Source organism: Dermacentor albipictus, chromosome 9, assembly GCF_038994185.2.
Source record: "Dermacentor albipictus isolate Rhodes 1998 colony chromosome 9, USDA_Dalb.pri_finalv2, whole genome shotgun sequence".
In the NCBI taxonomy this organism is placed as follows: Eukaryota; Metazoa; Arthropoda; class Arachnida; order Ixodida; family Ixodidae; genus Dermacentor; species Dermacentor albipictus.
This window is the reverse complement of record NC_091829.1, coordinates 109,508,929-109,761,528: the sequence shown is the minus strand read 5'-3', so window position 1 is coordinate 109,761,528 and position 252,600 is coordinate 109,508,929. Positions and strand designations below refer to the sequence as shown.

The following is a 252,600-nucleotide window of genomic DNA, read 5'->3' as shown; positions in this document are numbered from 1 at the left end:
CCATTTCGCACCGGCAGCAGATGCGCCAGCCAGGAGTGTGGCGTCCGAGTGTCTGCACCGGCGCTGAATGCTGACGTGTCCCAGCAGGGATATCTGTCCGACATCGTGGGAACAGCGCTGGTCGGGGCACCGTCGCAGTGCCCGCCTTTGGAGACCGCGGCACCGCGCCGGGATTCTCCGACGGAATTGGCAAGTTTGCGTCAGCATTTTTGCTTCGTTTCTCCGCGACGGAACCGCGCCGAAGGGTTACACCCAGGTCACACGGGTCGCTTTCGATCGCGACCGAGGCCGATCGGGTCAGAGTCTCTCGATCGCGATTGCCTACTTTGAGCAAGCTGCGGAAGGGAGCCAGCCACCGTCGAGAGATTCGGTGCCTTTCGGACTCGATCGTGCTTAGAAAGGGCCCCGTGTGACCACGGGGTACGCGATGGAACGCTCTTGAGAACGCCCTCAGGCGACGGCTCTTTTTGCCGTCAAAGACGCTAGGCGCGATTTAAGTCCTTGAGACACCACGACCGCGGGTCGACGAGAAGGGTACTCGTTGCTGGGCATTTTCTTTCCTCCCTTTATTTATTTATCTTTTCAGTCCGTTTCCGATGCCGGATGTCTCTTATCGGTCGCGTCCGCGCAAAGCGCGCTACGGGTCTGTCGTGAATCTGTAATGCGCGATAGTTAGCAGCGAAGCGTCTTTGTCGCCTGTAAGCTTGTCTGGAAGAACGCCGGCTTGGGGGCATTTTGTGCTCCTGCGTCCGTCGGACGCCTAGTGGCCGATCCTAGCGATCATATGGTGGCGTCCAAGGGCTAAATAAATAAATGAATAAATAAATAAATAAATAAATAAATAAATAAATAAATAGAAATTTAAATTGATAGCCACAAAATGCGGGCCTCGGGATGTCGATTTGGCTTCTTTGTTGCCACCAACAGTATCGAACGACTCAACACGGCCCCGAAGCTACATGTGCCGACGGCGATGCTTCGGTGCCGTTGAGTCGCGTCCTTACTGCGTGGCTCAGCCAGATAACCGAAAATTACTTTCACTGCAGTAATGTATGCGAACGCGAACATCCGCGCACGGCTGCTTTGACGCGTCGATTAGTCGGGTTACTTGCCGAGTACGATTTCGAAAGCAGCGGCCGCGTGAGCCCGTGGCAGCGTAATGTCCCTCGATAATTTGAAAGCAACTCAATCTGAAAGCAAGCTCTTTCAACTCTGCCGCCGCCACGCGACCTCCTCGCCCCATTGCCTCCCCCTCCACCCGCGGATAGCGGTCTTGTGCCCGCTTTCCTGTACGACAATTGGTCTCCCTGCCGTTGCCCTTTGAAACGCGGGGATCTTGCGTTTTGTTTGTGTTTTTCCGTTGTGTTCGCCATTTTTCTCCTCAGCTCGGCTAGCTCGGCGTAGCGCACGTTGTACGCTGTGCTTCCTGCCCTCTGTGCTAGCGCTATGCCGTGCTGTATATATAGCAATATAACTGAAGCAACAAGCCTGAAGATGGTTATGCGGTTTTTTGTGATACCACAAGCGTGACGGCTTGCACAGGAAGCAGTGGCTGCATAACATTGGCCGAAATAACTTTGTTCCGGCAAAGAACAGTGTTGTTTGCGAGGCGAGTCGTCTTTCTTATTGCTCGTATCAAAGCATCCCCTAATGCTGCATCTTTTAAATTCTTCCGGCCTGCGTTTCTGCTGTGGCAGTTTGTACGTTGCATCAAAATGAGGTTGTCTTCAGTATAGTTAATATTCTGCTGGTACTCCATCACCTCGCACGTCGCCCACTGTTGTTATTCAGTCGGAAATGCAGCACTACAGATTCTGCTTTCCGCTGTGAACATTTATGTGCGAAGATGCAGCCTCTCAATCGCACTTTTCGCGATCGTTAGGATCCGTTGCCTGTTCTACTGAAACTTGAAATAGCGACTTCTAGAGGAGCTATTTTCAGCTTACGTCGATGTTTGCGTCAGTCATACAATGAATGCAGGCCCTGAAAATATCAGTGGCAACAATACCCGTGGTATTGCAGGTGGTTAGCGCTAGCTGGTCCACATTGCGCTTTAAGTTTTAAGGCGCACGCTTTTAGATCTCTTTCAAGGTCTCGTTGTGAGCAGAAAATATCATGCGACCCAGGAAGGCCAGAAGCGACCTAAAGTATGTCCAGCCGTGTATAAGAGATTAATGATTAGCCAAGTTAATGATTAGTGATTGAATAAGGTGGAGTAGGGAGGATTAAGGTTAATTGAGGTGGATTATAGGGTGTATTAATGATGATTAAGCTTATTAAGGAGGAAAAGGGTGGATTAACGTGGATGAAGATTAAGGTGGATTAGGGTGGATTAATGGGAATTAGGGTTAATGAATAAGTATTAAGACCGATTAGGGTGGTATAATGGTGATTATGGTGGGTTAAGGAGATTAAGGTGTATTAGGGTGTATAAAGGATTAATGTGCATGAACAAGGATTAAGACGTATTAAGGAGGATTAGGGTGGACGGAGGTAGATAAAGCAAGATTAAGACCGATTAAGATGGATTAAGGCGGATTAAGTGGGTTAAGCTGTGCTAGGGTAGATTAAGGTGAATTAAGGTTAATGAAGGAGTATTAAGATTATAGGATGTATTAAGGATGATTAAGCTTATTAAGGAGGAAAGGGTGAATTAACGTGGATGAAGATTAAGGTGGATTAGGGTGGAATAATGGGAATTAGGGTTAATGAATAAGTATTAAGACCGATTGGGGTAGATTAATGGGGATTAAGGTGAGTTAAGGAGATTAGGGCGTATAAAGGATTAATGTGCATGAACAAGGATTAAGACGTATTAAGGAGGATTAGGGTGGACTGAGGTAGATGGAGCAGGATTAAGACCGATTAGGGTGGATTAAGGAGGATTAAGTGGGTTAAGTTGTGTTAGGGTAGATTAAGGTGAATTAAGGTTAATGAAGGAGTATTAAGACCGATTAGGGTGTATTAAGGATGATTAAGGGAAAATGAGGCATCCACCCAATCGTAGCAATTGCTACAAAGCAAGACGTCTCATTTTCCTTAATTTCTTCTCTCCACCTTGCGGGTTTCCGCAAAACTATTACGTCAAGGATGATTAAGGTGGATTAAGGTGCATAAACAAGGATTAAAGTGTATTAAGGAGTACTAGGGTGGATTAAGGTGTATGAAGAAAGCTTAATGTCGATTAGGGTGGATTAAGGTGGATTAGCGGACTAAGGTGTATTCGGGTGTATAAATGAGGATTAAGTTGCATGAACAAGGATTAAGACATATTAAGGAGCCTTAGGGGGGATGAAGTGGGTTAAGTTAGGGTAGATTAAGGTGGATTAGCGTTGATGGAGGTGGATTAAGGGGAATTACAGTAGGTTTCCAAGGCTTTGCATTCGCGTCTATTAGGCGATACCTAAGGACACCTTGGAATTCCAAAAGTCCAAATCCAAAAATGGCGATCGCGATTAGGCCCTTTGAACGCGATTGCTTGCTGCAGGCTGAAGTCTGCGCACTCTAGCGCAGTATTCTAAAAACGCTAAAAACAAAAATGGAAGGCAGCTCAAGAAAGAACGTTTAAAAATATTTTATCGGCAATACAGTAAGCCGTAAAATTGAAATACTGTCCAAATTTAATCACATATTGCAAATCTGAATTTGGAGCCAAGGCATTATGCAGTTCTTCGAGTTCCCGAAGTGGTTGCCGTCGATCAGCAGACGATAACTCGGTCCGGATCGTTGGGCCGTGTAGCAGCGACCACTGTTGATCGCGATCGAGAAATACGATGCGGATCGGCCCCAATCGCGATCAGAACTGTGCGTGTGACACTGGCCCTTCGCCCTGGCAGCAACAAATAAATGGCAAAATCGATCATCGCTTACTTTCGTCTCACGCTGAGGACGAAGCATTAGGTACGTTTTGTCGTTACTCTTGAGATCAGCTGCTTGCTTTCATGCTATTTTACTCCGTTTCGGACATCAGGTACAACACTGTGGAGGCTAGCGATACCTTTTGCTGTCTCTGCGTCCGTACTGAGAAAAACTTCGATAATCTTGATACAACATGTGTGAAACTTCTTTATTTAGGTTCAGTATGGAACGTAAACAAAGTTTTAATCATGTGAAACAAAGTATGGTATACGGCTACCCAGTGCCATTGTTTTAAAATTGTTCTTCGTTGCGTTTCTTCTTTTTTTTTTAACCCATCTCGTGGCGGCAGCCTCGTGCGTACGCTCCCGCGAGCAAACGCCGTTGGCGAGCAATGAAGCGTGGACGGAACGCGCGGGGCGACACTTCTTTTCGTCACCGGACTTGGTGCTTTTCGTCACCGGACTTGGTGCGTAGCTTCCACAGCGTTGGACCTGAAACGGAGCATGGGACTCCGCTCAGCTAGTATACTCTGAGCACAAGTGCCAATGAAACAATTCTAGACCATGCTGAAAAATTCTCAATCCAGCTTTCTGTTGCTCAATACCTGCTACGTGAAAATATTTTTCCGATCTCGAAAGACCGCGAAATGTATAAAAGTGCCCCGTGACACTTTTCCGAATTTTGCGTTGTTTCTTTGATAATGACACTTTCGCTCCCAATATACTATTTGAAAAGTTTATCAATTAGTAATAAGGAATTGCGTAGTTAGGGAAAAAAAATAAAGAATCGCCTGGCTTGCTCCAAGCGACGTCATTCTGGTCGCGAAGACTTACCGCACGCGGAAACTTTGGATTAGAGGCTTTGTTTCGGCGATTCGCGGGAATTCAGATTATTTCCGCGAATACCGCGTCCCGTAATCTTTTGTAGCCTACTGCACTTCCTTAAATTATCTGTTTGTTACTTCCTTTGGCGCCTTCCTTGATGTTCCAGCAGAGCGTTTTAATCAAGCAGGAAATATGGTACCAGAAGAGAGTCGTCACCGTGTTTCCCGCCTACGTGCGCGACGCTGGCTGAAGAGAGAGAGAGAGAAAAAGAGAGATAAAGATAACTGATGGGAAGGGGCAGCCCATCTGCTTCCCTGCACCACTATGCGCTCCGGGCCGAATGAAGGAGCCATTAGCGGTTTGCAAATGGGCGTCCTCTCGGTGACACACCGCAGCTGGTTCTCGTTGCTGCTTTGGGCCCTCGAGCCGATCGCGACCCGTAGCGTTCGCTTCACTGCACGGATTAGTGACGCCGAGTACTGTGAGGGCGTGAACGTTTCGGGAGAGGGGGGAAGCTCGACTCCCTTTTCCTCCTGCGTGCCCCCCCCCCCTCTCAAACGCGCCGCTCGACAAAGGGCTACCGAAAAAAAGAAAAAGAGGGACACGAGAAACGATCGCGGATGGTTGTGCGAAAAAGGGGACGAGCGGGTGGAGTCGGCGGCGGGGTGTTTGATCTGACAGGAAAACACGGCACCGGAGCAACCGGTTGACGAAGGACACAGCAGCGTTGGTATAGCGTCTTCTTTTTGTGCCTATTTTTTCTTTACTGGCGAACTCGGCGTTCTAAGGACATTATTTTATGTTTATGTTATGGTCGTTTCGAAACGCCTTGTAATGTGTACAAAACAGCCAGGACAAAAAAAAAAAAAACGCGAAGAAACATTGTGTTCGCCCGTTGCCATTTATGCGCTGCTCAGTAAGAGGTCGGCGGTTCGATTAGGAGCCTGCATTAGGAAAAACGCTCGCGCATCGTACTTTGGACCCCCGCCCACCCCGCCTTCCAGCTGGTCAAAATTCGTACCAGCGTTTTCTTGCATGCCTCCCGCCATCGTAATGCGAGCGAAATGGAAAACGCGTTACCTCGCGCCCAACTGCGCGGCGGCGTGGCATCTGAGCTACCGTTTAATCAGCGTCCAGATAACACAATTGTCACGTAAAGACTGACGCCTCGCTTGAAGAGAGACTAAAGAAGGAACGTTGTTTTTTGAACGTAAAATGCACACTGAATAGGTAGCGCGAGACAGAGCGGGAGAAGAGACTCTCGTCTTCTCTATGCGCAGGTCTAAGTGTGTGCCACACCGACGCATGTAATGAGGAGGGAAGATAACCGATGGTCATTAAGGGTTACGGACTGGATTCCAAGGGAAAGGAAAGCGTAGCAGGTGGCGACAGAAAGTTAGGTGGGGCGGATGAGATTAAGAAGCTTGCAGGCACAACGTGGGCACAATTAGTACATGACCGGGGTAGTTGGAGAAGTATGGGAGAGGCCTCTGCCCTGCAGTGGGCGTAACCAGGCTGATGATGATGACACCGACGCGCCGATTCCGTCGAGCGCAATCCATGCGTGCCTACTCGTACACGCGCGGCCTCGCGGAACGTAGTGTGACCGCGCATCCATACGTTCGACAAAGCAGACTGGTAGGGCTATTCCGTATTGCGTGTTAATATTTTTAGCGCGAAGAAACTCTATGGTGTTATGCGTTACTCTATACGTTACTGTATGGTGCATCCGCGTTTGGTAACCACATCGCCGCCAGAAAGACCGCGACACGGCGGTCGTGCAGCTGCTTCTACCATCTATCTCCTTTTAACGAGCCCTGCTATTTTAGGGAGTGTGGTGATCGTCGGCGACTTCTTTTTTTTTCCTTGCACACAACCGACAGCACCGCGCGGCCGCCCGAGTGTCAACGATCGCAGAGGAGGTAACAAGCAGCACGCATCCCCCCCTTTTTTTTTATTTCCCCCCGGTGGTGGTGGTGGTGAAAAACTTTTATTGATATGAGAAGGCCAAAAGTAAAAACAAATTAAAAAATTAAAAAGCAGCGTTGTGGGCGGCCTTCAGGCTGCCGGTTGTGGCATCCAGGCCATGCCTGCTCGCGACGTCCTCCGCCCAGTTCACCAGCCGGAGTTGGATATCCGGCTCGGTGCTGGACACTCCCACTGCTGCGGATTGCTTATGCGCCAAGAGGCAGGGGGCAAGTGTGCCGCGCAGGAGAATAACGTGATCGTAATCGGCGCGGGAGCCGTCACATAAGCGGCAAGCCGGCGAGTGCGTCCCGGGGTGGAAGAGGGCAAGACGTGCGGGAGTAAGATAGGTATGGGCCTGGAGGTGGCGCCATAAGTGTTGGTGGGGTTGGGAAAGGGATTGGTGCGGAGGGGGGAAGGTGAGACGAGAGAGGCGATAGTGCTGCGTGATTATCGCGGTACGTGAGGAGCGCGTCGCGCGTATCCATTCCCGGCGGGGGCGGGCTTGCTCGGTCAGTCGAATCTCGAGAGATGGAATTGGCCGCCTCGTTACCAGGATGGGCCGCGTGAGCGGGCACCCAGATGATTTGGATGGGGCGAGAGGGAACGGTATCGGAACGCAAGATTCCGATGGCCGGGTGTGCCACCCGTCCAACCGCGTAGTTGTAGACCGCAGGTTTGGAGTCGCTGAAGATGTACTTCGCGGAGGTTTGCGTGATGGCAAGGGCAATAGCTGCCTCCTCGGTCTCGACAGAGGTAGAAGTGTAGACTGAGGCAGTAAGAGTGGGTCGGAGAGAATTGTCCGTGACGGCAAGGGCATGTGCTGGGTAGCGGCGGTACGGGGCAGCGTCTACGTGAGCCACGGCGGCCTGCCGTTCGTACTGACGCCAGAGCGCGGAGGCTCGCGCTGCTCTACGGGAGGGGTGGTGTTCGGGATGCATATTTTTAGGGAGGGGATTAACGGTTAGGAGGAAGATAGTTCCCCCCGCCCCCACCCCTGAACCTTTCCTTGCGTACCGTCCCATGGTTTGAAATGGGTCGAACGGCGGTCGGTCGCTGGTCGGGTTCTCTCCCTGAAAAAAAAAAAAAAAAAAAAAAAAACCGCGTCAGGCATTGCGTTTCTGCTGCGCGACTGGCAACTCGAGGCACTGCGTGTGTATTCGCGGGATTCTTTCCCGCTCGGAAAAACAGTTTTATGTAGCACGTATCGAGCAAGAGAAAGCTGTATCGGGAGTTCTTCATGTTGCTCTACAATTTTCTCACGGTCACTTTTCGTCTAATTATAATGTCTGAGTTGATTAATTAAGACTAACTACGTACTTAGGTGGAATGCAAAAAAAAAAAGAAGTAAGCTAAATCATATCTGCAATCATATCTACGGAAAACATTACCTCGGTACTGTCCACCTACGTGACATTTGCATACTTCAAAATCTCGGTGCACGATAGTTGGGACACCCTGTGTAGTTCACAGGAGCAAATTTTGGTGAAAATGATATTTTATACAGATGTCGGCAGCCGGGGACTCCGGAAATATCTTGAGGGTGGGGCCAAAAGCTGAGGAAATGAGGCGGGGGGGGGGGGGGGAGGCGTCGGCCCTGGGAATGCAGTGCTTCCTTGCAGTGGAACCTGCGCGGAGCTCACGCTATGATCCGCGCAGATATATAGTCGGGGAGAGTTGGTTCAGCATTGCGGCCGTGTAAACGCGCCTAATTAGAGACGAGGACGGAAGGAAGGGCAAGAAGGCTCATCTAGCCTTGACCATAATAATAAAAGTTGGTGAGTAGTAAATTCGGTAATACTTTAGTAGACTACGACTAGCACTGTCGGCAGGTAGTATTGCGTCTACGCAGCGAGGATCTTTTTAGAGCCCATTTCGGTATGTTGCTAAAGCACGGTAAATGGTTGCAGCTGCGGTCGCGCCTATTTTATTTATTAAACAACAAATTACGTATATCTGCAACCATCACGGCAGTGAGCACCACGTACACTTGGAGGACTATAGTCGAAAAAATATACGGGAATTGTCTCCGCATCCCCCCCCCCCCGTTTTTTTTTCCTTCTTCATTTAGAAACGGGGCAACCACGTATACGGACGTGGTAAAAAACAAAAAACACGAACGTAGCGTTTTTTTTTGTTCGCCCCCGTCTCCCCCCCCCCTTTGTCTCTGTATGTACTTATTTACTTATTTCATATACCTTTGTTAACGCGCGTCGTCTGTTTCATATCGGCGTCTGCCGAGTTGGCCTCGTCGGTTCACGACGAAGAGAATAAAAAATAGCGCGAAAGGCAGGACCGAAGCTGCAGCAGCGTGTGCAGACATTTGCTGAGACATAGTTACTAGCGCTAACAAGACTAACGGAAGAAAAAGTTGGGACAGGACACAGGGCTGGACCTCAACTGACAAGCTTTATTCCGTAAAAAACATATGCCATGCAAGAAACCACCGCATGCTCGAATGAATGCGCAGGCGGACGCGTAAACAAACGTGCCACGTAGGGGAAAACCACATGTTCAACGAAGGCGCCCACAGCAAGCCATTACAAATCATTGGTCGGGTTCTTCTCAAGGTGCACCACCTCTTTATCGGTAAGTGCCAGGGATGGAGCGCTTACATTTTCATCAGCAGCTTTTGAAATGCAATATATGCCTCAAATATTTCGCTAACTTGTCCCAACGTCTTTTTCCGTTAGTCTAGTTAGCGCTAGTTACTATACGTCTCTCGGCAGCTCGACCAGGGGGCCAAGCAGTGCAATCCGGTGGTGCAGTTCGGCTCGTCGACGCGTTTCAACGGCCTCGGCCGCTCCGGTCGTCGTGTGTGGTTGCGCCTGCGGGCGGAAGCGGTGGAGTTCCAGACGGCGCGTACTTTCGTGTTGTCCCCCCTCGGCATCGTCGATGGTGAGGACGCCGAGCTGGGGTTAAAGAACCCCCCTTTCCTACCGCAGTTTACTTTTTCTTTCTTTTTCCCCCCGCCGAAGGAGGTGCTTATCGCTAGTTTCGACCACGTGCTGTGTGCTACACGAGCTCTTCGCGTTGTGTATGCCTCCTCTCGTCGCGTAGTACGAAAGGCCGTCGAGTGAGCGTGCCGCGCGGTGCTGTTCGCTGAGCCTTCAAGTAATCGGCGCTCTTTCCTTCATTAAAAAAAAAAAAAGTTCGGAGGGGAGGGGTGGAGGGAGCGGGTGGTATATGAAAGTACGCGAGCGGAAAGCACAGGAAAATATACCATAGTCGATGACAACCTAAGCATTCAAAGGTCACACGTACGCCCTCCGACTCGAACACAATTTGTATATAGATGCACCAGCCGAATAGGTTCACCTATATACTTACCTGACGTCGAAGCGGTTTCACGATGAAGCCCGACCGTATAATCAAAGTTTGTGCGTGACGCTGGTATCGCTGCCCAACCAGAGGTAACGTTTTAGCTCGAAACAACTAGCTTTTTATTTTCGAATTAGCTTAGCATTTACATTAGCAGAGCAAAGTCATGAAGCTATGAGCGGTTCAAGTTGGCCATGTTCTCTTTCGGAGGGGACGGGCAAATGCATTGCGTTTTTGTGTGTGCATATAACTGTTTGCCATTGTTAGGCTGTCACCGACTATAGACACCCTAAATAACTTAAAGCGGCACCTTTTCTGCGAGCCAGTTTCGGTGCCGTTCTTCGTAAGGCATATGCGTCATGACGTCATCACGCAGAGCGTGGTCACGTGGGAGGACGGCGTCGGAGCAGCAACGTTTTCGCACCCGCTCGCCGGTCTTGCATTAGCGTTTTAGGTTAGGGCACTCAAACGGCTTGCGTACGCAAGAACTAGGGGCCACGGTACTGCGCATGCAGAGACCCCTACGTCTGGGTCTGCGCATGCGCACTTTCTACGTCTCCGCTACCAGCTTCGGTGGAGCTGACTACCGACGGCTCCTAGGAGCGTGCGAATATTCGAAGCTCGAGTCAAATGGATAATGCTCGCCAACGTGAATAGTGTTCGAATGCGCCGCATCGCCAAATGTGCTCAAACAAAAAGTTCGAGGTACGGTTCGGTTCGTTTGTATTTCTGAAAAATAAGCGCCATGCAAATGTGTCAAGCGGACGGCTTACGCAGGGCGTGCAGAGGCAGAGCCGAATGAAAGCGCGCCTATAGGACCCTACGCTAGGATCTCGGCGACACTACGCACGGAAGGGGTCACACTTCAAACCAACATTTCTGTGCCCACCCCGGAAGGTTGGCACGAGATCGAAGGGTTTGATACCGAGCGCGGCAGCCGCATTTCGACGGGCGCGAAATACAGAAACGCTCGTGCGCTTAGGCTATAGGGACACGTTCAGGAACACTACGTTGTCAGAATTGATCTGCACTCCGCCACTATACGGCGTGCCTCGTAATCCTATATTGTGGTTTTGGCAAGCGCACCCCCATAATTCAATTAGAGTTTAATACTTCTGCCACGATGCGATGTGCCATGTGAGGCAATGAATATGCTCAACCTTCTCAGAGGTTATGAAATATGGCGCACAACAATGGCTCAAGCAAACACCTCCCCCTGTGTGTTCTGCAGTGTACGTACTACGCGGACGGACAGCAGTGATGCACGTAAGGTAACGTTTAACATCAACTCACCACTCACGTGTTCGACTGAACGTCGAAGAAACTACACATTGGTAGTCAACATCACCGCTAATTATCGCCAATCAAGGGAAACAGCACGTGCACTCACAGTGCATGGGATCTGCTTATCTTTTTTCTTACCAAAGCAAGCCTTTTCAGTCGAAAGGATTTACATGTTCGGCATTCGGGAAGTGCATTGACTAATTATTGCACCATAAGAAACTTTTCACACCCTTTGGGCCTTTCTTTTACCCAAGCAATAATCGCATCATCGATCTTGCTTGCGTTTCCTTTCTTGAAAACTCCGCTCTTGCTACTTGCCTGTCAAGAGTGCCATGTCACGCTGATAACGCGCGTGCCGTTCGAGACCTTGGAAGTACGGACATGCCGGCACCGTTAGAGATAGGAAAATGCAAGCGGCACAAGATACGCCCCGCGAAGGGCGCAAACACGTGGTGTTTTCCAGTGTGGAGTTTATAATAAAGTCCCAAGGCAGTATTCAGACTACTAGAGACGCCATTGTACGAGGCATGGGGGGGGGGGGGCATTAAAAATACCGGCGAATACTAACTCGACGTGGACTGCTGAGATACTATTCCAGAAACCTCGCAAGGATGTTTCGCGCCAGGAAAAGGCTTAGTTTGCGATAAAATCGCATCTGAAGGGTCCGAATACCTGTATCGCAATTTAAATTTCCTGCCACCCAACCAGGGAAGTGGTGGCGTTGCATACGCCCTCGCTCGCCGACGCCCTTTGCTATTTGCATATCTTTGCGGCCGTCGGAGCGACGCTCTACACACGCCGGTACGCGGTGATTTGCACTAGAGTTACTGCACGTACTGCCAAACACCTTTGGTAGCATGTACAGTAACTCTACTTTGCACAAAAACGCAAAAGCGCGGCCACGGAGAAAACGAGTCGTGACAGAGCGGTGGATTCGCCGCTGCAGCCACTTCATGTTCGGGTGGAGTACACTGTTCGGGCATCCCGCAACGTCCAAACCGGCGCGGATAATGAAACTATACTGAAGCGCGAAGAAAGCGCGGGAGTCGCAAAGTCGTGCGAAAATGAAACCTTTCGACCGCCCGCGCCGTTGTCATGGCTATAATAGAGAGCTTTAGATTGAGCGGAAGCGAGCATTGAGGCCCCTCTAATCTAAAACTCTCAAATGTCAACCAGTTCTTTTTTTTTCTTTTCTGAAAACGAAGTAGCAGTGCTGCACAAGTAGCATTTTCTTTACATTTATATTTTTTTATGGCGCGTGGTTGAGTACTACTGAGAGAATTTAAATGAGTGCCTTCGTCATCGGGCAAGTACTCGAATGTCCCGGGAGAGCCTAGTCGTGTCCGGCGTTGACCTCAATTTCTCGATCACTGTAAGGCTCTGTTCGCGATAATACTGTCGCTTAGAAATTCCCGAGCACTACTCTGTCACTTTAGCTTGACTTAAAGGGCCGCTGAAGGAAAACAATAAATCAGTTTAGACTGATAAAGCATTGCTCGAGAACTCTGCAGGCGGTCTTTTCAAAATAATAGTTTGAATATTAGATGAGAAAAAGGAGGTTAAAGCACCAATATTTGAATTTCGCGCTTAAACCCCTACGTCGGTACGTCAGTGTGACGTCAGGGATTCCGAAGTATGTTTTTGTATTTGGGCAGCGTTGGCTCAGTAAAGGTTCCCCAAACTTGCCGTGTCTAATATTTGGTTCCTTTAGAACACTATACAGTCATTCTGTACCGCTAATTGAGTAAATAGGCCCTAGAAGATGCTGTGAAAATTCATGACGTCACAGCGGCCTGGTGTGGGAACATCAAGGACGCGTCGCTACCTGTATTTCGCTTTTTGCGCTTTTTCTTGCTAACTAAGCGTCTTATCGTGGTAAGATTGGTGTTTGTGCTGTTGAAGGGTAATTTACTGATGCGGAAGAAATCATTTTTTTTCTCTAGTGTCCCTTTAATGTTTGTCTTTGGCGTTTGACCTCAACGAGGCCCGGTGGGCATACTACATGGCGTTATGCTGCCGGGGGTTCTTATCCCAGCCGCATATTGCAGGGGGGGGGGGGGGAGAGAAACACAATAACGCTTATTGCGTGTTTACATTAAAGTTGGTGCACCTTAATCAACTCCAGGTGGTCGAAATTAACGCGGAGACCCCCACTGCGGTGTGCCTCACTCTAATCGGGTCGTGCTTTCTGGCACGTAAAACCTCATAATTTATCTTTTGCGCACCCCCGCCCCCCGGCGTTCCTTAACACGCACCTAAACGTGAAGACACCCCACGGCTAGGATTAACTCTGCGATCTCGCGAGCGCCAGGAGTTAGACTATAAGCTCCCGCGTCATGGTGGGGGGGAGGTCAAAATTAATCCGGAGTCCTCCACTATGGCGATCTCGATTTCTCGATCGCCGTTGACTACATTTTGCGAAAGCTGCGGGAAGGAGCGAACCGTGGCCGATAACTTTGACCCCGAACGAGGTCAACCGAAAGTGGCCCCCCGTATGAACCCGGGTTCTACACGCAGTCTGTTCGAAAGAGTCTGGAAGTACAACTTGCATCTGGGGCGATTGGCGAGTGCTTTGACGGCTGCCTGTGCCCTATGAAGGCACGCGCCCAATACCGCATACTGTCTGTGCATTGTTTACTACACCTGTTGGCCGTTGCGTCCACCGGAAGTGTGACAGACAATTACCACGCTCCCCACTTAAGGAGGAAAGTCTGAACGTAATATGGAAAGCCAGAAAAAAAAAAAACAAGAAGAGATTGCGAGAAAGAAATCGACCAGGTGCGATGCACTTCAGTCTCGTTAGTAACTCCAAGATGCAACGGGAAATCTTGCAAAGCGTTGGCATCGTCAAGTGCGCGTACGAGATTGTACCTTGAGATACGCTCTCCGAATATGTTGTGTTATAGCTGTTTTCGGAAACAGTTAACCCGAGGTGCTGAATTATTTCTGTGCACTGCGATATCTGAATTGCTTTCACCATTGTTTTTTTTTTTTCCACGAACAGAAGACCATCATCACGGCGGCCAAGCGCTCTGTTCTAGTAAGTACATATTCGGGACGTTGGAAAAGGCGTGTTCTACATGCATACACAGTGGCGTAGCCGGGGGTTTCTCTCTGCACTTGGCCAATTGACTCGGCGCGATTATGTGTAAGAAAGGAGTAGATAAACATGCAGAACTACTACATATGGTGAAGCCTGAGAACACTGGCTCGTTGATTACGTCAGCAGATGCAAGGGCGGTATTCTCGAACGATAACTTTCGGGGATACTTACTTTCGCGAGATTTACAACGGCTGCGAACGACGACATTTTGGGCACAGCGCCCAAGAATGCTGCCGCATGTGAACGCCGACGTGTCCCGTGAAAAATCGCATAGCGACACGTGCGAGTGCAGCGATTTCTTTCGCTTCTCAGTCGCAGCGTGTGAAACAGCCAGGCGAAAATGAAAGTATTCGATAGCGAAAGTGATCGTCCCACAGGACCAGCCAAGAAACGCTTGCCAAGACAGAGCGCCGGCGCTGTATCGATTTCGAACTACTATCATAGAATAAAGAACGAACTTCTACCATCACGAAACGCAGCCTGTTGTGTAGAGCTTGATCAATCAGTAGTAGAGAAATCGACGTCTGTATAAAAACAACGTACTTCGAAAGCCGTAGCTCGACGCCGCCGTCGTCGCTGTCACTTCGCCATACTTCACCAGAGCTTCACACCGTTTTTATCGACATCTGCTTGGATATCCTACATAATACGCACGTCAACGCGTGCTCTCGCTCTGTGAAATTCCTACGGTTTAGAGTGAATCGGACCTGCCGCCGTGGAGTACACGGTCGTCCACTTCCAATTTGAACACGGCTCCGGGCGGCCGGCGAGGCTGGATGGATGGATGGATGTTATGAGCGTCCCCTTTGGAACGGGGCGGTGGCTTGCGCCACCAAGCTCTTGCTACTATGCTGCCTAATATCCTACCTAGGTTAACCCATGAGAAAAAAAAAAACACACTATGAACTACCACGTCCAAATTTTCTGATACCCTATTGCGAACTGTGCTTTTGTACGTCTCCGTCCTTTGTCGTTTCCCTACTTTTCTTCCACCAATCCTCCAATCGCCTCTTACTGATGTCTATTGCGGACCTGTTTGCTTTACCACTGCTCCCGCTGAACCCAAGGGCTTCAAGGAGGCCAGTGGTGCCTAAATCGACCGCTGGATAGATGTCTTCACATTCTAATAAAATATGCTCCGTCGTTTCCCTAGCTTTACCGCAGCAAGCACATGCTTCTTCTTCCTTCTTATATCTCGCTTTATACGTGCGTGTTCTAAGGCATCCCGATCTCGCTTCGAAAAGTAATGAGCTTCCCTTTGAGTTATCATAAATGGTTTCTTTCCTAATTTCGTTTTTTCCCCTTAAGTAGTTACTCATGGCAGGTTTCTTTTCCATTGCCGCCACCCATGAGATTAATTCAGCCTCTGTGACTTTCCGCTTGACCTTCTTTGTTGCTGTGTTGCCCACCCCACAGGCCGCATACTTGCTGGTAAGCTTCCTAGTTCTTTTCCTCCACTGTGAATCAATGTTTTGCCTGTACAGATACCTGAACACTCTCCCCGCCCACTTACTTTCCTCCATATTCCTCAGCCGTTCTTCATACTCAATTTTACTGCGAGCTTCCCTCACTTCAAAACTAGTCCAGCCCATATCCCCTTGCACAGCTTCATTTGTAGTCTTCCCGTGAGCGCCCAATGCGAGGCGACCCACTGACCTTTGGTTCCCGTCGAGTCCTGATTGTACCCCTGATTTAAAGCAAACAACCGCATTTGCAAAAGTAAGTCCTGGAACCATTACCCCTTTCCACATACCTCGGAGGACCTCGTACCTATTGTATCCCCATAGCGCTCTGTGCTTCATTATGGCTGCATTTCTCTTCCCCTTGACTGTTATGGTTTTTTCCTGTGTTTCCATATATCCGTTGCCTTCGTTTATCCATATACCAAGGTATTTATATTCTGTTACCCGAGGTATTTCTTGGCCCTGTATCTCCACTGTCTGTTCACTGTTTTCATTGAATACAATAACACCTGATTTTCTAACACTAAATTTCAAACCTAAATTGTTGCCTTCCTGTCCACAAATATTAGCCAGACGTTGCAAATCACTTTGGTTGTTTGCGAGCAACACAATGTCGTCTGCATAAAATAAACCTGGGAGTTGCTGCTCTATTACTGTACCTGCCTGTTTGTATGAGAGATTAAACCCGATATTACTTCCTTCTAGCGCCCTCTCCATCCTCACCATGTACATCATAAACAGCAGCGGGGATAAAGGGCACCCCTGCCTCAGTCCCTTGTTGATATGAACTTTCTCCGCGCTCCTCATCCCTTCCCATTCAACGCAAACAGTATTTTCTAGGTAAATCTCTCTCAAAAGCTGTATACAATCGTTACCTAAGCCTTCCCCTTCCAGAATATCCCACAAAATGCTGCGGTCTACGTTGTCGTATGCTCCTGTAATGTCCAAAAAGGCCACATACAACGGTCTGCTTTCTGCTTTTGATATTTCAATACACTGAGTAAGAACAAACAAGTTATCATCCAAACGCCTACCTATTCTAAAGCCATTCTGAAGCTCTCCCAAAATGTCATTATTTTCTGCCCATGCTTGAAGCTTTAATTTGATTGCCTGCATTGCTAGCCTGTATATTACCGATGTAATGGTCAACGGTCTATACGAGTGAATTCTGTCTTTCTCCCCCTTACCTTTATAAATTAAATTCATTCTACTTTGTCGCCAACTGTCTGGTATTCGTCTATCTTTTAAAGTTTTTTCAACTGCTTTCACGAGAGCTTCCTTACTTTTTGGTCCCAGTTCATTTATCAGCCTAACGGGAACCTCGTCTAGCCCTGTGGCTGTGCGCTTAGGAATTTTCTCTTCCGCTTTCTTCCAGTTTAAATTTGTAAGCACTAGCTCCTTGTCCCCTTGGGTCTCTTTCATGCTCTTTTTCTCTTCAAAAACAACCTCGTCCTTGCCTTGGAAAGATTCGGCTGTTACTTTTTGGATGTAATTTATTGCTGCTTCTCCTTCCAGTCTGTTTTCATCTTCGTCTAGGATATGTTGTTGTATTGTTGTTGATTTCCTGCCTAATAATTTTATGTGATTCCAAAATATTCTAGGTGCGGCCTTCTTTTTCTCACGTATTTCTGACAACCAACTTTCACTTTCACCTTTTAATTTTGCTTGCACCAGTATTTGAACCGGCGCTCGTGGGCCGGCGCTCCGCGGAGCCGTGTTCAAATTGGAAGTGGACGACCGTGTACTCCACGGCGGCAGGTCCGATTAAGCTGTGCAAGGGGATATGGGCTGGACTAGTTTTGAAGTGAGGGAAGCTCACAGTAAAATTGAGTATGAAGAACGGCTGAGGAATATGGAGGAAAGTAAATGGGCTGGGAGAGTGTTCCGGTATCTGTACAGGCAAAACATTGATTCACAGTGGAGGAAAAGAACTAGGAAGCTTACCAGCAAGTATGCGGCCTGTGGGGTGGGCAACACAGCAACAAAGAAGGTCAAGCGGAAAGTCAGAGAGGCTGAATTAATCTCATGGGTGGCGGCAATGGAAAAGAAACCTGCCATGAGTAACTACTTAAGGGGAAAAAACGAAATTAGGAAAGAAACCATTTATGATAACTCAAAGGGAAGCTCATTACTTTTCGAAGCGAGATCGGGATGCCTTAGAACACGCACGTATAAAGCGAGATATAAGAAGGAAGAAGAAGCATGTGCTTGCTGCGGTAAAGCTAGGGAAACGACGGAGCATATTTTATTAGAATGTGAAGACATCTATCCAGCGGTCGATTTAGGCACCACTGGCCTCCTTGAAGCCCTTGGGTTCAGCGGGAGCAGTGGTAAAGCAAACAGGTCCGCAATAGACATCAGTAAGAGGCGATTGGAGGATTGGTGGAAGAAAAGTAGGGAAACGACAAAGGACGGAGACGTACAAAAGCACAGTTCGCAATAGGGTATCAGAAAATTTGGACGTGGTAGTTCATAGTGTGTTTTTTTTTTCTCATGGGTTAACCTAGGTAGGATATTAGGCAGCATAGTAGCAAGAGCTTGGTGGCGCAAGCCACCGCCCCGTTCCAAAGGGGACGCTCATAACATCCATCCATCCAGCCTCGCCGGCCGCCCGGAGCCGTGTTCAAATTGGAAGTGGACGACCGTGTACATTCCTTCCTCCGCCATGGACGTCTGTCGCCAATGACCATGCTACAGTGAACTAGAATACATTATTCTAGTTATATATATGTATTCTAGTTCACTGTAGACCATGCCAATGACCATAACATATATCCGTGCTGGAGAAGTGAGCGCGACATCCACGACTGTGCCTCGGTGCTTTTCCTTTAGGCTGGTAGCTAGCGCCTCTGGCGGCGACAGGTGCGCGCTCTCTGACAGCCATGTGATCGCGATCTCCCGCCAGTGGTGCCAGTGGTGCGGCAAGTGCGTTCGCGCTCGCACCATTTTGCTACACGGAGGCTGACCACTACGGTGAGTTTGTGTCTGACGTTGCGTACGCGCATTTTTCATCTAATTTGTAACGCGTCGTGAAGTGTTGAATTTCTCGGCATTGCGTTTTTGGGCAATTTTTATTCGGGGCTGTTGTTTTTTACAAGCTGGTAACGCGTCCGCGGCCTGTCAGAACAAACGCTAGGCCTCCGCCGTTCTCTGACCATGGATACCTTCACTTTCGTTCTAGAGCCTTCGGAATAAAGTAGGGTCAAACGTGCCGGCTTAGGTGCGTCAATTTTGACAATATTTGCGCTGCGCAGAGCGTACGTTATTTTTCACTTTGGTCTAATGTCAGCTACTTGAAGGACGAGCTGCTTTTCCGCGGACTTGTCAAACACGCAACACGTGGTTCGGTGTAGACGGTTATTTTATTGTGCTTCGTGTTCTTTGTTGTTTTGCATTTTGCAACCCTTATTGCGAATCCAAGTTGACGACATTGTAACGCCCAGTTCCTCTCCAGTCGCATGATAATTGTATTTGCCTAGGTGAAGCTTAAGAAACGCGCAGCGTTTTTTTCTACGCTCTTTGTTGTCGAAGCGCTGCCTTGTAAACCATTTACCTGTCACTACGAGACGCGTTCTGTTTCATTGTAATAAGTGCAATCTTGTGCATTATTTGTTGCAGGAGGCTTCATGGCCGAAGCTATGGCTGGTTTTACGGCAGGCGGCTTTGGGTAAGTCAACTGAACGTTTTCGAAAAATCTTTTCACTTGCTCTGGGTCGCGAACGCGGCAGCGGTGCTCGTAGCTGTGTTTTGCAACGCTTCCTCAAAGCAGGAAGTTGTGTCTACCGTCATTTTTTTTTTGTTCTCTTTTCGTCGCAGTCGGTTTTGCGATTGTCAGAATCGCGACTCGTTTTCCCTTGCACGGCACACTGTTTCATACGGCGTGGCTCATTCGCCATTTGCCGTCGGCCAAGTCGGAAGGCGAGCGCTCGTGGTTTCGGAATCGCCCGGTTTCAATGAATGGATAAGATGGAAGCGTAAAAAGTGGCTCGAACGTGCTGTTCATGCCCCGCCGTGGACTTTGGGGCATGAGAGTCCACGGCGGCGGCTGTCTGATTCGAAAACGCGTTTGCGGCGCCATTCTGAAAAGCGCCCGCCCAGGTGTGTATTCGTGCATTGAAGCTGATGTCCGGTAAACGTGATCCGTTGTCGGGCGGCAATTCGCGCATGCGGCATCTATTGTAACATGCTCAAAAACCACGAAGCGGGAGGTGCGCGGCCGACATGTTGACTCGGTAGGCACACTAGAACCGTCGCGCTTGAAGCAACGCAAGCCGCTGTTCTCAAGGAAACATCCGTAATAGCCTTGCAGAGGTCAGTGGCTGCCGGTATTACGGCGGCGCTAGCGATAGGAGAGCGCAGTGGTTCGTTCGGGTCAGCTGTGTAGGTACTGTGCGAGCGTTAAATCAATTTTGGATGTTCTTGCCGTCGTTTATTGCAGCTGACTAATGATGCATATCGGTGTGCGCTGGTTGCTGGTCCTTAGATAGCGCGTTTTGCCTTTACCGGACTGCATTGTAGTGTATAGCACGCAAGGGGTACTGTGTGGACTACTGCATTTGCGGTTTTCCTTTGCAATCTTACTGGTAGTAGGCCCGTGGACCAAGGGCCACCTCCTTTCCAAAGTTTAGCATTTCGTTGCAATAAAGTTGCATATGTGTGAGCCAATACTCATTCTACTGCTGCATGTGGCAGTTCAACTGCATTTGACTTAGGACAAAGGCTATGTTAAGGGCACTCGCTGCCGACTGTTTTGATGGTTTGAAAACTTGTACCTGTCGGCAACTCGTCATGCCACACATCATAACCACCAACTCGTAAGATGGAAGCAGGAAAATGATTGGATATTTATATTTGCTCAAAGATTCGCAAAAAGCACATAGGACATCAAAGGCATACCAAAAACTAATTTTGAGAAAACTATAAATGGGAGGTGTCATTGCATGTGCAAGGATACGGTGCAAGGCCTTACCAATGCCATCGATTTCTGCTGATTAACAGCAATTTTTTTGCTGTTTTAGAATTTAGGCTCGTTCTGTGATAAGGTAACTTGCGAGAAATTTTGCCCTTTGAGATCTGACGACAACCTTGCAAAGGACAGTAAAGAGTTATCTGCATTGAGCAAGTTTATTTAGGTAAGGAGTAAATCATTCCTGAAGCAGGATTGACAACAGCAAAATGTTGTAACAGTGCAAACCTGTCACATTCTGCTGTTGCTTGTGTTTATTTCATTGTTAGTACAGTGCTTATGTATCCCGCAAATGGTGTACGCTCTTGGAGCTTTTTAAATGGGTGTACTTGCCCTCTCTCAAGCTCCTTGGGCATTGACAGGATTTTTCGCTTTCATAAAAGTTTGCTGTTTAGCAGGTGTGTGATTAGATTTCTACTGAAATGCTACACATTGTGCAGCCTCTTTCAGAGTACTGTGCTCAGTTTCCTGCTTATCGGGTAATGGTGCAAAAGCTAAACAAGTAATGTAATTGTAAGTCTGTCATACCTGTCATTCGGTGAAAGACTGCCCTGTCGTACCCTGTTTGGTGACAGACTGTATGGAACCATCGATAACATTCTAGAAACTTCCAATACATGCGGGCGCATCCTATCGCATTTGTTGGGCGGTGAAATGTGGTCGCCTGATAAAGATAAACAAGTACACGTGTCAATGCGTTCTGCGATGTTTTTAGCTACATATGTCGCAAATACAACTTGCGGATGTGAGGTTTTTGTCAAATCAGATTTGTGTTCATGCATGCAGCACACTGTTTAGTGTGCCATTGCCGCTGGTTGTGGAAACCTGTCGCTTTTCTCGGGTGGTAAATGGGTTCAGATCTGGGATGCCTTCTATATAACGAATACGTCATACTTGGAGACATAGGAGCTTGAGACTTTAATGTTACCTTGCACTATGTGATGCATGCCATACCATCCATGTGTGGCCATTTTTGTCTTGGAATGCAAATGATCAGAAAAGTCTTCTCACACTTCCGTGGCATTGCCCGCTATGTGTGAAATTCAGTAAGATTAAGAAATTGGTGTCTCAGCACTTCACCCTGGGGTTGAATTCTGTAACAGTTCATTTCCTAAATTCTTCTGCCCTTTATTGTTTGGTTATCACTGTTATCTCTGGATTTGGCTAGTTGCTGCAGAACAATGTCCTGCTCACACTAATGAGCGCACACTAAGGAGGCATCTACGTTGGACTGGAAATTAGACCTATTGCTTTTGATTGTACTTGTGTGCGTGAATTCTGCTTTTTTCAGCCTGTAGTGTGTGCCTCCAAATGTTTCTCTTCTGCTTCAAAAATTTCGGTTGTAAAGTAGGCATAGCTAAAATTGAAAACTTAGCGGGTCTGTTTGGACTCGTGGTGTGGTTTAAAGGCAGGAGTACAAAACACGGACACAAAAGCAACACTAGCGACGGTTATGAGCTCTGTCAATTGGGAGTTGGTGTTTGTGTTCTCATTCATATTTTGTACACCTGGCCTTTCTGTACCTTGGAGTGTAGTTACTCAGCCAGGTTGCATACATAATGATAGGGAACCAGCTCTGGCAACTTGAGTGTGCAGCTGAATGTGCTGACACAGTGGAGCAAATGTACCATAAAAATGCACATTTTTAGCAATAACAAATGTGCGCCTGTATCAACACTAATGCCAGATGGAATTGGGCATGGCCTGTCCGAGCATGTGTGCTGCTACCGTGTGTAGCATGCCAGTGTTTGCTTGCAGTGAGTTTGCAATTCTGAACTTTTCTCTGCCCGCTAGGCTGCATGTTGCAGCACTGGTACTTGTGTGTGAAGTTCCAGTGCTGGCTGCTCATTCTGATTTGATTGTTCATTCAGCAGACGACTTCCATAACAAAATTTTCAATTTGGTCAGTATTTGGGGATAATGTGATGCTGTTGTAGACCTGGCATTAGCTTTCTGCTTTGGACAGGCCTAGGTCTGCAACCTAGCAACTTATTCAGTGGTGCAGCTGCTGTGCTAATGGCGCCATCTTGTGCTGGGCTGCTAAGCACGAGGTCGTGGGATTGAATCCCAACCACGGCGGTTGCATTTCAGTGGTGAGATGCGAAAACACCCGTGTACTTGCATTTAGGTGCACGTTAAAGAAGCCCAGTTGGTCCAAATTTTCGGAGTCCCCCACTATGGTGTGCCTCAATCGGAAAGTGGTTTTGGCATGTAAAACCGCATCATTTAATTTTGCCATTTTGCACCATACCTTTAAGTTCTGCATAATCGTAACAAACCTTGTGGGAGCAGGACACAAGGAGACAGGTTTGTCATGGCGTTTGCAATAAGGTTTATCATAGATATGCACCACTAGCCTGTTAATAGATGCTGCTGAATCTGTAAATGTTAAATAAAAGTGACATTTGACTGGATTTGCACATTCAGCCACAGTCATAACTGAGCGTTTGCCAGTGTTTACCTCTGGAATCCAAACCTAGGCAGTCTAATCAGCGTCGGTGCCTTTGGTGTGTAGGTGAACCTTGGCTGCAGGAAAGATCAAGTTGTTCTGTGCTGTACAGTAAATGTTTATATGTCTTGTGTATTTGCTGACATGCAGGCCAGATATTTGAGCTGGTGCTCTGTTTGTAAGGTTATTGGGAAGAAGGGGCCTGGTGTTAAGCTGTGTACACCAAGCTGTGATGAATATGAACATGTAATGAAATTAAGCTTTTGTAATTACAGATTACTCGCTTCTCTTTTGCTTTTGCAGGGATTATTGGATATATATTGAATTGTTTTCTGAGGCCTCTGTAGGCTTTGTAAAATTTCTGCATTCCTTTTTGTCACTCGCTTTTCCTTTTCATATTGCCATTTTAATCTTATTGCCCGTTTGCAGTACTTTGCAATAGCCATTTTGTTTCAGTGCTGACCAGTAGCAAAGACTGGGCACCCTCCCCCTTAAAACAAATTTATGGCAATGCCACTAACATAGTTTGTGGTTATGTTTTGCTTTCATATATTCTGTTCTACTGATGCATCATCTGTACCACTTTGCTATGACCCCTATAGTTGGTGTTGGTAGTACTTGAAATGAGTGAGATGCTAGTGGAATTGAGTCTGTATAACTATAAGCAAAGCCAACCCATTTGCACAGAAGGTGTGGTTTGAAAGCTTGAACGCACTGATATTTGAGTACCTAGCTATGAATCTCATCATGGCGAGTGGACAAAGCAGGTCATTAGCCCCCATACTCTGTCACGAACTCTATGCAGTGTAGTGAGCTTGAGCGGCATTAGCCAACTGGAATAAAGCCTGTAAAAGTTTCACAAGCTAATTAACGACCTTTAAAACGCTGCTGATAGTTGTGGGGGCTGGACTTGTGGCTGGAAGCTCTTTCCACCTGCTGTGCTTTTCCTAGCATGTTCCAACACTATAGACAGAGATGTGCATTGCCAGGTTAACAATGTGTAATGGTGTCAATAACTCATTATTGCTTATAATGTTTTGTGGACATCATTCTTACTTTGCCAAATGAAAGAGCAAATTTAATGCAGCCCACAATGTGCAGAGAATCCAGCATCTGTTTTCAGTTACCTGTTGAGGTGTGCAAAAGTCGGTATTTTATTTGCATGGGCGACACACTTGCTGCCACAGCAGAATTACTGACAGCATTACCACCTTTCGTGAAGGTATAAACCTGAAATGTGTAGCAGAGGTGTGTGGCATGAAGCGGGCTGCAGATTGCCAGAAGTGATGCTGTGATGCACACAAGCTGAGAGTTTTGCTGGCTACTGCTAGAACAGACGCTAGTTGTCGGGCTTAGAGGCGTGGTGCTGGGCTTATTCTTCTGCTCCTCATTTTACAATTAATCACGGCTATCATGATGCAGAAACATTTCTACGCCATCCAAAGGTGTGTACTGTGCCTGAGTGAGTTGGATGATACTGAATGTAAGGGGAAAGAAGAGGCTGTCGCTACTTAGCAAAGAAAGCATGTCCAGGGACTTTAAAAGGGACGCGAAAGGCAAATATTGTGTCAACATTGGTTGTTAAAATGCCATTCCAGCAGGCCTGTAGTGCATGTTAGTGCCAACAAAATGCTTCATTTAAGTCGGCGAGTAAAACTGCATCAGACAGTGCGGTGCTGTTTTTTGTGTAAAATGTTGGTTTATGGTTAAAAGCCTATTGAATTAGATACAGCTGGTGGCATCCCAAGACATCGCATGTACACAGCATTCTTTTGCTGCTTCTTGTCCAGGAGCCGGTGTGGTGGCCTGCATGTTACCGCGAGATTGCATAACATGAAAGCAACCAATGCGCCCATTTTGATCTGAATTAGCTTTTGCTATTTGGTCTCCTTTGTGATAGCAAGTATTAAATAGTAAAATCGGCCTTCACTATCTCATCTCCCACCAAGTGCAAAGCACCCAAGATGGCATATGCTCAGTCTCTGGGGCTATAAAATCTCATTAAGTATTTTCATTTCCAGCTCTTAGGTAATGCCACATCATCTAGTATCTCAGCTTAAAATGTTGGCCTCTGGCACTTTCCACATTTATTTACGGGCATATGATTGCGTTTATTCAGACAATGAGAGCTTGTTGTTACTTTTTTCGTAGTGTTGCATGTTGGTTCTGTTGTGTTGCTGTCACTTGAATAATGCATGCATGTGGCGGTCTACAGTGTGAGCTTTGCGAGACTGGAAAAAAGTGTGGGTGGTGTGGGGTCAAGTGAAAACTGAACCTAGAACAGAACTTGAAGGGCTCTCCTCCGTTGCCCATCGGGCTCTGATTGCTGATTGGGAGCTTCGTGGTAGGACTGGTGGCACATAGGGAAAGCCCTCATTCTTTACGTTGTTACAGGGCACACAGCTGGGCTCGATTCGTGGCTGACACCATGATTTCCAACAGGAATTATTGGGAACTCTGGCACTGCAATTGTTCAGTCATGATCGGTAGGATGGGCATTATGTGGATTTGTCAAATCTTCAAGCTTGTGGCTTCACATGCTCTTGCGACAGTTATTGTTACGCATCGTCTTGCTAAATTTCCAAGTGCTCAGGATTTTTTTTTTTTCAACACAGCAAGGGGATGAGTGTGCACGTGTGTAAATTGCAAATTGTTGCATTTGTATCTTGCTGTTGTTAAAAATGAACAATTTGCAAAGCCACAGTGCATTCTAAAGCCACAAAGACGGAAGTTGAGCAAATTTATGCGCTGTCCAACATTCCCATGCTTGCTTAATGACACATTTGCATCTCCCATAGACACTTGTGCCACATTTCTCTCTAGTAATATTCCTAGAAAACTACGGCTTGCATAAGCAGCACTACAATGGTGGCGAGATAAATCTGTCTTTCGTGTGTGACATGTAGCACTGACTGACTGGCTGCAATTTGATTTTTCCTTCCAGCCTAGGCCGTGGGAGAGGAGCACGAGTGACGGCAGAAGCCACATCGGGTGCCAGGCAGCCGGGTGAGTAGTGGCATCATTTGTGGAATGAGCACATTCAGTTTCTGCAAGTAAGCAAACACAAAGGTTTGCTTTGTCACTGCGCCTTTACAATGTGCATGTTGAGCATGAGCCTTTCTAGAGTTGGGCATGGCATGCTAGGCTATGAATGGGTGGCAAATGCACCCTTGTGTGATGCTGTGCAAGTCCAGCAAGGAGCGTGGTGGTGGCATTGGTACACTTCTGTCTACGAACTAATGTTTTAAAAATGCATGAAATGAGGACAGTGGTGTTGGCAGGTGTCTATAACTGCTTTCAGTTTCGAATCGTGTGGCAGGCGAGGTTGGCTTGGAGGACTTAAATTTGCTGCAGTAACAGCATTGATGCTAGGTTGTGTGGTGGCTTATGTGGGTAACATGGTCACTGCGGGAGGAGATGCTTGAATGGGACTTTGTCCTGGCTGCACTGTGCGACCATGATTATACTCTGCTGGAACTGAAGTTACTCATAGATGTAACTGAAAAAAACGCTTTAGATTGTACGAATTTCATGCCATATTCGTGCTGTGCATACAAAAAGATCAAACTGGAAATGAAAAGTTTGAGTACTTGTGCGTCATTAGTTTCCTGCTGGCAGTTTCAATGCATTGAAATTGGGTGTGCACACAGTGCCATCTTATTGGGCAGTCTCAGTTGGGTGTACGCAGGAAACCTGCAGAGGTGACAGTACGCAGGAGCAAACGTGGGCTCTTGCGTGCATTCTGGCTTTTCAAAAGCTGCATAGCATCTGCTGCAGGCTTTGCTGGACGTTCTAGCTTGTCCCCAAGAGCGCACTTTGGATATGGCTGTTGCGGAAGATAGGACTACGGCTTGATTTGATTTTGGAGCGGCTGATATTGGCTACACACTTTCAGCTGGCATACGGCAGTGCCAAGTAGCACACTACTGGCTCCTGCGCATGCAAATCGGCAAACCCCATCTCAACTTTTGAGTCCAGCCAACTATTGCCATTGCAAGTGTGCGTGCTTTGCTAGGTAAGCAGGACCTCGTGTGCTGTGTTCGTGGGTGGTTGCAGACACCCAACTGAAACGTCTAAAGTTGCAGAGCACCAATCTTCAGGAATTCATAGCATAATGTATGCATGGCATAATATATGCCAAGCGCCAGTATTTGTAAGATACGTCTCTCCAAAGGCCACACTTAATTTAATAAAAACCTCAATATCGTAAGTAATATAGGACAGTGATTGTGTTTAGAGCTTAAAAAATGCTGCAGCTTTAGAACATCTTCAGTCAACAGTACTTCCGTCTAAAAGCTGTATAGACAAACGGAGTGTTTAAAGTGGCCAATAAACCCAGTTTGGTGACCAACCACTTCAAAATTGTCAAGATTGGTATAGGCAAAAATAAATAAACCTATGCACAGTTATGTGCAGCATGTTGATGGCACTGTTCTTCCATTTTATTACTGATGTCCTTGTGTGGCATGGGTAAGTTATCCTGTGGCTTTTACTGTTAGGGTCTGCAATTGTGTTGCAAGCAGTGAATAAAGACATTACTGCAGTGCACACTACACTTTGTTTTAGTGCTCATTAGAAACAAGATCTTGAGTTGGTATTCCATATGAAATTTGCCAAGTAGAGATGCGTCTAGTGGTGTGGTGGCATTCTGTGCAAACGATAAAGCTGTGGCATTCGTCTGGTCACATGTGGCACGCAGTGCTTGTGTTATGGGTCAAATAGTTAAGTTAGCAGCTCTATCAGAGCTGGTATGGATGGCGGAGAATAATTGAGGTTTAAACATGCCTATGTTAAAGTGTCTCAAAGCAAGCCTTTTATTTAAACATAAAAGCATATTACTGTTGGTTATTTCGGGATACAAAATGCCCTAAAATAAAAAGCAAAGGCTTCTGTGCAATGCACTGTTAGTGTCTGCCTATGTTAAGAATAGTGCAACACAAAAATGCGACTTATTTGCAAATTCAGTGGCCAGGAAAGTAGTAAGCATCAGTGGTAAAGGCACCTGACATAAAGGGTTCAGGATGACTGATCTGCATTACAATTTTGAGGAATCCTCTGAATTTGTGGTGAACTCGGGTGTGCCAAAAACGTTAATTGCCTCTCTCTCCAATGTATTCTTGAAATTTCATCCTACGGTAGGCAAAACAGCAGTTCTCCATTTTTTGTGAAACGTTTTGCCTGGGCCGTGCCTTTTATTTAATAGCTTTGCCTTTTATAGCCCCCCCAAAAAAATTGCCTACGCAGCACAGTGGTCTCTCGCTGCAGTCTGTTGCAGCAGCTGCATTGCGCATGCTCTCCTCCCTCGCACAGGTGCCGAGCAGTCTACTAACGGTTGGGGAACCGCTGCACCCACCGCAGATTCCACAGGGTGAGTGTGCAATTGATGGAGCTGGATGCATGCCTGTGTTCTCTTGTGGATTACTTTTCTGGCAGTGTCCGGAATGCTCAAGTCACATTGAGGAATGCATTTACGGGCTCAGCATGTACGTGCTCACCTTGCATGTTCTCACCTGGTTGCAATGTTTTGCTTGCTTGGGGTAGTGTAGCCTTGGCGTAAGCACAGCAAGCGCAGTTAGAACTAGACAGTTCCCTGAAAGAAATTACTACCGTGATCTCTGGTGCTGCTGTTTGGCTGACATGGAAATGTTCAACGGGACGCGATCTAATGAATAGACAAATATGCTGGCTATATTGTGCATCTCCAAATAAGAATTGCTTAAGGGACCCCTTGCCAGGTCTGGCCATCTTGAGCTGAGAAGCACAGTGCATACAGTGAGCACGAGCGATAGTGTCTAAGTATTACATCTCTATGCGCCGCAGAGAGCTGAAATATAAACAAAATGTCGGTTTTCCCTTCTCGCGGGTGCTCTGCTCCCAGCTGGAGAGTCGATGCATATTGTGCAAGTGCCCCTGCGTCCAGGGCAGTGCTGCGTTGTTGCTCATAGTGACGCCATTTTGAGAATTGTTCGAGGCAGCATCAATTATTTGTGTAATCTGTTGCTTCACTAGACGAATTAACGTTAGATACAAACCGAATGGCTGTCTGCTTTTGTTTTGCTTAGCATCGCAGCAAGAGGTGCACTTCTGTTTCGTTTGCTTGTTGCACATGCTGCAGAGGCGTGCGCGGAGAACGAAATTCGTTTTATACACTGTTCCGGCACTGCATCGTGCTCTTCCGTCACCTCACACCCGCCTGATAGCTCATGATTGTGCCAGTAATCAGGTGTTCACGTGCAGAGTGGGCAGTCATCAGCTGCATGAAATAAGTCAGGGTGTCTACCAACCGGGAAAACCGGGAATCCTCAGGGAATTTGAACAGTCTGGAAAAACTCGGGGAAAACTCAGGGAATTTGTGCTTCCATCAGGGAAAATTAGCTGTAACTTTATTGAAAGGGAACGAAGGTCGTGTTAATGCTGGCTCCAGTAACAGAGGAATCGCAACGAATCATTATTGACGCCGTGTCATCGGCACGATGTATTGCCAGAGTAGTTAACGGCCGATTTTCTAGAAGCCCGATTTTTCGGACATGCCCGATAATTTGCACGGTTTTGCGGCACCACCACGTACTCCATATAGTCAGTGTATACTGCCCCGACTGCAGGTCTGAAATGGCATTAATCAAAGCCGCCACCGCCGCTATTTTATCTCGCCGCCTCGACCGGCACTCTCGCAGGCAAATCCGCAAATCCGTAACCACCACCGTGGCAACGTCAGGCCTAGCTGCTTCTATGTTCGCTATTAAGCTTCTTGCCATGCGGTGCCGTGTTTTTCATTGAAAGAATTCGCCGCTATCACCAATGGCACCGACTCCGCCTTTGTAATCCTAGCGATTGGCTTTGAAGCTCGCAGAGCACAGCGCGTTGCGTAATGCCATTTGCGAAAGTTAGTTTCGCCTCGGTACACTAGTGTTAGGCGGTGAAGCATAACAAGCGTGGGAAGGGGGCAATTGTCGCGGGACACAGTATACATTACTTAATTACACATGCTTGCACGTCGTCTTCTGTCACAGTACAAGCCCTGATATGCCTAAAAAGCGTACTGGCAGGCCTTCAGAGCTTTTTGAGACGTGCCTGTGGTAATTTTAGCCCTTAAAGGCAGTTAAAGACATGCATTAATTTTTTTAAGACTGCCCGTTTTTTTTTTTTCAATTTTTTTTGCGGCCCCTCGGAAGTTCAAGAAATCAAATGTTGACTGTACAACTGACCAAGAGGATGCTTCAGATGATCCATGTGGTGAAAGCGTGGTAGAAGGAGGATGAGAACAGAAAGGATTGACGCACTGAGGAATTAACGGGAAAGGAAGGGTGCCGCCACCTTTTTGAAGGAGCTTGAGCTAAAAAAAACTAAGTGATGGCTGATGCTGAGACACAGGTGTCTCTCATCCAAACCAAAATAAATTGTTTACGCAGTGAAACCCAACACTGAGATGTTGTGTACGGGCTGAGAGTATGTCAGGACAGTTGAGTATGACTTCCCAGCTGCTGAGAGAGAACCTTAGTTGTGACAAAGTTCAGGACCTCATACAGATGAGCTTGCTATCAGTTGATAGAAATAGCTGATATTAAAAAAATATTTACTTATGTTTGCATCTCCTTTTCATTCGTACTTGAAAATGTTTGACTCAATTTGGAATGGGCTTTACCATTTCTTTCGCTCGGCATTTTACTAACACCTGCCTTCTGTTTTCTTTTTAAATAAAATATATATTACTCCTTACTATTCAAACTGGATTAAGTCATTTTTTTGTTTCAGCATGCTTACTAGAGAGTGACAGCATCGGGCAACGTGGTGTCAGCCTGTCTTGACATAAAACAAAGATCTGGCTCATTCAGGGAATTTCGCAAAGGTGCTCAAGGAAAACCTGGAAAACTCGGGGAATTTGGAAATGTCAACTTGGTAGACACCCTGAATAAGTGCAACAGCTCGCGTGCGAGACTCACTGGAGGAGTGCCACTCTGCAAAAATGCACGAGAAAAAAAATGCCCCGGGGTCTGTGACGTGAGTCGTGTGTTCCTCCAGCTCTGGTATGCGAGAAAGCAGGGAAGGAATATCACTGGCAAAAGCTAGACAGGGCAAGTACATAGAATGTTGGTGATGCTCACCTCCGGAAATCGTACGTTTGCATCACTTCAAATATTTGTCCCTGCTATTAAAGAACTAATTTGAAAAAATTCTTAGAACTCTCCTTAGAGGGCACGTGACAACTTCCAGCATGCAACTCAGATTTGCTATTGAAGTAGAGGTGTGCTGTTACCAAGCTTTCAATTTTGAAGCGACTTCAAATAATGAAAACCAAGTGCAAATAAATTTTTTTGAGTATGAATACTATTGGTTTTGCTGAATGTTTTTTCAGCAACCAGAGGTAAAGCAATAGAAATTGTACAAAGCTCTCTAGTACAACACTTAGCGGGCTAGTATTGTTACGGGGTTAAAAACAGTCAGACTTGTATTTACAGAATATTGACAATAACTATAGCAGCTGACAAATGGTAGCCAGCGCGCGCAACCTAGAGCGTCGTCGTCTTCCGACCAAGCTGACATCGTCAGCGTGTCACATCACCCCCGGCGGCGGAAGCACCGGCTCGCTGCTGGTTAGGAGGCGGGCGAGGGATATAACTTGATACACGCGATGTGGACCACGTCGGAACGTTGCTGAGCCATGGTTGGCTAAAGAGGGGCGATTTCGTACGTGATGTCACTTACTTTACACAAGACACAGTAAGGGCCAGAGTAGCGTGAAAGACTGTGACCAAAGGAGAACCAGGGTGCCCGGTGTGTAATGGACGTCCCAATGGCGGGCGTCACATAAGCGCCGCTGATGGTCCTGCGACTCCACAAGTCGACGTCAATGCAATATGTCAGGCTTCTTGAGCTTTGAGTGTGGCTTCACGGGCGTACTCGGACATAGAATTCAGGCTAGCAGGCAGAATGGTGTCGAAAGGTAGCATAGGGTCGCGGCCAAACAAGAGGAACAATGGAGAGAAGCCGGCGATATCATGGCGAGACGAATTATAGGCAAAAGTAACCAAGGGCAGCGCAACGTCCCAGTTGCGATGTTCAGCGGAGACGCATATGGACAGCATGTCAGTAAAGGTGCGGTTAGGGGGGGGGGGGTCGGATCGCGAAAAATCGCAAAAAAAATTTTTGCAACGACGCATTTCGGTATCTGTAATGCCTAATCTACGTTGTATCAAAATGGTTTGGCTGAAGACGCACTAAAAGTGCACGAAAAAAAAAAAATTTATCAGTGTATAGGGTGACAAAACTGCTTTAAATCGCGTAACATCACCGTAGTTCGCGGAGCCCTAACTCGTCTTTCCCGCCACAGAACGCTGCCATCTTGGTATTGTTCGAAAGCTCGAAGTTTCGCCGTTCAGTTTCTGAATTCTTTGGTCGTCGCCATCTTGTAACAAACGCAAAAGAAGCGCGGGTCTGCTAGAGGTGGTCACACGGGCCCTGCGATGAAAGCGGGCCTTCGATTGGTTGCTGTACTGAAAGGCATCTCGCCATTGGTTGCGGCAGCGGACAAGCTGGCAACCGCAGCCGGCCGCAGTTGTCTGCTTTGCAAACCACGCCGGCGGTGTTCTTCATTTGACACTCGCAGAATTCGGATTTCTGAAAGCTCCCAGATCAGTGATGGATCGTCGCTCGTTCGAAAAGAAATTTTCGACGAAGCACGCCTTCGGGAAACGGACGCGCAAGCCTTCTACGGCGAGAAAAAGACTGCGGCCAGTGGGAGAAGCGAAGCACCCTACTGAACACGCGGATAACGTGCCGTGCTGTCTTTCACCGTGCGATTGCAGCAGCGAAGCCGACATTTGCCCTGTGCCATCTACCCCGATAACCAAGCCACCGGAAGACGTCACACCTGTGCGTACGGCCGCGTGCGTCGGCAACCGAGATCGCGTCATTGGTGACATGGGTGGAAGATCACCATCACCAGCAGAGACCCTGTTTCCGACGCATCGTGCGACAGGGACACGCAACCTGCGACTGAGCCCAAACCGTGAACGAGCTACAGTATGGTGGCTCAAGGTTCACCAGACGAATCTTCGCCCGAACGTCGCATGATTCAGGCGCGCCTCAAGCCGCATTTCGTGTCAGCAGTGACGGCAGAAGCGAAGGCATACAGCGTTCGCCACTCCCTTCGCGCAGTGTCCACAACTGAGCGGAAGTTGTTTGATGGACCAGCAAGGCCAAGAACAAATTTCGGCCCCTTGTGACAGTGAGTACATTATTGTGCGGTTTCCGTGATTAATTCTTTGATCACCAAAACTCTGTGCCCAAGATGCCAACAGCGTTCTGCGAGTGTGCACTGCGATACTAGGCTCGCTCTGGCAGTGAAAATGGTGCTGTCATGCACTACGTTTGGCCCTGTTGAGTCCCAGTGGTCCTCTCAAAGGAAGGAAAGTGCAAGGGTGTTTGATGTGAACATTCGCTCAGTGCAAGCTGTTCAAGCCATAGGGAAAAGGCAGACAGCCCCGACCGATTTCTGGGCCACAATGTGTCCCATCGTGGTTTGCACCCCAATACATTCCAGGGCCACTTGAAGGGGCTGTTCAAGCCTGCTGCAGGGGGAGGCTACCAACATCTTTATAGATGCTGTGAAGGTGTACAGCGAGATAGAGGTTGGCTTAACTAAAAATGTGACCATTGTTTGTGATGGCACGTGGCTCACACGTGGTCACGGCTCCCACATTAGGGTTGGGTGCATAATAGAATTCCACACAGAGCTTGTGCTGGACAGTGTTGTTCTGTCAAACTTCTGTCTTGGGTGTAGCCTGGGCCCAGAAGAGTGACCCCACATACTTTCAGTGGAGGCAACAGCACCAGTGTCGAAAAAACTGCCAAGTTGGCTCTGGGCGAATGGAAGTGGAGGCTGCATTGCAGCTTTTTGGCCGTTCACTGGCCAAGAACGACCTGCGATATACTGCAGTCGTCTCTGATGGAGACAGCCGTGTTGTCCAGGCATTGCGAGATGAGCAGCCATATGGGTTTATAGCAGTCACAAAAGACTGCATAAACCATGTGAAAAAAAGAACGGGCACTGGTCTTTGCTCCATTGTGAGCAAGGCCAAGAAAGGGGAACCACTGGGTGCCAAAGGTGGGCTCACACAACAGTTGATAAAAAAGCTCACCAACTACTGTGGCCTGGCTATCAGCAAGAACACTAACGATGTTGCTGCAGTGCAGAAAGCTGTCATGGCCACGTATTATCACGTGTCATCTACTGACAGTGACCCCCACCATGAGCTGTGCCCCCCTCCCTGGCCCTCTCAGCTGGTGTGAGCAGAGAGCAGCAGAAGTGAAAAAAGAACCACAGCCTGCTCACAAATACAAGCTTATGAGCAGTTTCCCAAGTTATGCTGCCTTTGTATCAACATCTTTCAGACGTCCACTTGCTGGAGCGCTGCAAAAGTGGAAGGACCCAGAATGCAGCTGAAAGCTTGCACTCAGTTATTTGGTCAGCATTGTCAAAGGATGAGCATGCCTCATGTTTTGCGGTAGAGCCAGCAGTAAATAAGGCAGTTTTGAAATATAATTCAGGGAGCCAAAGAGCTTACTCGGAAATGTGTGCTACCTTGGGTGTACATCCTGGTGCCCTTGCCATCCAGAGGGCTCAAGAAAAGGATAAAGAACGCCTGAAGAAGGCATCCAAAGCCCACCAAACAAAGAAGCAAAGGTGCGAGAAGATGTTTGGCATCAATGAAACAAAATATTACAGCCCTGGTGCTTTTTAATAAATGTGCAGTGCTTTTAAAAACTTTGCAGCTAGTTTTCTCTGTTGCGTTTTTTTTTTGTCAATCACGTCGCTCGTGGAAAGCATAGCACAACAATGGCTTGACCAATTTTGGTCATTTGTTTTGCTGTGATCCATAAGCTGCGCTGTACTTAAAGACAGTCTTGATATATTTCTTTATCCTTCCATTATTTAATTATATTCACAATAACTACATGGCTCCACGCAGTGAAGCACAGTCATGTGCGTGTTATGTTGAGCAAAAAATTATTAGACATTTGGGTAAACATGCAAAGTATTCCCAGCTCCCTATCATGTTTCGTTGCTGTGCCAGGCTTTCCACAAACAAGGAACTTATAAATTCTTATAAAACAAAAACTAATAAAGATATTTTTATGAAATTTTAGATTTGTCTCTTTATAGCAATGTACAGTGTGTGTGCCAAATTTCAGCCCTTTGTCAAGAAACTAGAAAGTTAGTTCTGATCCCCTCCTCCCCCCTTTAGGCGCTCAGTTAGACCGTTCGTTTGTGGATGGTAAGCAGTAGCAAGTTAGTGTTCGTTATTTAATAACTGCAGTTATTTAATGTCATGAAGGAACAATAGCTACTTCACATGTTTCCCCGGGGAGCAGAGACACCTTCTTGCATATCACTACAGTGAAACTTCGTTTAAGCGTAGTTGGTCGGAGCTCAGAAAAAGTATGTACGAAAGGTAGTACTGCTTAACCAAAATAGCATGAGATTACCCACTTACCACTCAGAAACAGAACTGAGTGTGATCAAGGGCAAAAGCTTGCAGTATTTATTCGCTTCGTGTGACAAAAGCCCGTTATTTTCGTTTGGTGCTGAGGCGGCCTAGCAGTGGTGACAGAGGCCTCAAACTTAGTGAAACTGCGAGCCAGCTTTTCAGCCAGCCCCCTCTTCTCTGCAAATACTTGAACTGCAGATTCCTTGTTGGCATTGCATATTCTCCGTGCACGGGCACGGTAGCGCAGCAGAAGTTCTGGGCACATTTTTCGTTGCGGGGTGCTGTTCTCGTTCATGAGGCTGACGTAACGTGCAGCTTCTGCTGCTGTTGGGCCTGAATTGCCTGTGCTATCGCTTTTCGTGCCGTCCTCATCACTGTCATTAGGCAACACTTTGGCAACAGCGAAAAGTTGAACCTCATAGCTGACAAGCGAATTTTCGCCGACGTCGTGGTGGTAAACCAAGACTAATGTTTATGTATATGCTCCCGCAGGGACGTTACTGTTGACGTCGGCGTATCTTTTCGCGGTTGCAACGGCACTGCCGATCAACTTCACGCATTCCAAATGCCACACACTGTTGTTAGCAAAGTTCAGACTGGTGTTGCAGAAGTCGTGGGGCGCAGTAGTGCTGAACTTAGAGTCATGAGTTGACGGCTGGACGTAATTACATTTATTCAATCATGTTTTTACTAGTTGTAACGTGTCATTGTTTTCCATTATTGGCGGCACTTTCAGGACACCAAAGCGGCAACGGGGACATCAAAGCTAGAACCCAGACTGGTCCGTGGGCTGGGGCTCGCCGAAGACTGTGCGGGCCAGGGGTTATCGCGGACAGCCAAATTTTTATGTGAACACCCCCTGGCACTATTGGCCTCCACTGACCCAACTCACGGGCCTCGCTGCTTCCAACTTTGATTTCCCCGCTACCACTTGGGTGCCCTGGAGATCCTGCGCCACCTCCTTTATTATCTCAGGTGCTCTCCCGAGGCCTCCATTTGCCGGTTAAATGTGCCCTTTTAGAGCAGTACTTGTAAAAAGTCCAATCTATAGTCGCAACTTAAAAAGCAACCCGCGACTTATACGACACCAGTCAGAACCTTTCCCCATTGTCTACGGTGTTAGATATGGCGCCATTTCCTGAGGCTACTTCGAGTTCCCCAAACCACTTCGAGTGGCACCACAGCTAATTGAGGAATGCAGAAGCAGGAAAGCGCATTCCAGAGAAGCGGCCGAGCAAACAAGTTTAAGGCAACAAGTTCGTGCGTCGCCGGGATTAGAAGGGGGCCTGGGACAATGGAGCTCAATCGTCCCCCTTCGCCTTTGAAGAAGGCATTTGCCACCGCTGCGGAGCCGAGTCAACGGGAGCAGGTGGGCTCGGACAATGGAGCATGAGCAGCCCCCCTCCTTCTCCTCGTTAGAAGTGCATTGCCAGTCTGCGAGGCAAGACCGCAGAGAAGCCGCCAGGTGTGACACCGCGACACGGGCGCCTACCATTGGCAGAAAGTGGCGTCATCGGAGCGGACTCTCCCATTGGTCAAACATGACGTGACTTACAGTGCTCGAAGGGTTTATAAGAAGCCTTCCAGAGAGACCTGAGCATTCTGGGATGCCCTGATTCCCTGATTCACCTCTCTCGGACTTCTTGCCGCGGGCCGCAGCGTCCGAGTTGCTGCCGGCCCGTAATGACTGTACAACTGTTAATTGACGCTCACCTCCCTGTACATAATGTAGAATAAATTCCTCCCAAGTTTGGGTTTCCATCCCGAAGTCCCGTCCTTCAACCCCTACAACGGTAGATCCCTGTCGAGTGCCCACTCCTATTTCGTGCTACGTCCGATAGCACGAACGATGTCCAATTTTTCTTCTGTGCCAAGCACCCAGTGTTCTTCATCCAAGCTTTGGCCTGGCGAGAGGCCAAAGTTGCAAGACGCCACAACGGTCTCTGGCACGGTGCTGAAATTATGTTCATGTGGCTTCACACACAAGCACACAGGGCGCTTGGAGGCCATTCCGATCTGAGGCTTGTCATCCTGCCGGGCCGCCAGGTGGGCACTGGTATTCGCAGGTTCAGTAAAACCTCAATAATGTGGATGCCACAGCACCAGCGGATTTTCAACTCAACTAAAATGTAGAAAAAGAATGAAATCAAGCAAGAAAATGAAAAGAAATCTCCATTGACTGTATCTGTGAGTGTCTGATAACACGATGCTTTACTCGCCTGTTGACATTGTGTGGTCCCATCATGATCATGCTACGTCTGCAGGTAATATTCACAAAGTTCAGCACAGTTCACCATTACTAGTCTGAGATGGTGCACGCCGACTCAGGAGCTTGTCGGCGTGCAGCTACCGTATTTACATGATTGTAAGTCGACCGATTCTTTAAATTTATAAGTCTTAAGTTAGGGGGGTAGACTTACAATCGAAACCAAAACATGGCCCCGCCAAAAGAGCCAGACCAACGGGAGCTACAGCGTAGTTACAATTTTATGTTTGCTGTATGGCCCTACCCGTATCTTTTCGCTATCCTGCGCGTTTGTTCGCTTTCTGAAGTGTTTTTCAGCATTTTTGAGAGTTTTACAGTGCATGCAATACTCGGGGGGGGGGGGGGGGTATCGATAGTTGATAGAAGCGCCGCTTTTCCCATTTGTGGCGGCACCCTCAGAACGGTGGTGCTTGCGGGGAGTATTGGTAGTTCATGGAAGAGCAGACAATGCTCACAGGTTTCTACTTCTCTGTTGAAAGGCATTGGCATTGGTTTGACGCGTTGCACTTGACTGCCGGCTACGTGCTACTTCTATGCTTCCCCAGTCATGAGTGCTCCAGGCCCACTTATCGCTCGGCACTCGTTCACAGCAGCGTTCAAGAGGGCTGCCTTCCTTTATGCCGAAGAAACAAATCGCTGCACAGCGGGCCGCAATTTTGATGTTCCTGAATGAGTGGTGCAAGAGAGGCGACGGCAAGCAAAGTGAAATTTTCGCCTGTGGCGGCAAGTGAGAAATTTCCCACGTGCCGAAGTCTGGACGCTTTCCGGAGCTGTAGGCTAAGCTTGTGGCGTATGTCGCTGAAATGCGTGATCGGTCCCTTCCAGTGAAGTGCGACATGGTCATGAAACAAGCCCGGACCTTCGCCTCAATTTTAGGGCCTGCTCCGCCGCGAGTACGAGTCGCTGGCAGCAGAAGACTGCGAAATTACGCTAACCGGACCTGTCAAAAGAGCCTCCCTGACGGCTGCGTGTGGTTGGGTGCATTCGGCGTGGGCTGCTGTTCCACAAGATGTCGTGGTGCGGTCGCTTGCCAAATGTGAAATTTTGCTGGACCACGGCGCGCTGTGGGACCACAGCAACGATGACGATGGTAGCACTAGTGAAGACGAGTAATCCAGTGACCATGTTGGCTACAATAAATTTTCGTTGTCGAATGCGCCCTCGGGTATGCTGTTTTTTAAAATTTTGTTCCTGTCACGTGATATGGGGGGTTGGCTTACATCCGAGTCGACTTGCAATCAATCGTGTAAATACGGTATGGCTTTCCAACAGCCATGGCATAAGCATGCAATGTGTAGCTTGCACTTATAGCGAGCTCGGTGCATAATCTGTTAACCGTAGTTGCAGAAGATAACTGTGGAATACGACGGGCACACAGCAAGAAATGAATAACACTCATTAACCAACAAGTACACAATGTACTTCTATGGCTTAATCGGGTAATAAACACATTGAAGGGTAAGTCTGCCATTAATCTCAACTACGTTGGATAAAAAACTGGCTTAAAGGGGGACGTGTTGGGAATAAATTGGTGAAATTTGGCAAGCAGGTGTGATTCGTTATGGTGATATAACTGAAATAAGTTTTGTGCTATTAAAGTTCTTCAGCTAGAATTAACAGCCTCTAATGGTCATCCCCAAATTGATTACGCATAAGTTCGCCGAGATTTTCACATCCGCATGTTCACAAAGGCCCATTCTGTGCAATAAAGCTATTGGTGGATTTTTTAAATGCCAAAATGAGCATAAAAATAATTTTTAAGCTTTCCTATACATAAAAAAACCCATTACAAATTTTTTTATGAGGTGCCGTTAAAATATGAGATTTGTTGCACTTATCAATGATTCAGGATCTAAGTGCAAGAGACTGAATGATCTAATCTTCATTGTATAAAATGGCACTGGGATGACTGAAAGCATCTGAAAAAAAAAAATGAAAGCTGAGAAAACGGAACTCAGTTTCATTTGTTGTAAGCATTTAAATCTTTGTTTTGAGCACCTAAAATGCACCGTCGCTTGCGGTAGCGTAGGTGCTCTGTGGTCGCGTCGTCAGCAGCACACGCAGGCACGCTTTCCCAGTCACCGACGTGCACTGGTCGTGCCTCGTCAACAAGCTTGGCGGCATCTGCTTCTACGAGTAGTTTTCTCCCACTTTTCTATGCCTTTCATAGTCTTCCGTACACGTGGGCTGTTCGGAACTTCATTCCTTTGGGGCTTATCGCAGAAAACGTGCGTAAGCTTCCACAATCGTCAATCGCGTTGATAGGAACGTGCAGCCCGCTGATGTGCAAATGCGTGCGGGAGAGGTTCATCAGCAATTCGTCTACAGCAGCCAATAGGAGCGTGCCCTGTGCCCCACGTGACTGCTACGCCCAATCGCAATGCCGCGTTTGCCTTTTTTTAGCTTGCGTTTGGTGGTTTATTTTTCGGTGGAGAAATGCGTCGTGCCGGCTATTTTTAGCTCAGATCTCTCCTCTTTACGTTGATACCAAGATGGCGGCGCTGCATCAACTGATAGTCGGGCGATCCGCGGTGCGATGGGGCCTTCCGAAACAGCACTTCACGAAAGTGCTGTTTTCTCTATGTCTATCGCATATTTCACTACGACGTAAATAAACATCTGTGGATAGCGAAGAATAAATCAGAAAATCGAAAATTTTGACAATTTGACCACTTCAATTGCCGTGTCCCCCCTTAAAGGGATAGTGAATAAAAAATTTGTCGCTGAGATTTCTGTCTCCAGTGATAGCTGTCGCACCGAGAGCAACCAAAACAACCCTCTTTCTGAGAAGTGAGCAAAAAGTAATTATTTTAATGAATATTTCTCAAATCACAGCACCTACTGGCCTCCTCTAAAAGCTCTGGCAAAACTGGATGTCACATCAGGCTTACCCACCTCTTGGCCCATTGCGAGCGAACGTCCACACTGAGCGCGCGAAGGGGCGAGTTGACGTTTGCAGCAACGGGCATTCTTTGTTCGACCGCCCTATTCGTACCGCTTCCTCGTGTGAGCTGTTTGAAAACCTCGTCTTTCATCTCGTGGGTTTGTCGTTTGATGTGTGGAGCAGCCGTTTCAGCGCCGCAAAATGCCGAGGGTCTGCTGTGCACATGTGAAAACGGCAGGCAGCGGTATTCTTTTTCTCGCATACTTGTTCACGCTGTAGTTTTCACACAGGTGCCATTTGACCATAATTTGTCGTTTGTACGACGTTCTGAGTCAGATGTTTGGCCAATTCTGCCAGAATGAATCGAAATCCGCATCGTCTGAAGCGACGGCTGACAAAAAAAAGAAGTCGCCGACATGAGACTGGTGGCGCCATCTCGTGTGCGCCAAGGGAAGGAGTGCTCGGCTGCGATGAAACAGGACCCTGAAACGGCTGCGCATATACTCGTTCACTCCGTGAATAACAAGGCGTTCCCTGCTTACAGAGGCGCATTTCAGTCATGGCACATGCCTGGCTTCAATCCTCACCCGTTGCTTCATCGCATCTATTTTCAATACAGCTACTTGCGCGCATCAACACCTGCCGCGCGAGAGTCGGCTGCCGACTGGTATGCTCACGCCGCTGGCCACACCTGCTCCGATGGCGTAGGTACAGGGAGGTCTACACGCGTCAATATCTTCAACGATTTCTACGTTTTTTTTTTTGTACAGTGTGTACTCATGGCATCTGTATTCTGCATTGGTGGCTTTCATGTTTTACACGCTAGCAGCTACCCATCTAAGCGGGCGGAGCAAGCCGCTTTGCGCAGAATGCAGAGTAAATTCCTTACGTCGCCTGACATTGCATAGCCTGAGGCATAAGCGTCCTCGCTCTGTTGAAGCCAAACATGGCAAAGCGTTTGCGTGAGTGAATTACGCTGGGCGCACCGCCACGGATGCAACACTGTCAATGAGGCGTGCGCCTCTGGTCTCGCTAATAACTCATTCGTGACAGGTGCGAGCTTGCGATCCGAGCCGCAGGAACCGCGTTTATTATATCTGGCTTCCAACTATGATGCCGCCCCTGATCTCTTGAGGCGAACGCGTGTACATGGAATGCACAGTGTAAACACCACTTTGCTGGTCCAGACTCTCTCGGCACCGCGGAAGGGGACTGTTGCGGCGGGTCGTCGTCAATTTCGCTTGACGACGCAGGCGGATCGTAGGCATACGCCTTTATCGTGCGTGGTCGTTCAGTAGGCCGCTCATGCAAGTCGGAGTCATAAGTTCTGCTCATGCTATCGCTCTCACTAGAACTTTGCATTTTGCACTGCGCAGCGCGAGGAAGACAAAACTGCGCAGCCGGCCAGCTCGCTCCGCGGCTGCTGAGGGTAGGTGTGACGTCGGATCCGCCGGCTTGTTGTCGGGAGCGCTTTGCGAGGGACGTGGTGGCCGCTCATAGAGAGTAAAAAATAAAGCCATCCGCTCAAAAGTAACCCGAATAATGACTATATACTATAGCAATCGTGTCTTAGGAATGCAATTGTGGGGCTTACTCTATATTCTTCTATTTTTATTCTGTATCCCTTTAAGCTGGTATGGTTTAACGGGAATTTACTGTACTTTAGAATGAGGGTCTAGTAACATGGCTAAGCTTGCTACTTGGTCAAATTTGTAGTTGGAAGCAGTGCTTCTATAGCCAGATTGCGAGCACCTGGCAGCTGCTGTTGAGGTGCATGTAGAGGCAGCACAGTATTGGCACTTGACCGGGTAGTGTTTCGTAGCCATAAGCACTGTCGGGCCCCTATCTACTTTTTGCACAAGTATGCTTCACTGCAAACCACTGCTGTAGTGCTACAAAGCTGGCACACGGAATCGACTGCAATTTTGGGGGTTCGGATATCTTGAATAGTCTTTCGAACTGAAACTGCCCTGTTATGTCATTGACCTGTTGTCTACAGTTCGCTGTGTAGATCTGCATTGTTAGCTTGTTTCAAGAACATAGTGCCAGGTTAGTATCGAGCATGAATTACACATCAGTTGCTGTTTATAGGAAGATCTGTAGCTGTATTTTCTAACGCTTTTCATTTTCTAGTATTTTTTATCCTAGTCATTAGTTTCCACAAATCTAGACCCCGTTATCACTGATTGGTCCAGTGGTATAATTAAGAAAATGAAATAGGACAACTTTGAAAATATGGCTACAACTTGAATGCTGGAAAGAATTCCCAGTGTGACGGGATCCACACAGGCATGCTACTCTTCTTTGCAGCTGGGGTGCAGGAGGAGGCCACACCAACAGTGCGCCCGCCGAGGCTGGCTGGGGCGCCACAAACGGGGCTGTCGACTCCGGCTGGAACAACAATGGCTCTGGTGACAACAACAATGGCAGCACGGCGGCTGCAGATGACCCCTGGCAGGAAGACACAAGCAGTGGATGGAAAGAGGAGCCCAGTTCGAGCTATGGCGGCTCCAGCAGCTTCGGCGGGGGAGGCAGCTACGGAGGTGGCGGCGGCCGCTCTGGCGGGGGTGGAGGAAGCAGAGGTCGGTGTCTCTTGCGGGCCTCGAGATGGAAGGCGGTCAATTCGAGGGAACCCTGTGTTTGGGTCAACTTTACTGATGTGTAGTAGTGCGCCTCTTCCGATTACCAGTCCCGGACTGCTTGGGACTGCTGTCCCGCATTGTTTTCTTGGGAAGAGGTTTGCAAGCGCCGCCCGCCAGTCCAAAAGCTGCCAGAATCGCATTAATTTTTCATGGACCAGAGATCACTGTCTGCGGACTCTCTGAACTGTCTGCAGATATTTGCTTGGACATTTGCAAGCAGCTAGCAGATGATGGCTGCGTTTTAAAAAGATGTGCACGGCGTTCGACGCCATGTTGTGAAAGGTGCCACACGCTTCTGCCTACATTGCACGTTCCAGACTGCAAATACTGTGTACTTTGCTGTTGCTTCCGTTAATTGGTGCTTTGTGTTCCATTATGCTCGTTTTTCATTGGCGATCTAATTGCTGCAGCTTTAGTCTTCATAAGCACAGCGATCAGGCACAGATGCTTGCTTTTCTTGATGTGTTTTGCAAAATCTGTCGTGCTCATTGCTATATGTGTAGCAAACGGCTAGATTTCACTTTTCAGATCAGTGAAACAGGTATGCGACGAAGCATATGTTGCATGGGGCTATTTCGTGCTGGTCGCTGGGGTGGTATACAGTCAAATCGCGTTAATTAGAACCCGTGCAATTAGAACTGACACCGTGGTCCTGTGAAGGTTACGTGTATTCCAATGGGTGAAGTGGCCTGTAATTGGAATGCGCAAGCATTTGCAACAGTTAGTTTGAACATACCGCGCTCAGCAGTGCTTCAAATCGCATGTTGGCGCCTTCGACCAGCATTGCTCTGACCCAGTCATAGAGGAAAGGCTTAGGAGAAACCCCTCAATGCCACACGCAGAAAAAAGAAAGTGGCGGAAATTTCACTCTTAATAGTAGGGTCGCCGCTTCTGTGTTGCTCAGTAATGCCCCAGTCACACTACAGTCGAACCAGACTATATTGAACCCGTTTACATAGAATTATTCTATATATTGGACAATTTACTGGTCACGGTATAGTTACAATGAGTATATATAGCATAAATTACGCTTACATCGAACAAAAATAGCAGCGACTCCCGATATATCAAACGTCAAGCAGCGGAAAAGTGCCCCCAGAAGTTGGCTTTCCCTCGCGGTAGCAGGGAAACTCGGCGGCGCGGATCCACCCAACCGCTCCCCCTACCGTGACCGCGCTGCCTCGGGCTGCTCGGGCGAGCTGTTGACACCCCCTGCAAAAAATGATCCTGTCCCCGCCCACTGCGCTTGCTCAGACAGCCAATCAGAGGCTCTAGTGCTTTCGTTATGCAAGATGGCGAAAGTGCGAGTTGTCTCGCTGCTTCTCTGGTTCATTGTGTTTGCGCCTTGTGTGCCTTCTCCTGCAGTGTTGCCGTGATGAAGCGGCAAAATTCGCCTTTCGTTGTGAAGCTCGAAATCGTCAATCGGGTTGAATGCAGTGAGAAGTCTGCCTCCGCAGCATGCAAGATTCAGAGGAGCACTCTCGGCACGAATGGGGCTAAAGCGGCAACACTCGCGACCCGGTGCCCGTGGCGACCGATGCGTACGCACAGCTGTGCACAAGTGGTTCTTCATACGTGCCGGTTTCTGCATGCTCAGTGATTGTAAATTCTGATGAATGTGACGAAGCCGTTTCCAGTGTTGCCTAAGCTTGGAGTGAGCTGTCAGAATTTCAGGAAGCTGTTGACAAATCAACGGTGGACGAGTTTGCGAATGCAAATAATGGTATCTCGACCAGGGGAGAGCCCAAAAAGACTACATTGCAGACATTGTACCGAGCACAAGTGAAAGTGGGCACAATGAGGAAAGCAACAACGGTCCTTTGCCCACATCCTCCGAAGTGATTGGTGCGCTTGCACTAGTCCGATGCTTCTATGCGATTGGGGAAAGTTGCGGCCTCAGCTGCTCGGACTCCTTATACAATGTGGAAAAGTGTGTCGCAGGCAGCGAAATTGCCCAAGCAGAAGAAAATGCAGGACTATTTCATGCGAAACTAAGCTAATTCCATCAATAAAGTGATTTCATAAATGGTATGTGCTTTTGACATCGGATTATTTAGCAGGCTTACATCGAATGATGCTCTATATCGAACTGATAGACGTTTTTTTGCGAGTTTGATATAACCAGGTTTGACTTAAGCGGCAATGTGCACCACAAGTGCCGTGGGAGTGATCGGTCCTGGCCAGACTTTTCGTGGCTCACTGAGGTGGCAAGCGAGGCATTTGACCCTGCTTCGCTGTCCCCAAACCCGTGCCGTTTGCTTACCGAGACTGGCTTCCCCGCAGAGTTCAGACATTTATTGGACAATGTACTTTACAGGCAAAATTTGGTCAGCATGAAGTTATCGCAAAATTCAACTTTATACAAATGCTAAGAACTGTTTGCCTCCCGCACTGCCAGCAGCATATTCGAATATCTATTTTTCAAATGGAATATGAATGATATAAATACAACAATCAATATTTGAACTTTTCGAATATTTGCACACCCCCCCCTGCGTGTTAGCAATTATGGATCAGCATGCCACACAGACATACCGCTCCTCGTTGGCACATGCTGGAATGGCACACAGGATATGTAGCCACTGCAAGGTCACCTCTGCTTTGTTTTGCATTATTTCTTTAATCGGTGCTCACCTGTTATGGGTAAACCACAATCGCCACAGCTGTTGCCAGGTGCAACTGCTCCACACTTCCATTGTAAACAAAAAGGACAGCGAGCCACGCAAGTGTGCTGTGGCGGTAGTTTAGGCAATTCAAGAGTAATAAGAATGCAGTTGAGCAGTTTTTAGACACTGATAGTGTTAACATAAGCTGATACGCAAACTGTCGTTGTACAACATTTTGTTCCTGCGGGATTGCTGTCAAATTTCGCTGCCGTGAGATATGGAATGCATAGACTTTTACAGGCATTAGTTGGGGTTCAGTAAATATTTCATTCCAGCAAGAATTTCGTCATCACGGGTTTCGACTGTACTTTCACATAGGGCATATTTTCATCTTAAGACCGTACCAAATAGTACAATATTCAATTAAGGTTTTTAATATTTGCACGCCCTTAGTCTTACCAAACTGCCAGTACTGATAGATCAGTCTGAAGCATAGATGATCCCATAAGAAACTTCAGAGAGAGAGGCAAGAACTGTGCGGTGACAAAGTTGGCGCTCATTTCTATTTCTGGGGCGCATCTCGGCCATAGCTGCACATAACTAAGCGCGGCTAAGCGTATGCGCAGCCGCGCTTAGTTTGCGCGATGCTGTCAGTTGCGTGGTTGGAGTGAACTCCGAAGTGTGGCTGCCTTCACTTAGTTTGCACCACCCCGATTCTGCAGTCCCTTTCCTTGTAAGCAAATTGATCGGCGGCTGTACTTATTTCCGTAAAAGGTTAACATTTAATGCAACGAAATTTCATTATAACGAAGCAAATTGCAAATATTGTTGACTTTGTTTATGAAGGTTTAACTGTATGTGTTTTGTGCATTTATACAGAAATCAGTTTCAGGCCTTTATACAGCTACGTTACATCCACTTATTGCTATTCAGCAATCCATTCATCGCTCAATACTATTTATTGATGCTTTTTGGCCATACAGCCCTTGCATCATTACACACTGTGCATCATCATTTTAGTAGAATCTCAATAAACAGAACTGCCTCTGAAATGGTGCACCAATCATCACGATTGGCAAGTTTTGTATTCATGCAAATGTACTCAGTCTTGTCTCTCAGTAAGTGGAATTTCTGATAAATGGAACCAATTCCCTTGGTACATTGAGGTTCTGTTTATAGAGTCCACTGTGTTTAAAACCATAAAGATCTCCAGTGCTGCGACTGCCAGGGAAGTTGTTTGTAACTCTAGCAGTGGGAACAGTGCTACAACACGGGGCCCTTCACTGTGTGCTCGTCAGTCTTGGGCAGAAATGCCTGACAAGGTGCGTGTGTGTACCACAGTGCACTCTGGCTGGGACAACCGGGCAGGTGGAGGCGGCGGCGGACGTCGTTCGGATGGGCGTCGTACAGGTGGCAGAGGTGTGAAGTGGTAAACGCCGCCTGGGCTTTACATCGAAACCCTCTTGCTGTGGTTGCTTGCTTTGCAGAGGCTGGTCTGCTCTGTCGTAGTCTAGGCTGCTCGATTTGTGTGGGTGGTGGTCCCCTGTGTCGCAAGGCTGTAGGGGTTGCCTGCCTGCCTGTCTGTCTTGCACGGCACTGCTTGGCGCACACCTGCTAGGTCTGTCGGGTTCACCTGATCACCAAACTAGGGTTCCTGTGCAAACAAAAAAATGATGGGACCGTTCTTGCTGGTGTTAGTAGTGTCCTTTTGTTTGTTTTCACTGGATGTTTAGCTTGCAGTGAGTCGCCTAGCCTGCTTTCGTGCTTTTTTTACTCAATCCCTGCCTTGTTGCTGTGCTTGCAATGAGTACCTGCATTTGCGTGCATTCTGCTGCAGCAAAAGCAAAAGGCGGCCTGTCTTGTGCTGTCATCTCGTCTGATCGGGTTGCATCAGTGCCTAGGATTATTGGCTGTGTATTAGTATCGGAGGTTTTGGAAAGTTTAGCTAGTTCGCGAGTGTTAGTAATGGAAGCAGTCTAACGCGGTCACTGTTGACCAGTTTTTATTGGAACTTGCTGCAATTGAAATAACACATGGTGCAGACCCTGCATTCACAATTTTTGAAGCACTGCTGTGGACGCTGCAGACATGTTGGCATAACGAGGGCAGGGGTATTCTGTAGGTGAGGCTTGTGGGTGCTGTGCATGAAGTATGAAGTTGGTTTAATGTGCAGACTGATATTCTTTGTGCCTTCAAGTTCTCAGCAGTAGAGTTGACAAGTAAGCATTCTGGCACTGGTGCAGTTGATATTAGATGCACAGAGGGCAGCAGGACAGGGTCTGGGTGGTGTCTTACCGACTAATCTGTTGTTGCAGCCTGCTTCAAATGCAATCAAGAAGGGCATATGAGTAGAGATTGCCCTAATGCAGACTCTGGAGGTGGAGGAGGCCGCGGACGCGGTGAGTGGCTGGTTTCTCAACCTGTGTTGCACTGGAGGTGCGTTGTGTGCAGGATAGGAATGTTTGAAGTTTGAATCAGATGAAGTGTACCTTTGAAAGCTTAAGGGCCTGTTTGCAGCTTTTTAGTGCAAACTCTGTTTTGTACGAACGTTGGTTTAGTAAATATGGAATACCCTGCGGTTTTGCTATGCATTCTATGCAAAAGTCTTTCAGTTGCAGTAGCCGACCGATTTTCCAAATTTCTTTTGGGGGTGGGGTGCTGAAAGATAGTCTGAAACATTGAGCAGTCCAAAAGACACGTTAACCCAGAAAAATTAAGTTTTATTAGGCTTTTATTAGACGAGGCACTCCTCAAAAAAACATTTCTTAAATATTTGTGCTGGAGATTTGAAAATACACCCACTTATAAATCATTACAAGCAGATTTCAAATACATCATTAGTTTCTGTGTATAGCTGCTGTAGTACTAGTTATGTCCTACACATTAACAAAATAGCGATTTTGTGTGAACTTCATGAATAAATTTTTGTAAAAGGCTTTGCGCTGTATCTTATTTAGCTCTTTGTAGGCCGCTAAGTGCCGATATCTATTCAAACAGCATCTACAATTACAACTATGAAAAAAAAAATTAGGACTCCAAGTATTCTTTCCCACGATCACATGAAGATAACCTAGTGCATTTATCAGTCCTATACTAACAAAATTTGGCATATAAACTCTTAAAAATTTGTACAGTTCTGATGCCTACTTGAAATTGCAATACAGTAAAACCTCGTTAAACCGTACCCGCTTAAACAGTAGTTTCGGCTTAAAAGTAGTAAATTCCCCGACTCAGCGGCCATTGAACATAATGTATTTTGTATCCGCATAAACCGTACCAGCTTATTGCGCATGCATCGGTTAAAACGTAGCGTTTCCACTTTTCGTCGCGCAAACACGGCGGTGCGTCGTCTCCATCAGGCGGCCCGGCAGAACAACAAGCCTCAGAGATCGGTACAACGGCCTCCAAGCGCCCTGTGCATTTGCACGTGAAGCCGCATCAACATCAACATCATTTCGACGCCGCATGGACCAACGCTACTAGATACTTTTCAGTTGTAAAACTCCGCCTGGGAGCGGCGCGAGAAGGTGACCCTTTGCCGTCTCCTCTCGCGAGGTGGCGCTGCCGCCATGGTTGGCCCGGTTGGCTGCGGAAGCTTCCCAAAGCAGCAGCGCACCGCCGACTCAATGCCACAATTTTTTTTTTGTTTGCTGCACTTCGTGGCGCTAAATATTCAAAGAATAGCCTTTTTACATTGTGCACTCTGTAAAAAGCAGCTAATAGGCGAATGAACAGGAGAGTGAGGATTTTCGTTAGTGGAATGTTTTATGTACACATGAAAAAAAGAATAGGACCAGTACAATGCCGGATTGATGAATCTAAGCATTATGCATAGATATTCACAAAAGACGCGCTTTCTTGGTTGCTACAGCTACCTTATGACTGCTTTCTAGTCGAAAGTTTGCATCCCTGAAGTAAAACTGCATCCGCATAACAATGAAGAAATTCAGTACTTCGCACGTGAACGCGAACATATGCGCTGCACAACCAAGAAGAGGGAGGCAGCACCCCTCTAGATAATCTAAAACCTTCCAAAATATCTCTCCGCAAAGGCCTGCCTCATCCAGGGAAGCCGACACGCTTTTGTTAGCAGTCTTCATAGAGCCCAGTATCTTTGGCATCGGGTGCTTTAAGGAACCTTGCTTGAGACTTCTGCACTCAAGTAACTGTCACAGCCAACTGCTGGGGTTTCAAAGCTTATGTCCGTTATGCATAGATCCCATGGGGCACCCTTTGTGACTTTACGAATAACATATCCACACAGATAATGAACAACGTCATTGTCCCCCATGTTCATTGCTCATTGCTATGCTCATTGCTATGCTCATTGCAAGCACATTCTGGTGAGCTGCTTCGCTCCAGGCAACTTATCAACGTCGCCTCAATGGCATTGCGAAGACTACTTTTTTTACTTGCAGGCTTCTCTCGTGTGCTTGAATATGTCATTGATGCTGACGAGCACAGGTCCTGGCACACCGTCCACACTAGCACGTAGCATTGTTTTAACAGGTGTATACAGGTTTAGAAGGCGGAATATCTGCGTGAAGTTGGTTATAGTAGGATGGGACTCATCTCAACCGAAGGAACGCACTAGTCTAATGGATTGCTGAAAGAAACGTGAGAGGGAATTTCCTAGCAAACAGTGCAATCTGAATGTAGTCACAACAAATGTGACCAGTGTGTCTTACCTCCAGTGGATCTTGATGTAACTTGGCTGTCGAAACATAGAGCACACCTGGACGCGGCAGATCATCAACAATGTCTAAAGTACATCAGAGTTACTCGCAGTGACTTTGTCGTTTGTTGTGGTGCAAAAACCTTCAGGTTCTTTTGAATTGCATTCTGTTCTGAATGCCAAGTTCACCAGTTCCAAAAAATCTTTGATGACCTGACATGATTAGTGTAACAATTTTATATCCCTTAGGAAATGCGCACGAAGTTCAAAGGCGGTGGTCTGATAAACTATGTTGACGTAGAATGCTCGCCGACATTTAATAACACAAAAAAACAGGAGCGAGAACAGACAAAGTGATAGGAAGAGCGCTGCGCCCTCCCTAGCTATCACTTTCTCGTTCTCGTGTTTTTTCTTGTTTCATTGCCGTTTCATTGTTCCATTGCAGGTATATTTGCTCACAAGGCGTGCAGCATTTTCCTGGCACACAAATAAGAAACACGAGCAAAACGTGGCACGCTTCTGCACGCATCGGCGTCTCTGTCCACCCGCACAAACGTTGTTCGCACCACCCGCCTTCGGGCCGACAGTGTCGCGCGCCACCCTGCGGGCGCGACAGAAAGGGGTCAGGTGCCGCGGCGGAGTTTGACAACTGAAAGTAATCTAGTAACGTTGGCATGGACGCCGTGCCAGAGAGTGTTGTGGCGTCGTGCAAGCGAGGACTCGCGTCATGCCGAAGCTAGGATAAAAAAGACACCGGGTGCTCAGCATAGAAGAAAAATTAGACATCGTTTGTGCTACCGAACGTGACACGAAGAAGTCGGCGCTGGCCCGCGACATGGATCTGCTGTTGACTACAGTGTGTGGCATTTGGAATGCGAAGTTGCTCGGCAGCGCTGCTGCGACCGCGAAGAGATGTCGGCTACGAGGTTCGTCTTTTCACCATCGTTGCCGCTGTTGTTGCCGAAGTGTCAACTAGCGACAGCACGGGCTATTCAGGCCCGACAGTGGCAGAAGCTGCGCGTTACGTCAGCCTCATGAATGCGATTGTCGCAAGGAGAACATGGGCGCGATAACATAACTATTCCAAACGAAAAGTTTTCCGAACTCCGGCACACGGCAATGAAAAAGGCGCCCCGGGACTTATGCAGCACTACTGCGCGCGTGCACGGAGAATACGTAACGCCAACGAGGAATCTGTCGTGCCGTGCGAGTGTTTGCCGAGAGGAGGGGGCGCTGGCTGAGAAGCTGGCACGCAGCTTCAGTTTGAGTCCGCTGTCGTCGTGCTAGGCCGCCGCGACATCAAACGAAAATAACACTTACATCCCGCAAAGTGAATAAATACTGCATGTTTTTCTCCCTTTCATCGCACTCTCTCTGAGTTCCGTTTTCGACAGGTAAGTGGGCGATCTCATGCTATTTCGCTTAAGCAGTACTACCGTTCAGTACGTACTTTTTCCGAGCTCCGGCCGACTACGGTTTAACGAGGTTTCACTGTACCTCCAAGCCATAACAAGGTTATATTTCAGGGAATCTAGAACAAAAAATAGTTGAAACGCTCTAATCTTTCGCATAGTTTCAGTAATTGTACGCGCTGTTACTTCTTGGCCTTTAAGAGTTTCAGTGCAAATGAAAATTATATATATATATACAGTGAAACCTTGTTAAACGGTAGTTGGCCGAAGCTGAGTACATACTAAACGGTAGTACTGCTTAACCGAAATAGCATAAGATCGACGACTTACCTGCCAAAAACAGAACTCAGAGACAGCGCGATGAAAGGGGGAAAATCATGCAGTATTTATTCACTTCGCGCGACAAGTGTTATTTTCGTATGGTGCCGCGGGCTGCCTAGCAGCGATGAAACTTGCTGAAGCTGCGAGGCAGCTTTTCAGGTAGCCCCCTCTTCTCGGCAAACACTCTAATAGCAGATTCCTCGTTGGCGTTATGTATTGTCTGTGCACGCATGCAGTAGCGCTGCAGAAGTGGCAGGGCGCCTTTTTCATTGCGTAGTGCGCAGCTTCTGTCACTGTTTCTTGGGCATGAATCGCCCGTGCTGTCGCTTGTTGTGTCGTCCTGATCACTGTCACTAGCCGACATTTAGGCAACAGAGGCAACGATGGCGAAAAGTTGAACCTCGTGGCCAACATCTCTTCGCGGTTGCAGCAGCAGTGCCAAGCAACTTCGCATTCCAAATGCCACACACCGTAGTCAACAGTAGATCCCTGTCGCGTGTCAGCGCCAACAGGGATTGTACGACGCCACAATGCACAGGGTGCTTGGAGGCTGTTTCGACCTCTGAGGCCTGTTCTGCCGGGCGACCTGATGGAGACGACGCACAGCTGTGTTTGCACGACGAAAAGTGGAAACACTACGTGTTAACCAATGCGTACGCAATAAGCTGGTACGTTTTATGCGGATACAAAACATATGTTCAATGGCCTCCGAGTCGGGGATTTGACTTAGTTGTTCCAGTTCACCGACCGTTTATTCGGACCTCACGGGGACTGCGGAAATTTCTGAATAAACAGGTGTCCGAAAAAGCAGATTAAGAAAAAAAAAAATGAAATCCTTTATTTCCGCGCGCTTATTCGGGCTCGGCAGTAGGCTTGAAGAAATCGTGAATGCACCGCTGCACGCTGTTCCTTTACGCGCAATCAGATAAGCCTGAATCTCGGAGAGGGTCGTACGGTCACTATAGGCGGCTGAAAGCACAGTCACTGTTTGTGCACGCTCTGCATGTGATGGCAGTGTAGCACATGGTGCGTCATCTTCAGACTCGGAGTCATCGTCCGGCGGTGCAGCAGAAACCTGACGAATGATCTCGCCGTCGTCGAGTTCTGCGCATGTCAGCTCAGCAGTGTCATCACCTGTGAAACTGTCACATGAGACGGTGTTCGGGACGGCAATGCAACCACTGCGCAGGTCTCGGGAGAATATTTTCCGCGTCGGTAGTTTTTCTCGGAAGGCGACAAATAGGCCTCCCGGCACCCGCTTGCCGGCATTCCCCAGCGAAGTCTGTGCGGGCACTGTCGGCGCCATTAGACACTTGACGCGATGTTTCCGTACGCCGCGTTGGATCACCGAAACCTCGACCCAGCACACAAACACCATCCGTGCCGACACCAGTGTCACAAACGAAAAACTTAGCCTGCTCGCAGCATCGTGCGCGAGGAAACAAATCAGCTGCTGGATTGTCTTGACATGGCTTACTAAGCTGAAACCGGAACTGCTGTAGAGCCAATCTATAGAACCAGACAGAAACGATGACGATGAGCGGGAATTTCCAGTAGCGCCACTTCTTGGAGCAGCAAGGAGGCTCTGTTCAAAACAAAAATAGTGCTCAGCAAGTCGAACTATGCGCCGGTCATAGTCTGTGCATGATGCTCTCGATCGAGTTGGCTCAAGGAGTGTCCGAAAAATCGGACGAGAGGTTGCAACATGCCCGAACTTTCGGCAGTTGTTATACGTTATGGTCTATGGGGAGAATGGCGGTGCCGCGAAGCTGACCGAATAATCGGGCATGTCCGAATTTTTTGAGTTTGGAAAATCGGTTGGCGACTGTACTTTTAAAACGAAACTAGTATTTAAGTGGGTACGGTTTAACGAGGTTTCACTGTGTGTAAATATAGTATACGAAGTGCGTATGTTACATTGCTATCCGATTTTTTTTATATATATATATATATATATATATATATATATATATATATATAGGCTAACATTTCTTTTTTTCCTCAAATAATCGTTTACTCTAGGGTCGGCTTAGATTTGAGGATGTTAAAGAAACGCACCAGTCTGTAATTTAAAATGATAAATATGTCTGTATTCAGGGTGTCTACCAACCGGGAAGAGAGAGAGAACTTTATTTGCCACTGCAGGGTAGGAAGTTAGGGCAGGTAGGCCTAGTGTGGCTACCAACCGGGAAAACCGGGAATTATCAGGGATTCAGAATAGTCTTGGAAAACTCAGGGAAGGTTAGCTGTCATTTTATTGAAAGGGAATGAAATGTCTCCCTGCTGCTGGCTCGAGTAAGAGAGGCATCTTAATTGTCTTTGATGCCGTGTCGTCAGCAGGAGGAGTTGTAAGTGTACAGTCAACAGATTTTCCAGACAACCTATTTTTGTGAAATGCCCGATAATGCGGATGATTTCGTGGCACCGTTTTGATTATCTCACCGCCTCAAACGAGTGCTCTCGCACGCAGATCCGCTGATAGCCACCACTGTGGCAACGCGACGCCTAGCTGCTTCAACGTTCGCCATGAAGCTTCTTGCCGTTCGGTGCAGTTATTTTGATTGCAAGAATTCGCCGCTTTCAGTAATGGCGCACCGACTACGCGTCTGTAATTCTTGATTGGCTTCGAAGTTTAGAAAGCACGACGCGATGCATAATGCCGGTTCCCGAAAGACAGCTTTGCCTCAGCACAGTAATGTTACGCAGTGAAGCGTACGAGAAGTATTGTGCTCAAGCTTAACAAACTTGGGAAGTCGCTATTGTCACTGGACACACAGCACGTATTCCATAATTTTACGCGCGTGCCGTCTCCTGTCACAGTACGAGCACCAATATGCCTAATAGGTAAGTGTACTGGCAAGCCTCCAAAGCTCTTTCAGATGTGCTGTGAGGATTTGAGCCCTTAAGGGCAGTAAAAAACATGCTTCCATTTTCGGACTGCCCGATTTGATATTTCGGGACGTTTTCGTGGCCCCTAGGGAGTACGAAAAATCCAACGTTGACTATAACTGACGGAGAGGATGCTTCAAATGGTCCCTGGGGCGAACACGCAGCAGTACAAGGACAAGAACAGCAATGACCGTTACATAGAGGAATAGTCGGGAAAGGAACTGTGCCGCCTCATTTTTTTTTTTTTTTTTTTAGGGTGTTTGAGCTCAAAAAGCAGTGTTCACTGAGGCAAAGATGCAGGTGACAGTCATCCAGACCAAAATAAACTCTTGAATGTAGTGAAACAAAACTGAGGCAGTTGTGCGTGGGCTAAGAGTGTGAGGACAATTGAGGTTGACTTGCCAACTGCTGAGGAAATCTCACTTATGAAAAAGTTGATCTTGCTAAAAAGTTCACCAATGATCTTGCTATCTCTTGATATAAATAGCTCATTTTCAAAAATATTTTGTTTTGTATGCATCTTTTTATACATATTTGAAAATATTCGGCTCGATTTACATAGGGCTTTATAATTTTTTCTCATTTGCTGTGCATTTTACTATCTCCTGCCTTTAGTTTCCTATTTTAAATAAAATAAATACAGGTCTCTTTACTGTTCAAACTGTATTAACTAGTTTTTCTTGTTTTTTAAAATGCCTACTTAAGAGGGACAGCATTGGGTGACATGGTGTCAGCATGTCTTGGCATAAAATGTTCTATGGGCCAGTAGCCAACTGAAGTACACGAGCAGCATCGCCATTTTGACCTGTTGCATCAGTGTGGCGTTATCGTAATGGCTCCAAACAAGTGATGCCATTATGCTGATGCTTTCAAATAAAAAGTTGTGGTAGCCAGAGTTGTGCTAGCCGATCACCAAACATTCAAGCTGGGCGGGGCTTTAGCATCAATGAGAAAACAGTTCATTGGTGAGGGCAACGGGAGATGCTTTTTGAGTGTGCACCAACAAGATGACGGTGGTACAAGAATGCAAGCACGCAATAACGGGGAGGAGCCATTCACAGAGATCACACCGCATTTCGGTGCGCATGAGCCGTGGTGCGCTGTGCACACACGTGGGCGCAAGCTCGCTTCCGCAAGCGTACGAGGCCAGCAGCGAGGATGACATAGAGTTTGGCATGTTCGTGTTATATAAATGCTGTTTTTATTTTCTGTACGCTGTCCTCACTTTTTGTTCGGCCTACATTTGAGGCTAGCTTTCTTTTCTGGCCTCGGACATTCGGAGGTTGGCTTTGAATCGGGGCCAGCCTAGGTTGTAATAAGTGCTGTATATAGATGTACACAACTCCATCAATTGCATTTCACAATTTTTGACTGTCTGCTGTTCCCTGTGCTGTTACACGTTGAAAGCCAAATGCTAGCTTTTCTTTTTTAATTGAAGCACTCAAGAGAGTTCCTTAGACACGATGTGCCAGCTATATACGGAACCTCTTTTTGCAAGCAAAAAAGTACGCCAAGTGGATGGGATGCCAATTTAGGTTGTCATGGCACTAATGGGAGGCATTGTTATGACTGAGCGTAGTGGTCTTTAATGGGCTCTCTCAGTGAGATGATTTTGTGTGTGCCTTGCTTATGCTGTTGTGCAGGCTGCTTCAAATGTGGAGAGGATGGCCATATGAGTCGCGATTGTCCAAATGCCGATTCGTCTTCTGGTGGTGGTCGTTCTGGCGGCAGAGGTGAGTTGTCTTTGCACTGAAGTTCAACATGAAGCCGAAATTTCTTAGTTATGTCTCTTACTTCGTTATATTGGTTATTGCCCTTTACTGCAGTATATGCCCAACGGTGGTGTACAGTCGCCGACCGTTTATTCGGACCTCAAGGGGACTGCGGAAATGTCCGAATAAACAGGTGTCCGGAAAAGCAGATTAAGGGGGGACACGGGTCTTAGAATCCGAAAAATCGTCGAAAAATCGATTTTTTGAAAATGTTATTTTCGAAACCTGCTGCCAGTTCTTAACCTGTCTGCAAGGTTTCACGCTTCTAAATTAAGTATTTTACGCGCAATATCAATTTATATTGTCACTGTTCACCAAATTTCAGCGGTAATGGATGCCAAAAACGGCAGTTTACTGTGACGCGCAGCTCCTGTACCACTCGGGCTAGCGGAGCCATCTTGGTCTCTCTTGAAAGAGCAGCTTTCCCTCTTCAAATTCCCACCATTCATGTCTCCGCCCGTTCGTTGGCCAGAGAAAAAAGAACGCGCCAAAAAAAGGTCCCGACGCGCACTCCTATTTGTTACTCGAGGCACGTGACGCGAGGGCGCTACACGGTTGGCTGAAGCCGCCTTCGTCGTCTGCTCGACGCGCTCGGCCGGAGCTGCAGTGCGCAAGCGAGCGCCATTTTGTTCTTGTGTTGACAGCGGAGCGGTACACGCGATGCATCGACGAGCTGTGAAATTTCGCTCCAAACATCCTTTCGGGAAGGCGGTGAAGCGTTCGCTCAGCGAGAACTTCAAAAAGGGCACCGCAACACCACGGGATACTCAAGACGTCGAACTTCGAGCTTCCGAAGACGGCGTCGTCGAAGCCACCACGGTAGGCCTAACTTGTCCGACGTCCGAAAGCGGCACCGGCGGGAGCCGGGTACGCCACGACACGACCTTTCTGCAGCCCTCGGAAGCAGAAGAGCAGCGAAGAAAAGCGGCAGACAAAACGGAGAAACTTGGATCGACTGCAGCAACAGAGCGAAAAAAAGAACTTCTCGCTGACAGCGCCGACGCCCAGCCACTAGGTGGAACTCCATTCACCATTCTGTGCTTGGATGCGGTGAACGCTTTACAAGAGTTCGCGAAATGCAAAACGTGCAGTGGTGGCGTCAAAGTAGTGAGAGACGAACGGGAATATGGACTTGCGGTGAAGTTGCACCTTGTGTGCGATAATTGCGATAAGACGTCGTCGGCATGGAGCTCGCCGCGCGTGCCATGCAGGCCACTGGCAATCGCCAAACGGCTTTGAACGACGTGTTCGCGGCAATAAATGTGAGCCATCGAGGCCTGCACACAAAAACGTGGCAGGCATATGTGAAAACAAAGCTGACGCCTGCTGCCAATCGCGCGGCCCAAAAGCTCGTCCGCAAGTGTGCGCAGTCGGTTCGCGACCTCTACGCCGAACTGCACGTAAGCAATCCGGGAAACATCGCAGTTTCCTACGATGGATCCTGGATGACGCGCGGACATTCATCGCATGTTGGCGTCGGCACGGTTATCGAACTTTTCAGTGGTTTGGTGCTGGACTATGTTGTCCTAAGCAACTACTGTGCCGGATGCGAGTCGGGCCCGAAGGAGGGTGACCCTTCTTACGAAACATGGGCAGCCAGCCATGTCTGTCAAAAAAATACGACGAAGAAGGCAGGTGAGATGGAGGTGGAGGCCGCGCTGATTCTCTTCAAGAGGTCGCTCGAGCGTCACAACATGCTCTACACTATTCTCTGCGACGGCGACAGCAGGACTTACCTTGCTTTAGTGGAAGAAAAGGTGTATGGATACATACCCATTTAAAAAGAGGACTGCGTGAACCATGTCGAGAAGCGCATGGGTACAGCACTAAGAAACGCAGTAGCCAAGCATAAGGGCTCTGGCTCCAACAGCCTCGGTGGACGGGGCAAACTTACGGGAGAGCTGATCAACAGAATCAGCTCATATTATGGGTGGGCACTGAAAACCTACAAAGACGTGGATGCAATGAACAGGGCAGTGATGGCCACATTCTATCATTTCACTGCCAACGACACCAAGGCCAACCACTCATTTTGCCCACCAGGGCCTAGCTCGTGGTGCAAACAGAATGCGGCAAAAGCCAGAGGTGAGCCTGCCCCAAGGCACCCCCGCAATCTGCCTCCCCATGTCGGTGAGGCCTTGCTGCCCATATTTGAGCGCCTTTCAGAGAAGAAACTCCTGGAACGATGCTTGCGTGGGAAGACTCAAAATAACGAGAGTCTACATTCAATGATATGGGCACTTTCTCCCAAGCGGTCGCATGCCTCATTGTTTACGGTGGAGGCTGCTGTGGCCGAAGCCGTAATGAAATTCAACAGCGGGAATGCAAGAACCTCAGCAGCCATCCTCACTGAGCTGAGCCTCAACGCAAGTGCCCAAAGCGAAAAGCGCATGCTCGAAAAAGACCTGCTCAGAAGCCGAGCATCGGTATGCAAGCGTGCATGTAGAGAAAATATGCAGCAGGCCTTGAAAAATCGCCACATTGGTGAAAAAAAACAGACTGATTACATGCCTGGGGCTTATTAACCCTTTGGAGATGTAAACATGTAATTATTTTTTGCTTGTACTTGATAAACTTAGTTTTGTTTGTTTTTTGCCTTTTTCTCAAAACTTTGTCTTGTGTCTGGTTGCAAGTTTGCCCAAGAGATATCTCAGCACCTAGAGCAGCTAGAACTATAATTCTTTTTGCAATGTGAAGCTGAAACTATAAAGGATGCAGCGCTGGAAGCAGATTTTTTATTTTTATCTCTAGGAATTTTTTTCTGCATTGTTTTTTTTGTCCAGTCGCCATGTTGGGAGCACAAAGTTCAGTGGGCTGCTAAATCTCTAATGTTAGCCCAATTTGAAAACTGCTTTCAGCGTTGCACTCCTTAACATTGTAGTATCTACCCATATGTTAAAATTTGAATTTCTGATGAGTAATTTTTTTTTCTATTGTTTGGGCAGACAATAGCAATAATTTTCTAATATCTCGGGAACTAATTGATCTACAAGAAAAACAGTTGCATATTTGAAATCAGCAGAAAAAACTTAATATATGTGCCTAGTTTCTTTATATTTGGACTGTCAGTAAAGAAAATAGGTCTCTGACCAGTGTCCCCCCTTAAGAAAAAAAAATGAAATCCTTTATTTCCACGCGCTTATTCGGGCTCGGCAGTAGGCTTGAAGAAATCGTGAATGCACCGCTGCACGCTGTTCCTTTACGCGCAATCAGATAAGCCTGAATCTCGGAGAGGGTTGTACGGTCACTATAGGCGGCTGAAAGCACAGTCACTGTTTGTGCACGCTCCGCATGCGACGGCAGCATAGCACATGGTGCGTCATCTTCCGACTCGGAGTCATCGTCCGGCGGTGCAGCAGAAACCCAACGAATGATCTCGCCGTCGTCGAGTTCTGCGAATGTCAGTACAGCAGTGTCAGCACCTGTGAAACTGTCAAATGAGACGGTGTCCGGAATCGCAATGCAACCACTGCGCAGGTCTCGGCAGAACATTTTCCGTGTCAGTTGGGAGCACATCAGAAGGCGACAAATCTTGGGCCTCCTGGCACCCGCTTGCTGGCATTCCCCAGCGAAGTCTGTGCGGGCCCTGTCGGCGCCATTAGACAGTTGACGCGATGTTTCCGTACGCCGCGTTGGATCACCGAAACCTCGACACAGCACACAAAGCAAACACCACCATGCCAACACCAGTCGCACAAACGAAAAACGTAGCCTGCTCACAGCGTCGTGCGCGAGGAAACAAATCGGCTGCTGGATTGTCTTGACATGGCTTACTAAGCTGAAACTGGAACTGCTGTAGAGCCAATCTTTAGAACCAGACAGAAACGATGATGTGCGGGGATTTCCAGTAGCGCCACTTCGTGGGGCAGCAAGGAGGCTCTGTTCAAAACAAAAATGGCGCTCAGCAAGTCGAACTATGCGCCGGTCATAGTCGGTGCATGATGCTCTCGATCGAGTTGGCTCAAGGAGTGTCCGAAAAATCGGACGAGAGGTTGCAACGTGACCGAACTTTCGGCAGTTGTTATACATTATGGTCTATGGGGAGAATGGCAGTGCCGCGAAGCTGACCGAATAATCGGGCATGTCCGAATTTTTGGAGTCCGGAAAATCGGTCGGCGACTGTACACACAAATAAACGAATGTAGGGTCGAGCAAAGCAGATAAGGATGGCACACACGCAGAAATAAGCCCGGTCAGGCACGGTCGCGGAGACTGTGAAGGAGTGGAACACCAATGTTGACGTCACTAAGCCGCGGTTTCTGGTCTCCGCTCGCATCGTCAGCGTCAGCAGCAGCGCTCGACGGGGGGCGGAGCTACAGCGCCATTTTAATCGACGATTGCGTCGCTCGTAAGTGAAAAATCCCCCCCCCCCCCCAAATTTTACCTTAATGGTTTATAATGTTTCCGCATCCGTATAAGCATCTTATTGAATTCTACAGACTTTCAGCTTCCCTTTAAGTGAGGTTGAGGCGGCTGTTGTCACTGCTAGGCCGCCGCGGCATCAAAGATCAGACTTTTGTCGCCCGAAGTTTTTTACCCTTTTATTGCATTCTCTCAGAGTTCCGTTTTTGACAGGTCAGTGGGCAATCTCGCGCTATTTCGGTTAAGCAGTACTACCGTTTAGTGTGTGTGTTTTCCGAGCTCCTGCCAACTACGGTTTAACGAGGTTTCACTGTAAAAGCAAAAGAGGCTTCAGCGTGTGCAACACACCACTTCTTGGCACCAGATGCAACAATTTTTGGTATTGCTGCCTACCGTACCAATGTGACAGTCTTTTGCTTTGCACTTGGCGTGCTTGTATTGTTGTGAAACCAGTCAAATGGCGATGCGCTCAAAGGGGACAGGTAGCACACTGCGATGTGAACAAAGTGTTCAATGTCAATGTGTTCAATGTCAGTCTTTGCATTTCCTAGTTTTCCGAGACTTGTGTCTGAAAGGTGCGCCGATGCCTTCAGAGTGCGACGGGTCTCCCATTGTGCATCTTACGCGAGTGTGTTTGGCATGCAGGTTGTTTCAAATGTGGCCAAGAGGGGCACATGAGTAGAGATTGTCCCAACTCTGATTCCTCAGGAGGAGGTGGCAGTGGCGGTAGAGGTGAGTGCACGTTTGTTTTTGCAGTGGCGGTATGCATGTGCACTAGAGGTTGGTGTGAATTGAATGGTACGTTTTTTTTTTTTTTTTTCTACACGTAACGCCTTGGTGTGATCTGAATACACGAAGCAGAGAGTGTGACTGCCATTTCCCATTAAAAAGACAGCTCGAGAGACAAGGGGAGCATAGTTGCCACCAAACAGGAGTTTGGAATTTGGGAATTAGGTGTAGGGGAACTGTTTTAATGAGTCTAGACTATGTACAGAATTTACCTTCACAGAATCGAGATGTATTCATGCTTTGTCGTCCATCGTCATTGTACTCGAAACAGCTGTTTATTGCTGTAGATAAACCACACGTTTGTTTCCATTGTCTGTTGCATTTGGTAACCTCTCTTTCTTAGAACAGCTCTCATGGCCTTGCTCCTTGAGTAGATGCATGGGAGGCTTTCCGAATGAATCCTGTGACATCTTTGCCATCCTGCACTGGAATGTGTTCAGTGACGGTGACACTGGGGCATGGTTTTGTTGCATGCGGGCGATTTCGGAATGTTAAAGAAAAAATTGGGAGGCGGGTTCGCACGCATATTTCTTTTCTAGCCCAGCTGTGGCCGCACATAGCTGTTGGCATGGCTGAGTGCGTACATTGCTTGCATGCCCCGTGTTAGAGGTAATCTGCTGCTTTTGCAAAGACTGGGCGAGCCGAGATGGCGTGGCATCGTGAGTTACCTTCCCGTGCGGTTAGTGCTGGGGGTTGCGTAATATTGGGTTTCGGAGTCTTGTTGAAGCGAGATAGAGATAGAGTGCTCGCTCCCTGTTGCTGGCACTTTTCAGAACAGCGTCGTCCCACTGTGGGTGACGCAGTCGGCTCCTGTGGTTGAGTGAATGCAAAAGCGTGGGTGGCTTCACTTCATACCACTGATGTAGAGATGTCAATGTTGCACAAAATCGTATCTTGCGTTACAGAGTGTTTATAAACTTTTTTCTCATTCAAATTAGCTTTTTCCCATTTGCCCAATAATTTGAAAAATATGGTGGCCCCTTTTATGCAAGAAAAATCCATAGGTGAATACTTACTTGCATAAAAGTATGAATTTCAATATTGAAATTCAATATTTTAGTTCAAGCACATTGCCAATTTTACTGACTTCACCATGTGGACGCTTGACTGTCTATATCTTCAGAATGAGCCAAAGGATACATTTTCATTGGTGTTTGCTTTCTTCACCTTGGCCCTTGTTTGTTTAAGCTTTGTTCAGACTTATTTTGGACCCCCCCCCCCTCTTTAAGGAACCAACTTTTTGCCATGAGATTAGTCCTGTACTTTTCTGCTAAAACTTAGACCTGGACAGTGCTGTTGTGGTTTCTTCAATCAATTTTAATTAATGAGAAAATTTGGGTGTGAGTTCCAATTTCACACCCGTTGTGAAGCCTTCATTCTCGCCTTCCTGCCCTTTGCATGTCTAAATGCTGAGCAGGACAGGCTTCTTGCCATAGTTGCCCTTCAGCCTGCTAAATGAACTGCTTTAGAGGCATGCTTTGCAGCAGCAGCAGTGGCATAGCGAAACTTCTGAAATAAATCTTTAGATAAACACAGGATCTGCTTGCCTCATAGGGCGTCTGCCTTTGTGCTTTTCAGGCTGTTTCAAGTGTGGCGAAGAAGGCCACATGAGTAGGGATTGCCCAAAGGCCTCCAGTGATGACCGACCCAAGAGGGGTGAGTTCGTGCAGCTCAGTACACGCAGAAGTATATTGTAGTTGCATAACGAATGAGTTGAGGGGGGTGGAATTCTTTCAGTGTGTCTACCAACCGGGAAAACTGGGAATTCTCAGGGATTTTGAGTAGTCTGGAAAAACTCGGGGAAAACTCAGGGAATTTGTGCCTCTATTAGGGAAAATTAGCTGTAATTTTATTGAAATGGTCGAAAGTCACGAAAACTGGCTCGAGTAACAGACAGGAATCGTAATGAGTCGTCTTTGATGTGCTGTCGTCAGCTGTAGGAGTTGCCAGTGTACAGTCAGTGACCGACTGTCCGGATTCCTGATAATTTGGGCGGCTTCGCTGCGCCACCATGTACCCCATAGTCAATGTATCAGAGCGTCTGAAATTTCGGACGCAAGAACTTTTTACCGTCCAATTTTTCTAACGTTTTGCCGTGATCGCAGGTTCGAAACTGCATGAATCTGTGTCGACGAGCGACCACGTAGACCGGTAAAATCTCGGGCTCTCGTAGGAGAGGAAGAACCGACACTCGATCTCTTAGAGTAGCGTTCTTTTTTTTAATCTCCTTCGGAACGCTAGCCCGTGCCGGCGCATGCCAGCCGCTCGTGTCTGAAGTAGGCGCAAGCGTCTATGTCATCTCTCCTGCGACGCTGATGCTGCTGCCGCTGCAGAGGGCTCCCCCCCTAGAGAGGAGGAAAGTTCGACGAACGATGGAAAGTCCACGTGACGTGGCGGCGAAGGATGCAGCAGGGTCGCGTCGCATACTGGTGGAGCTGATAGCGCGGGTGCTTCAATCTAGGCGGGTTTGAGACATTCCAGGGCAATTGTGTCTGATCGGCCGTTGACATTCACAACAAACGTTGTCGGACAACGCACTAGAACACAATATGGCCCGGAGTAGTGTGGTTGTAAAGGCTTCCGCATGGCACAGTTACACACAAAAACTTGGGTAGCAGAGGTGAGTGCGGGAGAAATGTGCGGGGACCTTGCTTCTTGTGAACGTGTAGGCACAGGGCGTATCTGGCTGAAGGCTTGCAGTTCCGCATCGTATTCGGCAGGTGATGGCATAGGCGTTTTGGGGCCGGCGACAAAGAAATCGCACGGAAGGCGTAGGTGAGTGCCGTAGAATACCTGAGCACAGGAGCAACCTAGGTCACTCTTGAGTGCAGCTCTGATGCCAAGTAAGACGAGGGGCAAATGCAGGACCCACTTCTCCGGTGATTCATGTGCCATAAGGGAGGCCTTGAGATGCCGATCAAAACGTTCAACTAGTCCATTGGACTGCGGGTGGTAAGCAGTTGTGCGAAAACGTGTCGTTCCGAGTAGTTTGAGTAGCTCGTTGAAGAGTGCCGAGTCAAACTGCCGACCGTGATCTGTGATTATTGTGGATGGGCAGCCAAACCTTGCGATCCACGTAGACATGAAAGCTGCTGCAACTGTGGGCGCTGAGATATCGGATATAGGTGTAGCTTCTGGCCACCGTGTATAACGGTCGATGCATGTCAGTGTGTAGCAGTAACCTTTCGAAGGTGGGAGAGGGCCGACGAGGTCCAGGTGTACGGTGTCAAAATGAGCATCCGGTGGAAGAAAAGACTTGTCAGGCGGAATGGGTTGACGCTGGATCCTCGAATGTAGACACGACAAACAGCAGCGAACCCAATCGCGAACTTGGCGTTTAGCCGAGGCCAAACAAACTGACTTGAAAAAGCTTCTGTGTCGCGCGTATGCCAGGGTTCGACAGGTTGTGCACGGTTTCGAATAGACGTCTGCGAAGGGATGCTGGAATGTATGGTGTAGGTGTGTTGTTAGTAGTGTCGCAGATGACGGACGTACCATCTGGGGTCACAACGACGTCTTCCAATTACAGGGACGTTGACGAATTCCAGAGTGCGAAGTTCAGTGTCGCACGCTGTTGACTGGCGAGTAAGTCTGCCTTGACGATGAAAAGTTCCGATGTCAATGTAGAAAAGACATTAACACGACTCAGAACGTCGGCTGGAACGTTGTTGGTGCCCTTGATGTGGCGGAACGTTGTTGTAAACTCGGAGATGTAGGAGAGGTGTCGAATCTCGCGGGGCGAGTAACAGGACGCCGAACGAGTCGTTGCATGCACAAGGGGCTTGTGGTCAGTCACGACAGTGAATGCACGGCCTTAAAGGAAATGGCGAAAATGCTTGATAGCCTGGTAAACAGCGAGTAATTCACGGCCGAACACGCTGTAGCGAGACTGCGCAGGCTTCAGTTTCTTGAGAAAAAAAGCGAGTGGATGCCATGCATTGTTGATGAATAGCTGCAGAACGGCACCAACGGCGGTGTTTGAAGCGTTGGTCATGATGGCAGTGGGTCCGTCTGGCTTTGGGTGTCTAAGCAGCGTGGCGTCGGCGAGGGCAGACTTGGCTCTTGTGAAAGCGTCGGTGACCTCTTCAGTCCACCGAAGCACTTGTGTGCGTTTGTTTACCAGGAGAGCGTCTGGCGGAGCCATAAGTCGTGCGCACTCGGGAATGAATCGGTGGTAGAAATTGACGAATCCGAGAAATTGGCGAAGCTTGGTGAGTGTGTTCAGCCGGGGAAGGTTTTCGGTGACTCGAATCTTGGACGGCAGAGGTCGAATGCCGTTAGCGTCGACGATATGACTGAGGAACTCGAGTTCGGGTTGACCGAATTCACTCTTGGTGGCGTCGATGGCAATTCCTTTACCGGCAAGGCGTGAAAACAACCGCAAGTGGTGAAGATGTTCTTCTGCCGAAGAGCTTGCAACGAGAAGGTCGTCAATGTATGCAAAAACGAAAGGCGAACCTCGGGTGACGGAATCTATGAAACGCTGAAAGGATTGGCCCGCATTGCGTAAACCGAAAGGCATGCGGAGAAATTTGAAAAGACCGAAGGGTGTGGTGATCGCGGTCTTGTGAATGTCTTTTTCAGCGTCCGGTAGTAGATAGGTGCGAACGAGATCAATCTTAGAAAAGACCGTCGAACCGTGCAATGCTGCCGTGAAGTCCTGAATTGAATGTTCAGTAGAGGGTAGCGATGTGACGTTTAGTGCCCTGTAATCGCCGCATGGGCGCCAGTCGCCCATCTTCTTAGGCACCATGTGAAGTGGTGATGCCCAGTTACTGGAGGAAGGGCGGATGATGCCAAGTTGCAGCATATGTTCGAACTCCGTGCGAACGATCTTGAGTTTCTCCGGGACCCGCCGTGGTTGCTCAGTGGCTATGGTGTTAGGCTGCTGAGCACAAGGTCGCGGGATCGAATCCCGGCCACGGCGGCCGCATTTCGATGGGGGCGAAATACGAAAACACCCATGTACTTAGATTTAGGTGCACGTTAAAGAACCCCTGGTGGTCGAAATTTCCGGAGTCCTCCACTACGGTGTGCCTCATAATCATAAAGTGGTTTTGGCACGTAAAACCCCATAATTTTGTTAGTTTCTCCGGGGACAAAGGCCAGGTCGGAAATAGACTGGTGGGCCAGAGGTGACGATGTGATGGCACACATCATGTTGCACCGGTTGCGTCCAGTCTGGTAGGCGCGTCAAAGTGGGAAACTCGCGTAGGAGCGCAGCGAAAGGTTTGTCCAACATGGCAGAAATAGGCGCTATGGGCAATGTGCCTGATGATGGGGCGCCGGGAACGGATAGCTGGGTCACGGAGTCGATGAGACGGTGTCATTGGATGCTCACAAGGAGTCCGTAGTTATGCAAGAAGTCTGTTCCAATGACTATACGACGGATGTCTAACCAGGAAAATCCAGCGGAACGCTCGTCGAAGGCCAAGGTTTAGCATGACGGAGCGTGATGAGAAAACTGGAATCCTGGTGCCGTTGACGGCTTGCAAAAACGACACAGGTGTCGCTGGGAGTGCTGGGCGGCGAGAATGCTGACGTAAGCACACCTGTCGACTAAGAATCGTTGTCCCGTAACTCTGTCCGTCACGTAGAAAAGGCGACTTGTGTGTTGGGCCGGACCACTTGTCGCCGTTAGGGCGGCCGGCCTGTTTCCCTGCCAAGTGCAGGGACGCCGACAGTGATGAGCCTCGTTTCCAAAGCGGCGGTGGCAGTAGGAAACGCCAGGCGTTGTAGTTGAGGTTTCATTGCGGGTGCTTGTGCGTCTTGTTCTGCTGGAACTATGTCTGGGTGGGCGGGGAGATGTGCGGCGATGCTCCGCTCCACAGGTGATGCGTTCCAGGCGCTCACACAAGGAGACGAGCGGAGATTGCACTGCGGAAGAGCAGAGAAGAGTTTGCAGAGTGGTTGTATTGTCACCCGGAGACGATGACGTGGCTGTGATGGTTGGGGTGGCTACTTCCATGACTTTGTCGGCCAAAGCGGCAAGTCCGGTAAGGTCCATGGTGAAGGTTGTTGCCAGGACCATCTGCACGTTTGCCGGAAGTCATTGCAAAAACAGTTCGTGCAACAGTGTGTCGTCGATGGATCTCACGTTGTTTCCAAGCAGCTGGCTCATTTGGCGAAGTTGACTAGGGTGTCGTTCGCCGAGTTCTTCAGCGGACAGAAGCTGCTAGATGTGAGAATGTTGTGAAGCTGCTGTGCGCTGTGGCAATGCTACCTTGAGATCGTCATAGGCGGCGGCAGACAATGGGGAGTTCAACAAATCTGCTACCCCGTCAATGGCGGCGGGCGAGAGCGCTGCGACGGCGTAATGGAACTTCGAGGCTTGAGAGCGGATACCAGCGACTTGAAATTGCGCTTCGGCCTGAAGAAACCATGCCAAAGGGTGCTGGTCCCAGTACTGTGGGAGGCGGGTAGGGTTGGCGGAACAGGAGGGCTCACCGCGTTCCTCGGAAGGGTTCTCGCCTTGAGCTCTCGCAGCGTTGGTCTCGTCCATGGTCGTCTCTACCACAGGAACGTATGGCAGTATCACGTCCGGGGTCACCAAACTGTGGAGACGAGTGACCACGTAGACCGGTAAAGTCTCGGGCTCTTGCACGAGAGGAAGAACCGACACTCGATTTCTTAGAGTAGCATTTTTTTTTAAATCTCCTTCGGAACGCTAGCTTGTGCCAGAGCGTGCCAGCCGCTAGTGCCTCGTGTAGACGCGAGCGTCTACGTCATCTCTCTTGTGGCACCGATACTGCTGCTGCTACAAATCAATGCCACCACCGCTGTCATTTTGATTACCTCGCCACCTTGAACCGGTGCTCTCGCACGCAGATCCGCTGGCAGCCGTAGCCACCACTGCGGCAACGCTAGGCCTAGCTGCTTCGACGTTCGCTATGAAGCTTCTTGCTGTAGTGTGCCGTGTTTTTATTGAAAGAATTCGCTGCTGTCAACAATGGCACGGACGCCCCCTTTGTGGTCCTCGCAATTGGCTTAGAAGTACGGTGCGTTGCATAATGGGGGGGGGGTCAGCTTCGCCTCTGCACAGAAATGTTACTTGGTGAAGCATACGCAAAAGTATTGCAGTGAAGTATAACAAGCGTGGGAAGGGGCTATTGCCACAGGACACACTATGTATTCCTTAATTACACATGCATGCACCCGGTATTTCTTGTCGCAATACGAGCGCCAATATGCCTAATACGTGTACCGACAGGCCTTCAGAGCGTTTCGAATGTGCCTGTGGCGGTTTGAGCCCTTAAGGGGGGACGCGGGGGGACCCTAACATTGTGGTACCGTCATTTTGCGTTTGCCTTGTTTCACATTTTGTTTAAAAATGAGTGGAAGCCGACGGCAATTCACCGTCGCCTTCAAGACAAACGCGATCGAGTACGCGGAAGCCAACGGCAACCTGGCGGCACAGCGCGAATTTGGAGTATCAGAAAAGAGCATTCGGTACTGGCGAAGGCAGAAGCAGCTTTTGGTTGCTTGCAGCAACCAAAAGAAAACGTAATTTCGTGGGCAGGCTGCAGCATATCCAGAACTGGAAAACAAGGTTGCGGAGTTCATCCGGGAGCGTCGTGTAAGATCGCTGCCTGTGACTACCAAATCCATCTGTTTTAAAGCGGTAGAGATTGTGCGCGCCTCTAGATTGACAAGGGCTCGCCATCCTGGGTGCGGCGCTTTGCACTACGGCGCCATACTTCTGTGTGCCAGAAACTGCCCGAAGAATTCGAAGACAAGCTAATCGAGTTTCAGCTATGTCATTGCGCTTCGGCAGCAACGCGACTATATGATAGGACAGATGGGAAATGCCAACGAAACGCCAGTGTGGTTCGATATGCCCTCAAGCCGGACTGTTTTTGAGAAAGGAGCCAAGCAAATCAAGCTTCTAACAACGGGCAATGAGCACTTGTGGTTCACTGTGATGCTCGTGTGTACAGCTGATGGGAAGACGTTGCCCCCTTTCATCAGTTTTAAAAGAAAAACATTGCCGAAAGAGGAATTCCCACGCGGCGTCATCGTCCAGGTTAATGAAAACGGTTTTATGAACAAATCGTTCATGCTGGAGTGGGTCCGGCTCGTCTGGAAGCGGCGACCTGCTGCTCTCTTTGAGCGAGCTAACATGCTGGTTCTGGACTTGTATCGAGGCCACCTCGCAGCCAACGTAAAGCGGGCCCTGTGTACGGCAAGACGGACCTCATGGTCATCCCTGGTGGACTGACATCTGTGCTGCAGCCACTAGATGTGCTAAATAAGCCGTTTAAAGATAGTGTGTGAAATCTTTTCATGAATGGATCCTGGGCGATAACTCGACTATCCCCACCTGCCGCATGCGACGTCCACTGCTTGCAACTGTTTCTGGCTGGGTGTCGTCGCCGGGAAAATCTCTCCCCGAAGAGATGGTGCACAAGTCTTTTAGAAAATGCTGCATAAGCAACGCACTGGACGGCACGGAGGACGATGCTCTATGAGACGGGGGCAGCGAGAAGCACTCATCGGACTCTTGTTCGGACGACTCTGATTTGGAGTAGTGCTTGCTCACTTCGTGTCCTTCTGTGTACTGCACACCCGGCCAATTTTTAACAGCATCGCGCGATCATCGACCCGCGTGTTTGTCAGCACCTTATCACGGCACGGATCGGCGAAATAGCGAAAGTAAGCGCATGTGTACACATGCGCGTATCTCGTTTGTTTCGCCGCTCAGCGCCGTTAAGGGGAGACGCTCCTCAGAAACCTTTATTTTTAAATATTATTGCTAGGCAAACGAAAATTGCACCACTTATATAGCTTGATATCCTCATTACAAATCTGTTTTTAGATTTAGGATAGCTCGATGCTTTCATGTCCTAAGTGCCATGCATAAGTTAGAAACAGTGCATGTTTGTGCAGCTACTGGACCTAGCAGTTGGCATGATATAGCAGTGCAAGATGGCGTTTCTTGTCCCCAACACTCCAGTGAGTGCTAATAACCAAGATAATGCATTTCCCTTGACAGGCAACATTTTGAGAGAATTTCATATCTGATGCTTCGTTTTCAGTGACTGGTACCCAAGGGTATTGAACATTTCCATTCTTAAAAATAAACTGGTTGCACTAAAAGCTAGACCAGTGCATTCTACACATCTTAAAGATGATGCACACCAAATTTGGTCTTGATTGGACCACAATAAGTACATCAAATGTCATGCACAAAAGCCATGTTTGGCCAAAAATATGAAGCTGAGAAAAACATGATTGAAAGTTATAAAAGTTCTTTATTTGTGTTGTAGCGCTGAAATCTATATAAAAATTTCACATAATGCAGGCCAGGGTATCTAGATCCAGTGCACAACTTTAGAATTCACCTGTGCCATATGTTGTTCTCTCATAGTCTTCGTGAGCACCATGCTGACCCACTTCCTGTGCTGTTACTTTCCGAGCCAACTCCAAGTTCAGCCACTGCTTTTGTAGCAGCGAGATGCACTTTCTTTGTTATGGCGGTGAACAATTTATGGTGCATCGGTTTTGGTAAACCAAGAACTGCACAAAATCGGACGAGTTGATTGTGTCCAGCTCTAAAAATGCACGCGCTGCAACTACTGCCTTGATATTCACGGCGAAACTCTCTCTTGGGCTGGCCGAAGGGCGCGCTCCACCGTTAGCGTCGTCTACCGGAGATGCACGCCGCGACGAATATGTTGACGAGATAACGGACGTGGTACATGCTGCAAATTGTTGCAACACAACCCAAAAAACGACGCGAGTCGTTTCCGTTTTTTGGCCAACTCGCGGATAAAAAAGTCGCGCCGTCCGCACGCCGGACATGCCGCGGCGCTCACGTTCCCGATGCCGATCTCGCAGATAAAGGTGCTGGCAGTCTCCTCGCCGCTCCTATCTTGATTGTCGAAGATTATCTACTTTTTCTCTGATGCGCTGACGAATTCGTCTGCGCTGTCAACGAAACTTGAGCGGCCGGCCGGCTCTGAACCGTCAAAAGCGTCGCTGTCACCTAGGTTAGGCTTAGCTTCCGCGGACGTCTCCATTGCACGCCGCTTGACTTTGCAGCGAGTCCCCTTGAACTTGTGCTTCGACCGTTACTTTCGAGATCGAAAATCTCGTTTCTTCACGGGATCCATCGAAACAAGGAGCAGAAAAATGCCGAAAGCCTGGGAACACGACGAGAGAGCGGTGCGTCGCAGAAAGAGCAGACAACCTGCGGCCGCGTCGAGTGCTAGCAGCCAATGGCGTGGCTGGGATTGCTCCACGTGAGTTAGAAATCCAGCGAAAGCGCTTGGTTTCGGCGGAGAAATGTTTTTATTATTACTTCCCGGGGAGATTGTTACGCGGCAAAGCCGACCTCGGAGAGAAAGTGTAGGCCTACTGCCTTGCACAAGCCCAATGGCTTGCGACGCCGCGATTTGACGCATCACGCGCTGGAATATGGGCCAGATTTGAACCTTTTCTTGCCACCTCGAGTGCTTTCACCGAGTTTATTTATAATTTACTGATCATTTACGGCTCTGATTTCCTTATATATGAAAGAGGAGGGATCAATCTTGTTGAAACAGTCGAAAACATAAAACTGACTTTTTTAATGAAAATCGCCGTTTTTCGACCCGCGTCTCCCCTTAATAAGGTGCTGACAAGCACGCAAGTCGATGGTTGCGTGATGCTGTTAAAAACTTCGCCAGGTGCACATGCAAGCAGCATTTAAATACTGTCACCCTTGTGCAACTGGCTGAGTTGCATTTGTTTCAAGGTAAGGGTGTCTTTCGGTACTTTTGCCATTGAAAAATATTTTTTTCATATTTAGAATTGGTTAGTCAAGGGTCGACCTATATTCCGGTCCGACCTATAGTCCGGTTTTTACGGTAGCTGCGCAGCACAAGGTGCCGAAGCGCGAAATGCCTAGTCGCGGGCTTGCGGAGACAACCCTTGATGTGCTTATTTGCGCAGTCCGAGGTGCCGACGCGTGAAATACCTAGTCGCGGGCTCGGGGAGTGGACACTCGATGCGCTTATTCGCGCAATCAGAGGCGCCGATGCAAAAAATGCTTCGATGAGGGCACTGAGAAGTCGGTGCGCGATGTACATGATCGCCGAGTCGAAGACTCCCCATGCGCGAAATGTTTAGCCGTGTGTCCGAGGATTGCGTGCGCAATGTGCTTCGTCACGAATTTTGAAACATTAGTGATGAAAGGCTTAGACGCATGTCCGCGTTGCCGATGCTCGGAATGCTTAGCCGCCAGTCTTAAACGTCCACAGGCATAGGGATTGGCCACGCTATTGCGATGTCCCCGTAGCGCCCGTTTTGACACGTTGAGGTTACGGCGAGTAGACATCCATACTCGCGAGATGCAAAGAGCCGAGCAGACGATGCGAGCGCTGAACCCAATGGCAAACCGCGCTGGAGTCGCGTGGCAGCGCAGCCAATCGCGAACTCTGGCACGGCCTTCAATCATTTGCTTTTTGTGCGCTTGTTTCTGTATAGAAGAGATAGCTGAAGCAGCAAACATGAAGACAGAAATGTGCTTCCAACGAGACCAAGATGGCGGCGTTCGGTCGTGCCGTTCCGGACATATCGTGGCTTGAAAAACGCCGTTCTTTCTTGATTTCAGCTACATTTTTCGCCACCTTGGCTGATAAAATGAATTTTTTACAGCACCTCTAAGTGATTTAGTGATTATATTTGGGTATGGGATAGAAAAAGGGTTACAAAAACCGGAAATGTGATTTTCAAAAAAATCGAATTTTTGGTAATTTTTCATGATGCAAAAGCCGCGTCTCCCTTTAAGCTGTCGTCCACTTACTACAAACTTTAGGGTATAATAAACAGATGCCACATAATGCTCAGGTTCATTATAAGCGGGCTCAACTGTATGCTCGAAGTGTGTGTGAGGCAGCCGTTTTGAAATGCCAATGGCAATATAGTAACGCAGATTTGAGGTCGTACTCAATGCTAACACATTTTTTGGACCCGTTTTATTGGAAAAGAAAGTGTGCGTTAGATCGGAGTAAATATGGCAGGCTATTCCTCTTAGGTTGGCGAGCAGTGAGGCTGTTTCATGCACTTGGCCACCTTTCACAGGACTGCCCTGCGGTAGGCTTGGGAGCAGGACACCGGGAATGAACGAATACGGTAGTTCACAATGCGACACCGTTCCATTACTACACGAGACCAATTAGGTGTGGGTGTTCAGCATGGGAGGGAACATATTAGCTCGGTATCTTGTTGCAGTGAGTCGGGCTTCCTCGATTAGTCGCACACCCATCAGCATGTTCTATGGGGGGTGATTGGCTAGCAGGCATTATTAGTGTATGAAAGGTGCAATAAATGCCCTTCTGATTGTTTGCACTAATGTGGTGGTTGTTCCCTTGTCCCAAGAGTACATTCGAGACCCCACACGGTACATAGGTGTAAAGACACTGTTAAGGGTGCTCATGTCTGCCACACAAAAGCTAAGATTTTTATAGTTCTGCACAATTCTTTCGACTCTGTAGGTTCTTAAGAACGGCGGTGTTAATGAGGTTACCTGCTTTCTCCTTGTGTCCTAAAGCAGTGTGCACAAGAAGCCAGCCAAATGAAGTTTCAAGATAATGTAGTAAGCGAACATTTTATTTTCAGGCTGCTTCAACTGTGGAGAGGATGGGCACATGAGTCGGGAGTGCCCGAACCCGCAACAGGAGCGGCGACCCAAGGGCTGCTTCAAGTGTGGTGAAGAGGGCCATATGAGCAGGGACTGTCCCAACCCTGACTCTGGGGGAGGCCGAGGGGGCGATTCCTCCGGAGATGGTGGTGATCGGCCAAAGGGGTGCTTCAAGTGCCAGCAGGAGGGCCACATGGCCAAGGACTGCACCAACGAACCCGTGCCCCGCATGGGAGCAGACGGTGAGCGAGCATCACTTAAGATTGCAGCGCTGCGGCTACTGATTTTTATGCCAACTTCACACCTGTGGACCTTGAGCGCGCTCTCACGCGGCACCGTATTCTGGCTTACCTTTGCTTCTGCCTGGTGTGGTATTCACTAGGATGGTATGAAGGCTGTTGTGCCAGCTTTCCAACAGGTTACATCCACTTTGTGTATGCTGTAAAGTTAATTGCTGAGAATACTGCTCCAGGTACCAGAAATGCTGCTTCAGTTGACAGTGACATCTGTGTAGAAGACTGAAATGGAGAGCTACAAGTGGGTTATACTGTGAATGCATTTGCTAACCCATTTTAATGCACTGAAACTAACGGTTGACCTTTTTGCGAAAGCAGGCTCACATTGCCCCGTGTAACTCGCTTTCGTTAAAATGGTCCACGCCTTGTGCCAGGTAGCAAGCCTTCTGTTCCATGATGCGGCCAGTGCATACTTGGTGCTGTGCACTGTTTTGTCTGCCCTCGTACTAAGCACTTTGCAAAATGTTGTGCAGGAAAGCCAATGGAAGCACCTTACGTTCCGCCTTCACTTCCAACTGACGAGGACACCCTCTTCTCGAGCATCTCCACTGGCATCAACTTCGACAAGTATGACACCTTCCTGTGGAAGTGAGCGACCCTCAGTTCCGTACGCCCTTCACGAGCTTCGAGGAGATGGGCCTTACTAATCTGCTGCAGCAGAACCTGAAGCGGGCCAAGTATGTCAAGCCCACGCCTGTGCAGAAGTACGCAATCAAGATTGCTCTGGCTGGCAGAGACATGATGGCCTGCGCCCAGACTGGATCTGGAAAAACGGTGAGCCTGTGATGCTGCTCTGGTTTCTATGCCTTGGTTTGTGCTGTGGTTGCCTAAGCAGAACAAGTGTGCCACAGTTTTCAAGTGTAGACACACTAGCTAATCTAGGCTGCAGCTCGAGAATATAGCCATACTTGACCATACTCGATGCTATATTTACTTGAATCGAACGCACACTTCTATCCCGGGAAAGTGGCTCTGAAAATTGCATGGTACGATAGTTTATGAAACCAAAATTGCATTGGACGTTGGCAACAGCTTGCCGTCAGATGGAGCATCATTGCCATCACAAAGTGACAACCGTGTGCTTCTGTAAAGGTTGCTGTTGGCTCATTTAGTGCTCGACTCCGATCTTGAGTGGTATATTCAGCCAATAACTTTTCGGAGATAGCTACTTTAGTCAATGTAACTCGGATTAATGGGGGGGAAAATGGTGCTTTTATTCAACGAATTGCAATTTGGAACCTTGCTATATCGAACAGCTTGATGAACTCAGAAGATCAATGTAGTCAGAATTCGGTATGTAAAATCGCGTAAGAAACACGTCAAAAGCTTCTGCAAAACAAGGAATGATACAAGGGCATGGTTGGGGATCATCGTTTGGAGCACGCGTTTAGTTACTCTGTGTGCAATTGGCCAAGGCCGCGCCGACTTGCTCGGCCAAGATGATGTGCCGCACGCAATTAGCTGAGGCTGCACAGACTACGTCCGCCATGCGAAGTCTGTGTGGCCCAGGCCAATCACATGCAGCGCAACGATCGCGCCCCAATCGTGGCTCACTTGAAGCTTTCACGCGAAGTATTTATCTGTTTGACTGAAAGTGCTGCAGCAGTGTAGCCTGCTTCTTATTGGCAGCCGCGTGCTTAACCACGGCGCCTTCAGCGTAGTCTAAAGGATTCATAAGCTATAGGCTGGTGCCCTCTATTGCGCCACACTAGCAGCATAGAAGGGCCAAAGCAGCTACCATAAAAACCTGCATATATTTTTTTCCCCCGTTATTAGAGTCCCAAATTTTCGCTTCATACTATATGCAGATTCAAGTAAATATAGCATCGAGTATGGTCAAGTATGGCTATATTCTCAGAGCTGCAGCCTAGAAAAATTTCAGTAAGAAATTTAGGCTAGAACTTTGGGTTTCGTTAATGCTGCGCGACTACAGCATCATTTCTTTATTGTTGAGTGCACACCTTGGCAGCAGACGTGCAAACTATGCTTCGCGAAGTGAATCTTTTTCATTCTGCATCGAAGGACCAGTATGTCTGGACCACGAAAACAGTACTCGGCTGGTCCTGTGGTCCTGTGAGTATGGTCCTTAAGCACAAGTAATTTCCCTTATGTTATCCGTGGTGTCTGTGTCTGTTGGCTTCTTACGATATCACTAATAAAAATCTGGCCCCTTGATTAACTCCCTTTCTTGTAAATAGCAATGTAATTTGCAGGTTCCATGCAATTGTGCAGGGCACAGTAAACGCTCTTCATCTGCGACATCTTCCGTTGTTTTCATGGGTATCAGCCATGTGGTCCTGAAGTACATGGCCTATGTAGTGTCATGGCTCTACACAATAGACAAGAACGGCACCGAGAGCGGCGCTGCTGCGCCGGCGTTGAGAGCGCCGCATGCGGAGCAAAATTCTATTAGCGGTGGTGCCCCTCTCCCATCTCTCGTTCGCGCCGCCTTGATTGCCTCCTGCACTGCGCGTGTTTGGGCACGTTTCGCGCCGCGCGCGGCGTGTGCGCGTGGACATTTCCTTCGAAGGGCGGTGTACAGTCTCTCTCACAATTAGGGGAAAACTCGAAGCGCAGCAGCTCGCGCAGATGCTCGAGGGGCGGGATCTTCAACGGCGTCGTCTGCTACGGCGGCGCACGCTGGCCGCATTGTCGAGAAACGTTCTACTGTCAGGTGCAGGGCGCTGATCACATCGTTACTGCGTGAAAGGAGCCGGTATTCTTTGCTAAGCGTTGCGCGACGCCCACTGATACGCCTCGAATGTAAGTTCATCGCTGCATGGCAGTCATAGACGACGTACTGATTCCATACATTCTTGACGGCCCGTTTCTGGAAGGCGACTATATATTCTAACGCGATAGGACGCCGATCCACACTGCTCGTGCTGTGCAAGAACTGCTAGAAGAGCGCGCAGTCACTCTCTTGGAGCGGCCGCCTCAATCCCCGGGCGCCAACATCATTTAAAATGTCTGGGGCTCGTTGAAAGTATCGCTGGCGCAACATCCCCTCTATCAGTCGCCCGAGGATAGGCTTCGATCCACCATCGTCAGTGACTGAGACGTGCAGCGAATGAACACATCCCTGATCAAGTCATTCTACACTTCACTGCCTTCCAGGATGAGCGCTGTCATCGCTGCCGCTGGGGACATGACGAGATACTAACTGAAGTTCCGAGCGTGACGTGTCCAATTCCCCACCGGCGGGCAGGGTCTGTCTGGTGTAGCGAATGATTATCGAGAGAAATCACTTCCAGCTCATTGTCTGAACCTAAAACGTTCATTTAATCGTGTCCGTTTGTTTCACCGTGTTCGACTCCCATTGTTGAGTGCTTTGTTTTCCTTTCCAGTCAAACACAGACTGAGCACGTTGCGCGCACATCTTGGTGCGTTTTGTCGCTGCTCATTACGGTAGCACACACAGTGAAGAAATATACGTGCACACGCTCAGTACTCCGGCCCTTCGAAAGAACAAATGAACCATGTTGTCAAAAGAAGTTTGTGGAACTCCATTAGCGCCAATGAAGGATCAGAGTGTGGCGACGCACAACGTTTAGTAAAGAATATCAGCTCAGTTCCCGCAGTACCGATGAAATCGGTGCACTGCCCCTGACAGTACCACGCTTCCCGAAAATGCGGCCAGCGCGCGCCGCCGTAGCAGACGACGCAGATCACGACACCGCCCCTCAAGCGTGTGCGCCTGCTCGAGCTGCTGCCGCCGCACGACTCCATTGCTTGCCGCATCGCGATGCAATACGTTCCGAGTTTTCCCCTTAGTGTGAAACAAACTGCACACGCTATATTTGCCTTTAAGAAGATCGGTACGCTTGACGATTATTTTTATGGCTGCAATGCGGCGAAAGGGCAGCGTCTGCTTAACCATGTAAGGGACGCTGAGCAGGTAATTGGAAACGACATCGTATGTGCCGCCGGAAAAATCGTCAGCACATACGATGCGGCACATACATACGGCACCTACGAGCTAAAGTCATTTTTGCAGTTTCTCACATTATGTTTGCTACAAATCCGTGTTGTCTCTGATGGCGACAACGGACTTCTATCGACACTGTGCGGAAATAAACAAGATATATCGCTGCATAGCACAAGTACGACATGCGCACACAACTTTAACTAGTACGTCCCCTACAATATGGAATAGAGGCAGCAATGTAGACAGCTTGGTCATTTTTTAACAGTACTCAAGAGACGGAAGTTGAAAGTATTATTAATCATTCCTGCTTCAGCAATGCCGGCGCGACCAAGACGCGGGTGTGTATCGTCCAGTAACCCGATCGATCGGTGCGATGGTGAAGCGGGAATGAACTCCGGTCATGTTCAATGCATCATGCACATATTCAATTTCTCGGCACGCGTGAACTTCGGCCACTGCTAGCGCATACAACAGACGTGGTTTCCATTCTTAGACAGCGCACACACAAACGAAACACGAGAAAGAAGACAGGACAAGCACTCGTTGAACTTCAAGTTTTTGTATGAATAAAAGGATTATGTACCGAGTAATTATTAATTTCACGTGGGTTAGATACAGAAACCGTCATACACTCAGGAGTGATCAATAAACGATCTCGCTTCGTTTGCCAGATGTTTACTTCGCTCGGCGCACCGCAGTAATCCATGTCTGTCGTCTGCTTCTTTCATACCATTTTCTTGTGAATCGGTATAATTTCACTGGTGGCATCAACCTTTTCATGTTTACATTGCTGTCGTGACAGTTAACAACACAATAATAATTTCCGGTCATCCGAAGAGGCGCCGTCGCAAACAAGAGACGTTTCGCGCGCAGCGCGAACTGAACCCGGGCGCGACCGCGAAGGGAAGCGGCGACGGAAACCTACACCTTCTCGCGTGCAGCGAGCGCGAGAAAGCCTTCTCGCGTGCAGCGCGTGCTCAGCCTGGCCTCCTCTGGCTCAGCGCGAGCGAAGGGAACCGGCGGAAGCAAACCCCCGGGGGATTGGAAACCGTGCCGCCAGGGGAGAAACGAGCGCTGGCGTCTCGGGCGAAACTCGGCGTGCGCTCGTCTATACTCTTGACGTTTTCTGTTCCCACATGGCTCCAGTAATACGACGACAACTAAGCTAGTGCAGGCTCTTGCGCTTTGTTGCAGTTGGATGCCAGTGTCACCCACGCTGTGTTTTGCGGTGCTTCGTGTCAGCGCGTCTGAATGAAACTGCATACCCGGGCGGGAATGAATTTGAATGAATAGGCTCAATGGAACTGTACGCAGAGTCTGAATTGCTTGATTCTTCTCGTGACTGAGGTTTGACTGTATCATCTCTGCTTTGCTGAAGTGAGTGTCTGCTGGCTCTATGTGCAGGCGGCGTTCATGCTTCCCATTCTGCAAACTCTGATGAGTGACAGTGCCCTGGAGAACCCTGCGAACCAGCCTGTGCAGACTCCTCTGGCAGTGATCCTGTCTCCCACCCGCGAGTTGGCCATCCAGATAGCCCAGGATGCGCACAAGTACGCCTATGACTCGATCCTTAAGACTGTGCTCGTGTACGGGGGCACGTCGGTCCAGCACCAGCTGGCGATGCTCTCCCGTGGCTGCCACATCCTGGTGGCCACCACGGGTCGTCTCAAGGACTTTGTCGAGAAGGGCAAGGTGGGTGGCAACGGGCACTCTGTAGTTCTTGCAGCCATAGGGTTTCCTGCTAAACTCACCAGAGGGAACTCCAGCGCTGCAGCCGGTTGGCTGCCATGGTAACGATGGTCATACAGTGCAAATTTTGATACAACGAACTTCCAGGAACTGCAGCAAATCGTTTGTTATTCTGAAAGGGGATTACAGTGGAACCCCGTTCATGTTTTTCACCGGACTGGGGGGGAAAAAACTTAAGGGGGCACGCGGGGATCAGATCGCGAAAATCGCAAAAAAGATCGATTTTTGGCAACGACGCGTTTCGGTATCTGCAATGCCTAATCTACATTGTATCAAAATGGTTTGACTGAAACCGCGCTAAAAGTGCCAGAAAAAAACTAATTTATCAGTGCGTAGGGCGAGAAAACGGGTTTAAATCGCGTAAAATCACCGCAGTTCGCGGAGCCCTAACTCGTCTTTCCCGCCACCGAACGCCGCCATCTTGGTATCGTTCGAAAGCTCGAAGCTTCGCCATTCCGTTTCTGAATTCTTCGGTCGTTGCCATCTTTTAACAAACACACAAACACAAAAGAAGCGCGGGTCTGCTAGAGGCGGTCACACGGGCCCTGCGATGAAAGCGGGCCTCCGATTGGTTGCCGTACTGAAAGGCGTCTCGCCATTGGTTGCTGCTGCAGCAGCAGGGAAGCTGGCAACCATGGCGGTCCGCAGTTGTCTGCTTTGGAAACCACGCCGGCGTCTTCGTTTGACACTCGCAGAATTCGAATTTATGAAAGCTCCCAGCTCAGCGATGGATCGTCGCTCGTTCGGAAAGAACTTTTAAATGAAGCATGCCTTCAGGAAACAGAAGCGCAAGCCTCCTACGGCGAGAAAAAGACGGCGGGAGAAGCGGAGAACCCGACTGAACCCGCGGATAACGTGCCGCGTTATCTTGCACCGTGCGATTCCAGCAGTGAAGCCGACAATCGCACTGTGACATCGACACTGATAACCAAGCCACCGGAAGACGTGCCAACTGAGGCTCTCGCACCTGTGCGTACGGCCGCGCGAGTCGGCAAGTCGGCAAGAGTTGTTGGAGGCGACGCGGGTCGAAGGTCTCAATCGCCGGCAGAGAAGGTGTGCGTTTCCGATGCATCGTGCGATAGGGACACGCAGCCTGCGAGTGAGCCCCAACCGTCGACGAGCTACATACTGTATGGTGACTCAAGGCTCACCAGACGAATCGTCGCACGATTCAGACGCGCCTCGAGCCGCGTTTTGTGTCAGCGGTGACTACAGAAGCGCAGGCATGCAGTGTTCGCGACTGAGCGGAAGCAGCAATGCCAAGAACAAATTTCGGCCCCTTGTGACTGTGAGTTCATTACTATGCCTGTTTCCGCGATGAACTCTTTGATCGCTAAAGCTCTGTGCCCAAGATGCCAACAGCGTTCTGTGGGTATACACTGCGATACCAGGCTCGGTCTGGCAATGAAAATGGTGGTCATGCACTACTCCAGATGGCGCAATAAAAGGATAAAGAAGGCCTGAAGAAGGCATCCAAAGCCCACCAAACAATGAGGCAATGGTGTAAGAAGATGCCTGACAGCAATGATTCAAAATATTACAGCCCTGGTGTTTTTTAATAAATTTGCAGTGCTTTTAAAACTTTGCAGCCTGTTTTCTGAATTGCATCTTTTTTGTCAATCACCTCGCTCGTGGAAAGCGTAGCACAACAATGGCTGGACCGATTTTGGCCCAGTTTGTTTTGCTGTGATCCACAAGCTGTGCTGTACTTAAAGACAGTCTTGAAATGTTTCTTTATCTTTCCATTATTTAATTATTTCACAATTACTACATGGCTCCATGCAGTGAAGCAGTCACGTGCATGTTATGTCGAGAAAAAAATTATTAGCGCACTAAAAAAAAAAATCGAACACTGTCTTGATGTAGATTAGACATCTGGGCAAACATGCAAAGTATTCCCAGCTCCCTATCATGTTTTGTTAACTGTGCCAGGCTTTCCACAAGCAAGGAACTTATAAATTCTTATAAAACAAAAACTAATTAAGATATCCTAATGAAATTTTAGATTTGTCTTTTTATTGCAATGTGCAGTGTGTGCCAAATTTCAGCCCTTTCTGTCAAGAAACAAGAAAGTTAATTCTGATCCCCTCCTCCCCCCTTAAACAATAGGCGATTAATTTTAATTATATCTAGAACCACTCAGTCAATTTAAAATGGAAATATATTTTTGAAATCGGCATGAAAAACTGAGTGGCTAAATTTTCATAAAATTTAGCCAAGAAATAATTTCTAAACACCCCCCCCCCAGTCGCAAAGCTGTTTGAAGCCTGGGTTTGAAGCTCAGTTGTACAGCTTTTGCGACAATTTGTGTAATTGTACTTCAGTGCATATGGTGCGAACAATCATATGCGCTGGCAATATATGCCTGTGTTATCAGATTCCCAGTTAACAAAACAGTTGCAGGTTGCACTAGGCTTCTGTTGACTCAGTGAAGCAGTGCACTTTCAAGAATGACATCCGCTCGTCGCCTTCCTGTTTTGTTGGGCTCGTTACAGATCACATTCGAAAAGTTGCGCTTCCTGGTCTTGGACGAGGCCGACAGGATGTTGGACATGGGTTTCGAGCCCGACGTTCGCGCCCTCGTGGGGCACTCCACCATGCCACCGAGGGGCCAGCGTCGCACGCTCATGTTCTCTGCCACCTTCCCGGAGTCCATTCAGATGCTGGCGCGGGAGTTCCTGGACAACTCCGTCATGCTCTCGGTGGGCATTTTGGGCGCGGCCAACTCGGACGTCCAGCAGCAGATCTACCAGGTGACCCAGTTCGAGAAGCGACAAAAGCTTCTGGACATCCTCGCCGAGGAGGGCAGCGACCGAGTGATGGTGTTCGTGGAGAAAAAGAAGACTGCCGACTTCCTCGCTGCCTTCCTGTCCCAGAAGGGTGTCAAGACGACCAGCATCCACGGGGATCGGTATCAGCGGCAGCGCGAGGAGGCCCTGCAGGACTTCAGGCGGGGCACCTGCCCCGTCATTGTGGCCACGGCTGTGGCCGCCCGCGGTCTGGACATCAAGGATGTGCGCCACGTCATCAACTACGACCTGCCCCAGTCCATAGACGAGTATGTGCACCGCGTGGGCCGTACTGGCCGTGTGGGCAACCTGGGCAAGGCCTCGAGCTTCTACGACTCTGACGCCAACAGTGCACTAGCTGCTCCTCTCATCAAGATCCTGTCCGAGGTGGGTGCGCTTGGCTGTTGCCTCCGTTCTGCCACCGTTTTAGTGTCCTGTGCAGATTGTACCTGGATAATGTTTCCTTTATTGATCGTGTCGTAAAGCTGCACTTGCCACAATGTTGGTTTCACTGTGCTCACTCTTGCCTACCTTTTCGAGTTGCTATGCAAGTGGGTGTGCTTGCACTCTACTGTGACCTCTGAGATTGTAGGCAAGTACAGCATGTTTTTATCTAGCCGCCCCATTCACACGGGCAAGCGCATGTAAAGTAGTGGGTGTGGCCGGTTCCTCTGCACTGTGGTGCTTGAAACTGGGGGCGTTTCATGTGTCCAGGTTTTAACTCTCCAGTGCTGTTGCTACAGCATGGCAGAGGCGAGAACAAAATTATTTTGCTCTGCTAAACATGATCCCTTACTTGTTTGGAAATTGTACTCAAGGTCCACTAGCAAAGTGTGTGCTAGTGATTACCGTATTTACTCAAATTTAATGCGCACCTTTTTTCTGAAAAACTGGTCCAGCTGGGCCAGTAAAGATGTGTTCGGCTTTCCTCTACTCAGCGGTGTGTATTGCACAGCCATCGTTCATGTTCGAGTACATATTCAAGCACCCGACAGACATGCAACCCATCGGCATTCTTGCAATAGCTCAGATCGCGACTGCTACAGGCAGAACGGAATGCATGCCAAGAAAGATGCCCGTTAACTAGCACATGAAGGAACATTGTGCCTGGCTGCCTAGGCGCAAGTGAGAGATCAAGACTTGCCCACGGTTCAATATTTGCCACATCCTCATTGCTACCGCTTTGCTGCCAGTTCCATGCGCTGTCTCCATAGGCGCTGCTTAATACCTGTTAATAACGAAATTAGGCAATTTCCAGCCCAGCAGCTTTGCCACGATTACTTTAAAAGTATACGCTAGGCATTTATAGCAAATTCAGCCGAAGTGAAATTTCATTGCATCTGGCACAGGGTTGGCTGGCCCTGCCAGTACAGAGAACAAAAGCAGTGAAGAGCAGACGCTCGGCTGATCCATTATTGCACTGGACTATTTGCACAATGTCTTCGAGCGACAATGTCGGCTGCATCAGCTCTTCGGCACTGTCAAATGGTGACGGCTACGATTCCGTTAAATTCAACAGCCATGAATCACTGTGTGTGACCCGCCAACCGAGAGCCAGCGCCCCACACACTACAGCGAGAGTAGTGCTAGCCACGTAATTCATATTTCTCTGGGAAGCATTTCACATACCCCCTGTAAGGTATTGTGGAGCTCCGCTTTCTGCATTTGTATGTTACTTTAGTCTTGCTAAAGTGAAACCACCTCTGTAAGGGATTGCAAAGATCACGTTACTTTCAAACCTGTTCGAGATTGAGTACTTCATAAAGGGCCCCTCACCAGGTCTGGCCATTTTGAGCAAACTTGGAGCATACAATGCGCGCTAATGATAGTGTCTGCTAAATATAACTTTGCTACACCCTGGGGAAAAATCTGAAATTTCAAACCAAGCGCCGTTTGCCCTTCCCCTTGCAGCCGCCGTGCTCAAAGTCCGGCCACATGCAAGTGCTAATCACGTGGTCTTGCCAAAAAGGCCACGGGTGCGTGCGTTAAAGGTGACGCATGCGTGCTAGTGTGTCTTACGTACACGTGTTTGGGCTGTGACGTCGCTGGTAGCGACATGTCACCTCGAGAATTATTCAAGGCAACATCTGTTATTTGTGCAATCTGTTGCTTGAATCGACAGTTTACTGAAATAATACACACACCAAATGTCTGCGTTTTTTTTAGTAAAAAAACAAGCTTAAAGAAAAATGGCAGCGTACATGGAATAGCGAAGAAAATAACAAACTACATTTAGTAAAACCTATTCTAGGAGAATGGAGATCATGCAGGCATCAGGAATGTTTTATGGAAGTAATCTTATGCCGCCTGCGCATCGGACACACACACCTAACACATAACTTTCTACTGACAAAACAAGACAAACCCTTATGTGAGAGATGTGGAAATGAACTCGCTGTAAATCACGTTTTATTCTCGTACACACAACTCGAACGGCTTAGGAAAAAATATTTTACTGTGTTTTACAATGAATGCATCCCCTTCCATCCCAGCTTGCTTTTAGGAGATAACCCACTAGTAGAAACTTCTTCAGTTTTTAGTTTTTTGAAAGACGCAGCGATCCTAAACAAAATATATCACAGAACTACTAATTCTAAAAATTATTACGCAGTTTTTTCACGCATCTTATGATGCACCTCACCCATTTTCTCAGTCCTGAGAAGAAGGCTGAGGTCTTCGTTTGGTTTGTTGGGCTCCTCAGAGTCCTTGTTTAGACGAGGACCTTCGCTGAGGATACCCAATTTTTGAAATAAATTATACCATGTGTTTGGTGCATGATAGCCTGAGTTGCTTATGCGCCATAAAACCCAATACAATACAATGCATCTTTTTGTTTACTTCGCACTGCATCAAGAGAGGTGTACTTTTGTTTTGTGTGATTGTTCCCACACGCAGTCGCATGCGCAGACACCGAAACTTATTTTCTACCGTGCTCCAGCATGCAATCGTGCTCCGTGATCTGCTTGTCTGTGTCAGTATTTGTTTAGCACTGACTTGTACGGCTAGCCAGGTGTCCTCGTGCACAGCGCAAAATTGTGCGCTACAAGAAACGAGAGAATGTCAACAACTCGCGTGTGATACCGTCAGCGGAAGTGCACCCGCACTGCCGGTAAGTGGGGAGGAAAAAAAATGAAGGCGGGGCCCGCGACGTATGCAACGCACATTTCTCGAGCTCTGGTATGGGAGAACGCAGGGAATTTCGCTTTGCAGTGGCGCTCGCAGCCTGAAGTCATGGGTTCGCGTCACTGAAATATTTCTCCTATTAATGAACCGATTTGAAAAATTTCTGCAGCAGAATGCTCCCTAGAGGGCACTTCAGTGTACAGTGAAACCTCGTTAAACCGTAGTCGGCCGGAGCTCGGAAAAAGTACGTACTAAACGGTAGTACTGTTTAAGCGAAATAGCATGAGATCGCCCACTTACCTGTCGATAACGGAACTCAGAGAGAGTGCGATGAAAGGGGAAAAAACATGCAGTATTTATTCAATTCGCGGGACGTAAGTGTTATTTTCGTTTGATGTCGCGGCGGCCTAGCACGACGACAGCGGCCTCAAACTTACTGAAGCTGCGTGCCAGCTTCTCAGCCAGCTCCCCTCTTCTCGGCAAACACTCGCACGGCACGACAGATTCCTCGTTGGCGTTACGTATTCTCCGTGCACGCGCGCAGTAGTGCTGCATAAGTCCCGTGGCGCCTTTTTCATTGCCAAGTGCCGGAGTTCGGAAAACTTTTCGTTTGGAATAGTTACGTTATCGCGCCCCTGTTCTTGCGACGATCGCATTCACGAGGCTGACGTAACGCGCAGCTTCTGCCACTGTCGGGCCTGAATAGCCCGTGCTGTCGATTTCCGTGTCGTCCTCATCACTGTCGCTAGTTGACACTTCGGCAACAACAGCGGCAACGATGGTGAATAGTCGAACCTCGTAGCCGACATCTCTTCGCAGTCGCAGCAGCGCTGCCGAGCAACTTCGCATTCCAAATGCCACACACTGTAGTCAACAGCAGATCCATGTCGCAGGCCACCGCCGACTTCTTCGTGTCACGTTCGGTAGCACGGATGATGTCTAATTTTTCTTCTATGCTGAGCACCCGGCGTCTTTTTTATCCTAGCTTTGACATGACGCGAGTCCTCGCTTGCACGACGCCACAACGCTCTCTGGCATGGCGTCCATGCGGCGTCGAAATGATGTTGATGTTGTAGCGGCTTCACATGCAAACGCACAGGGCGCTTGGAGGCCGTTGTACCGATCTCTGAGGCTTGTTGTTCTGCCGGGCCGCCCGATGGAGACGACGCACCGCCATGTTTGCGCGACGAAAAGTGGAAACGCTACGTTTTAACCGATGCGTACGCAATAAGCTGGTACGGTTAATGCGGATACAAAATACATTATGTTCAATGGCCGCTGAGTCGGGGAATTGACTTTACTACTTTTAAACCGAAACTACTGTTTAAGCGGGTACGGTTTAACGAGGTTTTACTGTATAACTGAAATTTGCTATGTGGCCTGGTGAGGGGCCCTTTTAGAGACCGACCTGCCTGCCTTTCGCATGTCGGCATCGAAGGCCTCCATCTAGTCACCAAAAACGACCCGGGTCACCCATCGCAGTGTATTGTACGGACCAACGTTACTAGACTAGGTTCAGTTCAACTCTCCGTAGGCGCTGTGTATCACGGGCGCCCCTGAGCCTTGGTTTGCCACCAGAGAGCGGGAGCGCCGGGTGCAGCTCTGCGTTGGCGAAGGTGCTTGGTTCCTCCGACTGCGCAACTTACGAACGCAGCAAGTGTTTTAACCGATACGTTATTTAATGTCTTTACGTAGCTGTGAAAATGCTGCTGTGCTCCCCCGGAATGCGCTGTGGAGTCCTTAGTCCAAAGCCGCAGCAGCCCCTGCCGTCCACTGCGCTGTACTAATCAGCTCTTGCTGATGGGTAAATGCAAGTAGCTGTAATCAGCTGTTGCTGAGTAGTACTAATTATTAATGCGAATGTATTGTATGAATCATGAGGCGGCTTTAGCGCGACCACACGATGGTCCAAAAAGTCGAGGGAGTCCAGGAGAGCCAGTCGAGGCAGTTGACGACGCCAGTTAAGGTAGAGTGGATTAGGTGAATAATACAACGTTAACTAAAATAGAGTTAAGGCATTCGAACCCATGACCGTTGGTGTTAATTAGCCCTTTCGCTGTCACGGACGTACCAGTACGTCATCGCGCTTCCCCCCCCCCATGGTGTCACTGACGTACCGGTACGTTCTCTATGGTGCGTTCAAGATTTCGCGCCAGAGCGCAAAGCTGGCGCTCCTGGATTGGCCACGCTATCTGTTGACTCTTTCTATATTCGCCCCGACCTGTGTTACTCCATGTACTGAAGAGTACGGCGTGACTGCCACTCCCCACTTTCTCTTTGCTGAGTGGCGCGGTGGCTCCGTGTTCGCTTCGCGCGCATGTGGTTATGGGTTCAAGGGTTGTTCTGCCATCTCTGCTGGTTTGAAGGTTTTTATTTTTTCTTGTGTTGGTGTGCCTGCTATGGCGTCACGCACGTGCTGTTGCCTCTCCGAAAAGAGTGACTCGTTGCTGCTTTCGCTCTCTCGTCGCACCCTCGCTTCTGGCTTGCAGCAGTAAACCTAAAGCCCTTCGAACTTTGTTTAGCCTTTTTCCATCTCCCTCTGTCTTCTTGATCACGCAACGTCCCATTGCTCTCGGTTGTGCGAGCACTGAAAGCGCGCATCCTCCCTGTGCGCGGTTACTTACTTTCGGATGGCTCAGTGCGCCGGGCCTTTGTCTGCTCATTGCAGCAGTGGCTCAATTCCGATTCACAATACGAGCTGAGTTCGGACTGGGACAGAGTCGCATGCCAGGAAGAGGGTTCCGCATCGTCAGATTCGGATGTTGAACGGATTTTATAGTCGGGCTGATGATGATGATGTTTACTAACAACAGCTGCAGAACACTCAAATGTGCATATTGCATTGACTTATGTTATTTGTATACCAATCATAATCAAAAATAAATTGCTACGTTCATTCCCTGTTATGCTCGTTCCCTGAAACCAAGCCGACACTGGGGGTGCGTCACGGCCAGAAAGGTCCGACAGCGAAAGGGTTAGGGCGATGTTAGTACCAGTTTCTAAGATAGGGCACTCGAACCTGCGACCTTTAGTGCGAGATAATTAGTCCTAATTATTTAATGAACAGTGCCTTTGGTGTTCATTAAGGCGAAGTTAATTTAGGGAGAGTGAATTAAGGCACATATTTAAATATATTGTTCATTATGACACTCGAACTCACGACCGCTGGTAGGAGTCGAACCCACTTACTTTCGTGATAATTAAGTCGAAGGTAATATTGAGTTAAGGCACTCGAACCCACGATCATTGGTGAGAGTCGAACTCTCAACTTTTGGTGGTGGTGGTGGCAATGCTTTTGCATTTATCCACGTGGGGATAACTCTTTCTTTCTTTATTAGAACGTAAGATATACAAATCAGACATTTCGTCAATGCAGTGCTCATCAGAAGTACTCATCAGCAGTTGTAGTGGTCAACAGGTCGATCCGTGCATTATTTAAAATCGTAGGAATAAATTCAAGGCACCGACTCTCGATATACAATGTGTCCCAGCTGACTTTAGCCAAATTTTAAAAATATGCAAATGCCACGTAGCTGGCCAGAACCAAGGCAATGTTATTTGCTGTCGCTTGGAAATACTCAAATTATTGTTTTATCATGCCTAATTAGATAATTCTAATTATTTAATGAACTTCACAAATACTATAATTGTCAATGAGAAAGTTGTAGAGCGACATGAAAAACTCCTGACGCAGCTTTTTGTTCCTCAGTACGTGCTACGTAAAAGTTTTTCCGAGCGTGAAAGCAGCCCGGGAATACACGCAAAGTGCCTCGAGCGGTGGGATTCTTTCACACTCAGAAAAACGCTTTTATGTAGCACCTATTGAGGATCAGAAAGACGAGTTGGGAGTTTTTCATGTCGGGCTACAAGTTTACCATTGACACTTTTCATATAGTTATATATTTCACAAATTTATTAAATAACTAAGACTAATTACCTAACTAGGCGGAGTGAAAAAAATATTTATCTCTAAGTGACGGCATACATTATCTTGGTTTTCTTCAGCTACTTGGCATTCACATATTTTAAACTCTGGCTAAAGTTAGCTGGGCCTGTACACTCTCATAACTTCATTTCGGGTTGACAAAAAAAAAAATGAAGCTAGCGCCAGTTCTTTCATCAGAGCAGCACATTCACGAGGGCAATGTAAAACCTACGAGAGCTTTGCTCACTTGCAAGCATACTTGCGCATTAAAGCAGGTTGTCGCTGCAGGAACGAAGCGTAAATATGCATTCAGGTCGCCAAATAAAATTGGATGACATGGGTCGGCCGTAAACTTGTCAAATTGCTCACGGCATTGAAAACTCACAAGAGTGTCGCAAAAAGCACTGAGACTAGGCAAAACACGCGTGTAATAAACACCGCGAAAACGCGTGAACAGCCGCGGACAGTGCTTGTCCGCCCCATCGGCGCCATGCTGACCGAGCAAAGTGCAACAGCAGCGCCACGAGATGCGAGGATCGGTGGTGTGTCCACACAGTCACAGGAGTTTGAAAACTGAACCTAGTCTAGTAATGTTGGTGCGGACAGCCTATGAATTCCCTTAAAGCAGCGGGGCTTCTTTTTTTCTGCAGAACAAAATTGTCCCGTGTCGTTGCTGTGTTTCCCCCGTGGCATTTCTGTCCTTTGAAGTCCAGAGTCTTTGTGTCTGTCCATGACTTCTAAGCCCCGCGAGACGGCCACAAGACATCTCCCAGGATTTCCACCGCTTCTAACAGGCCGCGACGGCGAATCCGCTAACAATACTTGGTCAGCTGACCACGTTTAGTCATAGCAGCGTCGAGGAGGCGTTGATGCGACACATTGTCACCCCTACAACACAAGTCAACGCAGCAGGTGGGGGAGGGTTCCATGGTCGCTTCTTCGAAGCTTGCCACCTCCGCAGCTGCAGCTAGCTAGGAAAATTTTGTAGGTTGGTACCTTTGCAGGCCGTTCGTAACAGTCTGGAAATGCTGCAGCCATCACTGTTTGGTTCTTTGCACTCGCACCATTTCTGAGCGCACAGAGAATGGAGGCCTTGTTTTTCAAAATGGTAGGCATTGAGCTGCCCGCAATTGCAAATTTGTTGGTGATCTCATTTTTTTACAGCCCTTTTCAACCGGGAAGTAATTGCAGCCTTGTCCTGTTGCATCAAAGATTTCCTCTTTTTGGCTGGAGGTGGCATATAGCAGGCGGGCAAAGCAGATCGACCGGACTGATCACTACACGCGCTACACACACGTGACCATGTGCAGATTTACGCAGAGCATAAGGCGTCATCGGGGTTAACCAAGTCTTCACGTGTCGACTGTTGATTTGGCTAGTCTGCGATGGTCAGCTTGCCACACAAGCATTCCGCTCCGCTTTAGCAAATGCTATAGTGTCGCACATAATAAATGTGCCCTCTGCGTGCTTGCCTCTGGTTCTTTTTTTAAATTGAATACTAATGTTGCATTTTTGATGCCGACACTGTGCAGTCGCATGTTGCGAGGTGCAACTGCTCCACTAACAGCACCACTGCATTTTTGTGAGCAATAATGGTGGCAGCCACACAAGTGTGCTGTGGCGGTAGTTTGCACTACAGTTCAGCAGTTTTTAGACACACTTAGCATTACGTGCGTGGATTATTTGCCGACTGCCGTTCCAGAAAATTTCATTGAGGGATTGCTGTAAGAAAAGTTTTGCATGTTAAGAGATACAAGATGCATTGACTCCTATGGGGGTTTTCTGGGGATTTAAACGCTCCGTTGCCTCAGGATTTCGTTAACACAGTTTTTGACTGTATCTGGTAAGCCATTGTGACATTGCAAATTTAGTTTTTTACCTGCTTGGGGTGCTTAGGAAAGCTTGCTAGGGTTCTTTCTAATCTCTCCTTGTTCCTTTACTTTTATCTAAATCAGTTAGGTAGAATTCTGGGTTTATTGCTCGCCAAAACCACAATTGTTGTACGAGGCATGCAATTGCTAGGGACTCCGTGTTAATTTTGGCTGCCTTTTGTTCTTAACGTGCACCTAAATCTAAGTGTGACTGTTTGCGATCAATCCCGCAACGTCAAGCTAGTTACAGAATGGCCACCGTGGGAAGGAAAGTGCAGTTGAGGACGGCAGATAATATTCTGGTGCGGTGAAGTAAAGAAATTTGCAGGCGTTAGATAGAATTGCTAGTGCAAGGCAACTTAAGACTCTGTGCCCTTCCACTATGAAAAATTACCAGCGAAGCTGTGTATGTGGGCAAACTGCATCTCCGCCGCGGGTGGGGCCGGCATTGTACTGTCTTCGGGATTGGCCCACGAATGGGGAGTGCCTAACGCCTGCTTCACCTCCGCCGCGGGTCGGCCCCACATTGCACTATCTCCAGGATCGGCCCACGTACGGGGACCACTCCAACTACACGAAAATTTCCTTGGACGGTAGAGGTACACAGCTTCACTGTAAAATAGGCTGACGAATCGACATGAAGCAGTGCGAGTGAAATGTGCCGATTTTCTCACGTTTTCACGTTTTTCTGTGTAGAGTCAGCAAGAGGTTCCCGACTGGCTGCAGACAGAAGCAAAGTATGGCGGAGGAGGAGGTGGAGGCGCCCCGGTGAGTGCTGTTCCTTTGACATTGTATCAGTGGGTGTGTAGAAAGCACTGTGTAGGACAAGTGTTCAGGTGCGGACTGTGCGCTTTGCTGTCCTGTGGTGTGCACAAGGTCCAGTGATGTCCAAAGTCTGATAACGTCCCTTCGTAAAATTACTCTCTTTTTATAGATCTGTCGTGCGAGAGGCAGCAGTGCTTTTCTGTGAGGAATGTGCACTGTTCATGTGTTGTCTTATAATAAATTTAGCACTGCCACTCATTGGAAATGTGCATCTGCACAAAGGCTATGCTGCCAATGGAAGTTTATAATCGTGATGGGTGGGATGCTGTGCTAGCTCTGCTGGTGAGTCGATTAACCAAAAAATTGTTGCATCTCAAATAAGTTGCATTACAGGTATCACTATGCCATAGTTTACAGCTATACGAACTGACATGTTATCTTGAGCCAATTGACCTTCAGAGTGTGCTAGACAGACAAGCAGCCACCCAGTCAGTGGCGTAGCAACAGGGGGGGGCCGGGGTGCCGTGGGCCCCGGGTGCAAGGGGCCAGAGGGGGGGGGGGAGAGGTGTCATATACGTCTGAAGACACCCGCAAATTATCGATATCCTCGCCTTCCCCGACTACAGCGGGGGGGGGGGGGGAGGTGACAGAAGACCTATGGGCCCCGGGTGCCAGACGACCTAGCTACGCCACTGCACCCAGTTGACATCTTGTGGCAGCATTCTCAGCCACAATGCATTATGCGATTCATTATGTAAAAAATTCCTTTGTTTGTTCAGGCTATTATCGGCGAGAAACATTCTGCTCGTCATGTGTGAGAATGAGGTTCAACTGTGTATACACCCTTGGTGTGATGGAAGTGACAGTTCTTTTTTGCAAAATTCATTAGACAGTATGCATAGGAAAGTTAAAAAAAATGTTATGCTCATTTCTGCATTCAAAAAATGAACCAGTAGCTTTATTGCACAGAATGGGCCCTTGTGAACATGCGGGTGTGAAAATCTTGGCGAACTTGTGTGTAATTGGGGATGACCATTAGAGGCTGTCAATTGTAACTGGAAAACTATAATAGATGGCACAAAACTAAATTCAGTTGTGATATTAGCATAACAAATCACACTTGTGTGCCAAATTCCACCAATATATTACAGGGTGTCTACCAAGTGGGAAAACCGGGAATTCTCAGATTTTGACTAGTCTGAAAAAACTAAGGGAATTTGTGCCTCTATCAGGGAAAATTAACTGTAATTTTATTGAAAGGATTGAAAGTTGTGGTAATGCTGGCTGGTGTAACAGACAGGAATCGTAATGAATTCTTTGACGCCCTGTCGTCGGCTGGCAGAGTTGCCAGTGTGCAGTCAACAACAGACTACAGACTTTTCGGATGCCCGATAATTTGGACGGCTTCGCGGCACCACCATGTACCCCATAGAGTTAATGTATTAGAACCCTTTGCCGTTCGATTTTCCGGACTTCTTGCCGTGACTGCGGCTCCGAAACGGCATTAATCAAAGCCACCACCGCTGCCGTTTTGATTACCTCGCCACCTCGAATCGGCGCTCTCGCACGCAGTGACCGCGGGTCCGAAACGGCATTTTTTTTTCCAACTTTTTTCATTTTTTCCAACTGGGCGATATTTCGGGCGTTTTCGCGGCCCTGAGGGAGTTCGAAAAATGGTCTGTGGGGCGAACGAGTGGCGGAAGGACAAGAACAGAAAGGACCTACGCATTGAGGAATGAACGGGAAAGGAAGCGTGCTGCTGCCCTTTTGAAGGAGCTTTAGCTCAGGAAACAGTGTTGGCTGATGCTGAGGTGCAGGTGTCCCTCATCCAAACCAAATTCAACTCTATGAAGCAGTGAAACGCAACACTGCGGCGTTACGCGCGGGCTGAGAGTATTCAGTACAGTTGAAGTTCACTTACGAGCTGTTGAGAGAGATTCTCAATTGTAACGAAGTTTGGGCCTCATACCACTGAGCTTGCTATCAGTTGATAAAAATAGCTCATGTTCGAAAATATTTGCTTCTGTATGCACTCCCTTTCATTCATATTTGAGAATGTCCGACTCGATTTGCAATTTTATTCAGAGATATTTTACCTGCTTTGCATTTTACTAACCCCTTTCTTCTATTCTCATTTTGAATAACATAAACACAACTCCTTAGTATTAAAACTGCATAAAGTCGTTTTTTAAGTTTTTCATATGCTTACTAGAGTGACAGCATCGGGCGACATGGTTTCAGCCCGTCTTGACATAAAACATAGTTCTGCTTTGTCACTCAAGGAATTTCGCAAAGGTACTCGGGGAATTTGGCAATCTCAACTTGGTAGACACCCTGTACTACCATAAATGTTTTCATCGCCACGTCCCTCCTCAAACAAGCCCATTGTGTATTTAAAAAACAGTCTTAACACGTAGTTTGTCCTCAAAACTGGTTCAGCGTTTCTCATCGCCTCGGTCCGAGTGTATTAAGTTACGAGAACCAAAAGTTCTAACATAAAAACGTGGCCCAAGATGGCTGGTTTTTGGTTGTGCAGCCCTGCTTCAGGCGCACTTCGTTAAGTATTGTGGACTGCTTGTAAGTTGATGTTGCTTACACCCGTCTCTGCAGAGCTACGGCGGTGGCGGCGGAGGAGGAGGAGGCGGCGGCGGCGGCGGCGGCGAGATGTGGGGAGGAGGAGCATCGGCCTTTGCATCCCAGGCAGCCGCCGAAGAGGAGGAGTGGGCCTGAACACTCGCAAGCCTCCAATGGGGCCAGCCTCCGTGTGCTGTGTTTGTGTGTGTGTGTGCGCGCGCGGATTCATTTTCTTTGTTTGTGGACATACGGCACCTGCAGGAAGAAGTGCAGGTTTCTTGTGTACATATTTCACCGAGTTGGGTGTTCATTGAGATTTTACCACTTGTTCAGTTCAAATAAAGATGCTTTCCACCTTGTTTGTACCACTATTACATTACTTGGTCAACCTGCCTGGAATTCCAAGATTGTCTGCAGCTTTCCTGAAACTGTTTAGCTGTGGTAGTGATGAAGCATTTTGGATCACTAAGAGACGTCTGTTTAAATGTGTGGAGTGAAACATCCACCTAGTAAAAGTAGTAAATAACTAAGAAGCGGCAGCGTGGGCTTTCCGTGCAGCAATGAGACACGGCGCCGGTGTAAAGGCTGAAGAACATTCAATCCATACGTCAACATTTGAGTTGCTTAGCTTAGCTAAACAGATTGCAACGAGTTTCATTTAAATTGCAAAGCACACCGTATGTGGTACATAAACGGCAAAAAATTTTAAATTTCAAGTTAATTCGTGATCGCTTCGTGAAAGATCCCGGATCACGCTTCCCGGCAACTCCAGGATATGGAACTGTACTGTTTACCGGGAAACGCTGGCGGCAAGCGCCGTGCACGAAGGCGAGCTTTCAGGTAGATACGCCTGCGTAAGCAGATGCCGGAGGTTGTGCACAGCCGTTTAAATAGGTTTTTTTTTTTTCGCACTATTAAAAGTGCGAAAGTTTGATATTTAAGTGAAGACGTGCGTTGTTGATATTGTTGACATTTGCAGGTTGTCATCAAAACGCGGAGGAATGTTAAGAATGTAAGCCACGGTATGAGCAACTCGAGGGATGAGTGTGGCAACATAGTGCGCATATATCGCAGATTTGTAGAGCACATACAGAAACCACCGACCGACTTTTAACCTACACGATACCTCTCGCGTGGTCCTTTATTTCCGTGTTCCGAAGAAAGCCCGCGAAATATGAAAAAAGCCACTTGACAACGCTTGCGCTGTGGTGCCTTGCTGCTTTTAACTGTGCGTTAGATTACTGTAGTTAGGTGAACGAGGTCGGGCCCGTCGGATGGCGGCGCACATGCATGCCATGAGCATGCTGGTCAACCCCTCAATCGCCAAAACTAGCGCCAACCACTTTCCTCCTCCGCTCGCCGCGACCTCGACAGTGGCGCCGGGTATGCGGGCCCTGCCGTAGCAGACGACGGCTAAAAAGCTACCCGAGGAAATCTGCAGAAAAGTTCGTTAGAGCCCTGCGGAGCACTTTTTTGAGACGAGGTTTTGCTTCATCAGTCGGTAACTGGCCTTACTTATGTGTTGGAATTGCGCAAAAAGAGAAAAACGGAGTAAAAGGTCGTTATTTAAGGCGTAAAGCGCCCGCACGTTGGGAGTTCGTGTTGCTGAAACACGACGGACGCATACGGTGTGCTCAAACACGAGCGTAATTACCTCAGTTTAAGGTTCTGCCTGCGCGAAAGTATGTGTACGTGGTTTAATAGGTTCATTTACGTACTGTTACGTTTCGCCTACGACGCGCGGATGCAACGGACGCTGAGGCTTCGTTCAAAGCGGCGGACATTTTGCCCCATTCAGCGCTGCCGCAACGCTTCCTGCCAAGCGCGTCCAGGCATGTTTCAATGCCACGTGTCTTCGTGTGTGTGTGTGTGTGTGTACATGTTGGTGCCCACGCTTGTCAAAGCGTGGCAGCCGGGGAGAGGAGCTCCCCAACTGTGAAGCGAGGAGGTCTGACCGGCGCCGGCCCGGCGAATGCGTCACTACTCGTCTCAGCGTGTCCGTGCGCCGCCGTCACGTGCGCCCCATCCCGAGCCGTTCTTTCTTGCCCTCGACTCCGGACGCCAAGAGAGACGCTCTGATTTCTTCCGTCGAGTAACGAGGTCTCCCGTCTCTCCACTTCGGTCGACCTGACCGGCCGCTCTTTTGCGATGCTATAATAGAGACTTTTAGCGTGTCCGGTATTCGGGCAAGCGGGGGCGTCAACGTGAGCGGCCAGATTGGTGGCGCCAGCAGGTGGCGCAAAGCTCAACCACACAAACACAGAGCTAATTACTATATTCTGCTTAGCTGCTGGCGTAAATTTTCGACAGTGGCGTAATCGTGTTCACAATTACGCCGCTGCCAAAAATTTGCACGAGTGCCGCAGCAGGATATGGTGAGTTACTGCAGTTTTAGCTCTGCGTTTGTCTGGTTGAGCTCTACAACACCAGGCGGCTTCACCGCTTCGGCCGCTCACGTTTACGCCCCCGACCATCCGGTAATCCGCCCAAACCGCTCCCGTTTACCGGAATAGCGTACAAGCTAAAAGTCTCTAATAAACAAGTTCTGTTAGCAGTCGACTCATCCTTTTCCAGGATCTTCGGATGCTTCCAGCTGTGCCCCAGGCGGCCAGGCTAACGCTACCCTTGGAGCTTGCGACCCATTTGCAACAGTACCTACAGGATAGTTTCGTTCGGTGGGCGCGTGAGAGATTCCGACTGTCTGAGGCCAGCAACACCTAACAGGGCCACTTAGCGCATTTGTAGATGTGTAGCCTGTGTAGCTTATGCACGGGTTGTGGCGGCCACACCGACGATATTACGGTGTGGACGGCCCGAGCCGGATCCGAAGCCTGGATGGAGGAAGTCTTGCAGCGGGCGGCAACGACCGTGCACGAGTACGCAAAGTCGTGAGCGGGCGGCAACGACCGTGCACGAGTACGCAAAGTCGTGCGGACTGAGCTGCGCTCCCCAGAAATCAGAGCTGCTGCTCATGATCCAACCGGGAAAATCCAAGAAGGAGCTGCCGCCGAACGTGATTATTACGATTGCCGGAACGACCATCAAGCCAACACAGCAGATTAGGATTCTCGGCCTACTACTTCAGAGCGACGGAAAGGCACAGGCCGCCATCACAAAGATCAAGACTACAACTGAACAGATACTTGGCATGATTCGGAGGGTATCAAACAGAAACCGAGGCCTTAGCCTGGTACGCGCGTTCGTCGTGTCGCGGGTTACCTACTCCGCCCCGTATCTCCAGCTGACGAAGGCGAATAGGGACACCCTAAACACGATGCTTCGTAAGGCAACGAAACAAGCACTGGGCATGCCCATATACTCGTCCACGCAAAAACTGCTAGACATGGACGCCCACAACACGGTGGAGGAGCTCATCGAAGCCCACCTCTCTAATCAGAGAATCCGGCTCAGTCACACGGAACACGGACGAGCCGTCCTACGCAAGATAGGATGGCAGATCGAGCCACTAACCATCAAGACGACCCTTCCGGAGGACTGGAAAATGACAATTCAGACAAAACCCCTTCCCCGGAACATGACGCCGGGCAAGGACGACGAGAGGCGCACCGCGCGAGCCAAAGCCCTAGCCCGTAAGCTGGAAGAGAACACCAGGGTCCTCTACGCGGATGCCTCGCTCCGAAAACACAGCAACCGTGCAGCCGTGGTGGTTACTTCAAAAGAGAGGCTGATCGTCAGCGCCTCCCTGAAGACAACAGACCCCGCAGTTGCCGAAGAAGCGGCCGTAGCCCTCGCACAGCCGAGCGTGGACACCGTAGTCACCGACTCAAAGACAGCCTACAGAAGCTTCCGCAGGGAGGTAATCTCCTCCGCGACCCGAGCCATTCTAGCAGCCAAGCACAAGCCTCCGGGAAGAGCCATAGAGCTCATGTGGGTCCCGGCTCACTCGCAGGTAGCAGGCAACACCATCGCCGACTACCATGCCCGAGAAATGTCAATCCGGGCCGAGCACGAGCCGGAAGAGCTACCGCACCCGGTTACCAGCTTTCGGGACATTACCCGGATGTACCGAGAAGAAAGGTGCAGACTGCCAGAACCGCACCCCAAACTCACCAGGCAACAGCAGACGATCCTGCGTCGAGCGCAGGCGGGATCGCTTGCGCATCCCGTACTGATCAACCGCATGTACCCTGCGGAATACGATATCCTCTGTCCTTTTTGCAGAAGAGAAAACGGCACCCTGCCGCACGTCTTGGCAGAGTGCACAGAACTCAAGACCCCCCCTCCTCCCCTTCCCACCAACACCCCCAATCCCCAACCCCTTGAGCGATGGGAGACCTTGTTATCCAGCCCCGCCCTACTGATTCAGCTCGCGCTGACGGACAGGGGCCAGGAGCTGCTGGAAACATATGGGTCCCGTAACTAGGGAACCACCCCGTCTGGTGCCTGCGTGCACCACCGATTTATTTCGGTCCCAGTGAATGTTGCTTCATCATCATCCCTTCAAAAGTCAAGATGCTGAGCCGTCAGGCAGCGGTGCTCTGCGGAGAAGCATCGGCGAGCAGCGTGTTCAGACATGCGCACAAGTGCCAGACAGCCCGGCGCCGCACCTCCTTTCGCCTGGAGGTCACCGCGCGCGCGAACTTTGAACCGGGTGGCCAGCGCGCTCGCTGGTTGGACCTCTCGAACGACCGCCGAGTGCTAACTTTGTATTGGACCGTTTGAGTGACAATGGTTCCTCGGGGATTATAAAAGACGCGACGCGCCGCCTGAAAAACCGGATTCGCCGACCCACCGGGAGACAGTGCCGCTCTCGACTGGGGTGAGATGTGTCACGCGTTTTCGCCGGACGTCGCCGTGCGGGAACAGTCGCGTTTGCTGTGAGATCTCGGCCCCAGTGCCGACCCGTTCATGTCCTGTATAATGACCTGTATATAGTGTATAAAGTACCTTTTGTTATTCTCATCGACGCCTGGCTCAGAGTCTTCGCTACCAACGCTCTGTCACGAAACGGGTGACGAGCGCTACGGGACCACAAAGTCGTAATAGTGGTGCAGCGGTGCAAAGTCGTAACAGCACACAAGACAGAAAAAAGATTATTACTTGTCAGCACTTTGCGGGTTTCCGCAGAACTATAGGGTTTCCTTTGTAGCACTTCGATACGTTCGGGCGGATGTCTAATTTTGTCTTTATTAATTACTTCTCTCCACTTTAATTGCGGGTTTCCGCAGAACTATTATGTTAAAATTATTGGATTTTACGTGCCAGAACCACGATATGATTATAGGCACGCCGTAATGAGGCACTCCGAGTTAATTTTGGCCAGCTGGGGCTCTTTAACGTGCCCCCAATGGACGGGACACTGGCGTCTTTGCATATCGCCCCCATCGAAATGCGGCCGCGATTTCATCACGCGACCTGCCGCGATCAGTCGGTCTGCGTACTTTCGTCGCACCTGGCCAGCAATGGCGGTCAGAGCGCACTGGAAAAAATATATATATATATGAAAGCGCGACGCGTGTTTCCACGTGACACAAGTTGGCCAACGGGGGAGCGGAGGAGGTTGGGGCGACAGGAGGCATGGAGGAGTAAACGCTGGGGTGAGGGGGGTGGTGGCGGAAAGATCTAAAATGTGCCTTCTAAAGATCTAAAAGGCTGCTTGCTGGTCGAGTGCTGCCCAGAAGATAACGTCCTGCTGCTTCCCCGTCGTCAGTCGCGATGCAGCAGAACTTGTACTACAGTGCACTTGTAACCAAACGCACGCTTGAGAGAAGCACGATACCACTGCGCAAGCGCCCCGTCACGTGAATTTTCTTTAATATTTCGCCGGCCTTCTTTGCAACCCGGAAAAAAAGGACCACAAACCTGCGTACCATACTTGGGGTCCTCAGCCGATTCAAAAGTTGGGCAATTAAACTTAATGAGTTAGTTATGGGGGGGAAATGCGAATAATATGCCTTCGGTTCAATTCGCTTCCGCGACGCGCCTTTGATCGTTTTTAAAACCTGAATTGGCTCCATACGTGGTACACCCTGTGCAGCACCATTTTTCCTGCAGTTGACCTTGCGAGCTCGAGGACCGCGGACGACGCACCGTCGGGCAAACTGACTCATTTAATTGGCGGGGCGAAAATAGAATTGTCTTGCTTGTCCTTGGAGCACGCTGCGCTAGACGCGACTCGATTAGTTTTCCGGAGCAGAGCTTTCGGAGTCTGGGTGCGGTCTAGGTGACGATGCGCTGAGCCATATCCATAAAATACCTCGCTGCAGTCGGTTAAATCGTTACGCGCGAATGTGCTTATTGGCCCCACTAAATACTCCACACAAACCTAGCCAGTTGGATGTGTGTGTCGAATATGGCGCGACCGGTGTGGGCGGGGCCGTTGCATTCGGAGATAACGAACACCACTTTGAAATACATCGACAATTTACGCGTAGGACTTTAACTAGCGAGAGGAAGCATGGGAACATAATCACTTATGAAGTTAGAAAGACGCAACGGTCTTTTTTCGATCTTATGTTTTAGTATATACACACACAACTTTAAATTGTTCGCTTAAACCCAGACATTAAGATATGCAAAATCGTATGGTACGTTGCCCTGGTGGGTTGCAGCATCATGTCATCGCGTTATTCAAGATGCACCAGGGTGCTTTTCGGGGTTTTCGGGTTCTTGTCTGTTGGGACACTTCGGTGTCATGAAACAGCGTGTCAATTAACTTTCTCGAAACACGACTACAAGACGATCGGGGCGTATACATGAACTCGACAGAGGCGGATCGAGTCGTCTTATCGGACTGGAATCGGCCTGTCGAGTTTCATGTAAACGCTATAATTGGTCAGGGTGACTCGAGCGTCGAGTCGGGTTGAACCATCCCGACCCTTTTTTAGCGTACATTTATTCATAAACGTGGACGGGCCAGCCAGCAATTGAGGGAACACTGTGACGTCGCGATTCATTATTATTATAATTATTAAAGACACGGATTGTACAGTACATCCTCATCTTAATGATAAAAGCCATGAAATCAATTAACATGCATGAAATAGCTGTTGCCGGAAGCCCAGTTCGAACGCGTTGGTGTCTCGGCTCAACGCTACGTCATAGAATAAAGAACCAACGTGCTGTCGTTGTCCAGACTCGTTATAAACGCCGTCAGGTTGTGCTCGGTCAACCCGATTTCTAATTCGATCGGCTCGCGTAGGGTTCATGTTAACGTAGCCAATGATGAAACCACTTTCGTACAGATCGTACCCTTTATAAATAATGTAATCGGTTCCGGTGCGGCTGTCATACGTATTTCATCAAGCTAAAGTTTTCTCCTAAAGCCATAACCAAGATGTGGTGCTCGGAATGCCCAAATTTTTGGTACAAATCACGGTTACGAATATGATCTTTGTTCAATGCATTGCTTTGTTGCAAATATGTTCTTTAAGCAGACGACAAACTCCTTGCTTAGAGGCACGCATGCTCAAAAAAAGCAACTGCCCACTTGTACATAAATATTTAAACAATTTTAGGATTTTGACTGAACTAATGTAATACAAGTGAAAGAAAATAAGCCATTTATCGTATGGTACAGCTGCGTTAAATATTCGTTACGAGCCAGATTGCATGCGCTTCTATGCAGCTCGTCTGGCAACGCGGACTGTCTTTTACAGACGAGAGTTTTTCTTCTCATGCGTGCGGTTGTATCAGCGTCGTTTCCCAAAGGTGGAGATGTTTATGTTTGTGTTTGGCCGAAGCGGCGACAATGCTTCCTTCGTGCGGCTTCTTTAATAAACTGCCGTGTCCTTTCTTCGCGTCGGGACTCTGCGAGCGGCCTCACTGCCACTTCAGCCATGAGAAAAAGGGTGAGCTCCCTTTGGTGCTGGCTGAAGGCTCCTGCGCGACGTCCTTTGATTTCGCTCGAAAACGCCACTGCGGCCTCGAGATGTCCCCCAAACATCACCAGCTCGTTTGCCAATGCACTTAGTTTGGGTGCCGATCTCCCGCAGATGTGTTCTCGGCAGCCGTCGCCTCTGGTCGAGCGTAGAAAACAGCGGCTTCAAATGCATTTTGAAATACACGCGCAGAGGCATTGCGGCGTTCGAACGCATGATCAACGAACTCGCCGAAGCCATTTTTTTGCTCGCTTTGTAAACAATTGTTATAGACCAGCGGTGCTGTCTCGGACCAAAAGTGAACCCAAACTCGGGAATCACTTTCGGCTCATAGCGCCGCTCATAAAGTCGTTGCGAAAGGGGCGAAGTCAGCGTACAAAAACAATTGGCATGTGATGAAACATTTGCAAGGCGGATGTCGTTTATCGGCCCCCAACAGTTGGTCTAGCACAAGCGAGAGACAGCGATGCGGCGACCATTCAATGTATGGGCGTGCGGAGACCTGCCGTCACGTTCTCTCTCGGCATCCCCGGTTGTGTTTTTCTGGGGTCCACATATCGTCATCGTGAACGCTTATGGATGCGATCTGAAGGAACAACAGTTTGTAATTGGACGGGCCGTTTACAAGCGCTAGCTTGTGGAAATTGCTATTCACGGCTCATGCCGAAAACATGTCCGAACATGTATGTTGCGCGGCCGCCTACGGAGAGCACCACATTGAGAACCCTACTAGCGGCTCCTGAGTTATCTTGTAAGGTTCAAAATGTGTTCATTGCACAGAGTGGCCACGGTGATGCGCACAGTGTTTCAAGCTGAAAGGCTAAATAATTTTGCTCTTCCGAACTTTCTGAAGCTTTTCCACCAACATGCATCTAAACATGCATCACTGTGCATATCTTGTTCTATGATTCTGTGCAGAAGTGCAGCTGATGCCTTCTGCAACTCTAACTGGGACATTATATTGCGATAAAGACAGTATTGTCATGTATTTGTTTTCAAACACATGATAGATAATGTCTAGTATCCAGTTTACCATGTATCTGTGTTCGTTTACAAATACCCACAAATGCAAAACCATTTTCAAACACTCAATATGTACATCTGTATACAAATCCTTTGGGAATGGCACTCAGGTTTGTTGTGGCTTATCGAAAACCTAATGACAGCACTAAACATTTGAAACTTTAGGGTGTGAAAAATGCATAATGGCATACATACAACAAACACTTCACTACAGTACCATCTGACTGTGTTTCTCTTCCCCTTCCCTCCCTCCCACCTAGAAAAAAAAAAAATGGTTAAGCAGTTATATTAATCTCTGGCCAGATGCGCCTCTTGCACACCCACAGTATGTGCCATAAGTCCTGTTCAGTGCCATATCCTGAACACTCATTTAATTCTATCTGCTTCAGTGCGCTGCCAAACAAAGTCGCAGGTTCGACTCCCTTCTGCCGCAACTGCGTTCTAAAAATGTTCATGTAGGAAGCTGTGAGGCCATCTGATTGCCCTGTCATACAGTCACATTCGATCGTGATCGAGCCCAGCCCAGATTAAAATTATTCACCTTGATGTGCTCCCTCCTGCAGCTTGTGCAAATGAACCAATCGTGATCAAGAAATTAGACCCTGATTTGGCTCAGTTGCAATCAAAGTGTGCCGTGTCACACCCTTAGTAAAAAACCGTTGTGTAGAAAATTAAGCCAGACCACTCCTTGTAGCATCTCTCATAGCCTCGGTGCTGCTTTGGAACATCGGACTATATCAGTCTATCGAAATAATTAAGCCAAATCAGATTTGCTTCTTATGGCTGCAGCTTGCATGGTTGCTGTGTACTTTCTGTTGAACGCATATTACAGTAGCGTTGTTTGTCAAATGACCATACGTGCCAACTCTTCCGAGTTGTTTGTAAGGTTTACACATTCGGCTTCGTTTTACAATTTTACTAATGGAGTGTCAAGTTTTATAAAAGTTGAGCTGAACTTGAGTTTGTCAACTTACAAAGTCGTACACCTTTGTTGGACATATTGAACAAACCAAGGTGTGACATACAATAAATAGGCACTAGAGCGAAGCGTTTGAGGTGTGGATGGATTGCTGAGGTCTCACAGGATAGCAGTGATAATGTGGTGGTGTTGTATATTTCCCAAATGCTGAATGCTTGCAGACATTTAGTACCGTAAAGAAATACATCCGGATGGAGTTTCACTTGGCAGTGTCTGACCACACCTCTGGACTTTTGCTGGTGATGAAAGAACACTGGAGATGCGTGCACTTCAAGCAAGCTTATTCAGACAAGTTCCTAAAAGCAAGCCAAATTATCAGCAGCAAGATAGCCAAAAGAGTTACTGTAATCTAAAAAAAAAAAACTTGGGTGTCACTTGTCTGTCTCTGCTGTACTTAGTTTGCTGCTGCATGTGCCTGGCATGCAAAGGTAAGTAAATTCCCCTAGAGGTGTATTCTTAAAGTAAACTTTAAGAAGAAATTAATACCATTCCCACCTCCTTCCTTCTGGTATTGTGTTCATGGGATTTTTAGGAACTTCAATGTTCAAAGGTTGGCAGATATGTTACGGTAACGCAGGCACATGTCATCACCACATCGAGCCCTTACACCTAGGCAAATTGCGCCAGACTCTGTAGTTACTGCCGGTGCACAATGTGTGCAAAAGTGGCGCATGCCATCTGCACAAACGAAAAGACAGGCTAGAGCCATCTTTGAATAAGGTCTAAAGGTTTGCTCCAGTTCTTGTTCTGCGTGGATTCAGCACTTGGTGCTAAGCACAAAAGACAATGTCATCAACACCCAGGGTGCTCCAAAGTATGTCTGTATGTGGCCTTGTCAAAATGTCAGTCATTGCATTCAAGGCACAAGAACACAGAGCTAGAAATTAGGGGAGCCCCACTGCAATTCAGTGTTCCTACTTTCCTTTGTCAGCTGGTCGTACTTCTCTGGTGTTTCTTTCCTGAGACTTGGCAGTTCTTTCCTTGAAGCTGTGTTGCAAATCTTTGCACAGTTGTTGTACAGTGTGCTAAGCTTCTCCATCATTGGTCTTAGTGTGGATTAAAATTCTTGGGCTTTGCATGCCAAAACCACAATCTGATTATGAGGCACGCCATAGTGGGGGACTCTAGATTAATTTTGACCACCTGTGGTTCTTTAGCATGCACCTAAGTACGCAACCGTTCTCGCATTTCGACCCCGTCAAAATGCTGCGGCCGAGGCCGGGATCGAACCCGCGAAGTCATAGTGGCTGGGCTGCTGTGGTGGGTCACAGTGTGGTTTACACCCGTGATAGACTTCCCACGCCTGAATCAGTGATGTTCCATAAGAACCGCATGGAACTAATTTTTGATAAGGCTTTGAACAAGGTCGGGGTGCACATTTTATACTGCACAATAAACATCCTGCTATGATAACCAAATGGGTTATGTGGTTTCCATCGTCGTCTTCATCATTCAACTGAGTGAATTTTGTCGATCACTTTGTACCTCAACTGCTTCAGAAAATTTGAATTCCAGTTCCCTATACCACACTTTGAAGGACTTGTTCTCTAATTTTAAATCCATATGTTTCATAAGAGTGTAGGTTAAAAAAAGCCTCCTTGTACTTCCTGCGCTTTTATATAAACCGCTTGTGATGAGTGGTCTGATGATGTTAGAAAGTCTGTCCGTAAATTGTGTTACATCTTATAGAATACTGAAACGTCCGAGACGGGCTTCTGTGGCAGCTCTGGTGGCACCATGCTGTGGCATTTTCTTCAGCCACAGTCGCATTTTCTTCAGAACATGGTCCTTTCAATTGTATCGTTTACTGTAGTTCACGCCAACTTCACATGATGGAACCACCTGCACTTCTGCGCAGGTCTGACTTTCCACCGTTGCGGTAGTCCATAAACCATGATATGTTTACATACGGGCTGTAATTATATTGCAGTAGGTGCTACCAGAGTTCCATGATGTTTTGCTTAGCCTTAGCTTCATTACTCTCTTGGCTGACATTGCCCATGAAAGCAGTGTATGAGAAAATGCTTGTCTGCGTGGTATTTGGTACACTGATCTTTTATTGATGAAAGTGGCTGTTGTTGAAGTGTTGCATGTCAAGGCCCAAGCACCAGCACGTGGACTACTCCATTCCGGTGTACACAAATGCAGGCCATCAGGCTTGTTTTGAATTTACCTCCTGGGACAGAGTTAAGAGGAAGCTTTAGCTCGGGCCCAACTCCGACGCGGCCTATTCAAATACATGTAAAAACGCAAAAACGTTTTTCTGAGATAACCCCTGGACCGATTTTAATGAAATTTGTTGTATTTGAGAGAGAAAGTTAAATTCTAGTGACTGTTGGAAGCGGAATTTTGATTTAGGGCTTGAATTTTGTTAAAAGGATTTTCAAAAATTCAGAAGTTTGAAAAAAATAGAAGCACGAAGTTTACAAACTAATAGCTCTGCATCAAAAACAGATATCGCGATTCTGTAAACGGCATCCATTAGACCATTCAAAGCGGACAAATTTGTTATGTCATTGTATATGTTACGTGAATTTGTTACGTTATTTACGAGGGTTCTGCAAAGTTGTAATAACACATTGACACATTTTTTGAGGTTCATGTGTAACATATCAATTTTGTCCGCTTTAGATGTGCTATCAGATACAATTCACAGAATTGCGATATCATTTTTTCTTGCTGGGTTACGGAGTTCTAAACCTGCTAGTTTCGTTTTCTGAAAATTTGCGATTTTCGCCAATTTTTTATGAAAAATTGACAACCTAATTCGAAAATTCGAAACCAACAGTCACTAGATTTTAAGTGTTTCTTTTAAATGCAGCAAACCCCGTCAAATTTGGTGCAGTGGTTGCCGAGAAAAACGAATTCTCCTTTTACATGTATTTAGATAGGAGCACTCGAGCTAAAGCTTCCTCTTAAGTCCGGATTTCACATTGCAGGAAACCTTATTGAAAGAAGGTCAGGCTGTTTTGCATAGAGCTGTCAATCGGCGTACTTACTTAAATGGACCAATCTGTCTTCTCTCTTTTCATGTCTATAAATAAATAGGAGCTTTCTCTTGTGGCAGAAGGCTGTATTAGTAGCTTATACAACACAGTCTGCACTTAAATTTTAAATTGCTTTAGTATCCAGTAAGCCCACTACAGGGCAAAGGTACCTCCATTGACGCATATAGAGAAGGGCCTTTAATCCTTTGCAGGCAGCGGAAGTACACTTCCCACCTGCTACATGTGTGCAACAAGTCTGTGGGGAGCATCATTTCCACCACATGACTGTGTCGCAATCTCAAAGAAACTTTTCAAATTAAAAAAAAAAAAAATGCTGTGGTACTTAGAAGCATGGAAGCTTGACTAAGTTTGTGTGACTGCATGTTACAAAACAATTGACTGCATACATTAAATGAACAATTGTATTTCACTCGTGTTTGTGATTTACTTGAATACGGTTGCATCTATTAGGATACATACATCGCCGATCCCACGAATAAGCTTTAAGAAGTGCAAAATAAGGCAATCAGTTTTACATTTAATAACTATAGCAGGAAATTAAGTGGGACAGGAAGTAAAAATAAATTATCGTGACAAGCATTAAAAGACCACAGACAAAGCCTTCGATCGAAATTTTTTCACAAGGTATATTATTTTATGATAGCGATTCACGGAGAAAAGTACATTAAATCGCCATATTATATCTTGAAGAGACACGACCATGCATTGAAAGTCCGTGAAGTTTCTTTTAGGGGTGTCATCTTTTGATATTCTTTTTTTTTGTGCGGTCCACAAGTGAATAGAATGCTTTTTCACCTTATATTGTTAGTATTGAAGAGAATGACGATTTTACCTTACTTTAATATCTGATATTATTGGTTTGTATTTATTTTTGTTATATAGCTTCCTGCTGTAATGCCCACTAGGGTGAAGCAGGTATGTTACAAATAAAGAAAGAAATCGCTGTACAGCACGAAACAATGAGGACATGAGGTAAAGAAAGGACAGGACAAGGGCTCCTTTCACGCTGTGTAGCAGTAACATGCAGTGGTGCCCTCTGTTGCACCGAAAATTGACATACAGTGCCTCCCACGCGTTGAGCTGATCTCTGTGATAACGTTTGCTTGATCATCTTGCATGAACTGCTGTTGCAGAATGTGCGTAAAAGCTTTTAAAAACATGTCTTGCCATTGAAAAGGCAATTTATTTGCAATTTCCTTTGCTGTGAGTATGTTTTGTTGAGAAAAGGATTCCAGCACTGCTGCATATGTGCAGCAGAGAGGCACAGCATATTTGCACAGCAACACAGCATATTTGCTGGGGCAGAGCCGTGTCACTTGGTGCTGACTTCTGCTTCAAGCAGAATGATGGAACGTTAAGTACAGTTCCTAATATATCTCTTTTGTCTTGATTTTTGAGCCTCGGGAAGACAAATAAATTGTTCTGTAATTTTTGCAAGTATACGAAAAACAAATCCCTTTCTTTTTTTTCTTCGGCACACCTATTGGACAGGGAGAAGAGTACTTGCCACCAGAGTACTTCCGAAAATGTTACTTGAAAAAATGTAGCATCTATACTGGGAATATTTGTCACCATGTCTGCTGGGAAAATAAGTAAACCTGTGTGCCAAGTATGAGAAATTCACCTATGAACGGGTTGAAAGAGATCGCCAGTTGCTTCCATTCTGTGTTTTCGAGAATGATACTGTGGCTTGAAATTTCCTAATCTGATCATGAAAGAGAAGAAAGGAAACCGAGCACGAGGTCGCGGGATCGAATCCCGGCCACGGCGGCCGCATTTCGATGGGGGCGAAATGCGAAAACACCCGTGTGCTTAGATTTAGGTGCACGTTAAAGAACCACAGGTGGTCAAAATTTCCGGAGTCCTCCACTACGGCGTGCCTCATAATCAGAAAGTGGTTTTGGCACGTAAAACCCCAAATATTATTATTATTAAGAAAGGAAACCGAGGTCCCGATTTTTATTAGTTATGCCGTAAGAAGCCAACAAACAATGATACCAAGGCATAGGGGAAATTATGTGTACTTATTAATTTAATTAAAGAAAAATATTTTTATTAATTATTATTTATGGCGCAAGGGCTACAACGGCCAAAGAGCGCCAGAAAAATAGATTAGAAATAGAAATGGAAAAAGAAAAATAGATTAATAGAAATGAAAGTGGATGAAAGAACAACTGGCTGCAGGTGGGGCACGAACCCACGTCTTCGCATTACGCGTGTGATGGTCTTACCAATTGAGCTACCGTGGCACCGTTTCCTAATGTGATCATGAAACTTATAATGCAACTGCTCCACAAACCTGTTTACTATGTTGGTTATGACCTCAAGATATAAGGCAAGAGAAAAACAGTGTTTTCCCATTTGACAGGTATGACAGCAGAACTCAAATGCATGCCAACTGCTGTATGTAGCTGACCACTGAATGGACCAGCCACTCAAATTGTGCAAGTGCGCATTCCAATGGCTGATACTGCATGCCTTCTGTTGAGGAATGCAGGTACCTGATGACGAATAAGTAGGCATTCTGAGCGGTGTTTGAAAGCTGGGTCATAGAAGACAAGGTGCATCAAGCAGTCTTAACTAATGTCCATGATATGGGAGGAATTAAAGATAAATGAATCTTGTCAGTTACCTCCTGATGTTCTGATGTTAGAGGAAGAAGATTGCACGGTGGCAGGATTTTTACTGGTAACGAAGAGGAAAGCTGCACAGGTTGTCACTTTGCCGTACATGCTCTGCACTCTTGTTGCTTTGTGTGTAGGTAATGTGCAACTCCAATAGCATGTTATGATCATCAGCAGCAGCAACCTAATTTCTCGGCTCTCTTTAATCACCCCTGCCTTTCGTCAGCTGGCTGCATCCCTCTTGAAACTTTCTAATTCCATCACACCACCTGCAATTGCACTGCCATCCTTGGTGGTGTTTGTTTTCCCTTAGCGCTCAACTCCAATAGACCATCAGTTATTGACCCTATGCATTGTATTGCCTGCACGACTCCAACTAGAATGTTGGCAACTCCTGTTTGCTCTCCAATCCACACCACTGTCTTCCTGTCTCTTAATGTTACACTTACCTACACTTGCACTGAACTTGGAACATGGAATAGGATGCCTTTTTCCTGCTTACATTGTAAAATATTTGTTGGATGCGATGCAGTGTTGCGTGGCATGCAGTTGTGTGCATTGGGCTTGAGTTTTGCAGCTGCCTCAGTTGCACGCATGCTTTGACACTCAGGAGATTCTCGGCTGGGTCTTCCTACAACCCCTGCCCAGCCAACGGAGGACCAGTCAAATCAACTGCTGCAGTATGTCAACGACGCCCTGCGCCGTGTCAGGCAGGACATGGCTCAAGTGTCCTCACTTGGGTGAGTGTAGCACTGGTCATCTCACTCGCTGTCCATTGTTAGTGCATAGCTGTGTAACCTGCATAGTTACGCTGATGTGAGGTCCCTTCATACGGGGTTTACTTGCAGTATAGTGAAGTGTGAGATTGTTGTGCCGCGCTCTTGGCATCAGGCATTTGTGCCTTTGTGCAAAAAGCATGGGACGGGTGAAATGAATGGGACATACAGATGCACAATCGCAACTGACAGTTTACGGAAGGCAACACACCATATTTTGGCACGAAATGTCTTAAATATCGTCAAAGGAAGTTGCCTGCTAAAGCTGCATGCAACGAAAACATGTTATAGCATTATTGCCTATATCTTTGTAATCATACTACCCACGTGCCGTACTTTGTTATCGTTGCCTCTTTGTTGCTATTCACAAATATGTGCCTACACACACTCAGTGAGTTTGCTCTCTTATTATTTGTCGTTTTCGTGACGAAAGCTGGTGTGTCAATAGGCTGCTCGCCCCGTTTGGACGTAGCTTAATCAGCTTCCAAAGCGCTTTGGCATGTTCTCTTAAGCTGTGGCCAAAGCTTCGTGTTGTTCACCCAGTCACCGTCTACTATATCCCCCAAAACAGAGGTTTGCTTATGCCGCACCAGTGTCATAGACATCAATTGTAAACGCGAAGGCAACGGAGGCAGTTGAGGCAAGCAATGGACACGTCACCACATATCAAACATGGCAGCACCCATGTGATTACCATGAAAAAGGTCAGTATGGAGGAAAGCGGGGAGGCAGCGCAGAAGCTAGTGGGGGCGGTTTCGACTCCGCCAACAAGTGCGTAGTTTGCACGGCTGCGCTTGGTCGCACATGCCGTAATTTGAAAGGGATCTGGAGATGGCTCATACCTTTGTGTGCGCTGTGTTCTCACCGCTCTAGCTTTAAAGCGATAGACCACACCAAGGTCAGTTCGCTCGCTGCTGCTGTTGCGCATGCTCACCACAGTGTTTTGACAGCGAGTGTCTGCGCTTGTTGAGTGTGATGTGTTCATGTTTGCTTGTGCACACTGATACCATGCTTGTTAATTCACTTAGTAAGCGAGTGTTTCTAAGTTTATGCGGCCGATAAAGCTACTATCCTCACTTCGTATAGCTGTGCATTAATTTTCTGTCGCAATAGATGCTTCGGTGTTTTTTTTTTTCACTAGCACTCATGCTTTCAAGTACTTGTTTCTGCTGACAACCACCATTTAAAGGAATTCTTTGCAACTTGTGTCTAAAGACGTTGCCATTGATTTCAACATGCCTCTTCTTTTTTGCCCTGCCCTCTTTTGCTCGTTTTCGTGCACTGCACACGCTACCACGACCTGCACAGGGCATGCAGTATGCAATAAATGAGCGGATTAAATAAAATGGCTTTGAAGAAAACTGCAGCTGGCCGTGCCTCCTTGTGCAGTTACGTCCCGACGCCCATGGTCGCACGTCCGCCGGAACCGAAGCCGAGGCGCTACATCCCAGCCCAAAGCGTGCCCCAGTACCGGCCCACACCTCTGGCTGAGCTGCGCAGGCGTTGCCTCCTGCCCATTCGCGCACCAACCCAGCTGAACCAGACGAGGAGTGCAACTTCGGCGGCACCAGGTGAGGACTATACGGGCACGACTCGTCACTACTGGCATTTATCTGCTCATGAAGGGAGTGTCACGGAAATAACTAGAAGAATAAGAATGCACTGGGGTGCATTTGGCAGGCATTCTCAGATCACAAACAGCAGGTTGCCATTATCCCTCAAGAGAAAAGTGTATAATAGCTGTGTCTTACCAGTACTCACCTACGGGGCAGAAACCTGGAGGCTTACAAAAACGGTTTTACTTAAATTGAGGATGACGCAACGAGCTATGGAAAGAAGAATGATGGGTGTAATGTTAAGGGATGAGAAAAGAGCAGATTGGGTGAGGGAACAAACGCGAGTTAATGACATCTTAGTTGAAATCAAGAAAAAGAAATGGGCATGGGCAGGACATGTAATGAGGAGGGAAGATAACCGATGGTCATTAAGGGTTACGGACTGGATTCCAAGGGAAGAGAAGCGTAACAGGGGGCGACAGAAAGTTAGGTGGGCAGATGAGATTAGGAAGTTTGGAGGGACAACATGGCCACAATTAGTACATGACCAGGGTAGTTGTAGAAGTATGGGAGAGGCCTTTGCCCTGCAGTGGGCGTAACCAGGCTGATGATGATGATGATGATGACGATGATGATGATGATGATGATGATGATGATGATGAAGGGAGTGTGTTCTTTGGAGCTGAGAATCGGGCCAAAAATCTTTTCATCTTCCTTTGCTCCTGGTTGGTGCAGAGCATTTATTTTCGCTTTGTTTGACTCCCGTATCACCCTTGACAAATTTTGCCTTTGCTGTAATCGCCATGAACATGCCGTGAAATATTTTCCCTTGTTTTCTCAAAACAGCATTTCGGATGGTGCTACAGTTTTGGAGTGACAACATCTCTGGTTCTACTTATCCTCTTGCAATAATTGCATCTTTTGTTGGGAAGCTAGAGAACTAGAAGGGGAAGTAGGCCAAACAATATGAGTGAATATTACAGAAATTTTCAAGAAATACTAATAATTTATCCCAAACGTTACTATGGGTTCTTACTTAAAGCTGTTTGGTATACTCTGATACCCGCCCCAAATCAATTTGGAGCATTCATGCTTGCAGCTTTTCACACTTTGATCATTCAGCATCATTTTCATTTTGATATGCCGGTCTCCCCTATAACGAGTATTTCATACAGAGCTCATCTCCTGCAGTCCACACAGACACTAAAAGAAGGTGTTCTAATGCTTCAAAAACTACTTCTTGCACAGGAAATTCAGTTGTATATTTAAAAGCAGTATATGAAAATATGTAAGTGGTGCAAGTTTGGTCAAAATGTGCCCATAAATAAAAAGTAAAATTTTTAAGGGGAATGTCCTTCCTTAGGTACTTTGCTTCAAAGGATGATACGCTTAATTTAACACGTTGGAAGCCATTTTGGGTGGTCTTATTTTTCTCTAGTGCTACTGCCCTCTCATGTAGATGGCGTAGTACTCAGGCTGGTGGCAGCTTTTTTTGGCCTTGTCCACCACAGCCAGGTATGCCAAGGGACTAGACAGAACATTTAATGAAGAGTTCAAATTTTCTGCCATCGCATATTTATTTATTGCCTCTCACTCTTCTTCTTTCTTTTTTAGCCGGCCCAGTTAAGCAATCTAAATCCCCGGAACAGAGCAGCGATGGGGGCAGCCAGGTGAACGGCAGTGCCGCAGCTGACGATGACGATGCGGACATGGTGCAGGAGGAGGTGGATGCCATCGTTCGGCTCAAGGACAAGCGCCTTGGTGGACTGGACGGCTCGTTGGCAAAGCCTTCTTCCAAAGCTGAAGCCACTGCTGATGTCGAGGGTGCAGACAAGGCATCGAAGGAGACGGTTAAGAATGATTCAGTGGAAAAAGAGAAGAAGGAAGAGGTGAAAGAGCAGGAGAATAAGGGTGAAGCAAGCAGAGTGAAAGCAGAGGGTGAGAGCATGGCAAATGGCGAGATCGTAGAACAAGCTCAAAAGGAGGACAGCTCGGAAGAGCATCACTCAGGACCATCATCCAGCAGCAAGGGGCATTCGTCATCCAAACATCATTCGTCGACCAAGCACTCGTCCTCCAAGAGTTCACAGTCCAAGCATTCGTCGTCTAAACACTCATCGTCCAAGCACTCATCGAAGGAACGGTCCTCCAAAGAGTCATCATCCAAGGTGTCATCATCCAAAGAGCAATCATCCAAGGAGCCATCATCTAAGGAAAGTTCATCGAAAGAATCATCAGCCAAAAAGCCTTCATCCAAGGGGACATCCAAGGAGTCGTCATCCAAACGATCCAAGGAGTCTTCATCCAAGCGGTCATCTAAGGAGCCTTCAGCCAAGGACTCCACTTGCAAAGAGTCCTCACCCAAGGAGAATTCCCCTAAGGAAATCTCTGAGGATGCACCCTCCAAGGAATCCCCGCCAAAAGAGACCCCATCAAATGATTCCTCATCCAAGGAGTCATGCAAGGAATCACATACAAAGGGTCCCTCTGAAGATTCCTCATCCAAGGCATCATCGAAGCCACCTTCTAAAGAATCGTCAAACAGGCATTCATCGTCGAAACACTCCTCTTCAAAGCACCCTTCAAAACACTCATCTTCAAAGAACTCATCTTCGCATCATTCATCTTCGAAGCACTCGTCTTCAAAACACTCATCTTCAAAGCAGTCGTCCTCGAAGCATTCTTCACATCACTCGTCTTCAAAACATTCTTCCTCTTCACGTCACCCATCTTCGAATCACTCCTCTTCAAAACACTCGTCGTCAAAGCATTCATCATCGAGTCACTCATCGAAGCGGTCCTCGTCCACATCTGCCACAGACCACTCATCATCTAAAAAGAGGAAGGAAGGCGATTCCAAATCTAGTCACCACAGTTCGTCCAAGCGGTCATCCGGCCAAAAGCACAGCAGCAGCAGCTCCTCATCGCGAAAGAAGGAAGCCAGCGCGGAGGAGTCCGACAAGCGGGGAGCAAAGTCTGCATCCAGCGAATCGGAGGATTCCTCTTCAGACGCTTCTTCCTGCCAGGAAAGGGGGTGTGACGAAGGGAAGAAGAATGATGGAGTGAAAGTGGAACCCGTCACGGACAGGCCCTCGTTCGAGCTGGAGTGGGATCTGGAGTCGGAAGAGGAGGAGGACCCGGTGGAGGAGTGCTTGCGCATATTCAATGAGGCCTCCCAGCCCAACAACACACCCGTAATGGCAAATCAGGTAATGGCCCTGTAGAGTGTCGTAGGGGTGTAGGGGGGCATAGGGCTTGCAGCCATTCTGGCTTTTGGATGTGATGGCTTAGAAACAAATAAGCACACTTTATTTAAGGTTAGAAAAGAAACTTATGAGGGCAACTGGCTATACCAGTCCTGTAACAATCCTGCAAAATGTGCTCACGTTGCACTGTGGTGTTGTGTAGTGTTCCAGTTGATGGTCCCTTCTGTCTGTAGTTTGCTCTCAACAGTCAGTCACCCCCAACAGTGCAGAGATGTGGCATTCTATGGTTATGGATGGATGTTATGAGCATCCCCTTTGGAACGGGGCAATGGGTTGCACCACTAAGCTCTTGCTATTATACAGCCTAAAGTGCTACGTAGGTTAAACAATAAAAGAAAGAAAGAAAGCACTATGAACTCCCACAACCAAATTTTCTGATCCCCTATTACGAACTGTGCTTTTGTATGTCTCCGTTTTTTGTCGTTTCTCTACTTTTCTTCTACCAACTCTCCAATCGCCTTTTACTAATCCCTATTGCGAACATGTTCACTTTTCCATTATTCTCGCTGAACCTAAGGGCTTCAAGGAGGCCAGTGGTGCCTAAATCGACCGCTGGGTAGACGTCTTCACACTCTAATAAAACATGCTCCATTGTTTCCCTAGCTTTACCGCAGCAAGCACATGCTTCTTCTTCCTTCTTATATCTCGCTTTATAGGTGCGTGTTCTAAGGTATCCCGATCTCGCTTTGAAAAGTAATGAGCTTCCCTTTGAGTTATCATAAATTGTTTCTTTCTTTCCTGATTTCGTTTTTTCCTCCTAAGTAGTTACTCATGGCAGGTTTCTTTTCCATTGCCGCCACCCGTGAGATTATTTCAGTCTCTCTGACTTTCCGCTTGACCTTCTTTGTTGCTGTGTTGCCCACCCTACAGTCCGCATACTTGCTGGTAAGAGCCTTCTAGTTCTTTTCCTCCACTGTGAATCAATGTTTTTTCTGTACAGATACTGCAACACTCTCCCAGCCCATTTACTTTCTTCCATATTCCTCAGTCGTCCTTCATACTCAATTTTACTGCAACCTTCCCTCACTTCAAAATTAGTCCAGCCCATATCACCCTCCACAGCTTCATTTGTAGTCTTCCCGTAAGCGCCCAATGCGAGGCGACCTACTGACCTTTGGTTCCCATCGAGTCCTGATTGTACCCCTGATTTAAAGCAAACAACCGCATTTCCAAAAGTAAGTCCTGGAACCATTACATCTTTCCACATACCTTGGAGCACCTCGTACCTATTGTATCCCCATTGTGCTTGACTATGGCTACATTTCTCTTCCCCTTCACTGTTGTTGTTTTTTCCTGTGTTTCCATATATCTATTGCCTTCATTTATACATATACCAAGGTATGTATGTTTTCTTACACGAGGTATTTCCTGGCCCTATATCGCCACTGTCTGTTCACTGTTTTCATTGAATACCATAACACCCGATTTTATAACACTAAATTTCAAACCTAAATTGTTGCCTTCCTGTTCACAGATATTAGCCAGACGTTGCAAATCACTTTGCTCGTTAGCTAATAACACAATATTGTCTGCATAAAATAGACCTGGAAGATGCTGCTCTACTATTGTGCCCGCCTGTTTGTATGAGAGATAAAAACCGATATTACTTCCTTCTAGCGCCCCACAGACCTGTATAGGCTGACATGACTACCTCCAGAAAATAGACATTGCACTAATTGGGCTGTTGCTCCGTGTGGCTATGTTGCTATTCTGCTTCCTTCACAGGAAAATGGCTCTTTTCACTTTGCAAGGTTAAAGAGAAAGTTTAGCTTGCGCACACCTTATTTGCTGTCTTGTGGAGTGTGCATGTAGGAGATGCAGGTAGAAGATAGACTCAGCTCTGTTGGTAGCTTAGGCAAAAGGCATTATGTAGAACTAACTTCGGCTGATAGTGTCGTTCTCATAGTGAAGTGACTCCATGTCCATTAGTGGGCAAGAGCTCAAGAAATTATTTAAAAAAAAATTAAGTTATGGGGTTTTACGTGACAAAACCACTTTCTGATTATGAAGCACGTCGTAGTGGAGGACTCCAGAAATTTCGACCCCCTGGGGTTCTTTAATGTGCAGCTAAATCGAAGTACACGGGTGTCTTTGCATTTCGCCCCCATCAAAATGCGGCTGCCGTGGCCGGGGTTCAATCCTGCGACCTCGTGCTCAGCAGCCCAACACCATAGCCACTGAGCAACCATGGCGGGTAAGAAATTATACTAGAAACGTAAATACAGTAGACATCTGTTAAAATGACTCCGGCTAATTGTTTTTTTTTTCTTAATTCGATTGTGACCGAAGGTCGCAGGCGACGCCCATGCGTTTCTATAGGTCCACACTTTTGTTATTTCTATCCTATAATTTTCCATCACTAGATAATTCGAACTTGACCAGCCAGTATGCACATGCCTGACCCTGACTGCACACGCCTGACTTTAGTGGCAGCATATGGCAGCGAAGCTTAGAGGACGGTGAGTGTGTTGAATGCTCGTCATCTCCCGTCAAAAACGCCTGCTTTCTGCCTGCCTTATGAAAATTTTCGAGCAATAACGGTAGCTTACAACGTCTGATTATGGCATTTGTGCAATTCTAAAGTGTGCCTTATTTTTTCGTCCAAGAAAATTGGACTAAGAACTGCATTTGTGGCATTCGTAAGATTTGCCACATAACACAGCTGTACAGTGGCGAAGCCGACTTCAATAAATGCATACAGTGAAGCAGATTTTAGGAAACTGGCCGCCCTTGTGCAATACATATTTGACCCTTTCCCATATCTATTGCTAAAAAATCGAGTGGCATTAGATTTACGCTTTGTTTAGGAGCTGTAATGTCATTTCTGTGTTAGTTTTCTTCTTTAGACACATAAAAAGTGCGTGTGCATTTGATTCGGGGGGCATGTTATCATCTGACAAGTACTGCCAAATGATTAAGTGGTGTGTTTTGACCTTCTTTTGTGCATCCTGTTTAATTTGACCTGCCAGTTAATTTGATCAATTTCGTTTGACCTGTCAGGGTCAAATTAACGAAAGTCGACTGCAGTCATATTTTATGATGAAGGATTTCAGTTTACTCCAGAAATGTCTTACATGTGCAGCCGTAACTGCTAACATTGGGAGCTAGTGTACGCAATCGACAGCTGGATGAGTTGTGAGAATGGGCTGCATCTCTAATGCCATTAAGTTTCAATGCCGTGAGGTATGTCCGCATGGCTCCATGTGATTACTGTTAGACCTTAAGGAATTCAGCAGTTAACATAATTTTTTTTGTGCTTTCATGGCACTGGTATAACTGTTGCAGTGCAACTTCTTGTTGTTAACTGCATCACAAAGTGAATATTTTACTATCTAATGTTACTGTAAATTAAAGGCGAAGCATAACTAGTTTAGCGGTAGCGTTTTGCCAACAACCACTTGCTGCCCGAGACAGGTTTTCCCCACCATCTGGTCTGCACCTGTGGTTCTTTTCCTCAGGAGCGGGTGCATGTGAAGCGGCCGGCTGAGAGCACCCTGGAGCCTGCTGTCCCGTCCAAGAAGCGTGTTGCCCACAACCCAGATCTTGCTCGGGTGAGGCCCACGATCGCTGGCTCATGCGGCTGTGTTTGGCTGGGAAAGTTGGGCACAGCTATTTGTTGCCCCGTGTTGCTCAATTGCTGGGAAGTGTGACAACCCGGGTGGCATACAGTGATGGTGTGCTACGTTATACTTTGCCTCCATGCCAGAGAGGCAAACATGGTCAGCTGCAAGCAAGCATGCAGAGAAAGACTTCTTACTTTTAAAAAACTGCAACAGCGAGCTAAGGGTTTCCACCATTTCAGTCAGTGAATTACTGTAAGTAGCAGTGCAGTAAGCATTCAGTCATATCCGAGTACAAAAACAGTGCATACAATAAGAAGCGTGGTCTTAAACAAAATGGAATGTGTCTTCTGAATGTTGTAGTTTATATTTATAGATACATGTATAATGTGCTTTATTGTACGTAAATGTAAAAGGAATGAAAGAAATGCAGCCACTATGACATATCTTTTTTTTTTTTGCACTAAACAAGAGAGGGAAGCCTCTGGCAATATGTTAACGGAGTGTGCGAGGAGAAAAATAGAAATGATGTGTAGATGCTCGTATAAGTACAATCGTGAGCAATATTGGAGGGAGCACTGAATTTTTTCTTGAGCAGCCATTGCTCAGGGTGTACCAATTCAAATCTGACGTACCATGCAGTTGCACAAACTACAGACACCAAATAATCAAAGGTACATTACCAACCAATATAAACAAGAGAGCATATATTCATATCATCCTCTTGCTATCCTAATGTTTAACCAGCTTCTTGGTTATGGGAATTGTACGGAAAAACCATTCCTTGATGTTGAGAATTTTGCTTAACTAATTTTCAAGCTAAAAGCATTGTTGCATAATCAAGTGCTATATGTTTTGTTTATCAAACTTCTGCTCACCTAAAGTACTACTTCGTGTAGATATTTATTGTTAATTCGCAAAAAAAAGATATATTTGTTTCACTCTACAGCAGTGTGATATGTCATTTAAAGTTTACTTGTATTTACGTTGCTAGAACAGCTGTTAAGTCACAGACAGGGTGCAGACCCAGTCAAGTCTTCGAAGCTTTATGTCCACTCCCAGCGCACGTATACTTTGTATATATGCCGAAATAAATTTGATCTAAAAAGTGAATTTACAAACTTCAATATGCAACAAGTAGCTCTCTCATTGAACATTTAGTTTCACTGAGCCCTTTTATGCTGGACAAATGCGTTTAGCCACCACAGCCTCTTGATGGCAACCTCGCAGTTCCCACTTGATATTACTTGAGCTAGATGTTTTCAGAGTTTCCACCGAGTGAAATTCATTCACGCTCGGCTAACGTGCGTTCCCCTTAACAGTGTACCTGTCTGTGCGTACTCTGTTTGCCAAGTTGTGACCATGGGTTACGCGCACGTTCGTGCAGCGCCCGGCAGCAGCAGCTCCGCGAGGCCTGTTGGCGCACGTGTCCGCTGCGCAGGCCATGCACAACCGTTTTGCGCAGCTGCAGCAACGCTTCCAGGCAGCAGGACAGGTGAGTGGCCACTTCACAGCACTCTCGGGGCTCGTTCACACCGGTGACTGACAGACCTCTGTCAGTCACCACTTTGGGACCCTCTGTCACCACTTTGTCACACCACTTTGGGACCCTCATCTGCATGCTATTTGTTGTTTACTCATTGTTTTTTGAATGGCAAATAAACTGAAACTGACCTACCTTACTGGCGACCAAGGAGCGACTCACGGTGACCTGCAAGCGTGACGGCCCATCGCCAGACCAAAAGGTCTTGTGATTGATGCCGTTCGCATCTCCTCGTACCGCCATCGCTATGTAAAATAATCATCCGTGTATACAGACGTCCCTTTTCTGCACTGCTGATTGTTTGAGAAACTTTGCGACTGCGGTCACACGAATGAGAAATTGAGCAGCGAGTAACTGAGCAAAAGCAGTCGCTTTTCAACCAAGGGTTCAATGCATTGCTTATCTCTCGACAACGAAACATCACCAAACTGTACTCCCACAATAATGAAACCTGCCAGAATATTAGAACCCATATTGTCAACCCATGTAACATTATAAGAGTGCTAGAAGTACTAAAAATGCGTTTTCTCCTCACTTAAGTTGCATAAAGTGTGATCACAACATGCTTGTGAGGCTACTGCCATTTTTGTTTTCAAAAACAGGAAAGCTCCGGAAGCGATCGCTGTCGCTGGAAGCCCATCATGACCACCATATTGTTGTCAATCGCTTGTTTCAGACGCAACACCCTCTTCACCATCGAGCTCTGCTGATATGTGACAATTGTTTTTGTACAGCATGCGCGATGCATCCTATGTGACTTGGTGACAAAACAAAGTGTAGCAAGAACAAAAATACAAGTCTCACCGACGTAAACTTGTTTGTGACTCTTGAAATGGTCGCCATACGCGTGAGCAGCCAAGCCTCTCGCCCCTCTCGAGAACTGGGGCCTTATTGTGACCCTGAAAGTCATCACCCCAGAATACACATCCCCTGCTTCAAGTACGCTGGGCATCGTGCATCACGTGTAGATTTGTCGTCACTGGACAAAGATTTGCCCATCGGAGCTGTATCCTTGGCCAGTAGCGTTCGTGGATACAATCACTTTCGCAAGCTTTCACGTAACTTGGCACAGAATACATAGACGTCTATGGCTTGGTCTCAAGCTACGCTCATGGCGTGCGTGCTCAGACATTGCACACGCCCGGCGAGCACCGTGGGTTTAAGCACTCCGTGCTGCCGTGTATACAGGGCGCTGCATCCGCGCCGGTATGCACGTACGCACACGCATTGCTGTGCTCGCATGCACGGTGGTCGCAGCCAGGAGAAGGTGAGCCCGTGTGTGCAGGAAGGGAGACCCTAGGCGAAACTCTTAGGAAAGAACAAATCACATTTATTAAGCTGGGGGTTCGATACAACAGCCCAACAACACGTCCGAACCTAAATCTAGTTGCGACACAAAACAACAGGGCCAAGTGGTCGCCAGTGGCCACTAATGGCGCTCCGCGACACAGGGAACAAAGAGCCCAGCAAAGAAAGGCTGCCCATCCTTTGGCCCAGCGCTTGCCATCACGCACCCCCACAGCAGAGCTAATAGAAACAGAAAGAAGAGCAGATGGGGCACGATTACTAGAAGGCGTTGCCTTGGGACATTGAGGCGACAAAAAGTGCTTGCACTTGCCGAGGCCGGACGCCAACAAGCCGAAGTAATCGTCGGCCCGCGGCGGACAAAGGGACCACCGCCGGCAGAGAGGAATGTGTACGCACCCTCCGACACTCCACCGTGATCTCCTCTGGCCATGTGTTGTGCGCATGCAGCCGGAGCGCACACATGCGGGGCCTGAATCCCGCCGACAGGTCGGCCAATGGATGAAGCCTGTCGACCTTCCCGTGGGTGGGATGTCAGCCGAGCGACAGTGTTTTATGACACGCTGCCATCCTATCCAGGTACCTAGGAGAGAGACACGGAGCCCTCGCAAACGCAACGCAATGTACCAGTGTCGCACAACCACTGCGAGCGCTTGAAACCCCACAACAGGAGACAGTGTGCGCGTAATGAGCGCTATGGGCATCTATGAGATGTATTCCATGCAGAAACTGTGACAAGCATGTGACAACCCCTCAGGCGTAATCTTCCTTGGCCCCCCAGGCTCGGTGACCAATGTTGCCTACCGAGCCTGGCAGGCCACCGAGCCTGGCGGGCCAACGAAGATTATGCCTGAGGGGGCATCAAATGCTTGTTACAGTTTCTGCATGGAATAAATCTCATAGCTGCCCATACATTCACTGCTGAGTCACCCGAAATCCCGTAAAAGTGATCGTCTCAGTGAAAGCAATCAGTTGGAAATACAGCCCCACTGGGCCTATCTTTATCCGGAATGCTGTTGCTCGTAATTAGCCAAGTAGGCCGCCAACATGTTTCAGTTGCTCGCAAAGGCCAACATGCCCAAGGCTAAGTTACGCGAAAGCTCGTCAAGTGATTGTGTCCCCAGAAGTTATCGGCTGAGAATACCGCTCCATGGCAGTGCTGCCATTGCTGACCTACTCATGGGTTGCACTTTGTGCTGTCGGCAGTTTGGCTCTGTAGTCAGAGCAGGGCCTGCCAAGTAGTCCAATGGAATTTTGATAGTAAAGCTCCGTTTCACACGCACTTCTTGTCTGTTCTGTCTTATTTTGCAGTAATGCAGTTCTTGCGAAAGTGAGTTTTTTCACTTCTTCCACCGATATCATTATTGTGGGGTTAAAGTGTATGCACACATACAGAACATGACGGGAAAGTACTCCCGCGAGGGACTGCTGAATTGCTCCTGGTGAAACTGGCTGGTTGTTGCACTCTGCTCATTTCATTTCAACCAGGCCAGTGCGTGGCTGTTCTTGTGAAATAATGGATGGTGGCAGCGTTTGCATGCAGTTAGGTTGACCTGTGCTCGCTGCTTGTGTTACAGGGCCGAGTGGCTCCGGTGGCGAATGCGCCGCTGCTGGCGGCGGCGCGCCGCTCTGCCCTAGCCCAGCTGCCTCAGGGGACCCGCACTGCAGCCCACGTGGTGGCCTCCCAGCCCAAGGGCCAGCCACGGGTGGCCCATGTTCCAGCCGTGGTGAGCGGACTTTCTTCGGGTGTTGTCGTTGATGATGGTGATGATGGACCTCCGTTGTGGCTCGCATCCACTAAGAGGGATAGGCCGAGAATCAAGCAGCAGGAGGTAGCCACAGGAAATCCTTATTTGAAAACAATAAACGCAATGTAAAAGAAATACATGCACACACAATAAAGTATGTGAGTGAGCAGTTGAGTGAGCAGTTGAGTGAGCAGTTGAGTGAGCAGTTAAAAGAGGCTACAGTCAAGGAGAAATGTTAGTAAAGAATTTGGAGAAACCAATTTAGGTTAAATGAATGCAGATTTGATATGTAGAATAAAGACACTATAATTGACAAGCGTGTGCTTCTCTCCACCATTCGCTGTTACTTTCCAAGTTTCTCGCAATATTCCATATGGGGAAATCCGGCAGCACATTTTATTAGAGTTTTTTATGTGAGTTCTGACACACATACTCAAAGTTCTGGGAATTCTGCATCATACCGTACTTTTGCACGTATAACCTGCCACCGCGTATAATCCACACCGTCAATTACAATAGCTCGGAAAGAAAAAAGGATATCCCCACACACAATCCACGGAAGTAACTACGTACTACACTGCTCAAATCTTTGCAAAAACTTTGGCCAGCAGCTCTGTTGTCCCATTCTTTGCTGACGCTGACAGAGCTGGATTCACACGCCAGACATTGTCATGGACAAATCAGTCGCATCATACGGGACGAGAATCGTATCACTTCGTAGCTAGCTCTCGCACGACTGCGGATGACAGTGCGGAAGGGGAAGCACTGCGCATTGGCGGCAGGGCAAACGTGACCGAGCCAAAAGTTCAAACGGCGATTTGGCTCACCACTGTATCACGAGGCACTTTCACACAGAATGAGGGAGCGCCACAGAACGAGGGACGTACGAATTTAGCGGTGGCGCGAGCACTATTCGCTAACTACTAAACACAAAATGGCGACCCGCAAAGCGGAGGAGAATGGGCGACCGTAAAAGAGGGCAGAAGGGAGCTTCAACAAACGGGGCTGGGGAGGAGCTGCGGTTCCCTAGGAGGTCACGAAACATTGAATAGCTGAGAGCCTTGCCTTTAGGTGTGGCTTCACTGCAGCGTTGCATGTGCGCTGAACCCACATTTTATGATGAAATTCGCATATAAATCCACACCCCCACTGTACTGTTAAATTTCTTGAAATTTTGGTGGGGGTTATACATGCAAAAATATAGTACTTGTTGCATCCAAATGCATGATGTTTAGTACATATAAACGCTTACAAGATATTGTTACAGGGGCTTTGTTAGCTTGTGCTGTGGCACCATACACATGCACAAACATGCATGAGCTTAGAGCAGCAATAAGTAAAGTATTGAGAGGCAGAGCAGGTTCGTGGACGAGTTGTTGGCGAAAGTAACCGGCAGAGTAGCATTCCACTTGGGGAAGTTTGCAGAAATGTAATTTGAAAGTATCAGAATTTGATACTAAAGTTATCCTAAAGTACCGGACCTGGCGTCATTGACATTGTCCTGATACTGAGATACGGAGTAAAATTTGCTGGTGTCTTTCAGCAGCAAGGCCAGGTATGATAGTGCTTTAGATTTAAAAATATTGCGCAGTTCTACCTGAATGGCAAAGCACCGATTGCGATAGCAAATTAGTAGGTGGCTGTACGAAGTAAGGATAGTAGTTTTATCGGCCGTATAAACTTGTAAACGTTCGCTTACTAACTGAATTAACAATGATAGAATGCGTAAGCATGACTCAACAAGGACGTATGAAGAAACAGGCGCACAGAGACAGTGCTGTTTGTGCATTTCTGCTTCTTTCTACGTCCTTCAGTTGCGCTTACCCATTCTAGCATGGATTCAAACCAACTAGCCCGTCATTGTGTTTTTACTAAATTAACCATCACGATGTCCCACGCACACAGATAAACATAAACAAGTCTTGCTCGATAACAGTGTAAACTGTCTATGAAAACGCTGGAGTTGGGAATCACGGCGGCAGCCGCGAGCCAATTGACCTCCGTGCACCTGTCGCTTCAATGCGAACGAAACTTCACAAGCACAGTGCATACGAAGCTACCGGCACTACGCGCACTCTGCAAACATTGCAAATCACTTCGAAGATGAGGCCTGCACAGGTGCACACTTTGGCCACATCGCAGATCGTTTTCAAGACACGCGAGTGCCGGCAACGTTCCTACGGCGTCCACCAAGGGCGTCTTCTACGGCGTTCGCGATAAGCGTGGCCAACGCCATAGTAGGTACTGCAATGTCTCCACTCTGCACAGAGCGGCGGGCGAGGAGGACACCGAGACACCCTGGCAGCCGCCGGAGAAGAATGCCTCACCCCCCTGCCTCTAGTGCCACAGGAAAGGGCACGCATGCGGGTCGAGTTCCTTGCTCGCGCACGCGAGATTGAACCGCATTCGCCGTCTCACCCTCACACGCTTTCACTCGTACAGAACGCCACGGCGACGTCGATGGCAGAAATGTGCCTGGAGTGTCCATATAATTGCTATCGCAATAAAAGCTAACTGGAGTGCTGTGCATGTTTCCTCAGTCTGCACTCACTTGTGGCAACTACAGCATTTGCAAGAACTGAGCAGGCTAGTGTATTCACCTCCTGGGTACTGCAACTGGTTTGTAGAAGCAAGTGTTATAATAAACTGTTTAAGCTGCTCTGACTCTTACCAGTACTTTTTCTACCATTTAGAGGGTTCTGACCTTCCTTCAACTCAAAATATGACAAGTTGAAAATGCCTTGTTGATCACGCAGGTCTTGTCCAAGCGCCCCACCATCCCGGCCGAGTATGGTAGCCGAGTTCCCACGGCTGTGCGTCAACGCTACCTCAACCTCTTCTTAGATGAATGCGTTAAATGCTCCAGCACCGAAGATGAAGCCATTCAAAAGGTGCGTTAACGGTCACTTGGTGACAGCTGCACACTTTGATGCCGTCATGCATTGCAATTGAGCTACTGTCTGACTTTATGTATAGAGGTGTATTGCTTCACCTTGTGTGTTTCATTGTACGTAGCTCAGGTTTGGTTGTAGAGGCCAGCTATTGATGATCCTAGCACTGTTCTCTAGAGCTTTAGTTTTGGCACTGTTATGCAATGGAACCCAGGCATTCGCTCTAAAATACAGTAAACCCTCATTAACTGGAACTATGATATCTCTAAATTCTGGTAAGCCAGATTTTTTTGGCCGTGGTTTTAACCCGTGGGTTTTCCACCTCTTACTCTGAATATCTCGATATCTGCTGTTTGAGCTTCTATGGGCTAATAGAAGCTCACACAACGGCTCAGATGATGAGACTTTCATCCGCTAAGCCAGGGATTAGGATTTTAGAAGAAGCGGGAATCCAACCCAGACATGAACCGGCAACCAAAGTGTAGCTTGACCCGGGAAACCAGAACTCACATCATGGTTGACCCCTGTCCCGCGAAACATCCACCCAGTGCATAACGAGGGTAGAAGATTCGGGAGAGCTAAGTCCATCCTTAAAAAGATAATCAGCAGTAACTAGATGCCCTCTTTGTCGATTCTGCCAGGTATGACAGTGGGGATAAGTTCGCTGTCTCGGTGGTAGACGCGGGGGGCAACCTGATCAATGCAGCCTCTGTTTATACGAAGTTTGCCCATGTGGCGGAAGAAGCGGCGATCACTCTAGCTTTTCACAGCTCAAAAGTTCCCGCTATCGTCTTCTCGGATTCGCGTAAAGCGGTTAGATCCTTCTCATCCGCCCTCATATCTGAACAGGCGAACAGTATTGTGATTAAAGCACTTCAAAGGACTAGGGAGAGCAGCGAAGGAGGATACCAAATCTCGTGGTTCCCAGCCCATCTAGATAGCTCAATTAACCCGCTTGGATGTAATCCTAACGAGCAGGCCCACCGGAGAGCGCGCGATTTCACGCACCGCACTGTCGCGGCTAACCAGGCTTGGAACGAGGTCAACATCCACAAAGATCCATTATGTACTTTCCACGAAATTGTTTCCCATTATCGGCTAGGCAGGAGGACATTTCCACCCCCTCACCCCAAATTGAACAAACCTCAGGCTATCACACTCAGACTCCTGCAAAGCCATTCGTATCCCACTCCTCGGTCCCTTAACAGGATAGATCCTGACCACTCACAGTCGTGCCCCAAATATAGTCGTGACTCATGCTCTTTCGAGCACATGCTCTGGCTGTGCCCAGCCCTTAACGCCTCTCCACCCATCATGAAAGAACAATGGCAGGAATCTCTCAAGAGCAGCAATCTCCACATTCAACTCCAGGCTGTCCAGAGGGCCCACGACATTGCGGCAGGACTTGATCTCCCGGTCCCATCGTGGGCAGAGCCACTGACTTGATCTTCGGGAGCCTTCGGTTTTGGCTCCCCAAGATCTCAGTCCTTCACGACTCAAATAAAGTTCTTGTCATGTCATGTCTACTTTGAAGATACCAGGAAAAAAAGCAATGGATCAGCTTTGGCGCTGTTGCTTCCCATGACTCCCCATCCCTGCTATAACTGCAAAGCGGTGTCATGGGTGGCAAGTGACATGCAAGCTTTGCCGAGGGATTGCTTTGTTGGCCTCAAAAGGGGCCTTTTAAAGAATGCAAGAAGGTTGCTACGGCAGCCTCTCAGCTTGAGAAATCCAGAAGAAATGCTCAGGTGAGATCGCCATAAGCGTCTTGCCCCGTACTTTTCACTGGCTTGCACAAGAAAACTCTCATGTCTGTCAGCCTTGCATGCTTTATGCGAAGCTTGCCGACATCCTTCTCCAAGACATCCAGGTGCTCCATGTAGTGCAGCAAAAGGTCCCTCGTGAAAACGAAGCCCCAGAGGGACTGAATCATCTGCAGGGCCTCCTGCAAGGACAACGTTGAGGCAGTCTGCCCTACCGCGTCATCGCTGCCATCGTCGCCGTCACTGTTGTTGTCGCTATCCTATGTAAGCACGAGCGTGACGATCACCTCATTGGTTAGAAGCTCTTCGTTTCCAAATTTATAGCAGTGTGCTTTCTTTTCACCGGCAACGTCGTGCATTGCTGATTATCAGCAGGCGGATCAGCCATCTTCCATATTGGCAGCAAGTCAAAGGAGGCTGGAAAACCACGTGGCCAGGAACGACTTCGACGCAGCCAACTATAACGAGCACGAGCGGCTTAATCTGTTGGCAGAACTGCGCAGCACGAGGGGCCAGCCAGCGAGCAATGTGGGAGCAACCATGGAGCAGTGCCCAGTGCCGTCAGCGGTCCATTCGTGCTTTGTAGGGTGGCACAGCATAGAGCTATGGGTGCAGCCCATTCGTGTGTGGAGGAGTGGAAGGGTGACAAGAGAGAAGGTGCACTAGACTGGCGATGCGGAGAAGGCTACAAAACAGCACACGGCGGCATGCAGTAGCTGGAATTACTCTTTTTCTTTTTCTTTTGAAGGATTTTGCATTCCATTACATTTCGGCACGGACACCCAGCAGCCAGACTTTATCATTATAACCGATAATGTGGCATATGGGCATCATAGGAAGTGAGTTATTTCACCATCGAAAACATACAGAAGTTGACGGTGCAGCAGCTTCTCATTGTTATAACCAATATATTGTTAAAACTGGTAACATTATAAGTGGGTTCGACTGTAGTTGGGATTTGTATTGTCATTCTCATTCCTCTTCCATCCACGTTTTGCACAGCTGTTTTTCCTTACCGTAGATATGTGCCAATGAACAGGCACTACAAATTCTGTCCCCCAAAAGTGATCAACCGAGAGTGCGAACCCTGTACTCGCTGCATCTACAACCGACGTCTATCCCCATTGCAGGCACTGTCCGAAGAAAAGCAAACATACGACCGGAGCTCCGGCAAGACCGTCTACCTGAATGTGGCCGTTAACACGCTCAAGCGACTGCGCCGAGAGGTGGCCCAAGAAGGGGGCGTGTCCTCTGCTGGCTCTGGCTCTTCCGGAACGGCCGCCGTTGCTGCTCCTGCTGCGGCGCCCGTGCAGACCTCCAACCGGGTGGTCTCCCACGAGATGGTGTTGCAGGGCGCCCGTGCAGCGCGAACGAGCTTTAGCATCGAGAAGAACCGCTACCGCAAGCCACCTCCGGAACTGACAGGTGAGCGGGGCAGTTAGAAAGCACTGTGCAACGAGAAATGGAACAGGAAATTGTAGGTGTCATGAGGTCGACGTCATGGGAGAAGGAAAAATACTACAATGGAGCATGATGCTGGGTAGGAAAGGAAAAAAATTGTCATCCATCTGACTGCAATATGAAGCTACAAAGGAAACCTGTACGAATTTCTTGGAAAGCTTTGTAGCTTTGTGCTGCAAAGGGGTCACAGTGGGTGCAGGCAACTTCTAAACGCCTGTTTCATGCGAGGTTTTTGTTCTAGCGGGTGATTTTTCCAAGTGTTATTGTAGTACCAATAGCATTAGTCCAGCTTATACAATTTTAGCATAAAACGTCTCATTTTTAGAACTTGTTTACCATTGTCATACCAATGCCAAAAAGCAATTTCTTTTTTTCAACAAGCTAAGAGCAACACTGATTTTGAAAGATTCCTATTGCAGTTGCCAGCTGACTTTTTACAGACTGGTATTTTGCCTCTGCTTGATGATTCAGGCTTGCCTGCAGCACCTCCATGCACTCCATAATACTAGCGTACAGTGGCACCTGAAAGTTCTAGCACTGTTGCACGAATGTTTCATCAATAAACTTCATGGGCACTTCCAATCGTCTGTGTTGCAGATAAGTCTAGCGGTCACAGTAGATTGGAGGGTCTTTTTGTGCAGCATCCCCACAAAACAAAGACTGCAAAATTCTTAATCAAAAGTCAACATCTGGTGTAATGTAATGGATTTATCTGTTTTTAACAATTGTTTGTGCACCCAACATTTTTTTTGGGGGGGGGGGGGGGGGGAGGGGGTTCAACTGTTGCATTGCTGAAGGTGTTTAAGGTTGGCAGGTCTTCAATACCTACGGTGTTTGGGTGATGCCAGTTTCTGATCACTGCACGTCCTTTGGTGGGGTGGGATGCAGCGTCCCGCTTCTACGAGCTGCTGGAGCCATACCGGCTGTCCACGGAGCAGCTTGTGGAGTACAACTACCCGCGGTCGCATCCAACGGAACCGGGTCGCGCAATTTTTGGCGGAACCGATGGGCGTCAGTACTCCAAACTGAATGGTGAGTCAGTGACTCTGGCTGAATGATGAAGATTCGTGCATTCTTCTCGTGTCTTTGCCTATTTGCACATGTTGCATTGAAAAACCATCAACTGTCTTGTTTGTTATCATTCTGACCACGTGAGTATTTTATGTGGCAATTGCAGTAAACTTCAGCTAGTCTGTCACTTTTGCTTTATTGCAGCACAAGCATGTTGGCAGCAGATACAAGACCAGTGCTGATTGCAGGCACCTATTGTTGATGTTAATATGTGAACTAAGCCAACTACGCTTGATGTCAATTAGTTGAAAACAGTTAATAAGGAGCCACTTGTTAACATTATATATATACCTAGTTGTTTCTGCAAAGACTGCCGAAAGTTTTTAAAAATTGCCTGTGGCAGATAACACAACTTGAGTTTATAAGCTAGATTACTCAAAGAAGTAGACATTACATCCACAAGAAATGTAAATGCATCATTGACTAATCAACAAAATTTCACTAATTAGGTTTTTAACTTATTACTTTATGGCAAATATTGCACCTTATGAATTGTAGCTAATGTGATTGCAAGGCACGTCATCTTGGAACGAATTCTGAGGATGACACCAGTTTTTATATATGTGCTCTCAAATTTGTGGTAGGAATGTATTGTTGTTCCACTTTGTTGTTTTTACCATAGCACCGGTTTAGACATTGAAGCACAAAAAATAACTGGAACACAATTTTGTTACAAACTTTGGAAATTAATATACCCAAATCGGTGTCATCCTCAGAATTTGTTCCAATTGGCACAGCCAGAAGTTGGCTGTAGCATGGCAAGCATAGGTAAGTTACTTGCTCTCGCAGGCAAATGCAAGATTTTCGTGTCCAATGTACCGAGAGCGCCTCTTAGCATAGCGACGTAGACACCTGACAGCATGGTCTGTGTGGGTGCATTGCCTCTAAGATTGGGTGGACGACAATTTTCCCTTTCGTGACACTTCCTCCACCTTGCGGGAATCTGCAGAACTGAGTTGCAAAGTTTATGTCAGTGTGCATTGTTCGGTGTGGCAGAAAACTCTTAATTAGCGAAGAGCTCTGGCATACGCAACAGGCTGGCCTTGAAATGATATTGTGGCATAACTTCACATGACAAACTTCTGGTTTGCCAAATTAATTTCATGTTATTTGTTATAACAAGGTTCGACTTGCTGGAAGACTATGCTTACAGCTGTGTCGTAACATCATTGCAGCTATCATTGTTAATAAAACGGCTGTTCTGAGTTGGTGCTTGTTTGAATCATCCTTGAGGTCTGTGGCCCCTTTTTTTTTAAAGTAAGTGAGCCTGTTAGCGCTTTTGCCTGGCGAGCAAACATGTGATGTTGGTTCTTCACGGTAATGTCATTGAAGGCAGCCAAACAGTGCCAGTGTCAACCATGAGAGGCTTGTATGCTGTGCTGACTTAGTTTCAAACAAGGTCTTGAGGACTGTTGGATAATATTGTCAATCTTGTGAAGCCTCCTGCAATTTTATTTTGCTCACTGCGCCTGCCGACTCCTAAAAAACTGAAGGAAATAGCAGAAGTAAAAAAAAAATGAAAAAAAAATCTTGTACAGTTTTGGCAAGCGCCATTCGTCATTAGTCATGGAAGAGCAAGAACAGAGGAAACTAAATGTTGCATCACAGCCACCACGGAGGTGCACATCAAAAATCCCCAGAGGGTCAGAATAGAGTGAAAATCGCCACTGCAGTTTTTTTGTTAGCCGTATTGTGGCTTTGGCTCACCACAGTGGCTCAGTGTGGCTATGGCGTCCTGCTGCTGGACTTGAGGTCACAGGTTCGAATCCCAGCTGTGGCTGCAGCAATTCAGCGGTGATTAAATGCGGAAAAAAAAAAAGCACTTGTGTACCTATATTTAGGCACTCAACAAAGAACCTTAGGTGGTCAAAATTACCTAATCTGGAGCTTTCCACTACAGCATGTCTCACAGCACCAGTGTTTTGTGAATGTTTTAACTTCCTGATTCTATCAATCAAGCTGCATCTTTGGAATGTAAAACTCCATTGAAGGCCAGCTGATATGGAGTTTTACTTTGGATAAGTTAGTTAATAAATGACTAGCGTATACATACTACTGGAGCAATCCTGGAAATTCTGGAGGGCTGCTACTATGCTAATTGTCCTACTAGCAGCCTTTAAGTAGAGCCTAAGCAGACAACACGTACCCGGTGCTTAGTGGACATGACGGTAAGTCCCAGCACGTCACCTGCCAGAAATTTTAGCGTGCTACAAGCAGCCACGGATGGCACCTTATCTCGGTCTTGTCGAGGGAGCCACGCATTCCGTGTCGCGCATCACTTTCGGCAAGCAATAATCATGGCGTCCCCGTCCCCCCTCACTTTGGTATCAGGAGCATCTAGTTTTTCGAGTCCTTGTGATGCATGCACTCATATTTGAAATTAGATATTGCACGGGCTGTGCTATCAGAAACTAGGCTTTTGAACTGGTTGAAGGAATGACACTTTTATTGGAAAGGCTGGCACTTTCGCCTAAGCTGGGGAGCTAGGGGCATTCAGGTGTGAGAATGGGTTAAACAGAGGGGGCAAACAGGAAATGGCCAGTCAGCCAGCCCTTTTCGCGCCTGCTATACATGGCCATAGTAGCCCATAACACTGCTGACTCACCAGTGCTGCGGGATTTCTAAAAACGCTGCCTAAAATTTCATTGCAGTAGGCCTTTAACTACCATTAACTAATCCCAAAGGCATCGCAGTGGGTGTTTCAGTAACCTCTTGCCACGTGCACTTGGTGGTGGCATGGGCGTATAGAGAGCTTCTCGAGTGTAGAGGAGGGGCCGGTATGCCTTTCTCAAGTGCCTGTATGTTTCTATGCGCAGACTCGATGCTACGATGCAGCCGGTGCGGTGCCATGTTCTCGCTGACGGAAGATGGTGACTACGTCCGCTCGGAGGAGTGCGTCCACCACTGGGGTCGCCTCTGGAAGAAGAGGAGTGAGTGTTATCGACCCTTACACTTCATTCTGGCGTCGTTGCACCTCAGCAGGCCGACTTCGCTTGGCTCGCTGCATGTGCTCGTGGTGTTCCGCAGTGCTGTATTTGCACGAATATGAATCTGCCATGCATGTGACACGGGGGTCAGCATTTCGAGATGCAAATAATGTGTTATTATGATTATAGAATAGGGAAAGTAGTAATACCAGTGACACTTGTTAATTACAACGACCTAATAATGCTATGAGAAAGGTCCATTGTACCGGAAGTCCTCTTTATCGAAAATTAGGGCCACAGCTTGTTGTGCAAGACATACTTGCCGAACCGCCTGTGTCGTTTATGTGTCTTTCTTTTTGTGTGCATCTTATTTATGCCAAATATGTCTTCAAGCAAACACAAACTAGGCCAAGAAACAGCCCTGTTGAAGTATGTTGTGAAATGGTGGGACTTTTGCCTGGCTTTCTATCTACTGTTTGGTTATTGGAACCTGAAGGGCATGCACAAAATGACTAGTCTCTTTAGCATGTGCTAAAGAGGATGAAGGCGCTCACCAGACATTCGTTGCATTGCTTGACATTTTCATTCAAATGCGTTACTTTATTTACTTTTTTCTCCCACCAAAGGTCGTGGGTTTGAGTGGCTTAACTAACTCTACCTTAATTAATTGTGCATTAATTAACTTCACCCTAATCAACACCAAAGGTCAGAGGTTCGAATCCCACCAACGTTCAAGGGCTTGCCTCCTACCAAAGGTCGTGGGGTTGAGTGTCTTAATTAACTTTATCTTAATGAGCTGTGCCTTAATTCACTTCGCCTTAATCGACAGCAAAGGTAGCGGATTCGACTCTCAACCTTCATAATGTCAATTAGAATCCAACTTGGAGATAAGGTCGGTTTGTCCATATCTCCAAGTGGATTCGACTCCCTCCAGAGGTCGTGGCTTCGACTCCCTATGAATTTTTGATGCCATGAATTTTGGTGCCATAACGCCGGACATTGGATTTCTCACCCCATGAGCTGTCTAAGGCTTTCGCCTTAATAGCACTGTAAGTGTCTCATGGAACGAGAAGCTTGCCGCTAGTGCATTTGTTACTCGAGACAAGGTGTCTTTTCGCACCACAGGTGGCTGCAAAATGTTGCATGCAGTGCAGTGATGATATGCCCAAAGTATGCCCCAAATTTTTTCTGCAAAGTCTATTAAGCCATATCTGTTTAAAGCTAAATTCATTGCATGGATTAAAGAGACTGAACTAGCTATGAAGAATAGTCCGTTATATCCGGAGGTATGTTGTAGTATATGAAGAGCCATTGTGATCGGCGCAGGTTGTACTTATTATAGAATACGAAGTAAATATACGCAGTATAAGCAGTCGAGGACATAACCAATAATAGCCGAGAATCTTGCTGAACTTTTATTTGCCAAATGAATGAAAATAGTTCTGAAAGAACAATTTAATAGTATAAACAGACTCTGTGTTGTTCCTTTCTGCCCCTTTAACTTCTTGGTGCTCCGTAGACAGTCAAAAAGAACTTGATGCTATCCTGGTGGCACAGTTTCATGTGACAGTGTGTCTTTCCTTGCAGTTGCGGGAGCCCTGGAGAGTCGCTACAGCTGCTGCGAAGGTGACGGAGAATCGGACGGTTGCTGCGTAGCCAAGGTGAGAAGCGAAAGGCGCTGACACCCCTTTCCACATCCCCACCAACTTAATGGGCGCCAACACAATGCACGAGACAATGATGCCAAAAAAATGCAATGCATCTGCAGAGATGCATTAGCTGCTTTGGCCGTAGCTGCACTCGATGCAGAGGATGCTACTATATTCCGAGCGAATGAGACCTTTTGCGTTCCCCTAACAAAAGGAAAAACTACACGAAAAGTGATTGCACATAATTTTCAGCATTCACACCAATGAACCACAGAGGTCGTGTCACCAGGTTGATTACAAAGCGATGGTTGCAAATGCTTGCGTCAGTTGAAAAGCAACTAATTTCATGAAGTCAGTCGCTGCACAATATTTAAGCTTTACAACTGGATTTGCAAACCTGCTAGACCAATCAGCAACTCAGAAGACGTGCATTGTTATTCAGAGTATCACTAGCATTTATTTTACGTAACGATAGCGATGCAAGCAGATGTAAATGTATCAATCGTGGGACATTTTGTTGAGACGATGAGCAGATCGTGCTTGCCTGTTGTGAACCTTGGTCATCTTGAGTCATCCCTTCGTCGCCAGTCACGATCAGTCACATGACTATTGTCAATTGCCAGTGTGAGTGCACCTTAATAGACACGGAGACAGAGATATGGATTAAAAAGCAAATGGAGAGCAAATGCAATGTACTGTATATACTGCTCATTTATAAGTAATTTAGCCAAGCCGACATTTCATTGCAGTTAACCTTTGAGAGAGAGCCATACTGTACTAACCGTGATTACTGCAGCACCTTCAGTGGTAGCTCCTTATCTAATTTCCGTCTACATTTCCACCTTTCCACCAGGATTCCATCTGAAACTTCAGGTGGCAGTTGTACACGCACTCACACACGCATGCACACACACGCATGCACACACACGCATGCACACACACGCATGCTTGCACGTGCCTTCATTCGGGGAGGAGCACTGTCTGGCACACACTGTGGTCTCAATTGTGCCTGCCTCGTGTTGCAGGGTCATGTGCACGAGGGCCCAGAGCCAAGCCAACTGACGGGCTTTGTTTCGACGCTTGCCAAGAGCCCACCACCTGGTGGGGGCTGTCCAGGAGTCTACGCACTCGACTGTGAAATGGTAAGTGTCTCGACCTTTACCGGTGGTTCTGCTTGGATGTTTGCCTTAATAGCGCAAGGAAGGCGACAGCACAAGAGAAAACGCCTTCCTCACGGTATCAAGGCAAACATGCATACATGCAAGCTTGCCCAAATCTCGGTTCTTGTACTTGGAATTTGCCAACCACTGTATGTAGTTGCCAAACTTCAACTTCCAACTCAACTTCAACGGTGGTTCAACAAGATAGGTTCACGGGAAGGCTTGCTTACAGAATTTTGCATATCATATATTGTGGTAAATACAGTCGCCGACCGTTTATTCGGACCTCACGGGGACTGCGGAAATGTCCGAATAAACAGGTGTCCGAAAAAGCAGATTAAGAAAAAAAAAATGAAATCCTTTATTTCCACGCACTTATTCGGGCTCGGCAGTAGGCTTAAAGAAATCGTGAATGCGCCGTTGCACGCTGTTCCGTTTACGCGCAAACAGATAAGCCTGAATCTCGGAGAGGGTCGTACGGTCACCATGGGCTTCCTGCAGTGGTCAGGCGGCGCGGCGATCGGCTCAGCCGTCAGAGGCGGCCGCTGCTACGGAGGCATGCTTTTGCGGCACTCGTTTGAAAGCTTTCGGACATTCTAAATTGCGGTTTTAAGGCAATCGAAAACGTCGAGGCCCTGTTTGCACCACCGACGCTTGAGAAAGGACGTGAAATCTTTTACTACAACCACATATACCGTGTCAAAGAAGTAAACAGCACGGACATCCCATTGAGGTGCTTAAATTAAATTGTGGTATTTTAGGTGCCAAAGCCACGATACGATTAGGAGGCACGCCGTGGTGGGAGACTCCGGAATAATTTGGACCGCCTGGGGTTCTTTAACGTGGACCTAAATCTAATTACACGGGTGTTTTAGTATTTCGACCCCATCGAAATTCCGCCGCGGTGGCCTGGATTTATTCCCGCGACCTCGCGCTCAGCAGCCCAACACCGTAGCCACTAAGCAACCACCGCAGGTAGCAAAGTATTTTTCACAACAAAGTAAGTATGCTTACGACGTCGATTTCGTAGTGCGGTAACAAATCATTATTTTATGTCACTTAAGTGAGCAAATACGGCCGTGGACGTCTTTGAACTGTCATTTGTCGCTTCCTTACTTGGAGCGTGCCTTGCACCTCACATTGTAGAGGTTTTGGCGAATTGGCAGGTAAGTGCTTTTTTCTCCGTTGACGAAGTGCCTCGAGCATATTCTGGTATTGTCGTTCGGGCTCGAATGTCAGAAGGTATTACCGCTGAAGAATCATAGAGAGCAATCAGCTGAGACTAAACAACGTGAAGATTGAACAAATATGCTCTTGTGTGCCCGAGGGAAATGCTAATTTTCGAATACTCGTCGTGTTCTGCAGTGTACTGCAACCTTAGTTCTGTTGTTCTAAGCGCGAGAAAACATCATCACGAATGAGCTCGGTACCAGCATTCGCGTCTTGATCTTGGCGCAGGAGGAAGCAAGCGCATGCAAAGCTCCAGCACGGAGCGCTTACGAAGCTAGATTTGACACCTAACAACCACTGCGAGTTTGTTTTGGAGCAAGAAGAGCTAAACAACTATCAAAACTGATTTACAACAGCAGGAATCAGTTCACGCATTTTCATGCAGTTGACGCTTTATTGTGTCTTTTTACAGATGCCGCTCCTGGCTCTTTTTCATTTCTTTTTCTTGTTTTTGCACTTACGTTTTAGTTCGTTTAGCAGAAATTCGCAAGACCGGCACGAACCGCGACGATCCACTTCAGCCGCCGGGTTGCTTCCCCCGGTTTCGAAGGGAAGCGGCACAATTTGATGCCGACATCCCCTTCGCGGTTGTGACAGTTCTTAACGCAGCAGTATCTGCGCTTGTTCTTTTTGTTCACACGTCTCACAAAGGAGCTGCCAAGAGGCCGCGGGGAATCTATTGGAAAATTGGTAAAGCAGGCTTGCAGGCGCGCCTGAGCGCACCGCGGCCACTGGTGAAATGACGGTGACGGCCTACCCGTGGATGCTCACCGCCGCTGCCAGGTGGCGCGGCACGTACAGGCAAACTGCATTGCAGGGTGCCCATAGGCGGCTGAAAGCACAGTCACTGCTTGTACACGATCCGCATGTGACGGCAGCGTAGCACATGGTGCGTCAACTTCCGACTCGGTCATCGTCCGGCGGTGCAGCAGAAACCTGACGAATGATCTCGCCGTCGTCGAGTTCTGCGCATGTCAGTACAGCAGTGTCACCACCTGTGAAACTGTCAATGAGACGGTGTCCGGAATCGCAATGCAACCACTGCGCAAGTCTCGGCAGAACATTTTCCGCGTCGGAGGGAGCACATCGGAAGGCGACAAATCTTAGGCCTCCTGGCACCTGCTTGCCGGCATTCCGCAGCGCAGTCTGCGCCGGCACTGTCGGCGCCATTAGAGACTTGACGCGATGTTTCTGTATGCCGCATTGGATGGCCGAAACCTCGACACAGCACACAAAGCAAACACCGCCGTGCCGACACCAGTCACACAAATGAAAATACGCGGCCTGCTCGCAGCGTCACGACGTTTCTTTGCGTCGTGCGCAAAGAAACAAATCGGCTGCTGGATTGTCTTGACATGGCTTACTAAGCTGAAACCGGAACTGCTGCAGAGCCACTCTATCGAACCAGGCAGAAACGATGATGATGAGCGGGGATTTCCAGTAGCGCCACTTCGTGGGGCAGCAAGGAGGCTCCGTTCAAAACAAAAATGGCGTTCAGCTGACGAACCGTGCACCGGTCAGAGTCGGTGCACGGTGCTCTCGACCGAGTTGGCTCAAGGAGAGTCCGAAAAATCAGACGAGAGGTTGCAAGGTGTCCGAACTTTCGGCAGTTATACATTATGGTCTATGGGGAGAATGGCGGTGCCGCGAAGCTGACCGAATAATTGGGCATGTCCGAATTTTTGGAGTCCGGAAAATCGGTCGGCGACTGTATGTGGTCTTCAGTGGAACTAGGACTGGTAGGTTTATCAAAAATGTGTTAGATTGGATGTACCTGCCGCAGTGGCCCAGTAACCATGGCATGAATAAATGGTAGCAGTAAGTACAGCCGCCCTGATTTTTAATAATATAGCGCGAGCGTCGACTGAACTGCTGGTGAGCGTCTTATAACGGCGATAAGCGTGCAACAAGAGCGTGCAACAAGGCGAGTGCAACAAGGCAACAAGGCTCGTGCGCGAACTCTCGCCTTGTTGCACGCTTATCGCCGTTATAAGGCGCTCACCAGCAGTTCAGTCGACGCTCGCGCTATATTATTAAAAATCAGGGCGGCTGTACATGGTAAAGACTCAATATAGTAATACGTCTCGTCACACCGTCGGATAGACTTTTCTCACATTCTCAGATGTTTGGTTTGGAACGATTACTCGCTCCAGGCTGCTCAGTGGCCGTGGCATTCGGCAGCCGAGCTTATGGTCGCAGGTTCGATGCCGGACCACTGCAGCCAGATTGCACTGGAGGTGGAATGCGAAAACACTCACGTGCCACACTTTGGGTGCACTAGGTGATGAACATTAATTCGGAGCCCCTCGGTGTGTTATCCCTTGTAGCCCAACGTGAAACTTCAGGATGTTAAACCTCGCAGCTTAGTTTGCCTGCACTTCGTGAACAAGTTCAGGCAGTGCTGCACTCACCATTTGTTTCGGAAAGCGAAAGTAAAGTTCACGCCCAGTTTCTGAACTTTTCTGCTCTGCTGGGATTGTCTCTGCCGGAGTGGGGCTGCGACGAGGCAGCAGGCGATTTCTCCGGCGCTACGGCAGCAGACGATGCTACAAGAAATATGGTTGTGCTACTGAATGGCATGCTGACAAATTGCAACGTTAGTTGGCAGCGATGGCACCCGTGTCCGCAAGAGAAGCTGTATTTGTACACGGCCCTCAACTGTGTTCCGAGACGGGCAGAAAAGGCCCTTGAACTCGAATTCGAGGCAGTTTCTTACCAACTCCTCAGAATACTTGAGGCATCAGATTTTTTTTGTCTCAACAACTTGCATGTTCCAGCATTGCAACCATGACCATTATGCCACTCATTTGTACTTTCGGAGCACTGGCAATGAGCCGCTGTTTATCATTTTCCCAATGGCAATGCAGCCACAAATCTCACAAAAACGGGCATCCGCAATGCAGTAACGGGCTCACCTGCTGGGCCACACCAACAATAAAAGAAGGCGTGCGATGCAGGCGCACAAGCTGAAGGCCTGCACCATATGCACACTTTTGCATTAGTTTGTGCTCTAATGTCACACTACGGGGCTGCGCTTCTGAACTGGCCCTGCACGAGCTTGGAACTGTGCAGCGAACTCCTGAAAAAATTGCAGGCAAATCGAACAGACCATTGATTATATGACGCTGACGTGCTGAACTCCTCTTCCTGTTCATCGTACCAACCGAACATTCATGACGTGTCTCGTATCAACAGTGCTGCTAGTGGGAGTTTCACCATTCTGGTTAAGCCAAGTTAAGTGTGGAGAAAAGCCTCCTTATGGCTCAGTGCCTCTGTTGTCAATTTCTTTTCTGGAACCTTGTGTGTGTTTCCTTTTTCTTCCAACTTGCTAACATTTCAATATTGTAGGATATGAACATGTTTAACGATGATGGAGAAATGGCTGTTTTTTTTATTCGAAAAGCCTCTGATTTGATTTTTCTTCAGGTGCTGTTCAATTCACATTTGATTCATTCTCGGGAATTACTATTTGCACACCCCTTGAAAAAGATATGGAAATTAAAAATTTGCCTCATTATAAATTTCAATATACAGTCGAATATCGCTAATTCGAAGACGGTTAATTCGAACATTCGTTTTATTCGAACTGACGCCGCGGTCCCGTCAAAGTTATGTGCATTCCAAAGGGCGAAAACGCCCGGTAATTCGAATGCGCAAGCGTTTGCGACGGTTAATTCGAACATACTGCCTTCCTACAATGCTCTCGGCAGCGCGCCAAAACACGTGGCAGCGCCTCCGACAAGCACTCCTCTGACCCCGCCATAGAGGATGAGATTAGGAGAGACTCCTCAATGTCGCACGCGAAGAAAAAGAAATGCCGTGGCGGAAATTTGTGCGCAGGGTTGTGCAGGCGCGCATCGCCGATTTCTGTTCGTGACCGGGTTAGTGACTTCTGTTAGTGTCGCGGCACTGCCATGTACCCCATGGAGTCAGTGCGTAAGAACGTTTGAAATTTCGGACGTAAAAAAACCTTCGCCGTCCGAATTTCCGGACATTTTGCCATGACCGCAGGTCCGGAATGTCATTAATCGAAGCCACCACCACCGCCATTTTGATTGTTGCGCTGCCTCGAGCCGGCGCTCTCGCACGCAGATCCGCTGGCAGCCGTAGCCACACCATGGCTACGCTAGGCCTAGCTACTTCGACGTTCGCTACCAAGCTTCTTGCTGTTCGGTGCCGTGTTTTTCATTGAAAAAAATTGGCTGCTGTTAGCAATGGCGCCGACTCCGCCTTTGTAATCCGCGCCGATGTTTTCGGAGCGCGGAAGGCACGGCGCGTTGCACAATACCGGTTCCCGAAAGTCAACTCCGCCCCGGTACAGGAGTCTCACGCGGTGAAGCATACCAAAAGTTCGAAGGGGCAGTTGTCACGGGACATATGTTTCCTTTAATTATACACGCGTGCACTCGCCGCCTCCTATCACAGTACGAGCACCTATACGCCTAATAACTGACTGTAATTTGTTAATACGTGTGAATAAACCTTGTGGATCTTGCCACTCATGTGTTAGCTCGATGCACATGCGCCACTGCAGGTAAGTCCTCCATTCAGTTAGCTTCCTTTAATTCGAACTTCATTTAATTCGAGCAGATTTTCGGGCCCCTTGGAGTTCGAATTATCGGGATTCAACTGTACTGAGGTTCATTATGCGAAGGTTTAACCATACAACACTCCTCATGGCACATACATATTACCACGACCCAAGGGCACCCCTGTGAAATAGTTTTCATCTGTGCAGTGCTACACTTCAGAAGGTGTTGAGCTGACACGAGTGACAGTGGTTGGCTGGGACCTGCAGCCTGTGTACGAGACGCTCGTCAAGCCAAAGGGGAAGATCTTGGACTACAACACACGGTGAGTGAGAGGGCTCACTGTGAACCCAGCTCATGACCCCCCCCCTCCAATCAACCTGTTCGTTGGGAACCGTGTGCACAGTCAGCAATAATCTCTTGCTTTTAGCTTACTTGCCAGTCATCCAGAAATTTCCATCAAGTTTATGAATTCAAGCTTGTTCTGCAATTTTATGAATGTTACGTCAGGTGTTACACAAAACAAATTTTCTTCTCGTGAAAGTTACACACATCAATCTCCTATCATACCCTTGGAAGCCTCCTGATTGTTAAAAGACACCAAAGCAGTACTTGCTTGGGGCAACTCTATTCTGACATTTTCTTCAAGCAGGAGAAATCGGCCACAGCAGAGTCATTAGAAAAGCCATTGTGATCTAAGAATAGTGTGTTCCTTGTCAATGTGGGCAGTTTGCTGCTACTTGTGGGCTGTCTCAAAAGGTAAATTATTGTTAATAAAGTGCGTGTGCATATCCAATGAGAGGTATGTCTTCGGGACAGACTTTTAAATAATTCATGTTGTTCACCACCTCTTCCATTGCTTTGTTGTGTCTGCTGGATTTTAAAAAATTTTAGAGTTTGTAGAGCGGGCTCCAAATCTCTGCGTAGACAGTTACTTAGCCATCTTTGCTTGACAATCGCCATCTTAAGTCCTGTTTCGATGTGAGGTTAGACAGCAAAATAGCTTCAAGAAGACAGCATTGGAGTCAGAAAGTATGAAGACTACTTTGCTGTGTAAACAAGCAGATGACGCAGGTAAGATCTGCTATGGGAAACAACTGAATGGAGTCTAATCTAGTGATTTTGGTTAACACAACTTACCATTGTGGGGAAGGTCCTGTGGACATGGCTAGTGTGTAAAACAGTAGGTGTGAGTGCTGGTTAGACTAGAGGGAAAACACAGGCTTAGGAAAGCGATGTGCACGAGTCGTCAGGCAGCACAGGACTATTATATGGTTTGCAATAATGCAGATTAATGAGCACCATAATGTCAAATAAGAAGTGAGTGAAATAACTGAATATTTTTAGTTTTAATAAGTTTCCTAAACCAAATAATCATATTAACCTTACAGTGTAACTTTGTGTTGCCGGGTTAGATGATGCCGGGTTAGACAGCTTTCCTTGCTGGAACGAATCGGAACACAGCAATCGCTTGGCAAGTACTGTGCGCAAACCAGCTACTAACTGCAAGGCTTGCCCGTCGGACGACACTGCCGACTGCCATCGCTGCACAGCTGACTGCGTGTCCCTCGCTGCCATCACAGGTTCAGCGGCCTGACGGAAGAGGACATGGTGGGTGTGGAGACGAACCTGCGGGACGTCCAGGCAGCCCTGCTGGCCCGTTTCTCGGCCGACACCCTGCTCCTGGGCCACAGCCTGGACTCGGACCTTCGCGCCCTGCGGCTGGTGCACGGGCACGTCGTCGACACGGCCGCCGTGTTCCCCCACCGACGGGGCCTCCCTTACAAGCGGGCCCTGCGCACCCTCATGGCCGAACACCTCAGCAAGATCATCCAGAACGGAGGTGATTGCACTCTCTTCTGTTCGGTCTGTTTTGACAGGCGTGGTAGGTTAGAACGGGGGTAACCTTACGCCGGCATGCCTTTAAAGGGAATGTTAATTAAATTCCTGAGTATTACCTACCAAAACCACCAGATCATTGTGAGGCACACTGGGGTGCGGGACTCCGGATTAATTTTGACCACCTGGGGTTCTTTAACGTACGCCTAAGTCTAAGTATACCAGTTCTGGTGGCTTAGTGGCTAATAGCATTTCGCTGTTTAGTCCGAGTGCACAGCGTCAAGTCCTTGCCACCGTGGCTGCATCTCAGTGGGGGCGAAATGCAGAAACACTGGTGTACCGTGCATTGAGTGCACGTTAAACAACCCCATGTGGTCAAAGTTATTCCGGAGTCCTCCACAATGGCATGCCTCATAATCAAATTGCAGTTCTGGCATGCAAAACCCCAGAACTCAATAGTCTTTCTTTTTTAAGTCTAAGTACGCGAGTGTTTTTGCATTAGGCTCTTTCGAAATGTGGCTGCAGGTATTGAACCTGCGACCTTGAGCTTAACAGAGCAGTGCCATAGCCACTAAGCTGTCATGGTGAGTCACTTGCACACCTGGCAACTTTTATGATTGCATTGTAAAATATCCAGTTATTCTAGCTTGTGTACGATAGTCATATTGACACCAATAATTTACAGTTTTTCATTTAGGGTAAAAGTTATTCTGAGGAATGACAATGCAGTCACTGACCAATTTCTCATCACCCAATTTTTTTTTTTGCCCATCGATTATATGGGCCTGCCTGCGCATCAGGGATGCCAACTTACAGAACAATTGTATAAGAACAGTTGAAGTTTCGGCCATGCTTCTGCAAATTTTTTATGACTACTCTTCATCTAATGTTGACGAAAACTAAATGTTTGTGCCCTTTTAGCTTCGTGCTGCTCTTACGTGGAGCAAAAGTATATTCCCTTTCTTCATAAACATTCTTTGACGAAGTTTATTCTAGCTGTGACCGTATACAGCAGTGTGTCAATTAACAGCTCCCTGACAGAGTGAAGCCAGCAAATATTCAATAAACATTCAACATTCTGAGTAATCAAACAATTTATATTTTTCACGAAATGTTAGCATTTGTTGGCTACGAGAGTGCGATTTCTTAATTTCTAAGGTTAGCGGCTGTGCACTTGGCGTAATACGCCGTCGTAACCAAATGGTTGAGACGGTTTTGGTTTAATGTCTGCAGTTGCTGCGTGTGCAGCTACTGCATGCCTGTTGTGTACGCAAGGTGCATGTGCAAGCGCTCTGTGTGCATTGTGATGCAAACAGCACTGCTGAAATTTTTGTTTTTATATTAACATGCAACCCAGTGCCATCTTGCGCAGTGTTGTAAAACAAAGCTTGAGAAAATTGTGAAATCACCTTCTCGGCTCTCATTGTGAATCCTAAAGACCAACATAAAATCAGTATTTCTATGGGCGTCGGCAGGCCTTGCATCACTCTGCATTAGTGCATCGGTGTTGAGTGAGGTACCAAGCCGATGTGCCCTGAGCTGGACATGCCAAATCTCAGTATTATCTAGCATGACATGCAAGATCTTGGCACTGGCACTGAGATATATATACCATATAAAAATTTCGGTGTTTTCGCTTGTTTCCTTCCTCATCACCAATGCCTGGTGACTCAACGCCAGCCGACGCTTACGGACGCGCATTATTTGGGTCGGCCTTGCCACCTGCCTCTCGCAAACACAAAGTACATGTGCAATGCCTCACATACGATTGATGCAGGTACGCCATTGACATGAAATTGGCTTACCTACGCAAGGCCGTTGCATATGCTAAACTAAAGCTGCCTTTTGCATATGGCCTACGAAGTTGAAGGTACAGTGTAGTACACTGGTAAAGGGAACACTGAAATGTGCGCCTCTCACTATGCTGCCATCTTAGCTGCAAGTTGCCTGGGTGCAATGTCAGTGTACTGCACAGATGTGTCAGAAGATGTCAGAGCTACCAACCACAAATTATATGCTGCCAATCTTGGAGATTTTGCTCTTGCAAGAGAAGACAACTTGGACATGGTCTGCACTCAAGTGTTCCCTTTTACAGTGGACCCCTCTGTACAACTCCTGACAGCCAAATTCCAGCAGGTCTGAATGTAAGGACTGTTGGCCTGACAGGGAAATGATATATCTTTCGGATTAGTGCAATTCATGACGTACTGCTATCTCCTTGTGTTTCTTTTCATACCATTTTTAAGGTCTGTGAGCCACCTTCCATGTTATAAACCTTTCAGTTGGTAGCAAGCACGGTAACCTGTGTCTTCTATTTCTGTGTCCTCTGTTTAGCACTGTTTTCTGCCGAAACCTGTCAGTGTAGCTGACCTAGCTGCAGTATTGGTTCATGTCAACTAAGTGGTCGAAATCAATCCTGAAGCTCTTCACTATAATGTCATAGTGTGTGTTGCTTTTTATGCATGTCTCATAATCTAATCTCTTACGCTCTCCCACCTCTAGCATTAGCTTAACCACCACTCCTAGCACAGTACAGCTGCACTTCCTCGTGAATGAAAAGTGGGCATACCAGGGTGGGCACCCAAAAGTAACCGGAGTTGTACTCCTGCGCATCATGTACTCGTAGTATGTACGAGATTTTGCTGCTAGGGCGCTGTGGGAGGACCTCTCCTGAGTCACTATGCCAAGTGGTGTCAACTGGCAACAATGCGTGTTGTTTCTCTGGCAGTTCTGTGTGTGTGTGTCTTTAGTGCATTCGTGACGAGAAGAAATGGCAGAGTCTTACGGACAATGTGTGGCTATGAAGTTTTGCTTTTTATTTGGAAAGAACGCAGCAGAAACCGTTGTAATCATGCAAACAGTTTGCAAAGAACATGCTCTCAGTAAAACGCAACTATACGAATGGTTTGCTCAGTTTAAAAGGGGGAAAGGACCATTGAAGATCAGCCCCGTAAGGGTCATGCTTCAAGTGCGTGAACCAATGACAACATCACTGAAATCCGTGATCTCATCAAGGAAGACCGACGCAGAACAATCAACTAACTCGACTTATCTGGGTTATCTTGGAGCTCCATTCAGCACATTTTGCAGGACGATTCGGGAATGCGACGAGTGGCTAAGTTTGTGCCCAGACTTCTCACCGAAGAGCAAAGGGATTGGTGCATGGAAGCATGTTGTGCAATGAAAGATACATTCGCAGACCACCCAGAAGTTTTCAACAATATGATCACAGTTGACGAGTCGTGATGCTATGGGTACAACCCCGAAAGTAAACAACAGACAAGTTAATGGGAGTCGCCTGACTCGCCTCATCCGAAGAAAGCTCGACAGGTTAAACAGAATTTCGAGACAATGCTGATGCGTTTTCTTTTTTTTAACATCAGAGGGATCGTACACTCAGAATTCGTCCCTCAAAACCACGAACCATGAACCATCAGTTCTGTTTGGAGGTGTTGAAACGGCTGCGCAGAAGTGTGGCACGAAAACGTCCCGGCGTTGTGGAATTCCACCGAGTAGTTTCTGCATCATGACAATGTTCCCGTGCACATGGCTCTCAGTGTTTAGTGATTTTGGGCCTCAATGCAGACGACTGCTTTAACCCAAGCGCACTGTTCGCCAGATGGGGCTCTTGTAAACATGTTCCTCTTCAGTCGGATGAAAAGGGACTTTAAAGGCTAGCGTTTTGTCGATGTTGACAAAGTCAAACGCTATGTTACGACGGCACTAGCAGGAATAAAAGAGGCCGAATTTTCAAGGTGCTTCCAACAATGGAATGAATGTTTGGACAAGTGCATTAGTACTAATGAAGAGCACTTTGAGGGTGGTTAACATTGTATTTTAGAAAAGTAATGTCCATGCTTTTTATCAGGAAATTCCAGTTATTTTTGGTTCCACCGTCGTATATTTGTGCAAATATAGCCAATGCATACCTGCCAACTGTAACAAATTTTTCTTAAGGTTTACTAATTTGGGATAGTTTTACAATTGTGCTAATGTTTCATCAAGTCCCAGGAAAAATAAATTCTGTTCACCAAAAATGCTTCGCTCGTCAGTCTTTTAAAAAAACCATACCTTTGGAGGTCTTCTGATGTTGAAAGGACGCTAGAGTGGTAGCAGTTTTTAGCATGTTTTTTCGTACAAGTTCCGGAGACAGGCACGAAATTGACAATAGCAAGCTCACTTAAAAAGTAGTTGTCATCTTGAAACAGTGCGTTGATGGTCACTTTGTGCTGTTCCACGTTTGCTGATGGTTGTACCTTGCAGCTCAATGGTAAATTATTATTAATAAAGTGCGTATGTACCTCACTAAAGGCGTGTTCTCAGGGTAAAAGTATTTTTTAAAAATGCATGCTATTTCCTCTTCTGGTACTGTCTTCAGTATCTTTATAAATTTAAAATTTCGCAAGTTGGAAGATATATCAGTGATAAGGACAATGTTAAGCACACATTCCTGATAAAATGCGCACACCACATTGTAAAGATTTGCATTTCTCAATTACTGATAGCTCGCCCTCAAGGAATTGCTCCCACCTTGCATACAGGGCCGTAGCCAGGGAGGGACACACACCGGCATGTGGCCCGTCCTCCTCCTCTCAAGATGTCTGCATATCAGGATGCTGATTTATTATTTATTTGAATTATTTATTTTTGTATTGCGACAGCAAGTAAACAAACATCTGTTGGATCTGTAGCTGACCGCTAGTTAGAGGCCTAATAAAGTACAGGCAAGGCCTAGCATTGCAACATAGCTAAAGAAAGCAGTACACATAGGAGAGCGAATTCTAGAAACAGAAGAGATCAAATACTTGGAATGTAGTGTACTGAGGGCACGTACACTTAAAACTAGGGAAGCAAGCATTATATACAGGCTAGTAGCTAATGTGATAACAAAGAAACAAACAATAGCCAGTTGACTGATAAAGTACCTGTTATACTCTCTTTGCTTTGTAACACGATGATCAAGTGCTCTAGGCGAGAGCGTAGAGGTCTGTACTTAAGCATGCAAGTGATCACGTCACGCTTTCCATTGTGCGCAGTGGATGGTCACGACAGCCAGGAAGATGCAGCCGCCTGCATGGAGCTCATGCTCTGGAAAGTGCGCGACGACCTCAAGAAAGGCATCCGATGATGGCACGGATGCCCCCAGCAGTGCCGAACATAGCTGCAAAAAAAGAACTTGGTCCGCTTTGCCATGGCTGGCAAAAAGGCACACCACGTCCTCTGGTGGTCTGGAAAGCCTGCACGTTCAGCAGGGATGACTTTCGCCTTTTGACACACTGCTTCACTTGCGACGAACGAATTTGGTAGCCGCAGGAAAGTGCCCACAGCAGCTTCGGACTACCCTGGATCCAGTGGTATTCGTCTTGAGAGAGCAAGGTTCGCTAGTGGGTTTTACAGTGCACTGAGCTTGAGGCTGGCCATGCTTAGTGCTAGGGAGGCCAGTCCTCTTGCTCCTGAAGAGGGCTGGGCCATGGCTATTAGCTCTATTCAAACAATGCTTCAGGCGTGTCATATTAAAGGCCTGCCTGTGTACTGCAATGCCAAGTGGAGTGAAGAATGAAACGTGTTGAACAAATTTGTAAGTTTTTAGTGAAGCAATAACAAACGGAAACAAGAGTTTTGCAAAAAAAAGAAAGTTTACAATTTGTCGACAAGCATTTTGTTAGGAAAACTGATTAAGGACAAGCGGCTTTCTAGCATTGCCTCTGATTTTTTTAAGAAAGCTGCCACTCAGATTGAGGACAAGAAAATGGTAGGCAACAGGCTTCGAGCCAGGTCAGCATTAGTTATGCTGCTAGTGTCAAAAAGCTTTCCTTGCCAGGCTCCCAAAGGTCACAAGTGTTTGGGTTTGAGCAAGGCAGAGTCTTAGTTGGACAATGATATAAGAATTTTTACCTCGCCCATTTGGGCAGAACTAAAGATAGTTGCAAAAAAGAAAAGTAAGTTTTGTTGTTCGCTCAGGACTTCTAAATAAGATGTGAGAGAGAAAGTAATCACCCCTTTTCTCATCTGCCAAGCTTGGCTTCATCTCGGGCGCACACGAAGTACTACCGTGTCTGCCTTCATTATCTTTGGATACACTCCCCACTTTTCCTAGGTGGCGTGCTTGCCAGTGCTGGTCGCCTGTGGTACGCACGCCACTGACCAGAGCACCCACGTCCCATTGTTAGCACCGCTGGGGTCGTGCTTGACCTATTTTTTCCTGCACGCGTGGAAGTTTCTCAATGTTGAGGAGGAGTTGTAACCTATATTTATGTATATATATAAATATATATGGCACAAACCGTTGTCTGTTCTTGCGCTTGTTTCTTTTCTCCTTAACTGTGAGCAATACCAGAAGAACCGCGTCGAATAAACGTGTTGTTTCAAAGTCACTGGCCTCGTCTCTTTCACTGAAATCACCGGTCTGCCTGGCACTGCAGCTGGATCCATTTTTGTAAACTTTCTCGTTCAAGAACTATCTGGGAATGCTCATGGGGTTCTTCCTCTGACTTGTCATGGGGTTTGCTGTCCATATCTTGGCCTTAAAGCAGCAGCAATTTGCGAAATTAGGAGTTCTTTAGCATATTGTGCTTCCTGAACCTCCGCATTAACCACTCAGTGAAGCTGGAGGGATTACAAAATATTAGTAACCGCCATATTCAGAAACGCATCTTAATTTGAAGCTCATGCTTGACTTGATATAAATGATGCCTGGGGCGAACGTGCCCAAGACACTCATTGCGTTTCGTTTGGTGCATTCGCGACAGGCGTCATTTAAATCAAGCCAAGCATGGGCTTCAAGTTGCGCTTATGAATGCGGGGGTAAGTGGCCAGAACACATACAGATGGCTGCAATGTAGGTTTACTTGTTGTACCCCCTCCCCCTTCAAACTTGCCAGCTGCTACTCGTCACACCTACTATGCGCTTCCAGCATCTCTCTTGGCACTTCTTGAGCCATCATGCTGATCTCTGGTGAACCCCTGAAGGCAGTGGTGTAGCCAGGGGGTGGTATACCGGGCACGTGCCTCCCCCCCCCCCCTATGACATTTCTTCTCTGTTAGTATGTGGCCTTCCCAACTCGCCTCTCCTTTCTGGCAACGGCGGCAGAACTGGTAGTGACATACTATTGGGACCCTTTGTTCATCCACGACGCATCAGATGCGTATACACAGTACAGACATTCACGCCCTAAAATTTTTTAAGAATGTTGTATGAAAATGCTGTGATTCTGCCGGCACCTTTTGCACGAAGTGTGGTTTTCTAGAGGTGGTGGAATTTTGCCATATTGTGGAATTTGTCATATTGTGGAATCCACCATCTTGTCAGCACTAGTTGGCTCAGAACTATGCTATACAGCGTTCCTGATTGGCTCAAATACAGCAACACAGCAGAATTTGACTCTGTCCATAATAGCGCCAAGTCCACTGCATCTGTTACTAATAGATAGTAAGGACGGACAATGGACATAGCCAATTGTTTCCAGGCTTTTCACCTCTGGAGTTGAAATGGGAGAAAGACAAAATTGAGCATTTTCTCCCGAAAGGCAATGCATTGAAAGTGATAGTAAGGTTTTAGCGTTGTGCTGAAGCTCCTCAGGCCATTTGGATTTGTGCTAACAACCATGGAGAAAGAAAAGGGTGTCGCATAACAACCTTGAATGCTAGCACCCACCTCCCTCAAAAAAAAAGGGGGTAATCCAAGAGATGACGGGAATTCTACCATAAGCACGTGATCACGTAACGTAACAGGCAAGCGGTACGCCACGCACCCGGCTTCAGTGCACGCTTGTTGCTTGTGCTCATGTGAGTTCCACTTCTCGGGCCTTTTTTTCCCTTTTTCTTCATTCTCTGGCTGGGTGAAATTCCCATTGTGCAATGCGCTGAACATCCAGCAAGAAAGGAGGACAGAGAGGCATCGGAGCAGGTTGGTTTGTGGTGTACGCTAGGCGCATGCTCCCTCTTAATCTTATTTCTTTCTTCCACGCTAGCAATACGCAGAGGCGATAATGGCTCTTGTGCAGCAGAGACAGCGTCCTAGCCAAGCATCTCACCTTACTGGTGTGATGAGGACCACAGCCAGAGGCGTTGCAGGCGCCTCACCTCGACGGTACACGAGATCAGTGGCATACCAACTACTACTCGAGAGAGGGGTGCGGAAGGGGGGGGGGCAACACGCCAACATCTGAGCTCTCTCCCTCTCTCTCATAAATATGTATATACACTGAATTACTATTGCGAAAAGTCACAGTTTCGCCCGAGAGGCGAAACAGCGATTGCGTTAGCAAATTAGTAGACGGCTGTAACAATTCCTTTGGTATTGAAATGGCCCTGCTCGTTAGACCAAAGTAATTTTCATGAGCATATGTACGATAAGTCGTGATAACACAATGAAATTCGACAGTTATACCTGTAAGAGGTTGACTAGATTTTTTGACGATAAGATGCTGACACTGCAACGCTATGTAGACTATCTTTGAACAGAGATAAATAGTTACAGCATTTGGTAATCCAATGATTTTCATGCAGAAGGCGCACAATCGTTGCGTGCGGCTGATTCCAACAATTTACCCTCACCTCCCCCTCGCCCGCAGGTTAAATGTAGCAAATATATATAAAACGGCGTGATGCAAGTTGCGCAGGCTGATTTTGTTACCGTGGGAACTGCCCAGAACGAGGCAGCATCCACTACAGGGCGTCCCAAGAAGGCACAAAAGACAATCCTCGCTGACCAAGCAGAGGATGCGTAGTAAAGTATTACTTATGTGGTGACTCCTCTTTTCTCTTATGACTTCTCACTCTCTTTCGAAAGAAAATTTAGCTTCAACAGGTATTTTTGTTGGACTTCCCAGCATGCAGCCGAAAGTGACCGCGTTCAAAAGCGGGGTAAGAAGCAAAGGACATGCTTTGCCCCCCCTCCCACCTCGGTAGATACGCCTAGGCACAAGATGAGATCGAAGGGAAACCGTCGGCATTTCTTGAAGCCTTCTTCGGCCGAAACATAAAACACGGGAAATTATATCTATATATTGTGGGAATTACATCAATTGAAGTTATTAGTTGCAAAATAAGATATGCCGTAATGGGGCGGGGGCGTAAAGTGCTCGAAGTGATTTTCTTACTTTCTAAGCACGGAACATTCGTAACCGCATTGCCGGCCAAACCATACACACCAGCTTGAGGAATGCAACAATAAATTTCCAAGAAACTTTGCTAAACGCCCTTTAATATATTGCGTCTTGTGGTTCACTCTACTCTATGTGTTTATTTATGCAGACCACGTTAAACCTTAAAGAATGATGCTTTCCACCCCCTCCCCATTTCAATTGCGCTCGTTCTATTGCGCTGTTAGAGAAATATTTAAAAAAGAACTGAAGACGAGAGCCTGGTGAAATGCCTGACATATGCTACTTTAGATGATCAATATGAAGGTTAATTTTTTTTAAACATATGCAGCGAGCATGCATAAAAAATTAGGTACCAATAGAATATATTTCAGAAACATGGGTATGGAGGAATAAAAACATTCTCTTACAAAAGGTATGTTATAGATCTAATATACTACTGCTCTGGGCGCAATCGCCTAGTACGGCCGCACAAATTCTTACATTTCTTTACCCTTGTTTACGGAAGTTACCCAGAAGACACAGAGACTTGCTAGAGATGTCTAATAGATACCCTTTATGGATGCTAGGGGACATATCCTGAGGATGTACCAATGTACCAAAAGGATGCTGAAGAGGTCCCAAGTGAGATCCCTAAAAAGGTCCTACGGATGCTCCAGCTGGGTCCTTCTTTTTTAGATGTCATTGGGCCATTATTTGGACGTCGAATCTCATTGTAAAACTTAGTCTAGATGTTATAATTAACTCGTTTGTCAATTCTGACCTGTGCCTTTCGAAGCTTGTAATGTGCCATGCAAAGTCGCTGTGGAAGTTAATGTTTTGTTGCAACTGTCGCTCTGCAACACGAAGTGTCATGTAATAAGCAATAAATAATGAAGAAATAAGTCACGACGTTATAACGTCGTGAATTCCCTATCCCCATTTCCCTATTTAAATATCCCTATTTCCCTTACAAATATAACAGAACGCAAGTAGAATTCAGAATAAGAACAGCTGCCTAATGTCCACTGCGAGTATACTCAGCGGTCACGGCGGTCACGTGCAGCACACGTGGTAGATGCTGAAGCGACTGAATGCTGCGCATCTGCGGGTGATCAATTTTAAGCTTTACGGAATCTTTAAAGATTACCTTTTGCAGATAACATGATTGTAGTCCGTTCACAGGGTTTTCCTTGGTTGTCAGTGTTTGTTGGCTTCTTATGATATGACTAATAAAAAATCGGGCTCCTCGGTTAACCTCCTTTCTTCTCGTTTATATATATATATATATATATATATATATATATATATATATATATATATATATATATATATATATATATATATATATATATATATATATATATATATATATATATATATATATATATATATGGGCTTTCTTCAAAGTTCAGCGTGCAGGTGTAACATATGCAGGAAAGCGATCACGAACCTTTTGGAAGTAAGACGTTTACTTGTACAGTACAGTAACACATGAACAAAAGGCTCGTCGTCTCTTTCTTATATATATATATATATATATATATATATATATATATATATATATATATATATATATATATATGCATGCTTTGAAGCACGAAAGTAATGTGCGTGTATTTCGTCGCACGCTTTGGGAAATATCTCGAAACTGGTGCACCCCTGAAAATTCACTTCAAGTGGATACGTCTTGCAAGCCCGCCGGTTACAATTCGTAACTCGCAATATGTGCCGTGAAGTAATTCATTACGAAATTAATTACAAAATTTCTGTTAATTATTTAAATATGTGAATCGGTTCTTCGTGCTAGTAATGTCCACCTCTTTGAATAATGCAGCTCTAGAGCAAGGCTCTTGTTGTCTGCCATCGACTATTTTTAAAGCTTACGTAAAACCTAAAAATGATCGCTCAATATATCACGCAATCTACCGTGTGCAGAGCAGCAGATAGAGGGTATACAGCGCATGCGCAAGGGCGCGCGCACGGCCGTATCGTACTGTGTCTAGGACCTGGCGTCGGGTACACGTGGGGTATTCAACCAATTAGAGTTTTCAAAATGCTATCAGAAAATACGCAAGTTGTGGTGTAGGTGCGCGCTTCAGCTGTTATAGCTTTGGTTTATAATTTGAACATTGCGGAAAACATGTTTCTACTTTTCGGAGACTGAATGACTGAACCTCGAGAAGGCCGACTGTTGTGTGGGCCGAAAGAAAGGCCCGGGTGTGACGTCCTCGAGACTTCCCTGGTAGGACAACCTAAGATAACTTAGAGAGAGCGCCCATCTGGGAAACAGACACACAGTCATCTGGCAGGTCGCATACCTGATGCAGGCTCGCAGAATATATTTCCCGTGGATTGATTCCACATCCCAAGTCGTGTCCGAGATGGTGCGTTTTTTCGGGCCTTGCCGATTAGGACATCGCTTGGAAGTCCACCGGAAGTCTCCATTGGGCTATAAGACGGGTGGACCTTTCTGAGACGTCCAGGGGACATTTTCTCTCATCCGAGTACGTTTTGTCTAATTTGGATCCCATTTTTATGTATAATCTGGGCTACGAGGTTATGCGCATGAATAAATTAATAAATTTAATTGATTTCCGCAAACGTGATGATGCTCTTCGGCATCAAAGGTTTGTTTAACTTGACGTTTGCCCGGAAGCGAATAAAAACAAAACAAAACAAAATTTCCCAGAGGCATAGCCGAGAATGTTTTTCAAAAGAGGCGGGAGGTGGAGGGGGGGGGCACGCGGGTAATATCCCACGTCATTTTATGCTAGGTATCCTGGTACAAAACATTTCAGAGGTGTGGGGGGGGGGGCGTACCTGCCGTGCACCCCCCCCCCAGCCTTCCCTCTCTGTCTGCACCCCTGCTATTACTCATCATCCGTCCTTCCACTCCATCTTACGTTTCGTCTTCACCGCATAACACCTAGGCGCGAGGGTGTAGCCAGGGGATGAGGGAAGCTGTGTATATATGATCTTGGTCGATCATCTCCTAATTTGTCGTAAGCGCAAGCAGAACGGTAGCGACACCGAAAGGCACATTAAACAACACAGAGCGCTAATTTCCAACAACAGGAAATGTCGTTCGAAATTAGTGCTGTGCTGTGTGTTGCTTCATCCCATTATGTGCCTTTGTACGTGTGTGTCGTTCCGCCTCATGCGCTACGCCAATTTACGACACGTAGCCAAAGGAACGTTTCGCTTTTGGAACACCCTTCCAAAATATCGTTAGTCCCTGCACTTAAAAAAAAAATATGCGCCCAATTTGAAGCTGCATTCCCAAAATAACAATCTTCCTTTATCTTGCGCGCCTTTCATTAAAGGGAAGCTGAAAGGTTTTCCAGGAAAAAAGAGTGAACATCTGTACATAATGGTTTTCAACCCTCCGAATTCGAATTTCGTATCGAAATTGAGCGAAAGAAAGCGCAAATATATATTATTTCGACGAAAAGTGCAGCAGCGGACACGCCCAGATCGCGCGTCTCGTTTCCGCCTGTGATTGGTCGGGCGCCTCGTGACGTCAACTCTAGTAACCGACCGCTGCCGCTACACATGAAGCGCGGTGCCAGGTAGTTTGGTGCTGTTTTTCTGAGACGGTAATGGGAAATTTAGAGAGACTGCGTTTTTCTGAGGAGTTCGGCGTTACTCCCTACATGTACGAGCCGATTGGGAAGAGCCGGCCTCTCGAAGAAGCAAACGATGCTGGTGCGAGCAGTGCTTTCGACGCGAACGAAAGCAAAGTCCTGGGATCTCCTCGTGTTGGAAATGCTCTTTAGTGAGTATGTTTTTTGCAAAGCGATCTAGTGATCTCGCCGATCTTTCGCCGATCTAGTGAGCTCGTTTCTGGTCAAACAACTGTAGTGTTGTGTTCCTGCATGCCTCCTCGTGGAACGTAAGCGGGGATGCGATCGTCGGCATTTGTGCGCTGTCCAAAGCTGTCGGCAATCTACAAAGACGGTTTAAACGCGTGAAAAGCTTCCCGGTTCACGTACGTGAAGTGACCTTCATCTGTTGACTACCACGTTGACTACCACTCACGTTGATTACCACTCACGTTGATTACCACTCACGTTGATTACCACTCACGTTGATTACCACTCACGTTGATTACCACTCTACATACACGCAGACGCACCAACAAAGGAATGCAGGGTCGATCGAAGCAGATTACGATGACACGCACGCAGAAACAAGCGCGGTCAGGCACGGTCGCGGACGCTGCGAAGGAACGAAACACTAGAGTTGACGTCACAACACCGCGGTTTCCGGTCTCCGCTCGCATTGTCAGCGTCAGCAGCAGCGCGCGGCATTCGACGGGGGGCGGACCTACAGCGCAATTTCAACCGACGATTACGTCGCTCCTAATTGAAAAAAAAAACCCAAATTTTACCTACATGGTTTATAAGGTTCCCGCATCCGTATATGAGCGTCTTATTGAATTCGACAGACTCTTCAGCTTCCCTTTAATGCCGAGTGCGCGGTAGTTCCCGGTCACGAACAGCGCGCGCTCGCCCGCGTTATTAGCGTGACGTAGCATTATCGACAATAAAGTAGCGAGAGCAGAGTTTTCAGGAATGTTAACTCGAGCAAGAGAGAATACGATGGAGACAACATACACCCCGAGGGGTGTAAACATTTTCAGAGTTTATGAGAACACCTTAGTAGAAAAAAAGAGTGCCTGAAAACTACACTCTAAAGAATGTTTGCACGCTTTGGGGCGTATTTTGCCCTCTGGTAATAGGGAGTTTTAGAAATAGGGCACCCAAGTGTTTTCGCGTACCCGTAGCCCCACGACCCCAATCGCGCGTTCTTTTGTACTACTTCTATTGCACGTACGGCGGTTTACGTCCCCTACTGTACATTTCGGTGCACAACATCCACGATGGAAAACCAGGAAATTTTCTACAGAGTTCTAAGTTTTGCACCCGCAAAGTTAGTGGACGCAAACAGGCGGGTGTACAAAGAGGTGTACAAAAGAACGCAAAATGAGGAACGCAAGAAGGGCGTGGGTCTTTCGGCAACCAAAGACGCTCGGCAGTGTAATTTATTTATTTATTTATTCAGAAGAACCTTACAGGCCCTATGGCAGGGCATAAAGTAAGGGGGGAATATTAAACAGTAAAGGTATAAAAAGTACAAATTTCCAACAGGAACAGTGCTATAAAAAGACTACCGTGTTGCACAATATTGAAGGCACAAGAAATACAAAGCAATATCTGAAGGCACACGAACACTTGTTACTGTTAACAGAGCAAAGAAATACCGTTTATGAAAATGATATACAACATGGCAAAAATGCACGATAAAATACACTATATTGGTCACTCGTGAACGGTATTAAATGGGAAAAGCATGAGTAACTAAGAGCGGAACGTGTCGAAATTAGATATGGAGGCTATGTTATGAGGGAGGTCATTCCAGAGACGAATGGCACGTGGTAGTCCAGATGAACTAAATGCATTTGTTTTACCGTATATGCGCATGAAACTGAACTGATTATGTTCTCTGCGTGAAAAAGAGTGGGGTATTTGCAGTTGTAAGCGGGCTCGTTTATTAGTGTAAATATATTTGTGGAATAAGCACAGAAGAGTGATGTTGCGGCGGATATCTAATGGCAGCAACAGTAGGTCTAGTTTAATTTGTGTAATGTTTGAGTTTATACCGTAGTTACGGCATATGAACCGGGCTGCTCTATTTTGTATCATTTCCGTCATATTTATTAGGTAATATTGATGAGGGGACCAAATTGGGGTGGCGAATTCTAACTGTGGCAAAATGAATGTTTGGAAAGCGAGTTTTCTAATTTTTGGCGGAGCATTTCGCAAGTTGCGCCGTAGATAGCCAAGAGAACGTGATGCTTTGGCGCATGTAGAAGTGATGTGTGGGGCCCATGAAATATTTTCTGTAAGAAAAACATCAAGGTACTTATATGATGAAGAGTGGGAAAGCATAATGTTATTAAGATGACATGAAAATTTAGAAGTTACACATTTTCGGCTGAAGCACATCGCCTCGCACTTTGTAAAGTTTAGTGCCATGAGCCATTTGTTACACTAGTTAGCGATAAGGTTAAGATATCTGCTTGAAGCGTCAAGTGATCGTCAGTCGTCAGTCATCGGCAGAAAGGCGCATACAGGAAGTAATCTGGGTGGTTTAGTCGTTAATATGTAGATTAAGAAGAGTAAGGGGCCGAGGACGCTGCCTTGTGGCACACCGGAGCTAACAGAAGAAGGCGGGGAAGAGAAATTGTTAACAACAGTAAACTGTTCTCGAAAAGAAAGAAAATTACGAATCCAGGGTAATGTTCAAGAGTCAAGTCGTAGGGCAGATAATTTAGAAATTGCAATGTAAAATAAAGTTTAAACCAATCTTGTCCCCGATCATTAATCGTCACCTGTCTTGCTTGCGAATTTCCTTTCTTGCATACACTCTGCGCTCGCAACCTTGCTGTCAAGAACGCTATACGTGACGCCGATTATTGCGGATACAGTTAAGTGTCAAACAGTGCAAACTTAAGTGTAACATTCATATCAGATAGATAGCTAGCTAGATAGATAGATAGATAGATAGATAGATAGATAGATAGATAGATAGATAGATAGATAGATAGATAGATAGATTTTATCTACAGTTCGCTTCATCACTGTGATGACGAAAAATAAACATTATTATTATTATTATTATTATTATTATTATTATTATTATTATTATTATTATTATTATTATTTGAAATTATTGTTTGAAAGCAAATCTCAAGGGAGAGTAGGCGAGATGGATGGTAAATATTTCAAATTTTTAAAGGACAAAAAAGAAATGACCTGGAGTATGCATACGGGGTGTATTCCACTCTTAACCCCGGAGGGGCGTAATTCGTGCTTGCATGTTCTACTTTTGAGAGAGAACCACTCCTACTCAAATGCATGCGGAATGCTGTAATAATTCCCTTGTGTAAGCAACCGCTGAGCCGAGCCGAACCACAGTTGAGTGTTACGGTTAAAAGCGAAATAAGATTTTATTTATAGAGAACTTGTATACCGTGTTGCTTGCTTGCTTGCCATATGTTCATTTTGCTCTTGAGACGCGATATCACGCCTTTATGTTAACCGTACACATTCAAGATTACTGCCCGTTCTGCTCGGTGTATACGCACATCGGCAGCGTCGTTTTCCTTGTCATTTAATTGTGCCGTTCGTTTGCACGTGCTACCGGCTCATAAATATAATGAGGGGCATGTGTGCGCAACGCTCCGCTGCCAGCAGCGGAAAGTGCAACGGGGCGAATATGCAGGTAAGAAAGAACGCGTGGTTCGGGTCGCCATATGATATTTAAGAAGAGGGGAAAAAAATCACGCTTATGAGGCAGTTTTTATGCGTATTTACGTTAAGACCTGTTAACTGCTACGTATACGTCACTGTGCACTGACGGACTTAGACCGCATACGCCTCCAGTCCGGCCGGGCCCGCACTGCAGCATTATTCGCTTTTGGTAATATGTACTTAATGGAACCGCGGAGTTACACCTTATTCTTCGTACGTAATATACGTCTACAAATAGAACGCGTGCAACGACGCCTATAGATTGCGGTTAAGCGGAAACAATTTTTCTCGGCATTGCTCGAGCCGTGCCTCCAATGTTCGTCGCAAACTTTGCCAGTTAATTAGGCCGCTTTCATTTTTTTTTCTTCTAGACAGTCTGTAGGGCTCGTGCTCGATATGTCTGCGATAGATAGATAGATAGATAGATAAACTTTATTAAAATAATTAAAAAAACAGCTAATGGTCGGGGCCCTTAGTCCAGGGCTCCGCTGGCTTTTGCCATCTTCTTAGCTCTCTTGATCAGCTTGAGCTGGTCGTCGAGGGCCGAGCTGGACAGCAGTGCCTCCCATTGCTCCCTCGTGGTGTTCGTGTCTGGGTGTTCTATGTTGTGTAGTGCGCACTCCCACGTAATGTGATATAGGGTTGGTGTGGCCCCACACCATGGGCATTCGTCCCTGTAGGCTGTGGGGTGTATCCTATGTAATATGTGTAAGTTCGTGTAAGTGCCTGTCTGGAGCCTACGCCAGGCAGCGGCATCCTCTGTGTTTAGATTTCGATGGGGTGGTGGATATAGCAGACGACGCCCTCTGTGGTAGTTGACGATTGCTGAATACTCGAGGTCGACAGGGTCCAGGTCTTCTGCAGCCGGCGTGTTGAGTGCTCGGTTATGTACAAATCCTCGAGCTGCTCTGTCGGCCTGCAGGTTGCCCGTGATGCCTGTGTGGCCCGGTATCCAGATGATGGTTTGGATGGTGAAGTCCTCAGGGTCCTCCTTGAGTATTCCGGCTAGGACTTGTGCAGCAGGTCTTCCAATTCTTCCCTGTAGGAAGTTGCGGCAGGCCTGCTGGGAATCCGTGAGGATCGTCAGTGGTTGGTTTGCGTGTAGGCCCTCGCGGATGGCTAACGCGATGGCCAGCTCCTCGGCTTCCGTAATCGTGCAGGGGCGGGTCGATGCAGCGGAGGTAACGTGGCCTCGGTAGTCGCATGCCACCGCAACTGCGCCCTTGTTGTTCGTGCCATACATGGCAGCGTCCGTAAAACGGGCCGTGGTATTGAATCTGAACACTTTCTCCATGTACTGGGCCCTTGCTCTCCTCCTGCCGGAATGTAGGTTAGCGTCCATGTTGCGCGGTATCGGGGCAACGTGAAACCTGTCCTGAACGTGACGAGGTATGTAACAGGTTTCTTGGGTTCGTGTTGTTATTTCTGGGAACCCCAAGGTTTGTAGGACCTGCCGGCCCGTGCGAGTCCGCGCAAGTCTCTGTTGTTGCGAGACGTAATGGGCTTCTGCTAGTTCGCTGAGGGTGTTGTGCAACCCTAGCGCCAATAATTTTTCAGTCGATGTACTCATCGGCAGGCGGAGAGCGGTCTTCAAAGCCATCCTTAAAAGTGTGTCGGCCTGCTTCGTCTCGGACTGTGTGAGGTGGTAGTAAGGCAGGCTGTATGTGATTCTGCTCACCACCAGGCTACTGACCAGTCGCAGGGTGTCGCTTTCCTTCATGCCTCTGTTCTTGGATGTTACGCGGGAGATCATGCGTGATATCGCCTTGACACTGGTTTTGAGGAGTGTAAGGGTGTGTGTGGCCCGCTGGTTAGATTGCAGCCACATGCCCAGCAACCTCAGCAATGGCTTCTCTGGTATGAGGCCCCCGTTGAGGCGTACCTCGAGTCTTCTTGTTGGGTCTGTGGGGACTGTGTGGTTACCCCGGCCTCGCCAGACTCGTAGAAGCTCAGATTTTTCGGGGGAGCATTGTAGTCCCCGTTGGCTGACGTATTCCTGGATGATATTTGCTGCAGTTTGCAGCCGTTCTTCTTTTTCAGCGAGGGACCCTGTTAATTCTGGTCCAGAGTGTTATATCATCTGCGTAGATTGCGTGCCGAAGACCTGCTACGTCCTGCAGTTTGTTTGCGAGACCGATCATGGCGACGTTGAACAGCGTGGGAGAGATCACAGCACCTTGTGGTGTGCCCTTGTTGGGAGGGTGGTACACTGAAGTCTGGATCTCTCCCATCTTCAGCTCCGCCGTGCGGTGGCTCAGGAAGCTCTGAACATACTTGTACGTTCGCTCGCCGCAGTTGGTGTTGGCCAGCCCCTCTAGGATTCCTTGGTGGCTGACGTTGTCGAAAGCCCCTTTGATGTCGATTGCTAGGAGGACGTGTTCGCCGCTGCGGGAAACGTTACTGAGGACTTCTTCCTTGATTTGGAGTAGCACATCTTGTGTGGACAGGCCTGCGCGGAAACCGAACATGGTGTCCGGCAGGTGTTTATCTTCCAAGTGTTTCTGTAGTCTTGCGTTGATAACTTTTTCGTACACCTTGCCGAGGCAGGACGTGAGCGATATGGGCCTAAGGTTTTCAATTGCCAATTTCTTGCCCGGTTTGGGGATCATGATTATTCGTGCGTGTTTCCACATCGCCGGCACCGTACCTTGTTCCCAGTGTTGGTTGACAAAGGCCGTGAGCGCGGAGATAGACTTGTCGCTCAGGTTTCTGATCATCGAATTCGTGATCTGGTCCGTGCCCGCCGCTGTGTTACGGGTGGTGGCTGCGATGACCGCTCTCATTTCGTTTTCGGTAATAGGTTCGTCCATTAGCGGGTTGGGTTGTCCGGTGTAGGGTGTTCTACATGCTTGTGTGGGAGTGGGATCTCCATAGCAATTGGTCTTGATGGCATCGATGAGGTCTTGTTGGCTACCTGGGTAGGTGTGTAGTAACCGTTCCAGAGCCCTGTGTCCTTCTCCTTTGGTTTTGGTGGGGTCCAGGATGGCTTTGAGGATGTGCCACGTCTTGGCCGTGTCCAGCGTGCCACCGAAGGAGTCACAGAATCTATACCAGTTCGCGGAGGCGAGTTGCATGGCATATTCTTCTGCTTCCGCTGTTATTTTTGCTATGCGCGTCTTCAGTTTCCTGTTGTATTTCTGTTTTTTCCAGCGGCGGGTAAGGCCCCGTTTGGCATCCCACAGGTGTAGTAAGTGGGGATCCACCTCTGGGGTCTCTTCCGTTCTGGCGATGTCCTTTGTGTGGCGTTGTTTATGTCGACGGAGGTTGTCGCACCAGTCTTCCAGGTTCGTGATTATGTCGGCGTCTTGTTCTTGGGCTTCCCTGATTTTTCGCCAGTCAGTGATTTTAGCTGTGCCGATCTGCCTGCGTAGGCGTCCAGTCTGTAGTGTTATGTTTAATATGTAGTGATCGCTGCCTAGGTTTTCGAGTGTGTTGAGCCATTCGGCTCGCGTGGTTTGAGTGATGAAGGCGAGGTCGGGAGTGGTATCGCGTGTTACGCTGTTCCCTTCCCTCGTCGGTATGGTCGGGTCTGTGATGAGTGTGAGGTGACACTGTTCAATTAGTGTTTGTAGCTGGAGACCTTTCCAATCCTGCCTCTGGTATCCCCACAGCGTGTTCTGAGCGTTGAAGTCGCCTATGATTACCAGGGGACTGTCTTTAGCGAGGCGGAGAGTGTCCCCAAAGAGTTTACCTATGTTTGCCCGCCTTTGGCTGGGGGGGCAATAAATGTTGAGAACAAAGGCGCTCTGTTTCTGGTTGCCTTTGTATATTATTTCGAGAAGTGCATGTAGTATGTCCACGTCGTCTATGGGTTTGTGTTGTATGGTTGTGATGTTTCTGTCTACTAGTGTGGCTACCTTCCACTTGTCGTCTTGACTTGTGTGGTTACCCTGCCACTACGTCCATCCACGTCCACCTGTGCGCGGTTCCATTAAATCGCCGCGCTCTACGCTGCGCGCAACAAAGCATGAATGAGCTCAGTGCATGTAACAGCTGCTGCATGACACTGTAGAAGTGGGTTGCGGACAGACCTGAGCCGCGGTGGCAACGGAGAACTGCGCACAATCAAGTAACTATAATGTATGCGCGGTATATATACGGATCTAGCTGGCATATTATATTGCCTCTAATTCGCGCGCCCTTTGCCGCCTTTTCACATTCGTCGTGCCCCGGCACTAAGCAAGCGCGCTTGCTCACACTTTCCGAGAATCGTGAGCGGCCTCGCCCGCGGCGTTGTTTACGAACGCGCGCGGCGTTGCGCAATTGACCGGAAGCGATCGTGCCTCGCAAGCGAGCTTCTCCGCACTAACTCGGAGTGCCGTGGCAGATGCGGCAGCGCGAAAAGCGAGCTATGTACAGTAGCGTAGCAACAGGGGGGCCGTGGGCCCCGGGTGCAAGGGGCCAGTGGAGGGGGGGGGAGGGCGGTTGTCATATACATCTGAAGACACCCTTTCTGTCGGGGGGGGGGGGGGTGACAGAAGACCTATGGGCCCCGGGTGCCAGACGACCTAGCTACGCCACTGGCTATGTATGTGATGAACCGAGGCACTCGACTTTTGACCAATTCGATTACTAACTAGAGAAAATGAAAGTGGAAGTAAAGACTACTTAGCGCCGGCGAGAACCAATTGAACGCGCAACCTCGACCATGCATGACGCGTGGTGCAATTAATTTTTGCCGGAGACACAGCTGGGTTAGCTGTTACAAGTACTTTGGACGTTCGTATACATTTGTGAAAGTATTTCCTGGCAAATACGCGTTGAAGTTATTCTTTAAAATGCTATAAACCGCGTACACTGGGGTGATTTCGCCGCAACATTTATCTGGCTCCTACTAATTAACTCGAAACTCCTTCTCTACAAAACCTTACTACGATCTAAACTTGAGCATGCGTCGTCAGCATGGGACCCGCAAACAATTCCACTTATAAATGATATTGAATCACTACCAAATCGTTCTCCTTTATTTACTCTAACTGATGCCGTACTATCCTGTTTCAGCCAAATGAACAAAAGTCTCGACCTACCTAATTCACCGCTACGTCGAAAGACATCGCATCTTTCTTTCAAAAAATGTCATTTTAAACCCAATTCTCCGAAACACTATTTTCCTCCCACCAACATGTATATATTATATACGTATTTTCTACTCAACATATTATATCTCAGCCCGCAATGACCACGTGTTCACAGTCGGTATGTGCCTTGCAACCGCACCAACTTATATGCCGATTATTTTATCCCGATAACTAGCACTGAAGTGAACCACCTGCCTGCTTCCGTCGCTTCGATCACTGCATGGCATCACCACGTTCAAGATAGCCATCGACAATGAATACTTTGCCTGCTCTCTGTTGTAATTACTTCTATCTTTTTTTTTCTCTTTTTCCACTCCCCTCTGTAATGTTTCGACCTTGAGAGTAAATAAATAAATAAGCATGCTCCCAACGTTCTCTATAAATAAAATCTTGTTCCCCTTTTAACTGTAAGACTCAAATGTAATTCAGCTCGGCTCAGCGGCTGCTTACATAAGGGAATCATTTCAGCATTCCGCATGCATTTGAGTAGGAGTGGTTCTCTCTCAAAAGTAGAACATGCAAGCACGAATTACGCCCCCCTGGGGTTAAGAGTGGAATACACCCCATATGCATACTCGAGGTCATTTCATGTTGTCCTTTAAAAATTTGAATTCTTTACCATCAATCGCGTAGACTTTCGTTTTGTCTTTCTTGAGATTTGCTTTCAAACATGTATTTCCTATCTATCTATCTGATGTCAAGGGTATATACACTCAAAGTAAAGTTTGCACTATTTGACACTTGACTGTCTCCGCAATGACGGGTTTTCGAAATACACTCTACGAAAAGTCGGCGCCCTTTGGAGCCTATCTGTCCTGAAACAATCATCAAATAATTATGGAGTTTTACGCGCCAAAAACAGTTACTGATTATGAGGCACGCCATAGTGGGGGACTCCGGCAATTTCTACCACCTGGGGTTCTTTAACGTGCACCTAAATCTAAGCACATGGGTGTTTTTCGCATTTCGCTCCATCGAAATATGGCCGCCGTGGCCGGGATTCGATCCCGTAACCTCGTGCTTAGCAGCCCAACACCATAGCCGTGCACCAAGCAACCACGGCGCGTCTCAAACAATCATCGTCATCATCACTCTATCTTGCGTATACAACAACTCTGCCCCTCCCACACTCCCCCTCCCCAGGCATGGAGGACGGAAAATATTTTCCTTCCTGCATGCTCCCAGGTCAGGAACGGCACGTTTACACCCCTTGAGGCATATGTTGTCTCCATCGTATTCTCTCTTGCTCTCGTTTCCTTTCTTGAAAACTCTGCTCTCGCTGCTTTTTTTTTGTCGATAATGCTTCGTCACGCTAATAACGCGCGCGCGCTGTTCGTGACCTGGAACTACCGGACAGTCAGTATCACGGAAAGGCGCGCAAGATAGATGAAAATTGTTGTTTTGGGGACATTTAAGATAAGCTTCAAGTTGGGTGTAAATATTTTTTTTTTTTTAGAGTGCAAGGACTAACAATATTTTGGAAGGGTGTTCCAAAACCGAAACGCTCTCTTGGCTACGTCTCGCAAGTTGTTGAAGCGCAACATGCCTTTCGGTGTCGCTTCTGCTTTCGCTTATGACAAATTAGAAGACGACCGACCAACAAGACCGTATATATACAGCTTCCCTCCTCCCCTGGCTACGCCTTTGCGCCTAGGTGTTGTGCGGCGAAGACGAAACGTAAGGTGGAGTGGAAGGACGGGTGGGCAATAGCAGGGGTGCAGACAGAGAGGGGAGGCTTGGGAGGGGGGGGGCACGGGGGGTACGCCCCCCCCCCACCTCTGAAATTTTATGTACCGGGATACCTGGCATAAAACGACGTGCGACTTTACCCGCATGCCCTCCCCCCCTCCACCTCCCCCCTTCTTTTGAAAAACATTCTCGGCTATGCCTCTTGGAAACATTTTTTTTGTTTTCTTATTTTTTGTTCGCTCACGGGAAAACGTTAACTTAAACAAACGCTTGATGCCGAAGAGCATCATCACGTTTGAGGAAATCAATTAAGTATTAAATTATTTATTTATTCACGCGCATAACCTCGTAGCCAAGATTATACGTTAAAAGGGGATCGAAATTAGACAAAATGTACTCTGATGAGAGAAAATGTCGCCTGGACGTCTCAGAAAGGTCCACCCGTCTTATGGCCCAATGGAGACTTCCGGTGGACTTCCAAGCGACGCCCTAATCGGCAAGGCCCGAAAAAACGCACCATCTCGGACACGATTTGGGATGTGGAATCAATCCACGGGAAATATATTCTGTGAGCCTGCATCAGGTAGGCGACGTGCCAGACGACTGTGCGACTGCTTCCCAGACGGGCGCTCTCTCTAAGTTATCTTAGGTTGTCCTACCAGGGACGTCTCGAGGACGTCACACCCAGGCCTTTCTTTCGGCCCACACGTATTAACAGTCGGCCTTCTCGAGGTTTGGTCATTCAGTCTCCGAAAAGCAGAAACATGTTTTCCGCAACGTTCAAGTTATAAATTAAAGCTATAACAGCTGAAGCGCGTACCTACAGCACAACTTGCGTGTTTTCTGATAGCATTTGCTTTGAAAGCTCTAGTTGGTTGAATACCCCACCTCTACCAGGCGGCAGGTCCTAAAGGCACTTCCAGGCGGCCGGGCGCCCGCCCCTGCGCACGCGCTGTATAACCCGTGTCTGCTGTTTTGCACACGGCAGACTGCATTATATGATATACTGGGTGATCATTTTTAAAGTTTTGCGGAAGTTTTAAATATAGTCAATGGCAGACAACAAAATCTTTGCCCTAGAGCTGCATTATTCAAAGAGGTGGACATTACTAGCTCGAGGAACCGATTGACATATTTAACTAAGTAACTGAAATTGTCTAATTAACTTCATAATGAATTACTTCGTGGCACACATTGCAAGTTACGAATTGTAGCCGGTGATCTTGCAAGACGTATCCACTTGAAATGAATTTCCAAGAGTACACCAGTTTCGATATATTTCCCAAAGTGTGCGAAGAAATACATGCGGCGTTACTTTCGTGCTTCAAAGCATAAAAGAGCATTCTGTTAAAAAATGTAAGTACGTGGCACAACAGAGCACTTTTACGGCGAGTTGGATGGCACATATCTCCAAACTGGCGCCATTTTGCAAATTTATTCCAAGTATATATGTACGCCTTGCAAACTCACCGGCTTCACTTCGTAAATTTTAATATGTAACCCAAAGCAGTCAATTAAAACTTTAATTAGTCATTTTTGTTAATTAGTTGAAGATGTGTTTCGATTTCTCTTGCAAGTAATATCTGTCTCTCTGAACAACCCTGTGCACAAACTAGAATTGTCTTGCAACAGGCAATCTTTAAACATTCCGTAAGGCTTAAAACTGATCACCCCTCTGATGCGCAGCATTCAGTCGCTTCAGCATCTACCACGTGTACTGCACGTGACCGCCGTGACCGCTGAGTATAGTCGCAGTGGACATTAGGCAGCTGTTCTTATTCTGAATTCTACTTGCGTTCTGTTATATTTGTAGAGGAAACAGGGATAACTTCGTTGATTATTTCTTCGTTATCTGTTGCTGTATTACATGACACTTCGTGTTGCAGAGCGACAGTTGCAATAAAGCATTAACTTCCACAGCGACTTTGCACGACACATTACAAGCTTCGAACGCCACAGGTTAGAATCGACAAACATGTGAATTATAATATCCAGACTAAGTTTTACGCCGGTATTCGACATCCGAGTGACGCCCCAATTGCATCTAAAACAAAAAATAGGTCCCAGCTGGGACCTCCTTAGGGGTCTCACTCGGTACCTCTTCAGGATCCCTTTGGTGCATTGGTACGTCCTTATCCCCATCGTCCAAAAAGGATATACATTAGACATCCCTAGCATATCTCTGTGTCTTCTGGGGAACTTCCCCAAACAAGGGTAAAGAAACGTAAGAATTTGTACGGCCGTACAAGGCGATTGTGCACAGAACAGTAATATTACATCTATTATATACCTTTTTTAGAGAATGTTTGTATTCCTCCATACCCATAATGTTTCTGATATATATATTTTTTTCATAGCTAACTTTTTATACATGCTCGCTGCATATTTTTTTTAAATATTGAACGTTCATAATTGATCATCTGATTGATTTCGCCAGGCTCGCATCTCTAGTTCTTCTTTTCTTTTTTTTTAATTATCTAACAGGGCAATTGAACAAGTGCATGAAGAAAGAGGGAGCAAGGTGGGAGAATTCTTCAAGGTTTAACGTGGTCTGCGGGGATAAACGCGCAGCTCATGCTAATGATCCGCAAGATACAATATATTAAAAGTCATTTAAAAGAAGTTTATTGGAAATTTATTGTTCCTTCCTCAAGCTGATGTGTACGGTTTGGCCGGCAATGCGGTTACGAATGTTGCATGCTTAGAACGTAAAAAAATCACTTCGAGCACTTCTATGCCCCCGCCCCATTACGCCATTTTCTAATTCGCAACTCATAACTTAGTTGATTTAATTTCCACAAAAATACAGATATAAATTCCCGTGTTTTACGTTTTGGCCGAAGCAAGCATAATAATCATGCCTTTTCGTATACGTGCTCCTTTATTTTTTTCTAAACAACGTGCATACCGGGCCTAAAGACAATTCTGTTTGAAATCGCGCGCGCGCGCGCGCGCGCACGCACACACACACACACACACACACACACACACACACACACACACACACACACACACACACACACACACACACACACACACACACACACACACACACACACACACACACATTGCAGAGAAAAGAGGCTTCTAATCTCTATATAATGATTAACAGAAACAGAAAGTGCGAATATACAACTGCATATGTATGATGCGCGGTGAACGGTAGAGTTTTACGCTGTGTTGTTTACTCATGCCTACGTGATCAAGTGAACATGTGTGTTTCGTTTATTTATTTATTTTTGAATAAGAAGGTTTAGTATCGATCGAATACGTACGAGAAATAACGAAGACAAAGAAATAAAGGACTGGTAGGTAGCTCTCTCTCTCTCTCTCTCTTTTATATACAGCTGAAACAGCGACGACGACAGCCCCGTCGATGACACAAAAGAGTGTGTGCTCCGATCGCTGGCTTAATTCATCATTTAGTGCCTTTTGCTGTTGTTGTGCTGCTGCACGAGGTCACTACATATAAATGTATATATAGCTTGATCAGAAATAATAAAATAATTGGAATATTATGCTCCACTTCTGGCGCGCTCGGACGCAACGCCCACTCTATCCAGGATAAGAGCATCCATGGGGCAGCTGCATCCACCGAGGCCTCCGCGGAATGTGTGCCGGTCGCACGTCTACTGAGTCGGCCTTTCTCGCGAACTCCAAGAATCGGCCACCGACGCGTACGCCAATCCACACAGTTTAGCGCGCCGTCGCGTGCTCACCGCTCACGTGTGCCAGCTAGCTGTATCGTCATCCCACCCACGATCGCGCACCTCGCTTCGCTGCGCTCCATCGCATATAGTTGTGGAAGAGGCCTCATCTGCTCGCCCACGCGCGCCACGTCGTCACCTGATGGACCCGGCTGCTTTGGCCGAAGGCAATTGCGCGCACACGCTCACGACGAGTTCGCGGGCGCCTTTGCGAAACTGATGCCGAGAGGCAGGCTTTTCAAGAGGCAGCCTCTCCGTAGCCAGTGACGAAAACTAATCGCACATGTTTACAAGTAATCGTATTCTTGCAGGGGCTCGAAATATATACTTCACCGTATACCAACCTGTTGGCGTGTCGAAAGAAAGGTGATCGTCGTCACACGAGTCGCGCATTTGTGGCCCGTTTGGATAAGCCGAACACGTGAAGCTTCAAAACTACGACTACGCGCCCGAGTCAGTAAACTTGGATGTGCGTGCGTACTATATCTCGGGGTCGGCGTCGCGTAAAGCGCATCAAAGGGTTGCGCGCGCGGCGCAGTTGCGAGCAGCAGCCGCCACCGAGTTGGGCGTGCCGCCGAAACCGAAACCGCCGCCGCGGCCCGCTACCGGTTTGCGCTCTCCTGCGCGGTGCCCTTTTGCGCAAGACCAGGGGGGAGCGCGGCCACGGCGGTGGGACCTCTACCCGCGGCTACCCCCCCTTCGCCGCCGCATAATCACCGGCGCGTGTACGGCGGCCACTACTCGGCCACCCAACACACCTGCGCGTCGGCTTTCTTCTTCCTTTTTCTGCCGTATTCGGACTGGGTAATGGCGGCCGGAGAAGGAAGAGCGCGCGCCAGCCTCCCGATTGGCCGCGCTGGGTCACGTGGCATTCGTTCGAACCCGCTCACGGGCCCTTTGAAAATTTCTCCCGATGACGGCGGCGGGTGGTGGAAAGATGGCCGTGCGCTGAGGGGCTAGCCAGCTGAGCTGCAGCCAGCGACCACCACCGTCGGCGGTTGACAGGCCGCCCCAAATTACTGGCTTCGCGTGGGCTGCGTCGCGCGGCCGCCGTGACGGGAGGGAAAAGGGAAAATCGGCCGCGACCGCCGCCCCTTGGAGTTTCGGACCCGTGCCAGGGGTGATGCGCTCCCGGGCAGCCGCCGTCAGCTGAGCGCAGCAGTACCAGTGCGACCCCGTCGTCGCCACCGCTGTGACGACGGCTAGCTCCCGAGCGCCATGGAGGACATCAAGAGTGACGCGGTACTCCACATCGCCGAGATCATAACGGGTGAGTCGGACAGCTGGCCGCTCGGGCGCGTCAAACTTGGCGGCGCTTGTGACGCGGGGAGAGATAGGCGACTCGCGCACGCCCATCGGCCCGCGGACCGTTTTGGGACGGCGGTGCCGCTCGGGTTTCGCGGGTCGCGCCGCGCTGGCCGCATTGGCCGATGGCCGCGCACGCCAACGCGGGGTCGTTCCGCAGGCTGCGCCGCGTGGACACGGCGTCGGTCGCGACGGAAAGCCGCCGCGTTGCTGGCCGAGACAGCCAGCGATCGGCGGAGTGACATTCACACAGGCGCCTTCTGCTGCACGCGCTCACGTTGCTCTTCCTGGAGGCGTGCCGTTTTCTCGGCAGCAGGCACTCCCGGGGCAAATCGTTCGCATCCTCGAGCTTTGGCTCAGCGGGAGGTAGCGCTGGATTGGCGTCGCGTAGTTCTGAAAAAAGGAGAAGAAAAAGAACGGCTACTAATCGTGCACGATCGGCGATGCGCGGCGGTGCACCGCATCGGGGCAGGTAGTACGTGGCGGGAGCTCGCTGAATGACACCGCGATCGCGGAGCGTGCACGGCTTTGCGCGAAGGCCGTCGCGGTTGGAAGACTGAACGGGGCCCCGCGCGCTTGAGCGGCGCTTTTGCTGTCTGGCGCTTGTTATGTCACGGATACGTAGTTTCGGCAGAGCCGACGGCGTGAAGTCGACTTATACGTGTAGGTAGCTGATTCTTGCCGTTGTAAATGAGAGACCTTTTACGGAGTTCACATCATCTGTCGTTGCACATATGCAGTGATCCAATTAGCAGTTAGCACAAACACGATTTTAGTTTCGTTTTACTGGTCATGTTTGGTCGGCTGGTAGGTTGTTTGGTTGACAACTCAAAAGCCTTGGCGATCGCGCTGAATCTTGAGAAGGTAATGTCCTTCCTTACTTTCGGCCAGTAGTGCGTACTGCTTTAAAAGGTTGATATTAATTCACATGCAATGTATACACGCCGCAAGGCAGTAACGTACGCACAGACAGGAAATAAGGTGTAGATATGGAGTTGTTTTAAATTATGGAGTTTTACGTGTCAAGACCGCTTTCTGATTATGAGGCACGCCGCGTAGTGAAGGACTCCGGAAATTTTGACCACCTGGGGTTCTTTAACGTGCACCTAAATCTAAGTACACGGCCGGGTGTTTTCGCATTTCACCCCCATCGAAATGCGGCCGCCGTGGCCGGGATTCGATCCCGCGACCTCGTGCTCAGCGGCCCAACACCATATATCCACTGAGCAACCACGGCGGAGGTGGTCCACTCGAGGAGGCGGACATTATTTGAAAAAAAAAAGAAAAAGAAATAAAATGCACAGTTGACGAATCAACGAAAATTCACTAATTATAGATTTTCAATGAATTATCTTATGGCATACATTGCAATTTACAAATTATAGCGGGTGACACTGTGAGGCAGATCAACTTGAAGAGAATTGTGTGGGCGACACCATTTACGAGATGTGTGCCGTCAAACTTGTGGTAAAAATGCACTATCGTTCCACTTGCTTTCTTAATAAAACCTAATTTTATGCATTGACGCACACAAGTAACTGGGATACCTATGTATTTCTCTGGAAGTTTGGGAATTAATATCTCGAAACTGGTGTCATCCTGCAAATTTATTCCAAGTGCCTTGCAACTCCCCTGCTAGAATTCGTAAATTGCAATATGTGCCATAAGGTAATTAGTTACAAACTTACTTAGTCGACTATGCATTTCAATTTTTTTTTGCAAGTAATGACCGCCTCTTCGAGTAGACAAGTTCATGGACTATAATTCTGCCACAGTCAATTGAAAAAAAAATTTGCTAATGTTCGTTCGAACACTCAATATTGTCCTTCCTTATATACATGGAAGTGCTGCTAAAACAGCACAGATGCATCCCGCACTTAGCAGACGTTTCTACCACCACCAACAGTAATACCAGAAACAGTAATTTGAACTGCACTCTAAACTTCACCCATTATTCTCTTTTTAGTCTATGTCACTCATCACTTACTTGGTTGAGGCAGGAAGTGGGAAGCTGCATTTGGCCAGCTTGGAGTTTTGGGGTTTGTCATTTTCCTCATGATTGTGGGTGACTGGCATTTCTCTATTGAAAGCCTTCTGTACTGCTTGCTGCCGCAAGGCAAATCCCCGGCGCCATGACTTCCTGCTTCTACCAAGTCTGCAAAAGAGAGCAATGAGACCTGTAGTTGAAGCGAACTATGGAGATCGTGCACATAAAATTATTATTGAATATGTCATTATTTGCATGTACTTTCTTTTTTAATACAGATTAATATATTCACTGAGATTCTGTATGCCTGTTGTGTATCTGAACATCCCAAGGCTCCTTCCAAAGTGACATGCAAATCATGTTCCCACGACAAAAGAGACAAATAAATGGTTACTTCCATGTGCTAAAGACAAGCATATCAAACAGAACCTGCAATTTACACTGCCTGCTTAGTTAAATAAATATGATGCACTAGCCCATGAAGTTAACCTTTCTATCATCTAGCACACATGACACAACGTTAAGTACTCGGGCATAAAAGATGCATAGCAAAAGTGCGCACAAGAGAAAACAAATACTGTGAACAAATCAAATGTGAGAAAACAATATTACTGGATACCTTTAATAAGATTTAGCTTAGAGCAAACAGTAGGAAAAGTATTAATATTTCGTTACATCATGCTGACACACATATAGTACCTGCGTGCTGTCACTGCTTGATGCTAGTCTGTACTTGTTTTATGGCTACTTTCCTGTAGCATTTAAATGGCTTGCATCATGTAAGTTGTGCTGGCAGAGGCTGTAGGCCTTTAATGCAGGAAACATTCATTATACTCTTGTAAACTTGCAGGACTTCCCTTTGGCCAAAAGACAATGCAGGCTGTTTACGAATGCTTGATTGTTAATGCAAAAGTAGGGACAGCGAGGCGAGTTGGTATGGTAACTTAATTATAAAACAGTGCCAGGGACACAGACAGCGGAAAGCAGTGTTTATGCAGCTGTCTTCTGCTAATGCACTTTTTTCTGTGTTAGTGACACACAACAAGGAAATGTTTAAAAGTTCACTGACTGATGTTCAGCTGCCAACTGGCACCTATGTACTAAACCACGTACTGCTTCTGCAACCGGGAGCGGAGGTCTGAGGAATCAGATTTGCGTCTTCATATGTTTAATCTTGCTTGAACAAAGTGCTTTTGAGTGTGAGAATTTTCAAGTTAGCCTTGTGCTTTCACCGCGAGTGTGGTGAAGTGCTCAATGTGTGTTGTGTGCAGCAAACTACTGCTTAAGTAGAATGGCAAAAGTTCGATTTAGAAGACGGACAAATGAATGGTGATGAGTGTAGGCTGAGCCTATCACATCGTTTTGTAGAATGGGGTTGTCAATACCTCACATGCATAACACATCATGTTATGTAATTCCTGGTGACTTTTATGCTATATGGGCAAGGAATAAATTGGTTTCTATCAACAAGTTACAGAGCCGTTAAGAGGACTGTCAAAACTGAATTTTAGTGACCATTTTTTTCTGTGTTTTCATCAGAAGACTTACCAAAAGTATCTGACTACAGCAGTTACTCTGACAAGTCTCTTGAAGAATGTTCTTTCTGTAGAATTTCTTGCAGTAAGCGTTGCGATGCCTTGCAACAATGATGTTTTTCAAGGCTATGGGACATTGCAAAAACTAACATAGCTTTTGTAACATTAAAAGTGTTCCGTGCGAAATATGTTTGCAACCTTATATGTTGCCACAATAAATTCTGTGTTAAAAACACAAATTTTTCCTTTCTTGGAACATTCTTATGCAAGCCAGCACCAGCTACTTGCTGGATGCTGGTGCTACTGACTGGTGGAGAAAGTATTCATGATGAGTCAGTGCAAAGATAAGTCTTCGAGATAGGTTGAGGCAATGAAGCAAGTAATAATCTTTGAGAGAGTCAGCAGGGGATGAAAGGTTCCGAGGATATTGAGGAAAGCAGGAAGGGGGAGAAGGAAAAATGCTGATTGATTAAAAAATGGAGGCGCAAAAGCAATGTGCGTTAGGGCTATGAGAGGTGCTGCTGTGTATTGCTTATTCTTGGAACAGCGCAGAAAGATGGGATGTGGAGAAGTAGAATACAAGACAGTACTGATTATTAACTGCATTTTTATAGGAGGGGAAACTATATGCTAATAGCCTCGTGCACGACCGATGGCAGTGCTGAGAACGACGGTCCGTTGATGTCAGACGGGGGACTCGCCTTTGTCGTCTGCTTCACTCCCACTAAAATAGCTTCATTTCCATGTGTTTGCTTGCGCTCTGACTGCATCATCGTTTAGCATGGTGCTTTCCTATTGCTATCTGTATTTCTTGCTGGTGTACAGCACGCTGTACAGCCAGACGCAGTATTGCAGCGCAGATTTATAAGTGCCAGTATTAGGACATCAAATGTTATAGTATATTTAATGTATCTTTTGTAACCACCCGATATGTTGGCTCAGTGGTTATGGCATTGCACTGCCAAGTTTGGGGTTGCTGATTCGACACGGGCTGCATTTCAATGGAGGCGAAATGAAAAAATGCCTGTCTGTAGTTTGATTCACGTTGAAGAAACGCAGGTGGTCGAAATTCATCCGCAGTCCTCCAGTGCATTGTGCCTAATAATTATACCATGGTGGTTTTGCCATGTAAATTCCCAGAATCTAACTTTTTTTTGTAAAGAAACATTTTTTATATAATTACAGCTCTTGTGGGCAGGAACAGTCATAAAACTTGTGATTCAGTCATAAAACATAGTGCCTAGTGAGTAAATGAGAGGCTACACACATTTGGAAGCGAAGCTCGGTTGCAGGGCTCATTCACAAAATGTCGCGTTGTCTAAGCAGCATTGTAGTTGAATACAAATTTTAGATTTCGCACATAATTGTCACTTAGTGTTGCAAACATGAAACTTTTTCTGACAAGAAAAATATAATTTTACTGACAAGCAGTTTATCTCGAACATTAGATCCACAATGGTATATCAGTTTTGCAGTCTTGAAGCATGCTTTATGCTATTTGCTTGCAAATAAACCGCATTAGGACTTCTTAACACAAAGCTTATGCTTTTTCAGGTTAGCATAAGACATTTTCTGTTCAATGCACTTTCAGGCTACTGGCAACAATTCCAAAAGCATCACTTCATCAGCTTTATAAAAATATCATGCCATAAAGAGAAAGAAAACGCTGGAAAGCCTGTCAACATTTTGTTGTGCCATTGTGTGCGTGTTAATATGGTGCATGTTTTGCACTCCAGGTACTTGTTTGGTCAAACCTAGCAAACCTATGCTCCTCAACGGTAGTCTAAGCGAAAATTGCCACTTGTTTTTGTTGCGCAATGGCACTAATTCTTGTTGATGGAGGAACCTCAGCTGTGCAATGTGCTTGCTTCCTGTGGCAGGAGCAAAGAAGCAGAGGGTTACGCTGAACCGACTAACATGCAGAGGCGAGTTGTGTCGGGGTGAAAGTAACCAAGCTTAAATAATATATTGCAAAGGTCATCCCTACAGTGCAAGACTACGTAACTTTGTTTTTCCTACTAAATTGGTCCGCCCTTGCATAAGATATTCCAGACTGCATATTGCTGCAATGCCACTAAAGCAGTGCATGCATTAATGCACCACAGCTACCATGCAGTTTACGGAGAATGGCATCAAACGTCTTTTGTGATATGCTTAATGCGCTGGGAAGCAACAAAATTAGAATGTCTGCGGCCAACAGAGCAGGCGACTGAACACGCAGCACACGCTGTACAGCCAGACACAGTATTGCAGCGCAGATGCAGTAACTGAAGGCCAAATGCTGCAGTTCGTCAGCAAAAAGGGCTGACAAGTCATTATGAGCGCGCCACGACAACGGAACTGCAATGACGAAAGACCACAGCTGTACACGCACGTATACACACTGACGACTAGCAGACGACGCCAGGAGCAATCTACCTGAAGCACGGTCACGACTGCGACTCCGCCCACTTTTGCGGGGAATAGTGTCCTAGAACATTCCGTATTTACTGTTCTATAGACCTGCTGACTTACATTTTTAAATACTTGAGTAGAGCACACGGCCGACAGCTTCAAGTTGCCTCCACGTAGCGAACACATGCGTGGCACTGCAGCGGATTCCTCCCACTTACGTCACATGTGGGAGTGTGCCACTCAGAGAAGCAACAAGGAAATAAAGTACGCTATAGAAGAGCATAAGCAGGTGTCTAGGGATCATCGAGAAGTAAAAAAGTTGGGATTACATGAAGAAGAGGTGCTCCTTAAATAGAACGAATACTGAGAAAAGAAAACGGCGGTGAGTGAGCTCGTGCAAGAGAAAAATTAAGTACACAAGTGAACGTTGGGTGCATAAAATTTGCGAAAGAGACAAAGGTGCACCAAAAAGATTCTGGAGCTATATAAGAGCGCTCGGAGCTCCAACTAAAAATTTGCAAATGGTTATAAGGCACAAAGACGGTAATGTCTGCGAAAGAGACAATGCGCTGCGTTACATCACAGATGTTATTAGGGATAACTTCGGCACGAAAGAAAGCATGGTTCAGACTCAAAGAGGTCTAGCAACAGAAGCCTGAGAGATCAAAATTTAGCATAGAAAGCTTTTATTGGAAAGATGCAGAAGGAAATGTCCCTAATAACACGGCAGCAGGACCCGATGAAATCCCAATACAGCTAATCAAATACCTTGGTCCAAAGAGCAAGGCACTGCTGAACAATGCCATAGAGCCAGTGATTGGAATCAAGAAAATACTGATTCAGTGGCGTGAAAGCAAGGTGAACCTCATCTACACTAACAAAGGTGATAAGGATAAGACGAGCTCATGCAGGCCTGCTGAGGGAGATGTAGGCACCCAAGTACTAGTTTTATGGGAAAGCTGAAAAGGTCATGAAGTAGTGAGACTTCACCAAGGACTGAAGCAAGGATGTCCTATGTTTCCATTGTTGTTCATGCTTGATGTTAAAGGCATAAAAAGACGACTGGAAAACAGCGAATTAGGGTTTGATCGATCCTACATGCATAATGGACAAATAGTGCAACAGAAGCTTCCCGGATCAATGTATGAGGATGACATAGTGCTAGTAGCAAACAATAAAAGTGATTTACAGACAGTTGCGAATATCTGTGGCAACACAGCGACAAATCTAGGTCTCAAGTTTAGCATAGAGAAATCGGGAATTATGGTATTTCATGAAGAGACGAGTAATTATTTGGTGTCAGTTCAACAGCAACTCATACCGACAGTCAAGCAATATAAATACCTCAGCATATACATCAACGAAGGAGACATACTCAGGCACCCACCAAGAGAATATAAAAATAAAGGGGAAGCGGAATGCTGCAATAATGAAACACAGAGCACTGTGGGGCGACAATAAGTATGAGGTGGTGCACGGAATCTGCAAAGGAATAATGGTGCCAGCGCTAACATTCACGAATGCCATTCTATGCTTAAAATCAGATATCTTGTTGGGGTTGGAAGTTAACCAAAGAACGGCAGGCTGGATGGCTTTGGGAGCCCATGGTAAAACCACAAATGAGGCAATTCAGGGTGACATGGGTTGGGCCTCTTTTGAAGTCAGAGAAGCACAGAGCAAAATTAGTTTTGAAGAAAGTCTCGGGAACATGGGTGAGAATAAATAGGCAGCCAAAGTGCACAAGTATCTGTATGTCAAAAGCATGGACATAGAATGGAGGAAGAGGTCAAGAAAGTTGGCAACCAAGTACAGGATAATTTAAACTGTAAACCAACAACCAGGAGTCGCCAGAAAGAAAGTGAGAGAAACAGGGAAAGTTAGTTAGATGCAAAGAATGGAAGCAAGAAAAGGACCATGGAGATTTACAAGAATGAGAAGAAAGAATTTAGAAAGGAAAATCTGTACGATAGCACAAAGGGCAGTGCCTTGCTATTTGAAGCTCGAGGCAGTTGCCTAAGGACAAAAACATACCGGAGTAAATATTTGGAACTAAATGAAACGTGTGCATGCTGCAGGAAAAATCGAGAGACCACTCAGCACATCCTAATGGAATGCAAAGGAATTCACCCAATGAGAACTGTAGGTAACGAACACCTTCCAGAATCGCTTGGGTTTAGAGTGGACGGAAGCGTCAACCGGTCGGCAGTTGAGACAAGCAAGAGACCTTTAGAGTATTGGTGGAAAAAAGCAGGGAAGAGATTGATATGAACGGACCTCTTACAGTCATAGCTAGTGGTACAAGGTAAATATTGAATTAAGGAGATGTACACAATATGCTGCATAAATGCATGTATAGCATACCTGATTAAATCAGGTAGGCTAGGTGGATATTTGTGACCGCTCCATTTCAGATGGGATGCCATTAAATAATCGTCATCATCATAGGGACTAATGAGGTGGTACACAACATTGGTGGTGATAAACAAACACATAAACCGTCAACAACAACAAAGCAGCTTCAAGGTCATGATACCTTTAGAAACATTCTTTTTTGATAGGCCGAAACTTGCCTGGCTTATACAGAGTTCGGCTTTTTTGTCGATATTATGAACCTCAATAATTTCTCTCCTATCTTGATCGCAGTGCCTGCAGTACAGCGTTGTCAAAATTTTTGTTGATGCTTTGCACATTTGTTTATCACTACCAATGTTGTGTATGCCCCTATATGTAAAGTTTTTATTCTTCAATAAAATTTAGCTGATAGTTAGCGCTGTCATGTATTTGCCTTCTTCATTTCTCATATTTTCGCGCTGTTCTGAGAATGAACCAATGCCAACTCGCCCGACTTTCATTACTGCTACAGAGGAATGCTGCAAATTAATTTTTAATGCCTGGGGTTCTTTAATGCGCACCTTAGTCTAGTCACATGCATGCTTTTGCGCTCAACCCTGTTGGAATGTGTCTGGGAAACGAACCTTCGACCTCTTGCTCGGCAGCAGGATGACTTCGCTGGGAAGGAATGAAAGGTGCAAAATACAATCTTTAAAGGAGTCAAAGAGGCAGAAGCATAGATACAAAAGTTAATCATTGAGTGAGTCAAAATTAATGTTGGAAATAATCTTTGAGAGCGTCAGAAGGAGAGAGACAAAGTTATCACCTTCAAGGGAGTCAGATGAGGAGGAGAGGTTCATTATATGATCTTTGAGGGAGGCTAAAGAAAAGGGAAGGTGAGAAAAAAAAAGGTCAAAAGGGAAGGAGAGAAAATAGATTACCTGTGAGCTGAAATGCCAGGTGACACTGACCTTTGCCTAGCAGACGATGGGCAAATATGTGAAATGAGGACAGGGCCACTGTTATGTAAAAACTATAGAAGTGACAAAAGCGAAGATGGTGAAAGAACAAGTTACAATGGATTTGACTAATGTAGATTGTGAAGTCATGTGATCTGGACTGATACATGGTTGATGCAGGCTCTCTGTAGAATCAAAAGTCCTCTTGGATAATTTCCTGCATCTCTCTGTGCTGACCAAAAGATTTATAAGCAATGGTTCTCAGCAATGTAACCTCTTATGTCATAACTTCTATCTTTATTTGCTAATTTAGAGACAAAATTTCTCAATGCCATAAAATTGTGCTTGTTTCAAGCATTGTATGATACAATCCATTCATGTACACCATTACATAACTACATATTTTCTATAGTTGTCAGTCCCTTTATGTTTTTCATGTGTTTCATTCATATGATGTCAGTCTCTTTAATGTGTAAAAAGACCAATTGATGTTCTTTTTTCTCTAGAAAGTTAGCTCTAATGGTTTTTCTTAAAGCTTGTGCACTGTCAAATGTGCAGTGGTTTTTGGTAATAATGATGCACCTTTACACAACATGCCTATTTTGTAATTCACAGTTTTTAACCTCTTCCATAATGTGTGCGTCATGTCACATTGTATTGTATTGTATTGTCACATTGTCAATGTCACATTGTAAAAATTGCATCTTCTTTTGTGAAGAGAGACAGCTCGATAACGAAGTGTTTGCCATGCGATTATTAAGTCAGATTGTGCACGCATCTGTATGAACAGACATGGTCACACTGAGTGTGTCAGGGTGCAATTAATAGTTTACCTGAATCACAAAATAGAAAACTGAGTGCCTGTTCAGCTAAGATTTTAATACTTATGGCCGTTTTTGCAGCTCCATAATGAAAAAAAAAAATGACTGTGGCTTAGGTAAGGTTAAGCCCAGGATGCGAAGCATACTAGCCTTTATTTTAGTTGTTGAACCACTGTTTAGCCTGGTGAACTGCTGTTGCTTGGCTATATTTGGTTCGGCTAGATGAAGAAACAACTCATGCGTTACTCTGCTTCGCCTTCAAGAGTGGAACGCGACAGCGTTCCCGTCGACCCGCCATTACAATGGGTTATGGCGCAGCGACTACGCGCCCGCATTGTTCGCGGTGAGCGTCGGGCAACGCAGCGTTCGGCGCGGCAACGAAATGTGCGCCTGAGCAAGCGACGCACGCCTGAGCGTTAGAAACAGCTCGTTTCTAGGGCAACACCGCATTCACTAGAGGCGCGTTTGTACCGCTTTGAAGCATCGTACTCGTGGCTCAGTGGTAGCGTCTCCGTCTCACACTCCGGAGACCCTGGTTCGATTCCCACCCAGCCCATCTTGCAAGAGTTGAGCCAAAGCCACTTCTCTTCTGTCGTGACGTTACGGTGTCACGTGGTATTGAAGGCGACACCGCCGCGCCTGAGGAGCTGGGTTGAGCTCTCGTAATATGCTTCGCATAAAAATCACTTTGCAGCTAACGTTAAAGAAACACATTGCATTTCTCTTGGAACCTTGCCTTGCAGCTTCGCTTTTGGCATTGCTGTGCAAGTGATTTATTATCTTGCAGTTTCTTACACCTTACATGGCATTTCAGTTAGTTAAACTGAATAGTTATCTGCGCTGATATAGTGTAATTATTCCTTTATTTTGATTATATTCCTTTCTTGTCGCCCACTGCTCATGAGTGGTCGAGCCTGGCCAAAATCAAGATGTAGCGCCGCTCGGATCACTGACCAAGCTCGAAAAGAAAAAGGATATGGAATAAAATTTTTGTGCCATCCTGGCCTTCTCTCGGCCAATTGTTGCTGTAGTCTTATGACTTCATGCAGGCCTGCTTCAGGGAGGTGAAGGGAGTGTGTCCAATGTTGTTTACATAAAGATGTTGTGATGCATTGGTATTTGGCACTTTTTTACATTGTTTTTGAAAGCTTTATGGAAACAGAAACTTCTTTTTCTCAGTATGGCTACCATTATTTCAGAAAGACATGCTAGCAATGGAATTTGACCAATTTACAATCTTCTGCAAGTAACTGTTAGTCATATGCTTTTGATATGTTTAAGGTCGCATGCTTTTGATGATAATTCTGGCCACTGTGATTGCAAGATATTGTCTGTATACAATTTTTTCTATTACTATTTGACACTCATAATTTATAACATATTTACATGCCTGTGAAGCTTTACGATTTTATCGCAATATGCTTGATTTTTAGTGCTAGCTTATGGTTATTGTGTTCACACAGATATTTCACAATTCTTTATTTGCACATATTTAGGGCAAAACCAATTTCGAAAATGAGAAATTCAGTCGGCAAGTGATTCTTTACAGCCCAATTTTTTGAACTCGTCCATTATACGAACCTTCCTGTACGGCAGCTACATCAACTGATAGAACCAATGTATAATGTCAGCCGAATCATCATCAGCCATTATGCGAATGTTTAATAAACTTCGGAAACATTTGTGTGTGTCTGCAGCGCAGATCATTGTTGATGTGACCATATAGAGCAGGGTGGCAGTTCACAGCACACCTGCAGAACAAAGTATGCAAATCCTTTATCAACAGTGAGTCAACATATTGAATCATCAAACGATATTGAGTACCTTTTAGATTTTAAGTGTAGTCTTTTTCGAGTTCTAATGTTGGCATGTCTGTATTTACAAATAAGCTTTTATGCGTGCCTACGGGTAGTTTATAAATGATAACACTACTAGATTTACTGCCAATAACATTTTATGCCCTAGAGCGCACGCTAATTATGGAAAAATGATGGGCATTTAAGGCAATTAAACTGCAATACAGTTCACCAGATGCATTGAAATCTATCATTTCTTATATTGATATTACCCCTTGAAGCTTTCCTTTTGGATTAATCTTCACTTGTTCGGTGTTGCTGGTTGTCTGTATTATTGATATTGATTGCACTATTATTGATTGAAGCATATTTTACTTTTAAGCATTTTGATTCTTGAGTAAATTAAGCTCTTTAAATTGTTTGTCAAATTATTATTTAGGCTCCTTGCTCAGTCTTTATTGCAATTGCCGTTGAGGGCAGTTTAATTTTGGCACCCTTTTCATATTTCCCATTATGTTAATAAAATGAATGATTTGATTTGAAATGAGTTGCCTTTCACTTGTTGTCACCTGTGTGGCCTGTTGCGGCCTGTGCACTGACTGTTGTCGTCTGTATCGCAGACCGGCTGTACTTTGCCACGGTGCGTAGCACGGTGAAGCCAGTTTCGGGTGGCCAGAACCACTTCTTCAGCATCGACGATGAGCTGGTCTACGAGAGCTTCTACGCCGACTTTGGCCCTCTCAACCTGGCCATGCTCTACCGCTACTGTGTCAAACTGCAGAAGAAGCTGAAGGTGAGTGCGCTGTCCCATTTTCGTCTGGTACTTGGGAGCATGTTCAGAGGTATGCAAGCTACATAAACCTAATGTACAGCATGGTCTACTGTTAAAGGGCCCCTCACCTTTGGGTGTTGCCTACAGACAAGCGCGGTGCTTAGGTCATGCAGTGGCCGTCGTGCCTGCAAAGTATCAAACAGCTGCAGGGTGCCAAAACGGTTGAAATGTCAAACAAAAGGCCAAGCGCCCTTCCTCTCAAGGTAGCCATGCATCCAGCTTTGGAGTCAAGGTCACACGCGCAGGCGCCTCTGTGTAAGATGAGGCCTGCAACGTCACCGATTATGGCACGTGAGAATAGGACACACGTTTGGCACCCATAATTTTTTACTCGCTGGAAATTAACCTGTGGTAGATGCGGGGAGAGGCTGACGGTCCTCCACGTCCTCCTGGAGTGTCAGGAAGCCAAATCTGAGAGAAAGAAATTTTCCCCTAGCATACCGGCAGCACATCCCCCTTCATCTTGTAATGTTCCTCGGCCCAGAACTGCTCTTTGACAACTATGCAGTCCTAGGTTTCGTGAAAGATGTTGTGTTACATGTCATTAGCCCCACACATTCCTGGCGCTTCCTCTCTTCAGAGGATGCCGCTGTGACAGTTGTTTCATACAGCACACACCTCTAGGCCCTTGTTCCAAGGGCTCTGGTGAGGCAGTAGTACTAGAGCCAATTTTAGCATCTGAAAAATTTTGTATATCGTATCATTCTTTCGCATGCATCTTAATGATCATAGTACCTGTCATTTGCCATTGCCATAATCTTACTACACATAAATTTTACGCATTTTATAGTGAGTATTTTTAAGGTCCCTTTACAGCCACGTCACATCAACTTCATAGAAGTCATAACTCCACTGCAAACTCATTAACACTGGCGTGGCACTCTTTGGCCATACCTGGCCCTTGCGCCAGTAAACATCGCGCATTCATTCATTAGGGCACATGATTTCAGTAAATCATCCAGTGCAGATTGCGCATTACTCCCACTGGAAGTGCTCAGCATTGCAAAAAGTAGGAAAAAAAAAAGAGACGAGGCTGGTAACGTAAACACGTTACGAGCCCCGTCAAGGGAAGGCAAGGGAAGAAATTTCATTTGCGGAGGCTGCTCCAGCAAAGTGTCTCCGTTCGCAGGAAAGCTTGCTTCTTGGCAGGATGGCAGCTCATTTCACTTTGTCCTGTCTCCTGTAATAATGAACCAATTCAGAAAATTATTGTGATAAAATTGTGCCTAGATGGTGCCCTGCAACTTGCAATGTATAACCAAAATTTGCAATGGGACCTGATAAGAAGCCCTTTATGAAAAAGTATTGATTGACATGACATCTTTGACTTGGCCATTATTTTTTGCACTAACTGAACATACACACCTTTTAAATCCTAGAAGAAATACTGGCAAGCACTGGTACACTCTGAGTTACCATAATACTTGTTTCTAGAAACCCATTTCGATACACAGGAGGTGGCTGCATCATCATACATATACTCGTTCAGTTACTGCAATCGCTGTGGTTGCTCCACAGAAAAGGCTTGATTGCTGCTGGAAAATGTGAAGGCCAAATGTGATTTTCTTTACCATTTTGCACAAAAGCTTTAGAGGCACCTGTATGTGATTATGCCATTATGAATTTCATAATTTCTCACACTTCATACTTTGCTGCGCAGAGAACTCCTGGAAACTCTAGTTGTACTTGCTGTTGGGCCAGTTGGTGCAGGTCGAACAATAATGAACTTATCGCCCAAAACACAATCACAGACAGAGAAGGGCATAAAAACACTTGTCCTGTCTTTGTGACCTCCCCTGTCTGTGATCGTGTTTTTGGCATTAAATTCATGGTTGTTCCTGGAAACTCACTGGGCTGGATCCTTGCTTTTACGTTGTAGCCCTTCTTTACCGATAAACAACTAACTAGGCCCGAATAGACATTTGAAAGAATCTATGATGTCCTAGTCAACTGGTGAGGAAACTTATGGCAGTATCTCTACTTGCTTTCCTTCTTTTTTTGCATCTTTTCTCGCGTTCCAAGCCCCAACTCGTGGTAACAGTAGCCATTTTTTTCTATTGCAGTAGCATAATCTGCCATTGCAGTTTAGCTTGATGCTCCTCTTTACTGTCCCTTTAAGAAATGATGTCAGACATCCATTTGTTTGAAACCAAGCATACTTTGACTTTGGAAATGGATGCAGAGGAAAGTATCCTCAAGCACAAGTTAGCTGAGGTTGACTACGAAGACTGGGAAAAGCATGAACTTTGGACATCACAAAGAGAGTCTGTACAAGCATTGACAGCACTTAGCTCACCTCCTAAGAGGCTAGTGAATTGGGCTAATTGGTATGTACGTCATGTTTATTGTGGAGAATGGGAGCGCAAAGCTAAAGTGGCATTTGCACGAGGGAGAAATCCACCTACCTGCGGCATGGATAGCGCACTGCACGGCCACTACGTTAAGTTTTCGTCATCGTGTTGCAGCCCCTTAGACCCCTCCGTGGGGATGGGGGAGTGTTTTCTCAAGAACTGGTAACGCTCCCTCATCCCCGGGAAGTGAGAAGCACCCAGCCTTTGCGCGTGCATCTGTTTGGCGGTGGCAGTCGCGCGACCTTGGTGCTTGAAGGGGAGGGAGAGGAGGCTCACTGGAAACGATGACGTAGATGGCTCTGCCCCGGAAGAAGTCCCCCATGTGAATACTGCTTGCAGAACACCAGATGAGGAGACAAAGATGTGCGCTACTTCCAACTGAAGTTTATTGTGGCAGAACAGTTATATAAGTAGTAGTCCAGCAAAACAAAAACAAGCAAACCTTTTTATCCAAAGCATAATACAGAATGGTGAATGTACACTATGGAACAATCTTTTTGCCTCATGCATACTCCGGCAGTTCCCAGGAAGCTTTTCATTTTCCGATAAGGACAGTGACTTGCGCATAAGCCATGCTAATGTAATCTGCGCAGCTTCTGTGATAAATGCGAGTGTGGACATCTCTGTGTCTGTTGATGCTGTGGTGTCTGTTACCAGAACAGAATGTTACAAAATGATCCATATCAGTCTAATAAATAAAAAGCAAAGAAATAAATAGATAGATAAATAAATAAATAAATAAATAAATAAATAAATAAATAAATAAATAAATAAATAAATAAATAAATAGCTGAGAGGAGGTATCTGATGTGACAGGCAAAGATCCAGCAGAACAAGTCTCAGCACTAGCTGCTTGCGATCAATGCTTGCGCCAGTTGTGGATGAGTGTCCCAGTGCTGCTTGCTTCTTTTTCTTCCCTACACAGTAGATAACTAAATCTTATTTCATCAGAATTGTTTTCCCATTGAGGTATATGTGGGCAGATCCCCAAGACTTGATGAAGCATTCTGATAAGGGATTGAGCAGAAGTGCAAGTTTTAACTATGATCCCTGAAAAGCAAACTTCCCGGTCGATGTCCCCAGTGCTTGTAACTTTTCCCGAACTGCTGCTTCTCTCTACGCAGTCGTACGCCCTGGCCCAGAAGAAGATCATCCACTACACGACCAGTGACGGCAAGAAGCGGGTCAATGCGGCCTTTCTCATGGGCTCCTACTCCGTGAGTGCACATGACCCTGGTACACTTTTCTGTGGCAGCTTTTGCAGCTTGCCATTCACTGCAGTGTGCGCAGTCCAAAGAATGCCACTTCCACACGATTGGTAGCTATTGTTCTGACACATGTTGACCTATCGCACCAAGTTTCTAGCCTGCAGCTGTAGTATTGGGTTGGTTTTGGTTGCACATTTATGGCAAAAGGTTCAAGGTCATGGGTGCTGATTTCTAGTTATGTGCCTAGGCTGAGGCACAGCCTAGGCTCGCAACCAGAGATTAAGGTCTTCAGTGTACCTGCGCATGTTTGACTAACACAGGGCACATCCGAATACCAGGCCACATGCCTGCACCAGAGAAAATAAACATTTTACCCTGCTACGATAGCTTCAAAAAAAAATTTCATTCATGGTGTTACTATTGCTTGCCTGTTTCACGATTCAAGTTGGGCACACTTTGTTTCAATGCACTTCCCGCCTCTTTTCGCTGCCAAAGGTGGGTGTTGCTTACTGGGCTATTTTTTTGGCAGCCTGTCACCACTAGCTGCTGCGGCATGATTCGGGATTTGCAACGCAGAAAAGACGGAGACAAGAAAATGTAGGGAAGATGTGAGCAATGTCTTTCATGCACTGTAAATTGTGAATTCGCCAACTCGTCTAGCACAGCGAAACCTCGTTCATATGTTATATAAAAAAAAGAAATAAAGCAAGAAAAAATGTACTGAGCGTTAAAATGTGATCCGAAATCACAGAATAATTTGGCAGACTCAACTAGGGTTGACATCTATGTAATGCAAACCATTGCGTAAATCATTGGTGCACGATGCGCCCACAGGCACCGAGCTTGCGGGGTTTGTGGGGTTGGGGTGACTCATGACAGGCATTGTTGTTTTAAGACGAAACAAGACGAAATGGAAACAAAATCGAGCTGGTGGGCAGCGATACGATGCCACAATGCCACCAGAGCGAAACATGACGCTCACTTTGTGCCACCTGCAGCAGCGGCAAGTTTGGGTTATTGTCTCTTGAACGTATGCAGTATGCTTCCGACTGCCTTGTACTATGTGCACTATGAAACAGGTAGGTGAAGATTGTTACGGACTTTGCACCGCTGCACCACTATTACGACTTTGTGGTCCCGTAGCGCTCGTCACCCGTTTCGTGACAGAGCGTTGGTAGCGAAGACTCCGAGCCAGGCGTCGATGAGAATAACGAAAGGGATTTTATACATTATATACAGGTCATTGTACAGGACAAGATCGGATCGGCACTGGGGCCGAGAGCTCACACAAACGCTACTGTTCCCGCACGGCGACGTCCGGCGAAAACGCGTGACACATCTCACCCCAGTCGAGAGCGACACTGTCTCCCGGTGGATCGGCGGATCCCGTTTTTCAGGCAGCGTGTCGCTGCTTTTATAATCCCCGAGGAACCATTGTCACTCGAACGGCCCAATACAAAGTCAGCACATGACGGTCGTCCGAGGGGTCCAACCAGCGACCGCGCTGGCCACCCGGTTCAAAGTTCGCGCGCGCGGAGACCTCCATGCAAAAGGAGGTGCGGCGCCGGGCTGTCTGGCACACGCTGACACGTCTAAACACGTCGCCTGCCGATGCTTCTTCCGCAGGACACCGCTGCCTGACGGCTCAGCATCTTGACTTGTGAAGGGAGAATTAGGGCGCTCGCAGGATAGATTCTGCATCTTGCAGATTCGGAATCCGGGCTTGTGGTAATGGCACAACAGCATCCCCGCCCTCAGATAAGGCGCCGGGAAGACGAGCTGCCTCCACGTGGCTCGGATGCCGGGCGCGCACGTTCGTCAGGCTCGTCCAAGTTCACGTCCAGTGTCGGGACGCCAGGTAACTTCACGTGCCCAGGTCCGACTCGCCAGGACAGGAGCTCTGCTCACCGCGTCGTCGCCAAGGCACCTTGACCAGCTCCGCTCGGGTCGTTCCTAAGACCTTGCTTCTCGCCACTGGTCCCACTTGGTCGTTCTGCAGCTTGCAAAAGCGACCGGCAAAAGGCAACACCCAACACGAACAAGTGCCCTCTGTCTCCCGTCAAACACCAGACAAGGCCATAATCCAAATCAACCTAACTAAATAGCTATCCCCCTTTTGCTCCCGCTGCAACAGGAGGCAGGTGTACGATCTAGTACACAAGGCTCAAACAACCAGTTTTCAAATTAACAACGCAACAAAATAGAAACAATTATTAATCAGCAATAATAATTACAAATAGAATGGTCCCCTTGAAATCACTTGGACCGAAAACATACTTCTGAGGAAGCAAATGAGGTCATTCATTTTTCCCGGCGATATTTTCGCGGAATCCGAAGCTGCTTATATTTGTGACCCTGCTTATCCGTGTAGCGGCGGTACAATAAGCCAGATTCCTTGCCAAATGAAACCCTCCTTTTTTTCCCTCCCCGTTTGACGCTCTTCCTCAGATCGGCTAGTGAACAATCTTCCTGTTGCTCGCGAATCCGAGTTTCCCTTTCAACTGCAGCCTGCTCCTGCCAGCTGGCGGAAACCGGAGCGAGTGTGGAGCCCGCGTCGCCTAATTGCGGCGTCGCGTCTCTATCGCGGCTAGCACTGCACGCGTCACTCCCACTCACCTCCAGGACCCGCTCGCCTAGGCCAGCCTCCGAGCTCTGCCTCTCCCGTGACTGCTCGCCACTCAAGTTACCCTGATCGGTCCCTGTACCGCACCGCTGTTCGCTCACCGACGCTAAGTCAAGTTCCCTCGACAGCGGGCGCGCTTCGGATCGCGTGGGGGCCATGTACGCCACGTCGGCAAAGAATGATTTGCCGTGATCCCTCAGCAGCTGCTCCGAGCTATTTGAGAAGAGGTAGGAAAATTGCTCCGGGAGGGCGGCTGACACAGCGGCTTCGGTGTTAAGTTTCCCAAACTCTCCTTCAATGATAACCGTTGCGATCGGTAAACAGACACGCTCCTTCTCGGCCACTTGCCGTATCCTAACGCACTCTCCCGTAAAATCACTCGAGGAGACGAAAGACGGGTGAACAACGTCCATAGTTGCTGCAGAGTCCCGCAGTGCTCGGCACTTCTTGCCGTTTACCTTAATTTCCTGCACATAGGGCTCCAATAGACGTATGTTTTTGTGAGTTTCCTGTATCGTTGCAAAAGCAATTCTCTCTGGGCAGCTTGCAGCGATGTGCCCTTGCTTTTTGCAATTGTAGCAGGTTAACGGTTTCCGTTTTTCAAAAGAACGCGTCATTTAGTTTCGCTGTTTCGGACCATCGTCATCATTCTGAGATGCATTCTGTCCTTCCCTTACAGTTTCTTTGGTGAGGGATTCGTCGTCCCGAAACTCGCGACGCGTGATTTGCTTCCGTTCGTCGGGCTTCCCGGAAAACCAATCTCTCCTATCAGCTTTTTCTACGCGCACTGCCTTGCTGTGCAAGCTGCGGCGTGTGTAATACTCTTCCGCTAACTCTGCTGCCTTGTTTAGCTTAACATCCTTTAGCCTATCTTGCAGCCAGAGCCGGACATCCTCATCAATGCAACGGTAGAACTGCTCCAACGTGATGCATTCGACAATTTTGTCGCGGTCGTCGTAAACCTCTTCGCCCTTCAGCCATTCCACCAAGTCGGCTTTTAGACGAAACGCGAAGTCAACATTCGACTCCTTACCCTTTTTTGCATACCGGAACCTCTGCCGGAAAGCTTCAGGCGACAATTTGTACTTCCGCAGTAGCGCTTCCTTCACATCACTGTAGCTCTCAAACGCCTCTTTCGATAAGCAAGTTATTACGTCTGATGCCTCCCCAGGAAGCAACGCTAACAGATTCTGTGCCCAGAGGGATCGCTCAATGCTATTCCGTTCGCACACGTGCTCAAATTTCACGAGGTATTTGGCCATATCCTCTCCGACGACAAAGGGTGGAAGTTGATCGCGTATTCTTGGAACATTGGAAGTGAGACTAGGCGCTGGCGAGCTATTTCGGGTCTCCAACTCTTTCATTTTAAGCTCGTGCTCACGAATCTCTCTCCTTTCCTCCTTTTCCTCCTCGCGACGTTGCTGTTCTCTCCTTTCCTCCTTTTCCTCTTCGCGACGTTCATTGATACCCGCCAAGGCCTCTGCGGCTTCCTCAGCCGTTACGTCCCCAGTCCTCATGACCTCAAGGATCGCATTCTTTCTTTTGGTTGAGCCCAACTCAATGCCCAACTCCTCACAAATTTTGAGAAGTTCCTTCACCTTGTACTTCTCCATCGTTCACACTGTCCTCCTGCTGTTTACCCTTTTTGAATATACCTGCCGTACGCTACTATAACACTACTAGTAAGACATATGCAAGTATATCACACACTGCCCTGTTTACCCCCTCAGCATCCCCTGGTTTTCAAAACACTCTTACTAGGCTTGAACCACACAAGGTTATCACAATGCAACACCAAATCCTTCCCTAAGCTACTATAACCTGTGTCAAAGAAAGTCTGGTGTTTGAGGTAAACTTCAGGCACTCACCGCGCCGAGGTAGCTGATGCCGGTCAATCCCGTCGCTGCCATCCACTGTTATAGACTTTGCACCGCTGCACCACTATTACGACTTTGTGGTCCCGTAGCGCTCGTCACCCGTTTCGTGACAGAGCGTTGGTAGCGAAGACTCCGAGCCAGGCGTCGATGAGAATAACGAAAGGGATTTTATACATTATATACAGGTCATTGTACAGGACAAGATCGGATCGGCACTGGGGCCGAGAGCTCACACAAACGCGACTGTTCCCGCACGGCGACGTCCGGCGAAAACGCGTGACACATCTCACCCCAGTCGGGAGCGACACTGTCTCCCGGTGGGTCGGCGGATCCCGTTTTTCAGGCAGCGTGTCGCTGCTTTTATAATCCCCGAGGAACCATTGTCACTCGAACGGCCCAATACAAAGTCAGCACATGACGGTCGTCCGAGGGGTCCAACCAGCGACCGCGCTGGCCACCTGGTTCAAAGTTCGCGCGCGCGGAGACCTCCATGCAAAAGGAGGTGCGGCGCCGGGCTGTCTGGCACACGCTGACACGTCTAAACACGTCGCCTGCCGATGCTTCTCCCGCAGGACACCGCTGCCTGACGGCTCAGCATCTTGACTTGTGAAGGGAAAATTAGGGCGCTCGCAGGATAGATTCTGCATCTTGCAGATTCGGAATCCGGGCTTGTGGTAATGGCACAACAAGATGCTTATCGCAATGGGTTGTGGGCGAACGGCAATGTGCGACGACGTGTGAGGAGATTTCAAGGTCAGATTTGCTGGTAGTATGGGAAGAGGAAACTGAGTGCGTAGCGGCATATGTGCAGCAATGTACTGTGGGGAAGCTGCTGTTGCAGGCACCCACTGCTCTCAATTGCGCATGCCTTGCACTTTTTCATGTTTACACAAGATCTGATGGCTGGAAAACTTGTCATATGATCACAGTTTGCCGATATGCCGAACATTGGTGCCGAAAGATTGTTTTCCAGGAACACATTAACCGGAAAAAAGAAGCTATAGGGTCATTTTCTTGGTGTTCTCAATCACACGAACATTGGTGCCGTGAAATCGTAAAAAACAGGAATCTATGAACAAGGTTCTACTGTGCTTCATTCTTGTTTTCATCATTCTAAGAAGCACGAGGATTAGGAAAACAAGTGATAATAGGAAACTGCTGCATTCGATGTCCTTGACATGGGCTATCTAACAGCCAGACAGGCTGTTAGACAGGCTAGCAGAGGTTATATGCAGCTCAATCTGTTGACCTAGGTGCATACTTTATGGGGTGCATATATTTTGGAGTCTGGATGGGCTTTGATGCTGTGCTTGGTACTTGAACTATGGAGAAGGGTAATGTTGAAAGAGGGGCAGTGTTGAGAAGGGGATGTTGTCGAAAGCAGGGTGCCTGCCGTCATCCACCGCCATAACAGAGTGCACACCTGTGCTTGGAGAGAGGACAAACGGCTTAACATGCTGTATAACATGACTCACAGCTGTGCACCTTTCACCTTCATATGTGACAAAAGTGAGACACAGATGGCTCTCAAATTTATTCAGAACACCGACAAGAGTGTAGAATCCAGTTTGTTATCAACCATGTTTGTGACTTCAACGTGAGCCTGAATCAAAGTGAGGAATGTGACTTCCCACAGATTACTCATTTCAGATCCCTCACCAAATGGTTTTCTTGTTGTTTCCATAGATGGCACTTGTCAGTGGTGCCGCCCTGGAGTGTTGTCTGGCATACTCCAGCAAAATCCAGAGGTTAGTCAGTGGAACATTGGGTGTCCTCGAGCATAAAGTGGCAGAATAAGCCAATATTCGTTCAATCTCGCCCTTATTTTTTTAGGCTATGTACTTGTACTCATGCAGTCACATTCGTTGGCACTCTCTCGTTCCTACTAATGCCCACTCACACCCGTTTTTATAGTCACTTCAATACACACCTACAGGCACCCACTTAAGCTCATACTCTTGTCAACTCCCACTTGTCGACAGTCAGTCAGTCACTTTCATACTCGTGTGCTCTCGAACTCATCGGCACTCACTAATGTTTTATCTTGCGCCTGCGAAATGAGTGTGGAGCAAATATGAGGCCGTGCAATTGTGGGTGATTATGCTCACTTATGTCCTTGAGAGAGCTTGAGGGACTCACTCGAGCTCTCTTCGTGGACCCTGGAATCTGTGATTTGAGCAACGGCAGTGTAACGTTACATTGCCTGGCATAACCGGGCATCGTAAGTTTGCCATTATTTCACCATTGTAAATGAGGATGTGTATGTGTGCTTGAAAAAATGTGAGCGTTTTGCTGTGATGCTTTCTGCCATTGTAAATGAACAAATATGTTCTTTTTTGTGCTTTGTCTTGTTCTGTAATGCTTGCACTGCACAAATTTTTAGAACCTCTGTACGCTTCGTTGCGCGGATGAAATTTTTGGTCTTCATTGGACCAAAATGCCTCCCCAACCCTTATGTAATGCCTGATGGTCCTTTATCGTCAATAAATAAATAACAAAAGATGAATAATAACAAAAGTGGTGCTTTCTTCCTGTATGCAGATAATCTTCCTAAAGCGGACTGCTGAGCAAGCTTACAAGTCTCTCTGTGCAGGCATCATCACGCCATACATTTCTTTCAGGTGAGTTCGCAAAAACGTTTCTGTGCCTTTGTTATCAGTGGTGGATGTGCAGCTGGCTCGCATATTGTCACGTGCACATATTTTTAATCTTTAATTGCACCTTAAATGTATGCGAGCACCAACGATTACTCTGGAATGTGAGGTGAGACGTATAAACAGAAGATGTGCTTGACCTGCTTAATTAGATTTTATGATTGACTACCGTGCTCGGCACTATAGCATATTTAGCGTCAGCAAACAAAGACGTAAGAAAAACGACAACACAATGCGCTAAAAAGCGCATTGTGTTGTCGTCTCCCTTACGTCCTTGTTTGCTGGCGCTAAATATGCTTTCAATTTACCAACACGCCCAACAAATGGCAATCAGCACTATAGTCGTAATTTAAGTATTGCTTGTCTTTCTGGATGGAAGTTCACCCAATAAAGAGTTAGATTCTTGGCTTGCGCTTTCTTCAGTGTCTGATTCATCACTGTTACTGTGACACTGTTGTATATTGTGCGGGATTATCTGAGTGCCAACATTGCAACTCATGGTGGTCGCTATTGAACTAGGCTAGTCCCAGATGTGGACCTAATGAAAGACAGTGCTGGAAAAGGGAATTCCATTAAAGTTTGATTGCACTCAAGAGCCCCTTGTGACGTCAACCGGTTGCCTTCTCTTGTGCAGGGACGCGTCGTTTGGGCCTTGCACGTACAACCTGAGTTTGCTGAACTGTCTGCGAGCCGTCGAGAAGGTGGGTTTGCCCTGGCGGATTGTGTTAGCGGTTTTACGCTGGCGCTAACCAGAGTTACTGGTCTAGCATGAACTAGTGGAACTTGATCACCGTAATGACCCGAGTCACCCCTGAACGCCTGGCACCTGTAATTCACTTCACAAGAGCAACATGTGTGGGATGACCTGGTGTAGCTGTAGTAGTCGAAGAAACAAAGTTCGAAGAAGCATGGGGCATAACCTAGGAGGCCGAGATGCTCTGCAGTCTCGCTTGAGTGTTAGGTCCAGAGAACCTTATTTGGCCACCTCACAAAAGCCATGATGCCAGGGTTCGCCATCCAAATTGACTGATGTTGGTATCAAAATAATTCTGCTTATTGCGATGTAGCTGCACTATGTATGGATGAGGCTTTTAAGATGCAGACTGGTGCACTTGGTGCACTTTATGAAGACATTTCGCTTAAAAATGAGGGGTGCTTGTGATCATCGTGGAAGGGCAACGTCTCTGGACGCTTGTTGTTGTGTGCAGGTGTGCTAGCTGGTGCCTTGTTTGATTTGTGACGATTTGTGTCTTTAGTTAATGCAGTACTCACATGGAATTTCCACATTTTCTTTTTTTGTGCTTGTAATAAACAATAGTCCAAACCCTATGGGCCCCAGAAAACATGCTGGCAAGCATCTAAATGGCCTGAGTAGTTTACTGTAAAATTTGCAATAAAAATGCCATAAAATAAATAAATGTATCGCAGTGTTGTGATAAACTGGGCCTCACTCCATTCCTGCAATTGCTGCAGCTTCTACATGCGAGCACGAGCACTCATGAGAAACTTCTGCAGCACTTGTATTTTTTTTTATGAGCAATGTCTTCATACCTAACTTTATTGCCACTCATCATTGCAAAGCATTGTTCCATTTCATGCCACGCAATAATGTTGAAGGTGCTGGTCTGGAATTTTGAGACAACTTTAGTATGAAATTCAAATATCTTCATAAATTGCTGTGTCATGAAGTTTGGCGTAGAGCTTCCACAACAACTGCCAGCAGATGAGCCATCCAGGAAAGCTTGCAGCGTATGTCAACAGGTGTTTGTGCATGCTACACTTCAGTAAAGCCGGCATAATTGCACATGTACATGATAAAATGTAGAGAATGTCAAGATTGCCAAGCTGTTTGTCAAGTGGTCAAGAGATCGTGAAGGCTTTGCATATGTTAGCAACTCGTCAAGGTGAATACGTGAGCAAACTATTAATAAGTTTAACCACGGGTGAAATAGAACGAATGTGTAGTGCCGAGAATAAAAAGCGAAGGTGATGCGCTTGCGTGATGTCTGTGGGTAAGGCTCATCCTGCTATCTACCTATTCATGTAAATGTAACACCTAATGTGGATGAAATAAAGCAGTTGTTAGTCTGCACACCTGCCTGTGTCCTGTTCTACATATTGTGTGCAACACAGGCGCAGTAAGAAAACGAATGCCTTCAGGTTTGTACGAGTTCGAAAATAAATGTCAGGGCTCCTTTAATCTTCAAGCTCGGTTATTCTAGGGAGCGTGTGACGAGTGGTATCAACCCCTATGCAGGCGGTTCTCCACAAATTCCTCGACTTTGAGACATTTGACCTGGAAGAGTACGAGTACTACGAGCGGGTGGAGAATGGCGACCTCAACTGGATCGTGCCCAACAAGTTCATCGCCTTCTGCGGGCCCCACCCCAAGAGCAAAATTGAGAACGGTATGTGTTGTGCGTTCGTGCCGCAATGTGTTACTCTCAGTTGGTGATTGTCTTTCACCAAGTTACCACTTATTGTGTTGTCCCTGCATTAGAACCGTGGTCGACGTCGCTTCGATAGCGGGGTGGGAACGTTGTAGTGTGTCATGAACTAGTACATTCCCAAACTGGTGGGAATGCCTTTGACTGCTCTGGAACATATGACAGCACATATGTGTATATAGTGGGGCAGCACTTTGTCATTTTGTGTTGTTTTGCACTGTTTCGACTCCGATGAATGCCGGCCTGCCTGTGTCGACAACACTTTTGCGCATTGTTACTTGACTCAATGATTGATGGCTATGCTTATCCAAGGCACAAGCTCATCCAATAAATAAACGAATGCACTGCTACTCAGGTGGCAGCATGCCATTGCTAGCTAATGCCACATTCTTAGTTTAGCAGCAATGTCTGCTGGTGTGGCTAACTCGTATTGCGCCACGCACCCTACCAGAGGTACGAGAGTGTTTGCCAAGATAAAGAATTGCTCTTTCTGGCTTGTAGTCTCTCGCTTCGACTTTCTTCTCTGTTGGTGTGCTATGGATGCCTGGCCATTAGGCCTACAGCCAGCTCGTTGTTCGCCAACACGACACAGTTCTGTCGTTCCTATTTGGCTTTTCTGCTTGTGTTTAAATCTGTGTACCATCACTACCTCATGGTTGCATGGTAGTTTGTTTATTTTACCTTTACAGTTCATGTACATGTGCAGCCAGCACTGGCTGAAATGCCGAAAAGCACAGTATTTGGTTTCTGTGCAGACTAGCCAGAAGTAGTGGTGATGAGGATTTGTGATTTGCGTTGTAAACATTGTTCTTTTGCTGCCAGAAAAGAAACATGAACAAGTATATGATGCGAGGACAGCAGCATGCCCCGATTTTTGCTTTTTGTGATATGACTTTACAGTTTTCGTTTTAGACAACAGAGCCATACTTTTTTGTTCTCAAATAACCTGTTTTCCTTATTGGCACACAATGAAGACACGCCTGCAGTGATTTTGGTAATTTTATTGCCAGGCATAGAGCTTTGCACAGATGTTTATGCTGACCACAGAGCTCTTCCTTTTCATTCTTCCAAATGAAGAATGTTATTAGAACTTGTCTCATATGCTACAGTGATCAAACACGTGTGGATGATGTGTTTGTTTGAACAAAGTTGTTCAGGACATGTAATGCATAAACCAGGCCGGTCTGTTACAGCAGTTGAATCAGTGCCAATGGGAGATGCAGTGAATATGCCGGGGTGATTGCGAAAATATTGTTATGGTGCCTTTGGACAGGACCTTGCACACAAGAGGGAGACGAAAAACAAGTGGTAGACTGGCTCCTGGAGCTGCGACCTTTGTACCAGCCTGCGCAATTACCGCAAACGTTTCCCCATGTAAATAGTTGTAAATACATTTGTGCATCGGGTTTTCTCTTCATAGCAATATTTTCAGTAGTAAGTGTGTTTCTATGATGCATGGTAGGTAATTCCAGATCTCCAGTAGAAATATTTGTCCTCTTCTGAGAGGGACAGCATTGTTGGTGGTGGTGGTGGCGGTTCCTTGCTGTGGCAACATGCTGTGTGTATTGAATTTGACACAGTGTTGCATTGGTGCAAATGGCCTTGCGTAAATATCCTAAATTTTTGCTAAGGAACACTTTCATTGATCTATAATGAAAGTTCTTGAGGTCATGGAGAAACGCTAAATAAGTTTACAGTGACAAATAAATATTCAAAACTCTGTTTTAGTTAAGTTTGTGGTAAGAGCTTGATTGCTAAATGAGAAAATTAAGGCTGAATTTTCATTTATTAAATTTTCTGCTGGTACTCCAGTGCTGTTATGTTAGCATAGTGTCAAGGATTTCAGAGTATATTCTCCTATGCGGGCCATTGTGGCATTGTAGAGATTCCCCCCAAAATTGCGAAGTTCAATGTTTTGCTTTTTTAGAATACAGTACGAAAAGGTAATATAGTATATAGTACATAGTATAGTATAGTATAGTATAGTATAGTATAGTATAGTATAGTATAGTATAGTATAGTATAGTATAGTATAGTATTAGTATAGTATAGTATAGTATATAGTATTAGTGTATAGTATAGTATATTAGTATAGTAGAATATAGAATATAGTACGAAAAGTTAACTAGGCCCAAGCGGATGCAGTCGAAATTGATGATGTCACAGTGAGCTGGGGTGGGAACAAGTTATTTTACAATCAACTTTTCATATTTGCATGTTTCCTGGTAAAGCAAATTTCCTCTCCTAGCAACTTTTTCATGAAGCCATTCTACCCCAATTAAAAAACCAACACAGGGAAGGGCTGTACACCTCTGGTACTACACTCACAACTGATATATTGGAGTCCCCTAGCCGAGCAGAAAAAATCGTACACGATAATGTGCATGCCCTCAGGTACAGCACAGTAGAGGGAGTCTAAAAAACTGAATCTCACTTCTATATAGGTAGATGGATGTGTTATTAACACAATTTGTGCCTCTTTTTCTGATGTGTTAAGCCTCCAAAAGTTCTATTGCATGTTTGCTACTTAACCAAATTTCCTCTTGTGGTAGTTTTAATGTTTTTCGGTATCACTGAAGGGTAATTTGCTAATACTGCTTAACTTATTATCCTCTTAAGTGTCACCACTTTCAATGGTGCATGTCGATGTAGGTGACCCGAAAAACTGCAACTGCCCACTCCGTTGCAGGCCACCCGTTCCACTCGCCGGAGACGTACTTCCCGTACTTTCGCGAGCACAACGTCAGCACTGTGGTGCGGCTGAACAAGAAGATATACGACGCCCGCCGCTTTGCTGACCAGGGCTTTGACCACAAGGACCTGTTCTTCGTGGATGGCTCAACGCCCAGCGATGCCATCATGCGCGAATTCATCGAAATCAGCGAGAACACCCCTGGTGCCATCGCAGTTCATTGCAAGGTAGTCCTGGTCTTTCATTCTTAGTTCTAACAGTGCCACCCGGACACTTTCAGTCCTCATAAGTTGAAACTACATTGAAACTTTTTGATCTTGATTCAAGGTTAAAAAATTTATAGTACAGCAGGATTGAAGCCAAGCATGCTTAAAGTAGTGTTGCAGTCCTCAATCTGAATTGAATTCAATCTTATTCACCAAAGCATGCTAGAAAGGGCCGCTGGGACAGGGTTATTACAGCATAGCTGTAAGCAGCCATTGTGAAAGAACATACATTGTGAAGACTGGAGGGTAATTTGAGCAAATGCTGTGATTGGGTATCTGTGATTGCTAATGAAATGGAATTAATGTAAGGCATTTCCGCATTTTGCTTTTTGTCATTGGCTGTAAATGACTTTCAGAGAAAGAAAGCAACTTTTTTGTTGAGAACATTTCAATAGCTATTGACTATGTTCTACAGGCATTAAGGTGCCACTGCTATGGCTGTTAACATTTTCTATCATCCAGTGCATGGTACTAGGGTCAATTGTTGTGCATGATAATGTTTGTACAGATTCATCAAGCGTTTCATGGCCATATTGTCTTGACATCAGCATGTACAAAATTGAGATGTTGTTTGTTGCAATCACAGTTGGCAGTACCCATGAACCAAAAACAAAATTGTTTTTTGTCCTCGCCTGCTTGTGACAGCAATTTCTTTTAACACGTCACTTAGACTTGTCATCTTGATATTTAGGTTACCTTTGTATTCTCAAAAATGTATTATGTAGACTGTGTGCTCAGACTTAGAATGGTAAATTGTACGGCTTGTTGGTGCAGGGCTATGTGAGGGTTCAGCAGCACAGTGATGGGACACATGAAAAATTGCAGCACAAAGCGCTTGTCTTGTCTGTCCTTTCTTGGCTATTGTTGGACTGTTTGACACTTGTATTTGCTGAAATACTGAGCTGCCAAATTCCAATATTAACCTTCAAACTGGCTGATCAACATTGCAGTCAAATGTGTGGCTGCCGGCAGTGTACAGTTTCCCACAAAAATTACTAGAGAGAACTCTGGGGCTATAGCATCCACAGAAACCGCAAGTGTGACGGTTAAGCCTCGATGGGAATGATAGTTAGTGCGTGGAGTTGCCTAACCTGTGCCCCACTGGCTTCGAATAGCTTTGTGACTTTGTGGTATCGATAATTTTGAACAATGTACACTGGCTTGTTGATGTAATGATTCACAGTGGTTGTGCACGTGCCCAGAGACATTGCTTTTGTGTGTTTAGAAAACAGAGCACTTGGAAACTTAGAAAGAAATGAAGTGTAATGAATAACATCACAAGAATGTCTGAATCTGTAACAACGAAGAGTAGACAAATCCATGTCCAATGTTAGCTGAATGATCATAGCGCCCTCTAGTAATTCTTGTAGGAAACTGTACGGCTGGCAGCACGACTTTTTTCCTTGCTTGGTCTCTTACTTGTTCCCCGACTCGAGGTGTGTTGACCTTGTGAACCAAACTTTCCAGCGATGGGTTTTGCAAGTTCTGCGACGCATGCTAGAATTTTTTGGATGTTTGATCGGGGAGGTTGCTGTTCTGTTTGCAGGCTGGCCTTGGCCGCACGGGTACCCTGATAGCATGCTACATCATGAAGCACTACCGCTTCACGGCGGCCGAGGCCATCGCCTGGATCCGCATCTGCCGGCCAGGCTCCATCATTGGCCACCAGCAGCATTGGCTCGAAGAGTAAGTGTGGCAACCACATCCTATGACTGTTTTTGTGCTGACCCGAAGGAGTTATTTCTGTGTGCTTCAGCTTGGACCTACATTGCTTGGTAGCTCTTGTTGATGAACATAATGGGTTTTCAGCTTAAGGGGGGATGCAGGTCTTAAAAACGGAAAATCGAAAAAAAAAAAATTTTTGGTAAGTACTTATCTCGGCATCTGTAATGCGTAATCCACGCCATATCAAAACGATTTGCCTAAAAATGCACCCTAAAGTAACAGAAAAATTATTTTGTCAGCACGGACGGCGAGAAATGACGACAAAATCGTGCAGAAACACTGGAGTTTACGGAGCTATTCCTCGTCTTTCCCGCCGCTGAGCGCCACCATCTTGGTAACGTTTGAAAGCTCAAAGTTCTGCCTTTCAGTTCCCTGCATCCTCGCCGACGATGGCCGCATAGAAAAAGCGCAAACGTAAGACAATCAGGGGCCGGTCTGACGAAGCTCGCGATGCACGTTGCCCTCGTATTGGCTCAGCACGCCAGCGCACTGAGAGGCGCCTTCTGATTAGCTGTTGCTATGGCAACTATTGCAATATTCAAGCAAATATTGCCAAGTGAGTCAGTGTTGTGGCTAGGTATCTTTTTCTGCATCTTGTACCTGCGTTGACCTAATTATTTTTCTGCGTTGACCTACCGTTGGCTGTACTGCTAAAACTACTATTGTTACTACCACCACCGCTGCTTCTATTGCTACTACTGCCATTACTACTGGTACCAGTATGACATGTTTTTGAGCTGCACGAGTAAGGCCGCAGCAGTTGTCACTGTAAAAGCTGGCTGCACCGTGTTCGCAGTGCTGAAGGAAGTGGGTGTGTGTTTCAGGAAGCAGCACTACCTGTGGCTACAGGGTGACCTGCACAGGTCGCAGCTGAGTGGCAGCCAGCAGCAGCAGCAGCACGCCAACAACCTCAACAACAACCAGGCCGCCCACGGCAACACGGGGACCACCACGGGCAGTGCGCGGCGCTCGCTCTCGCCGCACAACCGCAGTGTGTCCCCGCCGGCCACGGCGAGCAACAACCGGCGCGGGTCGCCCCGGCGCGCCATGCCGTCGGACACCGAGGGCACGGTCAGCCACATACTGGGCCGCTTCCACCTGAGCGACAAGCGGGCACAGCAGCAGCAGCAGGTGGTGACCCTCTGAGACTTGGCGTTCATTCTCCTCCTCGAAGGCCGACCGCAACGAAATTACACTTTGACTGAATTGGTTATGAATGAGTAACGCATTACTATTCAAGAAATTATGACAAAGGTGCAGGGATGGCCTGATTTTCTTATTACCAGCCTTGAAGTGGCACCTAAGCAGACATTGCAGGCACCTGATGGGTAACGGACGTCACACACATCTTGGTCCATCACCTCTGAGATTTCCAGCATGTTGCGGGCGGCATATAATCGTGAAGGCCAGGCTGAAGATGAGGAGACTCACTGGTTCTCAATGTTCTGGGTCACGCGTCATTTCCTGCAAGCAGTAACAGCAACTTTTTTTTTGTTTGCCAGTTTTCATATCAAGACTGTCGACTTTTGCAAACTTTCCGTGACTTCATATGTGAAACAGAAAATTGCACGGAGGGTGCTGTATGTCTACGCTATCTGAGATTAGGCTTTTTACGCAGTCCAAAATTTTGTTGGAGTTAGCCTTTAAATGAGGGTTGACATGGCATATTTGACTTGTCATTTCCTAGCTTGGACTAAATTTCCAAACCATTTTGAAACAGCTAGAAAATATATACAAGCAAGCATCATAGCACCCAAAATAACTTGCCATAACTCAAGCAAACATGTCGGTGCCCCTTAAGAGTGGCCTCAAAACTCTTTTTGGACATAGTCAAAAAAAAAAAAATGCTGCTGATTTGTTAATGAGGCTCCTGTGTACATGCGAGTAAAGTATTATTGCACTGCATGCAGTAGGGAATTTACAATCTGGTATCAAAATCGGCGAAAAATTGCTTGCTCTTGCTTCCGCAATGTCGTCATGCAGTGTCATCACAAGCAGCTGGACCCACAACAGCTGTTGGCTAATTTTGTGTTTGCGAGAACATTTTCAGTGATGCAATTATTGCTCATCTGAGATAAACATAATAAAAAAAAAACATGTCTGCCAGCTCAAAATGACAGGAAAACCATTTCTTCTTCGCACTGCCGGTGCGAACAGGACAGCTGCACGTTGCTGTGCCTGCTGCGCGTGGCCTCCAAGATGAAAAGCGCAGCGTAGACACTGCAGCCGCCATGTGGTGCTGCCATGGAGTGCTGCATGGCGTTTCTCTCTGGGCGAAGCCCACGGCGCGTTGCTCCCTTGCACCCCCTTGCCATCTCCCCCATGTAGCTTCCACTGTGCTAGTGGAAATGAGAGAAAAAAGAGAGCCGCTGATCAGTCCCACGACTATGTCTAACCTCGCCTGTGCTTGAAGGATTCGAAAAAGTATTGCGGCAGGAGATTCGTGGAGGCAGCCTAACTTGATTAGTTGGAAAGGTGTTTCGAGACACCTTTAAGAAAGAACATTAGCGCAAGGCCACCTCTGATGTGAAAGCTCGTTAAACCGTAGTTGGCAGGAGATCGGAAAAAGTGTGCACTAAATGGTGGTACCACTTAACCGAGATAGCATGACATCGCCCACTTACCTGTCAAAAACGGAACTTGGAGAGAGTGTGATGAAAGAGGAAAAAACATGCAGTATTTATTTACTTAGCGTGACAAAAGTCTGTTATTTTCGTTGTTGTTGCGGCGGCCTCAAACTCGCTTAAGCTGCGAGCCAGCTTTTCTGCCAGCCCCCATTTCTCAGTAAACACCGGTGTGAGGCTGATATAACGCGCAGCTTCTGTCAGTGTCGGGCCTGAATGGCCTGTGCTGTCGCTTTACACGTTGTCCTCGTCACTGTCGTAAAGAGATGTTTCGGCAATAACAGAGGTAACGATAGCGAAAAGTCAAACCTCGAAAAGTTGAACCTCATAGCCAACAACTTTTCACGGTCGTAGCTCCATTGCCGAACAACTTCTCCTTCGCATTACAGCTGCCCTACACTGTAGTCAACAGTAGATCCCTCTCGCGTGCCAGTGCTGACTTCTTCTTGCCACATTCGATCGCACAAATGATGGCCAATTTTTCTTCTATGCTGAGCACCCAGTTTTTGTCCGAGCTTCGGCATGACGCGAGTCCTAGCTTGCACGATGCCACAATGCTCTCTGGTATATTTTTCTATTGAAAGGTATCTAAAATGCAAAAATGCGTTTACAAGACAGCTGCTAGACTAATGTGAATGAAATTTGTTGCTTTTGAAAGAAGAATAAATTCTAGCAACTCTGGGAAGCACAATTTTGATTTAGGACCTCAAATGTTTTGTAAAAATTGACAAAAATTGGTAAGTCTCCAACAAAATGGAAGCCCAAAGTTTACAAATTTGTTGCCTTGCTCTAAAAAAATATGAAGGATGCTGAAGCTTTTACTTTAAGAGTGGAACATGATAGCATTCAAAGATCCCTGAGTACTTCTCATGCTTCTCGGCAGCTGCAGCTTTCGTAACCGTAATCTTTCCCAGGAAACGCTGGCGGCAAACGCTATGCACGAAGGCACGCTTTCTGGTAGATTTGCATGCACTGGTGCGCGCAATTCTTGGATGCCGTAGCCAGTCTGTGAATGGTAGAAACGCTGGAAAAGGGGTTTGTGTTTTGAGATTCCGTGTAACAGAATGATGTTTTCTCGTATATTTAAAAACAATGTGATGCTATCATGTCTCTACATTGTATGTAACTTGTACTTTGCGTTCTTTCTAATGCATCTTAGATCGATCGATCGATTGATCCTTACTTTGAGAAATTTAATCAGTTCAGTAATATCTTTGTGCTATAAAGAGGGCTTGCGTTGTTGGGTATGCATAGTTCGAAATGATTTTTGCCGAAATGACCGTCAACGTTGGACATGGGACACCGGATTTTCTGCGACACGGGGCCTTTAACGCTCTTGTGTTAAAACTTATATAACACTACTGTAGTCTGCATCTGTTGAAGCATCTCAAGTGGACACATATAATAAATGAAGTTACATCTTATGTGAAACTGTCACAATGTTTACGAGGGTTCTAAAAAAGTCCTAGTCACACTACACATAAATTAGTGGCATATCTCGGTGCACTATAATTTCCAATTTCGCTTGCTGGACATGTGCCTTCATTAAACGCATTTTCAGGAATTGTAATATTGTTTTGCATTGCTAACTTAGAGATCTGTAAAATTGTCACTGAACCTTCTTTTGAAATTCTGCATATTGAAAAGACTTTTCTTAAAATGTTTGTAGCATGAATAGAAAACTCAATTGCTACGGGTACTCGATTATAGCTTTTCCCTTTAAACGAAACAAGCCTTATCAAAATTGGTGCAGTGGTCGTCGAGAAGAATGATCTTACCGTTCCGATGTATTTAGATGAAGCTTCGGAGCCTTATCAAAATTGGTGCAGTGGTCGTCGAGAAGAATGATTTTACCGTTCCAATGTATTTAGATGAAGCTTCGGAGCCTTATCAAAATTGGTGCAGTGGTCGTCGAGAAGAATGATTTTACCGTTCCGACGTATTTAGATGAAGCTTCGGGGCCAACGCTCCGTCTTAACAATGTTGGTGGTGCGAAGAGTGACGCAGCTTGTTGTCGAGCATTAGACGATGCCACTGGGCTCGTTGAGCAGCGTGTTTTGTTTCACTGTGCAGGTGGACCGGGCCAACAACAACACGATGGCGGGCGACTCTGAGGAGGACCTGACGCAGGGCGACAAGCTCATGCGCATCAAGGCGCAGCGGAGGCACCCGCGCTCCCTCACAGCTGGCACTCCGCTCGCGTGAGTGCCCGGCTCTTCCGTGCGCGCGTCTTGAGAGGAGTAGTGCCACACCACGAAAATCCCCGTGTCCTGCTTTTCTAGCTTTTTTTGAAAGGTGGCTCGTGACTCCCTAATTACGGTATGAAGCCTCAATTCTAGGCATGTGCGAATGGTAACATTTGAGACCGAATTGAATGGAATACGTTTCCATTCACTTCCAGGCCGTTTTCAAAACTACATATGAAACGGTGGTCCACATTCTGTTATATTCATAACGTCAGTAAGCTTCTGTCGCAACATCACACATTATTAAGTGTTGTCTATTAAAGTACAAACGGGGCAATGGGAACAAATAAGCAGCTCTTTCGTATACACCAAAGAATGCGAATGATCCTTGTATAGCCAGTGAAGTCCACTACATAAGGTCCCATGTTTTATATCTGTTATATTATATCGGTGGGGGTAATATTTACTGTACTTTTGCTCCAATTTTATACCGAGGTTGAGCGTCTGGCTAGTTTGTGCTTCATAATCCATGTTTTGCCCAATACATTGCACAAGGACAACAGAATGTGGGAACACATCAGCGTCCCACATTCTGTTGTCCTTGTGGAATGTGCTGTGAAAAACATGGATTATCCAATTTTACGTTTGATTGGGAATAATTGACTTTTTGTCATTTTGTCACATTTATGAATAGTGCCTATTAAATTCGAAGATCGAATGAAATAGGACACTGATTTGTTTTAGAAAATTTCAGATATTGGCATACTATCACCCAATTTCTCGAAAGCGCCACAAATATTTACCGTATTTACTCGCATAGTGATCTCACTTCTTTGACAGAAAAAATTGCTGCAAATTCAGGGGTGCAATCATTACGCTGGTTAAGTTTCCCGCGAAAAAGAAAACGTTTTTCATCCTGCATTTGCTGCGGGATGACAACAGTTCAACAAACAGGCAGCTGTCGCTGTAACAGTGCGGGACACCAAAGCAAAAACGGTGGCCGGCGGTGCAAGCCGAATGCGCCGAACGTGACTTTTTTTATTCTTGTGAGTACATTATGAACATTGAAACAGTTTCTTTTGTATCAGTAATGAATAATATCATTAATATCGGCAAGTTTGTGACAATAATGTAGCCATGTCCACTTGAGGGGACAGAAACAGAGATGGGCGCGTGCTAAGTCCAGTGACATAGAAACACATGGCGGGCACGCTGCGGAAACTGCTGCATTTGTCTTCACTAGTACCTTAATACGGCATGTTTCTGCTAAGGGCGGGCGAATATCTTAGCTGTGTTATAAGCGTCGGCGTATGAGTAGGGTACACTTCTAATGTGTCAGTGTAAACGTGGCTGCTATCGTTGCCGCTTGTGATTTGTTGCGTGCCCATAAGTGCAGACGAGAAGAATCGAAAGGCACCTTTTTTGTTGTTGACCACAACCATTATAAAGCCTACAAAAATAAAGTCAAGGCAAGTTTGGTTGTAGCTTTTTTTTTCATGGAAGTGCGGAAAGTGATGAAAGGAATGCAATGGGGCATCTGCTTAAGAATCTTTCGTGCGTGCAGACTGCTTGGTATGTCTTGAGTCACTCGCGTAGCATTCGACAGCATTTGACAGATGGTAAGCCCAATCATCATTAGCTAGACTTGGCACGTGACATATCGCTGTGGCAAGTTCGGGGCGCGATCATTACACAGGAAAGAAAAAAAATTGAAATTTGAAGTAAAAATTCAGGGGTGCGATCATTACGTGAGTGTGGTCATTATGCATCTAAGGCAGCACAAATGCCTACCTACCAACAACCCCCAAATTTTCTGTAAAGTTTTCAAACTTAGACTCGCACAATTTTGCTAGTGTTAAGTCAAGGTTTACAAAAAAATAGGTTCCATTTGCAAAATTGTTTGAAAATGCTTGTCCTTAAAATTCGAGGTGGTCAGAATTGGGAGTTTCTCGCTATTGCTTGCTTCATAATCAGATTGTGGTTCTGGCAGTAAAACACCAGAGTTCTATTAATTAGTTAATGGTCCCCCAATGGGCTGTTTGCCTTTCTTTTTTTCTCCCTTTTCATTGCTTTGATGCATTTTCATGCAAGGTAAATTATGAATTATTGTGTATGTGTCCCACGAATTGTGTATGCTTAGAACAAGCTTTGAAAAACTATGCATGTGCAAATATGGAGAAGCGCCAGTGTTGTGTGCTCAAAAACGTCTGTACGTGTGCGTGCACACGAGGGAGAGAGTGTGCAAAGCTAAGAAGGTGTGCCAATGTCTGCCTTTCAGTGGCGAAGAAGGTCGTCCGCAGCGGCGAGCTTCCTCTCAGCCCCTGAAAATAGGAGGCGGCGGGGGCGCTCCCTTGTCGACCCCGGGGGGCCCCTTTACATCGTCGGTGGGCTATGCCTCCCCGGTCAAGTCCCTGCGCACGGGAAGCCGCACCCCCACTGCGGCTGTCAACACGACGGGGCGTCGTCGCTCCCCCACTTCGCCTCCTGCACGCAGGTGAGTCGGTCTCTTAGCTTAATTCCCGAATTTTTTTGTAAAGAAGTGTACAAATGTTTCTTATTCCGAGAAAATTGTTCCACATTACTTCCAAATTAAAAAAAAAAGATACGTTGTATGTGCGATGTTATCCTTTATGATGACCCGAAATGTCGGTAGGCATCTGACACGAAACAGAGAGTTTCCCTCAGCACACGTGTAATGTTCGAATCTAGTTATCTGAACAGGCTACAGTGAAAGGAATTGAAAGCCTCAGAGGAATGTGTTTAAAGTGCAGAAACTGAAGTGCATGATGCGAAGTGAGCGCATGTTCTCTTTGGCAAGTAAAGTAGCGAAAGCTGTCGCCCGGACGAGTACGGCTCGCCATTGGCAGTGTTGATACTGTACAATATCGATATTACGAGTTTTTTGCATCATTCCGAAAGATTCGTTTCACCAAGAAACGTAAGGGGGGATGCAGAAAAGAAATAGCCGTCTCGCTGAAATTTTGTAATTTTTTGTATACTGTTTCTGCAATCCTAAAGCCTTCTTTTATCGCACAGCAAAATATTTGGAGAAACACGCAGCAGAATTTTAGAAAATTGTTGTCTCTGAAATCGGGAAGAAAATTGGGCTTTCAGAAGGTGCTATTGCACCGCTGATCACACGAACACAGCTCACAGCTTTCCATTGATGCTGCACCTCCATCTTGGCATTGCCGTAAACACAAGTGATCAGAAATTCAAATTGTCACAGCACTGTATTTCTTCATGCAGAAATAAAAGCAACAAAACCAAGCATAATAAAGAAAAACTAGCATTGCAATTATTACTGCAGTCACGTGGCGCACAGGTTTTGTGAATTTGAGTCACTGCGCTCGTTCCACACACATTTTGGTTGCAGTGAACTGTACACTTTGATAGCGTATTCCAAGGCCGACGCTGCAACATCTGCCTAGTTATCTCGAGTTTCTTCCATTGCTGCGTCTTAGCAGCTGCCTGATGTTGATAAGGAGATAATTTGCGTAAGATAAGGGAATCTGTTTACATGTATCGTGCGATCTGATTGAGTGCAAAGGTAGAAAAGTTTTGAATTGTTGTCGTCTGCCGAAGATGATGGAAGGCACAGAATTCACGGAAGACTGGGTCTCCTGTGATTGCCACCTCCTGATAAAGTTACAAGCTGTTTGAAAATGACCAACAAGTTGCACAAAACCACATGAAACGAAAGCATTCTTTTAGGGTGGGAGGACGGGGGTGGGGAAGAATATGGGGGTAGTTGCAGGATGGAGTTATTGCGGGGTGCCATAGGTTGCCCGAAAATAGGAATGCGACCGGCAAATTGGCATGGCCACCCTGCCGGCCTAACGGCAGCCAGTGTCTGGTGCTACCGGTACCGGCGTGCCAAGGCCAGCTCCACCAGGGACTGGGCGGTGGCTTGATTATTCGTATCATCCACTGCGGTTCGAGAAGTGGTTTGCAGCATTTGAAATTTAGCACGTTGTAAGCTAATGGACTTTGGTGGCCGGGACTTTTGAAAATATGCGTATCTCGAAGGTTGTACCAGGTGTGATCGTATGATCAGAATTTTACTCCACAAACAGCAAGGATGAGTACATCTAGGGCTTGGTAATGAGAGTGTTAATGATGTCGCTTCATTTCCTAGCAAGTTATTTTTTGTAATCTTAGCTGTGGCCTACTGCAGCCACAGCACAGGCATGAAAGGAAGTGTGGAACTAGCATTTACTGCTACCACTACTAGAGCAATAGTACTGCCCAATTCCAGAAGGACAAAGTGAACGGTAGACCATGAAACAGAGGAAACACTAGTACAGTTGACTTACGTTAATTCTACCCTGACAAGACCAATCAAATCGCTCGAATTATCAGGTGAGTTGATTTAAAGACGCAGGCAAAAAACACGAAATCACGGTGCTGATTCATTTTGGAAGTATTTTTTTTATTGTAACACGCCCCCGAATCAAACACATGCCCACTTTCTATATGTCCGGTGTAGAAAACTCACATGTAAATGACATTAAATACTCCTAAACAAAGTAGAACCCTAACGCACTTGTTATTTTTTAGCAATAAAAATGAGCAAGGGGCTTGTTTCGTATGGTTAGCTTCGCCGCAATACATTGATGTTATGCAGTAAAGCATACAAATGTCGCAAAGGCAGTTTTGGTATCGTGGCCTATTGCACCGTGCAGGCAATTTTTGGCACAATTTTCATGGAAAAAGAGAGTTGCGTTTTATAATCAAGGAAATACCGTAATCAGACATTTTGAGCTATGGTTATTGCGTGAAAGTCTACCTGGGCATTTTTGGCAGGAGATGGCATTTGTTTAACGCATTCACTGCAGAAGGAGACACTGTTGTGGTCATCATAGGAGTCGGGCACGTGCGTGCTGACTGTTGAAGTTCAAATTATCCAAGGAATGGTAATTTTAGAATTGAAGTTATGAAAATTTGGGCCGATAGAAATGTGTGGGCACCGACCTGGACCTTTGGCCATGATCGAATTAAGCAAGATATTGAATTAGCTGCAGTTGAATTAACCTAAATCAAACGTATAAGAAAGAGATTCAGCATTTGAGGCTGAAAAGCCAGGTACATTGAAGTTAACCAACGAAAAAGATGCCAAAAATCTAAATCACGCAGGTAAAGGAGGAAGTGTGGTCCACTATCAGCAGCAATACTAGATTATATCAGCTTTCAAGCTCCGCCTTGAAGTGCTGGGAAAAGGTGACCTGTTTTTGCTGCCTTCCTCTCCTGCCCAGCAAGATCTGCAGGCAGTGCTGCCTCGTTGACTGAGAAAGGTCATTGCGCATAGCACAGCTTCCAAAACCAGTACCAGTTATTCCATTGTGTCCTGCAAGGTGTTTTTTTTTACCATTTGCACAGCAGACAATGTCGCAGCCAACGTCTGGTTGTGTCTCTGATATTCAGTGCATACACGTGACTACAGAGCCAGATCATACGTGAGCTGTTTGCATTGTTTGCCGTGTGGTAGCGTGGACAGTGGATTTTGCTCGGTTGGCTACAAAGGGGGCCACGTGATGCGGTCGACCAGTTAAGGAACAGACCCTCATGGGACGATGTAACGGTGGCTCAAAATGCGTGCTGTAGTCCCTACATTTAATTTGGAAAGGCAAAGATGAAGCAGCAAGTGAAGTGACTGCTGCAGCATTCTGACATGCCGAGTATGAGAGCACGTGTTTTTCTCCTCGTGGCTTCTTTGTCGTCTTTGTCAGAGTCAGTGCAGTTGCAGGTGGCGCCATTACATCCACAAAGCATTGGCTGCTAGCAGTGACAGGAGCCTGCCAACAAAAGAGAGGCCGAGTGAGGCACGCATGTATACAGGACCAGTGCTGCCAGTGTAACATTCGGTGCATACGTCGCACCAACGTTGCCCATACAGAAGAACTGGGCAACGTTGGTGCCCAACATACTATCTGTACTCCATCTCGCTCTCTCTCTTTTGTAGAATTTTGATGCTACGTCGTGGTTCTCATTCTGCGCTTGCCTTTCTTTGTCTCTGCACAGCCATGGCTACATGTGATGCCCTTTCCACCACCTGGCCTGCTTTCCCTCTCCCAAAATTTCCTGTCCCCCTCCTCTCCTGCTGGCCTGCCCTGCCACCTGTCTCACCTGTGCCTGCTTGCTTTATTTCTTTATTATTACTTTTTTTTGTTGCTGCTGGTGTCTTCTTTTCTCTGTGACTAAACATCGCCGAACGTTTTAGAAAAATCCAGTTGCCGCCCAGGCCGTGTCGAGTCTGGCGCAGCTGACTTGGGCCGAGTGCTTATAAAACACATTGCAGCAATTTCGTCTAAAATTTATTTAGTCCGTTTTGCGTATTGTACATTATTTGTGGTTTTTGTACAACATGTATATTATTTATTTGTGTATTGTTACAATTTATTGATCCGCATGTCCAACGCCACTTCCTTGCAAACTAAAGGATCGATATTCAGCATATTTTCCTTTCTTTCTTCTTGTTATTTTTTTACCTCATTTTTGTTTTCAATGCGTGTATATTTCTTACTGGAGTGTGCGAAGCTATGCTTACCGCACTATTTCTTTCATATCCCTCATTTCAGTGCAGGTTATTTTTTATTCATTTGTACGCCAACTGCTTTTTAAATACGTCTACACTGGAATCAACTAATGCCGCACTGATGGGAGGTCTCCCCCCTGGCAGTTTTTACTTTGGGGTCACCTCCTCCTGTAACACTTATATGCTACGACAGTTACAATAAACTTCAAACTCAGATGCACTAGATTTAGAAGCTCCCACATGGAAGCCTTGTTCACAAAACAATCTTGTGAACAAAGTTCCTGTGTGGGAGCAAAAATGTTAACCTTGCTCAATCCTTTGTGGATAGCGTCTTGTTTTATTTCATCATGTTCTATCCCGACCTGAAGAGATTCTGTCGTGCTCTCAATTTAATCCTGTAGCCTTGGTGGTCGTCAAATGTTTTCAGGTAGATATTATTTAGCGAGAACAGCTCTGGGCAAAAGTCTGTGAGCCAATTTTTCGTGCTGCTGGTGCTGTAAAGGATAACAAAATGATTTTTATAATGAAACTGCTTATTGCAATAAATGCGGCAGACAATGTTTGATACTGCAGTAAAATCAGCTTAAACAGAACTTGGAGTACAAGAAAGGGTTCTGTTTACCTGAAGTTTCATTTAAGCTAATGACACAAAAATAAAGAATAATAGTTTTCTAAAAGTTTTGAGTGTATTAATGTTACTGCGGTGAACAACTCAGTTATTGTGCTCTTGTTCGGATATCATCGCTCGCTTGCACGCAAGCAATTTGTCAATTTTAAACAAACCCTGCTGCCTCCTTTTTCAAAAAGATGCAATTCAAAAAGAGGCAATTGATAAAATAATTCATGCTACACGGACACTTGAGCCACCTTTTCTGTTTGTTCGTCTTGGTGTATATGCATGCACACCTGGTCCTTCAGAGTGCTGCCGTTTCAAAGTGCTGCATGAATCTTTTCTTTGCATTTCTCTATCTGTGACAATTTAGCATGCGAGACACTGCCACTCTTGTCGCCTTTCATGACGTACATTTTTGTTGCTAGTGCAAGCGCGCTGTGCTCTCTCTCTATGACTGGCGCCATCACGAAGCACGGGACATGAAAACTATGCAGTACGAGCGCTGCATAGGAGCCGTTGTTGCCACGACATCCTAACTGCCTGATGTATTAGATCTTCACGACCGTTTAGAATCGCCATTTTACATGGTTGTCGTGGAAGTCTCGGTTCCTGCTACGTTTAACCAGAGTTCACAAGAAAGGCTGTTTCATTCAAAGCGGCACTGACATTTTTGACTATTCGTTATTTTGTGTTTATAGAAGGTGTTTGAGCCCTGAACCGTTGAAAGAATATCAACAATTCTTGGCGTGCTGGTGATAATCTTATACAATAGCATTTCTACAGCCAGATTTAGGTTAATTTCCCACAAATTCACCACAAATGACAAATTTGTTCTTACTGAAGCGTATCTTTCAGTCTATAAGGGTGGTTGTTTGGGCTAGTTGGTAATTCATGGTACAAACGATGTACAGTGCAAAGGACAAGGACTGCGATGCGCTGTTTATTGCCGTGCCTGTCTCAAGTGAATTTCGTCTTCCACCGTATTAAAACTTCAACGAAAATTCGTTGAAAGAACCATTGAAGCTGGCTCAGTGAAATTTGGTGGGGTTGTGAGAATATGAATGGATGGATGGATGAATAGATTAGACTAGAATAGAATAGACTTTAGAACGTCCAGCAAGGTTTAACGCGACCCGGGCTTAAAGGGGTATGAGTGAGGGTGTGAAAGTGAGGGAAGCTCATGCACACATACAAGAGGGGACATGCACAGAAAATGAAAGACTGTCACAAGGGGTGTTCTAACAGCAAGTCATTGTACTAGCACATGGTCATGTGGAAAAAACACAAACATTACTGTTACTGTCTGTTCAGATACATGATTTCACTAGGTGTCAGCGCGATAGAGGGGGCACTAACCCACAAACTACCCAGTTTTCCAATGAAATCTGCTTCTATTATTTCCCACATGAGCTATGAGCTGTGTCTTGCTAAAACTTCTGTATAATTGTAACTAGGCCACAACAAAATGAAAGCTAGTTTTGTGCAATACAGTGCATTACAAATATTCTATAAAGGTGTTATGCGTTTGCGTTTGTGCTGACCAGGTAAACATGATTTGAACTGGCACTCATTTCATGGGACAGTCAGGAAGGAAAGCTGCGCTGAATAAGGTCGCACAGTCTGCTCATTGTGTAGCTCATCAGTTTCGTTATATATTTTAGCGTTTGATTTTGTGCCCTCTTGGTACATCTGCATCGATTAATGGGCAAACACTGTCTATTTTGCACATCCACCACATCCTGTTATCGTGATGATTGTTTGGCATGCCAACAAACGACCCGCTTGCTTTCATGAAACCTCTTGGTCTCAAATATCCAATGGCAACCGCAGTCATCGCTCAAATTTGCACGCAGGCTACGCTATTTTGTGCCAGGCCACAATGCACAAAATCAGGCTCTTGCTGCTGCAGAACGCAAGCCAAAGATGTAAAATTCAATATTTAGTCAACCTTAGTGGCCAAATTGGGATCGTAATTAAACGTTTGGCAAAACCGCAAACTTACAAAATTGTGTTTGTGGCAACAATGTTTGCGACGCCACTGGCACTGATTGAGTCTGAAAATTGTAATGAGTCATTGTTCGGTGCATGAAATTTCGGTTGCCATTTTACATTGGCTTTATGGTGCCTGTGAAAGAATCGCGAATAAACCCAAATAATCGAGCTTATTCAACATATCGGTTGACGATGCAGACCGGAAAGCCAGGGAGCATTTTTGTCCCTTTACTGTTTTCAAAAATATCTTGGAGCTTTTCCTCGGCAAGTGATGTGAGATATTGACGAACATGCAATGACCAGTATGTCACACTTGTTCTTCGATATTCTGCTATCTTGACTGAAGGTTGCCAAGAATTAAGAATTACCTGAGGACACTATGCGAACAGCATTAACTGTGCCTTGATGCGTGTTCATGATGGCCACTGTGAATGTTTCTCGTTCATTGTGCACAAATACATTTAGTTAGCTAAATTTAGAAATTTACCTAATCAATTAGATGACAATGAAAACTTTGGGGATGACCGATAACAGCATTTAAAACAACCTAGGATTCGTGAAGACTTTTTTTGACTAGAAAGAAAGCCCATGAAATAAAGAAATAAATAACCAAATAAATAAGTAAATGATGATGATGATGATGATGATGATGATACTGTGACATTTCTGCGCACCAAACATTGCATGAATCTTTACGCAAACCTCATCAAATAGGGGCACCGTGAATGAGCGGCCATGCTTTTTTTCTCGCCGCATCAGCAGTTTTTGGCGTGCATCTTTGGTCCCTAGCTAATGTAAAGTAGCGAGATCTTGTAATGGTTAGAAAAATGAGCGCCTACGAGACCGTGACCCAGGTTTGCACATTTGTAATGTACACAGTGCAATGATGTGATGACACCGTGAGGACAACATTTACGAGATTACTTATATTCCTGGTTCGGGGACATGTCACGCGTACTTAAAAAGATTTGCAGGCTTTTTCTTTTCTTCTTCGTTTTTTTTATGCGGAAAAAGTGTCATACAGCACCTAGTTTGCTATACGCTGTTATTGGTCATTTCTTGGCGTACTCCACAATCATTGCAGGAGAATTGCGATCTCGGTCAGTTGGTACATATTCTTGAGAATTAAACCAGTCAAACAGAAACTTAGATGGAACGTACACATCCAACAGTCAGTATCTAGGGCAAGTAAAATGTTTATTTGTAAAAATTTTAAATCGGCATCCAAAGAAATTAAAGAAACACTTTATTTTTTGCATGTCAAATCTATCCTCGATTATGCCTCTATGATTTGGGACCCATATCAGGACTGTTTGATTCAAGTAATAGAAAAACTTCATCATCAGGCTGCACGCTTTGTCTCCAATAATACAACCCTTTCCAAAGTATCACTGAAATAAAAGCATTGTTAGGATTTGGAAATGTTAATCACCAGAAGAAAAAATTTAAAACTGAAACTCTTCCACCTTATTTTCTACAATAAAACAGGCATTGATAGCTGCAGTTACCTGCTGGAGTCAACTTATGTCTCAACTAGACTCGATCACTCAAAGAAGATGCGAGAACGCAGCTGCAATACGCACCGTTTTGGCAAATACTTTTTTTCCACAAACTGTGACAGACTGGAATTTGTTACCGGAGGAATGTGTTTCAATATCTGAGTCACAATTGTTATTTCCGCCTGTGTGTGTGACAGTGCATTGCTATTTTAATTTTGTTTTAATTTTCTGTTGCGTTTGAAAATGTTCACTTATTGTGGGCTCCCACTTTGATGTTACTTTATCCATTATTTACTTGCTTCTGTGAACAATTTAATGCGTCTTTCTCTAACTGTCCCCCCTGCGATAATGCCTTTGAGGTGACGAAGGTATTCTGCAAATAAATAAATAAAATAAAGAACAAACACGGGAGAGACATAGCATGCACGACAACTGGACAAACAACTGTTGTTAGTCCAGTCGTTGTGTGTGCCACATCTCTCCTCTGTTCTTCATCTTTTGACTGGTTTAATCCACAACCTTTGCATTGGCACCTTGTTTAGTAAGTAAGGCAATAAATGCTAGTTCATTAAAATTAAATATTAGTTGCTTGTCCACAATGAAAAAAAAAATGACTAGGATCAAAACAAGCCTGTCAGCATAGAGTGGGTGCTGTTGACGGAGGGCCCTATGTTATTCTTTTTTGGCCACATTTTGTTGGCACATCCAGTATGTAATTTAATGTTGGTTTCTGAAAAACCTGTGTGTGGGCTTTCTTTGTAGCTTCATGCTACACAGTCGGGTGGATGACTATTTTTCCCTGTCATAAAGCTTGCTTGCCTTGCGGGCTTGCGCAGAACTGATCTGCTGTAACCTAATAGTGTTCTCCGAAGTCAAATAAGGATATGCCTGTATTTATCTCATATTCATGTTTACCAAGCTGCTCCAGAATGCGCATTTACTGCTCCGAAACGGGGAATCAATGCTTCAAAACTGCTCCAAAGTGCCAAGTTTGCTGCACCCAGAGCTGCTCCAATACGTCCTTGGCCGCTTCTATCCCTGCGTGTGTTCAATAAGTTCACTGTCCCCTAAGCTTTCATGAGACATAGACTGCCACTAAAGGAGCCATTATTGGGGTCATTAGAAGGGTCAGGTGTGTGTATGCTGACTGGTCAAGTTCAAATTATTCGGTGAAGGCTGATTTTAGGGTTGATATAACAAACATTTGGGCCCATAGAAATACACGGGCGCCAACCGGGACCTTTGTTCAGGACCAAATTAACCAGAAAATCAATCTAACCAGAAGATTGGATTAACCAGAGTTGAATTAATCGAAGACTACTGCACATTGGATGAGGCACATTTGTGGCTCAGGCCAAGTGCACAGGCCCCAAATGACAATTTGACAGGGATGCTTAAGCCTAGTCCATTAGTAGGACAGGGGTACTTAAGACTAGTCCATTTGAGCAAAGTAAAACTTCGAATAGCCTCTTCTTCTGGCTTGAATATTGGCGTAAGGATAAAAGTAAGTGATCTAACAATTCAATTTCATCACGGTTGCTTTGACTGCTCTTGTGTCCTTTGGTGTGTCTTCTCCTTTGATTTTAGTAAAAGAAATTGTGAGGGAAGACCCAATCGGGGCTGACTGCAACAGAGACAGCCGTTTGCTGTAAAATGTCAATTATGTTCAAAGTGCACTTGTATATAAAACACGAGGTGTTTTCTTAAGCAGGCAGTTTCATGCAAAAATCTTTTGTTAAATTCGTGCAAAAGGGTCTAGACTTCTCAAGTCTCAAGTCAAGAGTTCTCAAGACTAGTCCCAGCATGTTTAGAAGCACATGGCCCATTGAGTACAGATGCAGCTAGTGTTCACAAAGCAACACGTTGCTAAACAAACAAGGGCTGATGTCATGTTTTCCTGGTTTTCATTCAGTATGCTAGGTGGCAGTTGAGACAGAGTTGCAGTAGTGTGTTTGGCTGGCACGCAAGAAATGTGAGATTGAATTCTGAGGCATTACTGTTTTTTTTAAAATCCTGTGGCTGATATTGGTTTCGTTCATAATACATGTACATCCTTTTGAGCCATTGAAGACTCCATAATAGCTGTTGCTGTGAAAGCTGCCTTGAGAGACAAGCCACTGTAGCTGGTCCTCAGGATACGGAATAATGACTGAGCACCGCTGCGGACTGCTTCAAGCTTGTGTGAAATGCGAAGGTGCAGCTTGCTCTCATTATGACATCAGGCCGTGACTCACCGCAGCTTCAAGCACTGAGCTATAATAGTCATAAGGTATATTGACTGGCAGTTTCTGATGACTCTGGCCTCACTACGAAAGTCTTTTTAAGACGTATAGTGGTTTCCGCAGCAAGTACAGACGCGAGCGCAAGAAGTAGAAACAGACAGGACAACGCTGGACATACAACTGAAGTTTATTGTGAAAACATTCCACAAATCACCGCCACACATGCGTATACACCCAAGAACAATAACAAGGTTTGTAGACAATTATCAACAAAAGTTCTATACGTACACAAAAGTGAAGTCACACCCCGTCCCGACAAAGGCAACAACACGTGGAATGACATGATAAATTTCGAAATTGCAGTTCTTTATCATTGATATGAACCGAAGGTTCACTCACACACGTATGCGTGTCCAACTTTTTCATGTGGAACGCTTCGCTAATTTCTCCTTCCATTTTGCTGCGCTCTCTCCCCACTATCGATACACTATCAAAAACAGGTCGGCATTCATATTTTTTGCAATGCAATGGCAAGTTCCCTCCTGTACCTGTAGGTAGCAAATAGCGATGCTCACGCATGCAGTCATTAATGCAACGACCTGTCTGACCGATCGGCCAGACCATGCACCAACTGGCCCAGCAAACTACTCTACTAAACTCTTTTAAGACAGTGACTACATTTTACTGTAAGCATAAATGTGATTTAGAGGCAACGACAAATCCAGATTATCTCTACCAGACACACTCAATCATAGTACAGCTTTAAAACTCTCTCTCGTGACTTTTGCAGCACTGCCAGAGTGCTCTGAAATGACCTGTCAAATATGCCTATAGAGAAAGGAAATATGAGCGGAAAAATTCAAATCAGAACAGAAATGTCATAAGATTCTACCTGAGGCAGGTGGGATTATACCTAGTTGATCTGAACTTCGTCCTAAACTACATCGTTATTTACAGAGGAAAACCAATGACACCTTTATATTCCATCACTTCTAATATATTTAGAGCGCAGCTTTTAGGTGCTCGTACGTTGGCGTTGTCCCTCGGCATAACTGAGTGAACGAGCACAGCAAAGAATGAGAAAGCAAACACGGAGTGCTGCGGGCGATAAAAGATGTCCGTGTAACCGCTGCAGCGGTGGTGCCAGCCGAGCGGGGCAAAGAAAAAAAAAAAAAAAAAACCTGAAAGCTCATTTTCTTCAGCAGTGGCAGCGCTGGCTGAGCGGTGAAAGGAAGAAAAGAACCATAAAGCTTGCCTTCTCTCATAGCATTCGCCACAAGTGTTTACCTGTAGAGATTATCATTGCGTAAGCTGCAGTTGCCGGCAAGCGGCAACTGCGTGGCTGGTCTATATAGTATACTGCCACACGTCCCGGCTCTGCCAGTCGGGTGATGGTGATCGGTGCGATGTTTCAATATGTCGCGAACTGAAAACATGTATAGAGCTGCACTCAAATTTCTCATTAAGGAGTATCGTAGTTGTCAGTGAACTTTTTTCTGCAACATCAAGCTGTGAGCTAGAATGTGGGGCTTATGTCTCTTGTCTGGCCATCTGTGCTTATAAGTTGCTACAGCTGTGCTGCTGAAACTCCTTGCTAACTGCTGCTCAGAGTGGAGGGGCATCCCAGAGCTGTGCAGGACGATGTGCAGCAGTCAAGAGAGAGAGAGAGAGAGAGAGACGACGCAGTGGTGTGTTGCATAGTTGCTGAAATAGGGAAATAGGGATAGCTTGTCGGTAAATATATCAACGTTTGCGGAAAACTGGTCCACTCGAGTGGTACATGGCAGCAGCAACACTGGTAGCGACATTTTGTGACGCAGAGTATAAACAGAGAGCACGCACAGTTGCAACTGCAGTGACTTACCACATTCTGCTGGTGTTAAGCGTTAGCTGTGAGTAGCAAGATACGTAATCATTAACATAAAGCCCTTTCCTTCAAATTTTCCTTCAAGGAAAACACATGCGACACAACAATTTCTTAAATGCATTGAAATTGGAGAAAGAATGACAAGATTTTGCAACCAGCTTTGCTAATTTCCTCCACAGTGCCGGTAACCTGGTCCGTAAATGGTGAGGTGTTTGGAGACAAGCTAAACCTCTCAATCAGGTGGTGCCAGGTGTTTCCACTCAGTTTTTTTGCCTGGAAGAGAAGATTGTTCATGGCAAAAGATAGGGGAGGTTAACAAGATTACCACAACACTGCGCAACACTGAGGGATATTTGTTCTGGTTTATAGTCATGGTTAATGACTGCTAGGGCTGGAGGGGATCATTTGTGGGAGATGTGGGGTATCTCACCCGTACTCTTGGGACAAAGGAACGACAATACAGTAGTGCAAACAATCACAAGGGCATTTGTTGCACTTTTCATACATCAATGCCTGCAAGCCGAGTTGCTATCCACAAAACATGCCGATGGGCGCGCGACAAATCTAGAAGTCCGACTCACTGCGACCTGGTAGCGAGCGAATATGTTCGCCCCATGCTGGATCCCAACGCCTGGTCGTTCGCGTGTACGATCACGCGAATCGTGGCGCGTTCGAAGGCGGCCACGCGAGGCGGTCTCGCAGAAGCATGGGTCGGCGCGCGCGGCACGGTACGTCCGTGCTGCTTGCTGTCTCGAACCCAAGAGAGCAAGCGCCTTCCTTTCGGCGCCCAGGTAACCTCGCCTGTCGGCGGCGTTAGCAGCGCAACACTCGCGCCATCTCTCGCACTGCGCTTCAACCACATCGACCGCTGCGGCATCACGCAGGCCACGCGGCGAAGCGGTAGTACAGGAGACGCGCTATGCGGGAAAAACATCAGGGGACACGCGAGAGTCGCGCATCCCCACACATTGGAGACTGAAGTTTCTTTTGTGCATGCTATTTTTCTATTTGCAAGTCAGTTCCTGATTGTACTATTATTGTTTACCCTATGGCAAGCCATGCCCTGATCACTTCAGTAGCAGAAGCTATGCCTTCACACATCTTGGAAGCTTATTGCAATAATTACACTCTGAATTCAATGTTTACATAGCCAGCATTGTAGTGGTATGTTTCTTGCAGTGACCAAACAGCAACTGTGCTTCTCACACGATAGCCCACACCAGGTTCACAGTCCGCAGAGGCAACTTTGAGCTTAAAATAAAGAATTTTTCCTTGGCTAATCCCCTCCTGCTGTTTAATCTAATGGAGCAAATCTTGAATGTGGATTTTTTTTTAACGATTGTACACAGAGAGTATACATCTGTTTTGCTCATAGCTTTCGCCAATCTGCAGTCAATTTTGTTATGTGATTTAGCATGGTAAAATGTTCCAGTTGCAGTCAGGTCTAGTTTTTTTAATACGCTTTATTTCAGATGTCCTTGTAATCCTAAAAAAGTTAAATCATGTATGGTATGCCGATACAGATAGCCCACAGAGCAAAATTTCAATTTCTGAACCTGACCAAGTCTGCGGTCAATAGTGAGAAAAGTATGGTAGTCATGGTCAATCTTACATTGCCTCTTGACCTTGCATTCACCTCCCATTCAAGCATGAAATCAAGGATAGTGGTTTGTAGAAACCTTTTTGTTTTTTCTGCACCTTTTTTCTTTACTTTTTAGTTTATATAGTCTGATGATGATGATGATATAGTTGTGTTCTTTATTATAATATTTAGCTATAATAGTGCTGTTGAACACTGTGCACACTTGTCTTTCAGCGTCTCGAGCCGCCAGGCGTCGGGCAGCATGCCCAGGTGACGAGGGGGGCCGGCCCTCCGGAGGGCGGCAGCGGAGGCGCCCCCCGGCCCCCCTAGCAGGCGCTCCCCCCGGAAGAGGCCCAAAAGGTGCAACCCCTCCACCCCCAGCCACCGCTGACGAACTCCTCTGCGGCCTGCCGCTAGCACGGCACGCCCGTGCCTGTCCGCCCCCTCCAGGATAGAATCGCTGGCTCTGTCACATGCGGCGGGTTGATAACCAGGCAGTGTCGCTGGCAGGTACTTTCCCCGCTTGTAGACCTCCTCACTAGAGTATAGTGTGCAACACTGCCTGGAGTTGGGAGGTGACGGCGAGGCGTGCCTCTCTAATGATCCAGGCAAGAACCGTCGTCCCTGCGGCAGAATGCGATGGTGACCGGAGGTCATGGAAACGAGTATCCTCGTACACATACCCCATCAAAACCGAGTGCAACATTAGAGACACGATAGCATACTGCCAGTTCCCTGCCACCACCTTTGTGCTAGCTAGCATCTGGTACAGCCGGTAGCAGTTCATGTCAGCTCATACCGGCTGAGAAGCTGATACCTAGATACCAGCTGTGCACCAGAGTACCAGCTGTCTACACCAGTGTACCTGGGTGCATCCGTGAGCAAAATTATACGGACCACGGAAGCGCATCGCAATTTGAACCGAAGCGCCTTCTAGCGGTACGCAGCGCCGACCGTTGAGAGTCGCGTCAGCGCAGCAGTCGGCGTGCACGTCCCATCATATCTACCGACGTGTCGTATAGCTTTCCCTGGCGAGTCTATGGTGCTTGTCGACTTCGCTTTTTCTTTGCTCCGTCACATCTGTGCCATTGTTTCAGTGAGTGGCCGCAGCAGAGCTGGCTTGCGTGTCCACTGCGCATTGGATTTCTTTGAATGTCACACAGCTAAGAAGCTCCATTGGCGCCTTTTGATCACTCGCACCGAATTGCTTGCTCCTTGCAGCGGCGTTATATAATCGGAAATGCCTCCAACCTTTGCTGCCGTGATATCAAGAAAGTTGTTGCAATCAATGTGGTTTGTCACCCAAATGGGCTGCGACTGAGTATCAGTGGTGCCTGTATGTATCACTCAAAAGACTAACAAGATAAAAAAGCCACCGTACAGCTATTGTCTTCTGAAACTGTTCAACGAAGACGAGTGCATTTAATGCGCGGGTAAGTCTCCCTATAGACCACTGCGGGAACATTGCTACAGGCCAAAATATAAGAACAGGGCAGTAATATGCTGCATGCTGCTATAGAGTTTAATTCATGTCTGCCACTAGAAAGTAGATTACGTTCCACAACTGGCGAAGGAGGTAACTTGAAGATTCGTTCGTCTCTTGAGTATTCTTAGGGTAAGCTGACATGCTAATGTTGCTGTCAGATAATATATTGTCAATACTCTGTCGCACTCCACGTCACGACAAGGTACACTGATTGAAAACCTTGCTTCAGCACACAAGAGCAAATATTGGAAGCGTTTCCGATGCTATAGCGCCCCAATAACAAGCAAGATGTTATGTGTGATTCATCAAAAGGCGCGAGAGAAGGCAGCAGGCTGCATGATAACAATAGAATTGCGGCGCGCGGCGGTCACACTAGCCAACTCTGCCACACCAACTGAGTGAAACAGTGGCGAGGATGTGACAGAGCAGAGCAAGCAGCACCCCTTTGACGTTTAGTCGACGAGCAGCGTAACCTTTTCAGGGAAAGCAATATAACACGCTGGCAGTTATGGTGGGACATGTATGCTCACCGCCGCTTTGGCTTCATTTTCGACTGCAGACGCTGTGCCGTCAGAAGGCACGTCAATGCAGTGGTCCGTATACCTTTGCTCATGGGTGTACCAGCCGTCTAATGTGCCCTAGACGTACAGATAGACTGCTGGAAGAGGTGATAATGGTACCGGTAGTGGTAAAGCGGTAACTGTATGACAACATTCTGTTGCCTGTAGTTTGGAGATGCTAGCGTGGCGTGCCTGCCTGCCCTACTGGGCAGGAGTTGCTGGCTCTGGGGCAAGCAAAATGATGATGACGATGACCAGACAGCATCCTAGCGGGCTCTTCCTGTGCATATCTCACCAGAATTGAGTGTGGCATTGTTGACCAGAGTCTAGACACTGGTGCCGTGGTGCTGGTAGATGTTTTGCGAGTCTCTGGACAAAATTTTGTTTGTTCCAGAAACGATTGCCGCAAGCACTGCACGTGTAACTTTAACTTAAGTTGAACTCGAGAGAAAGGGAGTGGTGCATTCTTTAGTAACAGTGCTTGGAGGAGCTCGCTCTGCACCTCTTGCCCTCGTGCCAGTACTTTTAGTCAAGTTGCACCTGGAAGTACGTTCGGCATTTTGTTCTATAGTGTGCAGTTGTAATATGCTGCAGCAGTTTTAATTCTCACTAGGGGCACTTGCTGCTAATTCATTGGTTGGAAGCTTTGCCACACACTTTCAACCCTATGGCTGGGTGCCCACAGCACAGACTTCTTTTACTTTGAAGTGGGGCACCAAGTTTTAAAATAGAGAGAATGACGCCGTACCTGTGGGTTGTGGCATGTACAGCCTAGTTCACCTGCATTCATTAACCTATCAATGTTCGAAGAGGTCCGGCTCATTGGGTTTTGAGTTTAACACATGCACTTGCTCTTTCGTGGGTTTCTTTACATTGCCTTGAGTTGATTTGCGCAATACTGCAGCACCAGGGCTAAGCCATTTTGCTGGTCTGGTTCCCGTTGAACTGCAGCTGTCCTTTGGCAGAGGCTAAGAACTGGTTGCATGGTGTGGAGCAATGCTGGTGGTTGTACTGGTTTAAAGCTGTGTTGCAGTTGTTTTTATTTGTGTAATGCGAAACATTGACAATGAGATTTTATTTCATAAGGCCGATTGCAATACTGTGAAAGCTGTTGGCTGCGACTCCCACCTGGTGTTGGCTACACTCCGCCCTTTAAGTGCTGTCTCCTCATTGCAAACAAACGTGCTGCTGCTGTGTCACCGATACATGGTGTAGCAGTGGCCATGTTCCCATTTGATCACATTTTGGTGATGTCGCCTTCAGTGCGAGCTGTTTGGCTAAGCCGACGGAAGCAGATGTGCTAAAATATGTGGTGCATTGTATGCTTCGTGAGCACATAGACAAAATGTCCATTGGCTGTAGTGAAACATTAGGCTGAACACTGCGATGAAAGTTGCGCTGGAAGCCATCAGTCATAAATATCACCCGAGAAGGTGTGAGACCCTACCAAACAATTTACTGTTGGATGTCACATTGCATTGAGCGACACTTGACGACATGCACTGACATACTAGGGGCAGTCAAAAAGTTTACGGAATGGTGGTTCAGCGTGCTAATGTTATGACCTATGGCAATGCTCACCTAATCACCTTCGAAGTACGACCCTTGCATGCACACACACTTGCTCCATCGCTCCTGCCATTGTTGGAAGCAGCAGTAGAAGGCTTCTTTCGTAATCTGTGAGAGCGTAGCCGTCGCATTCGCTTTGATGTCCTCCACGGTTTTAAAACGTGTCCACTTGAGGCCCATTTTCAGAGTAGGGAAAAGCCAAAAGTGACTTGGAGCGAGATCCGGAGAGCACGGTGGTTGAAGGATGATTGGAACGTGATTCTCGGCGAGGAATTGTTGCATAACAAGTGATGTGTGGCTTGGTGCCTTATTGTGATGCAGACACCACTGGCCTTGCCACTTGCCTCATCGCATCCTTCGAACTGCATCGCACACCCTTTGCAAAACTAGCATGTAGAAATGGCCAGTAACAGACTGTCTAGGCAGTACGAACTCACGGTGCAACAAGCCATCGATGTCAAAGAATGCACATTACATTACGGGGTTTTACATGTCAAAGCCACAATCTGATTATAAGGCACGCTGTAGTCGGGGACTCCGGAAATTTGGACCACCTGGGTTTCTTTTCTGTAACGTGCTCCTAAACCTAAGTACATGGGTGTTTTCACATTTTTCCCCCATCGAAGTGTGACCGCCGTGGCCGGGATTCGATCCCGCCACCTCGTGCTTAGCAGCCCAACACCATAGCCATTAAGCAACCACGGCAGGTTTTAAAGAATGCCATGAAAATTGCTTTGACTTTGGATCTGATGATGCATGATCTTTTTGGTCTGGGAGACGCTGGTGTGTGCCACTCTGGTGACTGCTGTTTTGTTGCCGAGTCATAGGCGAAAACCCAAGACTCATCATTAAGGACGACCTGTTGGAGCAACATTGGGTCCTGTGTACGCGTCTCAAACAGCTTGCCAACGATTGTCATGCGACAGTCATCTGATCTGCGTTTAACTGCCTCGGAACAAACTTCGCACTGACGTGTCTCATCTTGAAATCATTGCTTAAAATGGCATGAATTGATCCGTGTGAGATACCCACTTCTTGCTCTAGCTCCTCGATTGTCATTCTTTGATCACGGCGTATCAGTTGTTCCACTTTGGCGATCATTTCGTCGTTTCGGGATGCCGATGCTCTCCCACTGTGTTCCTCGTCCTCTAACGTCTCTTGCCCTTTCTTAAACCGTGCAAACCAGTTGCAAACTGTGGTTTTCTTTAGTGCATTGTCACCGTACAGTTGCTGGAGGACCGACAGTGTCTCTAAAGCTGATTTTCCCAATTTGCACACGAACTTCACGATCGCATGCTGTTCGAACTGTGACGTTAGGCCGACTGCCCACCACTCACGTCCACGAATCCACAACTGCGCACCACTCACGTCCAGTGATGCCTGTCCAGACCTGCTCTGCCTGCGCATGCAAACACATCTAGCCCCCTACCCAAGCATGTGCATGCTATCTTATCGCTCGTTCGGTGTCAGCAAAGCAATTCTGGAAACATTTTGACTGCTCCTGGTATAGCAGGCCCGTCTGCCTCTGAACTTATGCGCATTGAATACCATTTGGCAACATTTCTTGACTCAGGATGTGAAGTTTGTTAGCAAACTCAATCGGTGATGTTTGGTCACCGCTTAAGGCATGAACTGTAAAACCACACCAGCGTGGCACTGTTGTTTCTGTTACTCAATGCTGTACTGTGACTCCTGCTGGTCATGTGACTAAACACGCCCAGACTTGCTGTGATAGCTGTAGCTCTGTAGGCAGTGCAGTTCCAGCTAGGCCTGCTCTTTCATGCTCACTTGGGCAGCCAGTCAGTGAGTGGTTGGTACAGTCAAACCTCGTTATAACGGAAGTCGCACCTGACATGAACTTACTTTCATTATATTCAGTATTTGTTATTAGTGTACATGTTGACTTTGTCAAAATATAGTCACAATCAGGTCCGTGTGAGAGAAAGGCAAGCATAACAGCTCAGGCAGGCCAGAAAAGATTGTCCAGACGATTTTGATGGCATCCTGTCGGCTTGCCATGCCAATATATTGCACGTGAGCAATGCAGAATTAAAACACGCACTTTGCATCATCGTTAATATGCAGCCGTGCAATCTGGGTGATTACACAGGATTGGCACGTCCGCAAGCCAACTGTGGGACAGCCAAGCCAAGCTGCTGGCCAAGTCGCACGTGCACAACCTGCATATGCCATTTCAGTTGCTCTTTCGGATTGTTTAATTTTTGCTTCTAGAATGCATACTTTAAGCTGCAAGCGAACAAATATTTCCTTTGCTGTAACCTATACTGTCATGGCTCTTGCATCTTTGTTTTCATCACAGCAGTAGAAAACTCACTGAAATAAATCATGGCAGAGCAAATTTTGGATTTCCTTTGTTATACTCGATAATTCGTTATATATCTGCATTCGCTATATCGTGATTTTATTGTATTGGCAAGGCAAAATTAAGTTATCTTTGTGTTAGCAAAAATTTTATTTGCTACCAGGCAGCGATAATGTTGCTTCGAATTGCCCTTCAAGGTGTGTCCACTGCAACGTGTTTTAGTTGACACAGCAGCAGTAGCAACAACAGAATCTCACAGGTGATCTTTGAGGAAAGCACTGAGGCCACTGCCAATTTTGCAAAAATGGCATTGCTGTGGCATTTGAACCCACTTATGTATGTCAGTCACAAATATAGTGTTCACAGGCACATTCAGGTTTGTCGTTCACAGAAGCCTGGATGTGCTATTCTTCCCGGTTTGTTTTCCTCATTACCCATTGTCAATTATCACCCGTTGTCACTTTTCACCCTCGCCACATCCCGCCCAACCCATTCCTGTCCTTGTAGCGGACAGTGAGAGCTCATGAGCTCGATGACACTGTCACCCTAAGCAGACTGAGGGTGCTTCTAGAACCATACTAATCACTGATCCTTGTTGCTGCATGGATGTACGAAGATAATGTTTCATTCGTCACATTCATTTCATGCTTTGGGGCCGATATACTCAGGCTCACCGTGACTCGGCAAACAGGCAAGGCTGTGGGACCTTCTCACTTCACGTGTGAGAGAGCCGTTAGATTTCATTTTGTTAACAGCCACAAATTCTTGTTTCAGACAGTTTTTGCTATTGCTTCTATTAAGTCAAAGCCCCTTAAAAAAAATGAAGAACTTCAGTGGACGTAGATGTGGCACTACCTTGGGTTCTAGCTTAGAAATATGCACATTGGTGCAAGGGGACGACAAGTGAGTAACATGTTTTTTGAGTGTCTCCATATTTTTGAGTAGGTCTTCATAATTAATAGTGTTTGCCTATGGATGACTGCATGGGTAGGGGCTTTGTTAAGTAGTAAAAGCCGGTTGGTGGTAAGCACACAACGTTTTGCTTGGGGAACATGTACTTCACCAATGACAGAACGGATGACGCAGACGACGCAGATGACGCTTCTTGGAGCGGGCGATAGCTCCTGCTTTGGTTCAGCCTAGCAGGTGGAGTAATGCGCTACCGGGATCCAATTGCTTGACTGCACCTGAAGCCTTCTTACTTTGCCGAGTTATGATGGGACAGGGTACAGTGTTGGCAACTGTTAGCTGCCCACTTTTGCAACGTGGGTTACCGAGAGTCCACCTGTCCCTCTGACATTTTTAGATAACTTTGAGAGATTCACTGTTTGGGTCATCTGTATATGCCACCCATGACTCATTTTGTTGTTCCTTCACTGAGACATTGCACATCAGACTAGGGCGCTGCTTGACGCAGATGCTTGGCATAGCAGGGCCACAATATGATCATTGTACCATGCCGTTGCTGTCTGTGCAGCAGGAGACCATGCCTTCTGTATCAGTGTGTCTTTCCCTTGCCCCCGTGTGTTGGAAAAGTGATTAATCTCAACCATCATCTGGGACAGTGGCTAAGCTGCAATGGGCCATATCTGCAGGCAGCCCAGAGAGTGTACTTGTGGGGACTGAATAGCAGGACCCGCAGAATAGAGGGTTTGGCCAGTTTGCTTCTTCATTTTTTGAAGAGGCCACTAAAATCAAACAGTGAGCGTTCTACACACTGTCCTGATGCTCGTTCGAGGACTGGTTCCTAAAAAAAACGAAACAACAACAACAACAACAACAACAACAACAAGCAAACAAAAAAGCAAAGCAAAAATAAAACAGGATATAAGACACACGACGTGGGTGTCATAGCTCAGGACAGACAGTGGCATGAAATTGTTGGACTAATAATTTGTGTGTAAACTAACAACTGATTAATAGGCCTGTTGCTCATTGGCTTGCTGTCCACTTGCGTGTCACGTCTCGTTTCTACCGGTTATGGTGCTTTGCAGTGTTGCAGGCCAGGCCAGTCGTCAACCGTTCTGCATTAGTATCGCAGCTCCACTTTGTACCGATGTTGATTTCTTAAATCGAGCTAGTTTGTCCGTGATGTGTATCATATTTTTCTCTTAGCGGCGGCAGACTTCTTTGCCGGGTCGATGTAGAATTGGAGGCCTTGTGCATTGTAGCTGTTTGTGGCAAATTTCTGCCTCGGGCTGTTGTTCTTGTCTCTTTCTATTTTACTCATTGTCTGTTGTCTCCGTAAGTGTGTGTCTTCCTTTGTCTGTGTACTGTCTGTGTTGTTTATGCCGAGAAAGAAAAAAGGTGCCCGTGCGGTATAGACTGAGGAAGCCAGTGCTCCCGTAGAAATGGCCAGGGGTGCTCCTGAATGGGAAGAAGGGGGGGGAATTAAGGGGCCCAATGTTTGTTAACCACAATTATATGAAACTAACGGACAATGAAACAAAGGGAAACATGGGGTAAATAGCAAGTAATAAGTAGTTTACCCTGTGCTTTCTTTGGCTTTATTGTCTATTGGCTTCATGTGTTTAGGGGGCACTCCTGTGGCCTCTCTGTGAAGGTGGCCATCATCACACGATGATTACGATAATGATTATGATAATGATTATAATAATCATCATGCGACACACTCCTACTGCAGCACGGGGAGAAAGAATTGGGGAAATATGACGGGCTCGTCAAGTCGAGCCGCCGAAGTAGTTAACAGCCACTGAAGCTAAAAGGAACATAGTGGCATTATTTTCTTGGTTGGTGGAAAAGATTAGTACATTGCTTCTGTTTACATCACATTAAAGGAGAAGCAAAAGAAAAGGCAACGCTTAGCTCTTGAAGACAGATCGTGCAATCTCCACCTGTCGTGTGTGGTGCCTTGGCTTCTGCGACTTGAGGCCGTATTCACGAATGTGCTTCAACTTGGTGCTTGACTCTGCACTGACTCTGCGTAGGGCAGCACAACCCATGAATTGAAGCGGTCACCGTGTCTTAGTAACGCCTCTCAGTGATTCTTGAACTATAGTTTTGTGATAGCACTCTTTAGCATTTACTCAAAGGCACACGATTGGAGGGGTGTTTCCTAAACGGCTCCTCATCAGGGGAATCACCGAGGAGAGTGTTGTCGAAGTTTGGTGACTGCTTGGGTTGATAGGCAGTGCTTCCATGCGCTCGGCAGAGTCGAGGAAGAGCTGAGGTAAGTTTGTGAATGCAGGGGTTAACTTCTCTAGTGGTAGCACTTCTGTAGTGTCCTGCTGCAATCTTGATGCTGCCTTAAAAGATGCCTCGATGATCGTTGTTGTTAGGATTACGCCAAAGTGATGTGCAGCAACTCTAATTTATGCACCTCTCCTGACATTGTTACCCACTTCCACCGGATGGATGTTTTGGATTCCATTGCTGTAGCACGCACTGCCTTGGAACTCCTGGTGTAATCTGTGGTCATTTGTTTAGCAGCACTGTGAGTTACTCCGTTAAAACATTGCGAGGCTCTTACCTGAAAGCATGAATTCTGCATCGTTTACCAACCTTCGGGAGGCGATGCACTGTCCATTGTCAGTGCAGATTGTGCAGTGGCGCCGCGTCGTGGGCAGGCTGTGAACTCGACCTCGGTGATTGGTGACGGTGATGTCATCCCATGAGGGGTCATATTGAGAGGCCTAGAGTAAAAGGAGGGTGGCACGGCGCCTCTCCTTCATTTCAGGTTTCGAGCGTGACCAGAGTAGATGAATTAAATAGGTGTTTCAGAACTGACACAGTTAATTTCTTTCAGCAAAGTGTTATGAGCGCCTGACAGGCATGACACCGCACCTGTGAATGATTCCGTGCACCATATGTTTTTTCTTTTCTTTTTGAGTTGGAGGCATAGGAGCAGTCTTGTAGAAGTTCACATCGGTCATCAAACAAACAAAACAACAACATCAAACAGGGTTTACTCACTAGATTCACTCAGCACTCACATGCACCGTGCAACTACTTGTCTTTTTTAAATTCTTCCCCATCTTATCTTCATTTTTCTCGGGCCTCATTGTAAATTTTTATACATTTGTCACCTTGTTGACACATTTCCGCCAACCAGCGATGGAATTCGTCCAAGTGCCAGGGCAAGTTGCGGCTAGCGCTGCCGAAGCAAGCTTTCCGTTAACCCCGACGGTCACAGCAGAATCCAGAAACAGAACATATCTGTAGCCTCAGGTCACAAAAATCATTGAAGCGTGTTTTCCAAAGGCAGACAGGGTTCCCTCGATTCACACATTGCGTCCCGTTCACTCTGTCCATTGGCTTTGCTCATGTTTTTCGCAAGACACAAGTAGAGTCGTTTTTCTCTGCTCTTTTTCTTGTCTCTGGCTTTTTTCATAATGTTGCTAATTGTGGTTTGGGTTCTTCAGTGAGGGGAGTGGCGTGCCACTTTTTGTGGTCTTTCGGTCTTTCAACAGCCTTTCACATAAAGCTATCTGTGGCTCCATCTACGCGAGGCCTGAAATGCTATTGCGGCAACTAATAGAAAAAAAAAGGCCATCTTTTATTACAACTAATACTCGCTTTCCCATGTCTCTCTGGTACGAGCACTGAAGTGCATCTGTGGGACTGTCCATAGGTGAATGTTGCTGTGGCCATAGGGTTGCCTACAAATATATTTAGAGGGAGCTGTGGCGCCGTGATCGTGCAGCTACCACGGGAGTTGTGGCCAGTGCACGGATTTGTTTAATGTTTGTACCTGTGGCTTCAGATGTTCTTGTCGCATTACTTATCAGGCTTCATCTCTCTGAATTTCTAAGCAAGGTGCCTGCAGGCAACGGGTTCTCTTGCACATGCATTATCGCTGCAAATCATTGCATTTATAGTGCAATATTTGTGCCGGCAATTACCAATTTGCAATGCGACAAAGCTGTTTGAAGCCAGAAGTACAAAATTTAGGCAAATCCGTGTGCTAACCAAACCGCCGGTCTTGCAGCTCCCATAAACAGTTGCGCCTGAGTTTCCTGTTGTGATTTTTGTAGAAAAGACTTATGACTGTGGCCAAAGTTCTTCAGCAGAAGATAAAAGGTGTCATCCACCCAATGGTTGCATGAAGATGTTTTGTTGTCATTACTGAGACAAGCCACTTCTTCAGATGCTGCCAGGCCTAACAAAAGATGCCGCTGTTTCCGCGAGAGGGCTTTGATTTGAATATTTTGGATGGGGCCACAGAATTTGGCATTGGCCATACACTTGCTATGCGGAGAGCTATACTAAAAGTCTCACCGAGGACATATGTTCAGCATGGCTGTAGCTATTTTGCATGTGTCTATGCAAGCAGCCGGAACAGCATAGTACTACAACTGTCTAACAAGAGAGAAATAGTTTGTGGGAATCCAAACAAGACCGGAGGCTCTCTGTAAGATGAAGACTCGACGTGGTGAACAGTGTCCAAACACAGGAGTTCTCTGGTTGGAGCCAACATTTCAAAAAGGAACTTGTATTCATGAGAACAGCGGACAGTAACATAACACACGACACAAAAATCAGGCAGGTACTGCATCTTTTGAATTCTGCATTGTGGTATTTCATGCTGCTTAGTATGGATACGGGCTGAGAATGTGTCCTTCTTTGAGGGCATGTGGGCCATGTCTGTGTTAATGTGGAAAGAGTGGCATCTCGTGTAAATCTGTAATCTACGAGGGTTGCATCAGGCCTTGCTTGCACATGCGATGGCTGGCTTGGAACGTCTTTTTTTTCTGTTATTTTTCTTCCATTGTAACTCAATCTGTTCACACTGTGACTAGCCAACCCATCGCAATGGAGGGCAGCGTTTGGCTTCGCGACAGAAGACCGTTTCTTCCAGTGTGGCCACATTCTCAGTCTTGCACCATTAGTGTGAGGGGCCAACTTACCGAGCCATCTCATAAATTTCTTTAATGACGAAGTGAAAAGATAAGTAATCAGTTACAAGCATGTTTGGTAGTGACCTCGTGTTTCTTCTTCCGTGATGCATTCATATTTGGGAAGCCGGTGATAGAAATAAGGGAGTGCCCATGCTGAGATTAGAGTGTTTTGTCCTCTTCTGGTTTGCTCATATATAACGTGTCTGCGTTCTTTTTGAGTTTCTGTATTTTTGCTTTTTCAAAGTGCTCCGGTGCAGATTTTGATGAGAGATTAAGACGCTCAGACACTGACTGAGGGGTTGGTGCTTTGAGTGTCCTGCCGGTGAAGCCCTGAGGGTCTTTTAGAGTGATCTGTTCCTTAGATTTTTTTCCGTGTTCTTCCTAGATGTACCTAATGGAAGGTTAGCGAACGAACTCGCAGTACTCTGCCGAGGCCTGATTTATCGAGCATCAGGGTGCTGTGCTGGAGGTTATTTCTAAGAAATGTCGCTCCAAAATAGGTTCATAAAGTAGGTATTCGTGGGCAAACTTTTTGCAACAGGGCTCTGTTCTTGTTCGTCCCCTCTTGCCAGTGGTTTCTTTGTATGAATTGGTAGCCTTACTTCTTCGTTTGTGGTGACAACACTGTAATATGCTTGCTATTGTAGACTGCAGGAGGACTGAGCCATAGCACTGGCAGTGCCAATGTTCCTGAAAATGGATGGCAGTTTAATGTGCTGCAGTGAAAATGCACCCATATTGTTTTTTTCTTTTTTGGTGTAGCAATTCTGTTACAGGTGGCTGCTGGTATCCACCCTGTACCATTTTTTGTATGTCTACGACACACCAGGCCTGTCATGTAAACCATGTGTTTAGGTGAAGAACACTTTTGTGGTCTTTGTGGAAATTTGAAGGTCCGTCACAGTTATCTGCTCTGTATCTCTGTGTTATTTATATGCCTGACAGATGTCCGTGGTGACAGCCTTCACCTAAAAAGGTGTACCTCGACTCATAACAACACTAATTATTTAGAGGTACACGCTGGGTTCCTTTAACCTTGATTGTATGTTCTTATCCAGTTTCTAAGGTTTAACTCGGCCACCAAAGCAAATGGCACAGGATTCTTGGAATTTAAGTGCACTTTATCAAGCAACCCAGCAGGAGCCACCGGTGTGCTTGTGCGAGCGTAAACGCTCGTCAAATATTGTGCAAACTTGTAGAAAAGCAACTTTGATATTGGAACTCTGTCCTGGTTGTTGTGCATAATGAGGAGCAGTAGAAACTGGATGGGAACTTATGTGGAGCGTCATTGAAAGTGTGCACACACGTGAGTGGACAACAATTATGTCCGTCGTTGGACAACAACACGTATTTGTCAGTGCAGCACTCGTCAGTATGTGGAAACCGTATGTGATGTGTTGCCCGTGGGCTGGTGTGGGTTACGCGACTTTTGTGGGTGCTGTAAAGAAACTGAGTGTTGTTTTCCATCAGAGGGCCGCTAGTTTAAGCAACCTCTGTGCATCCTCGACTGTGGTCTCTGCCCTTGTTCCCTTCGTTGTGTGCCAAGCTACTTACTCATCATTAGCAGCTGGGCAGCTTCTCTTCGTGGCCGTGTGGTTTAAGTGTTTTCTTCTTCTTGTTCTTGATACGTCTAAATATGCGTGTACGTATACGTGTACAATGTTTGTATGAAGACATCGTCTTGTAATATTGTGCATACGGGAGGTGAGTGAGAGAAAGTGTACTATTTTAGATTTCCGAGTCTTAGAAACTATAGTGGTGTAATAAATTTTAGTTTTTTAAATAACACTATCATGGGGGTCTTGTCTTTATTTCTGGTCCTGGTGTGCCTTGGGCCTGGCAGGTGTCGCTCACTGATGTTGTGTATCGGCACTCTCTAGGCATCAAGGTACAGCACAAGCTGCCATTATTTCACCTGTATAAAAATATGAGTGCATTATAGAATAAACACCTTTCTGTTCAGTACTGCTCATGTCTGCTTGAAGAGCATGAGGTAGATAATGTAGTGCATCGTATGTTGCAAATCCCCAGCCGTAAATTAGCACATCAGACTGACTTTTTATTCACTTCAGGGAGCAGCGGTCATTGAGGTCGGAAAAGCATATGGCATGGCAAGCCCTTCAGTTTATGACAGCACAACTTTCATTAAAGAATTTTGCAACTGTTGTGAACAGGAAGCTAAGACAGTAGATGTCTCACAGTGCCTGTACTATAGGGCTTAGTGTTAAAGGAGGGTAGACACCAACTTTAGAGGCTAAATTTAGTATGGGCGTCTTGCGCTGGAGTTTGAGGTATAGTAGCGGCGCCTGGTGGCGGCGCGGGAAACGACATCTGGGTCGTACCAGCTTGGGTCGTATTGAACCCTGGCTGTGGCGAAGCACGTTTCTAGGCCGAGTTTTGCGTCGATTCGCACTTTTTTCTGCCCTGTTGCGAGTGCGAAAAGGCTCGTCACTTCTCACAGACCACGCCGACAACGACACGAGCTCGCCGCAGCCTATAGTTTAACGAAAACGGACTCTCCGTGTGCCGTGGGACGTAATGCTAGGAGCAGAAGGAATCGGTGACGCCGATCCAGAGAGACCTAGCCCAGCCTCGAAAAGGTGTCACCGTCATTACTTCTGCGCGTGGGCTGCCATGAACAATTAAGAAGGCCTGAATCCCAACATCACATTCTGCCGTTTTCCTTCAAGGCCTCACGAAGTGGAGCGTCGGGCGCGCTGCATAGCTGCAGTTCGTCGCGCTGAGTAAGCGAAACTTCGCGCCATGCTGACTGCTTCGCCTGTCTTGAAGCTTGCTTGAGTATCTGCGTTCTAATGTTCGGTCTTTTACACCTACAGTCCCGACAGCAGACCGACATAGCAGCAGGCATGGCTGGTAATTCACGATTCGAGACCCGGCCACAGCGACAATTAACAATTCGACCGATGCGAAGTGGTGAAGTGACCAGGTGTGTGCAAATGAGCACAAATGGTCGGGCTCATTCGATGACAATTCACTACTCCACTACGAGCAGCACGTTAAGAGAGTTAAATGCGCTCATCCTTGATCTCAAGCCAGCACGTTGAGGCAGCGCAGAAAGAAGGCAGTATTGATTGCAGCACATCTATGTTCGAGCGCTGTCGTTAAAACCTACATCAAGCGAGCAGCGCACGAGCTCGCGCTGCAGCGCGATTCGCACGTACGTGCGAGCTCATATGCATTGCATCAGTTATTACCAGTTACTAAAAGGGACAGATGGCCGCTACTACAACGCAGGCATAACTACTTGTTTAGCGGCATGCAGTCAACAAAGATTGCAGGAGGCCCGCCGTTTCGCGGCATGTCGAAAGACCGCTGCCGTCGCGGCGCGTACGATCGTGCGCTCGAACAGTTTCTACATCGCGGCGCGTACCGTCGTGTGCTCGAGCAGTTCCGTACACATGATGCCTGCTTATCGCTGCTGTGGATTCATTTATAGCAAGCATTTCCTCGCGTTTATGCGCCTGAATCTAGCAGCTAGAGTGCGAACCTTACCTGAAGTTCCACTTCGTACGCGACTCGCTTCACATGCGATTGACACGGTGCTAAAACTTCGTTGCCTAATTCTTGAACGGCGTACACGTATTCGGCACTGCATAATTTCTTGCCTTTAAGCAGCGTGCCACCCCTGAAAAAATCTTCGGCGCCCGATATTCGCTGCAGGCCATGAAACAACACAACCGAAAGTGGCGGGTCCATATTGTAAACGTGCTTTCCGAAGCAGACGACCGAGCTTGGTACGACCCATTTTAGCACAGAGGGCGCTTTTTAGCACCTTTTTTTTTGCAGCGCCCCCTGGGCAATGCAAGAGCCCCATAGCATATGCCTTGCATGCATACAAGGAGCATTTTCACAAAGCATGACAGACAGCAAATTACTAAAAGTTGCCTATACTATAGTTCTACTATACTAAAAGTTGATTTTAATTTTAACCTTTAGAAATGAAATTGTACAAGACTCCCTTCTCCAGACTCATTGGGATAGCTGTCACAAAAACGTTCTTAAAGGGCACCTGAAACGGTTTGCAAAAATTTTTTAGACGCGTAGGGTACAGCTAAAGTTAATCATTCGCACCAAAATTTGTGTGAAACGTCTCGTATTGAGGGAGCTACGGATCATAAGTTACCCTCCTCCATAGTCGCGCATTTTCTCCTCAACTCGTTCACCGAGTGATGAGGGCCAAGCTCCGCCTTCACTGGCTAGGCGTCATGATGGCACGTCGTGTCGTCGACTTCCGGTTCTCTAGGAGCAAGCGCGCGAAGCCTCTCCAAACTCTCCGCCTGCTGCTTGGCAGTCGATCCAAAGCGAGAGCTATCGAAGCAGCCTGCGTTGCGAGCATTCTGTCGCAGCGCCAAACGTGTCTCGTATTCTGGTAACCACAGGCTAGCTGGGCGTTTCGACGGAATGGCGGAGGCGTAAACTCAAGCTGATGGAACTTTAGCGTAGAAGTACGTGAGCTGTCTGATCGGTCTCCACGGTCCAGCCACCCGTTGGCGCAGAGCTTAACCAGCCAAAGAAAGAGCTAATATTGCTCTAACCAAGCGTAAAACATTTTAAACATTTACAAAAACAACGTGTTAACGATTACATTCCTGTGAAAAATTTACACCAGCAGCAAAGAAGAATACATTTTGTTACTGCTACTGTGTATGGTTGAGCTCTGTGCCACAAAGCTGCACCGTCCCATTTGAGCGCCTACTCACCCCGTTAAACGGCACAGTCAAGCGGCCAGACCCTGTCCCCTAGCGCTTGCGTTTACCCTAATACCGGACTCGCGAAACGCTATTGAGTTAGTAATCTTCCGGTGTAAAGTGACGGTCACAAACGCGCAAATCCTGGCGCCGATCGGATAGCGGCAGTCCGATGCGCAGCAGCCAGTTCGCTCGTCTGCTGCCTTGCAGAGGGACACGATGTCGCAGCTTGGCATATTGCCAGTCGCTACGTTTGCAGTCCACAAGGCAACAAAGTCGAATCGTAGTGCCCACGAAAGGACTGAGACCGACTCTGACCGCGTAGCGCTCGTCAAAATGGAGTACGTCGTAACACAAGCAGACGACGTTTGCTGTTTGCTTGAAGTGCTTAAGTGTAGTGAGAAATTGTTCTTGCGCATTCTCTCTCTGTTACTTTTTTATAGAAACAAATTAACTCACATTCCAACTATTAGGAACATCATTTGTTCGCCATAAAGGTGGAAAAATTATCGATGACACGCCCTGGACAGCCAATTAGATAGCTCGCCCTAGTGAGAAATTGTTTTTGTGCATTCTATTTCTGTTACTTTCTTTTTATAGAAACAAATTAACTCACATTCCAACTATTAGGAACATAATTTGTTCGCCATAAAGGTGGAAAAATTATCGATGACACGCCCTAGGCAGATAATAGGATAGTTCGCCCTAGTGATGTCATATGGGTGATTTACGTCATATGGGTAGGGGCGGACGAAAATTCCGCCGAGCAGTGTGCTGCGATAGACAACGATGTACATTTTTAAAACCTTGTAATAAATTACACGCTTTACTCGGAGCGCTTAGATGCGTCAATTAATGACCAGACGCACCTACTCTAACGACTCAGTACGTTTGTAGAAAATCGTCAAAATCGTTTCAGGGTCCCTTTAAGAGCAAGATAGTGTGACGTTTTCACAACTACTGCACACGCATTTGCCGAAACACTGCCAGCGCACGCTAGTGCGCATGTCTCTGGCCTAACTAGAGCAGAGGATGGAGGAGTCCGTTATCGTCATCGCTTTCGTAGTACACATGAATGCTGTGAAAGCGGGTACTTCTGATTTGCGTCACTCAATTGTTATCCACCCCTGCTGGTGGGACTCTTGAAATCTAGAATTGTTTGATGGAAACCGTGCGATATGAAACGGCTGGGGACATGATCGTGCATATGCCAGTCACTATTTGGATGTCCATATGTTGCTGTGTATTGCCCAAGAGAAAGAACGTCGTCATCCGGGATTTTTCTGCCCTCCTTTAAATTAGCTCGTTGAGCACTTCCGTATTTAACTGAACAAAATACAACACGGATGCTGCAAATTATTGCATCTAATGAAGTAAATTTTAAGTGTATCTCGACGCTATGAAAGTATGCTTATGACGAATATCGGATATAACGAATATATCTTTGTGTTCAATGCAGTTTTGTTGTAAGAAGGCTCGAATGTACACTTCAACAGTGTCGACATTTCAAGCATAAGATACCTTCCTGTGAGAGCAGCCAAATGAATCCACAACGCAGCCGGAGGAAACAAAGGGGAAATTAACTTTAAAAAAATTAATGCATAAATGGCAATTGCATCTGCAATAAGCTTCACATTGTCTTTAAAGGCGAACAGAACTAAAAGAAAGACAATTCATAACCTCTGCATGTTGAGTACAGATGTTCTGGTGGAGTACGGAGGGGCAGCCACCACCCTAGCTACCAACTAAGTTAGGCTGGTGGCTGCCCATCTTTCCCCTTATGTATTTGCGTACATGCATTAACCCTTTCCGTGCCTTGGACTAGCTGGGCTCGTCCTCGCATTTGTAGTCAACAGAGCTAAGGACGAGCTCTGCTTGTCGATGGTGCTTTTTATTTTCTAGCAATGCAATGGATGCGCTGGTTTCGTCTTCATACTTTGTTGAACTTCTAGTAGCTGACAACACACAATCCGGGGGGCAATGCAAGCAAGAGCGAGTTCATATTGAGAGCAACAAGTTTTGTTCAGTCTGCGCCCAGTGTTGCCAGATGTCCCCATGATGTCCGGCTCCCTAACGGCGCAGCTACGTGCCACTAAAGCCTAGGCTCTATATCTTATTTGCCTCGCGCGAGAGCGGTCATCCTTGCCGCGGACTAAAAGGTCGGGGAACGCCGCGTAAAGGTCTTCATACGAAAAAGGTGAACAATTACGGTACCAGCGCAACGGTGGTCAGTTCGAGAAATAACAGGAATCACGCGATAATTGACGGGAGAAGTCTCCTCCAGGACCGTGTACGGGCTGACCAACGGGTAGCTGGAAGTTGTTACACAAGTCAGGAGTGCGTACTGAAGTCTATAGGCAACACTTCGATCGTCACTAGGCCAGAAGAAAACGACGCTGTGAGATGCTTCGTAATAATTCTTGCGGTCTTGTCACATTTTTACAGAAAACGAATCCTGTGACAAAGACGTCCAGACAAGCTCTTGAGCGTGTAAAGCCAGTATAAAGTGTTATGGCCCGCAACGAAGGTAAAATGGCGCCCGTGAAGACAACAGCTACGCACTCCTGCTCACAGATATTGGTGTTCTTCTCGGCATCCGTGACTACGCGGCTTCGGCCAGTGTTGACCGGGGTCACGCTGACGGCATTAGGCGAGGCGGGAAACGTATCCTTTGCAGGAGCATGACGATGGCTTGAGAGCGGCAGCGAAGAAACGCCGAGAAAAAAGAAGTGGGCGAACGGCCGTAAACAAGGTAAAACGGCGTAAAACGACAAAGTTGTGTTCCCTTGATCTGCGTGGTTATGCACTGCTATCACGTCAAAGAGCGTAGGACAACATTGCTCAGTCAGGCCACTGCTAACTAGAAGCTATGTTGTGGCTGCTGCTGCCGGAGGCCATAAAGTAATGCGGAGGCTCTAAGCGTACTCTAAGCTTCTAAGCACTGCCTCTAGCAGTTGTGAAACGACCACGGCCTCGCAGGACGACGCTATCAGCGCTGTGATGCAGGATTAGGATGACGACGGCTTGAGAGCGGCAGCGAAGAAACGCCGAGAAAAAAGAAGTGGGCGAACGGCTGTAAACAAGATAAAACGGCGTAAAACGACAAAGTTGTGCTTCGCAATATTGCTTCCCAGTTCCCTTGATCTGCGTGGTTATAACTGCAGGCTGTACCGCCATATCTATCATCCTGTCAATCAACGCTGGCTGCCCGTTTTACCTCGCTCCCTTCGTGCTCATGTCCTTAAAGTCTTTCATGATGATTTGACTGCTGGCCACCTTCGTTTACCCAAAACCTACCACAACGTCCGAAGTTGGTTTTATTACGGAACAACCAGAAAAAAAGGACACAACAACACAGAGCAGAACGTATATGCGTGAGCGACAAATTCAGGTTTGTTTTAAGAAGGCGTCAAAGTGGGCCAGGGGAAGTGGCTTTAGCCGAAGCTCAAATTCATGTATTCGTGTATTCTAAAGGCCGGCAGCGCACGATGTATTCGCCGGCTATCTCAATCTGATGCGTTGTGACGCAAGAGCATATCTCAATGTCAAAGGATGGGCCTCGAATGAATATTCATGGTTCCTCAGCAAAGCAAGCAACTGTTGCATTTGCGAAGGGGACAGGACAGAGCGCACAGTGTCTGCAAGAGCGGAGGAAGAGGGAGAAGGGGATTTCAGAGGGAGCAGTTTCAAGAGGGGGGGGGGGGACAACAAAGCGAGGCTTCGAATCAGCAACGCAATCCAAAATGGTGTCTTTAGATAGAGAGAGCAACTTTAATGGGTGTTACCTTCAAAGCGGCGACAAGCGGAGAACCGTTGTCAAATCGAATCAGGCCCAATGTAACGGTCTATATCTTTTGTAAGAAAACGTCTAGAAGGCAACACTGACGCATTAGCAAAGTCGATGAGGTCGGTAGTAGTTCGCTGACGGCCTGGATTCGCTGATTTTCCGTAACGAACAGTCTAAGCGGCGAGTCCTCTTTCTGGGCCGTTCATATGGACGGCGCATTGCTGGCAGCGGATAGAAGTGGAAACAGCAAAAAGAAAATCACATTTTTATATGAGCTGATGAGCACACGAACTCAACACTGCGAACTGTATCCGGTGTAGAAGACCATCGATGAATACGCAGGCAGTGCAGCGTGCAGAAGGTCGACTAGCGTGCCCTTGAGCTGCGAGTAATGTGAGTCGGTCGTAAGGGGTGGTAACTTTCCGGAGACGAAAGCACAAATCACCATAAATAAACTCACTAACTGGCACCAGTCTCTGTCAAAGCTTCTACGTGCACATTTTCAACTATCACGTACGCATATTAGACGGATATTAGACGGTTATTAGATGGATATTAGACGGGCACACTTGAACAATTTTAGTCCTGTCGTCGAATGCAGCTTTTCCTCCGAAAACGGCAGCACTTAGTTTTGCGGCGACGGTCGGAGAGCTGCGAGAAAAGCCGTGATGATGACGTGGAGCGTCCAAAGAGTGAAGGTGAGCGGCTTCTGGTAGTACGATAACTAGGAGACGTATCGGGAGGTGCGCTTGGAGACGGAGAACGGCGGGGCCGATTTCATAAGGCTGGTGTTGATAAGTGGACCCAGCAGAGCACTCACCTAGTTCATAGATGTCCGTACGCACAGCGCTCTTCTTGTTCACGCCTGCTGCAGAAACGTGAATTGTGACCGCGATATCCACAATAGCAGCCAAGTGGAGGATATGGGCGCCAGGGTGGTGCGCTTGGTGATTGCACAATGGTCGGAGGCACCGCAGCGACCTGTGTCTATGTTGGTAAGGGCCTATGGGTGGGAGGGTGACGCCAATATCTCCTTGAGGACGTCGCGCAATACGATACCGGAAGATTAAGTAAGAGAAATCGGAGGTACTGACAAGCTAAGGAGACTGTTGATCTTCTCGTATGATTGCTTGGATCGTCGCACACAACCAGAGATCCTCCGTGGAATGGCTTTCGGCAAAATCCGGTTGCAAACGAATGGACTCTAGTTCGTCAAGGTGTTAACACGTAGAAATGATGTCAGCGACGGCAGCCGGGTTATTAATGACGAATATGCTACAGGTGATGGGCCCAATACATTTGAGGATATGGTGAACTCTGTCGGATTTGCTCATTAGAGCGATGACGTGGTGACATAGCGCAAAAACGTCCTCAATGTACGATGTGTAAGACTCGTCGAGAATTTGCGAGCGTCGAGGAAGGGCGGAACGGACCGATGGTGTGTCAAAAAATTATGCGTGGCTCTGCTATCGCAAAGTCCAGAGACCAGCGGAGCTGAGGGAAGGCCAGTAAGGTAGTGCCAAACCGCACACTTAGTCTGACTTATGCTGGGCTTCCCCAAGCTCCGCTGGTCTCTGGTGTTTGCGATAGCAGAGCCTCGTATAATTTTTTTTCTACTGCGAGAAAGACGACTGCCGAAGCCAGCGCGCGGGTTTTTATCGGAGAGCAATGACGTCACGCCACCTGTGTCCCCTCCGCGCTGCTCCTTCTACCACCCTCACCGCGTCGCTATGTTTATACTCTGCTTTCACTCTGTCTCAGCTCTCTCTCCCCAGCTCGGCGAAGCTGCGGACGCCAAGAGAAACCAAGCGAGGTTCTAACAGCTCTGTAAAATTGAAGGTGTTCGAAGGTGGTTCAATGCGGGAAATCACACTCGTGGTTGAAAAACCAAGTCTTCGCCACGCCAATGAACACGAGGAGACCTTCCCATCGGTTAGCAGAACTCACTAGGCCGTGTCGTCGAGCCAATGCTTTACATTTTCACCGCGAAGTTCAGCCAACAGATTGTGATCCCGCTGGTGACTCCTGACCAACCAAGAGGCTGGAGCTGTCGCTGCCGGTATAGCAGCGACATGCCGGTGGACAGTGGGCGCAAGCGACGACCTCAAATAAGCTCCAAAGGTTAGACTGGGCGGGCAGCGGACGAAGGACCGGGAAACACCTCCACGACTTGTGACGTAGCAGTGAGGTCGGAATTTTTATTAAGCCCGAGAGACACGGGAAAGCGTATTAGGCAAGAGTCCAAACTGATGATGCGCGCGCGCGCGCACGCACGCACGCATGAATGCACGCACGCACGCACGCACGCACGCACATAACTGAGAAATACAAGATAAACAGAACATGAAGTGTTTTAACAATTTAACAATGCATCGACCTTCATCAAATTTTCGAAGAAAAGGTCTCTTCGGCACGGACGTTGAAGACGCCATACCTGCCACACAACGGAGCTTATCCGTTCTTGAAAAAATAACTAGCAATGCCACATCGGTCTCACTTCTTTTTTTCGCTTATTAATGCTAATAGTATTCTTTGCCTACTTCAGCCGTTTTGAATCTGTCTGTCTGTTGTTCGTCCGTCCGTACTCTTACGCCGGCCCGGTTGCTCAAGTTGTCTTCCTTCTTGCGTCACTATAGACATGCACAAAGCATGTGCTAGGCGTGATGCCTTCCTTGTCATTTCATTGTCGTCATTCCAGCTATGTGATCTCACTCCCGTCATGCCATCGTCGTCACACCGACATTGTCACCCAGGTAGTCTAACAGCTATAGTCACTAGGTATGGTCTCGTGATCATGGTTGTTGCATCGCAGTAATTCCAGATTTGTCATCCGATACTCGTCATGCCGTCGTCGTCACGCCATCATTGTCATGCATTCGTCATATATTCGTTGTCACACTGCCATAGTGATGCCGTCGTGGTCGTTTCACTGTTATCATTCCAGCTTCGCGATCTTACCCTGGTCACGTCTTATACGCCGAACCCAGTGACCCAAGTTGTCTAATAGCTTGGGTCACTAGGTATGGGCTCGTGGCCGGGATGCCGTCCAAGTCATTGCATCGCCGTCGCTCCAGCTTTGTCATCCGACGCACGCCAAGTCGTCGTCATCACGCCATCGTCCTCATACCAGGCACGTACCCAGGGGGGGGGGGGGCCCGGGGGGGCCCGGGCCCCCCCCGAAATCAGATGGCATACCCTCCCCCCCCCCTCGCCACCCACGCCACCACTCCTCACACATTCCTAAAGCGCTGCCAGATCAATGTTGAGACTTGGCAGCTATTCATTGGTCAGCATTATGCTGCCTTTTTCACTCCTTTTGGATGGCGGTAGTTATCAGCATCTCTTGGGATGTGAAGGCCAGTTTTCTCATAGATTCGGCGCCCGCGAGATTAACTCGAGATGCGTTCATTTGTCACCATCCATTCAACTGTCACGCACATAGCTGTTGCTTTTGTTAATTCAACCTTCTTTGTTTAGGCTCATCCTGGGACCACGAAAGGGATGCGGCTGTTAGTCAGCTGGTCTGTACTCTCGTGGAACAAGTTGCGGGCGGAGAAAACGCCAATTGCGTTTAACTTTTCCTTTTGCTTCATTATTTCCTTGAATGACAGCTCGTCGCGACGCTGGCAGATGCCCGGGCCGGAATCATATACAATATTACGTGATATGTGTTAGATAAGGTGGGAAATAAAATAATGTGAAACAGCGTCCATCACAAAAACCTGCAATAACCCTCAAACCCATAATCAAGATGACTGTCGCCCGTAACCTCGTCTGGTTTTTCCCTAATTGTATAGCACTTTTCGTGCTAAATCGGCAACTGGAAACAAAAATCGCAAGGAGTTGAGAAATCAAGCGATCTACTAAGGGAGAGAGCCAAGGCAACAACCAAACTGCAAGGAAAAGCGAATTTAACAACAAATCTAACAAATATAACCGTTGCTTCATAAAATATTTATGGATCAACATATTTTTATTTAAATAGGAAGTAGAGAAAACGCCGTCGGAAGCGGAGAACAATTACGTGTTTTGAATGACGCTTCTACAGTTATCGGTCGAACCGCCTCACGTAGCCACTTCTCTATTGTGCTTATGTGGGTGTTTTTCTAACCTTTCGCGGTGGGCGCAGTACGTCTACAATCGCAGTATCCTGCGCTATACGCGGTTGTATGGGACTGGCGGCCACACAGCGGTACGCAACTTCCCAAATAACTACACGAGTCGTTTTCGCACTTGGAGCAGTAAACGAGGAATCCAATAGAACTGTGATTGTTCCGCAAATATATATTTCGCTGTAATTCTTGCAGAGCTAATACAAAAAATGCTACTATAGTCGGAGACAACTTAAGTCTACAGTGAAGCCTCGCCCACGCCCTATTTACAACCAGCAGCCTTCACGAGGCTGCAAATAATCCGTACTTCAAACTTTTCCTGTTACCCAAATAAGGCGGTAACCACAAAAAAGTAAAATTATTAGCGCTTAATTTTACACGTTTTCCCTCGCCTATTACAGTGGAATGACGAAAGCCTAATTCTTTATTGAACTGAAATGCTTGCTTCCCTGCAACTATTTATTGTCAAGCTTCACTTCAGTTGGCAGTGAAGTTTCAAGAGTAAACCGGCTCAGCAGTGAAAAGTACTGTACCGCAGACTTTTGGAGAGTGAAATATACTTAGACTCCGTACACTTTGTCCATGTCTGTTGCATACCTCATTGGTTCCGCCGATGGAAAAACTCTTCAAGAACAGCGGACGATCCGGAGCTATCAAGCACGACGCCATCTTGATAAGGCCGCATTACGATGATTTTGTTTGCTTCTGTGATTAACTGGCGGAGTAATATTGCTACATGCGTGTGGTATTTGTTTGAACGAGGCGCGTGGGTGCCATCACTCCAGAAAAGAGGAGGAAGAACGAACTGGGCTCGCGCTGTGAATCTAACCGGTCAGCGCTGCAAGCGTTGTTGTAAATATAACCTATAAATAGTTTCTCGTCTTACTGACTCGTCTTTCGCGTAAGAATATCTACAGAGGTTCTACAGCTACCTTTATTCTACACAAGAAAAGCAGGGAGATACCTATAGAGAAAGGGGTCAGGCAGGGAGACACAATTTCTCCAAAGCTATTCACTGCTTGCTTAGAAGAATTCAAGCTATTAAGCTGGGACGGCTTAGGAGTAAAGATCGACGGCGAATATCTCAGCAACTTTTGGTTTGCCGATGACGTTGTTCTATTCAACAACAATGCAGACGAGTTACAACAAATCATTGGAGACCTTAACAGAGAGAGTGTAAGAGTGGGGTTGAATATTAATATGCAGAAGATAAAGATAATGATAAATAGCCGGGCAAAGGAACAAGAGATCAGGATCACCAGTGGGCCTCTGGAGACTGTGAAGGAGCACGCTTACCTAGGTCAATTAATCACAGGGAACCCTGATTATGAGAAGGAAATTCACAGAAGAATAAAAATGGGTTGGATCGCATACGGCAGACATTGCCAGCTCCTGGCTGGAAGCTTGCCATTATCACTGAAAAGTAAGATGTGCAATCAGTGCATTTTGCCAATGCGGACATATGGGGCAGAGAGTCGGAGACTGACAAAGATGTTTGAGAGCAAGGACCACGCAAAGAGCGATGGAACGAAGATTGCTAGGCATAACATTAAGATACAGAAAGACAGTTGTTTGGATCAGAGAGCAAACGGGTATAGACGATATTCTAATTGACATCAAGAAAAAAAAAATGGAGCTGGGCTGGTCATGTAATGCGCTGGTTAGATAACCGTTGGACCATTAGGGTTGCAGAATGGGTACCAAGAGAAGGAAAACGCAATCGAGGATGACAAAAGACTAGGTGGAGCGATGAAATTAGGAAATTCGCGGGCGCTATAGTCGGAATCGGTTGGCGCAGCACATGGGTAATTGGAGATCGCAGGGAGAGGCCTTCATTCTGCAGTGGACTTAAAACAGGCTTATGATGATGATGATGACGACGACGGCGACGACGACGATGATGATGATGATGAAGGTGGTAGGCCCCCCCCCCCCCCCCCCCGAAAAAAAATCCTGCGTACGTGCCTGCCTCATACAGTCGCCATATATTCGTTGTCACACCACCATAGTGATGATTTCGTAGTCATTCAACGGTCGTCGTTCCAGCTTCGTGATTTGACTCTCGTCATGCTGTCGTCAATCACGCCTTCTACTACGACCGAGGAGTACAAGTTGTCTAATAGCATGGTCTACTAGGTATGTGTTCGGGGTCGTGATGACGGCGTGGTGATGTCATCGTCGTCATACCATTTTGTCACCCGACTCTCATCAGCCGTCGTCATGCCGTCGTCGTCACGCTGTTGATTTATCATTGTCACCTCTTCAGGAACGCCATATAATTTTCGTCATGCCGCTGTCGTGGTAATCATCGTCATGAAGTCGATCTTTTTTCGTAATGGTATTGTAATCATACTGTCGTCATTCAATGATGATTATGCCACCCTTGTGATGCCGTCATCGTCAGACAGGCGCTATCACGCCTAAATTATCCGACTGTCGTCGTAATACCGTCGTGCTAGTGCCATAATCCCCACTTAAGCTTCGTCATCTGACTCTCGTCATGCCGTCGTTGTCACGCCATCATGCAGCTTTCTTGATACAGTCATTGTCATGCCATTGTCATCACACACTCGTCGTCCTTCGATTGCGCTCATGCCGTTGTTTTGCCAAGTCGTCATACGGTCGTCGCCATACCGTGGTGGGGATGCTGTCACAATTAGTTCATTG

At 46.9% G+C, this 252,600-nt stretch overlaps 3 protein-coding genes across 3 annotated transcripts; all 3 read left to right on the top strand.

Moving 5' to 3' along the window:
• Window positions 1-9,381: 9,381 nt before the first annotated feature.
• On the top strand, window positions 9,382-96,342 carry LOC135897498 (probable ATP-dependent RNA helicase vasa-like). Its single transcript, XM_065426142.2, is given in 18 exon segments — window positions 9,382-9,545; window positions 14,257-14,292; window positions 19,437-19,485; window positions 26,178-26,239; window positions 28,544-28,601; window positions 43,182-43,453; window positions 47,461-47,538; window positions 48,435-48,518; window positions 57,060-57,149; window positions 62,196-62,282; window positions 63,918-63,995; window positions 74,940-75,203; window positions 75,731-75,829; window positions 75,832-76,031; window positions 80,590-80,877; window positions 83,430-84,110; window positions 93,339-93,410; window positions 96,018-96,342. Coding segments are annotated over 16 exon segments (2,574 nt in total). The 5' UTR covers window positions 9,382-9,545; window positions 14,257-14,292; window positions 19,437-19,444; the 3' UTR covers window positions 96,138-96,342.
• Window positions 96,343-103,580: 7,238 nt separating this feature from the next.
• Window positions 103,581-152,104, top strand: LOC135897503 (RNA exonuclease 1 homolog). Its single transcript, XM_065426145.2, has 16 exons — window positions 103,581-103,792; window positions 112,067-112,196; window positions 113,622-113,803; window positions 115,403-116,997; window positions 120,513-120,605; window positions 122,002-122,109; window positions 125,040-125,189; window positions 127,967-128,101; window positions 130,995-131,289; window positions 132,214-132,357; window positions 135,213-135,326; window positions 136,911-136,984; window positions 137,998-138,114; window positions 144,101-144,216; window positions 145,475-145,734; window positions 150,767-152,104. The coding sequence occupies exons 1-16, from the start codon at window positions 103,693-103,695 to the stop codon at window positions 150,856-150,858; spliced, it is 3,705 nt and encodes a 1,234-aa protein (XP_065282217.1). The 5' UTR covers window positions 103,581-103,692; the 3' UTR covers window positions 150,859-152,104.
• Window positions 152,105-173,468: 21,364 nt separating this feature from the next.
• Cdc14 (cell division cycle protein 14) lies at window positions 173,469-215,520 on the top strand. Its single transcript, XM_065426108.2, has 12 exons — window positions 173,469-173,876; window positions 186,355-186,527; window positions 190,042-190,134; window positions 197,167-197,246; window positions 197,914-197,980; window positions 199,537-199,687; window positions 202,416-202,645; window positions 204,231-204,370; window positions 205,234-205,540; window positions 209,107-209,234; window positions 211,498-211,713; window positions 215,241-215,520. Exons 1-12 carry the CDS (start codon window positions 173,825-173,827, stop codon window positions 215,254-215,256), a joined length of 1,653 nt encoding a protein of 550 aa, XP_065282180.1. The 5' UTR covers window positions 173,469-173,824; the 3' UTR covers window positions 215,257-215,520.
• Window positions 215,521-252,600: the final 37,080 nt, after the last annotated feature.

Bases quoted from the DNA above. Each gene is read 5' to 3' on its own strand.
- LOC135897503 (XM_065426145.2), top strand. From the start codon at position 103,693: ATGCTTCCTTCGTGCGGCTTCTTTAATAAACTGCCGTGTCCTTTCTTC. The intron at 113,804-115,402 runs GTGAGGACTATA...TTTCTTTTTTAG, and splicing joins TGCAACTTCGGCGGCACCAG to CCGGCCCAGTTAAGCAATCT. The intron at 135,327-136,910 runs GTGAGTGTTATC...CTTTCCTTGCAG, and splicing joins TCGCCTCTGGAAGAAGAGGA to TTGCGGGAGCCCTGGAGAGT.
- Cdc14 (XM_065426108.2), top strand. From the start codon at position 173,825: ATGGAGGACATCAAGAGTGACGCGGTACTCCACATCGCCGAGATCATA. The intron at 186,528-190,041 runs GTGAGTGCGCTG...CTCTCTACGCAG, and splicing joins AACTGCAGAAGAAGCTGAAG to TCGTACGCCCTGGCCCAGAA. The intron at 202,646-204,230 runs GTAGTCCTGGTC...TTCTGTTTGCAG, and splicing joins CCATCGCAGTTCATTGCAAG to GCTGGCCTTGGCCGCACGGG.